This window comes from Acinonyx jubatus, chromosome B1, assembly GCF_027475565.1.
Source record: "Acinonyx jubatus isolate Ajub_Pintada_27869175 chromosome B1, VMU_Ajub_asm_v1.0, whole genome shotgun sequence".
Classification (NCBI taxonomy): domain Eukaryota; kingdom Metazoa; phylum Chordata; class Mammalia; order Carnivora; family Felidae; genus Acinonyx; species Acinonyx jubatus.
Genome location: NC_069382.1, coordinates 141,280,901 through 141,569,258, shown reverse-complemented (window position 1 = coordinate 141,569,258; position 288,358 = coordinate 141,280,901). Strand labels below are relative to the sequence as shown.

The 288,358-nt window shown below is 39.5% G+C and overlaps 4 protein-coding genes across 14 annotated transcripts; 2 read left to right on the top strand and 2 right to left on the bottom strand.

Moving 5' to 3' along the window:
• Positions 1-154,031: 154,031 nt before the first annotated feature.
• Positions 154,032-175,512, bottom strand: RCHY1 (ring finger and CHY zinc finger domain containing 1). Of its 6 annotated transcripts, XR_001431253.3 has the most exons (10): positions 175,373-175,512; positions 169,752-169,871; positions 169,413-169,528; positions 159,756-159,834; positions 158,132-158,176; positions 157,967-158,025; positions 157,851-157,877; positions 156,874-156,994; positions 156,425-156,522; positions 154,569-154,706 (listed from the first exon to the last, which is right to left on the bottom strand). XR_001431253.3 is itself a non-coding variant. In XM_015079865.3 (9 exons), exons 1-9 carry the CDS (start codon positions 175,469-175,471, stop codon positions 154,578-154,580), a joined length of 795 nt encoding a protein of 264 aa, XP_014935351.1. In that variant the 5' UTR covers positions 175,472-175,512; the 3' UTR covers positions 154,032-154,577. The 6 variants fall into 6 exon arrangements, 5 of the variants coding, with proteins under 5 accessions (XP_014935351.1, XP_026914173.2, XP_053073221.1 ...); XM_015079865.3 differs by lacking the exon at positions 156,425-156,522 and having other exon boundaries at positions 154,032-154,706; XM_027058372.2 differs by lacking the exons at positions 156,425-156,522; positions 175,373-175,512 and adding an exon at positions 174,926-175,364 and having other exon boundaries at positions 154,032-154,706.
• Positions 175,513-175,556: 44 nt separating this feature from the next.
• THAP6 (THAP domain containing 6) lies at positions 175,557-189,806 on the top strand. 5 transcript variants are annotated; one of them, XM_015079877.3, is made up of 5 exons: positions 175,557-175,695; positions 176,567-176,669; positions 177,814-178,021; positions 183,089-183,214; positions 189,457-189,806. In XM_015079877.3, the coding sequence occupies exons 2-5, from the start codon at positions 176,590-176,592 to the stop codon at positions 189,709-189,711; spliced, it is 669 nt and encodes a 222-aa protein (XP_014935363.1). In that variant the 5' UTR covers positions 175,557-175,695; positions 176,567-176,589; the 3' UTR covers positions 189,712-189,806. The 5 variants fall into 5 exon arrangements, with proteins under 5 accessions (XP_014935363.1, XP_053073224.1, XP_014935382.1 ...); XM_053217249.1 differs by lacking the exon at positions 175,557-175,695 and adding an exon at positions 175,751-175,938; XM_015079896.3 differs by lacking the exon at positions 175,557-175,695 and adding an exon at positions 175,914-176,050.
• Positions 189,807-208,804: 18,998 nt separating this feature from the next.
• ODAPH (odontogenesis associated phosphoprotein) lies at positions 208,805-218,940 on the top strand. The gene is made up of 2 exons (XM_015080157.3): positions 208,805-208,982; positions 216,757-218,940. Exons 1-2 carry the CDS (start codon positions 208,916-208,918, stop codon positions 217,149-217,151), a joined length of 462 nt encoding a protein of 153 aa, XP_014935643.2. The 5' UTR covers positions 208,805-208,915; the 3' UTR covers positions 217,152-218,940.
• Positions 218,941-231,070: 12,130 nt separating this feature from the next.
• CDKL2 (cyclin dependent kinase like 2) lies at positions 231,071-282,473 on the bottom strand. 2 transcript variants are annotated; one of them, XM_027058431.2, is made up of 15 exons: positions 281,983-282,473; positions 281,549-281,621; positions 279,377-279,576; positions 263,234-263,428; positions 261,115-261,293; positions 259,070-259,182; positions 257,672-257,811; positions 248,331-248,419; positions 245,969-246,104; positions 244,798-245,096; positions 244,087-244,180; positions 241,541-241,664; positions 241,060-241,166; positions 235,372-235,460; positions 231,071-233,197 (listed from the first exon to the last, which is right to left on the bottom strand). In XM_027058431.2, the coding sequence occupies exons 3-14, from the start codon at positions 279,542-279,544 to the stop codon at positions 235,395-235,397; spliced, it is 1,710 nt and encodes a 569-aa protein (XP_026914232.1). In that variant the 5' UTR covers positions 279,545-279,576; positions 281,549-281,621; positions 281,983-282,473; the 3' UTR covers positions 231,071-233,197; positions 235,372-235,394. The 2 variants fall into 2 exon arrangements, with proteins under 2 accessions (XP_026914232.1, XP_014935339.1); XM_015079853.3 differs by lacking the exon at positions 281,549-281,621 and having other exon boundaries at positions 281,983-282,472.
• Between the last annotated feature and the right edge of the window lie 5,885 nt (positions 282,474-288,358).

The following is a 288,358-nucleotide window of genomic DNA, read 5'->3' as shown; positions in this document are numbered from 1 at the left end:
GTGTCAGGCTCTGTGCTGACTGCTCAGAGCCTGGAGCCTGTTTCAGATTCTGTGTCTCCCTCTCTCTCTGCCCCTCCCCTGTTCATGCTCTGTCTCTCTCTGTCTCAAAAATAAATAAACGTTAAAAAATTAAAAAAAAAAAAAAGAAAAAGGGAGGGAAGGAGAGAGGGATGGAGAAAAAAAGTATGAAAATAAGAGGTTTCCACATGAAAACCTAAACTTCCAAGCAGATAGAATTCTTGAAAAATTAAATACAAATCAAATTTTAGGAAATCACTTCATATTTTTCCATAGATTTACATCATTATTTCAGGAATGCTTCATCCAGTTTCTGATTAGATGTCAATGTCTCAAAGCTCTTATTGCATTAACTCTTATTTTAATTTTTTGTAAATGTTCTACATCAACTATATTTCAAAGACAGTGCAGCACAGTGGTTAAGACAGGTCCCTGTTAGAATCCTGGCTCTGTTACATACTCAGTGTGCCTTACAAAAGTCATCTAACCACTCATACAGTTGGCATTGTAGTATCTGCTCCTCCCAGACTCAAGCGAAGATAAAGCAAGTCCCTGCATGTTCAGTGTCTAGTACAGTGCCTTGTCCAGAGTAAGAAATGTTAACTATGTGCTAAACCCCAGCTCTCAACCTTGGCTACATATCTGAACCTGGGTAGCTTTTTAAAATACTGATAACTAGGGGCACCTGAGTGGCTCAGTCAGGTAAGCATCCAACTTTGGCTCAGGTCATAATCTCACGGTTCATGAGTTTGAGCCTCTCATCAGGCTCTGCACTGCTGGTACAGAGCCTGCTTGGGACTCTCTCCCTGCCTGCCCCCCCTGCCCCTTCCCATTTGCACACTCTCTCTCAAAATAAATAAGTAAACTTTAATTTAAAAATATAAAAAATAAAATAGTGATACCTAGGTCCTCTCCCATTCTGATGGAACCAAAATCTCTTGGGTAGGCCCAAGCACCTACATTTTTTTAATGCTCTCTTGGTTATTTTAATATGCAATCTGAGTTAAAAGCCATGTAAAGCATTTTGTGGGCAAATATTATGCCTATTTTTTTCACCACTGCACACCTAGGACCTAGTCCAGTACTCATTATAGGGAATGCACTCAATGTAGGTGCTGAATGAATGAATAAAACAAGGTCTGTATGTTTAACATATTGCAAGGTAAATTAACAGTAAATACCAATATTTGAGTGTTTATAAGCCAGGAAAAATCCAGTGTCTCAACAGAAATTTGAGAATCCCAAAGCTTCCATATTTAACTTTCAAGCAAAGAAGCAAGAGCCTTTGCAGGCACCTTTGTACTATTTTGGGTAAAACAGAAGTAGATCATTCTCTTTATCAGTAAAGCAACTAAGAACAGCTTACTGCAACAACTTATAAACACATTACACATGAGGAATAATGCTCAACTTTATGTCCTTGCAGCACATTTATGAGTACAAAATTTTCTATCCACATGCAAGAAGGAATTAAAAGCCTCAAAGCAACACCAAACAAGTCAGAAACAACTATGACACAATCATTACTATGACTGAAAAATATCTCACAAGATTTATAAAAACTCACTCACTTATCCATTTACTCTTATAGCAGAGCATCATTCCTCTAGAAGTATTCTTTGTTGCCTTTAATTTGCTTCCCTATAAACCATGGTACAAAGTTCTCACACATTCCAGGAAGCATTCAATGTCTTTCCAAAGCCATTTTACCTCTTGCTAACAGCAAACTGCACTCCCTTCTTTATGTACCCTACAACCCTCTCAGTTCAAGGTTACATCTGATGGATATCTTTAAGATGGTAAGTAAACTTGGTTGCAGAAAAAAAAAATTACCACTTGTACTAGTCAGCTGCTTCTAGCTAGTCACCCCAAAATTCAGCAGTTTACAATAACAAGCATTTATTCTCTTCCTCTTGTAGCTGTGAACTAGTTTGGCTAATATAGGCTGGATTCAGCTGAGCAGCCCTGTTTCATGTTCCAGGGCAACTGGGCATGGCTCCAGGCTATGAGCTACAGATATTTTCTACGTGTCATATTTCAGAGCCCGGGCAAAAGGGGCATTTCTTCTTTTTCAAGAAAATTTTTTACGTTTATTTTATTTTTGAAAGAGAGAGACCGAGACAGAGCATGAGTAGGGGAGGGGCAGAGAGAGAGGGAGACACAGGATTCAAAGCAGGCTCCAGGCTCCGAGCGGTCAGCCCAGAGCCCGATCCGGGGCTTGAACTCACAGACTGCAAGATCATGACCTGAGCCAAAGTCAGTGCTCAACGTACTGAGCCACCCAGGCGCCCTGTAGGGCATTTCTTCTAGCGGGGTACTCACCACAATGCACAAAGAACAAGCCAACAACAGAGGCACATTTCAAGTATCTGTTCATGTCACATCTGACTACAACTCAATGACCAAAACGAGGCATATGGTCAGTCCGAACGCTCAAGGTGAGGGGGAAGAAAGAAGTATACTCCACCTAGTATGAAGCCATGGCAATATACAGTTGTATAATTCTGCTAGTGAGAAGTACAGAATTCAATCTACCACACTCAGCAAAATATGGTGGCATCTAAATTGAGAATCCCTGCCCGAGGAGGCCAGGGAATATGATCACTTTATTCACCATACTCACACCAGGTAGGTAGATACCTTTCCAATTGTTTTCCCAACATAAAAACAAATTTATGCCTGCTGGAATTTAAATTTTTATTCTTAGAATCTTGCATTAGTTAAACAATTAAGACCAGAGAATCAGTCCTGGAAGACTCCAATAAAACAGAATTTTCACTGGCAAAAATGGAATGAACCCGGCACGCGTAGGCTTGAATCCTGGCTTCTACACTCACTAGCAGCATCACTTTAAATATACTGCATCCTCCTGGGTTTTGTTTGCTAGATTGTTTTTTGGTTCTTGTCACTTTGTTTCATTTATATCTATAAATTAGAAACAGTACTGATCTCATAGAATGGCAGAAAGGATTAAATAAGCAAATGTCAGCAAAGCACCTGACACATGATTGGTGCTCAATTTATGTTAGTTCCCTTTCACCACTGGCAGTAAGGCCCACTCGTGAGATTGGCTGTTTATTTTCTTAATAGCAGGGGAAAGGGAAGAGGGATGGTGACCATACATCCTGGATTTCCTGGCACAGTCCTTATCTTGCTAAGTATATTTATACCTATTACACAATGCACCCTTATTTCTTATTTAGAAAACACCATCATTCTTAGATGGTTTGACCTGGCAGTTTCATGTGAGAAAGAAAATATTTGCCACCTCTCCCCTCTACCCCCTTCCATAACTCCCTCTTGTCTAACTCTAGCACTTACTTTACAGAAATATCCTTTACTCTGTAAAGGCATCCCCGACCCTACTGTGCTCTCAGCTGGACTGTGTGCCCCTCTTATTAGCATGCTGTAATTTGCCACTTTAACACTCATCATGCCATGTTGCAATTGCACATGTTGTGGAACATCCCCACTACATCGTAAACTCCTGTTTATCTTGTTCATAGTGTTTGTGGGGCATGTAAGAGACACTGATAGGTGTCTATTAACTGGCCAGCACCCAATTCTTCTTCTTGTGATATCTCTCTAGTGACATTGTTTTTATCCTTGGACTTAGCCTTAAGTGAAAATGTACCCATGGGCTTTAACTAAAATAAAACAACAAATTCTCCCTTTTGCCTACAATCTGAGTTAGGTTTGGAACTTCCAACTGAAACAATTCTAAAATACAGAGATAACTGGTTCCTAGCAGTGGGGTATTGCCAATTGTGGACCTGAAATATAGAATTTGGTGAGTTAAGGTAGGGTAGACTCTTTCTCTTCTGCCCCCAAGTGGGAGCCAAGATGGAGTTCATTAATGTAAGGGTGAGGGACATGGGCAGGGCACTGGCCCTGCTGTTCTTAGAAGCCTGCAACAATAGTCCTGGGGTCCAGGGGCTTGAAGGACACCAACACAGGAAGTGGGAAATGCAGAAGCCACTGGAAGCAAACCTCCTCAGCCTCATCACTTGGTGTGGGAATCGCCATGTCCTTCCCACAAAACATAGTCCCCTGATGATGATGGGAGAAGAGGATCAAATGGTTCAGCTTCAGGAAGAAGCTGGCATGTATTTTTAGGAGTGAATGGAACTCATTAGTACCGTGACATTCCCAATGAGGCCCGGTCATGGAACTGCCTGTGTGCCTTTGATGCCGACATGATACAGCTGCTCCTGCATGTTTGCTCTGAAAGTAAAATCAGACACCTAATCCTCTCCCACAAGCCATTACACGTTAGAAATGTCTACATCTCCCCGGGCTGCCTAGAATCTTCAGGCCTGTCATTTTTTTTCCACTCACATCAGCGGGTATTTTCTTCTTTCTTCCTTACATTTCCATAGCATCATAAAACTACATGATTAAGGGATTTCCAACAGCAGTGATGTATTGCATGACTTATTAAGTAATTTGATAGTCTAAACCTCACTTTACATTCAAAGAAATGGGGTGAGCAGAAAGCAAATGGACCCTCCTGGATCCCCTTATGGCCACTGTGGTTGCTGACAGCTTTCCAAGGGAACACCTGTGCCAAAGTCACTGATGCACATTGATTATAGCCAGAATGTGACAGAAACAAGCATCTGAGCCCTTGGGCTTTGCACATATAAAACACGGTCTTGCCAAATATAAAAATACAATCCTTTCCAATTGCTTTCTGTGTATAGGCAGAGGGGTGAGCAAAGCAGGGGCAAAATTAAGTCCCTGAAATCAGGGCTGCCAATTTCTTTTATTTTTATTTTTATTTTTAATGTTTATTCACCTTTGAGAGACAGAGCATGAGCGGGGAAGGGGCAGAGAGAGAGGGAGACACAGAATCTGAAGCAGGCTCCAGGCTCTGAGCTGTCAGCACAGAGCCCGATGCGGGGCTCGAACTCATGAACTGTGAGATCATGACCTGAGCCGAAGTCGGACGCTCAACCGACTGAACCACCCAGGTGCCCCAAGAGCTGCCAATTTCTGACCAGGACCAAATCCAGGAGTGCTATGATTTCAAATCATGTTCTTCAATCTTTCTTCCCTCCAGTACAAGTCTGGCAGGAGTCTACTGGGGGCTCCATTGTGGTTAACTGGTTATCCTTACCACCACCAATATTTTTCCTGAGGATGATAATTTCTTCTTGCTCATTTCTCATTTTTCATGAGAACTAAGATTTTTAGGGGCATATACTGGACAAAAGTTTCAGTGAATTATTATTTTTAACATGAGTTATGTATGATTCAACATTATCTCAAAGAGTTCTACGGTTTTAAGAAGCCTGGTGGTGGCTCCAAAGTATTTCTCAGTCCTATAACTTCTGGCTTCAAGGGGATCCCTAAGAGCTAGAACAAATTCTACCTAAATGGTGTGGGCTTCCTGTTCATTTCATTGTTTCACCCCCTTACCTCCTACATGGGTACTAAACCCACAAAAACTATACTAACTGAAACTCAAAATACGTCCATGATATAAATTAAAAAGTACGTACTCCTCTGTTCTAACCCAAGTTTTATGATGGCCAATGACAGAAACTAGTCAAACCAGGTTAGGCAAAAGCAGAATAGATCAGCAAACTTGGGTACTCAAAAGCTGGGCAGCCAGGAAGCCAGGCTGAGGGCTGAGCAGAAATGGACAACCTGGCAGTGGGATCACAGGGATACATCTAAGGCCGTTCCTTTCTCTGTCTCTCTCTTTCAGTCAGCTCAGATTTCTATAACAAAATACCATAGACTGGATGTCTCATCCACTGGGCATTTATTTTCTCACAGTTTTTGAGGCCAGAAGTTCAAGTTCAGAGTGCCAGAATGATTGGGTTCTAGTGAGAGCTCTCTTCCTGGCCTGCAGGTGGCCATGGCCGCATTCTCACTGTGTGGGCTCACATGGTCTTTCCTCAGTGTATGTATGTGGAAAGAAAGAGAGACCACTCTCTCTTGATTTTTTCTTCTTATAAGGACTCTAATCCCATAATGGGGGCCCTCATCTAAATCTAAGTATCTCCCAAAGGCCCTATATCCAATACTATCACTTAGTGGCTTAGGACTTCATAAAGAACTTGAGCAGATACAAATATTCCATCTGCAACTCATTCTCTTTCTCTCTCTCTCTCTCTCTCTCTCTCTCTCCCCCCCTCTCTCACACATACACACACACACACACACACACACACACACACACACACACACACACACACTCCTGTCAATGTCTATCTTTCAGCCTCCTTTTCTCCTCCCCCAGCTTGGTAAGAGCTGACCCCTTGGTAACTGCTGACCCCTGCCTACCTCCCAAAGTCTCCTCCTACTTCTATTCCCAGACTGCAAATTCTAGCTCAGCTCACTGGTCCCACATTCAAAAACTCTGGAGAAAAGCATTTTGTTTCAGCTTGGCTCTGATGTTCATCCCTAGAAAAATCAGCAGTGGCCAATAAGTGGACGTACAAAAAGATGGAATGAGTCATTCAGCGAAAAGGTTAGACAGAGGAAGGAGTGCCTACAAGAAACCATATGCAGTTGTTACAACCGATGTTACAAAGACTATAAGCACCTTGGTGATGAATATCAAGTTAAAATGGCAGGATATTAAATCTATCTATAGTATGATAACAATGTTATAAAAACGTAAACTTGATAAACACTTGAGTAGGGCAGAAACCTCTCCACCTTATTCACTGCTGTATCTGAGCATAATGCTTGGTACATCACAGATGCTCAATGAATACTTGTTAAATGAATGAATGCAATAGAGTGGGCAGAGAACTATGACAGAAACTGTATACACCAAATATTAAAAGCAATGATCTCTCAATGTGAGATGACAGAAAATTTTAATTTTTTTCCTTAAGATACTTTCTCGAATTTTAGAACATTCTACAGATAGTTTATGGTCTCATGACTTGGAGCCCCACATCAGGCTCTGAACTGGTATTGGAGGTGCCAGTGCAGAGCCCGCTTGAGATTCTCTGTCTCCCTCTCTCTCTTCCTCTCCCCTGCTCGCGCTCTCTCTCTCTCAAAATAAATAAACATTTTTAAAAATCTGAAAAGCAATGTTACTTTTAAATTGTTTTTAATGTTTATTATTTTTGAGAAAGAGACAGAGCATGAATGGGGGAGGGTTAGAGAGAGAGGGAGACACAGAATCTGAAGCAGGCTCCAGGCTCCGAGCTGTCAGCACAGAGCCCGACGTGGGGCTCGAACTCATGAGCTGTGAAACCATGACCTGAGACAATGTCTGACACTTAACCGACTGAGCCACCAGGCACCCAAAGCAACGTTACATTTAAAGAAGCTTTATGAGAAAATGAGTATTCTAGGTTTTCATGGAAAGAAAAGTCAGGATGTTGTCAAGTTCCCCTGACAGCGATCAGCAGTTTTCCATGAGAGGTCCTGGAGAGGGTAACAAGCAGGGTCTGCCTCCTCCAGCCCATATCAGGTCAGCTGGGGGGTGCAGGGCCTCCTAAGAAGAAAGAGCTTGTTCAGACCTGTTCTCCCCCTGACGCTAGGACAACAGAGGCGGGGCTCTGGCTCCCAGGCCTGCTGTGATGGAACACCTCTCTAACTCAAAGCCTCAGGATTCTTTTCAGCACCTCCCATGGCAGCCACCGGTGAGCACTCGACTGAAAATCACCCAGGCCCAACCGATGCAAAGCTGCTGTCCTAACCAGTATGAAAAGAAGTCAGCTTGTTCTCCCCTGAAGACCTGGGAGCATGAAGAAATCATGGAGATCGCCTGGTCCATCTCTCATGTTACAGGGAAAGAAACTGAAAGGCAGAGGGATGAAGTGACTTTTGGAACCCTACTTACACCATCGGAACCTTGGTTTCCTATCTGTCCAAAACCCGAATGAGACAGGCCTCCATGTGCCCATTTTAATGCTCATTCATCTCAGCATCTCAAAGAGACACAAATCCAAAGGTCTTAAAGAAGAATGTCGATCTTAACGTGACAGAGGGCAAGGGGAAAGGGGTATGCCACAGGCAGAGAGCATCCAGACAGATTTCCTCCAACTCTCTCTTGTACCTCTCTCTTTGAAGCCCTCTGCCTCCCTGAAATTTGTTACAGTTCACCTTTTGCCCACATCAAAATCCCCACCCCATCTGGCTTTCCTCCACCCTGGCCAGCTTCTCCTCCCCACTAGGCTGTTTCCCCAGGAAAGTTCTGTCGTGCAACTCACCGGGACCTCTTCAGATTCTCCCTCCACATCCCAACCCATCCGCAAAACCAAGGGCCGGTTGCTGACCAAGCAGCCAAATCAAACCAAATGATTTTAAACATGTATAATTTATAGGTTTTTTTTTCTCTTATCCTTCACATATGTAATAGGTGCTAAGGATACCTACTTCACAGAGTTGTCTGTAAGGAATAAGGTAACTTGTGCCAAGTGCAGGGCTTAGCACATCGGGGGTGCTCAATAATGGCAGCCTGCTTCCCTCTTCCCTAGAGACACAAGAGGCTTGGCCAGCATGTCCAACTATAGAAAAAGTAACTGAATGCTGGCAACACAAAGGCAGTTGTATTTCCCTTAAGGAGGGGTCCTAAGCAAAAGTGCAATGTAATTTGAGCATTCTTACAACCAAACACCTCACCAGCCTGTCTTTATCCATTTACTTCCTCCCTGGCCCTTCCCCATTTTCCCAATCTTTTATCCTATTTTCTTAAGGCCTCTGCAGAATAGTCAGCAAGTAGGACTGATGAGGTGTTCACAGAGACCACCTCAGTGCTCAACCCCTGACTTTAACCCAGCTTCCCTGTCTATAAACTCTCATACACCCATATACTTCTTCACAGCACTCACCATAACCATAACCCACTTTTTCTATAATCACTTGTCTCTTTTGACAGAGTATGAACTCCAGGAAGACAAGAACCATGGTGTCTTACTGTTTGCTATATTCCATGATTATGTGCTATCACGGCATCTGGTGAAGGAAGGAAGAAAGGAAGGGAAGAAAGGAAGAAAGGAGGAAAGAAGAGAGGGAGGGAGAATGCACAGTAATCTCACAAAGAGACCATTCCATCCCCCAAAATATTCAAACCCACTTTGCCTTATGTCCTGCTCTTGACCTTCTAAGACATGTCCTGGACAATCAAAGGCCCACTGATACCAGCCTACTATATCTATTCCACCTTCCCACCTTGATATCCTCCAACTGCTTCCACCATTTTTTTCCCTTGGTGATGCCCTGCTATCTTTCCAGATACATGAGTGCAGGAGGCAGGGGGGCATTATAGCAAACAGATTTAGAATCAATTTGAGGCATCCTGTATTTGAGTCCTTTGGCTGCACTGCCTTGGTGCTTAGGCAAATGTTCTAATGGCTCTGCCTTCCTCTATGAACTTCCCTTTTAGAATCTCTTACCCACCTTCCACCCTCCCCCCAAATCCATCTCTTTATCTTCTTTTAAGTTTATTTATTTATTTTGAGGGAGAGCAAGCACGAGTGGGGGTTGAGGCAGAGAGAGGGAGAGAGAGAATCCCAAGCAGGCTCCATGCTCCGTGGTGAGCCCATCATGGGGCTCCATTCTCATCACTGTCAGCTCATGATCTGAGCTGAAATCGAGAGCCAGACGCTTAACTGACTGAGCTACCCAGGCACCCCCTCCCCATCTCTTTCTTTACACAAAAGAATTCATCTCTCTTCAGTCTCTGGGGCCTAAACTTTCATTGAGGGAGAATGGAGAGGTCACACATCCAAGAATATGCCAAAGCTTTGAAATCACAGCTTGAAAGGGCTTAAAGCAATGAGGAGGCCAAGAGAGCATCGATGTTTCCAGTCTTGGTTACTCATCTCTTCTTTCAAGGACACCTATTATGTGACTCTCCCTCTAATGAGAGTCAGAACCATTTTTAAAAATTTTTTTAAATTTTTAATTTTAAAAATTATCCTTTTACCTATACACAAATGTTGTCCATAGTGCATAGATGTGAGCATACTAGGGTTGTATCTCTAGTGCAGTGTTTTAAATTTTTCTTCTCCTATTTTGCTTGATTTTCTCTCTCCCTCCCTCCCTCATTGTTATTCATCTTAACTGCCTAGGATATTTATCTTTCTTCATTTGCCTTCATGCCTATATAATTGTATTGAACAACTGTATATACACATATAGCAGGGACCACATTTTTGTTTTATAAAAATGAGATCGTATTTCACAGACTTTTGTGTGTCTTGCTCTCCTCATGCAATAATAACTCATGGAAATTCCTTCTAATCACCTGGCTTGGGTCCAATTCTTTTTTGTGATGAGAGGAACGTTCTGTCATTTATTCACCATTCCCCTGGAGGAGAACGGTGCATCCATTTTCTCCCAGTTCTTCCCCAGTTGATGCTGTAATAAACATCCTTGAACATATACTAACTTCCTGCTGCTTTTCCTTCAAACAGTTTCTCAGAAATAAGATTTGGTAGGTCAAGGAATATTTGTATTTTTACTTTTGATACATATTTCTAGCTTATTTTCAAAAAAGGAAACAGCCTATAACAATACACATTTCCCTCAAAGGAATATGTAAATACTTTTTTTCCCACATGCCCATGGGCAATGGATGGAACTCAAAGTTCCTGCATTCTGTGAGGTGTAAGGCCAGCCCCCTGTTACCTCAGCCAGCATTTCCTTGGACTCGAGTCAGTTTGAGCATCTTTATTTTTCATGAATTGCCTCTGAATATCTTTATCCCATTTTCCCATTGAGCCTTTATCTCCTTGTCAATTGGTAAGAATTCTTTTCACAGTAGCGTTCTATTCACCCTCTACATTACAAATATTTTTCCAAATCTATTTTTTATCTATTTGTTTATAGTATCTTTTTCCATGCAAAACCTTTTCCTTTTGCAATTTTCTATAGTCTTTTTTTCCTTTTTTATAAAACTTCTGAATGCTCGGTCTTGTTTAAAATCTCCTCACCTCTGGAATGTACATGTAGTTATCTCTTGGATTTTTTTCACAGGTACTTTTTTAAATTGCTTCATTATTTAAATTTAAAACTTTAATCTATATGATATTAAGATATGTACCAGTTTTGATTTGCTATTTACTATTGATGGACCCAGACTCTATGACTTTTCATGTTGACTTGCAGTTTTTTTTTCCTGAGATGCAAATTTTTTCTGTCCAATAGAAAAAATAAGGCACAGTTTTATTTCCCTATAGGACCTGAACCAGTTTTGTCTCTAACTAAGTAAGCTCGTTCCAGCCTGCCTCTCCTGACTAACCATATAAATCTCTGTTCTCCATATGTTCTTTGAACTGGTTTTACCATCCTGCCAGTTCCCTCATTAATGAGTTAAATAAATTGTTGACTTGTGTTCAATCTATATTTGTATGAGTCATGTTTTTAACTTTTTAAAAATTATACTTTGACACTAGAATGCATTTTTGTATATAATGTGAGAGAGGTTTCATTTTGTTTTCCTCTACATGAAAGACCAAGTTTTGCCATCTCTAAAAAAAACAAAACAAAACAAAACAAACTATCCTTTTTCTCCTCTAAATAGCAATATGTTCTTAATTTTCCCATGCCTAGAATAAAAGTTAGTATGTGTATTAGGTTCTACTTCTTGATTTTCCATTCAGATCTTCTGGGCTATTAGTCTATTCTTTTGTCAATAACTTTGATTTACTTTCTATGGTGTGATAGTATGTTCTGATACTTGAGAAGACAGCTGCTTGGCGTTTTCTTTTTCAAAATTCCTACTCTATTCATGAGTATTTATCCTTCCATATAAACAACAAAATCATTTTATCCAACTCTAAAAAGAAAAACCTTTTTGGAATTTTACTGAGAATTGTAGATTTATCTATTAATTTTGATAAGATTGATACTTTGTTATTTTAAGCCCTTCTATCCTAGAACATGGTTTATCCCTCTATTTATTCAGCTCTTGCTTTGTCTTCCAATAACAATTTTATGATTTTCTTTAGATAGGTCCTGTATCTTGTTATCTTTATTGCTAAGTATTTTTTTTAGATACTGTTGCTCTGTCAAACATGGGATTATTCTTTTCCATTTCCATGTTTAGGCAGTTTTTGCTAGAACAGAGAAAAACTATTGATTTTTACATTTTTATCTTGTGTACAAACGCCTTGCTAAATTCTCATTATTTTTAATAGTTCATCTGATTTGATCTTTCTCTGGCCCCAAAGGGCTTTCAGAGTAAAAACAAAGAGCCCACATGATTTCTATCTATAAGCATATACTTCACCTGTCAACTTTCAACAGACTCTTTATTTTTTTCGTGGTGCTCTAAAACATGCTGTGAACATGCTGTATGCATATCTCTTGTCTCGGTTTAAATTCTGCTCAATAGAAAAAGAAGAGTCCTACAGGAATGTCATTCATGAGGAAACTAAACACAAAGACTCTCTAAAGATACACTAGGTCTGGAAGAAATAAAATCCAAAGAGACATGAGGCAGTGAAAAAATACAGTTAGAATCAGGTAAGGGGAAATGCTAGTCATCAGGACTAAGGGATAATATAGAATTGGGAAAAAAAAAGTAGTAACGAAATAAGAGGAGGTCTGGGAGCAAATCAGGATGGAAAATAAGAAATACATCAGGAAAAGATTTCTAGGACTAAGCTGTGACCCTGGCAAGGATACCTATGGGCGCAGTTTATCTAGTATTGGTTATGATGTTGGAAACCTGTACAAAACCAAGGATCCAAGCACTCTCTGAGACATTGCACACATTATTTTTTTTAAAGAAAGTGGCTCTATGTATAGACACTTTCCGAGGAGCATACTCAAATTAGTAAATGCCTTTTTTTTTAGCATTCCTTGCTTAATCTAGACACCTCATTTGTAATATTCCTGGCTGTTAATTCTAGAGGTTTTTTGGGTAGGTTTTTTTTTTTATCCCTCTGGCTTTTAAAATAAAATGAAAAGGGAAATCTGGTTATCATCTTTTTCATGAATAATATATCAGTACTTGGTTTATTTAATTTATTCACAGCATTTTTTAGTCTATAAAATCAATCACCTTCTGAATTCAAAATAAATGTCTTTTATGTAGGAAAAAGATCTACCAAGGGCACATATGTTTTTCAAATCCATTTGTTCTTCATGTTAACAATGTTAAAAGAGGTATTTCCAGCTAGCCCATACTTGTCCTAAATCTCATGAGTGACAGGCTTTTACCTTAGAGGAAATATCTTCATTTGCCATCATCTGAGTCAATATTGTTGCAAGGTACATTTGATCAGACTAATGTAACACCAGACTCCTTCAGTCTGGATAAATAGAAGACCAGTGAAAAATACGCTGATATCATTTTTCATTGGGCCAAGAAAAGAAATTCTGCAGACAGAACGGCTGTATTCTTTATGCTTTAAAAAAAAAAAAAAAAAAAAAAAAAAAAAAAAAAAAGAACACACAAAGGGAACAGTCACTGCTTTCTAGACTTAAACCCATGGTTATCTGACTTCACTTTCCATCGCCCCTCACCACTTCACTCCAAAAGACCGCCATGCCTCCTTGTGTTGTCATAGGTGCAGACATCTCCCCCCAAAGCCACTGTCTCCTTGGTATTGCTCTACACTCTTCTTTTCATTCTCTTACCCTTCATTTATCAAACCAGCTATTGGGACACAGTGTTTTCTGCTCTGGTCTCCACATCCTGGGCTGCTCCACAGGCAAGTACCTTTCAAATTATTCTGAGAGGGGCCCACAGAAAAAAACATTTTTTCATTTACAAACCAGGATCTAGATAAACACAAAATAACTAAAATAAAAATGCTAAGGAACAATATTCACCTTGACAAGGTGTGATGCACTCTAATATTTTCTCTTCTATTTTATACTATTTCTATTTTTTTTAAGTTTTTTTTTTTAAGTTTGTTTATTTTTGGGAGAGAGAGAGAGAGTTGGGGAGGGGCAGAGAGAAAGGGAGACAGTGGATCTGAAGCCGGGCTTTCCAGTGACAGCACAGAGTCCAACGCAGGGCTCAAACTCACAAACCATGAGATCATGACCTGAACCAAAGCTGGACACTTAACCAACTGAGCCCCCTATTTCTATTTTTTAAAATGCCGGCCAAGACCCACCAAATCAAAATTTCAGAATCCAACAGTGAGTCAAAGACTTCCATTTGAAGATAACTGCCTTCATCTGTGCATGAGGAGTAACTTGGCCATGGCACCCACATGTTTCTAAAGAGAGCAGGAAGGTGACACCCCAACTTGAAGAATCATTAATGATAGTAATACCCAGCTTAGATCTACCTTCCTCTCAAGGTATAAAGTCCTAGGTGGGAAGTCATGCTTTCATTTGTTTATCATGTAGTCATTAAAAAAATATATTAATTGAGCACTTACTGTAAGCCAGGAAATAGAAACTAATAGGTCACTATCATATTCTGTCCTCTTTATAGTAACACCTATAGAACTGCTGAACCCTATCATGTACCAGGAACTATTCTAGATAGTGGAGGTGAAGTGGTAAATAAGAAATGTCCCCTGATATGTTGTTTCTGCAGGAAGACATGTTCCATACAAACATACATATTTTCTTAGCCCAACATTTGTTGACTGGGGTTTGATTTTGCCCTCCACAGGACATTTGGCAATATCTGGAGATAATCTTGGTTGATATAACTGGGGGTTTTTACTGGTATGTAGTAGATAGAGGCTTGAGATGCTGGTAAACATTCTACAGTACACAGAAAACACACACACACACACCAAAGAACTATTCAGCCCAAAATGTCAGTAGTGGTAATGCTGAAAATTCTGTTTAGTCTTTTCTTAATGATCAATGCATATATTTATTATGAGATCTTGAGTTAAGAATCAGGTCAGTCAGTGGCCATAAACAACATTTTCCTCCTTGTGATGCTAAGTGGCTTAGTACAAGTACAGATTACAGACAAATCAAAAATTTTGAAGTGATGGGAAGTGATGAGGAGTAAAGCAAAAATGACCTGAGCATTGCCTGTATGCTAAGGACTGCACTGGAAGATGGGTGTTCAAGCATGTAGGTGTAGACCAGGGGCTGGAGGAAGGGCAGTAACACACAGAGATAAGCCAGACAAGCCAGCATGTTTCTTACTCCGACCTTCTTAAACTATCTGTGATCTAATCCACAATCAGATCTCATTAAACAAAAGATTCAACTAGTACTACATAGTGGAAGTCTAGCTACATTTACATTTTTCAGGAAGCAACTGAATTCTTAAATAAACACATTAAACTTTAAAAACAAATCAAAGAAAATGAATTCATGCACACTTAAAGTAGCATTTCAAGCCAATAAAAGCAAGACACCAATGTTTGTAATGTCCAACACGCTGTAGGAGGGAAAAAATTACCATAAGTAATAATAAACAGCAGTAGGTCTAGACCAGGACCATATAAATGGCTAGACTTTACTTTTCTCAAGGTATTCAGATTCTGGGGGAAAAAATACAAAAATTCAATTATTTAGAACTGCTGAAATGTGTGCAGAAAAAGATGTTCTGTTCAAGAGTTACACACAAAATCTATCTGGAATAACTCTCCTGATCAGTCTTCCCAGGAAACCAGATTTTCAGTTTCATTTTTAAAAATCGTGACTCTGACTTTTAGGTATGGCATTTTTTTTCTCTGTTTTTTAATCCTTTGGTTCTAAGGAGGTAAAAATAGGGGGTTAAAGCATGTGAGGCTAGAGGTGTCTCCGAAAGTGCCCTATCAACCCTCAGATTCTACAATTCTTGAATAAAAAATAAAAAACTTTTTAATACAGAAAAATTTCAACAGCTCTCTCTTCCTCTGCATTTCCTCCTATTTGAGCAACACTAGTTATACCTCTGAAAAATGACCCAACTTTTGGAATGCCTCTGTGCTTGTAAAGTATATCAAACTCTCCCTTAATTCCCACCATTTGGAAAGGCATGCATTACATTTAAACCTGAAGTACATCACTTGGCACCAGAAATACACAATGAAGTATTCTGAATATGAGACTGGTCTATGGCATTTCTTCTCTGAGAACAAGTCGTGAAATTAGTGACAATTACTATTCCTCTTCTGGCTTCAGGGTCTCTGACAAAGGAGCACAGAGCAGGAAGCAATTACAAAAAGCAGGCAGAGTGTCAGCAAAGAGGCATAATGTGGCACCTTGCAGATCACCAAGAGAAGGATTAAGGAAAATCATCTAAAGTAATTATCCCAAAGACCAGTAGGGACAAGGCAAATCTCCTACAACTTCTCAAGATGCATCATAATGTCACTGAACCCAGGAGGACTAAAGGAATGTTTGCCTGAATGATTTGACAGAATAAAGATTACAGCTCAGAAAATCAGCAATTAGATGTGCACCTGTAAATTCACTCTACCTGCAGTGCTGTCTTACTTCCTTGCTAATCTGCATGATTTCCCCCTCTCCCTCTCTTTTCCCCTCCCCCTTCGCTCTCTCTGCATATATCCACATGTATGTTTGTGTACGCACATAAAAAGCTATAATTTTTTAATAAGAAGCATTTTAATCTTTTTTAACCCAATCTCATTTCTAAGACATTCATTTGACATTTGAAGCCAAAATTGTGTGAATAAGCTTCCTACTGAATTAACCTTCCTTAAGATTGTATTTTTTATTCAGCTCAATATATAGTAGATAGATCTTATTTGTCATCCAATTTTAGGACAAATTTCAAAGTTAGCCAAACTACATAGTGGTGATATCATTTGATTTTTATTAGTTTCCCAAAACTACACTGTTAGGAGCATCAAATAATTTCCTAGCATCAGAAACTATAGTTTAGAGTTTGGATAGCTGCTTAACCTGAAAGTTGGCATTATTTTCATGTCCATTAGGATTCTGATGAGATTTTTCATCTGAAGGCATTTGACAAACTTATAGAAATTCCATTTCTTAAAAGTTTGGCTTTACATAAAAAAGAATGAAATCTTGCCATCTGCAACAACATGGATGGAGCTAGAGTGTATAATGCTAAGTGAGATAAATCAGTCATAGAAAGACAAATACCATAGGGTTTTGCTCATGTGGAATTTAAGAAACAAAACAAATGAGCAAAGGGGTGGAAAGAGGGAGAGAAACCAAGAAACAGACTCTTTAACTACAGGGGACAAACTAATGCTTACCAGAGGGGAGGTGTGAGGGGGGATGGGAGAAACAGGTGATGGGGATTAAGGAGTGCACTTGTTGTGATGAGTACCAATTGATTAAAAGAAAAACTTTTTTAAAAAGGTCAGTACTAGAAATGTAATGTACAATATAATGACTGTAGCTAATACTGCTGTGTAATACATAGGAAATTTGTTAAAAGATTTAAGTCCTAAGAGTTCTCATCACAAGGAAATTTTTTTTCTTTTTTTATTTATTTTCTTTGTATTTTATCTATATGAGAAGACAGGTGTTAGCTGAATTTATTGTGGTGATCATTTCACGGTGTATGTAAATAAAACCATGCTGTATACCTTAAACTTGTACAGTGATGTATGTCAATTATTTCTCAATAAAACTGGAATAAAAATGTTATTCCAGATCTTGAAAAAAAAAAGTTTAACTTTAAAGGAGAGATTGTGAAGAAACAGTGTTAAAAGCCACAGTACGACTTAGTATATAGCTCAGGCTGCTAAACATATTCCCATTTTAAATCTAGAACTCATTTTTAACTTTGTGTTCTGAAACTAATTCCATCAAGGAAGCTCCTTTAAGCACAGCAGAATGTCTGGGCTCAAGAAAGTTCTAAAAGAGATAATCAAAAAAAATTATTTAAGAAGATGGCATTTTAGAATAAAATCAGGAGTTTTGCACTTAAAAAACTCAGGACTGACCACTCACTTTTAAGAAAATGTACCCCGTGTTCACTCCTATCTGTCAATTCCAAGCTATACAACATTTTAGAGACATTTAGGAAGTTGGTCCTTGTCCTCACAGCTAAGACTGCCAATAATCAGGGCCTGAAGGCTCAGGGCCCCCATCCAATTGTTTAACCAATCCCAACAGACTCTTTGTTTTGCATATCTGGTGGGTCTCAGAGTTCATTCAATTCATATTCTCAGATGCTAAAATAATTTCTGGGCTTCCATGAAGACACTCACTTAAAGCAACCACCCATGGCACTGATCCTACAGAACCGGTTTAGGAATTTCAAGACTAAATTACTCACCTGTCATCATTATTGATAATAAGATACTCAAAATGATCGATTTGGCTGGACCATAGTCTGGGCACACTGTGTACCCTAGCTATCAGCTCTGTTCCTGGTTCTTGAGATCTATGTGACCTCCCCTTACACACTCTGTAGCCACACTTGGATGATCCCACCCATGATCAGGTTTCAGATCATCTGCCTATGGATTTTCCATGTTGTGGAATCTCTACAGCAAAATTAAAACATTAGCCCCAGTTGGCTTCTCATCATTACCCACAGAGCTGCACTACCTTTTTCTCAATCCACATAGGTGTGCTTAGACAAAGCAAGTTTATTTTCATAGCAGGCTGAGGGAAACCTAATTAGAAATATAAATATACAAGGAAAAAATGGCACATATCAAAGTGAAGAAAAACATCTGACATATATATCTGTTGTGTGTGTGTGTATGTAATATATATATATATATATATTATATATATATATATATATATATATATATTATATATATATATATTACGTATACACGCTCCCAGGTCAGCAATTCCCATTGTTCAGACAAGACAGGGTCACAACAACTCTGATGCAGAGCCCCTCCCAGTACTCCTCCCAGCAATTTTTTAAGAACAGACTAGCCTGTCTGAAGAATAACTCTCAATAAAAAGTCAGAAGCTTCTCATGAGTGTTAGGGTCATTTTTTCCAATAGCCCTACTATATATCCTGAGTGAGTTTCTCACTTCACAGACCATTTTTATCCCCATATTTCTGTGGCTAGGTGAATGGCAGCCTCCCAGGAAGGCATTAATATACTGTTAGTCTGTTGCACTGTGCACAGCTTGAAACACAACTAATAAATTTCCTGTAAGTTTTTCTCATCCCCTTTAAGCCTTAACTTTCTCAGGGTGTGTGTAGTGCTGCTGAGCTGTCAAAGAAGCTGTCCCTGGAAAGCCTCTCATTTTTCTTTTAGTGCTAGTTCTTAAAAAGTCACAAAGCAAAACAAATTACCCCCATAAAATTATAATGGCCAACAGGAAAATTCATGACAGCCCTCCTCCAGGACCGCAGCTGCCACAACTCAGGCTCACCAGCGCTCATTAACTACCCCTCTCCCCCACACCTAGTGGGGTGCAGGCCGTGGAGAATGGGCTCCAGGACCTTGGAGGCCAGCGTGTCCACCCCACCAGTTACTCAACTCTCTCCCCCCAACTGCTTCTGTCTCACCACCACCAAAACTGCTCTTGCCCAGGTCACTGTTGCCCTAGAGGTTGTATAATCCAATGGGCAACTTTCAATCATTGGTTTTTTCTCACCTCTCCGGGGTATGTAACACTTGATTTCTCCTTTCTGTGAGAAAAGTACTCACATCAGGTGGATTCCAGAATATCTCCCCCCACAACTAGTTTTCACTGCAGTCTCTTTTGCTGTTCCACTCCTCTGCCTTCTTAACCTATCAGCCCTTCTTCCTCCCAAACCATTTATACACCTTATTCAACACCCTCTTACCAGGCTGACACACCCTGCTTCAGATTCAGTTACTATCAATATAGCAATAACTCCTATATATTTTTCTTCATCTATAGATCCAATAAGCTCCTAGACATTCCACTGGCATGTTGGTAATAAAATTTAAAGTGTCCAGAACTGTATTCTTAACCATCCTTCCAAACTCTCTCTTCTTCCCCATCTCAGTAGATGACCCCAGGTCTACTCAATTGCAAGAGTCAGGGATGAACCTTCTCCCCCCATATTTCTCTCTCCGGGCATCACTCAATCCAATCTAGCACATATCCTATCTTAACGCATCTAATCTCACCTCCCCACACTGCTCTGCCCCAGGTCTGCAGCACACCTCTGCTGGGCCACTACAACATCTGCTCACCGTGTCCCTTCCGATCAATTCACCACAGTGCAGCACAGCAAACTGTCTCCACACATCTGACCACATCATACCCCTCTTCACATCCTCCTGTGGATTCCCATCACCTCTTAGGAGGACAAAAAAAACACTAGCATGCCCTTCTAGGCTCTGCATTACCTGGCCACAGCTACTCCCACACTCTTTTTGTTTCACTCCTGTCACCCTGTCCCACACCCTTGTCTCTGCTCCAGTCAACTGGACTTCTTTCTCTCCCTCAGTCTGTCTGTCCTGCTCCTCTCTTGTTCCAGCCTTCCCTCAAATGTGCTCCCACCACTGTGACCCCTCTCCTTTTCCATCTGGCTAACTCCTACTTAACCTCCAAATTTCAACTAAAATAACATTGCTTCCAGGAGACCCTCCCTGACCCCTGAGACAAGGTTTATTATTTTTGCTCCACACTCTTACAGTGCACTGAGCATGCCCTGCTTTAATAGCTTCTGCTTTTGTATTCGTGGATTTAATGCCAGTGGATTTGTATTCTTGGCACCAGTCTACCTCATTCACAGCAGTGCCCCGAGTGCCCACTACAGTGCCTGGAACATAAATCATGGCCACTAAACTTTTCACAATTGAAGTGAATTGGATTTTTTTAACCTCTTGGGAAACCAGGAGTTAAGTTTTCCTTTCCTGTTTCTGGTATACACCTTGTATCTTTGTCTACATCCAGAAGGCTGTTTAAGCCTGTTCTTCTACCGTTCCCTCTCTTGTGCCCACACATTGCCTCACACATTATAGGTGCTTGGTAAATGTTTTGTGATTGAACAACAGGAGCTAGCCTCTGAGGCAGCATAGAAGAATCACGAAGCACAGGCTCGGTGTCAACAGACCGAGGATCGGGTTCAGTTATGCCACTCATTATCTTCAGAGTTTTAGTTAAGTTACTAAACCTCTCTTAGCTTCATTTTCCTCAGCTGTAAAATGGGGATAATAATAACACATATCAAACTGGGATGTTGGGAAGATAAAATAAAATAACGTGTATAAAGCACAGCAATGAATGCTTATAACAGCAAGCATTCAATGAACAACGGTCATCACGACTATGATTAACATCATTAGACCATTATAAAAGCTTCATTGTGCCTCTAATGAGCAAGGAATTATTGTTTTTTTGTTTTTGTGTTTTCTTAATTTTTTAATTTTTTAATTTTCTTAATAGGATTTATTGTTAAATTGGCTAACACACAGTGTGTACAGTGTGCTCTTGGTTTTGCGAATAGATTCCCATGGTTCATCACTTACATACAACACCCAGTGCTCATCCCAACAAGTGCCCTCCTCAATGCCCATCACCCATTTTCCCCTTCCCCCAACAAGGAATTATTAAATAAATGGCAGTATACATATGCCAAAAAACACTATGAAGTCATTAAAATACCTTTAAATAATATTAATGACATGGGAGAAACGCTCACCCTATAATGTTAGCAAAAACATACTATTTTAATAAATATAGTTGAAGTATTTAATATGTGCAAGTTACACTGTTAATGCTAAGGATTTAACAGTCAATAAGAGCATAATCACTGGCCTCATGGAACTCTATGCTGGTGTGCACAAAGTAACAAGAAACACATGAACTGAAGAAGGTAATATCCCATACATGATATTTACATATAGCTTCACACACAGCAGCCTCTAAGTTGTATTAAAAGTGTATGAATAAATAAATTATTGTAAGGCAATCCAACAAAATACATTAATGTAACAATAATACAATAATGTATTATGGGACTGTCATTTTTATGTACTGCGTTTGTATGATATTTACAAAAACAGACTAATTTTTTTTCATTAGTTATTTCAAGTGCTTGCAGAATGACTACAAATAGGCTCCTCAATAATAATTTAGACTGGGATCTTTCAAAGGATCTTGTAAAACATTTTCTTTTTGCCCTATATTCTTTTTTTTTTAATTTACATCCAAATTAGTTAGCACATAGTGCAACAATGATTTCACGAGTGGATTCCTTAGTGCCCCTTATCCATTTAGCCCATCCCCCCTCCCACAACCCCTCCAGTAACCCTCAGTTTGTTCTCTATATTTATGAGTCTCTTCTGTTTTGCCCCCTCCCTGTTTTTATATTATTTTTGTTTCCCTTCCCTTATGTTCATCTATTTTCTCTCTTAAAGTCCTCATGTGAGTGAAGTCATATGATTTTTGTCTTTCTCTGACTAATTTCACTTAGCATAATACCCTCCAGTTCCATCCACGTTGTTGCAAATGGCAAGATTTCATTCTTTTTGATTGCTGAGTAATACTCCATTGTATGTATATATATATACATATATATATATATATGTATATATATGTATATATATATACATACATACATACATACCACATCTTCTTTAGCCATTCATCCATTGATGGACATTTGGGCTCTTTCCATACTTTGGCTATTGTTAATAGTGCTGCTATAAATATGGGGGCTGATGTGTCCCTTCAAAACAGCACACCTGTATCCCTTGGATAAATGCCTAGTAGTACAATTGCTGGGTCGTAGGGTAGTTCTATTTTTAGTTTTTTGAAGAACCTCCATACTGTTTTCCAGAGTGGCTACACCAGCTTGCATTCCCAAGAACAGACTACCTTTTTAAGTGTAAATCTATTGTACCAGTTCTTTGAATCTGCCTTTTTTTAGGGATGCTTAGACAGAAGTTCTAAATTCCCCACCTGGAATCCACTTTCTATTTTGTCTTCCTTGGTTATCATAAGGAAGTAGTAAATAGGTCAGACATGACTACCTCGGCTTCCCACAGTCTCCACACCTGCCTCCCTTCCCTATAAGGCCAAGCAGGAGATGCCAGACAACCAGGTCAAAGGCTGCCCTTATTTCCTCCCACTCTCCCCCAGGCTAATCCCCTGCTTTACCATCTCCCTAGTCTGCCTCTATACCCTCTTCCTGTCTAGCCCATTATCCTGCTCAGGTCTCTCCACCCTTCACAAGTCTCCTAGACCTTGTGGACCACCTCTATCTCCTGTCCTCTCTCCGTCCACTCACACCTAACATTTCTTAGAATGGTCTACACACATCTCTCTTCTTCTTCTCAACCCATTCATTCTTTCAACATCAATAAATTTGCTTCTACCCAAAGCACTCCACTAAAACTGCTCTTACAAATATTACCCAGAGCAGGGGGGGGGGGGGGAGAGAGAGAGAGAGAGAGAGAGAGAGAGAGAGAGAGAGAGAGAGGAGAGAGAGAGAGAGAGAGAGAGAGAGAGAGAGAGAGAGAGAATCTTAAGCAGGCTCCACGCTCACACTCCATGACCCTTGGATCATGACCTGAACTGAAATCAAAAGTCAGACACTCAGCCAACTGCGCCACACAGGCACCCCTGCATCCTTATTTTTAGAAGCCTCTTGGGCTGACTTTTGCACATGCTTATCCTAGAATGCTCCCAACACAGCCTGTTTGCCTGACTAACTCCTCCTCTCTAACAAGTTTTAGCTTAAATAGCTCTAGGCCAAAAATGTCTTCCCTACTTCTCTTTGCACCTTCTTTAAAGATTAGCTCCCTTCATTATGCAGTGGGGTCCTCATACATTGCTGGTGGAAACAAGAAGTTTCTTATAAACATATATTTATTATATGGCCCAGCAAGCTCATTTCTAGGTATGTATCCAAGAGAAATGAAAACATATGTCTATACAAATACCTGGTCACAACTGTTATAAACACCTGTTATAAGCACCTTTATTTATAATTGCAAAAAAACTGGAAATAACACAAATTTCCTTCAACTGCTGAATATAATGATAATGGTATATGCACGCAATGGAACACTACTCAGCAATAAAAAGGAACAAACTACTGACATGTGCAACAACACGGATGAATCTCAAAAGCATTATGGTGAATAAAAGAGGCCAGACACAAAAAACTACACACTCTATGATTCCCTTTATAGGACACTTTACAAAAGGTAAAACTACATGGCTAGAAATCAGATCAGGGGTTGCCAGGGACTGAGTATGGAGGAAAAGGGAGTGACCACAATGACGCTTAAAAGAACATTTTAGGCAGTTGGAGATATTCTGTATCCTGAATGGGACAGTGGTTATTTAACATTATGCTTTTATTAAAATTCCTAAAACTGTACACATAAGAAGGATAAATCTTACTCTATGTAAATTCCACCTCAATAAACCTCACTTTTGAGAAAAAAGAAACTAAAACTCAGGTCAGGCTCATCTCTACAGGAAGCCTTCTGTGACTCCATCCAACTCACAGACTGGGTTGAATGACCTGCCAGTTCCCATAGCACCTGGTACCTCTGTGTTCCCTTGTTGTAACTATATGGAAATTATCTGCTTATGATAAGATATATAGCGAGGTTGTTAAAATCAGAAACGATATCGTATTTGTCTCACACCCACACATCTCATCCTCCCACCCCCATGACTAGCATCTTGTTCAACCAGTGATCAATGAAATCTTTCCTCCAATTCAATTAGCAGGAAATCTATTGAGGCATCCTGCTAAGTTCAGAAACTTCCCTCATAACTCTGCCTCACCAAAATTCTCAGGCTTTTTGATTTCCTTCCAAGCCAATGTAAATAAATACTTCTTAATAAGGTATTAATGACTGCTGATAAGTTGCCTTCTTTAAAAATATATTAAACTTGGGTATAGATGTTCAATATCTTGTTTTCAAGATAGGATCCCAATGATAGAAATATTTGAGGTAAACTAATAAATTTGTAGAGAAGTCATTTCAGATGGAAGCTGATCATTGTCTCTTGAATCTATTTAAGAATTACTAACAATTATATACTAACAAATATAAAGTAGAGAACTGTTCTATTATAATATAATAAGAAATATATATTTGATCTTTATCTTCAATTCCTGGCACAGAGCTCCTAAAACCCTTGTAATCTCCTGATTGATAAGGATGAGAGGAGCATCTGTTGTTATTTATAATAAGCCCTTTTCAACCACACTTGAGGTTATGCTCCTGAAGTGACTCTTGGTGGGCCCCTAGATAGCTTCAGAATGGAGGCTGGTTTCCAGAGGAATCAGGCTTGTAATTAGAGGGTTGGAACTTTCAGTCTGAACCCCAGTGGGAGGGAGAAGGGCTGGAGACTGAGTTAATCTCCAAGGCTAATGATTTAATCATCTGCATCTACATAGTGAAACCTCCATAAAAATGCAACCAACAGGATTCAGAGAGCTTCTGAACTGGAGAACACAACCACATGCCATGTGGGTGGTGCACCTCAAACTCTACCAGGACAGAAGCTCCAAGGACCCTTCTGGACTTCACTCTGTGTACCTCTTCATCTTACTGTTCATTTGTATCCTTTATAATAAACCAACAACAAGGGTAAAATGTTTCCTTCAGTTCTGAGCCATTATACCAAAATTCCAAATCTGAGGAGGGGGTCATGAAAACCCCCAGTTCATACCCAAATGGAACAGAAGTCTGGGTAACCTAGAAACCCATACGTGTGATTGGAGTCTGAAGGGGGTGGGGGGCACTCTCATACAACTGAGCCCTTAACCTGTGGGGTCTGTGCTAACTCCAGGTAGTTAGCGTCAGAATTGAATTAAACCGTAGGACATCCAGTCAGTGTCTGCAGCAAACTGGAAAATTGCATGGTGTGGAAAACCCGCACATTTGGTGCCAGAAGTTTTGTGAATAAAAAACAGACCCATAATAGGAGCTGTGATGTATTTGAAGCTTTTTGGTTCCTAATGATCAATTTCCAGGAAACCCATTATTCTATAGGAAAGAATAGACAAGTTTGGAAGGGCAGGCATGACAGTTACTTATATGGCTCCTCTGGTATCACTAGGATCTCTTTTGCACTTGAACTATAGATCAAAACCAAACCCTTTATCTTAACTGCTTTCTACTGAGAATCCTTCAATTAAAGAAAGAGTAGGGAAATATTTCAAGGGAGGCGTCATGAAAGAATGACATCCTGCTATTATTTTATCCATTCAGCCCATTAAGAAAGTCCTCTTTCCATATAAGTAGTCCTTTCCAGTTAACAACCAAAGAATTCAAGGCTGTATGATTTATTATATGGTTCCCACCTAGCAGTCAGGCCTTTCACAAGTAGCCTAGGAGGGAAGCAGGAATTTCACATCAATTACTAAGAATTCACTTGTCTTCCATTTTATTCCCCTCCTGTAAGGGCAGTATGCTGGATCCAACCAAACCCTCTCTACCCCAAATTATTCACTCCTTGGCCTGCCCACTGTATACCATACTTACAGTGGCCAGATAGAAGTGTACCCAGAAGGATTCTGCAAAGGAAGCTATTTGCTTAGTTTTGCCCAACTGAAGCATCAGTGACAGTAAAGTAGGGATGACCCTGTCCAGGTATTTTTCTGGGAAAAGGGCCAACAGTTTTTATCCCATTCTGAAGTCCTTATCCTTGAAGTTATTTTTTAAAACTTTGTAATGGGATATTATGAAGAAAAATTAATATGAATAAGCAAAAATGCAAATATTAGAAGGTATCCTATTTTGGAACTTCAGAGTAGCCAGCCAATAAGCCCCTTTCAGGATCTACCATAGTGTAGTAGGGAGTGGGGAGTGGGGAGTGGGGAGTCCTTCCTCTAGCCATCAAAATGTGTGGTTCACCAAAGGAATGTTCACCTACGCCCTGCGTATTAGTCCTGTGAGAGAATATCACCAAGTTCCATTATAACCATCTTTTCTTTTTTTTTTTTAAGTTTATTTTTGAGAGAGAGAGAGACAGAGTAGGGGAGGAGCATTGAGAGAAAAAGAGACAGAATCTGAAGCAGGCTCCAGACTCAGCTATCAGCACAGAGTCCGACGCAGGGCTCGAACTCATGAGCCACAAGATCATGACCTAAGCCAAATTCTGGTGCCTCAATAACCATCTTTTTTTATTGTTTACAAAATGCTTTCACCTTATGATTCCACTTAAATTTCATTCCCAACATAAGATGTAGGAAGAATTTTTATCTCTGTTTCACAAATAAGGAACTAAGGCTTGAAGAAGAAAAGAATTTGGACCAAGAACACAAGGCTACATTCCACTTCCCTGCCATGAAAACTGACTCACTCTCTTTTGTCTGTAATTTGACCTTAAACTGACTCTCTGTCTTTTCCTGCTAAGGCTTTCCTTTGCCTTCTTTCAGTCAGTACTCCCAGATTCCTCAGATCTTGATTGGTTTTTCCTCTACTTTCTGACTCTCTCATCTGAAATCTAACTGCCATGTACATGGCAGGACCAGACTGGGCCATCCCAGGCCCTGCCTCAATGACTTCAAAGCTCCTGAATCTTCAACATTTAGTACCTAGATCCTTTTTATGTGCTTCCACTTGAACCCCTCTTGAGCCTCCTCAATACTTTGCCGGTCACCCTACAACACCCCACTATCTGTATCTTTCTCCACTCTGACATAGTGATCCACCTAATTCCTTTTTTTTTTTAATGTTTTTTTTTTTTTATTTTTGAGAGAGAGACAGAGCACAAGTGGGGGAGGAGCAGAGACAGAGGGAGACACATAATCTGAAGCAGGCTCCAGGCTCTGAGCTGTCAGTACAGAGCCCAACTCGGGGCTCAAACTCACAAACTGTGAGATCTTGATGTGAGCCAGAGTCAGATGCTTAACTGACTAAGCTACCCAGGCACCCCCCAACCTTATTTCTTTAAGCTCAGCCTGAAAGGGCGGGCCTACGCCAGCCGACTCCATCTTGTTCTGTGTCCTTCACCTTGACCACACCTCCTCCCCTTGAGTAACCCCCCCCTCACCTGCCTAACAGGACTCGACCCTTCCCCAGGACCCTTCCCCAGCCAATCGGCTGAGGCCATAGCCATTACCTCACCAACTGCCCCCAGGCCCCAATAAAACCTTTGTCCTTTTGAAACTCGCTCTCTTTCCCTGGTATCTCACCGCTGCGTCGGTGCAGGTAGGGGATTGAGCTCGAGCTAGCTCGAATAAAGGCTCTTTGCTTTTGCATCGGACTCGGCTCCCTAGTGGTCTTTGGGGATCACGAATTCTGGGCATAACAAGCCCTAGAACTTGATCACAGAAGTCTCAGGATACCCATAAGGGATACAATTAGTTGAAGAGAGACCCATTAGATTATGGAAACCCTGGAGTGTGGACCCCATTCTTCAAATTCCAACACTTTCCATACAATAGTCCCTTTCCTACAAATGACCACCTTCCCCCTTCCACACCACTTGAGTCTTTAAGGCAACAATCTGAGTAGATCAAAATTAGTTATGATCTCCCTGAAATACAGGTTGATTATTTGACCAACAGTAGTCCCTTCTACCCCCTAGTGCTTGTGATAAAAATGATATTCTGCAGTAAGAGACAAGCCACATGACCTCTGAATATTCTTCCATTAGCAACCAGTTTAAAATTCATTTACTACTATGAAAGCCAGGAAAGAAAAGAAAACAGGCTAAGAATGAGACTTGCCTAGAATTAATGTGTGCAGATTTGATGCTATTTTTGTCACAGAATTAGCATATATTCTGACTTGTCCAAATAGCTTTCTCTTTCTCCTCTCTGTCCTCTTCCAGAACTCCCAGCGTTGGCTGGAATATAGGACAGAATTTCCCACAACACACAGACATCACGCATATGTCTCTAATTTCACAAAATGACAAACTGGAATGGCCCTAAGAGCCAAAAATTCTATTTTATTCTTCTCTCTGATATACTAGTTAGGCCAGTGGATTTTCTTTTCCCTTTAGTACAAATCAGGCACTTAAGGTAGACTTCAGAAAGGAGAGAGCAGACCCCACATATCTCACTGCTATGCTACTGATGGGAATTTACAAGAAGCTGGATAACGCACACCCAGTCAAATTGCAATCAGCCCAGGAGTTTAGCATGTTTTCAACAGTGGGGAAACTACTGCATTTCTCCTGCAAAATATAAATGGAAAGACGCCATTTGAAACCTAGAGCATCTCTCTAAACTGGAGAAGGATGTGTTAAAAATGTGTCACTACACTGCTGAGTCTTATTCTGAAATGGCAGGCAATGACCTTGAGTCTCAGTACATGGACTTTGTGGTGAAAGCCAGCACATCTGAAACAAGATGATTTCCGGATTCTCTTGTTTAGAGTTCTCCAAAACACAGTGCTGTGTTTCATGTATAGATAACTCCAAAGCATTAGGAATGGGGACCAGATAGTGTTTTCAAATGCTTCATGTTTGACTGGATTATTCCTATACGGAAATGACATTTGATAAAAGATGCTGAATAAAACTCAGGGAATGGTATGCAGAATTAGTCACTCCCTTGAGGAGAAGTATGATATCCCAAAATAGAGCAGTACAGAAGGTATTTAATTTGAAATCAGAAATCCTGAGCTTTTATCATGGGCTTTTTTTTTAGTGTTTTATTTATTGTTGAAAGAGCAGAAGATGGGGAGGCACAGAGAGAGATGGGGACAGAGGATCTGAAGCAGGCTCCATGCTGACAAGCAGTGAGCCTGATTCGGGTTTGAACTCATGAACCACAAGATCATGATCTGAGCCAAAGTCAGACACTCAACTGACTGAGCCATCCAGGTGCCCCCTGGACTTCTCTTGAGGTGAGCTCAGCCTTAGCTTCACCTACCTACAAAAATGGGAGGGCTCAGTGGAGCATTCCTTAGAGAAAGTGGCCTTATAGTTACTTGAGGAACACAGCTATGATATAGCACTTGATAAAGAGAAGACCCAATCAAAAGTTGAGGAAAGTTTCACTTAACTTTATTTAGGTGGCCGACTGTCTTAAGTTGGGGCTGCCTCAAAGGCACAGCAAAGATGAGACCTTGGGCACAGGTGTCTTACCTGGCCTATGATCGCAGGAAGCAGGCGACAGAGACTGGGGATAGTCATAAAAGGAGAGAGAGCCAACACAATGGTTCATTATCAAGGTCACCGATGTGAGCAACCTGGGCTCAGTTGGACCAGGATTCCTAAGAAGGGTAAAGAATGCCTTCTGGAAAGGGCCAGCTGGATTGTGGCACACATTCCAGTCCCCAGTGGCTGAGGCCTGGCCCCAGGGACACCAACTCTAGCAAGCTCCTGCTGCACCTGGACCCAGAGACGGACCTCGGGTAGAAAAAGGAGAAACCCAAGTTGAGAGCAGGAAGTCCGGCAGTCCACAGTGCATGTGCATTCCCATGGAGCAGCTACCACAGCTAAGGCTAAAATCAGTGGGGTCTGGTGAACATGGATGTGGGCGTCTGAGTGTTTCCTGTACCAACCTAAGGCTCTCTCACAGTACACCTTCACTTATTGCATCCTCAAAGGTGTTAAACAACACCTGAGCGTCACTTTCCTTATAAACTATAATGCCAGGGATGATTTTTCCCTGAAGAATCAAGTACTTTCACAGAACTCCAGGCCTTGGCACATGTTACTTCTGATGTTTAAAATACTCTCCCTCCCTGCTCTTCCCCCCTCCTACTTTGCTGTCTGGACACAGCGTAGTAATTTTGCACTCCAAGAAGCTTGCCCTCACTTCTAGGGGAGGTCATCTGCCCAAGATATGTGTACCTAAGAAACACTGTATGGCATACATACATATGCAAACACACACATGCACATATGCACATGTGCACGCACCATTCAATCTATCAGCACTGAGAGGTCAAGAAATTTGCTTTTTTGCTAGGAAACATATTCCCCAAACCTACCATAGTGCCTGGCATAAAAGTTAACGAATACATTTTTGTTAAATGAACTAATGAGTGAACGAATGAATAAATGAATCAAGGGAAGTGAAAACATATGCTGTTGCTAATATCTGCCTGAAAGTCTACTTTTTCTCAGAGGTCCTAGTCCCTTCTCCCTGCTGTGTTTCCTTCAGGGTGATTATTCCAAAGCTTGCTCTCCAGCATCTCCTGCCTGGGCTTTTCTGGGAAGAAAAATGTACAAGTCAAATGCACAGAGTGTCCTCGGGATTTCTGTCCTCTGTATCTGTGCACTAGTTCCAGCGGGCTGTGCCCAGTGTCATTTTGTTTGTTTTGTAGGGAGTACACACAGGAGGAGGCAGCACTGGTAGTTTAATTGTGGCCTTTCAGTTTCCTTCTTTAGCTTCTGACAATAACCCTTTTTTTGTTGTGAAAGGCAGAGATGCTCTCTGTCACCTACATGTCCTCCTTGCTTCTCACTCCTCTTGACCTCATCACTCTCCAAGGAAGATGACCCTGCCCAAGAGCAGAGATGAGAGGAGGCCAATGGAAACCAGCTCTTAACAAGCTGTGTTCTTCCCACAGCAAGGAGCCAAGGAAAATGTCCTCTGGGGTGCAATCAGAACCAGAGCCCCTCTGACTCAGCCCCCAGATGACCTAATAATAGCAAGAAGAGGACAGAACACCCCAGGAGTCAGAAAACCTCCCCCTAAGTGTATGGAGGAAGAGCAATGTAGGGTCTGGAGACCACAGCAGAAGACAGGCCACTGTGCTCCAATAAGTGGGCAGAACACTTTGCTGGGGACACCAGAGCAGGTTCCCAGGGGCACGGAGTCTGCGCAAGAAACATCTGCAGGGATAAGAGGACCTGAGTTCAGGGGTACAACTGCTGCCTAAGAAGAACAACGGAAGTCCAAATCCTGCATGACAGACATGTGGCAAGGATCTGGTCATGCTAAGATTTCTTCACACACACCATTGCTACTTCTTATCTCCTTGGTTCCTGCCATCATTTCTGCCTGAATGCTCTTACCCAGGTTGCTACCCAGTACCTCTCACCTTGTCCCCTGTGCTTCTCTTCTAGCAAGGCTTCCTTGAACCCTAAAGACTATTCTCCCTGTCACTGCACTTACCATAATGCCTGCCTCCCTGCTACTCTGAAAGGACCCAGAGGAGGGACCCATGGAGGAACCCATCTTATTTCTCTTTATATACTCCCAGGCCCTAAGACAGTGCCTTGCTTGAGGAAGTCCCTCAATAAAAACCAAATCAATGAAGTGAATGAATGAATGAATGCACTTACAAGAGTTGTTTGGAACCAGATCTTCAAGAGAAGGCAGAAGATATTTATCAGAGTAGGCATAATACTAGAGCTGGACTATCAATTGATAGTTATGTCAAAGTCCTGGGCAATTGTTCCTTAAAACTCTGCTACCAGAAGTCAACACTGGTCTAAGGTTTTGAGAGGAAATTGAGTTTATAGATCGAAGTCCCACAGCCTCGACCCTGGGTGGCAGAGATAGAAGCCAAGCAGGCTGACAGCATTTGCAGTAGGCTGATTCTTTCGTTTCCCTGGGTTGGCAGGGGTCAGGGAAAATTTGGAAGTGGCAGATGGACAGAAGAAGAGCAAAGTGGCATTTGTTACTGGGGGTGGAAGTAGTGCAAGTACCATTGATCTAATGAAATCCCGTCAACCTAATTTTTTTTCCTTCCTCAGTGCATTCCAGACCCCTCGGCCTTTTCTCAGTTTTGTTGACTATGCCAAGATCTCTCCTGCCTCTGGGCCTCAGGATATGCTATTTTTTCTACCCTGAATATCCTTCTACCCATACTTTAAAAGATAAACCCTTTTCTTTGAGTTTTAGTTTAAATATTAATCTTCATGAAGCTTTTTTTGGCCACTGTATTACAAGTAGGTGCCCCCCACCCCATCACACACTGTTTTAGTCTGTTTGGGCTACTATAAGAAAGTACCACAGACTAGGTAGCTTAGAAACAACAGAAATTTATTTCTCACAATTGAGGCTAGAAGTCCAAGATCAAGGTGCTGGCAGACTCAGTGTCCAGTGAAGGCTTGCTTCCTGGTTCATAGATGGGCATCTTCTGACTGTGTCCTCACATGGTGGAAGGGGCAAGGGAAGTTGCTGGGTCTCTTTTATAAGGGTGCTAATCCCATTCATGAGGGCTCCACCCTTTCAACCTAATCACCTCCAAATAGCATCACACTGGAGATTAGGCTTCAACATTTGAATCTGAGGGGGACCCAAACAGTCTATAGCACAGCCAATTAATCTGAACCTTTTTTCCTTTTTTGCCTTCATCATAGTATGTATACAATTTGCAATTACTTCAATTGTTTATCAATTTACTAGTGCGTATGTCGGGGGCGGGGGGCGGTGATCTCTCATACTGAAACATAATTTCCTGAGGTCAGGGACCTTGCCTAGTATGTTCACTGTTTTGTCATAGCACCTAACACATTACCTGGCACCTAGTAGGAGGTAACTGTCCATCCCATTGTCGAATTCACTGCTATTATCAGATGGATTTCTTTAGCATATATAAAACTGAATTGATATGTCAGATTATGATCTCAGGCATGAGTGTCTCCATTTTTCCACATACTTTGTGTATCTTGTATCAGAAAGCATTTCTTAATGCTTGAAGAACCGTGTCAGCATTCAGTAATGTGTATTAAAGGATGCTGTGTAGGTCTGAGTTAGCCTTGTGAATAAATCCCTCCTAATAAAAGAAAATGAGATTTCATGATTAAGGGGTTTAGAAATAATCATGAGAGGGTTAAAAATAAAACTAGCGGAGGCAGAGCAGCCCAAAGAATAGCTACTGGCATGCCTTCCAAAATGATGTCCCAGATTATGATTTTATGAGAAAAAAAATAAAATAATTGCTTGCCAAGCCATCTAAAAAGGATGATTTTTTGGAGAACTCAAAAACAAAACACTGACAGGCCTACAGGGTCTAGCTTCTCTCAACAACCTAGAACTTTCCCAGAACTCATTTCCCTGCCATTCTGATCGTTCCCTAGTCTGATTTCCCATCATTCTGGTGATGTGGTCTTCATTACCTAAACCAGACCTGCTAAATTTAAAAACAACAACAACAACAAACAAACAAACAAAACTTGCCTTAAGGAAATGGAAAATGAACTCTTCCTCCGGGCACCTGGGTGGCTCAGTTGGTTGATTATCAGACTTCAGCTCAGGTCATGCTCTCTTGGTTCGTGGGTTCAAGCCCCGCATGGGGCTCTGTGCTGGCAGCTCGGAGTCTGGAGCCTGCTTCGGATTCTGTGTCTCCCTCTCTCTCTCTGCCCCTCCCCCCCCCATGCTCTCTCTCTCCCAAAAATAAATAAATAAACATTAAAAAAAGAAAAGGAACTCTTCCTCATTTGCATATGTTTGAGATAGTCTTGGTTCAGGCCCTAGACAATTTAAGCCTTAGCCTGTTTTTCTTCGGTTTTGTTGGTCTCATCACAGCACGTAAACCATGCCCTACCTTTTTTCAGCCAGATTTCAAAACTAATGAGTTATAAACAAAACATTCCTTCCTATGGGAATGCTCAGGGCTTTGTCTTCATCTATGAGAAAGCTTGAAAATGAACATACCTTTCAAAGCCAGAGAACACACTTCCCCAGTCAGCCCCGCCCAATCTGCAAGGTTCCATCTGGTTTCTGCCCCCCCCCCCCCCCCCGCCCGGAAGTCAGCCATTGCTCCAGCTCACAATAATCATCCTGAACTCTCTTGGATGAACCTATGCAGTTCAATTTTGTACTGTTTTATGACTATATAAGGTAAAAGGAGGAACAAAGTGGAAGGGAGCCTCAGAAGCAGGAGATAAAGTGAGTAAATTACGCCCAGGGACTAGGACATACGTGTATATTACATAAGCAATCTCATTTAATCCTCGCCACAACACTGTAAGAATTATTCTTCACCTTTTTCCAGATGAGGAAACTGAGGTTCATGAGAGACTAAGAAACTTACCAACAGTTCAGAGCCAGGAAAACATAAAATCAATTCGGACCCAGGTCTCTGACTACACAACTCTTGCTCTTTCCTGTACATTGCCAAATCAGTTTTATCTCCTCTCTTGCACAGGTCATGCAAGAAATGAGATCAGGAAAATGAAAGATATGAAAACCATGGCATGTTTCAAGAATAAACATCATATCAGGCATCTATTAGTTAAAGAACAGAGCACTCAGAGCTTTGGAGATACCAAAGGGGGGATTACAGTATGGTGAGAGAAAGAGCCATTTATACACCTCTGGGCATGTGGTAGAGATGCTCCTGACAAAGCACATGCAACATAGAGGTTTGAGATCCAGAACAAAGGAGATAATTAGGCCTCCACAGACTCTCTGATCAAACCACACCTGTAGTGTTTGTTGCAGTTTTAGTCAACAGAGGTTATATACTGTGGGATCCACAAGAACAGCATGAGGGTATTCTGTCCGAAAAAGAGAACCCTTTAAGGATCGTGGTTAAATCTTCAAAGACGTAAAGGGCTATCTTTTATGAACAAGATAATTAGATTATCTCTGTACAATTCTAGAAAACAAAATCAAAATAAAGAAGTTATGCTATAAGAAAGCTCATTTATGCTTTTGCTATACAGAAGAACTTTGACAGTTCAAACCATCCAAAATTGGAACAAACCATTTCTGGAAATTGCCAATTCTCATTGTTGACAGGTTCACACAGCCTGGAAGACCATTTATCAAATATATGGTAGAGGAAATTCATATGTGGGGAATTAAGTATGGGCTAAAGTCCTCCGAAGTCCCATTTAACCCTGATCTTCAATTCCAACTGCATGTAAGAGAGTTTTCTCTCATTGCAAGGAAATATGTACTCATTACCTGTCACTGCCCTAACAAATTACCACAAACTTAGTGGCTTAAAACAATACAAATTTATCATCTCACCATTCTGCAGGTTAGAAGTCTGACAGAGGACTCCTTGGGCTAAAACCAAGGTCTCAGCAGGACTGCCTTCCTTTATGTAGGCTCTAGGGAAGAATCTATTTCCTTGCTTTTTCCAGCTTCTTGGCTCATGGCCCCTTCCTCCATCTTCAAAGCCACAATGGTAGGCTGAGTCCCTCTCATACCACATCATCCCAACCCCTTCATTTGCTCCTTCTCCATTTTAAGATCCCTTGAGATCACATTGGGCCCACCCAGATAACCCAAAGTAGTCTATGTTAATTATTAACAATCTTAATTCCATGTGCACTCTTAATTCCCCTTTGCAATGTAACATAACATATCCATAGGTCCCAGGGATTAGAACATGGATGTCTTGGGGAGATGAGGGAAACTTATTCTTACTGCTCCAGTGAGCTTCTAACAAAAGCTGCCAGTACATTCCACCAGTTCAAGCTGGCATGTGACTCTTTGCCTCCCCCAAAGATCAGAGTGGAGAAGAAAAGGATTTGGCAAGTAACCAGGCCACCACTGGTCACTTGAGACTCAGTCTATATCAAATTCAAGCCAACCAAATAAAATGACAGAAAATATTTTGCTGGCAGGGCACCTGGGTGGCTCAGTCGGTTAAGGTTCAGCTCTTGATCTCGGCTCAGATCATGATCTCATCTCTTCGTGGGATCAAACCCCATGTTGGGCTCTGTGCTGACAGTATACAGCCTGCTTCAGATTCTCCTTCTCTCCCTCTTCTCTCTCTGCCCCGCCTCAATCTCACTCTTTCTCTCTCTCTCAAAATAAATAAATCAACTTTTAAAGAACATATTTCTGTTTGGTATACTTCACCTCTTGATATGGGATACCAAATCACCCAAGTGACCTCCAAATATTCACCTTGGGACTTCAGGCTTAGGTAAGTTAGCAAAGAAATTAACTATAATTAACAAGGAAGCCTCCAAATTGGTAGGGTAGAAGTAAGAAAGGAAAAATAAAAAGGCAGCTCTCCTCTATCTTCTTTTGTCATCACCACATATATGAGAGACCCAGGGCCGCTTCCATGCACCCTCCCCTCACCCACAGCAGACTCTACCATTCCTTTGTCCTTTCCCACAGCCTATGAGAGGCTTCACGAGGCTTCTTCAGTCTGTGCTTCAAGCAGGCACTAGCAATTATCAGAGCTGGAACATGAGAAAAACCCTATTTGCCTTCTCTTCAGGAAAGACTCCGTTCAGTGACTTCGGTGTTCCGGTTGTTGTTATTGCTTTAGTAATTACTATGTATAGGGCAATGAACCAGAAATCTTGCATTCAGAAACACAGTGTACAATTCATAATCTCAGCTGGCTAAGGAATATGATCTAGCAGCACTTATTGTTATTTTGTTTCTAATTGATAGAATTCCTGATCTCACATCACACTTGTCTATACAGTTGATAACACAAGAGTTAGGGGTGCCACCCCCCACACACACAGTCAAAAATCCACACATAACTTTTGACTCCCCCAAAGTTGAATAATAATAGCTTACTAATGACCAGAAGCCTTACTGATAATATAAAGTTGATTAACATAAATTTTACATATTATATATATTACATGCTATAACCCTTACAACAAAGCATGCCAGGGGAAAGGAAATGTTATCAAGAAAATCATAGAGAAGAGAATACATTTACAGTACCATACTATATTTATTGAAAAAAAATCTGCAAGTAAATGGACCTGTACAGTTCAAACCCCTATTGTTCAAGGGTCAACCCTACATACCTGAAGTTTTATCATTACACAACCTTAGGATCTCCATTGTTTGAATCACAGTGGAATTGTGAATTATTATAATTTCTTTTCATAGGCTTATTTATGTGAGGTGTCTTTCTGAGAGTCCTTTTGGTCACCATAAATGATCTATCAGTCAGGATTCTTTCCATTGCAGTTAATAGAAAAGTCTATGACAACTAGTTAAAAGAAAAAAAAAAAGGAATTTATTGACTAACATCCTGAAAAATCCAGGGGCAGATCTGGCATTGGCCCTTTCCAGAGTCCCAAATGATGCTATGGGACCACTTCGCCCCCAGCACCACTTCCCCTCTGTTTCCCCTTCTTGACCTTATTCTCCTGCATGCTCTTGCCTTACACAGACAAGACGGCTCCCAATTGTGCCAGGCTTACCTCACATCTTCTCAGAAACTCCTAGACTGAGGGTGCCTGGGTGGCTCAGTGGGTTAAGTGTCTGACTCCTGATTTCGGCTCAGGTCATGACCTCAGAGTCATGAGATCAAGCCCCACATCAGGCTCTGTGCTGACAGCCTGGAGCCTGCTTGAGATTCTCTCTCTCCCTCTCTCTCTGCCCCTCCCCTACTCACACTCTCTCTCAAAATAAAATAAATATTTTATTCTTTTTTAAAGAAAAAAGTCCCAGACTGAAATTTAGAGGTTTATCATTGACTTAGCTCAGATCATGTGCCCATCTGTGAACCAATCACCATAACAAAAGAAATACCAACCTCTGATTACCCAGCCCTAAACACCTGCCAAATACTCAAGTAGGGATTGCATTCAGCACCATTTGAAATAAAAGAAATGGATTCCCCAAAGAAAATTGGGATTCTGATACCAGATGTGAAAATGGATGCTAGGTAGGCAGAAATATCAGGCAATCACTATACTTGGATGAACGTGAGTTATGTTATTAGCTGCTCTCTGGTTCAGTATTAGCTGAGAGTAGGACAGGGAAAAGAATGTCATCATTTGAATAGGAGAAGGGAGGCACCTGGGTGGCTCAGTCTGTTAAGCATCCTCCTTCAGTTTGGGTCATGATCTCGCAGTCCATGGGTTCGAGCCCATCATCAGGCTCTGTGCTGACAGCTCAAAGCCTGGAGTCTGGTTTGGATTCTGTCTCCCTCTCTCTCTACCCCTCCCCCACTCACATTCTGTCTCTGTCTCTCAAAAATGAATAAACGTTTAAAAAAAATTGAATAGGAGGGAGAAGATGGCGGCATAGGAGGACACCAGGCCCACCTCATCCTGCTGATAACTTACATTCCACCCACATCTGCCTAAATAACCCAGAAAACCACCAGAAGACTAGCAGAACGGACTCTCCAAAACCAAGCATAGACAAGAGGCCCACAGAAGAGGGTAGGAAGGGCAGAGAGGCAGTGCACGCTACATGGACTGGCGGGAGGGAGCCAGGGCGGTGGAGAGGCGGCCCGCCCGGCAAGGCAGAGCCTCTGAATCTGGCTTGCAAAAGCAGAGGGGCTGGACTCCATGAGTTTGGACAGCCAGTGGGACTTAACATCTACAATCTTAAAAGTCAACAGCTCTGCTCTCATAGAGCAGGGAGGGCGAGAGGACTCTGGGAGGGAGAGGTGTTGAGCCCCGAAAGACAGAGCTGAGCTCGGCAGGGAACAAAGGCACTGGCCAGAACCATCTCCCTCTCCCATCCCCCAGCCAAAATCCCAGAGGGAACCAGTTCCCATCAACGAACTTGCTTGTACTGCACAAACACCCAATGTTGTGCTTCTATGGATCCATCCCTCCGCCAGGTCTGCCTACCTCCCTCCCGGAGCTGCAGGTCCCCTCCTGCAGGGGACCACCGACGGCAAAGCAAGCTAAGCCTGCCCTTCCCACCCCTGTGCACCTTGTGGATCCACCCTGGCTAATACTCCAGATCCCATAGAAGCAGCACCACAAGCCTGGCAGTGTGCAAGTAGCCCAGACAGGGGCCACACCACTCCACAGTGAGTCCTGCCCCTGGGAGAGGGGAAGAGAAGGTACACACCAGTCTGACTGTGGCCCCAGCGGTGGGCTGGGGGCAAACATCAGGTCTGACTGTGGCCCCACCCACCAACGCAAGTTACTTCAGACAGCACAGAGGAAGAGCCCTGCAGTTCTGCGCCACTCCAGGAACTATCCAAAATGATGAAATGCAAGAATTCTCCTCAAAAGAAACTCCAGGAAGTAGCGACAGCTAATGAACCGATCAAAAATGATTTAATCAATGTAACAGAAAATGAATTTAAAATAATAGTCATAAAATTAATTGCTGGGCTTGAAAAAAGTATAGAGGACAGCAGAGAATCTGTTGCTACAGAGATCAAGGGACTAAGAAATAGTCATGAAGAGCTAAAAAATGCTATAAATGAGGTGCAAAATAAAATGGAGATGACCACAGCTTGGATTGAAGAGGCAGAGGAGAGAATAGGTGAATTAGAAGATAAAACTATGGAAAAAGAGGAAGCTTAGAAAAAGATAAAAATATCCAGGAGTATGAGGGAAGAATTAGAGAACTAAGTGATGCAATGAAATGGAACAATAACTGTATAATAGGAATTCCAGTAGAGGAAGAGAAAGAAACGGCTGAAGGTGTACTTGAACAAATCATAGCTGACAACTTCCCTGATCTGGGCAAGGAAAAAGGCATTGAAAGCCAAGAGGCACAGAGAACTCCCTTCAGATGTAACTTAATCTTCTGCACAACATATCATAGTGAAACTGGCAAAATACAAGGATAAAGACAAAATTCTGAAAGCAGCTAGGGATAAACACGCTCTAACATATAAAGGGAGACCGATAATACTAGTGGCACCTATCTAATGAAACTTCGCAGGCCAGAAAGGACTGGCAGGAAATCTTCAATGTGATGAACAGAAAAAAATATGCAGCCAAGAATCCTTTATCCAGCAAGTCTGTCATTCAGAATAGAAGGACAGATAAAGGTCTTCCCAAACAAAAACTGAAGGAATTCATCACCACTAAACCAGCCCTACAAGAGATACTAATGAGGATTCTGTGAGTAAAATGTTGCAAGGACCACAAAGTACCAGAGACATCACTACAAGCATGAAACCTACAGACATAACAATGACTCTAAACCCGTATCTTTCTATAATAACACTGAATGTAAATGGGCTAAATGCTCCAACCAAAAGACATAGGGTATCAGAATGGATAAAAAACAAGACCCATCTATTTTCTGTCTACAAGAGGCTCATTTTAGATCTGAGGACACTTTCAGATTGAAAGTGAGGGGATGGAGAACTATCATGCTACTGGAAGTCAAAAGAAAGCTGGAGTAGCCATACTTATATCAGACAAACTAGACTTTAAATTAAAGGCTGTAACAAGAGATGAAGAAGGGCATTATATAATAATTACAGGGTCTATCCATCAAGAAGAGCTAACAATTATAAATGTCTATGCACCGAATACGGGAACCCCCAAGTATATAAAACAATTAATCACAAACATAAGCAAACTTATTGATAATACTGTGGTAAGTGCAGGGTACTTTAATACTCCACTTACAACAATGGATACATCATCTAGACACAGGATCAATAAAGAAACAAGGACCCTGAATGATACATTGGATCAGATGGACCTGACAGATATATTTAGAACTCTGCATCCCAAAGCAACAGAATATACTTTCTTCTCAAGTGCACATGGAACATTCTCCAAGAGAGACCACATACTGGGTCACAAAACAGCCCTTCATAAGTTTGCAAGAATTGAGATCATACCATGCATACTTTCAGACCACAATGCTATGAAGCTTGAAATCAACCACAGGAAAACGTCTGGAAACCTTCCAAAAGCATGGACGTTAAAGAACACCCTACTAAAGAATGAATGGGTCAACCAGTCAATTAGAGAAGAAATTTAAAATATATGGAAACAAATGAAAATGAAAATACAATAATCCAAATGCTTTGGGATGCAGCAAAGGCAGTCCTGAGAGGAAAATACATTGCAATCCAGGCCTATCTCCAGAAACAAGAAAAATCCCAAACACAAACTCTAACAGCACACCTAAAGGAACTAGAAGCAGAACAGCAACCCCAAACCCAGCAGAAGAAGAGAAATAATAAAGATCAGAGCAGAAATAAACAATATAGAATCTAAAAAAACTGTAGAGCAGATCAATGAAACCAAGAGTTGGTTTCTTGAAAAACTAAACAAAATTGATAAACCTCTAGCCAGGCTTCTCAAAAAGAAAAGGGAGATGACCCAAATAGATAAAATCATGAATGAAAATGGAATTATTACAACCAATCCCTCAGACATAAAAGCAATTATCAGGGAATACTATGAAAAATTATATGCCAACAAACTGGACAACCTGGAAGAAATGGACAAATTCCGAAGCAACCACATACTTTCAAAACTCAAACAAGAAGAAATAGAAAACTTGAACAGACCCATAACCAGTGAAGAAATTGAATCAGTTATCAAAAATCTCCCAACAAATAAAAGTCCAGGACCAGATGGCTTCCCAGGGGAGTTCTACCAGACATTAAAGCAGAGATAATACCTATCCTTCTCAAGCTATTCCAGAAATAGAAAGGGAAGGAAAACTTCCAGACTCATTTTATGAAGCCAGCATTACTCTGATTCCTAAACCAGACAGAGACCAGAGACCCAGCATAAAAAGAGAGCTACAGGCCAATATCCCTGATGAATATGGATGCGAAAATTCTCAAGAAGACACTAGCAAATTGAATTCCACAGCATATAAAAAGAATTATACACCATGATCAAGTGGGATTCATTCCTGGCATGCAGGGCTGGTTCAACATCTGCAAATCAATCAACATCATACATCACATCAATAAAAGAAAAGAACCATATGATCCTGTCAATCGATGCAGAAAAGGCATTTGACAAAATTCAGCAACCTTTCTTAGTAAAAACCCTCGAGAAAGTCAGGATAGTAGGAACATACTTAAACATCATAAAAGCCATTTATGAAAAGCCCACAGCTAATATCATCCTCAATGGGGAAAAACTGAGAGCTTTTTCCCTGAGATCAGGAACACAACAGGTATGTCCACTCTCACCGCTGTTGTTTAACATAGTGTTGGAAGTGCTAGCATCAGCAATAGGGCAACAAAAGGAAATCAAAGGCATCAAAATTGTCAAAGATGAAGTCAAGCTTTCACTTTTTGCAGATGATATGATATTATACATAGAAAACCCGATAGACTCCACCAAAAGTTTGCTACAACTGATACATGAATTCAGCAAAGTTGCAGGATACAAAATCAATGTACAGAAATCAGTTGCATTCTTATACACTAACAATGAAGCAACAGAAAGACAAATAAAGAAACTGATCCCATTCACAATTGCACCAAGAAGCATAAAATACCTAGGGATAAATCTAACCAAAGATGTAAAAGATCTGTATGCTGAAAACTATAGAAAGCTTAGGAAGGAAACTGAAGATATAAAGAAATGGAAAAACATTCCATGCTCATGGATTGGAAGAATAAATATTGTTAAAATGTCAATACTACCCAAAGCTATCTACACATTCAATGCAATCCCAATCAAAATTGCACCAGCATTTTTCTTGAAGCTAGAACAAGCAATCCTAAAATTTGTATGGAACCACAAAAGACCCCAAATAGCCAAAGTAATTTTGAAGAAGAAGACCAAAGCAGGAGGCATCACAATCCCAGACTTTAGCCTCCACTACAAAGCTGTAATCATCAAGACAGCATGGTACTGGCACAAAAACAGACACATAGACCAATGGAATAGAAATAGAAACCCCAGAACTAGATCCACAAACGTATGGCCAACTAATCTTTGACAAAGCAGGAAAGAGTATCCAATGGAAAAAAGACAGTCTCTTTAACAAATGGTGCTGGGAGAACTGGACAACAGCATGCAGAAGAATGAAACTAGACCACTTTCTTATACCATTCACAAAAATAAACTCAAAATGGATAAAGGACTTGAATGTGAGACAGGAAACCATCAAAACCCTAGAGGAGAAAGCAGGAAAAGACCTCTCTGACCTCAGCCACAGCAATTTCTTACTTGACACATTCCCAAAGGTGAGGGAATTAAAAGCAAAAATGAACTATTGGGACCTCATGAAGATAAAAAGCTTCTGTACTGCAAAGGAAACAATCAACAAAACTAAAAGGCAACCAATGGAATGGGAAAAGATATTTGCAAATGACATATCAGACAAAGGGCTAGTATCCAAAATCTATAAAGAGCTCACCAAACTCCACACCCGAAAAACAAGTAATCCAGTGAAGAAATGGGCAGAAAACATGAATAGACACTTCTCTAAAGAAGACATCCAGATGGCCAACAGGCACATGAAAAGATGCTCAACATCACTCCTCATCAAGGAAATACAAATCAAAACCACACTCAGATACCACCTCACACCAGTCAGAGTGGCTAAAATGAACAAATTAGGAGACTATAGATGCTGGCGAGGATGTGGAGAAACGGGAACCCTCTTGCACTGTTGGTGGGAATGCAAACTGGTGCAGCCGCTCTGGAAAACAGTGTGGAGGTTCCTCAAAAATTAAAAATAGATCTACCCTATGACCCAGCAATAGCACTGCTAGGAATTTACCCAAGGGATACAGGAGTGCTGTTGCATAGGGGCACTTGTACCCCAATGTTTATAACAGCACTCTCAACAATACCCAAATTATGGAAAGAGCCTAAATGTCCATCAACTGATGAATGGATAAAGAAAGTGTGCTCTATAAACACAATGGAGTACTACGTGGCAATGAGAAAGAATGAAATGGCCTTTTGTAGCAACGTGGATGGAACTGGAGAGTGTTATGATAAGTGAAATAAGTCATACAGAGAAAGACAGATACCATATGTTTTCACTCTTATGTGGATCCTGAGAAACTTAACAGAAGACCATGGGGGAGGGGAAGGAAAAAAAAACAAAAGAGGTTAGAGAGGGAGGGAGCCAAAACATAAGAGACTCTTAAAAACTGAGAACAAACTGAGAGTTGATGGGGGGTGGGAGGGAGGGGAGGGTGGGTGATGGGTATTGAGGAGGGCACCTTTTGGGATGAGCACTGGATGTTGTATGGAAACCAATTTGACAATAAATTTCATATTTAAAAAAAAAGAAAAGAAAAGAAAGCAAAAGAAATTAGCAATTTGAAAGTTAAATAAACAAACAAACAAATAAATAAATAAATAAATTGAATAGAAGAAGGTATTGAGGAATATTCAAAGCTTAAACTACAGTCTGAGGAAATGAGACTTAGATGAGATACTACAGTACAGGGACCATGGGCAATCTGCATGACCTTTGAAAGTCCAGAAGACATTCAACAATCACCAAAAGGAGAAGACTTACCAAATTCACAAGCCTCATTCATTTTGCCTAACACTGAAATAACTTCTAAGTTAAGAAAATAAAAAATAAGACAAAAGGATTAAAAAAATAAAATAAAATAAAATAAAATAAAATAAAATAAAATAAAATAAAATAAAATAAAACAAAACAAAACAGGCACACCTGGGTGGCTCAGTCGGTTAAGCATCCAACTTCGGCTCAGGGCATGATCTCGCAGTTTGTGAGTTCGGGCCCTGCGTCGGGCTCTGTGCTGACAGCTCGGAGCCTGGAGCCTGCTTCGGATTCTGTGTCTCCCTCTCTCTCTGCTCCTCCCCTGTTAACGCTCTCTCTCTCACTCTCTCTCTCTCAAAAATAAATAAACACACAAAAAAATATTTTTAATTTAAAAAAAAAGAAGACAAAAGGATTTAGGATCAGGCAAGCTGGCTTTGAGCTCCATCACTTAACAGTGGCCTGATCTTAGGCATGTCACTTAACCCCACAAAACCTCAGTTCCATCTTCTATAAAATGGGATTAATAATAATTCCTACCTCACACGGAATTAAACGTAATCATTTGCATAAGGATCATTTCTTAATATGCTGCAACAAACCCTCCCATCCAGGTAGCTGTTGCAATGAGACTTTGCTTCTCCTCTTCTCTATTTACCCTCCCCTTTTGAATCCCGGCTGGCCCTGGGAGTTGCTTTGTCCAACAGAATGAGGCAGAAGTGATGGGTGATTTCCAAGGTTAGACTGTAAGAAGTCTTGTAGCTTCCATTTCTGCACTTTTGGAAAACTCCCTCTTGAAAGCCAGCCACCGTGTCATAAAGAAGCTCTGGCTAGACTACAGAAAAAGAAGAAGCCACATACCGACAGACCCTGGAGAATGGAAGCCATCTTGAATGTTCTAAGACTAACTGTGCCCTCAGCTGAAGACAGCTCCACAAATGTCCTCAGCTGCACCACATGAAGCAGAGGAACACCCCAGCTGAGCCCAGTCAACCCACAGAATCATGAGAAATAACAACCATTTTTGTTTTAATCCTGTAAGTTTCAGGGCAGTTTATAACACAGCATTAGTAACTGAGACAACGTGTACCCAGAGAGTTCCGGTGGCCCTTACATTTTTCCTGCGGTGTTTCTCAAAAAGGAGTGTTATTTGCACTTAGGCAGCACAGTTCCTCACTTGTGGGACTGTCTCATGTCATGCAGGACTTTCAGAATCCCTGGCCCTTACGAGTCATTGAGAGACCTCCAATCCCAAAAACCCCACTGCTATGAACCAACTCCAAGAGGAACACTTACTTCTGGGAGCATGAGGACTTCAGAGGTTAGCTTCACTAATCATAAGGCAGAAAATTCTTCCTGTGTTTCCTGATCCTCATCATGAGTTGAAACACCTTCTTCCCTGGCATTTCATGCTATCTTCAAAGAAATGGACTGCATCAGGCCATACCAAAACTGAGTTTATAATGCCTATAAAATTGTATGATACTATTTGATGTAAATAATGCAACCAGATGTGATAAATCTGCATAGTTTGGCCTTAAAGGGGCTCCAAAGAAAACTGTCATCTACCCTCAAGTGCAGTTAATGTGTAAATCATCAACATTCTTTCACCAATTTATCCCATTTATTAGCACTTTGGGATCTGGAGAAAATAAGTAAATGAACATTATTCTTGGCTGCATGATTATCCTTGTCATTTTTTCTTGATGGATCTTTGTAACAAAAACTCCTAATTTAACAGATGGACAACACAAGACAGGATATTGTGGAGATGAAACTTCTCTAAGATAAATATTACTTTCTTGGAGGCAGAGAAGTGACTTCTTAAAAAAGAACTGTCATTAACCATGAATATCTGTTCTTTGTAAACACCAGGGAGGACCAAAACTTTATCTGTTAATTTCAACACAGTGAGATTCCAGGGTTTATATTTTCTTTTCTGGAGAGCTTCAAATTTCCAAGGCCAGCTTCAAGGGCAAGCTTTTCATTCAGGCACTGAATCATCCATACTCCTGTCTTAATAAGATATAAAATATTCCTTCTACCCCATCCTTCTATCCACACCCATTTCCCCTTTCATATTTCCATTAATTTATCATTTCATTTTCCTACTAACACATTAGTTGAAACAGGGATGGTAATTTATTTGAGCACATCTCTTGTCAACTTGGCTCTGAATGAAACTTGCTAGTATTGTGGACTGGGACACATCACCCAAAGGGGATACTGGATACTGAGTTAGAATTTGGAATTAAGCTTCCCAAAACAACAAAATTATACTTTAAATCCTTGTATATTACTGGCTCTAGATTGTACAAATTCCCCAGTGATCTTAGGGGAGTAGAAGGGAGAAATAATTAGATTATTAGGAAAAAAATAAGATATTATGTAAGAATATAATGACATCTGTGTTTCTTGTACAGCTATCTGAACATGGTACTACATGTACAGGTTGTACAAGTGAAAGAAGCAAAATGTAGAAGTTCTCAGCTTTGAAAACTAACTGCTATATTAAGGAAAAACCAAGAGAGAGAGAGAGACAGAGAGAGAGAGAGAAACCTAAATACTCAATCTGCTAAAATTTAAACCTAAAATATATTCCTTAGAAAAATATGTATGTTAGGATTCAAGTAGGTGAAAATATGCTACTTTTTACTCTGGTCTATTTTAGAAAAACCTGCTCCTTCATAAGTGAATAAGATGTTTATACTTCAAGGATATTTTTAATAGTTAACATTTCAAAGCCCAGGTAATATTTATTTTAATATAATTTGATATTTTAAAAAAAGGAAAAGAACACATTTCATTTTACAAAAGGTTTCACAACCAGGTTTCATTATGTGCTAATACCCTTTGGGAAATTCTAATGTGATTACACTTATTAAAAGTTAATGCATATACAAATTTTCATAAATTGATCTTTTGTGTAAATTGAGATACACATCTCTGGCAAGGGCTATATTCATTTCCAACTCCTGAAACATTAATCTCTCAAAAGCCCTCTCCTCCTCCCTGCCCTAAATCCTTTGTTATTAATCTTCAGTGACCTCTCCCCAAAGTCTCCTACATCAAAACCATACTCTTTTTCTTAGTGTCAACCAAAGAAATACCAAAGAATACACATTTACTTAATTAGGTAATGTGGTACCATCAGCTAATCCAGAGAATTGGACAATTCAAATTTCAAAATGATTCAAAGTACCTGAAACATTTGACAGCCCATAATATTTACCTATTGGGACTTCAGATAAAGGATCTACAGTGATCTTTTCTTTTAATGAAAAAATGAACTCTTCTGTCTACTGTGGAATATAAAGAGCATCAGGGCAATTGTGCAGCTTAGACAAAATATAGATCTACTGACTAACCAAAAGGAAAAAAAGAGGTCAGCTTATATTAATTAATCACAGTCCCTCAATGTGCCCGTTTCCACAGTTATCAAGTGGTAGAGAGAGACTAAAGTGGAAGTCTATCTTAATCTGAAGCCAAGTTCTCTCAACACTGCCACACTGCCTCCTGATTTGCCTCTATGAGCTTTCTGAATCCTGTACATGATAAGTAAATGTGCTTTATGACTGAATCCTAGTGGGACTGTTGTGTTGTTTTGTTTTGAGGAACGTGCTAATAATGCTTGTGGTTTCCACCAAGCTCATTTCTGTTTGTCTTGATCATGAAACATGCTAAAATTTTAACTGAAATACAAAGACAGGGGGAAAGGAGGGGCCATCAGAGAAGCTGAAAGAAATGAAGCCAACAGGAAAAAGAAGCAAAGAGTAAAGTGAAGCTTGGTGCAGAAGAGATATGAGAGAAGGGAAAAGGAAGAGGAGATAAATTGGAAAGATCTAGAGGATGCAAGTAAAAGAAGATCTGGGGACTTCCTCCCAGGGGTGGTACACTAAGTAATTTGGGCCAACTCTCCTGCTGAAGAAAACTAAAATACCCAGAGAGAATATAAAAAATCATGTTATTTAAAGTATCAAGCTAAAAAGACAGTATGAAATTACTGGGCCAGGATCTATAAGAAAATAGAAAGCCAAAGATGAGAGTCTGGAATTTTGCCAAAAGCACAATGGCCAATCAACAAGAGGCAGCTCAGAGGCTGAGCAGTGCTTCTGACATCTTCAAAGGGCCACAGGGAAAAAATGTGTGGTACCTCTGATAGGAAAGTTATAAAGCTTCACTAAAAGACAGTAGAAGTGACCTAAATAAATGGAGAGAAATGTCACTGTTCATGGCTTGGAAGACTCAATACCGTATCAATACCCCAAGAAACAAAGAAGCCTATGGAACGGAATAGAGTGACTAGACATAGGCTAAGTCACAAATGGCACTTGATATAGAGGTGACACCCATGGGATTGGGGAAAAAATGGTTGAGACAACTGGACATCTGCATGAAGAAAATGAAACTTGACTTCCAACCTCACACTCCCATCATTACCCATGCCCACCCCCCTCCATTTACACACACACACACACACACACACACACACACACACACAGAGATATCAGAAAAACCCTTGCATTTATGCATTGGCACACATAACGTAAGCATATTCATGAAATACTGTGTGAAAGAGTAAAATTTTAAAAAATCAAAACAACACATGTACATAAAGAGTAGAATGAATAAATAAACATGTAGAACGTTCACATCATGAAATACAATAGTGCCATGAATATTACAACATGGACATACATTACAACATTACGATAGTGCCAAAATGAATATTACAACATGGACATAATGTTTAAAAACATTAAAAATTTTGTTATAGAAAAACTACAAATATATTAAAAATATAGTATTCAACAATGCAAGCGGGCAGGCCATGAATCTGTAAATAAAAGTAAGGAACTGATAGCTGCAAAATTCAGAAGAGTGGGATACTTCTAGGGAAAAAGGATGGACTTGGGGAAGGCACACAAGGTACTTAACAATAACAGTGTGTTGTTCTTTTTCTTAAATCAAGGAGTAGGTAAGTGATGCTTTGTATTTTGTTATTTTTGTATCTACTTAAAATTTAATAGAAATGTAACAAATATATGAATTGGCCCAATAGTGAAGGGTCAAGTTTGAACTCAACATTCAAATGAGGCCAAAACCAATGCTGAAGCTCACTACCATTGGATGAAATTCTTGAGACAGGATAAATCTGAAAATTTTCCCAGAAAATAAACTGAATCATCAGTTTGATCTGATTATTTAATATATTACTTCTCAAATATTAAAGTTGACATTATAGTGCAGGAATAATCATTTCTCAGCTTCATTAACCGCCAGTGATTCACCTTCCATGCATGGTCAATGTACCACATATTTACAAAATTCAATAGACCCTTCCTTTCAACTGAAGTTAGCAAAAGGAACTTTTTTTTTTTTTTTTTTTTTTGCCAACTCTAGTCAAAAGAGACTACTGCTGATAGTAATGCTGCCCTTCCACTCTAGCAGCAACTGGCTTAAAGGAATTTTGCCTACTCTTCTCTTTCAGGACTTAAGCTCTAGTCAATAGTGATTGTGCAATTTCACTGAAGCAACCTAACAAACGGAATCTCTGTGCATTGCTGGAAGAAGCTGTTTTCAGAATATTTTCAGGAGCAAATGCAGTTTTTTGCCCTCATTTATATATTTTTTTAATATTATGCAAAAACGTACTATTTTAACTTGTCCTTAATCCTTAGATCTACAAACATGAGAACAGGGCACCTAATGACTTCCAAAAGAGAAAAACAGTCTGAATTTCTATTTGCATCTTAGCTTTCATTAGATGCACAATGATTTCACTATCTTTCCTGGAGCAGTGTAAGAAATGAATCCTTCTAGTAGATATCATGCACCTTCAAGTTCATCAGTTAAGGTACTTTTTCAGCAGGTTCCAGAAAATGAAGTATTTTATCTTCAAGAGGCCCACAGATTCTCAGTCCTGGCTTGTAGGTATTACTAAGTATTCAGGAAGACTTTAAACATGTAGTAGCTACTCCTTCATCCTATTTGAATATTTTGTATGACTATTTGACAAGGCAATTTTAAAACCTCTTGGATATTATGGTGCTTGTCTTTGGCTGAGGAACAATAATAAGTGGTCTGATACCTTACAGCCAGTAATCTTACCATGGTACCTCACGCTGCGATTCCTTTCTGAACCTACAAGTAAAGGGTGTGAACATAATATCATATCTTTCAAGCCTGAAGTTATTGATACCCTTCACAATGTTGGGGTGTTGTTGTTGTTGTTGTTGTTGTTGTTGTTGTTGTTGTTTTGCAATGGCAATGATAATACATGACATTGCACTGATTTTCCTTTTTAAGTTTAAAATATTTCTTTAAATCGATTTACTGTTATTGGCTGTTTTGAGATCCAGACATCTCTCAGAAAAAGGAGTTCAGATAGAGAGGAGTAGGGGGGACTCTAAGCTTACCTCATCCCTTGAACACAGATGTATATATATCAATTCATTCTGAACACCCAAGAAATCAATGTGAGTACTGAGAGAACAAAACTGCACATCTACAAATAGAAAACGACCACCTCTTAGAAGCTAGAGCTGCAGAGAGTTGATTTGGGGGAGAAAAGAGGTGCAGACACTTGGAGGGGAGAGACCCCTGATCATGGAGATAGGAGTGAGAGAGAGAGAAAGAGTGCAAATATGTGCAGGGGATTCCACAAGAAAATCTGTTCCCCAAAACCACTGACTGGGAAAAGGAGAGGGGCTGAATACCACAAGTTTTTATAAGCAATGGAGCACAAAGTCTGGAGTTTTAGAGGTCTGTGCCATGACTAGGGTCATGCCTGGTGCACTTCATGGTGCTCCACTGGGGAAGGAGCATGGCGACCCAGGAGCAGGCAACATGGTTTGAGGCTACCCTAGGTTGCACAAGGAGAAACAGTTCCCCTTCTTGGAATGCATTTGGGAATGCCAGCATGACCTCTCCAGGGACAAAAGACCCGGTGGGCACTACTGAGCTGCCTTGTTCACTGGCATAGGAACAAAGACACCGACTGAGGGCAACAAGTGTCGGCTACTGCTGCACTCTACCATAAACTCCAAGCTGCTGCACGGTCCTCTGACTGTTTTCTGGGACAAACCGGCTCCAGGCCATAGCACAGTGAGACCCTCCCCCAGAGGATCAGCACAGGTCTGCGCCCGAGGTATGTCTTAAGTTTGGAGTCTCAAAACCCAGGTGTACCTGAGATAAAACACAAGAGTGCTGTGCTGCCTGGCAGGCGACAGCTCAAACACTGAGTGAAGGCCGGGATCTAATGGAACAGGAAGGGTGACTGCTCTTCTGCGAGGGTTTCCTGAGAAGTGGCAGGCATAAACTCCCTGCTCTGGAGAGAGCTGGGCAATGCTATTTCCTTTCCCACCCCCCACTCCCTGCCCCTCAACACTTACTGACTTTAGTGAGCATAACAGCGCCACCAAGTGGAGGCCAGAGCCACTCACACCAAGCCCCACCCGTCTGTGCCTTGCAGGTACATCTCCACTGGGGCAAGTCTGCAGGAGAATCAGCGCAGCAGGCCCCACCCCCAGAAGGCCAGCACGGACCTGTCATTCGCGCCAAGTCTACTGATCGCAGAGTGTTGCAAATCTTCAGCTTTAAGGAAAATAGGATCTTCCTTTGTTTTGTGCGGGGGCGGGGGGGGGGGGGTGGATACAGAAAAAGCTACTATTTACTTATTTCTTTCTTTATTTAGTTTGGCTCTAGCCTTTATTATTATTATTATTTTTGAGAAGAGACAGAGCATGAGCAGGGGAGGGGCAGAGAGAGAGGGAGACACAGAATCTCAAGGACGCTCCATGCTGTGAGCTGTTGGTACAGAGCCCAACACAGGCCTGCAACCCATGATCCATGAGATCATGACCTGAACTGAAGTCAGACACCCAACTGAGCCACCCAGGCACCCCAGCTCTAGCTTCTTTTAACAAGCAGACCAAAGCACATCTAAGATCTAGCTTCCTTTTATTTCTTTTTGGACCTCTTCTTAATATAGCCATTACTCTCAGGAACAGCAATATAACAGCTTTTCCTAACAATCACACACAAAAAACAGTTACCTTGACAAAATGACAAGACAGAGGAATTCATTCCAAAACAAAGAACAGGAAGAAGTAATGGCCAGGGATTTAGTCAATACAGATATAAGTAACATGCCTGAACTAGAATTTAAAACAATTATAAAGATACTAGCTGGGCTTGAAACAAAAAGCACAGAAGACACTAGAGAATCCCTTACTGCAGAGATAAAAGAACTAAGAACTAGTCAGGTCGAAATTTAAAATGCTACAATCAAGATGAAACCCAAATGGATGCCATGACAATGAAGATGGACAAAGCAGAGAAACGAATCAGTGATACAGAAGATAAAATCATGGAAAGTAATGAAGCTGAAAAGAAAAGGGAAAGAAAGGCAATGGATCACAAATGTAGACTTAGAGAACTCTGCAACTCCTTAAAGCATAATCACAGGAGTCCCAGAAGATGAAGAGAGAGAAAAGGGGGCAGGTTTATTTGAGCAAATTATAGCTGAAAACTTCCCCAATCTGGGAAATCCAAGAAGCACAGAGAACTCTCATTATATTCAACAAAAGATGACCATCGCCAAGACATACCATAGTCACATTCACAAAATACACAGACAAGGAAGGAATCCTGAAAGCAGCAAAGGAAAAAAATTCCTTAACCCACAAGGGAAGAGAGATCAGGTTTCCACAGAAACTTGGCAGGCTAGAAAGGAGTGGCAGGATATACTGAAAGTGCTGAATGGGAAAAACCTGCAGCCAAGAATATTCTATGAAGCAAGGCTGTCATTCAGAATAGTAGAAAAGATAAAGAGTTTCTCAGACAAACAAAAACTAAAGTAGTTTGTGACCACTGAACCAGACCTGCAAGAAATATTAAAGGGGACTCCTTGAGTGGGAAAGAAAGACCAAAAGCAACAAAGACTAGAAAGGAACAGAGAACATCACCAGAAACACCAATTTTACAGGCAACACAAAAGCACTAAATTCATATCTATCAATAATCACTCAGATATCTCTCAACAGGCTAGGAAACCAGAAGCAGTCAGTTTAGGGACTCCAGAAATGACACTAGAGTAGGCATTTGGTGATTTGGTCTTCTAAAACTTGAAAACAAAGCCACAGCTTGAATGGCACATTTTTAGGTAAAGAGTGAGGCCAAAGCTAAACTTTGGAGCATCAGTCGACTTTAATAAAATAATCAAAAAAATAAAGAGACAAAGTTTAAACTAAAGGGATTAATATATCCATTCAACAAATTCGTATTGAGTATTTACTACATGCCATACATTATGTCAGGAACTGAGGATAAAGTAATGAACCAAACAGATACAAGTTCCTGTCCTCACAGAATTTACATTTTAGTTTAGAGAGGTGGGAAGGAACAAACAATAATAATAAATATACAAACAAGTATCAGGTGGTGATAAATGCCCTATGGAGAAATAAAGCTAGGAAGAAGAATCAGGAAGAGTAGGTGAAGTGGAGGAGGAAAGTGCTATTTTTTAAAGCATGCTTAGGGAATTCCTCATGGTTAAGGAAACATTTGGACAGAAAACTTTAAAAAAAACATACTTTCAAAAGCAGTATTTTTCAAATGAATGGGCAAAGGTATATCAGGTTCATGAAAAATAAAGAACAGAATTTCACAAAACTGTATCAGATAAAAAGAGAATTCAAGATCTAAAATTGCATATAAGAGCAAAAACCACTAATTCAAAGACTTATTAAAAAGGAGAATTGTTAAATAAATTATGGTAAATTTATACAATTAAGTAATGGGTAGCCATTAAAAGATGACACAGCTATCCATATCATATTATTGAATTTCAAAACTAGATTACATATCTAAAATTACATATATATACACACACACACACACACACACACACACACACACACACACATACAGAGAGAGAGAGAGAGATTTTTTTTAAGTCTGGAAGACTATAACAAACTTTTAATAATGGTACAGAGTGGGAATGAAATTCTTGGAAGAGACCAAGAAGACCTTGGCTTTTACTTATGCAAGTTTATATTATTTTAGAATTTTACAACAAATACTTATTATAATAAAAAATCTGCTGCACAAGTGTTTTTAAATAATTCAAGGGAAAGTAGAATTATTTCACATTGATGAAGACTATAATTCAAATTAGGGATATTATTTCCATGAACTTCTTTATATACAACAAAAACATCTAATAAGGCAAGAATAAAGTCATATAAGTATAATAGTAGTGGAAGGATTTCACTCACCATTCTAATCTTCAACAGATTAACTGTCAAAAACAATGGTAAGGAGACTCTGAATCCTGTCATTAGTAAGTCTGATTTAAGTGCTAGTAGCTAACTCTCAACTCTACAGAAAACAGAACTTATTTTCCAACACCTATAAAAAATATAAACACTTGTCACATATTATTGCTACAAAGAGAGTCTATAAATTCCAAAAAGCAGAAATTGTGTAAGTTACCCTCTCTGTTCCCAAAGCAATAAACTGATAAAGATTTGAAATTAAAAGAAACAAAAGTTAAACACTCAGAAATTAAAGGCCAGTCTCCTAAGTAATTCTTAGATCAAAGAGAAAAATTAACTCTTATATAATGTTTAATACTAAATAATAATAATACCATTATATCCTAAAATGTACAAAAACAGTCAAAGCTGTTATCTAAAAGAAATTTATACCACTAAAGTTTCGTACTGATAAAGGAAAACTGCTTATAATAAATTAAGTATTAAAGCAAAGAAAAACCAAAATCAATGTAAAATAAAGAAAGGAATTCATAAGAGTAGAAATTAATGAATTGAATTAGTAAAACAGTGGAAACAATCAAGAGCTACTTCTTTGAAAATACAAATAACATAGAAAATGAAACGATATGCTCCAGTACTACATGAGATGTTTCTAGGTTTTAAACTAGTTTAGTAATTTTCTTAATAATAACAAACAACTTATGAAGAGTTCTGAAAATGCTATGTTATTTTTAACCATCAGGTTCTAAGTGAAAAATATTCCTTGCCCCCTGCATCAATACTATTACCCATCCACCCAATCATAAGTGAAATCTATTATTAACTGCTACATTAAAAAGTGCTTTATGCTTTCCAAAGAGTTTTGAGTGTGAGTCTTGTCCCTGACTTGAATCCACTATTGACTTAGAAATGGACAGAAGTAGTAAGCTATTCAGTTTAATCTGTGCATGGAGGGGTGCCTGGGTGGCTCAGTCGGTCAAGCGTCCGACTTCAGCTCAGGTCACGATCTCGCGGTCCGTGAGTTCGAGCCCCGCGTCGGGCTCTGGGCTGATGGCTCAGAGCCTGGAGCCTGCTTCCGATTCTGTGTCTCCCTCTCTCTCTGACCCTCCCCCGTTCATGCTCTGTCTCTCTCTGTCTCAAAAATAAATAAACGTTAAAAAAAAAAAATTTAATCTGTGCATGGAGAGTCCCAGCCACTGCTTCCAACCCTGTGGGATGGATGCCCCCTTTCTGGTGCCTAATGACATCTTGGTCAGATTCCACATGCTTCCAAATATTTTCATTTGTTAACTCAGTCCAGTCCCAACTGAAAGTGTCAATTTCATCTATAACTTAAAGTTTTCTCTTTCCCCAAAACATGTTGTACTGTGGCTCCAGGCACTTGGAACAGGGAAGGGACACGGTCTGTTCTTTACACATCTCCTGTCTACCCTTTTAAACCTTCTACCTCCTCCAGGGCTGAGGCAAGAAAGAACACTAGGGGGAACAAAGAATGTCTCCTGACCTGATTGGAAGAGGTTACTATTCTTTCTTGTTAAGACTCCTCTGACCCACTATGCCCTCAGAAAGCAAACATTTAAATGCTAACCAAGGCCTCCCCACCCTACTATTGTTCCCTGCTGTGGGAAATCAAGCTCAGCCTCAAAATCTGTCACAAGACCCTTTCCTTGGCTCTAAACACCAGCAACCCACCCCATGGCCTCTGCTTCTGGGATTCTGGAAGGTCTAGTTTGCAGCCTCTTGGGTGACTAAAAACCAGCAAATAGCTCAAGGACCCTCCTCAAAGTCCAGATGACCCACAGGTACCTCACTAGCTTGCCATGCAGCCACTCCCCACTCCACCTGGTCCTGTCATGTCTCTATAATTCTCTTCTCCTCCAATGGACTAAGAATATGGGCAGGTCGTCAGTTCCACTGCCCAAGCAGGTGTCCAAACAGGAAATGAAAAGCTAGCCTCCTCCACTAACAGGCACCTCCCAATCTTCAAGAAAGACTGTCTTATTACTGACCCAACCCCTGGGCTTCTAGAAGATGCTAAACTTTTTACAACAAATACTGCATCCTCCAAAAGACCGAATTCTCAGATGACTCCCTCCCTCTCCCAGTCCTCTTCTTACACAGGCTGAGACAGGACAGTGAGGTGGCAGTTGGTAATTGTGCAAGATATGCCATGTTTAGGCATGGGCCTACAGAGGTGGCCCTTTTTCTAATGTTCTCCATTTTGTGCTTTGGCTAAAATTCTAATCCAAGGGGAAAAGTCCCATTTAACATCCTGTTACAAATATATAATGGTTTCTCCATTAAGTTCTGCATCATCTCCCTAAACAATGGAGTTCACTCTGATTCTCTCCCTGAATTCAAAGCTCATTAAACCTTGAACAAAGAAATAGACCTGAGATCCAGTTTCCCTGTTTCTCCAGAATTTTAAGTCTTACTAATCCTTGTCTATGGTCAACCTTCACAGTTGCCGCATTCCTTGCGTCTGCATGGCAGTGTCCCTGAGAGAGAAGAGAAGGAAGCACTAATACTCTTGCTAAAACAGGTTCTTTAGTCAGGAATGGTTTCATCTTCCTGTCCCATAGCATGTTACCACCACACTAGCCACACTGTTAGGTCAGAAATGCCGGGTTCCATCTACTAAGGGATCTAAGCCTCCTGGGGCTAGGGGTTAAAAATAACTCAATAAGTATTTAGGGCCTGGAAAGGAAATCAGACCCTGCCAAGCGGTCTGAACACACCAAACCAAATCTCCAGTTCCCTGAGGAGGCTTCACATGTCCCTAAGGTCTTCTGTCACACCTTATCCCCATCATCTCACTCCTTCTACCTGCAAGTTACCCCAGAGAAAAAAGCACCTCGCGAAATGGTATATGAGGAAAGCCGATAATCCAGGCCACTTAAAAGAAATGTTCACAGGAGGATTCTGACTGCCTCTTACAAAAGAAAGAAATGGGGGTGCCTGGGTGGCTCAGTCAGTTAAGTGTCCCACTTTGGCTCACGCAAGATCTCACAGTTCATGGGTTCAAGCCCCACATTGGGCTCTGTGTTGACAGCTCAGAACCTGGAGCCTGCTTTGGATTCTGTCTCCCTATCTCTCTCTGCCCCTCCCCTACTTGTATTCTGTCTCTCTCAAAATTGAATAAATGTTAAAAATTTTTTTACAAAGAAAGAAATGACCCCCAAGCAGAGTTAAGCCAAAGCCTCAGAGAACCTAATGCCTAGAGAATCAACTGCTGGGAAAAGAATGGCAGCTTGGCATTATCCACTGTGATTTTACCTCAAGAATTCGAAATGCTTTACTTGTAACTGAGTCACCTGCATTGCAAAGGTCCAACTCGGGTTCACTATTATTTAATTTATTTTATGGATTTCACCCTAGCCTCACAAAAGAAAACCATGTGTGAGATTATGGAGTGAATACTGGTGCAGGACTTAGGAAAAGAATAGGTGGTTTGATTACTATTATCTATTCTTCTCAGGACATAAGGGTACAGCAAATACTGGCAGTTAAAGATTTCTGGTGAGTACACTTTTCTTTTGCTTTTTTGTAAGCCTCCCCTACAGATAAGGTAGCAAAGGGGAAGAAATTGGAGAAAAGTTTAAAAGAATCTGTGGGAGCAGATATGCATTATATAATGTATAACAGTAATTTTTACCTACTCCACAAGATACCAAATGCTGCAATTTATAACACCAGAATATTTCTAAATGTGACTTCCAGATGTTCTGCTTGGTTGAATGGTGGCCCCCAAAAGTTATGTCCACATGCTAACACCCCAGCCTTTTAAATATGACATTATTGGGAAAAAGGATCTTTGCAGCTAGGTTAAGGATCTTAAGATAAGATCATCCCAGTTAACCAGGTGGGCCCTAAATCCAATGACAAGTGTCCCTATAAGAGACAGAAGAGGGAAACACACAGACACCCAAAGACAAAGAGCAGAAGTCCATGGGAAGATGGACACAGAGATTGCAGGGATGTGGCCACAAGCCAACGAATACCTGGAGCCACCAGAAGTTGGAAGAGGCAAAGAAGGATTCTTCCAAAAAGCCTTTGGAGGGAACATAATGTGATTTCAGACCTCTGGACTCCAGAACTGTGAGAAAATAAAGTTCTGCTATTTCAAGCCACCGAGTTGGAGGCCATTTGTTATATCATCCAAAGGAAATAAATACACCCCACAGGACATCAGCGTTTTATTTAGTCGATTATTACTGACCTATTTATTACTACATAGATTATTTAGTTTATTATATAGTAGAGAATTATATTGGAGGATTGGATTAAGAAGGTGGGCACATATGAAGCTGAGTACATAAGAAGCTGAGTACGTATGCAGGCCTGCCCCCAAATCCCTAGAAATAACAGAAAACTTGTGTTTTTTATCAAGCATAGAGATACTCTCAGGAAACCACAAATTACCTATATATTACCTGTGTGTAAAAGTAAAATTAGATTGGATTTAAAATGAAAACTAGGGGCGCCTAGGTGGCTCAGTCAGTTAAACGTCCGACTTCAGCTCAGGTCATGATTTCACAGTTCATGGGTTCAAGCCCCATGTCGGGCTCTTGTGCTGACAGCTCGGAGCCTGGAGCCTGCTTCAAATTCTGTCTCCCTCTGTCTCTGCCCCTCCCCCACTCTCACTTGGTCTCTCTGTCCCTCAAAAATAAACATCAAAAAAAATTATAAAAAAAATAAAATAGAATGAAAACTAAAGCCCCAAGAGGAGTGACATCACCAAAATGACAACCCACATAGGAGATCCTAGCCTCTGTCCCACAAAGCTCAGTAATAGACAGCTATCCATGAACAAAAAGAGCTCTGAGAGAGAGCTTCTAGAGTCCACTTAAGAAACTAGCAAAACAGTGGAACAAAAATCTTGAGAATAACCACACAAGAAGAGAAGGAAGACACTTTCATTTTGCCTCCTTCATCAATCCCACTGCTCACTGCCAACAGGGAACTTCCCAGCTGGAAAGAGTTCCTTTCACCAGGAAAGAGTAGGGTGGGCCACCAGCTTCTCCACTGTTTGGGGCACTACACAAAGGTCTCGCTTTGATCTCACCCCACCCAGGGGGCAAAGCTGAGACAAACAGAGAGGGTTAGGAACAAGAGGGTGAAGGCAGAGACTACCAAGAACAGCCAGTGGGAGTGACCACAGTTCACAGTGACCTGCTCTGTCAACAACCTGCATATTCCCCCAGCTTTTGCCCCACAGGTATTCATGTTTGCTGATGCCAGCAGCTGCCTGGGTCCTTCCCTTATTCCTACTCCGCCTTCCCCCCAATCCCCAATGAACCTGGGATCTGGACTGCCCAGGACTCTGTGTCTACGTGAGTACCAGACTCCAGCCTAGACCCCCACAGCTGACACCTACTGCCATGTGCACACTCAGAGCTAGATCCTCTAGCTAAGTACCTGCACACCCCTGGTGCAACCCCCAACACCAGCCTCTCACAGTATGAATGTCCAGGGGGATACTGTACAGCCAAAGGATAGCACACTGACAGCCAGAGCCCTGTAGGCTGCCAGTGAGCCCATAGCTGGCCTTGCCCCTTGCTGCTTGTCCTGGCCCCATCAAAACATGTCTGTCTGCATCTGGCCTCTGTCACTACGTAGGCACCTACAGCTGGTCCCTGAAACTGAATGTGTGCACACCACTGGCTCCAGCCATTACCACTGCCTGACCTGGTCCCTAGCCACCGGACCTGGAGAAGCTACTGAGGACCCCAACAGCTCTTGCAGCCACTGCAGCATGCCCATTCCAACAACAGTCACAAAGGACCACACAGCTGTTTAAGTTGTGGATCAGTGGCCTGAGCCAAAGAGGTAACACACTCCTCCAGACCCGGTGCCATCACATGCTCCTGCACTTGCTGCTCTGCGCCATGTGACCCACGTCACAGCAAGCTTCAGCATGTCTGCACCCACAGGTGAAAGTCTACCCTTACAGAAGTTAGTTCTTAAAGTCTGGAAGAGGTCACTGCTTCTTCAAATGTGCACTTACACAAAGCTACAGGGATCATGACAAATCAAGGAAATATGACTCCACCAAAGGAATACAGTAAAACTCCATTAACTGGCCCCAAAGAAACAAAGATCCAGGAATTACCCAACAAAAAATTCAAAATAATTTTTCCAAAGATGCTCAGAGAGCTACCAGAGAACACAAGTAAACAATTTAAAAATATCAAGTAAATACAAGAGCAAAAGGAGTAATTCAAAAACGAGATAGTTGCATTTGTACATACTAACAACAAAGTATCTGAAAAAGAAATAATAAAACAATGGCATTCACAACAGCATAAAAAAGAATAAAATGCTTAGGAATAAATTTGACCAAGAAGATAAAAGATCTGCACCCTGAAACCACAGATTTTAACGAAACAATGAGGAAGGCATAAACAAATGGAAAGATAACCTATCTTCATGAATTAGAAGAATATTGTTAAAACATCCATACCACCCAAAGCCATCTATCAATTCAATGCAATTGTCATCAAAATTCCAATGCCACTTTTCACAGAAATAGAAAATACAATCCTAAAATTTGTATGGAACCACAAAAGACCCCAAATAGCCGAAGCAATCTTGAGAAAGAGTAAAGCTGGAGACATCACGCTTCTGGATTCAAACTGTACTGTAAAGCTATAGTGATCAAAACAGTATTGTAATGTCATAAAAACACTCACATAGACCAATGGAACAGAATCAAGAGACCAGAAATAAACCCTTGCATATATGGTCAACTAATAGCTGAAAAGGGAGCCAAGAGGGGCACCTGTGTGGCTCAGTCCATTAAGCATCTGACTTCAGCTCAGGTCATGATATAGCAGTTGGGGAGTTCGAGCCCTGCATTGGGCTCTGTGCTGAAAGCTCGGAGCCTGGAGCCTCTTCAGATTCTGTGTGTGTGTGTGTGTGTGTGTGTGTGTGTGTGTCTGCCCCTCCCCTGCTTGCACTCTGTCTCTATCTCTCTCAAAAATAAACATTTAAAAAAAATTTTTTAGGGGCGCCTGGGTGGCTCAGTCTGTTGAGCGTCCGACTTCGGCTCAGGTCACGATCTCACAGTCCGTGAGTTCGAGCCCCGCGTCAGGCTCTGGGCTGATGGCTCGGAGCCTGGAGCCTGCTTCCAATTCTGTGTCTCCCTCTCTCTCTGCCCCTCCCCCGTTCATGCTCTGTCTCTCTCTGTCCCAAAAATAAATAAACGTTAAAAAAAATTTTTTTTAATTTTTTAAAAAGAAGGAAAGAAAAGGGAGCCAAGAATACTCAATCAGAAAGGACAGTCTCTTTAATAAGTGGTGTTGGCAAATCTGGAAAACCACATGCAGAAGATTGAAACTGGATTTCTATTTTATACTATTCACAAAAAATAAATCAAAATGGAATAAAGACTTAAACATAAAACTTAAACCATAAACCTTCAAGAAGAAAGCATAAGGTCTTGACATTGGTCTTGGCAACAATTTTTTGCATATCACACCAAAGTACAAACAACAAAAGCAAAACATTAATAGTAGGAGTATATCAAATGAAAAAGCTTCTGCATAACAAAGCAAACAATCAACAAAATGAAAAGGCAACCTATGGAATGAGAGAAAACATTTGTAATTGTATCTAAGATAAAGAGTTAATATCTAAAATGCATGAAGAATTCATATAACTCAACAGAGGGGGGGAAATCTGACTTGAAAAATGAGACGTGGAATCAAAAGACATTTTTCCAAAGAAAACATACATACAGCCAACAGGTATATAAAAGGGTACTCAACTTCACTAATCATCAAGAAACTGCAAATCAAAATCACAATGGGATATCACCTCACACCTGTTAGAATGGATATTATCCAAAAGACAAGAGATAACAAGTGTTGGAGAGGATGTGGAGACAGGAAATTCTGTGCACCTGATTGGAATGTAAATTGCACAGTCACCATGGAGGTTCCTCAAAAAATTAAAACTAGAGGGGTACCTGGGTGGCTCAGTCGGTTAAGTGTCTGACTCTTGACTTGGGCTCAGGTCATGATCTCATGGTTCATGGGTTCAAGTCCCCAGGCGGGCTCTGCACTGACAGCTCTGAGCCTGGAACCTGCTTCAGATTCTGTCTCTCTCTCTGTCTCTCTCTTTCTCTCTCTGCCCCTCCCCTACTTGTGCTCTTTCTTGCTCTTAAAAATAAACAGATAAACATTTTTTTAAAATAATTAAAACTAGAACATGTGATCCAGCAATTCCACTTCTAGATATATATTCAAATATAATTAAAACAGGATCTTGAAGAGATATCTTCAATCTTCTCACCACAAAAAGGAAATGGTAATTATGGGACATGATGGAAGTGTTAGCCAAACACTGTGATCATAATCATTTTGCAATTTAAGTGTATCAAATCAACATACTGTGTACCTTAAGCTTACACAATGTTATTTGTCAATTGTATTCCAATAAAGGTTAAATAAATACATATAGAGGTGCTTGGGTGGGTCCACAGGTTGAGTGCCATACTCTTAATTTCCGCTCATGTCATGATCCCAGGGTGGTGAGATCAGAGCCGGCACTGAGTTCTACACTGAGCATGGAGCCTGCTTAAGATTCCCTCTCTCCCACTGCCCCCTCCCTTACTTGCACTCTCTCTCTAAAAAACAAAAACAAAAATAAAAATAAATCCATATGTACATACATACATACATACATACATCCAAAGCCCCAAGTCTGTTCATCAGAAAACTTCTGCAAAAAGCGGCAGCTGCTCCTGGGATGCTCTCAGTTCTGAGTTAGCGAATAAGGAGAACCCTAAAGGGACCGGAAGACGAACTCTTGGGGTAATTTGTCGAGGCCCTCCAAAGGACCATCCAAGAGATCTGTCCTTCCCTCTAAGCAGGTAGTAAAATCATGAAGTCATTAGCCCCAGGAAGCGCAGTGAGTGTGGGTTCTTGGGCAGGACGCTGGTTACAAGATGAAGTCTCCACACTCAGAAGACCAGGCTACTCTCTGCCTTACCCTCCCAACCTCCTCGCAGTCGCTGGAGGCAGTCTGTGATAAGCAGATGCAACATTCAGGAACAGGAACTCGCACATTCAGAAACCAGCACCCCCTACTGTAAGAGGAGGGGGTCATGTGGGCTCAGGCCGGAATGCCGCAACCACCAGTGGTGCTCCCAGGAAGTGCGGTGGACATCGGACAAGACGAGGCGGACAAGGTGGCCAAGCCCCACCCCCCCCCACCCCCCACCCCCCCCCCCCCCCCCCGCCACACACACACATACCCCGCAGCGGGGCAAGTCCGACTGCCTGACGTCCGAGCCCGAGGGATAGAAACTGGAGAGAAAACCGCCCTCGCTTCAACAATGCATAGGTGGCGAGGCAGTTTCTCTGAAGAAAAGAATATGGCGCTTTCTGACCCCATGGCGTCCTCACGCCTCAGCAAGCTGGCCGACGACACGAACCTGAGCCCGGCGGTCGTGGAACACGAGACGCGAGCCTGAGAGACCGCACATGCGCATCTTCACCGGCGGCTCCCTGTCCCGCCTCCAGCACGTTCTCGCGTGATCTTCTTCCCGCGTGTGACGTGGATTGCGGCGGTTGCCAAAGTCCTGTGTTCCCGTGCTGCGCTTGTGTGAGTGACCGTCACCAGTCCCCCGTTGTGGCCTCCTTGCTTTGAGGCAGCGATGTCAGGGACCTGTCCATGTCTGAGACCTGCAGGCTCTCCGGGGTCTGCCGCACTGAGACCGCAGGGCAGCTGGAGCGGACTCTGAAGGATCGCAAGGGCAGCCTCCTCGCGGACCTGGTGTGAGCTCCGTGAAGTCGGACCACGTGAGGCAGGCGGGCTAAGACGATTGCATCCGGCAAGAGGGACTGTCCTGTAACCGCATCTGCGGAAGTACCGAGGGTATGTATCCGGAGGGGCGGCCGAGAGCTTTCGCTGGCGCTCTCACCATTCGCAAGCCTGCTGCCTTTTGCCAAGATCCTCCTCCAGCCTGGAAGCACCTGGGCATCTTCACTGAACGAAGGCACCCACGCCAGTGACTTGCTCAGCCCCAGACCCCGGCTTGCCACACACCCCCAGACCAGCCTCTGGGCCTCCAGAGGCCTCCGTCCCACCCATGTTAACCACACAGGTCTGCTTTTCACCACTCTGTTGCGTCTGGTTTAGCCTCTGAATATACCTCACCGCCTGCTCCACTTGCTTCTTTCCTACCTTAGTCTCGCTATAATGATGATTATTCAGATGTTATGGTCTGCCAAGTGTCACCTGGAGGCATTCTGTCTGAAAGAATTCAAACAATGCAGATGAGCGAGAGTCCCCTAGACTTGGCCACCCTGCCTGTGTCCTTGCTGTGTCCCCTGGCCACCCTGGGGGCCTTTCCCTGTGCCCCCACCTCCAGCCTGTGGCCTTTGCCGGCTGTGGTATGGCCATCTAAACAGTGTCACCTCGTTCTTCCTGTACTGGTCTGTGACATTTCTTTCACCTAAGGAGTCTGGAAGTTATCCTTGGAGTAGTTGCCACCACCACCACTACCAGAAACAACAAAAAGATTAAAAAAAAAAAAAAAAAGAGGCAGGATCATATAACCAGGTATCACTAATAATTTAAGGAAAACAAATAGCATGAAAGAAGCATCACTGTTTAAATTGAAAAACTTATACACAAATGTGACTGACTTGCTAGTTGCCTACCCAAGATCCATTCTCCTTTTCTTCCTTACTACCAGAATTTTGATGAATGATTTAATAAAACTCTACCTCTCAATCATGTCAGAGGAAAAACAGATCTGGCCACTGAGATAGAAGTCTGTTGGGTATTTAAGGGTAAGTTTTGCTTTCCTAATTGTAACAGAGCTGGCCAGTTGTCTCCTAATATTCATTCTTCTTTTCTTTATTCTTGTTATGAGCTCTGATTTTAGCCCAGTCTATGGCTTCCTAAGGGAAGGGAAGGGGGAGACTCCACTGGGAAATTCAGTGGCATCTCCCTAGCAGCTAAGTGTGGTCACATGACTAAGTTCTGGCCAGGAGATGTAAGTTCATGTCCTCCTTGTTCCATTTTCTTGCTAGCTGGAATAAAGAAATGATGGCTGAATCTTGAGCAATCATGTTGGATCACATTAAAGAAGCCGCATATTTTCAATGACAGAACAAAAAGAAAAGCTGCCTAGGTTCCTGACACCGTGTGGTGGAATATCAGCTCTGGACCCCCAGATTTAATTAATATGAGAGATCGATAAACTTCATCTTTAAATCACTATAATTTTGGATTTTGTCAAATGCATCTGTCATACTAACATGGATACCAATCCTTCCTTCCTCTTTACTATGTCTTTCCTCTTCTGGTCTGTAATATATACCCAATGCTTCGTAGTCATCTTACATCCACAAAGGTGAAGCCACATGCTCAAAATGGCAGGATAAAAAGAAGAAAAAAAATAAAATTTAATTAAAAAAAAAAAACATACGGAAGGAGCCTAGTCTCTAGATGACAACTCTGCATGTTCATTTCTGGACTTTTTAATTCATGGGAAAAATAAACTCACTACTTGTGTAAGTTATAGTTTGTTGTGATTTCTGTTACTTGAAATTTAATACAATCCTATCTGGTACATCTCAAAGGAAATAAAGCTGATACATAAAAACAAAATTTGTTTGTTGTATCCATGAAATAAGAACAGGCTGTTAATGAAAATGAACCAATTTTAGATCCTTATAGTGAAAATATAAATGGTTTAAAAACAAATCAAATGGACATAGCTACAGAACAAATTAATGATCTATGAGAGGATGTTGAGAAATTCTTCTTGACTATGGAATACAATGTCTGAAATGACAAAACAAATGGAGAGTATGAACAGAGTTGTATTAGTTTCCTAGGGCTGTAGTAACAAAGTACCACAAACTAGATGTCTGAAAGAACAGGAATTTATTGTTTCAGTTCTGGAAGCTAGAAGTCCAAGATCAAAGTTTCGGCAAAGATTGTTTATTCTGAGGGTTATGGGGAATAATATATTCTATGCTTCTCTCCTAGCTTCTGTTGGTTTATTGGCAACTTTTGGCCTTTTTTGGCTTACAGATGCATCACCACAATCTCTACCTTCATGTTCACATGGCATTCTCCCTGTGTGTCTGTGTCCAGATCTCCACTTTTTATAAAAACACTAGTAATACTGTTTACAGGTGAGAAGAGACAGAATTGAGCTGTCTAGCTTCTGTTGGTTTATTGGCAACTTTTGGCCTTTTTTGGCTTACAGATGCATCACCACAATCTCTACCTTCATGTTCACATGGCATTCTCCCTGTGTGTCTGTGTCCAGATCTCCACTTTTTATAAAAACACTAGTAATACTGTTTACAGGTGAGAAGAGACAGAATTGAGGAATGCAGTATTTTTTTTTAATAATGGCAGAAAAATTTCCTGAGCTGAACAATGATATGAGTCTGTATGTAGAAAGACTCCATTGAGTACTGGGAAAGATAAATGAACAAAAAACCTAGTCCTCAAATCATGATAAAATTTGGCAAGAATAAAGAAAATTTTTAAGTGTCCAAAATAAAAAGTAAAAATTATACTTCAAAACAACAAAAATTAGATAGACATTGACTTCATATCAATATGACCAGAGGCAAGAAAACACTGGAGCAATATGCTCAAAGTTTTAAGGGAATTTTTTTTCTTTTCTTTTTTTGACAGAAAGAGAGTGCAAGCCAGGAAGAGAGGGAGAGGGAGAGAGAGAAAGACAGAGAGACAGAGAGAGACAGAGAGAGACAGAGAACCTTAAGCAGGTTCCCTGCTCAGCACAGAGCCTATCATGAGGCTGGATCCCATGACCCTGGGATCATGACCTGAGCTGAAATCAAGAACTGGACGCTCAACCTACTGAGCCACCCAGGTGCCCAAGGGAAAATTATTTTTGAACTGAGAAAAACTATAATTCAAGTGAGAGGGCAAATTAAAAATATCAGCAGCGCAGTAACTGTTGATCCAACTGCTGCAGAACCTGATTAGTTCCAGGCCAGTTAGAAAAACCCTATTCTTTTGCTAGGGCTTGGATCAGAAGTGAATAGTGACACATTCCAGCTGAGACACCAGAGAAATTTGTTGGGCCTCTGGAGAAGTCCCTCCTTACTCTCCTTGGGCTGGATCTCTTCTTCCTACTAGAGTGAACATGTGAAAATATTGTCCATGGCTATAGCAGTTACCCCACAGCTACAAAAAGAACCAGATTTAAGATGAAACTAACACCTACAGTGCCTTTCTTAACTGGGATTCTGCAGAAGAATTAAGGCCTACTGAGAATAACTTGTGTGACTATTTCTCAGTTCTCCCAAGGATGATTCAGAGCTAGGTACCATGCTAGATGCATAGAGTGTAAACTTATTACATTCAATGGATGCCTTATGTCATTAGAGCTTTATTTCTAGGGTGGGGGTCAACACACTATGATCTACAGGCCAAATCCAACTTGCTACCTGTTTTATTGGAACCCCAGGTTTATTTGTTTACATATTGCCTATGGCTACTTTCACACTACAAAGGCAGAGCTCAGTAGCTGTGACAGAGATGGTCCAAAAAAATCTAAAATATTTACTATCTGGACCTTTACAGGAAATGTGAGTCAACACCACTCTAAAGAAACCTCATTAAGAAGAGACTTGGCTTTGTCTATCTTGACCTTTGCCCCATTATCAGCAAGCAGGGGGAGGAGATCAGGCTGATGAGTTTGGCTGAGATGTTACTTCTGCTTGTCACTTCCTTCACTTATAACCTTATCACAGAGTTGTTACGAGAGTTGAGTCAATAACTGTAAAGCACTTAGAGTGCTGCCTGGCACATAGTAAGCACTCAGTAAATGTTAGCTCTTATTCCAAATCTGATACCAACTACCATTTACTTAGCACACTGTTGTGCAGATAGGCAATTTGGTCTGAGTTCAGCAGGGTGTGTCTTCTGATATTGGCCAGAATTTATCTTGCAGCTCCAAATAGCCATAGCTAAATAGATTTAGGCTATTCTACTTCAGGTTTCCTGGTCCAGGATGGTCCCATTCACATGTCTAGCAGTTGGCCAGCTGTCACCAGGACAACTGCCCATGTGGCAGTTAGTCTCTTATTCCCCAGCAAACTAGCCTGGCTTTTCACATAGTGATAAGAGGGTTCCAAAGAGACTAAAGTGAGGAAGTCTTCTTAAGGCTTAAGCCTGGAGCTGGAACAGCACCACCTCCACTGTATTTTATTGGTCAGACAAATCACAAGACCACCTCATATTCAAAGGATGGGGAAATAAATTTCACTTCTGATGGGAGGACTCACAGAGTCACTTTGCAAGGGGGCATGCACACAGGGAAGAAAAGTTGCAGTCATTTATGTAAACAATCTACAACATCAGGTTAATATATCTCAGGGGCACTTGGGTGGCTCAGTCACCTAAGAATCGGCTCTTGACTTTGGCTCAGATCATGACCTCATAGTTGGTGACATCGAGCACCAAGTTGAGCTCTGCACTGAAAATCCTGCTTGGGATTCTCTCTCCCTCTCTCTTTGCCCCTTCCCACCCTTCATGCTCTCTAAATAAACTTAAGATATATATTTTTTTAATACATATATGTATAAGGTATATATATATATATATATATAAGCTTAAGATATACATGTTTTAATATATATTAATAAATATACACCTTACATATTAATACACATTATATATATTAATATATATTAACTAATATCTAATTCGTTAATTGTTATAATTAACTAACATATGATATATGTACACCTTAACATAAATTCAAATATCAAACAAATATTTAAGTACTTGCTAAATGCCAATACTATATGAAATGGCTTTGCTTTTCTCTTTCCTTTTGAAATTCAAAACTTTATTTGAACAGCAGCCTTTTAGAAAGAAAAAAATAAATTATTTTGCTCTTAGTAATTGTGTGTTTGTGGGAGCACATCTGAATGCATGTAATAATAAACCATCAAATTTAGTTGACTGACCCTCAGTCTTTTCCAACTACAGCAAAATGCTGAGTTAATTCTTGAATTTTAATTCCTCTTTAAATAAAACTAGAAATAAAATTCTAATTTTGTTTTAAATGCATAAAGTAAAAGGCAATTTGATCTCCTAATTTTTTAACTTGTCATGAACATCTCACAAAGTACTAAACCAAACACTGCAACATACCAATAACATCATCTTCAAAAATAAGAGTAATTTGACTTTTCTCCTCTGCTTGAAAATAGAAACAATAAATAATGATGAGAATTAGAGAAGAATCTATCAGTGTTCTGGGACCTCCCAGCCTTCCTTTCTCCAAATGTGTAAATCATCAAGTATTTAATGACTAATATAGTGATGATCAAGCTTACAAGAATAAATTACTTATATGTCTACCCTTGGCTATCTAGATTCATTAGTGCTCTTAAGCAAATTAATATGTCTTCACGTTCCCAGCCCTAACAAAGTGTTATAGTCTCTCCTATTACTTTACATACTGACTTGCCAATGCTTTTTCTTTTTTTTTTTGGGGGGGGGGTGGGTGACCTATATATTTATTAATGTTGTTTTTTGTTTTTTTGTTTTTTTTAAATATATGAAATTTATTGTCAAATTGGTTTCCATACAACACCCAGTGCTCATCTCAAAAGATGCCCTCTTCACACCTTTTGGGATGAGCACTGGGTGTTGTATGGAAACCAATTTGACAATAAATTTCAAAAAAAAAATGCCCTCTTCAATACCCATCACCCACCCTCCCCACCCTCCCACCCCCCATCAGCCCTCAGTTTGTTCTCAGTTTTTAAGAGTCTCTTATGCTTTGGCTCCCTCCCACTCTAACCTCTCTTTTTTTTTTTTCCTTCCCCTCCCTGATGGGTTCCTGTTAAGTTTCTCAGGATCCACATAAGAGTGAAAACATATGGTATCTGTCTTTCTCTGTATGGCTTATTTCACTTAGCATCACACTCTCCAGTTCCATCCACGTTGCTACAAAGGGCCATATTTCATTCTTTCTCATTGCCACGTAGTATTCCATTGTGTATACAAACCACAATTTCTTCATCCATTCATCAGTTGATGGACATTTAGGCTCTTTCCATAATTTTTGCCAATACTTTTTCTATTAAGTGGATTTGTTTCTCTCCTCCACCCCCAATTTTGAGCAGAGTATATATTCCCCTGCTTTCTTTTTCTTTTTTTAGGTTTATATATTTTGAGAGAGAAAGAGAGCATGCTCAAGCAGAGTAAGGGCAGAGAGAAAGGGAGAGAGAGAATCCATGCTCAGCATGGAGCCCAATGTGGGACTCAATCTCACAACCATGAGATCATGACCTGAGGCAAAATCAAGAGTCTAATGTTCAACCAACTGAGCCACTCATGCGCACCTGCTTTCTAAACACTGACTCTATACCATGTGGGCTGGGAGAAGAGGATCTTCTGAAATGCAACTGGAAAAACAGAAAGGACATATTAGCTATTAGCATAATATAATAAGATATGGGAGCAAATACTTATAAGTCACTTAGGATGTGCCAGGCACTCTTCTGAGTAGTTTACACACATAAATTTATTAATGCTCATACAATTCTATAAATATGGGTGTGTTATTTTCCTCATTTTATAGATGAAAAGACTGAGGAGCAGAGGTTAAAGGCTTACCTCAGGTCACAGAACTAAATGGTGGATCTGGGATTCGGACCCAGGTGATCTGGTTCCAGAACTCATCAATTTCATCACTACATTGTACTGTTTCTCCATAAAACACCCAGGCACCATGTGGAGATTTTGAAAACTCCAATGATAGTATAGATGCTTGATCCTGAGGATGGACCAATGAGTAGCATTTCCAGCCCTCCTTTCCTATTCCAGCTTCATCCTGGAGAAAACTAAATGTAGCTCAATGACTAATACTCAGGGCCAAAACAAAAACAAAAACAAAAACAAAAAAACCTGTAGGGATTAAGAATTGGGATTATGGGACAAGGGCTTTGGGGAAATAGGGTGGATCAAAGTAAGAGGGTGAACCCACAAGACAGATGCTCTTGGACTGGATGGGAAGAGGGTGGTAGCATTCAGGATCACACAGTATCTAGTGAAGGAGTACTGTACACATTCAGGATGGGGTGGAATAAGCTGAACAAAGTAAACATACCACTCATAGTTCTTTCTCATCCTAAGGGGAATCTTAACATGGATGGCCACTGACTTTAGCCTGCTGTAAAGATCAGCCTACACATCACCTGGATCAAAGACTTACCCCCAAGTAATGCTCTCTATCACCATGGCCTTCCAAGGGTAAGAGCAATGTAAAAGATATTATATCTTAAGCTAGAAAACATCTCTTCCCTTTTTCTCTTTCCCAGTCCCCTCTCCCCTTTTCTGTTTGTGTTGACATGCAAATATATTGTTTCCTCCAAATGAAATGTATATGTTAATTTATTTGATGGCCTTAACAAAATTGATCTAAAATAAAGTGCCAGCACCCTATAAATAGTTACCAATAAAAGGCCCTGGACTTTTCCAATAATTACAATAATGTTATACAGGATGATGACATGTTCAAAGGAGCAAGCCAGTTATAAACACAATTAAGATAAATTGAAGAGGGATGAAAGAAACCAGGACACTGAAGTACAAATCACTACTGCCCTAGAGCAAGACTATGACCTCTAGCAGAGAACTGCTCTCTGTTTGAAAACCAACTCTTGACATTCTACTGACTAGGGGGAATGTGTGACCCACTGAGTCACAATTCAGCGGTACTTGGGGAATAGGCATAGGCAGGTCCAGAAGGTGTGAGTAACTCACATGAACAGGAAACTCAGATTCCTGTTGGTATTGGATGCCTTTCCCTTCATCCACATATAGAGCTTCACAAGGAGTTCTCTATGAACACTGTGAGACCCAGCTCACAGATAAGTCTGCATGATACATTGGTGCTAGCTGGAAACATACTGCTGCCACATTGCAGCACTACTCAGGGGTATCCCAGAAAACACTGGAGAAGGGAAATCATGCCAGTGGGTGGATTTCCAAGCAGTATGCTTGATTGGAGAATTGGCCTGAGATATGGATATAAACAGTCACTTGAACATTAACAAATGGTTTGGTTAATTGTTCACAGCCCTGACAGCAATAGGTCTGAAAGATCACATACAGTGAGGTCTGTGAAAAGTTCTACAGATAGACTGATGGGAGTGAACTCAAAATGTGGATGCTTGTGTCTCATATGAATGTTCACTGGAAATTATCTACCTCAGAGAAGGAGCTCAAAGACCAGATGGACAAGATGATGAACCTATGGATATCAGCCAATCTCTGTTTCTCAATCAGCCTCTGGGGAATACCTCAATGGGCCCATGAACCATGAGTGGCTTTGGTGTCAGGGATGGAAGCTCTGCATGGGCCCAACAACACAGACTCTCTCCCACCACAGCTAATCTAGCTACTGTCATTTCTGAGTGCTTACCACCCCCCTCCAGATGCACAGACCAATGCTGAATCCTCTGTATGGCACCATTCATCATTAAACACCATCTACCTTAAAAAGACAGCAATTCATCTTTATCAGAATGAATATCTACTCCAGATCACCTTCCCTGACTGCATTGTCTCTGCCAGTTCCAGCATCTGGGGGTTTATAGGATGCCTAATCCATCAACATGGTACTTCACACTATATTATCTTGAATGAAAGAATCCATTTTAAGGCAAAGGAGGTGTGACAATGGGCCTATGACCCCAGGATACACTAGTTCTTTTTTTTTTATGAAATTTATTGTCAAATTGGTTTCCATACAACACCCAGTGCTCATCCCAACAGGTGCCCTCCTCAATGCACATCACCCACTTTCCCCTTCCTCCCAGCCCCCATCAACCCTCAGTTTCTTCTCAGTTTTTAAGAGTCTCTTATGGTTTGCCTCCCTCCCTCTCTAACTTTTTTTTTCCTTCCCCTCCCCCATGGTCTTCTGTTAAGTTTCTCAGGATCCACATAAGAAAGATAACATACAGTACCTGTCTTTCTCTGTATGACTTATTTCACTAAGCATAACACTGTCCAGTTCCATCCATGTTGCTACAAAAGGCCATATTTCATTCTTTCTCATTTTCAAGTAGTATTCCATTGAAGGATACACTAGTTCTATTCCATATCCCTTTACCAGAAGAAAGGGACATGAAAGAATAATGGCAGAGCCTACTGAAGACTCACTTTAAGAGTCCACTTGGGATACACTGTTGGGCACTGTTCTCCAGGATTCAATATGGATGGTGCTGCATCTCCACAGCTAGGCTACATGGATCTAGGAGCCATGTAGAAATAGTGGTAGTTCTTCTAACCCTTACTTTCCCTAGCATGATTTATATTTCCTGTCTTGAAAAGGTAAGCTAAACCAAGTTAGAGTTTCTATATCTCATTGGGGGTGGGGAGTCAGGGGGAGTAGAGAAAACTCCCACCAAGTGACACAGTAAGGATCCCACTGAATTGGAGAGCTATGATTGTTACTGCCTGGCCACTCTGGGGTCCTTAGGCCCATGAACCAGCAGGCAAAGAAAAAGTCACTTCCTGCTGAGGAAATCAACAGTGATTATCATGAGGAGTTCTGGTTGCTACTACACAGTAAGACAGTAAAGATTCTTTATAGAATCTTTTTACATTGGTCATCTTTTAACACTGGCATTGCTTAGTTATAACTGTACATGGACAGTTATAGTAACTTTTACAGACCAGAAAGACAAAGTAACTGGGCACCTGGATGGCTCAGTTGGTTAAGCATCCGACTTCACCTCAGATCATGATCTCATCAAGCCCCTCATCAGGATCTGTGTTCTCAGCTCAGAGCCTGCTTCAAACCATTGTCTCCCTATCTCTCTGCCCCTCCCTTGCTCTCGCATGCTTGCTTTCTCTCTCTCAAAAATAAACAAACATTAAAAAAAAAAAAAAGACCTGGGTGGCTCAGTTGGTTGAGCGACTGACTTCAGCTCAGGTCATGATCTCACGGTTCATGTTCAAAACCCGTGTTGGCTCTGTGCTGACAGCTGGGAGCCTGGAGCCTGCTTTGGATTTTGTGTCTCCCTCTCTTTCTGCCCCTCCCCATTCACACTCTGTCTCTCCCCCTCTCTCTCGAAAATAGGTAAACATTAAAAAAAAATAAGCAAAAAAGACAGACAAAGCAACTACATGCTCAGACCACTTAGGGTGGAAGGTCTAGAATTCCTACCAGAGTAGCAACCAAAAGAAGCCAATGCACTTGCCCAGGGAAAAGGAAATCTAAAATTAGTGGTAAAAAAGGCTGGTGGTGAATATCAGTTATGTCCTTGGGGTCAGTTATAGCAGTAGGGACTGCACCTTAATTCACTAACCCACTTAAAGGGTTTTTAGCAGATTTCAAGTAAAGTGGATTCTGTGATGCACTGATTTTGTACCTCCCTTCTCAACAAAATGAGGGCATCTTGGTCTTATAAGACCAAAAGCCCACAACCACAGCCTGAGAGCCAGATCTCCAAGGATGGCCTGAGCAATGTGTCAGACACAGCTTATGCAGCTCTCCAGATCTGTTCATCTTTGTCTGCCTCTTGGGTCCATGACCACTTCATCTTCTAGCTCTGCGAGCTACCTTGCCCATCCCCCTTGTACCCCCTTCCGTCAGGTGAAGGCCAGACTCTGGTAGAAGCCACAGCAGCTCAGGCACCCAGACCTAACACAACCAGATCCACCGAAGCTCTGGCTTCTCCAGCAGCTGTCCTCAAAAGCCAGGGAACAAACCCAAAACTGCAAAGGAGTTGATGCCCTATGGAACAAATGTTATATGGCAAGAGACAGAAAACGGGAAAGAGCTGTCAGAAAGATTCTTCTCCCTTCCTTTCTCTGAGGTGCTATGGTCCTGTATGGGTTAGCTGGAAGTATGCCACATAAGTGAGCACCTGGGTGTGTTTTCTCATGAAGCCATGCTTGCTTCACCTCCTGCCACACCTACATCTCTTTTTACCTGTTAACATCCTTCAACTACACCCCCAATAATGCATTACTAGCACATAAGCTTTGCCTAAGTTTCTGTTTTCTAGGAAATATGGGTCGAAAAAGATGGTGTATATCAAATTCACTTAGGGAACTGTTTCAAATGACAAGTATGCCACAATAAATACCCCTTTGATAAGGGGTATTGTGGGCTTCAAGTTTACAAGGATGAGAAAAGTAGAACACTACTTCATTAAACTTAGAAATATTTGGCCTATGTTTGATCCTAACTCTGCTATTTACAGTGTGATCTTGAGTAACTCACTGAACCTTTCTGAGCCTCATTTCCTCATCTGGATCCACCAAGGATCAGCATGATACATACACATGGGCTCTACACACGGGCTGTTAGGAAAACTGCCCCAGGTGCCTGTGAACCTTCAGACAACTGACATAACAACTCCTAAGCCTCAGTCTCCCCTGCAAAAAATGAAGATAGTAACCCACTTGATTCATGGGTATAGTTTGAGGATTAAAATAGATTATCATTCATGCAAAGCACTTGTAAAGTCTCTTATCAATTATTATCACCTCTGGAAAGGGGTACAAACTCCCTGCCTTAAAAGGTTGGTGTGAAAATTAGCTGCCTTCTCGAGGCAGCTGTTGGAGTTGACTGGATTAGGTCTGCATGCCTGAGCTGTGGTAAAGCATGACATAAATGTAAAATAATTTCTTTTTCCAGTAAAAAAGATATTGCTTATAATTTTTTCCAGTTTTACTGAGAAATAATTGACATCATCACTGTAAAAGTTTAAGGCCTACAGCACGATGGTTTGACTTACATATATTGTGAAATGATTACAGTAAGTTCAGCAAAGATCCATCTTCTTGTATAGATACAATAAAAAGAAAAGAATAAAGAAAAAAATTCCCCTTGTGATGAGAGCTCTTAGGATTTACCCTCTTAACAACTTTCCTATATTACATACAGCAGCAATAGCTATAGTCATTATGCTATACATTACATCCCTAGGACTTATTTATCTTATAACTAAGTTTGTACTTTTTGACTACCTACCTCCAGTTCATCCTCCCTCCAACCCCTGCCTCTGGTAAGCACAAGCCTGATCTCTTTCTCTATAATTTTGGTTACATGAGGTTTTGTTTTTTTTTTAAGATTCCATATATAAGTGAGATCATATAGTGTTTGTCTTTCTCTGTCTGACTTATTTCACTTAGCACAATGCCCTCACATTCCATCCATGTTGTTAAAAATGCCAGGATTTCTTGTTCATGGATGAATAATATTCCATTGTGTGTGTTTATTCCATTGTGTGGTATATATATATCACATCTTCTTTATCCATTCATCCACTGATGGACATTAGGTTGTTTCCATGTCTTGCCTATTATAAACAATGTTGCCATGAACATAGGGGTGCAGATATCTTTTCAAGTTAGTGTTTTCATTACTTTCGGGTATATTCCCAGAAATAGAATTGCTGGATCATATAATAGTTCTATTTTTATTTGTGGCGGGGGGGGGGGGTCCTCCATACTGTTTTCCACGATGGCTGTGCCAATGTACATTCCTACCAACAGGGCACAAGGGTTCCCTTTTCCCCACATCCTCACTAGCATTTGTTATATCTTATCTCTTTGATGACAGGCATTCTAGCAGCTGTGAAGAGATATCTCATTGCAGTTTTAATTTGCATTTCCCTAACAAGTAATGTTGATATCTTTTCATGTACCTGTTGACCTTTCATATATCTTCTTTGGAGGAATGTCTATCCAAATCCTTTGCTCATTTTTAATTGGAATTTTTATTGTTTGTTTTGGTTTGGTTTTGCTTTTGAGTTGTATGAATTCTTCATATGTTTTGGATATTAACCTTGTGTTACGATTTGGGTCTGGTCATTCTTTCCTTTCCTATGGATAGAAGCCTGGACCTTTCTACATTGTCTTCTCAGCTCAGTGAGTTGAGTCCATGCCAACACAAAGTTCAGCACATATCTCTCTGTCCTCCCAAAAAACTGATTATTTCCCACTTCTTCAATCTTCACCCCTCATTTTCTCTAGCCATGGCTACCCCCACAGAAGGCAGGTATAGCAAATAATAACAATATTGATAATGATTCACATCTTCATTCAAGTCTTCATTTGAAATAAATACTCCAAAGGCCCACCTCTGAGGAGAGTGGGTTCTTGCCTAAGACTTAGAAAGACATTCATATCAAGTGACTTTGGTTTGCTTGACATATGATTTAAAGTAGACCCCTCTGCTCTTCACTGACAGTTCAGAAACTGCTTGGGATTCTCTCTCTCCCTCTCTCTCTGCCCCTCCCTCACTTGTGCTTTCTCTGTCTCTCTCAAAATAAATAAACTTTTAAAATAAATAAATAAATAAATAAGTAACAAAGTAACGCCCTCTGCAAAGTAATTTAGAGTATAAAGAAACCGAGCTTAGCAAAAATGTCATGTCAGGATATATTGTATAAGATTTAAAAATTTGTGAATAAAATCTGAGTCTATTAGGCTGGCCAAAGATTATATTACCCTAGTAATCTGAGAAACAAGCAATAATTATTTGAGATGGGAAAAGATGAGCACCAGCTTTTGCAACGGATCCAGGTTCTTGAACAACATTATTACAGTAGCTACTCTTCCTTTGCACTTGACTCACAATCCTGGTACAAATTACCCATGGCCTCAAAGTAGCTAACAACAACAACAATGCATAGAACCACTGGTATCCAAAGCCATCATAATTCTGCAAAGATACAGCTAATGGCTGCTGAGTCAAACACCAAAGTCCACTATGACCCTGTCCAGTTCTCATTACCATGTTGACCTCACCTGAAAATCCTCCAAAAATATTCATCCCATGGGTACCTCTTCAGAGGTTTATAATTACCATGAAACACTGTAATTCATACAATTAATGGTTTATTCCAGACATCCAGCTACTGCTGATTTCCACTGTTTGCCTGGATTAAAGGCTGCTTGTTACCAAGAGACTTCGCAGCAATCCCTCCAGTTAATTAATGTTTTCACGCACTTGTCTAGAAGACAACAACAAAAGTTGCTATGCAATTGCATTGTTTACCACAAATTTCAAGGTACCATGGTTACTTCGTCCTTGTCACTGTGATCACTATTATCATCATCATCATTATCAATATACATTGCAACTGATTTTTACATTTTTTATGTTTATTTATTTTTTGAGAGAAAGAGTGTGAGCAGGGGAGGGGCAGAGAGAGAGAGAGAGAGAGAGAGAGAGAGAGAGAGAATCTGAAGCAGGATCCAGGCTCTGAGCTGTCAGCACAGAGCCTGGTGCAGGGCTTTGAACCCACGAACTATGAGATCATGACCTGAGACAAAGTTGGACGCTTTACCAACTGAGCCACCCAGGCACCCTTTTTGCAACTGATTCCAACGTGGCTGGATCTCTCAGCACAGCAGCCAAGAGACCTGGGTTCTAGGTCTTAGCTGTATGATCTAAAGCAAGTAATTTCTCTTTATTACATCTCAATTTCTTTATTGTAACATGAGAAGCTTGAACAAGAGTCACACTTCAGTTCTAATTACTCTACTGAGATCTGGTTGAAAGCCCTCCTCAGATTCTGAGGTTAGGAGGTAAATATGGCAATCCTGGGAAAAGCCAAACAAGACTTAGAGCTTCATATCTCTGAAAACAACTTATCTTTCTATTACTTCTTCCAGTAACTGCTCCTACATTGTATAGAAAAGAGAAAACTGGAAACTTCTCAAGCACAAAAGATCTTGCAGTATGCCTGGATTCTATAAGCTAGCTCTTTGGATATTTATTGTTTGCCTAATCTTTCTTCTATTGAAGATTCACCTTTTCCCAATCTATAATAACCTTGTTCAGTCTATGCACTTGCAGTTCAAATGCAAGTAACTACACCCCATAATGGACACATGATATAAGCCTTACACTTCCAGGATTCTTAATTCTCACAGCAGTATTGTGAGAGGGACAGGATAGGTATAACTCTTCTTCCCATTATAAATGTAAGAAAACAAAATTGATTAGGCTTCTTGACTTGATTAAAATTATACATATAGGAACTGCTATGACACAAACCCTAGGGTTTTTTTGCACTTCAAATCTGGTCTTCTTTTCATTTCCCCACAAGATTATGAACCTCATGACATTGCCGTTATATCCCCTGTACATAAAAAGACGGAGAACCTACCCAAGATTCTGAGAATAAGATTAATATAACCAACCAATGTAAAAGAATAGAGCAGACATTAGCAGAAGTCATTACAAAGATGCAGAATGTCTACCAGGTTAAAGGTAGGACTGTAACCTAATAATAGTGATTTAAGAGAGAGAAATGTCACAAAAGAGGGTTTTTACATAAAAATATTTTAAAGGGTTCAAGAAGAAAAATATGATAATGCTTATCCAATAATGTCTATGTGAAAGAAACATGCAATCAGGGGGACAAAAGAATTTTAGTCAGTAGAAAGATAGTCTATGATGAGGGGCAAGGCCGGCTCATCAAAATTCACCCTAGCCTAATAAAAAATATTTCCCAAGATCATCCTTTTCACTTTACTCAGTATCTGTGTACTAATCCATGACATTCAATACCTAATCACACTAATTTTTTTCGTTCAACAAACATGTTTTGAGTGTCTTCTGTGTACCAGACATTGTGCCAGGAACTGGTAATAAAAAGATGAGTAAGAAATAGTCCCTATATTCACGAAGACAGGTGAACAAGAGAAAGGAGTTGAAAAAGATCCCTGAGATTCTGACTTGGGCAACTGGATGGATACCATTAACTTGGGAATATAAGAAGAGGAACAGGATGGGAGAGGAGATGAGACAGAAGGAGTTTGTTTGGTTATTTTTTTTTTAAGTTTATTTATTTTGAGAGAGTGCACAGCAGGGGTGGGGAGTGTACAGAGAGAGAAGCAGAGAGAGAATCCCAAGTAGGCTCTGAGCTGTCAGCACAGAGCCCCACACAGGGCTCAAACTCAGGAACCGTAAGATCAAAATCAAAACCAAAATCAAGAACCTGAGCCAAAATCAAGAGTCAGACGCGTGGCCGACTGAGCCATCCAGGTGCCCCAAGGAGTTTGGTTTGAGATATCAGGTCAGTTAAGAATGACTTCGGCTGTAAGAAACAACCTCAACCAGCAGAATTTAAGTAATAGACATTTAATTACCACAACATGAAATCTGGAAAAATGCAGTCCAGGCCAGTGCAGTGGTTCAACAATACCATCAAGGATGCAGGCTCATTCCATCTCTTATTCCACCATTCTTGGCATGTGGGCATTTTGTCCTTGTGCTTGTTACCTCCTGTTATTCCAGGATATATGTCAGCTATTTTATTAAAATGTCATTTGTCATCCCTCTTTAATCACTGTAATGAGTCTCCTAAATCCCAATCTAACAAAAATCAACAATTCTATGAAATGTGTTAATCCAACGAGGAAGGTAAGTACCAAAAATATATAAGGCCATTCTCCCTCCAATCTCCATCCAGCTATTACAGAGGTTAGGAAAAAGAATAAAAATACAGTGTTGATTGCTAGCTGGATGTAAACCATTTCTTAATTCTAGAAAATCAAGCAAACAGTCATTAAACATGTAAAAAAATCTAAAAACTAATTTGTAAATGGCATTTTCTTTAGAAGCCATGGGTGGTCCAGGAAGCAGTAAAGGAATGGCATTCTACAGATTATCTCCACTGTATCTTTCACATCCATTAGAGTCATGGTTCACCTGTTGAATGTAAATTGCTTTATGAACAGCTGGTCCTTCCCCCAAAGTAAACAGGCTAGATATTGAAATAGCCATCTAGTCTGGGGCTTGCTGATATCACAGCATCCTGATTTCCCCAGATGAAAGATATTTTATTTATGCGTATTAAATGTAAGAGAATGGGTTTTTTCCTAGATAACAAGGTTACCCTTAAATGTTTCCCACCATCCCCTGTAAATCCAGGAATGAGATTTGAATATTTATTATTAATGATTCATTAACATTCAACCCCCTGAGGAAATTACTATATTAATGTACATAAATGTTCATTGGGATGTGTAAACAAGTTGAGAAACCTGACTCCTCTCATTCCAGGAAGTTATTATTCTCGTTATCAAAGTTAAGAATTTCAAGAACAGTATTTCTGTTTGAGGTAGGAAGGCAAGAAGCAATAAAATAAAATACATCTTCCATAGGCCAGAATGTTTAGTCCTCTGAAAAGGACACCATACTCCAGAGACAGTAACATGGTTTTTAAAAAGCCCTGACTGCATCCCACCATCCTTTTTTGGCACCTGCTTACTCAAAGGGCATGCAAACATACACACGTACATGCACACATGTACACACACACACACACACACACACACACATTCCAACATTCTCTGGGCAGCCTTTTTTGGATAAACCTCTGTTCCCAAAAAATCAACTTACTTTCATTTACCATTTCTTCTAAACTCTTAGTGTCCTCAGAATCTGATCTATCCAGAAGCCAGGAAAAAAAGCTAATTATACTATTTACACCTTCCCCAAGGGGTAGTTGCACTTTAAAATTATGCCAGACATATGGAAATCTATTAGTAGACCTTCAGGCAAAATACACTGTATCAGAGGGCCTTTCTGGTCTCTAATCATAGCTTTCTCTACTTACTAAAAAAAAAAAAAAAAAAAAAAAAAAAAAAAAAAAAAAAAAGAGCTTTGTCAAATGTTTTTACTGTTCTCTAACTAAGGCACTTGACCAAAACAAAAACATTCCACAATGCATCCCAAAAATGTCATAAGCCCAAAACAAAATAGAGATTTTTTTTTCCTTAACTGCTGAGCAAAATCAGTTAATGCCTGCATGAACTTTGACAGCTCTCCCTGGTGTGTAACTTTGTAAGGCCTATGCTATGAAAGGATCATAAAACTAAATGGAACTTTCAAATACCCCTAGTAGATCCTCAAAAAGAAAGTGCCTGTGGGTTTGCCCTTTGGAAACAGGACGTACAAAGAAGCTAATCTGGGGAATTCTTGACTAACCCATCCATTAGAGAAGAGCATCAGAGTAGATACATTGAAACTATGAAGCCAGAGGGGTTGTGGGGGACTCAGTCAGTTAAGAGTCTGACTTTGGCTCAGGTCATGATATCAAGGTTCGTGGGTTCAAGCCCCAAGTCAGGCTCTCTGTTGTCAGTGATTCTCTGTCTCCCTCTCTCTCTGCCCCTCCCCCATCACTCTCTCAAAAATAAAATAAACATTAAAAAGAAAGAAACTGTGAAGCCAGACATCCGGTTGGTTTAGGAATGAGGTCCCTATATAGATCTGGTAAAGCTTTCTAAGAAGAGAAGACAACGGTGAATATGCTTCACACTGCGTATGAGTTTGACTTCTCATCAAAATCATACAACAAAAAGAAGATTAATGGACAGACAAGGAAAGAGCAAGATGGAAAGTTATGGGTGAGGAAATAAGATTGCTAGAAAATAGCCAGAAAATGCACTCTACAAGCTGATCACCTAACATCTAGAGTTCTTAGAACCCAACATACAAAATCATCAGTCAAGATCCTCTTAAGAAACCAGAAACCATTCTGGATCTTAAAAATACAGGGAACTGAATTTGACTAAAGTTGAAGGAATGAGTAAACAGGTAATTGAAGAGCCCAGAAAGCAAAGAAAATATGGCGAGGCCACAGCAGGAATTCACTGCCACCTGGGGCAGGAGGAATTGTACAAGGAAGTGGCATCATCAGTGTCCAGAAACACAGGGCGTTAGAAGAGTTAGGACCAGGGCAGGGGCCCCCATGCAGAAGCTGGGCATTGTGAAGAAATATGTCTCATGAGAGAGGAGTCTTACCCTAGACAGAGCAAAAGAAAAAGAAATACAGATTTCTCCTGCTAGAGCATTCCTACCAAATCTTTCATAAGTCAAAATGCTGTAAAGAAGCAATTCCCATCACTTTCTATGGAAAAATTTGTGAGTATTCCCAGACCCGAAAAATAACCTCTCTTGGGCTTTTCTGATACCTTAGGACACATGTTGCTAATGGATGCACAAAACAAATCCAGTTAAAGCCCAGATGCTCATAGACACAGTTCACAGCTATGGTGGCTGGATGCTGAGAGGCTGAGATGCTTCCCAGAGAAGGAGCTTGGCAGGACCCCTCTCCCTGCTTGGGGCGTTCTGTCTCTATAATAGATTGCTGCAAAACAAATGTTGAATGCTATTTTCACTTCCTTTTCTTCATAACAGTGAAAATTCTCTTTAGATTTCCTTCAGTTAGCAAAAAAACTTCAGTTAGCTTTCCTTCAGAAAGCAAAAGTTTGCTTTCATAAAAGCAAAGTGGCATAATGCAAAATTTTGAAAAGCAGGGAAATACCTGAACCCGACTTCCCCCCTCTTCCTGTCCTGCAGTCTTCTGCCAGTGCCTTCCACTGGCCAAACCTGCCTAGAATGCAACTGGTCAAACCTACCTAGAAATATAATTCCCTGTGATATAGAGCAGAGCAAGGGAAGGGTGCAAATTACATCTGAGAGAAAACAGGTAAATGGCGGACATATAGGTCAACTCTAAGAGGAATGGGAAATTCCCCCTGCCTCCATCTAGTCTAACCATGCAATTCTCCAGCAAGTTGTGGTTTGTTTGTTTGTTTGTTTGTTTGTCTATCTGATTCCATCTGTGTGGACATACGACTCTGGGAAGCAACCAGAGGGCAGGGTCCCTAACTGTTGTCACTGTGATGGATTTTTCGTAGAAGCTACAAGTCTCTTCTAGAACCAGACAACAACCAATTCTTATTGATGGAGATGATAGTGATTGCAGATTTGGAAGGAAGTCAAACTTCAAAACAAGTCTACCCAACACCCAAACAAATGTTGGGAATTTTCTAAATTCATTAAATGCACCAATTGGTTCTTTTAATCTCATAATATCAAACTAATTTCATTGTTCTTCAGTGACAGCATTATCATCCAGTTAATTTAGCCAGAAACTTGGGAGGGTGGGGGGTCATACTTGACTCTTCTTTCTCTTTTCCTCCAACCAATCCCCCTGATGGCCCAGCCCTCAAAAGATATTCCAAATCCACACATCCTTCACCCAAACTTCTCTCCATCTCCACCCCTAGTCCTACTCACTTTCATCTCTTCCCCAAACCACAACAAATGGCCTCTCAACCCCTGACCTGCTCCCATCCTCCCATCTACCCCTCACTCCCAGCCTCCTCTCCCCACAAGGCTTATATGGCCACTCTTTTTTTTTTTTAATGTTTGTCTATTTTTTAAGTGAGACAGAAAGAGAGAGAATGAGTGGGGGAGGGGCAGAGAGAGGGAGACAGAATCTGAAGCAGACTCCAGGCTCTGAGCTGTCAGCGCAGAGCCTGACATGGGGCTCAAACTCAAGAACTGTGAGATCATGACCTGAGCCGAACTCCGAGGCTTAACCAACTGAGCCACCCAGGTGCCCCATGGCAGCTCTTTCATTATCTATCTCTCAGTGACAATGGCATGTCCTCAGAGAAGCCTTTCCTGGCCACCATTGAAAACTAGCTCCTGGGGTGCCTGGATGGCTCAGTCAGTTAAGCGTCCACTTTGGCTCAGGTTATGATCTTGCGGTCTGTGAGTTCAAGCCCTGTGTTGGGCTCTGTGCTGGCAGCTCAGAGCCTGGAGCCTGTTTCGGATTCTGTGTCTCCCTCTCTCTCTGACCCTCCCCTGTTCATGCTCTGTCTCTCTCTGTCTCAAAAATAAATAACGTTAAAAAAAAAAAACTAGCTCCTACCCCTGCCATGTGACCCAGTTTTACTGTTTTCATGGTATTTGCAGTGCCTGAAATTCCCTTGTTCTTGTCTTTTTCTTCTTACCTTCTCCATTAGGAAGTAAGCTACATGGGGGCAGTGGCTAGTCTGTCCTAGTCACCACTGAAACTCCAGCACTATAAAAAGTGCCTAGCATTAAACAGGCACTTGATAAATATTTATCAAATAAATGAAAGAATTCATTCTTCTACTCTCTCCATGAGATTGCTTGACTTGGTCAACAATTTAGACAGCAGAGAGGCTCATTACCTAAAATAAATTTATATTTAGAGTTCTGCATAAGTTTTGAGAGGGTTTTGAAAAGTGAAGTTTACCCTAAGAAATATTTTAAGCCAACTGATCTGTCTTAGTCTGCTTGAGCTACCCTAACAAAATACCATCAGCTATTTGGCTTAAAAAACAGAAATTTATTTTCTCATAATTCTGGAGGCTGGAAGTCTGAAATCAGGGTGCCAACATGGTTGGTTTCTGGCGAGAGCTCTCTCTTCCTAACTTTTGGATGATTGCCTTCTCACTGTATCCTCACATGGAAAAGGACAATGTCCCTCTCTCTCTCTCTTTCTCTCTTCCCTTTATTATAAGGGCACTAATCTCATTATCATGGCTCCACCTTCATGACCTCATCTAATCCTAATTGCATCCCAAAAATCTATTTCCAAATACCATTACATTGGTCGGGGGTTATGGCTTCAATATATAAATTTTTAGGGGAACACAGCATGACCATTACAATAAAATTCACATACATCAACATGATACTAAGAAAGGGTTGTCCCTCAGCCATGTCCACAATTTTCCTGGATTTCAACCAAACCATACTCTCTAAAAAATGACAGGCTTTTTCCATACCTCTGCCTTTCCAAATTTCTTTCCTTCTGCCTGGAACATCATTCTCTTTTTGTCTCCCTGATACCCTTCAAGATTCAGCTCAAGAGTCCCCTTCTCCTAGAAGTTCCCCTCCCCTCCCCACCCACTCCATCTTAGATGGAGTTAGGCATTTCTCTCCCTCTCCCTCTCTCTTTGGCATTTCTTTTTTTATACTCTTAGGGTATTTTGCCCAGACCTTTACCCCAGGCTTACCTAGATTTGCATACCTCATCACTATTATTAATGCACGTATCTGTCTCTTCAAGTGGATTGTATGCTCTTTAAGGTCAGAAGTCATATTATATTCACCTCTGCATTCCTGGCACCCAGCTTTTAGATGCTTAACCAGTGTTTGGTGAACAAACAAATAAATGAGCCCTAGATTTGGGGCTCTGAATTCTGGGTTCTAATATCCAGAAAGTGGGGTATATCAAGACTATGGTGTTTAAAACACCTGGAATCATGAGAGAACATTGTCACGTACACCTCTCAACCCTGAATATCAGTTACAAACCTAAGGAAATTCCTTTTTAAGAAAATTCCTTTTCTTCAGTGCTCTTCTGTGATGGGCTGTTTTTCATCACCATATCCAGCTATACAGATTTTTATTTATTATATGAGGAAGACACTGCAGAATCTTTTTTTTTTTTAAATAAAACTCTCAAATTGTTGGCCTGTCATCATGCTATGCATTTGCTCTTCTGTTGCCTTTTGTAAGTGGATTCTCTGATGAAATGTCCATGGAGAAATTTTTCTTTGCCTTGGACAGTCAGAGGGAAAGAAAGCAAAAGCAACTTTGTAAGAGTGATGTTTCCCAGGACCCGCATCTCCATCTCCTTCTTAATAAGTCAGTAGCCATGACAACCTCCAGGGAGCCTCAGACAGCTTGGAGGCTACCTGTATGTGCCATCTGCTTTGCTCCATGGGCCTCACACAGAGGATTCAGGTCTGTATCTGGCTGAGCCACAGGCAAGAATACAAGCGTTTCCTGAAGCCAATCTTTCCTCAACATGGTCACTCTTAGAGACTACCATGGCTGCTACAGATTTGTCTTTGACCCAGGTTTGTCAGGCTTATCAGCTTCTATTTCTTCTTTGGCTTCTGACTATGGCTCCCACTTGCCCTTCATTGTTCTCTGACTTCACACTAAGCCCTTACCCAGAATGCCCTACCCTAGGTTCCCAGGGTCTGCCATGATACTCTTGGTCCTGGCTCCAGCCTACCTCCTCTGACTTATGGCTGCCCAGGCCATTTTGCCCATATCCCTCTCACCCTCAACTCCCTCCAGCCCCCATTCATTCCTTGTCTCTGCCAATTACCTACTTCTGCTAGGGCCATGATAATGGGTGAGTGAAGAAGTTCATACCACCCCATGGATGGAATAAGTATGCTGCTGAGATATTTCCCTCAGCTGAGATTAGATTTGGCCAACCTTATCAAGAGTACCATCTCATATGCAAATACATATGTGCTTGGTTCTAGACTTGATTCTAGACTTTTGGAGATAACCCTTGGTAAATGACAATAAAATGTATGACTAAAAAGATGCTTGATCTCATAATTCTTTCAGTGAAGTTTTCTCTGCTTTATTAATGGATGATTATTTAAAGCTTAAGATTTTAAGAGAGAAAGACTGATTATAACTAATTTTTGTCTTTCAAAAAATGGCATATTTCCAGGCACACATTGAGCACCAAATATTTTAAGGGAGAGGGGAGGGAAGGAGGAAGGGAGGGAGGGAGGAAGGAAGGAAGGAATGAAGGAAGGAAGGAAGGAGGAATGGGAGAGGAAAGGAAGGAAGGAAGGAAGGAGGGAGGGATGGGGGTAGGAAGGGAAGGAAGGAAGGAAGGGAGGAAGGAAGGAAGGAAGGAGGGGGGAGGGAGGAAGGAAGGAAAGGGATGGAGGAAGGGAGATTAGTTCCTACAAAGGCAGATTTTTGGCACATAATAGAATCAGGTGGAGGTAGAGGTAGCACTGTAGAAGTGAAAAATCACTGAACTAGGAGTCAGGAAGCAGGAACTATAAACCTGACTCCACCACCAACTTGCCACATGACTTTAAGACATTCTGGGACACCTGGGTGTCTCAGTTGGTTAAGTGCCCAACTCTTGATTTCAGCTCAGGTCATGATCTCACAGTTTGTGAATTTGAGTCCCAGGTCGGGCTCCACACTGATGGTGCACAGCCTGCTTGGGCTTCTCTCTCCCTCTCTCTCTGCACTTCCCCTTTGCTCTCTCAAAATAAATAAATAAATAAATAGATAGATAAATAAATAAATAAATAAACAAATGTAAAAAAAAAAAAAGACATTCTGCCCCAAGTCTCTTAGTAGATCTCAAGGTCTGAGAAATGGAATCCAGATTTCATCAGGGTCAGCTGGACCCTCTTGTCTTATGAGTTTTCTAGAGCTTAACTGATTTTAGATAATGGTTTTTTTCTCTCTGGACAGATCTGTGTCGATCAACTCCAGAGTATCCCTGAGATTTGGGGCTTCTACCCAAGCTTTCCTATAGCACCTGGGTCTCAGAAATGTAACCCCAACTTGCCAAAGGCCAGTCAAATCTCCTTGCCAGCTCCTTGCCAAAAGAATCTAGCTCCTTATTCAAATACCCTTCTGTCCCCCTAGTATCCCAGAGGGTTTTGAAAACAACCCTAGAAACCTCAAAATAGATGGCCTCAGACCTGAATAAAAGGAAATATCAGGTTCTGGGATTTGGGCTCCCATTCTCTAAACTGCCAAAAGATCTATAATTTCCATATATATATATATATATATATATATATATATATATATATATATATATAAATCTATTTTAGAAAGAGAGAGGAAGAGCAAGTATGAGTAGGGGAGAGGGACAGAGGGAGAGAGAGAATCTCAAGTAGGCTCCACAGCCAACATAAAGCTGGCTACAGGGCTTGATCCCAGAACCCTGGTATCATGACCTGAGCAGAAATCAAGAGTCAGATGCTTCACCACCTGAACCACCCAGGCACCCCTATAATTTCCCTTTAAATTTAAACTTCTATTTAGTGTTTTCTCGTCTTATGTCAAAATGACCTGTTGGTTTTGGGGGTTCTCTCCACAGCTTGATGTAAGTCACAGGCAGCAGGAGGGATAAAAAACTCACTAAGAGTAGCTTGAGCCCATCGCAGTGGCATGAGGTTGTATTTCAGACATTCACGTTTTCACCTATCCCAGAGCTTTTCATGTTGGGCCTCAGTGGAGGATCTGCTTTTTGAACACATTTTCAAAAGGAAATAATTCATAAACCTCAAGTACAAAGAAAACAATAATTCTTAAGTTTTTGTTTCTCCTCATTCAGCCATTTTTGCCATCTCTGGCTATCCTAGGCAATGACCCTCCCAGGCACACAACAGGGTGGGCAGTACTAACTTTTTTACTTAGCAGCAAGCGTTCCCCTTACCCTCAGCCTTGGAAGAAGTCATTGAGTGTGAATGACTTTAGGCTGTAAGATTCTTGGTTGCTCCACAGCACTAGGACCCACAGAGTCCTCAGAAAAATATGAAAAAGAAAAAGTGCCAAAACACTAAAATCCCAATGGCACGGGCGTATATGGTATACAGTGAGTGGTGCACATGTTTACTTGAACTATTCAGGATTTTTAAATTAAGTTTTAGGAAGATAAATTACTTTGAATCCTTGTCAAAAGTAGTTCTGAAGCCCATCTTTGATAAGATCCTCATCCTCAATGAGATAGAGAAAGAGGGTGCAACAGACCCATGGTATAGGCACCCAAGGCTGCTAACTCACATTGTGTTCAAGATCCCAAGCAAAACTCTAGGGTAAGAAGCTCAACCCCATCCCTCCAAAGCCATGGCCTTCTCCAGACCCCCTGGGCCCTTGCATCTCCTTCCCTGCCCACAATCAAGACCACAGGACCCCATAAAGCCTTTCTCTTTATATCTCAAAATCTAGCTTCTGCCTCTGTCCCCACTTTCAGACCCTAGTCCAGTCTTGTCTGAGTTCAGCTGAAGACCCTTTGCTACAGACTCTGCCCTTGATTCATTGCCAACTCTATTTAGACTCTGAATTCTGGACAGTTCCTGTGGACCTTGGACTGTCCTTCACCCAAGACATGATCTCCATTCCCTTTTGCTCCCCAACTGCTACCATGTATCAGTCCCACTTCACATCCACACCCAGCTCCAGAATGCCCATCTGCACCAGAACCCCAGAACTCCCTACCAGCTGCACAGGAATGTTCACACTGGCTATGCCCAGACACCAAATGTGTCATGTTACTTCTCAGGACCTGGAGGCTATTGGACAAATCCAATGGGCTTGGAATTCAAGGAAAACATGCCCTCCAACCCATGGTCAAACTGGAATCCTCAGAACTCCAGGGATGCCACAAAGGTCCCACAGTGGTCACTCCAGACTCAAGGAAGGGTGACAAATAAGATGGGTTCTGGTCCATCTAGCCTCCCTTCACCCAGAGCAGCTCCTATTTGATCTGTCTTGCATGTTTGCTATTCCCATGTGATTTTACTTAAAGGAAAGGTTCCATTTTTTTGGTTTCCAATCCACTGCTTAAACTTCTCCGTGTAAATAATTACAACCAATTTGAATTCAGTTTTTTTTTTAACTCTATGGTTGCTTTTTATTCTTTTTAATAGCTCAAAACTACTACTAAGTGAACTTGGGTGGAATCTTCTTCTACACACCTCGAGTGCAAAACCAGTTGTTTGAAACTATTTCTGAGTGGAATCAGTCACCCCTATTTTCTCCTCATTATGAGAAAAAAAAGCCCATTTTTCCTCAGCAGGATCTCTTTAGAGTGTCCATATTTATAACAACATAATTATAACCCGTGAGAAATAAAAATGTTAATGGCTATTTTTCCTGAGAAACTGAAAGTCACTCAATGTTTGTGAATAAAATGCTATGGAAATGATCTAAAAAAAAAATGCATTTAAATTTGGCATTGACCTTTGTAGCAGCCAGCCCTAGCTTTCTCTCATCTGGGAACAGTATGCATAGATATCTACAGCTTTCAACAGCAAATCTGTAAACCTCCTTCATTATGTGCTGCCCCTCAGCTGCCAGTATAATCCTCATAAAAAGAAGCCACCTCCTCCTCCTCGCTAGTTAACACATCTTCACAGAAGCAAGTGATAGAAATGAATGTTCTTTTTTTCCCCTCTACAAACACAATAGACATGCTTCTCTGAAGGAGACTCGGTGGGAAAGAACAGGCCCTGTTTTCCCAGAGTTGACAGCTGGCAGGAAGGAAAAGAAATTCTTCAATCCTCCAGGCTACCTTGCCCCTGTCCCGTGTTTCCCAGACCACACACCTCATCAAGGGCCGTTGTGAGGTAAAGGATTACAACTCTACACCATTACATGTTGGTTCACTTTATGAAGTTCACGGTACATGATACAGAGTGACATACTTACAAGAAACTGGGACCCCTTTTCACAACATATAAGTCCACAAAAACAAGCTCAGGCCTAGCTTGGCTTTATTCGCTGCAGCTGGCCACAAAGCTTTCCTCAGCATGGGAAGAGTGGCTTCTCTCCTCTCTGCCCAGTGTCCTGGCTGATCTCCTCCCAGTTCTTTTCCAAATCTACCACCTCTACAAACAGCTGACTCTCTGAGCCCGCTGAGTGTATAGACCCCTTTAGTGGCTGCAGTTCCTTTTGATAAGGCAAAAATAACAAAATTTTCTCATTGTACTTATCTTTACCAAAGCATCAAATGCATATAAGATAATCCTTGCCTTCTAGCCTATGTCCTCCCTCTTCTGGGATTCTTCAAGGGATAGTGTTATAATTCACCTCATCTTCCAGCAACCACAACAAAATCCCTAATACTTTTTTCTAGAAGTCATCTTTTTTTAATGTCATCTTGGACCATAGGATTATGACTTTATCCTTTAGGTGTTCAAACTATATTTCTCAGAGTCCTAGGATTCTGCAGAGTGGTTGGGTGGGGATATGGCGGTGTCTTCCATTCCCACACCAAAGCAGCCCTACTTGTCTCTGTGTAATGCACTGGGGTTATGTAGCTATGCCCTTATTTACTGGAAGGCAATGAGGTACAACCACTTCTAAATTCCCAAACAGAATCCATACTATTAGATAATCACTCACACACTAAGACTCAGGCTGGGCAAAAACAGCTCTTTAGTTATGCCCTGAATCCTCAGCCCACCAAAGGGTGGGTGTCAGAGAACCCAGCTTCTCTGGTCTTCCCCCTTAATCTTCTTCTCCCCTCATTGCCCGCCTCCATCTATCTCTTCAACCCTCTACTTAGAATTGTTCAACTTCCCTCTACTTAGAAGTCTACCTCTTCTTCTCCTCACCTCTGGAGAAAGGGGTGGGGGTGTGAAGGGGGCATTGCACATCCAGTCCTTCTGGAGATAGAGCATAGGAAGAGCAAAGCACTCTATGCTTCCAGACTCCAAGTGAAATGTCCACAAGATAAACCTTGTTCTGCATGAGTTATTCACTTCTATAGCAAAAATAAAGACAGTATTCAGCCAACAGGGGCTCTAAATCTTTTCACCTTTGGCAAATACCCTTTTCCATTATCCTAACCTGGTATAGGCCAATGTTGCAGTATGAAGATCTCAAAAGAAAAGAAGATAAAAGAAGAGAACTGTGCCCTACCACACTTTAGACAAAGAGTTTTATTCCAAAGAGAAAAAAAAGAGTAAGTTTGAGGTTCTTTTCTCTCTGCCAAAAGAAAGGCTATTCCTTCAGCCTGGAAGCCAGAATGAAGACACTTGAACAGAGTCACAGAGCTGCCTTTGACCCAGAACTGGCATACTGGCACAGCTAGTATGTGGCAAGAACTAGAGATTTGCTGTTGTAACCCACAAGACATGGGGGTTGTTTCCACTGTAGTATAACTTAGAAAATGCTGACAAATAGATAGGAATGATGAAAAACTTAAACTATGTGGCATTTTCTTTGAGTGGAAAGAAAATATTTTTGAAGTGATATGTGCCACCTCTAAGTAGAAACTATAAAGTCATTGCATGGATTCATCTATCATTGCTTTTTTTCCTCCACCATAAGACCAAGATTGGAGTAGCTCTTCAGCCTAGATTCTAGAACGAGGAAGACACATGGGACCAACCACAGAGCCATGGCCATGACATGGACTGAGGAATGCACATTTGTTGTTTTAGGTACCCCCCAAAAAGTTTGAAATGATACATTTATACATCTTCATATCTGCAGGAGAAAAGGAAGAAGGGAGAGAGAGGAAGAGAGGGCAAGAGGAAAAACATATTCCGAATGTCAAGGACAAGAGACATTTTAAAAGAAGAAGGATGTTTGGCACATTGTCTGTCACCAATCAGACTCAAACAAGACCTAGATGAAGTGAGAAAATGCAAGAATTTCAATAGAAACAAGCAGCTGCTGCCCCAAGCCCAATTGGTTATAGTTCTGAAGGAGACATCCAGTGAACAAGTGAAAAATCATCACACTTACAAGCCTTTTGTCAGCAATACCCCCAAGCAACCTCTTCCCTCCCCTTGCCACACCACCAAAAGCTCACCCTAATAATCTGTATGTCAGCATAAAGACTCTCTAGAAAACTTGATTCTTTTCCCTTAGCATAAATGCATTACGAAAACCTTTCTAAATGTGAAATCCTTGGGAACAGTGGCATTAAAGTGTCACGGTACACCAGAAAACCAGAATACCTCTTTGTATATAGCCACGATGATAAATGACAAAGATTTGTACACCATCATCACAATAGGTGTCGGGGTCGGGGGGAGAGGGGAGCAGAACAAAGCCCAATGAAGGGGATGCATGTAAGATTATTTGTTCAGCCAATAGAGGCCAGTAGCCCTGAGAAACAAGTGGAATTGGACAACCCCAGATGAGAGAAGACAGAAAAGTCATTCTTGATTCTTCTTTCCTGTTAAGGCCTTATATTCAATCAGTTACTAATTTCTACTAATTTAACTCCACAGCATTCATTTCTAATGCCTCTTCATTTCCCTGATGCTACCGAGTATAGCAATAGCTCTACCTGGACCATTGCAATATTTACAAGCCATGTCCCTGCTCCCCCACCCTCGCCCATCCACTCTCCACGATGCCAATGGATTAATCTTCCTAAAACACTGCTGTGATATCACTCACCTACTCCCTTATGCAATGGACTAAAGTCCCAAATCCCCACCTTAGCGTTGAGACTCCTCCCCAATCTGGCCCACTGTTCCCTTCAGACACTTAGAACTCTGACCAAAATAAAGGATTCATTCTGTTACACAACTACCATTTCTTCCTTTCTGTACCTTGTTTGAGCTGTTGCCTTCTCCCTTTATTTCCAGTGTTTCAATCTTACAAATCCTTCGAATGAGCCTCTTTGCCACGTCCTCCTTGAAGCTCTCCACAACTCTTCCAATGCACAATCATTGCTCCTCACTTCGAACTCACAGGTCCCATTAAGTGAGTCTCTGATACTTATTACTCCTGGTTGGGGTCATTTGTGTGTATGCCTCTCTCCCTCTTACAGCTTACCTCAAGGCAAGATCTGTCTTCTTCCTTACACTATGGAAGGAAGGAAGGAGGCGAGCAAGAGAGGGAAAGAAGGAGCTTTGCTAGTAACCTGACCTGACAGCTAAACAGCCCAAATGCCCTGAGTAGTCCTCCCAACAAATTTAGTTCCTGCTTTACTGCCTCCCTAGACTTTCCTCATCTTTCTAAAATGTGGCGCAGTTATGTTCTCTACTTTCTTATTCTCCCCTGATTAACTACCTAAAAACCTTCCCAGATTAGGTTGCCAGATCCCTGAGCCTTCAGCAGAGGGCCCACAATTTCTTGGTGGCCAGGAAGGGGAAGCCAGGAACAGGGCAGAACATTTAGGAGGAGTCAAGCCAGTCTGGGGAAGGGAGGGGGAAGTCTCACAACAGAGAGTGCTGTGCAGAACTGTGAAGTAGAGGCATCAAATCAATTCACACGGCTGCCTCTGAGCTACGACCTCAAATGCAAAACAACCAGGTGTCCCAACACCTTCCGGAGACAGTAGCACACGGCTCTGAAGCAAAGAGTCATCCCATAACTCGACAGGCATGCTGTCCTAGGAGCATCCATAGGGAATGAAAACAGTTTGCTATGTTCCAGGCCCTCTGCCAAGTGCTGCACATGAATGATTTAATTTAATCCTCAAAATACCTGCCATTTTATAGGGGAAGAAGCTGGGGCTCTGCTCTGTGGCCCTCTCACAGAGATCCGGTTAGCTGGAGTTGCCCATTCCACTCCTGCAGCTTTGATGTGATGTGTAAACAGCTCAGATGGCAGGAGGGCCCCCTGCCTCCCACCACCACCACCACCCCCTTCTCATGTTTCCCTGGGAGGGTCCTCCTGGGAGGTGACTCTGTTTCAGCAAGCCACTTGCATGCAATCTTTTATTCCATCACCTGTTGTGCTCTGCCAACCAGCGCTTCCAAAGCCCCAGAACTGATTGTAAAGCCCCTGTGTGACTTAATACGTTTGATTAGTTTTGAGTGTGGGGACAATAGATGCTGCCTCTCTCCTATCAGATGTCACCTTTTCTTCTGGACCCACAACCTTCCTGAAACAGCAGTGGTAACTTCAGTCAGCGAGAATAGTCAGCGAGTTAGTGCTGGCTTTGGGCAGCCGTCATTCCATGAGGGCTGTCCTTTAAACCAAAGTCTGAGTCCAGCTGGCCACACCATCCCAGAAGAAGTCTTTCTTTCCTCCCAGAGCCAGGGTCTCTCCACTCTCCACTCACTTTTCATCCAGTTCCCAAATGCATCTTACTCGATAACTTTCAGTGGCTCCTCATTGTCTCAATCATTACGGAAAAGGGTTCTTGTCTCACATTTACAGACCTTCTTATTCTGCTCCAAGCAGTTTTCCAGCCTCATCTCCAGCCCTCAAGACCAGCTGAGTCCACCCCTCCAGACCTGAAATGCTGGCAGTGTTTTCCCTCTCCATTTCCGTACACAGAAGTTCCAACACCACCTCAAGACTCAGCCCAAAGGCTGAATCTTTTCAGAACTGCCTTCATGAGTTCTCTCCTGATTCCCCATCCTGGACAGGATTTTTCCAATTGCTGTGACTCCATGCACAACAGAGATTGTGCCTCTGTTACTGCCCTCGTAGCATTCAGAGCACTAGAGTCACCTATGCTGTCTTCTGACTTCCTTTATTAACACTCAGTTCAAAGTCAGATTTTCCTGCATGTTCTTTCCCCCCCATCCCACCCACCACCCACCACCACCACAACAGCAAGCAGGGCTTCTCACATCCTCTATATTGAGCGACATTATAATGTAGGTAACTGCGTTGACAGAGTCATTGGGCTTACTCCTTTATCCTGGGGTTTTATGTTGAGATTTGTCGCCTTCCTTTTCCTCATTGTTCATGCTATCAAGTGGTGATTGTCCATTTTAATCTGGTAACAACCCAGAAGTTTTCTAAATATCACTTATGAACAAGTGATCTGAACACACTAGGAAATTCTCCATGTTGTGAGGATAAAATGGGAAGGATACTGAGAAATGTTTTGGGTTTTTTCCCCCTGCCGTGTCCTTCCCAGCCTAGAAGGCCTATGCCAAGCACCAGCCTGGGATGATTTTTATTCCACAGTTTGTCCTATAGGTTTTACACTTCTCCTGAGTTAAAAAAAAAAATGATTAAGTATTTTTTGGTTTAAAGGCTTGACTCTAGACTCCAAGGGTAGAAAAATATACTAAAAAAGATGAAACCAAGGACATTAAGACCTATTCTGCTTAATTATACCATTAAGAACTGGAAAATACAGGACATCATCAAGTGAAAAGTCAACACACAAAATGGGAGAAAAGATTTGCAAATCATATATCTGATAAGGAACGTGTATCCAGAATATATAAAGAATCCTTACAACTCAATAATAAAAAATACAAATATCTCAATTTTTAAATGGACAAGTGGTCTGAATAGACATTTCTCTAAGGAAGAGATACAAATATCCAGTAAGCACATGAAAAAATGCTCAACATCCTAGTCATTTAAAAAAATGCAAATCAAAACCACAGTGAAATACCACTTCATACCTACTAGAATAGCTAGAATCAAAAAAAGTCAGATAACAATGAGTATTGGCAAGCATGTGGAGTAGTTAAAACTCATACACTGCAAGATAAGAATGTGAAATGATGCAGCCATTTGGAAAACAATCGGGCTAGCATTTACTCAAATGATTAGATTTAGAATTACCACATGAAGCAGTAATTCCTCTCTAAGGTGCACACCTATGAGAAATGAAAACATATGCCAAGCAAAAACCTTGTAAACAAATATCTATGGCAACATTATTCATAGTAGCCAAAAGGTGGAAACAACCCAAATATCCATCAATACATGAATGGGCAAATAAAATGTGCTATATCCATACCACAGAATATTATCCAGTTATGAAAAGGAATGAAGTACTGATACACGCTACAACATGGATGAACCTTGAAAATATTTTTCTAAGTGAAAAGAGTGAGTCACAAAAGACCACATACTGTATGGTTCCTTTCATATAAAAGTCCAGAATAAGGAAATCTATAGACAAAAAGTAGATTAGTAGGTTGCTTAGGGCTGAGGAGGGGAATAAGAGACATGAGAGATGATATGTAAAGAAGTTTCTTTCTGAGGTGATTAAAATGCTCTAAAATTGATTATAGTGATAGTTGCATGTATCTGTGAATACTAAAAATCATTTATACTTTAATAGGTGAATTGTATGGTATATGAATTATAACTCGATAAAGCTATTTTTAAAAGAGAAAAAGACCTCCTTTGCTTCATTCTGCTAATAAAACTGGAAAAAAATATATACCCTTAAAAAAATATGGATTGTTAATCAGATGGATAAATTATATAAAAAGAAAAAATTAATTACTAGCTCCCCCCACCTGCTACTTCCTCATCTGAAAGGATCTTGTGCAGCCAAGGACTCAGACAAATCCAGCTACAATGATCAGAGTTCTTTCCATTGTGAATTACAGAAACTAAATTCAAATGGCTTAAGACAAAAAGGGAAAACATTGGTCCACAGAATGAGGAAGAATAGGGTTGGCTCTGGGCCTCAGACTCAACTGGGCCCAGGGATTCAAATGAGATTGTCAAAACTCTCTTCCTTTTCCTTCCCTTCCCATCCCTTCCCTTCCTTTCCCTTCATTTCCCTCCTCTCCCCTGTGAGCCCTCCCCACATACACACACTCTATCCATCAAGAGTGAATGCCACAAAGAGTCTTTATCAGTTTGCCAGAGACATTGTTGCCAACACTCTAGACCCTGTGAAGCTCATGGTCCAAGAGCAGAGAGAGAGCATGTGTTCATCAATCCTACTTTCATGGATGAAATTCCTAGTTCCTGGGAAAGACTTTGGTTGGCCTGGCTTAAATATATGTCCATCTTGGGCAAACTTCCATGGCCAGAGAATGAAGTGTTATGTGTGGTTGGCCGGACCCGGGTTACATGCCAAGGGGGTGTGGACGCTAAAGGGACTAAAATAGCAAATGTTCATATACTGGACTTAAGGAATGTTAGGGAAATTTTTTACTCACCAGAAAATGTCATCTAGGTCTGTTCCGTAAACCAGTCAATGCACTTATTTGAACAGTATTAAGGAGATTGATTTAAGGAGAAATAATGTTAGAAAACTAACAGCATTCCAGGAAAACCAGAGAATAAGGCTCAGAACCAAAGCTGACGTCATGCAATAAAGCCATTGCCAAATGCTAAATACTATAGCTGGTGTTTCTGCACTGGACCCTGAATGTTGCCACTGTTGCCACTGGCACTCTGTGCCCAGAAACTGGATGGCTCAATTGCCAACCCACTAGAAAGAGTCTTCCTGGTGGCCATGTGTTCAGCTGAAAAGTGAGGACTCTACTCCTAAGAATGAGGAGAGAGTGAACTTGGAATAATCTGACTGGTTGGCCTGGAATTCTCCCAGGTGGTGTCCATTGCCCTTTAGTTCTTGTGTTCCTAACACTTTAATATTTGGCCTGGATTTTCATTTTCATGAAATTTAATTATCAAATGTATTAAAATAAGCTGGGAAGGGTTTGGTAGACCTGCACTTTTCATTTCTGTGCTATGGACCTGTCTGGTAATGTGTGAGATACACATGAAGTCTCACATAAACACATCGTAAAACCCAGAAGACAACTAACAATCATAACACTTCTCTCTTTCTTCACCTTTCCAGATGCAACAGAGCTAACACCTCCCTGTAAGTGTCTAGATACAGGGAACTCAGTGATAACACAAAGTGTGTTCAGACAAAAGCAGCTCTGACAACCAACTCCTCTTGGTCTTGGGTGATGTGGGCAAAGTATTTGGTGATGCTGTCCCTGCCAGGCACTTGGTGGATCAACCAGTTGTGTTGTGACCTGTGCCATAGGCCACCAGTCAGTGGAGTCCATAGGAAATGATAGGATGGATGCACATGAAATAAATGTGCAGAAATAGAGGCTGAGTGGTCTTGATGGGGGGTATACCACTTCCTATAGCCGTTTTGTCATTTAATGTCTGGGGTAAATATGCAACTACTGATTTTATCGTTTGGTAATGATTTTTTTTATTTTGAATTAATTGTAAATGCACAGGCTAATTGTTTTGAGAATTCCCTTTCACCCTCAGAAGTGTCCCAGCTTAGACTATAAATGATATAGGCCCTGTAACAATGGGAGGAAACTAGCAATATCTGTCAGTCTGCCCTCCACCATCCAAATTTCTAGGAGTACTGAGCACCTCAAAGGAGATAACCACAAAATCTGACCGAGTTATCATCCAGCTCAAACTCCAGGATCTCTGAGTGCTATGCAATCTTCTCAATCATATTTAAATGGTCTGGCAACCTCCAAACCAGAAATCAAGTTAGCTACTTCCAACGTGCCCAGTGCACAGTGCTGGAGAATGAGACAGCAATTGTTATCCCTGCCCTGGAGGTGGAGTGATGTCCTTGGTTAGTGTGATGGGTAATTTTACATCAGCTTGACTGGACTAAGGGATCCCTGGATAACTGGGAAAACATTACTTGTGGATGTGTCTATGAGGCTGTTTCTGGAAGAGATTAGTATTTGAATGGGTAGACTGAGTAAAAGAAGATCCTTCTTACCAATGCAAGTGGGCATCACTCTCTCTGATGAGATCCTGAATAGAACAAAAAGATGAAGGAAAGGTGAGTTTACTCTCTGCTTGAGCTGGACATCCATCTTCTCCTGCCCTTAGACAATGGTGCTCCTGATCCTCAAACCTTCGGACTCAGGCTGATTCTTTAAATATCCCTGCTACTGGGTTTTTGGACTTGGACTGGAACTTTGGCCATTGGCTTCCCTAGTTCTCAGGTCTTTCAGTTTGGACTGGAACTGTACCACCAGCTTTCCTGGGCCTCCAGCTTGTAGACGACAAATTGTGGGACTTCTCAGGATCCATAACTCCATGAGCCAATCCTTCAATAATAAATCTCTTTCTATATATCTATATCTATCCTATAGGTTCTGTTTCTCTGGAAAGCCCTGACACCTGACGGTTCATCTAGTCTAGCAGTCCTCTTGCTCTGCTCTCTGAAAATAATGTTCTGGTCTACTGTCCTCAATGCTACTGGCTTTATGTTCTCGGAGAGTTTTCTTTTTCCATGACCGTCCACAGAGACATCTAAGGTGGGTATTAAAAAGTATAAAATAGAACTGCCCAGGTGGCTCAGTCAGTTAAGCCTCTGACGTTGGCTCAGGTCATGATCTCACAGTTTGTGAGCTCAAGCCCTGTGTCAGGCTTTGTGCTGACAGCTCAAAGCCTGGAGCCTGCTTCGGATTCTGTGTCTCCTCTCTCTCTGCCCCTCCCCCACTCATGTTCTGTCTCTCTCTCTCAAAAATAAACATTAAAAAAAATTTTTAAGTAAAAAATAGGCAATGAAGTGTGATATAGAAAGGGAAGGCCTGATATGGGCAATTTAAAGTCTCCTGTAATTTCCAGGCAGCCTGGAAGATGTACAGACGTTCCCATACGCTCCATGGAGGGTAGCACTGGTGGGTGCCAACTGGCCAGCCTTCCAAGGAGGTTACTATGACAAAGGCAGAGTGATCCTGGCCTGAGGGCTACCGGGCAAATGGTTTGAGCCAGGTACTGGGTAGGACTCATAGCTGGGAGGACCTCTGGTCCCAACAAAGCTGATACCGACAAATGAATGACATCAGAAGCAGAAATTGGCAGGATGCCCAGAGATGGGATCGGGCCCACCAGCCAGAGCACAGCAAGGACCGCCCCGAGTCACCAACATGAGGAAATCACCTTAGTTTCCATCTTGGAGAGGAACAGGTAGATGAAGAAAATCTGAAAGCCTGAATCATCCGTAGAGACCGAGCTAATTTAAAGAGACTGTTTCCATTATAGGATCAGCCTGACTGTACCCTATTGACCTCAAATTTTGTTTTCAGCCTCTACCCAATAGGGTGGAGAACTGATGAGAGCCATCAGATCAGTTCTATGTTTACTTTACACACATCTGTAGTGTAAACGAATTTCCAACCACATTACAAGCAAAAAGTTTCTATGTTTATAGGCATTTTATCATTATAGTTTCATTTACAGTGAATTTTTAAAAATGCAAACAGCTGTAGCAGTGTTTGCAGGAGTAAAGTTCATCATTATGCCATATCAAAGATCCATTCTAGCAGCAGGGAAATGGGAAATTATGAGAAAGTAAAATCTGGAGTGTCATATAAACTACTTCTACAAAGTGTGTGTGCATGTGTGAATGTGCACGCACACACTCACACACATGCACACACACCATTCGTTGAGAAGAGGACTATTGCCAGAAACTACATCTTGTGAGATAGAGAAGATAGCTGGAAGAGAGATCAGAGCAGGGCAAGGGGATGGGGGGAGCCTGTGAAGTTGGGTTAACCTGTTAGGGCTCCTTGAAGCTGATGCTCCTAGTGCCCACACATTCCCCGGGGGCCTAACTTGGAGGTCACCTGCACCTTCATGGTGAGTTCCTGAGCACTCTCCTGCTGGCTCCCTTCCTCAAACACCTCCACCTCTCTGCCTGAAGTTTTTCTCTGGAAATGTGCTCAGCATACGTGCTGGGCAGGCACGAAAGTGGAGAGTTAACACCCCCAGACCCAACTCTTAACAGTGACTGATGGGAGCTGGTGGATAAACATCCCATCTTCCTCTCTTTCCGGTAGGACAGTTCTGAGGCATGCTCTACATGGTCTTAGAGTGCCCCTGTGGGATTAAACCCTGGTTGTCTGCTGTAGCAACCCACTCCTTAACTCGGCTTCCCTCTCATGCCCGCCTCTCTTCTCCACCCTCTCACTGCTTCCTGGGGTAACCTCCCAAATAAAATCAAACACAGAGCTATGATGCAGGGTCTGCTTTGGGGGAAACTCAAGACAGCTAGGCAGTGAGTGGATGGCAACAGGACTGATAAGCTCTAGCAACGAGCAAATTATGGAAAAGACAGAAACCTCTATTTATAAGATAACTTATAAAGGTTTGTGTATCTCTAACATATAAATTTGTCAAGTCACTATGCTGTACACTGAAACAAATAAAACACTGCGCCAACTAGACTTCAACTTGTTAAAGAAGGTTTATGTATTTCTTTGCTCTTTTAAACCTTTTAATAAGTTCCAGACTACCTTGGCCATGCTGGGGGAAACCAAGGGAAGGAACTTTTGCTTAGGTCTGAATGAGACCCTAAAAGCTGACCCAGAACTGCTGCAGAGACAGGTCTCTGCTGCATGGTGTGACAGTGGGAGCCTTTCAGAGGCAGAAAGAGGTTTACTTGATCCAGTCGCCTCCTGACAAGCAAATAATCTATTGGGGGCTAAATCTTAAGAGTTTGCGGATTTTACCTTTATAATGGAGACATCTCCCAGATGTTGTTTCCCCTAACCCACGACTTTCCTTCTTCTCGGGCTATCGGAGTCATAAAATGTATACACAACAAGGTTGAGTGCAATTCAGTTTTTGAGTTGACAGAAATGCTTAAAATGATGAAATAGAATACAGCTATAGGATGAAAAACGTTTCTTCTGCTGTGAACATATATTTAATCCAGCTGCTTCTGTATTCTTTAGTACTTTGTTCCAACAGCGTTGGGCACCCACTGAGAATGTTGTGCTAATACAACATTCTTCTGAGATGGTTTACTGTGGCATTAATATTTTAGCTCACTTGTTGCAGCTTTCCCGTTGAGCCAAAATGGGCGTGCAACTGACAGGTCGTGTTGTTATTGTTCATCTTTCTTCAGATAATTATTCACCTTGAGAATGGCCGGCTCTGCTTTCCTGCTGGGTTCAGTCATGTCTAATGCTTTGATCCACTTCTTCCATTGATGTTGCCCTTTCTTAAAACACTTACTAATTGAATTTAGATCAGTGCCTACAGTATCTCTGAAGAAAAGAGCTCAGGGGAAGACTTAAGAAGATAATCATATTTTTCTCCCCACGTGGCATTCATTATGGTGTTCTCAATGACTTGCCAAATTCACAGAGACATTAGCTTGTAAGGCCTGGGTCTGGGTGTAGGGTCTCAGGAGTGCAGCAAGATTTGGTGAGTTGTTTATCCAGAAAACAATGTCCAAAAACAATGTCATTAAGAATATAAAGTAAAAATTGTGATCAAGAAGAAAACTAGAAACCAGAGCTGGACAGGCAGTTGCAAGCCTTAAGTTTTAGGGGAGATACAACTCTGAGGATGTAAATAACTTAAGAGTCAAAAGTTGAGGCTATCAGAAACAGGTCTAGGGGCTCCTGGGTGGCTCAGTTGGTTAAGTGTGCAAATTCAGCTCAGGTCATGATCTCAGGATTCGTGGGTTCAGGTCCCGCATCAGGCTATGCGCTGACAGTTCAGAACCTGGAGCCTGCTTCGGATTGTGTCTCCCTCTCACTCTGACCCTTCCCTGCCCACACTCTGTCTCTGTCTCTCTCTCTCTCTCAAAAATAAATAAACATTAAAAATTAAAAAAAAAATAGGTCTAGAAGCAGATTGTTAGGTTGGGTGAGGTCTTTTGGACTAAGGCCACGAACAATACAAAGGTGAAAGGGACTCATTTCATGGTAGACTAGATTCATGGCTATCGTTAATAATTATTTCACCAATTATATACCAATTACTTCTAGGTTTCCTTATTCCTGGGAATAGTGCTGTATTGGACTTCCTGCCTCCCTTATGGTTGAATAGAGCCATTTTACTGGTTCTGAGCCCTGAGTTTTAAGCAAATGCCATAGTTTCCCTTCCAGGTCAAAGCATTTAATTGCCATTGCAAGACTCACCAGAGCTCTCTTTTTCCTCCGGAATGAGGGTTGGCAACCTTCAAGACGGTGATTGCAACATCAGCCTGGTTCCTCAGGTAAGAAACTATGGACCATGTTGCAATAGTAATGGGATAGATGGCAGCTACACTTGCAGCGAACATAGCATAATGTATAAGCTTTTCTAATCACAAAGTTGTACACCTGAAACTAATGTAACATTGTGTGTCAACAATATTGTAAAAAGAAAAGGAAGGAAAGGAAAAAAGGAAAGGAAAGGAAAGGAAAGGAAAGGAAAGGAAAGGAAAGGAGGAGCAAAGCACCTAGATGATCTGTAATAGATATGTAATAGCAAGAAATAAACCTTTATTTTGTAAGGCCATTGAGATTTTGGAGTTATTTGTCACCATAGGGGAATCTTACCTAACCTATCTAATACAGTGACAAAGAGGTAATTCTGCTGGGTTCAAAGAGATGAATTTGCTGAATAGTACCTACATTTACACAAGTATCATGATGTAGTGAAAAGAACACTGGACTAGGACGGTTGGATGTGAGAATAGGTGGATGGATAGATACAAAGATATACAAGATAGATACTGATGGTCGTAGCACAGAACTAGGGATTCTGGCTTTAATCTGTTCTATTAACTGTGTGCTCTTGAACACCAGTTCATTTAACCTCTCTCATAGAACATCAGTGTCTCCATCTGTACAACAGAGGAAAGAACATCTCCCCAGGCTTCTCAAGGACTATGTTGACAACTGTGGCCAACAGACTCCAGGTAGCCCATTATGATCCCTACTTCTGGTGCCAAATCCCCTCCCCTTGAGTGTGGGCAGGACAAGTGACTTACTTCTAACCCATAGAATATGGTGAAAGTTACAACTCATTCTATGATTATGTTATTTTGTGTAAGACTCTATCTTGCTAGTGGACTGTCTCTAGAAACTTTTTGCCAGACTTATTAGGATTCAGTGTGCAAGCTGAGAAAGCCCACATACCAAGAAACAATAGGCAGCCTCTAGGAGCTAATAGTGGCCTCCAAGAGCTGAGTGTCCAGTAGCTGAGGATCCAGCAAGAAACCAGAGTTCTCAGTCGTACAACCACAGGAAATTAATTCTTCCAATAACTTAAGTGATCTTGAAAGCAGATTCCCTTCCAGCTGGTCCTCTAGGTGGGAACGCAGCCTAGCTGATGCCTTAATCACAGCCTTGTGAGACTCTAAGCAGAAGACCCAGCTAAACTGTGCCCAGACTTGTGACCCACAGAAAGCATGAGAAAATAAATGTGTGCTGTTTAAGCTGTTACATTTGTAGTAATTTATTATATGCAGCAATAGAAAGTGAATACAATATGGTGCTTGAGTGGCTCAGTCTTTAAGCATCTGACTTTGGCTCAGGTCATGATCTCATGGTTTGTGAGTTTGAGTTCCACATCAGATGAGCTGGAGCCTGCTTAGGGTGAGCTGGAGCTCTGCATCAGATGAGCTCATGCCCCGCTTCAGGTGAGCCCCGCTTTCTTTCTCTGTCCTTCCTGGGATTCTCTCTCTCCCTGCCCCTCACTCACTTGCACCCTCTTTCTGTCTCAAAAAAGAAAGAAAGAAAGAAAGAGAAGAGAAAGAGAAAAGAAAAAGAAAAGAAAGAGAAAAGAAAAGAAAAAGAAAATGAATACAATAATCAAAGGAGTTATGTCAAAGCATTTATAATAAACTGAAAAGTGCTAACTATCTGTTAGGTAGTAGCCTCAAAGTTCACCAAAAACTTCATGAACACTCTACATGACACAAAAGTTTAAAAAGTTACTCATATGTTTTAGGGATGAGGGGGTCCATAGGTCATTTTTTAACCAAGCCTTCACATAAATTTTTCCAATTTTCCTTAAAATTACAGCATCTTTTATTCTGACCTTGAAGTTCTGACAACTGTGTCGCTAATCACTTTCGGTCTGAACTTCTATTACTGTCAATAATGACAAAATCTGGGATTTAACTGTTCCTCCTCAGAGAACGATGAAAGCCCAGGCTATTTTAACTACAGATCCCATTTAATAGGTATGCATCAGCCCACATTTCAGTGGAATTGCCACTTTCATCATTTTTACTATGACCCTACTTGTTGCCATGAGTATTAAGAGCATCAAAAGTGCTTATACTTTGTGTCTAAGTTTTTCTTCCGGAGACTTTTAAAATGGATGTTGGGGGGACATTGTCCATGTCGATATGTCAAATTTCATCACAATTACAGAGGTATAAATGATATGCCATCAATCTCTGTTACCAGTAATAACATTCCTTGCCTTCTGTGGCAAATCTCCTTCCAAGAACCCCTGACCCATGTATAAGCAGCTCTGTGGCTCTGGGAGAGGACAACACAGAGCTTTTCCCCTAATCATTCCAAATCTGCAGTACAATGATTATAATAATGCCCAAGAATGAGTATCCACTAAGTGTCAGGCTCTTTGCAAACATCTTATCTAATTCTAAAACGACCCTGCAAAGTAAGTATTTTCATTTCCATTTTATATATCTGGAAACTCTGACTTAGGAGGAATAATTTCCCAAGCTGAGGTCACAAATCCATAAGTCACTCAACCAAGATTTTAAATCAGGTATGTAAGATTATACCCCACCTCCTTTCCTCCACATCCTAACAACCTCTCTAACACTGAAAATTAAGAACACATCACAGCACTGATTTAAGAGTATTTCCCAGTCTTCTTCCATTCATTCACATTCTTTTAACGTCCTAGCCCTTTTTGGTGGTATTTATCTAATCACCAGTTTATAAATAGAATGATGCCTAACTCTATAAAGGGGTCTTATATTAGTTAGGAGTACACTTGGCTGTGAGTGATAAAAAATGTAAAATAACATTTGCTTAAACAAGATATGAGTTTACTTCTCTTTCAGTAGGCCCTGTATGGATTTGGACATGATTAAATCCAGGACCCGGCCCTCAGGAAATTTACAATCTAAAGGAAAAAATAAACAACTGCTGATAATGTGAAACAGAATGCACACTTTGCTATAATAAAAATTGGAGGAAAGGGCTGGGGAGCAAAGAGGAAGTTCGTTCTAACTGGTAAATCCAAGAAGATTCCTTTGAGGAAGTAACATTGAATTAAGCTTTGAAGGTGAGAAAATTTTCAGTAGACAACAAAGGAGTCAGGGAAATATTTAAGATGCAAGGGGGAGAAAAGGACATTCTGTACTGAATAAATGACATGAATAAAAGCAAAGGGTCATAAAAGTGCTAGTCCATTTCCCATTTATAGAGAGGGGCTTACGTCTGGAAAAGGCTCCTTTTTTTGTTGTTGTTCCCCCAATATCCATCCTTCCTTTCTTATATAGAAATAGAATCTTTAGAGGCACCTGGGTGGTTCCGTCAGTTAAGTGTCAGACTTTGACTTGGGTTATGATCTTGCAGTTCATGAGTTTGAGCCCCACGTCCGGAGCCTGCTTTGGATTCTGTGTCTCCCTCTCTTTCTGCCCCTCTCCCACTCACACTATGTCTCTCTCTCTCTCTCTCTCTCTCTCTCTCTCTCTCCCAAAAATAAAATAAACACTACCAAAAAAAATTATTTAACAAAAATAGAATCTTTAGCAAAGGACATGGCCACTCAAAATAAAGACTACATTTCCAGACTCCCATATAGCTAGTCTGACCATATGACTAAATTCTGAATGATGGGATGTATACACATGTATCATGAAATAGCAACTGAGAGGCACCTGGGTGGCTCAGTCAGTTAAGCAACCAACTCTTGGTTCTGGCTCAGGTCATGATCTCATGGTTTGTGGATTCGAGCCCCATGTCAGGGTCTGTGCTGATAGCATGGAGCCTGCTTGGGATTCTCTTTCTCTCTCTCTCTCTCTCTCTCTCTCTCTCTCTCTCTCTTTCTCTCTGCCCCTCCCCTGCTCACTCTCTCTCTCAAAATAAATAAATAAACTTAAAAATTTTTTTAAAAGAAATAGCAACTGAGAATCATCTTCTTTTTAATTTTTTTAAGTTTATGTATTTATTTTTGAAAGAAAGACAGAATGATCAGAGAAGGGGTGGGAGAGGGGAGGGAGACAGAGGCTCCAAAGTGGGCTCCTTGCTGACAGCGGAGAGCCCTTGCAGGGCTCGAACTCATGAACCATGAGGTCATAACCTGAGCCTAAGTCAGAAATCCAACTGAATGAGCCACCCAGGGGCCTTGCAACTGAGAATCATCCTTAAGAAACCAGTCAGAAATGTCCCTGGCCTCTTCCACTTTCCTTTGTTTCCTTCCTGCATGTAGGAACGTGAGGTAGTAGGGAACTCTTGAGCAGCCATCTTGAAATTTGAGATGAGCTTAGGCATCATGTTGGAGGTTCCAACATCCTATAATTTCCATAGAAACCTCTCACTGGTCTAGATTGGCTCTTCAACTGGGAATGGGGCAGTAGAGAGAATACTATGCCTGCTCCTTGAGATCTACAATGAGACTGTGCCCTACCGAGCAATGTTGAAGAGAGACATGGGCCACCAAACAGACATCAATTCTAGATTAACACACATTCTTAGCTGTGTTGTTTGAATACCTGAAAGGGATGGGTACCTGCTCACAGCAACACGTGTTTAAATCCTCCTTCCCCTCATATCTACTGCCTTCCCTACACTTTTTCTCTCTTTCAATCTCTAAATTTCCCTGAAAATTTCCTTCAAACAGCTCCTCCAGTAACTTTAGCTATGCCATTTCTCCTTGTATCCCTCTGAAGACCCCAGGCACGCAGCAGTATGGCGGGGACACATGCCATCACATGGGAGCTGAGCTCCAGACAGGAAAACTTCCATTTCATGAAGAACCCAAACAGCAAGACACATAACTTGTCTCACAAAATATTTTCATCCTTCTGCAGAATCTATTAAAAGGTAATGTTTCCAATGCTAGTCTTTGATTCTAACCCCCGAATGTGTCTCTCTTTCAATAAGCAAAACCTCTAAAGAAACAATAGAACATATGTGCAGATCAGGAAACATTGCTTGCCCTCCCAAAAGCCATTTCCCTTTTGTCCTTACTAATAAACACTTATTTTGTTCAGATTTGAGGAAGCAATGTGCTCAAGGAAGTTTGGATTCTACCTCAGCCCTAGAAGATTAAACATAATTAGCCAAGCCAGCCATGCTGATTCCATTTCCTTTACCAATGATTGGTGTGAGTGCGGGCGTATGACCCACTTCTGTTCAAAAGGGCCTGAGAGGAGCTTACTAGGAACTTCTCGGAATGACTTTTCTCCATGATGAAGAAGGAGAAGGGGAGGATGGGGATGAGAGGGAGGGGGAGCAGGATGAGAAGGAGAAGGGAGAAGAAGGTGGAGGACGAACGGGGGAAGAAGAAGAAGCAGCAGCATAAAGGAAGCACTCTCCTTCCTGTTTGAGTTCAGTTATGTGAGGACATGATGCTTGAAGCTATGACAGTCATTTTGTGACCATGAAATGAAAACCAGAAGAATCACAGAGAAGCTGACCCAGAACGCAGATATCAACTGTGCTGCTGAATTAACAAACCTTGGAACCACTTATTTCCAGATTTCTGTTATGTAAACAATAACCTTTTATTTTTAGGCTCTATTCAACATCCCATCTCTTATAGCAAAAAGTATCCTAACTGATAAAATATTCATGAATGACATCCATTTGCTTCCCTTTCATTCAATATTTCAAGGTTATTGAAGTTATTATAAATAAAATTATTGAATATTATTATAAACAGAATCTTCACTTTTAGTTAGGCATAACTATAAATTAGACATAATTCATAATCATATTAATAATATTTGACAGATGTAATCAGACCTTGCAGACACATGAACCTGAATCTTTATGAAGGTCATCACAGCCAGGTCATTTTGCAATGTCTTTACCATCTCATTTTTATTACTTTATCTGACTGGTTGAACCCATTGGCTGCCCACCCAAAGAGGTTGATAGCCATGGGGTACGCTCATTGTGTATGAACCACACTCTTGGGGCTTGACCTGAGAGTGGGGTTAGAGATGCCCCAAAGCCTCTCAGCAGAATGAAAAGCCAAGTGGTCAAACTGGAAGATCTGCATGGAGAGGGAAGGTTTTCCTAATACCTTTGTTGAAATGTTTCAACTTGTACCTTGGAAAATTTGTGAGACACTAACAACAATGAGTCTGAACTGCTTTTTCCCAGCTAATATAGAGTTCTTCTGAGTGCCCTAGGACATAGCATATATTTATATGCAGCCTTCTTCACAGTCATTTTTCATTATCATTGGATCTGGAATATCATGTACCCAGCTGTGTAATGTACCTGCCCTAATGTGCAACACATTTATTTTAAAATGCCATTTGTAGATTCTCTCAAGCCTGCAAAGGACATAATGAGATAATGTGGTGGAAAGCACTCGATAATCGGTGAGGTACTATAAAAATGTTGCTATTTTTATTATAACTCTAGATATTTTTTAATTTTAAAATGTTAAAGGGAGCAATGGCTTTATAAAAACCCTCTCTTGATCCCAGATTGCTGCTTTTAAGACACTGGTACACATACCTACAGGTAGATCTGTGCTAATGGTTTCTACCATTTTTCCAGGCTAAAATTCTGTCCAAGAGACAGAAATCGTTCAGGAATCCACCTTCCTTTGTTTCTTAAAACAAATAGATATGTAGTGAGAACTTCCAATCCTGAACAATTAAAGCCAGTGGGAAAATGTGTGAAGAAAACCTAACTCAAAATTAGAGTGGAGACGCCACGAAAGGAGGGCTCTCACACACACACCGCTGCTTGTGGCTCTCATGGTCCAGCAGGAAGAAGGAAGATTTCCTCCCCCAGGGGCAGCAGCAAGCTGCCATCACCTGCAGCCACTGAGAAGCCACCACCTCCAACTCCTCATTTTTCTCCTGTCACCGGTGAGACCCCCCTGAACTAGGAAAACTCCTAGAAGCCTCTGACTATTAGTTTTGTCTTTTAGAAACAAACCAAAAGGGGTACCTGGGTTAAGCTTCCAACTTCGGCTCAGGTCATGATCTCCCAGTTTCCAAGTTCGAGCCCCCACATCAGGCTCTGTGCTGACAGCTCAGAGCCTAGAGCCTGTTTCAGATTGTATGTCTCCTCTCTCTGCCCCTCCCCTGCTCGTGCTCTGTCTCTCTCTCGGAAATAAATAAACATTAAAAAAACTTTAGAAATGAACTGATGAATTGCTGGAACAGGAAAAGACACATCGTGAGTATGGCCTGCGCAGATAAATCATAAATTGTCAACAGTCACTTCAGCTTCATTATAATGTTTCATTAGCACAATTTTCATTAGCATAACATACAGTGTGTATCTAGGAATATTTTCTGAGTGCACATGCACAAGTTTATGCATGCCTATTCAGAGGCCTCCCCCTCTGAATATTCATCTCACACCCTAATGAAAGGAGCCTGCTTACCCCTGTTGGGGGAGTCACGGCTTTGAAAATTATTCCCCAAGATCTCCTTATTTGCACAAATAAAGATCACTCTTGTGGGGTAACTCCACCTGGTATAGTCTCTGTCTATAACTCACCAAGGAGCGGACCCGCTTTGGTCCAGTATCACTCCAATGAACTAAGTTCAAAACAACAGCCCCCCAACTTCCTCCTGTCTTCTATAAAAGGACGCTGTCCTCTTTTGTTCTCCAGACTTGCCTGTAGCTCAGATTGTTTGTTTGTCCCAAATTGCAATTCCTCCACTATTCTTGAAAAAAAAAATGGATTTTGCCGGCTGAACTGCCTTACCTTTTTCTTTTCGAAGGTTGACACAGGACAGACCCTGAGATCACCTGCAAAGTGGACGCAACACCTTTTCCCTACGTTCTCACTATTCCCTATGTCGAGCACAGTGTCCAGCTCAGCAGGTATCCTATAAATACGTGTTGAACTGAGCTGAATGCATGAAACACTGTGGAACTCTTTCTATTCGAAGTCTAGGCCGTGGACTAGCTATGTTGGCATCACAGGGAACAGAAATAAGGAACCTTGGGCCCCGCTCCAGACCTACCCACCAAATGAGAATCCTGCTTTGAACAAGACCCTCAGATGTTTGGTGTTCACCTTGAAGTGTGAGAGTTCTGCTATAGTAGACAATATCTCTGCTGCACTCATGTACCGTGAGTCCGCCCAGGAGGTGACTTGAGACATTCTTGCGCACACCTTGCCGCTCATCTCTCTTTGACGGCACTCTCAGACCCAGGAAACCCGTGGTTAGGCTGGCATGTTTCAGATCAGCCAAAAGTGCTGTGAACTTAACGCTGACATGGGGACAGTGAGTTGGTATATGAGCATCACAGTTTTCCCGACCTCTGATAGGAAAATTCTGAGGCATATTCCACACAGTTTTTCAGAGGGTTCCCAGGGATGTTGAACTCCAGTCGCCCGCAATGATAACCCATATTGCCTTTCCTATATTCCACTCTCACGCCCTCACACTCTCAGAATTGCTTCCTGGAATCACTTCCCGAGCAAACCATGTTCACACATCCCTGTCTCGCGGTCTGCTTTTGGAAGAACTCAAACTAATACAAGTTGTCTCTTCCACTCCTTATAGCCTTTGTTTCTATTCCAGCTCTTTGTATTAGTCTGCTCAGGCTGCCATAACAAAAATACCATAGATGGGGTGGCTTAAACAACAGACTTTTATTTTCTTGCAGTTTTAGAGGCTGGAATTGCCAAGACCAGGGTGCCAGCCTTTCTGGTGAGAGTTGTCTCCCTGCTTGCGAACAGCTGCCTTCTTGCCATGTCCTCACAAGTTCAGTAAATACCCAACAGGTCAATGAGATCATGTAGATCAGAGCAAAGAGAAAATTCAGCCAGCTGGCTTCTAATTCTGGTTCTACCAGTAAGCTCTGTTTGTTCAACTGAAGAATCAAGGTGTCAGGCAAGGTGATCACCAAGGTACCGCAAGGCTGAGTCTCTGGCTAGAGAGCAGGTGGAAGAACCATGATTTCCGGACTCCAAGTTCAGGGCTTGTTCAAACACACCAAACTCCTTCTCCTAACAATGTTGTGAGGAGCTCAAAGGGCAAGAAGACCCAACAAGTTATCACATTAAACTAAAATAATGTACCTCACTCTCTGCTTCTCGAGCCTAAATCACTTTGATTACAACCAATTCATGACAATTCACACCAATGAAAGGAAGCGCTTCCATGAATAATTCAGAAACTCACTAATAATTGGTCCAGCTGTAAGACAATCCTGCCAAGAGCAGCATCCCAGGAGGCCTCCCTGGCTGGGTAGGTGGCAGGCCGGCTCCCCATGCATGCAGATGGTCTGTGGTATAGGAACAGCCTGCTGCCAGACGCAAGATCCTGTTTAGGAAAGCACTTTCAGACCCTCTAGTGGTGGGGATTGAGGAGACCTTTAGTATATGTGGCCAAGAGGCTAAGAGAGCCGCTGTGGGTTTTCAAAGAGCTGATAGGACACAGAAGTCTGTACAAGGATTCTGTCGGCTTCTTTATTTATTTGTTTGTTTCAAGTTTTTATTTAAACTCGAGCTAATGAACATATAGGGTGATATCGGTTTCAGGAGTAGAATTTAGTGATTCATCACTTACATATAACACCCAGTGCTCATCCTGACCAGTGCCCTCCTTAATGCCCATCACCCATTTAGCCCATCCCCCCAGCAACCTCCCCTCAAGCAACACTGTTTGTTCTCTATATTTAAGAGCCTCTTATGGTTTGCCTCCCTCTCTCTTTTTCCCCTTCCCATCTGTTTTGTTTCTTATATTCCCCATACAAGTGAAATCATATGGTATTTGTCTTTCTCTGACTAACTTATTTCGTTTCGCATAATACACTCTAGCTCCACCCACGTCATTGCAAATGGCAAGAGTTCGTTCTTTTTGATTCTGCTGGCTTCTCCATCAAATTGCATCACTTCTTTGTTCCAGGAGCTCTGTCCACAGCCACCCTCACTCCACATGGCCCCTCCTGGCCTTGGATATTGCTGTAGGAACCTGATGGAGCACAGTGGGAAAGATGCCAACAATCCCATGAAACTCCAATGAACCACTGAGTAGTGAACTCACTTCAATATTCTCAAAGGAAAATGGGTTGGTAGTGTTAGAGAATCACCTGTTGACCATCTCCAAGCAACATATATTCTCCCTCTCCGTCCCCCTCCCACTCTCCCTTGCCAAGGCCATGATATTGTGGGGAAGTCTTCCCAAGCAGATCTGATTGAATTCACTCCCATCTTTGGAGCCATACATATTTGCTCCCACAACTCATAAATTAAGCCTATTTCTACTTTCCCTGACCCACAGAAGAGTGCCTGTTATGCTACCACAGTCCTCAGAAAACATCAGCAACTACATGGGTCTTACACCAAAAATATATCCATGTATGTGGCACTAGCCAGAAATGTCATTAAGCATTTGTTTAGAAAAAGCACTGGAGGGACGCTTGGGTGGCTCAGTCGGTTGAGTGGCCAACTTTGGCTCAGGTCATGATCTCATAGTTCACTAGTTCGAGCCCCACGTCGGGACTGACAGCTCAGAGCCTGGAGCCTCCTTTGGAGTCTGCATCTCCCTCTCTCTCTGTCCCTCCCCTGTCCACAGTTTGTCTGTCTGTCTGTCTCTCTCTCTCTCAAAAATAAATAAAAACATTATAAAAAAGTCTTAATTAAAAAAAAAAAAAAGAAAAAGTGCTGGATATTTGTGCTCAGTATGACCTCAAGTCTGTACCCCAACATCTGTGAATGCTTGATGAGAGGGACTGAAGAGGACTGGAGCACCCCAACCAAACAAGGTCAGTAATGCCCCATATGTGGTGAAATTGGAGACTGACTAATCCAGACTTTAAGAAATGTCCTACTGTGTGACTATTGTGTGATGATTTGTTGGAGGCACAGAACAAGATCGTATCTGGATTTTACACCTCTAATGCCCCAGTTTACATCCTCTCAGCCCATCTTTTGATTCATCATTACTGATGCAATCAACTGTACTCATATGTAACCTGACCACACATTATGTCAGCTGCTGCAAATATACCGCCCAGGCTTCTCTGTCAAACCATGTGAGATACCTGCAGACCAACCATTCCAATCATACAGACAGCTAAAAGTGGGAGGAAGTTAACACCAGGGAGCAACCGTTGACCAATGGGGGACGAGAAGCAGTAGATATATTCTCTCCTGTCTGATCCTCACATTTTACACAGCCCCTCAAAGCATCCCTGGGAGCATCAAGCTCTGGTGTCCCATACTGGAGACCATAATGCACCTTGGATTGGCTTTCTCCTCTTCCCACTTTTCATGGTTCCCAATATCAACATCTGGAAAGCAAGACCTTGTCTCAGGCACTGCTTTCAGGAGGAACCGAGGCCAAAATAGCTGTCAGCAAAAGTGTCCCTAGAAAACAGACCCTCTGGATGGGGTTCTGGATCTGAGTCCCTTGTGGTCAAAGATAAGGACCACATACGTGTTGGTATTTCAGAAGCTAATGACCCCAGGGTGCAGCGACATCACAAACACCAAGACGTTCCTGTGGTGGACTGCAGAAAGGAGCAAAGGGAAGTGAAGCATTGAAGTATGTGGCACTTGAACAGTATGCCCAGTATGAGAACTATAATGACTGTGAAGCTGTCCACTTCTATTTAATGGATTTAGAAACCTTGACAAAAAACAGGCTCAGGTGGGCTAATTAGCAATTGAAGACACACTGTGAAAGTCATAGTCTCCCTGGCAGAGTTTAAAGAGACCCTTAATCCTGTGGTCTGTGCTGAAAACCAGAGCTAGGGTTGAACTGCAAGTGTAACAGCTACAAAGAAAACTGAATGCACAAACTCAACAGGTCTCCTCTCCTGAAGTCAGGGCCCTGATTGGGGGGGAGGGGGGGGTGGAGGGAGGGGGTGGTCTCCAGGTGTGGTAGAGACTCTGCATGGGGACCTGGCAGGACATGGTGCAGAAGGACTTGTGGGCCCCTTGCTGTTCCTGAGGACACACGAGACAGCCCCAGGGCACTCAGAACTAGCCTGGGGAGACCATGGCCTTGGCCATGAAGCCAGCAGAGACTCCTATCACTGTAATTCGAGCTATATTTTATAAATATATCATTATCTTCATCATATCCAAAGAAAATTACTCTCAGGCTTTGTTATATACATAAATATATTATATCTCTGTATTTCAATATTTAAAGAATTTACAAAGAAAAGGGGCTGAAGAAGTGGAAAGGGGGCAATTTAGGAGACTAGAAAGAGCAGAGGCTTTCAAACCATATAGATGGGAGTTCAAATACCAGCTATGCTACTTACAAACTGGTAGCCTTGGACATATTGGTCTCTTCATCTGTAAAACGGGATGATCTTGTGAGTTGTTGGATGTTAGACAGTATAAAGTGTATCAAGCTCCTCACTCATAGGAAACATTCAATACATGTTATCTAGATTATTTTTTTTCACCAGGTAAACAACCGAGCCGAGTCTTTCAACATAAAATGAGTGTTGGCAATTATCAATATTGTGTGTTTGGTATAAAGCAGGAAAACAATTCAGTTTACTGGTCTAGAGGGACATTTCCTCATTTTGAGGACAAAATAAGCCAATTTCTCATAATACTATAGCAATCCCCACCTGGTTAATTTATATATAATAAGCGAATCAGTTAAACTCATTCTTTAATAACAAAGCTTAGCACAGAGAAATTATATTAGAAACCCTTGACTGAAGGTTTGGCTTAATTTTTGTGGCATTAAACTGCTAGAGAATTTGGACTGTTAACAGTTTTTAATAATTACTGTCAAGGTTTCAAAGCTCCAAAATTGGCAGGGGTGTTATTTTACTCTTGAGCTTTAGTTCCATAGCATTGTATGGAGCAGAGATTTGGCTACTGTTCAGGGAATCTGACCCTGTAGACAACTATAAAGCCGTCTAAATAAGCCAAAAACACCCACTTCTGTAGCTAACCCTATGGCAGCAGACTTTGAATTGGCCACTTCATTCTGAATTTTTCTGGGCAATTTTCATGCCCAGGAACATGGCCAAAAAGGCTTAGAGTAGCCAGGTCAGACAGTGAGAGATGGCTGCATAATTCGGCTCAGAAATCTTCACAAGACAGAGATCTACAGGGGACTGCATCAGTATTCTCTAGTTTGGCGGCTCCCTTCAGAGAAACCATTTGTAAAGCATTTCTGTAGAGGTGATCCCTACTGAGAAAAGTCCTTCCAGAGGAAATGTGCAATTCAACTGCCAAGTCTCATCAGTCACGTGAATGAGTTTTGGGTATTTAAAAATCACCTTAAGTGACTATTTTCCCCTTCTAAGAAAGTCCAAAGCACAACTTATTTAAAAAGCTATACCGGTAGGTTAGAAAGGGTCTCGCAACAAGTGCTAACGGATTATAAAAATACAAAACCTTTCTTTTCGTTTGTGTGGAAAAGGCAATGTTAGTCATTCTTTCGTTCAACACGTGTTTATGGAAAGTGTATCATGCACCAGCATTAGGAAGGTAGAGACAAGCAAAACATACTCCTTGCCTTTCAGAACCTCAGGGTCCACTCTGTCTCAAGTCAAACTGATAAAATATTATAAAACTATATACGTAAACATAATTTAGGAGTAGTGGGAAAATAGAACAAAACTATGGAGTCTAATCAAGTTTTATACACAAAAGATGGGAACAGGCCCCTGGGTGGCTCAGTCAGTTAAGCCTTCAACTCTTGATTTAGGCTCAGGTCATGATCTCACGTGTCATGGGGATCGAGCCCTGCCTTGGGCTCTGTACTGACAGCGTGGAGCCTGCTTGGGACTCTCTCTTTCTCTCTCTCTCTCTCTCTCTCCCCCTGCCCCACTCTCTCTTGCACTCTCTCTCTCTAAACAAATAAATAAACATTAAAAATAAAAAAGAGTTGGACACTTAACCAACTGAGCTACCCAGGAGCCCCAACCAAGGTGAGAGATTGGTTACAAATAATCTCTGACTGCAACACATTCCTCTAGCAAGACTGACCTGTAAACTAACCTCAAAATGCCATTGGCGTTTCTAACAAATGTAAATTTCTACTATCCTTTCAGAGTCCCACACTACTCAAGTCTCTTGCGCTCAGTAAAGTCTTCTTCCATCACTGTAGCTAACATGCCTCAATACCTTTGAGATGAACTCCTAGGAAATCAAGACTGGAAATGTAGTTTTAAGTTTTACTTCACTCTGCACCATCTCCCAAATGTACCAGTGTGAAGGGTCTTTGAAATCCAATATGCATTATATCGTAATTCCAACTAGCCATATTTCGAGTGCTCAGTCATGACATTTGGCTTCTAGCCATCCTATCGGCCAGTGTGCCTCTACAGTTTGAATCCAGGCTCTACCATTTCCCTATTGTGTGACACTGGATAGATTATTTAACCTCCCCAGGATCCGTGAAGTTGTTTTTGCATATTCAGTGATATATTACCTGCAAATTCCTTTAGCAGAGTGTCTGGCACATAGAAATCTCTCAAATTTTAACCACTAATATTATCACAAAATACAAGGGTAAACAGAAGGGATAATCAGAGAAAATGTATACTTTGGTGGCACTCAGTAAAATAATTTAGAATGAAGTATCAAATGAACAAAAATTCTATCTTGACTATTAGAATTTCTGTGTGTATTGTAGGGCTTATGAGCTAGCTTGAGATTCCAATCCTAGCCCTGTCACTTACTAGATACGTGAAATTGGGAAACTTATTTAACCACTTGATTCTACCTTGCCTTCATCTGGAAAACGTGAAGAGTGATGGCATCTACCGCATATCATTGTCATCACCATCATTTTATCATCACCATCACTATTGCTATTGTCATTCTACCATCCTGGACAGTTAATAAATAGCATTGTAATCACTGGGTCTCTGGTCCTCAGCTTTCACTAAATACATGCTGACTTTTAGTTAACCCCAAATCAAACAATCTGTTGTGCGTATAATCACAAATTTTCTCTGTTCAATGTATACAGGCACACAAGGGCAAAAGCATAATTATAACAGATGAGTTAGAAATATCTGGCTTGCAAATATCACAATCCAATTCATAATTACAAGTGGTGTGAAATAAAAGTAAGATGCTGGGGATTGGGCATATAACATGAATGATAATCTGATGTTGTCTACTGGCCCTGCATACTCTTCCATCCCCTTCTCTGTTTTCGTGTATATCACGAGGGCTGAAGGAAGCCTGAGAATTAAGTGTTCACCTACCCAATTGCCCGCAGGAAACTGGGTAGGGTTCAATCTAGAACACAGAGATAGACTCATGCAAGACTCTGCTAGCATCAGCAGACAGGTGGGTTTTACAAAAGGGGGATTGACAATAGCTTCCATGTTCCCTTGAAATTCACTTCCTTGGGCTTCAAGGATCTACATAGGCTAGCAGTGGTTTCCTACCAGTTTCTGACCTGTGAGTAGCATCAGAATCTCTCTGCCTCCTTGGATGGACCATGGCTGTTACTGTCCTCTTGACTTTTGCTCCTTCAGTCTTCTCAGTGATTTTTGTAGGTACTTCACTGCCCATATTGAATTTGGTTAACTAGAGTGTTTGAGATACCTAGAGTGATTTCTGTTTTCTTGCTGGAACCCTGACTGATATTGTGGCTTTTCTCTGAAAATTGATTTTGACTCCCAAATCTAGCTGATGCCCCTCAGAAATGCAGGCAGTAAAATGTCAGGAATTAAATTTAGAAATTCTAATTCATTGGCAAATTTTAATTTCAACAAGAGTAACAATAATAACAAAAAGCAAAAGCCATTGCCATTTCTAAATGGCAGAATAAATAACTCTTTACAATAAAACAGACTTCTTTTTTATGACTCTTTTCCTGCCTTAAAATTCAACCTAAAACCACCTGGTATAGATTGAATGTTTGTTCTGCCTCCCCCCAAAAATTCATATAGTGAAGCTCTAGTCCTCAATATGATGATATTTGGATGTGGGGCCTTTGGGGGGTAATTAGGCTGAGAAGAAGTCATGAGGATGTATTCCTCATGATGGGATTTATAAGAAGAGGAAGAGACCAGAGCTCACTCATTGTCTTCCATGTGAGAATATGGCAAGAAGGGACCATCTGCAAACCATGAAGAGAGCCCTCATCAAACACCACATCTGCCAACACCTTGATCTTGGACTTCCTGGCCTCCAGAACTGTGGGAAATAAATGTTTGTTGTTTAAGCAACCCAGTCTGTAGTATTTTGTTATAGATTCCCTCATGAAGATTAAATGTAATACTAAAGCCCATGCTCTTAACCAGGAAATTGTATCTACTAAATTGCATGTAATTGAGAACCATTGTCACCCTCTAGGGAGTTAACCTTGGGCCACATTAATACTTATGCTCACACTGTAGCATCAGTGGCATCACCATGAGAGATACCAATATCCTATAAAAACTCTACTTAAAATCTTGCTTCCCTGACCGCAGAAGACATTAACCATGAGTTAACATAATCATTCCCATTTCTAGAAACAGAGAGGTAAATGCTGAAAGAATGTACAATTTCTTTTTTTTTTTTAATTTTTTAAATATTTATTTTAGAGAGAGAGAGAGAGCAGGGGAGGGACACAGAGAGAGGAAGGCACAGAATCTGAAGCAGGCTCCAGGTTCTGAGCTACAGAGCCTGACGTGGGGCTCGAACTCACAAGCTGTGAGATCATGACCTGAGCCAAAGTCTGATGCCCAATTGACTGAGCCACCCAGACGCCCCTGAAAGAATCTATAATTTCAAAATGTCTGAAGCTAAGGTAGACCCACCTGATCTTAATTGTAATAAATATGTGGTAAGTGCAATTCCCAGCAGTCGTTTTGAAAACGATGCAGCACAAGATTTTGTTTCCACCTAATTTAGCAAACCTTACCTAAAAATACCCCAAGATTCCCACTCGCCCAGGAAAAAGTCCAGAGGTGGGGCCCTTCTCTAGAGAACTGGATTGAACAGAGATGTGGTCAAAGCCTCTTGTCTTGTTAGGCTCCTTCTCTAATGAGACCCAAAGCAGATGGATAAAGCAGCTGGGATTAGAACAGAGTGTTCTTTGAGGTTTCAGACTCTGTGTTTCCACAGCAACATCATACCTGGAGGGAAGCAGCCTTGTGATGAAGCCCAGCACGTCTGTCTCCATAACGACAAGATCATGGCAACATGGCCATGACTCCTCCCTCTTCCTCCTCAGCAGTGACTACAGTAACTATGCTATACACCCTCAGGTTCCAGATAGGCAGGTGTTTACCTCTGAACTTCTTTGATGCATTTCTTAGCCAGCTTCCCCAGATGCAGGCCTTGAGATGAGGATTTGTGTGTAAGTGATTTATTAAAGAAATGCTTGAAAGAAAGAAAGAAAGAAAGAAAGAGAAAGAAGAAAGAAAGAAAGAAAGAAAGAAAGAAAGAAGAAAGAAAGAAAGAAAGAAAGAAAGAAAGAAAGAAAGAAAGAAAAAGAAAACAGGAAGAAGTATCACCATTTTGGAAAACAGTTTGGTGGTTTCTTACAAAACTAAACATACTCTTACCATGTGATCCAGCAATCACATTCCTTGGTATTTATCCAAAGGAGTTGAAAACATGACCACAGAACAAGCTGCACACAATTTATGGCAGCATTATTCACTATTGCCAGTATTTGAAAGCAACCAAGATATCCTTCCATAGGTGAATGGATAAACTATGGTACATCCAGACAGTGGAATATTATTTAGTGCTAAAACAGAAATGAGTTATCAAGCCATGAAAAGACATGGAAGAAATTTAAATGTTTATTATAAAGTGAAATAAGCCAATCTGAAAACCCTATATATTATGAGTCCAACTATAGGACATTCTGGAAAAAGCAAAACTATGGTAACAGTAAAGAGATCAATGGTTGTCTTGAGTTAAGCGGGGAGGAAGGATGAATAGGTGGAGCCCATAATATACCCTTCTGTAATCTAATCACGGGAGGGACCCCACGGAATCATGGAAGGGCAATGACTACTGGCTATTTATCCAAAATACTCAAGTACCAAAAATATTCAGGAACACTAATTCAAAGGGATAATCCTATGATTATAGCAGGATTGTTTACAGTAGCCAAATTACAGAAGCAGCCCAAGTGTCCATTAATGCATAAATGGATAAAGAATATGTGGTATATATATATATAATGAAATATTACTCAGCCTTAAAAAGGAATGAAATCTTGCCATTTGCAACAACATGATTAGAGCTAGAGAATATAATGCTAAGTGAAATAAGTCAGTCAGAGAAAGACAATATCATATAATTTCACTCATATGTGGAATTTAAGAAACAGAACAAAGGAGCAAGGGAATAAAAAAGAGAGATAAATCAAGAAAGAGACTCTTAACTATAGAAAACAAACAGAGGGTTACCAGAGGGGAGGAGGTTGGAGGGATAGGTGAAATGGGTGATGGGGATTAAGGAGTACACTTATCATGATGAGCACTGAGTAATGTATACAATTGTTGAATCAATTTATACACCTGAAACCAATATAATGCTGTATGTTAACTATATTGGAATTTTTTAAAACTTAGCCAAAAATTAATTATAAATAAATAAATGAAATGAGTTCGTAGATTTAAAAAAAGAAAGAAAGAAAAGAAAGAGCCACCAGAGTTAGTTCTGTGACATTATGTGCTGCATAAATGCTGGGAAGAGATGTGACTGTCTCCCGGAGTGGGGAGGGTGTGGAATTTAGGGCAATGAAACTATTCTGTATGATACTACAATTGGAGATACATGTCATTATAAATTTGTCTAAACTCATAGAATCTACAGCACATGAATGAACCCTAGTGTAAACTATGGGCTCTAAATGATGATGATGTGTCAATGAAGCTTTATCAATTGTAAAAAGCCTCTGGTGGGAGATGTCAATAATGGGGGAGGCTATGCATATGTGAGGCAAGGGGTATATGAGAAATCTCTGTACCTTCTGTACAATATTTCTATGAACTTAAAACTGCTCTTAAAAATTAAGCCTAATTTTAAATTAATGAAGTCTATTTTTAAAAAAACAAAACAGATGGGTTCACTAGAGAATTCTACCAAATTTTAAAGAAAAAGTAACACCGACTCCATACAATTTCTTCTGGAATATAGAAGAAAGGGCAATACTTCCCAATTCATTTTGGTATTATGTTAATACCAACACCAGACAAAGACAGAACAAAAAAAGAACACCAGACACTAATTTTGCTCATGAATATAGAGATAAAACTCTTAATAAAATATTAGCATTTAGAATTAAGAAATATGTAAAAAGAATTATATACCATGGTTAAGTGGATTTTATTCCAGATAATGCAACATTTGTTCAACATTCAAAAATCAATTAATGTAGACCAGCAGACTAACAAGCTAAGGAAGGAAAATCATATGATTAATCATATTGATCCATGCATAAAGGTATTTGATAAAATTCAATACTCATTCATGATTAAAAAAACTCTCAGAAAAACAGAAATAAAGGGAAACTTCCTTAACTTGATAAAAAAATAATAATAACAAACAGAAAACACCTAACAAAACCCACACTAACCTTATATTCAATAGTATCAGACTGAATGCTTTTACTTAAGATTAGAAGCAAGGCAAGAACGTCTATGTATACCATTTTTATTCACCATAGTCATGAAAGTTCTAACCACTGCAATAAGGTAAGAAAAGAAAATCAAAGGCACACAGACTGAAAAAGAGGAAATAAAACTGTCCCCTATTTGAACATGACATAATTGTCTATATAGAAAATCTCAAGGAATCTAGAAAGAAAGAAAGAGAGAAAGAAAGGAAGAAAAAGAAAGAAAAATGAAAAAATCTCTCAGAATTAATAAATTATTTCATCAAGGTCACAGAATACAGAATAAACATACAAAAATCAATTTTATTTCTATATTCTAACATGAACACACATGGCGACACCAAAATTTAAACATACGATATCACTTACAGTCACTCAATTAAACATTTAGGTATAAATATAGGAAACCATGTCTGGGAATTATATGTTGAAAACTATACAACACTAATGAAAGAAAGCAGAGTAGACACAAAGAAATGTAGAGACATACTGTGTTCATAGATTGGAAGACTCAACATGGTAAAGATGTCAATTTTCCACAAATAGTAAAATTGAATACTATTCTTATCAAAATCTCAGAAAGATCTATACACAAGATTATTAAAAAATTATATGTAAAGGTAGAGAAAGTGGAACAGCTGAAGCAATTTGAAAAAGAAGAAGGAGGGGCGCCTGGGTGGCTCAGTCGGTTAAGCCGCCGACTTCAGCTCAGGTCAGGATCTCGCGGTCCGTGAGTTCAAGTCCCGCGTCAGGCTCTGTGTTGACTGCTCAGAGCCTGGAGCCTGTTTCAGATTCTGTGTCTCCCTCTCTCTGACCCTCCCCCGTTCATGCTCAGTCTCTCTCTGCCTCAAAAATAAATAAACGTTAAAAAAAATTTTTTTAATAAAAAAAATAAAAAAAGAAGAAGGAAGTGGGAGAAATCAGTCTACCCAATTTCAAGATTTATTATATAGCTACATTAATCAGGACTATGGTATTACAAAGGAATAGGCATATCGATCAATGGAACAGAATACAGAATCCAGCAATAGACTCAAACAAATACATCTCATTGAGTTTTTATAAAGGCAAAAAAAGCAATTTAATATGGTAAGATAGTCTTTTGACCAAATGTCACTGGAGAAATTAGACATTCATAGGCAAAACATAAATCATGACCTACTTTTCGCAACTTATACAAAATTAACCTAAATAGATGAGACATGAAACTTATAAGTTATACTTACAGGAAAAATTAGGAGAAATCCTTGGAATCTAGGACTAGGCAACAAATTCTTAGACTTGACACCAAAAGCACAGTCCATAAAAGAAAAAATTGATAAACTATACTTTATCAAAGTCTAAAATTGTTGCTCTATGAAAGGCCCACCTAAGAAGATAAAAAGATAAGCTACAAACTGGGAGAAAATATTTGAAAATCACATACCTGACAAAAGACAAGTACCTAGGATATACAAAGAAGACACAAAACTCAACAATAAAAAAAACTATCTAGTTGGAACATGGGAAAAAAGACATGAAGAGATATTTTACCAAAGAAGATACACAAATGGCAAATAAACAAATGAAAATATGTTTAATATAATTAGCCATTAAGAAAATATAAACTGAGGGGTGCCTGGGTGGCTCAGTCAATTGAGCATCTGACTTTTGGTTTTGGCTCAGGTCATGATCCCAGGGTCATAGGATTGAGCCCCACATTGAGCTTGCACTGAGTGTGGAGCCTGCTTGAGGTTCTCTCCCTCTCTCCCTTTGCCTTTCTCTCCCACCCCTCTCAATCTCTCTCTTTCTAAAATTAAAAAAAGAAAGAAAATATAAACTAAAAGCGCAATTAGATATCGCTACATACTTGCCAAAAAGAGTAAAATTAAAAAAAAGCAAAAACATGACACAAAATAGCAACAATAAATTGTAAATAACACTAATTATAACAAAGGTAAATCAAACTCTTGATTTGGATGATGAAAACAAACAAACAAAAAAATATCCAACAACTGTTGTTTACAAAAGCCAAACTTAAAATGATGTGGATGATTGAAAATAAAGTGATTATGTATGCAGCAGAGATGATAGATAGATAGATATAAAGAGATAAGAACAAAATAAAATTCTCTCGTCAAGTTGAACATTTGCATAGTCTATGCTTTAGCAATTCCACTCTTACGTGTATTCCCAAAGAAACTCTTGCCCATGAGCGCCAGGAAACATACAGGAATGTTCATGGCAGCACTGTTTGTAATAGCAAAAAAGTTAAAATCCTTTGATAGAATGATATATTCAAATGGTGAAATACTTTATAGAGGTAAAAATGAACAAACTGCGATAACACAGAACATGGATGAATACAAGTAGCATAAGGTTAAGTGATAAAAGCAAGTCCCAAAACACTTACACACAGCATGTACACTCTTTTTAAAGTTTAAAAGCAGCCAATGAAAAACAATATTTTGTTTACATATAGTTGAGACATATATGTGTGTGTGTATAGATATAGATATAGATACACAATACAACAATTTTTTAAAGCAGGGCAATGAAATATACAAAATTTAGGATAGCAGTTACCTTTGAGAAAAACAGGCAAATGGTGGGGGAGGGGTGGCAGAAACAGAAGCACATAGGCTGATGTCATTGTTACTGTTTGAGTTCTTGAGTCAGGCTGTGGGCTAAAAAATACTTTTTTTAACCTATTTTTTAAAGGGATGAAAAAAGACAAAACTAATTAGATATAAACCAGAAGAAATCAGTGTAGCAATTTTAAGACTAGACAAAAAAAGGATATTTAAAATGAAAAACATCATATGGGATAAAGAGGACTATTTTATACAGGCATTAGGAAGAGGAAATGAAGAAGATTTGGATGATCATGAACATATATATTTAATAATGTAAGCTTTAAAATATATGGAATAACTGACAGGACCATGAAATAAATTAATCTTCTACTTGGAAATGTTTAAGTTACCATTTTCAGAAACTGATAACCTAAGTAGAAAAAGAAAGAGCTAAAGTGTCGCACATTTCATTCCCAAACTCAAACTAAAAAGCATGTTACTAAAAATACGTGCAAAATGTATGTGACCCATTCCAGGCAAAACTCTGGGCTTTTCAGAGCTGCCTCTTTTTCGTTTCATATATTTTAACATTTGGCCTTGAAAACCTAGAGACTGTTCTAACTCTGGTGAAAAGTCTTTGCAAGATAAGAAGCAAATATTTCCACTTCCTCCTGGAGCTGCCAGAAAAGTGCAAAATATTCTGCATCATAAAACTGACCTGACAACATTAATTCTAACAAAGATTTGTAAGACATCCAGATTTCAGAAACTGTTGTTATATCCTGGGGAAAGAATTCCTCATCTCTAAGAGGCTTATAATGCTGATTGGCTGTTTTACAATGTGTTGCCCTGGTGATAATATTTAAAATGGCATCTTAAAGATATACTTGTTGACTTTCTTTGTTAAGCCAGAAAGAGATCATTGGCACTTAAAATGCCTAGAGAAAACAAGTAAAATGGCTTTTAGATTTCCATTTTAGAGTTTGATTGAAAGTCTCATCTTATTGAAATAAATGAATAACGCTTGGGTTAAACAGAAAATCATGAGGGAAATTATAAGCTACTTAGAACTGAATGACAATGAAAGTACTATATATTAAAATCTGTGAGATGTACCTAAATAATACTTAGAGGGAAATTTATATCTTTGAATATATTGAAAGAAGATTAAAACAAGTTAACTATTTCTCTTCTTCCTCTTCCTTTCCCTTCCATTCTTTTTCCTGCCTTCCTCTCCTGAACAATTCAGTCCTAGATGAGCTCACTTCTAAGATACGTAGGCATCTACACCATAGGAAGGGGAGATGGTAAGCCATGGCAGCCAAGAGCTTAGAGTTGTCATCTGAGAAAGGTAATAAAGATGTCCACAAAGGGGAGCGGACCAACATAGCCAAGCCAGGTAAGAGGTCACCTCCACCCAGATGACACAGGGAGTCAGAGCCCGAACAGGGTGAGCACATCATCCCTGTGGGAGGGAGAGCTGGCACGGGAGTTTGAAAGGATGGGCACAGTGAGGAGGGTACCACACAGGGAAGGGTATAGTGGCAGGGATGAGAAACTGATTATACACAGGGGACTAATCGAATAAGTAAATAAAGGGTGTCCCAAAAGTCTACCTGCAATTTTAAGCTTTAATAACTTCAGAACCATAAATCCTACAAACATCGCAGATTTTTTTTAAGCTTATTTATTTATTTTGAGAGAGAGAGAGGGAGAGAGAGCATGCGTGCGAGTGGGGGAGGGGCAGAGACAGAATCCCAAGCAGGCTCCACGCTCTGAGTGCAGAGCCTGTCATGGGGCTGAATCCCACTAACCGTGAGACCATGACCTTAGCCAAAACCAAGAGGGTGCTTAATGGACTGAGCCACCCAGGTACCACCAAACATAACAAATTAATTTGAATGCTAGATATTTAAATTTCTTCTATACTTATTTAGATGTGAGTGATAAATATTTAATATAAAATTTTGTTTCAGTCTCTCTGATTGAGGGTGGTGAGTGTTGACTGAAACAGGATAAAATGTAAAACGTATTATTCACCCTTCACAAAAATAAACAAGTGTAAAAGGAATTTAAGTAATTAAACTCTCAAATGATGATGGAAAGGGGGGAGAAAACTAGATTATACCTGGGAGGTGAGATTGGAAATGAAGACATTGATGCAAAATCATGGTTTTTAATGTATAAGTTCAGATATTAATAGATGTGAGAGAGAGAGAGAGAGAGAGAGAGAGAGAGAGAGAGAGAGAGAGAGAGAGAGAGAGAGCAAAAAATACAAATATTCTGGGACGCCTGAGTGGCTCAGTCGGTTAAGCGTCGGACTTCGGCCCAGGTCATGATCTCGCGGTCCGTGGGTTTGAGCTCCGCATCGGGCTCTGTGCTGACAGCTCAGAGCCTGGAGCCTGCTTCACATTCTGTGTCTCCCTCTCTCTCTGCCCCTTCCTTGCTCATGCTGTGTCTCTCTCTGTCTCAACAATAAATAAACATTAAAAAAAAATTTTTTTAAAAATACAAATATTCCCTCTAACAGTGTCCATTAACTAGGCTAGAAGCAGTGGTACCCCAAAATCAATGGGCACACCTAGTACTCAGATGACACCATTCTCCAGTAAAAGAAACCGGGTCTTTTTGGAGAAATGGCTAATTCAGGCTGGGACAAGATAAATATAAAGTTGACCCTAGATCATATTGTTGTACCAGAAAGTAAGTAAGTCCTCAAAAAATGATGGGAATATGTTGAAAGAACACATGTGCTATCTTGAGAGGGCTCCCCCGGGCCGCTTGGGCACATTTGGAACATTGAACTAAACAGTGACGGAGAAAATTCTATCTCAACAACTAGGCAACATTACTGCATACAGATTTAAGAGCATAAGCTGAAAGTTTGATGGAAAATGGAATGTTTGCGTAGCTTCAGTATCTCCAACAAATATTTATCGAATACAATGGGAGGAAGAATAAATTCACAGTGAACAAGTGCGGCAGACACCGGATTAATCTCGCAATCAAAATTCACAAAATGAGTATCGCGACAAATATCAGTCATGGGCCACCCGGTAAGATCCAAAGGAGAACACAACGCCAGTGCAGTGGTGTTCCTGCCAAAGGTGCATGACCTGAATGTAATCATGAAGAAACATCATGTAAATCCAAACCGAAGGACGTTCTACAAAAATAACCGAAAAACAACAACAACAACAAAAACCTGGCCTGTAATCTCAAGAAGTGCCGGGAATATGAAAGTCAAGGAGAAACTAAGGAACTGTTCAAGACTATAGCTGACCCTTGAATGACGCAAATTTAAACTGTGCTGGTCCATTCATACGTGGATTTATTTTTTAATAAAAACAGTATAGTATTGTAAATGTGTTTTCTTATGATTTTCTCAACAATATTTCTTTTCTCTAGCTGATCTCATTGTAATAATACGGTACATAATACATATAACATGGAAAATACATGTTGATTGACTGTTTTTGTTACCGGCACAGCTATTAGGAGTTAAGTTTGGGGGGAGTCCAAAGTTATACATGGATTTTCCACTGCACAGGGGTCAGCATGCCTAACCCCTGTTTTATTTAAGGGTCAACTATAAAGAGACAAGACCATTGAATGCAGCACAGGACCATTTTATCATAAAAATGCATTTCATTTTGTTTTAAGCTATTTATTTATTTTGAGAGAGACAGGGATAGTGCGAGTGGGAGAGGGGCAGAGAGAGGAAGAGGGGCAGACAGAGAGGGAGAGAGAGAATCCCAGGCGCCAGGGATCAAACTCACAAAACTGCGAGATCATGACCTGGGCCGAAACCAAGAGTCAAATGCTTAACCAGCTGAGCCATCCAGCCTTTTATCATAAAAGCACATTATTGGGACAGTTTGTGAAACTTGAATGGAGTCTGTGGATGGACGGGTAGTCATATGGCAATGTTATTTTCATGAATTGGATAGCTGTGTTGTGGGTACCTTGGAGAATTTCCTTGTTCTTTGAAAATAAATAGTATGTAAAACTGCTGAGTTCCCTGCATCCCTGTCAGTAATAGGTGTTATTGACTTCACTTTTTATATTTGCAGTATGATAGATATTAAGTGATATCTCGCTGTTACTTTAATTTGCATCTCCTGACTCCTTGTGAGTTCCACCATCTTTCATAAGATCGTGGCCATTTGAGAAAAACACACACACACACATACACATATACAATATAACTTTTGGATTCCCAGTCCTACTGGAGATATTTTCCATCCCTAGATTATTTTCCTGCAATTCTCTTGCAGAATTTTCATTGCAGTTTCTTTTCTTCATTTACATTATTAAATGCTCTTAAGGTTATATTTGTATGTGGTATAATATGGGGGCCAAATATTCTAGATCTCTTATAGATTTTGTATTTATTAAATACTTCTACCTTCTCCCAACATAGTAAAATATCAGTTTCTTGCATTTTAAATTATTTTAGATGCCAAAATCTATTTCTGTACTCCCCTTTGACCCATTTGTCCATTTCTCTATTCCTATGCCACTGCCATATTTTTTTTGACTTGAATGGCTTTGTAGTATATTCTAATAACTGATAAGAAAGTCCTTCCTTTGCCAGTCTACGTCTTCAAAGTTTTCTTGACTATTTATTAGTCACCTATTCTTACTCTTAAGTAAGTATACTCAGTCCCAAAAATATTTTTTTTAAAGTTCCTATTGTTCTAATCTAAATGTCATCAAATTTATATGAATTCAGGGGAAATTGACATTTTTATTATATTGTCTTCTCGCTTGAAAACATTTTCTTACCATCTGATTAAATCTTGTTTTATGTCATACAGTAAGATTTGTGGTTTTCTTCACATAGTTCTGTGTTTTTGTTTTAAGCTATTTATTTATTTTGAGAGAGACAGGGATAGTGCGAGTGGGAGAGGGGCAGAGAGAGGAAGAGGGGCAGACAGAGAGGGAGAGAGAGAATCCCAGGCGCCAGGGATCAAACTCACAAAACTGCGAGATCATGACCTGGGCCGAAACCAAGAGTCAAATGCTTAACCAGCTGAGCCATCCAGGCGCCCCTGTACTTTAATTTCTTTTAAAAATTATTTCTAAGTGCTATACTTTATAGCGTTTGTCACCTATGTAAATGCTACTTTTACACAATGTTTATTATTAAAATAGAGGAAATGACTCATTCTTGTACAAGAATCTTGTAAGCAGTCGCCTAACCAAATTTTCTTACTGTAATTTAAAAAAAATGTTTTTAATGTTTATTTATTTTTGAGAGAGAGAGTATGAGCAGGGAAAGGGCAGAGAGAGATCAGGAGACACAGACTCTGAAGCAGGCTCCAGGGTCCGAGCTGTCAGCACAGAACCCTATGCCGGGCTCGAACTCACAAACCACAAGATCGTGACCTGAACTGAGATCAGATGCTTAACCAACTGAGCCACCCAGGTGCCCCCTCCCCAAATTTTCTTACTAACCTTTGTCCATTTTAATTTATTGGTATCTTGGTTTTTCTAAATATAAAATCATATCATCAGCAAAAAGTGACAGTTTTCATTCTTTTCCAATATTTACATTAATTACTGTGTTTTGTTGGTTTACTACATCACTAATACCTCCCAGTCAGTATTAAATAATAATGGTGATAGTGGACATCCCCGATTAGTCCCCAATTTTAGGATTTTAGGATAATATTTACTGTCAGGGTTTCATAAATAAAATAAAATAGCCTTTATTTTAATTAATTTTGTAGTAGAACTGGAAATCACCAACCATACTGAGAATTAGTGTGTAAACAAAGACAGGCCTACGGGGGGGAGTCAGTCATCAGGTTAGCCTGCCTTTATCCCTGTGACCTTTACACAGTTTTCTACTGTCAAGTAAACGACGGTGGTCTCATAACTTCTCGTATCTATCGCAGGAATTAGGAGAATGTCATGAGCATTTTGTAACATAAAGGAATTTGGGGATTAACTTAAGGAAAATCTGTCTAGCTAGCTAGTTCTCTGGAAACGTACAAGGTTAGCTGGACAGTTGTTCGCAGTGAGCTGGTTAGAAAGTTCAGAATATTTATATTTTATCACACAGGTAACAAAGTTTACTTTTTAAAATAATGGGACAGGGGTGCCTGGGTGGCTCAGTCAGTTAAGCATCTGACTCCCGATGTCAGCTCGGGTCATGATCTCACGATCCATGAGATTGATCCCCATGTCGGGCTCTGTGCTGACAGGGCAGAGTCTGCTTGGGATTCTCTCTCTCCCTCTCTCTCTGCACCCCCCCCCGCTCACTCATGCACTCTCAAAGTAAATAAAAAACATTTAAAACTAATAGGGGCGACTGGGTGGCTCAGTCGATTGAGCATCCAATTTCGGCTCAGGTCATGATCTCAAAGTTCGTGAGTTCAAGCCCCGCATGGGGCTCTGTGTTGACAGTTCAGAGCCTGGAGCCTGCTTCGGATTCTGTGTCTCCTTCTCTCTCTCTGCCCCTCCCTTGCCCCTGCTTACACACACTCTCTCTTTCTCTCAAAAATAAACATTAATAATAATAATAATAATAATAAAATAAAATAAATAAAGGGACAAATAACGGTTGTCACATAAAATGTACCACCCTAAAAAATTCCCTTCTGCTCCTATTTTATTTAGAATTTAATTGGGAATGGATGTTAACCTTTACAAATATTCCTTCACGTCTATTGAAATGATCACATGATTTGCTATATAATAAAGTATGTTACTAGATTTTTTATTATTGATTATCCTTAAATTTCTAAAATAAAAATACTTGATCAAATGTATGATTCTTTTGATTCATTGCCAGATTATTTTTACTGATACTTTATAATTTTTTGCATCTATATTCATAAATGAGATTTGTCTCTATTTTTTCCCTATCTCAGGCTTTAGTATTAAAGTATTATCATTAGTATGATAATCTCATAAACTCATTTGGAGACATAGCTGTGTTTTTACATGGCCTGGAATCCTTTGAAAAACATTAGAATTATTCATTTTTTAAAGATTAGATGGTCGTTCTGAACACATCTGTTCCTGGGTGTTTCTAACAGATCTGGAATCACCTTTCCATACTTGTCAATAATTTTCCATGTGTTCTCTGTTCAATTGTGATTATTTATACTTTTCTGGGAAATAAACATTCCCTCTAGCCTTTCAAAATTTTTCACATGCAATCATATGATCATGAGTTAAAGCGAGAGTAAGCCTCAGAAATGAGAGACAAATGAGAGGAAATGGGAAACTAAAGGAGAGCCAGCCTCAGATAACCAGTAGCGCCTTCCATTGTAAGCACTGTTCTTCTCCATCATCCGTGTGAGTTCCCGCAGGTTGCTGCCCTGACCTGGTGGGGGAACAGGTCGGGACATAAGCGAGTTTCCACCTACCACTTCCTGGCCATGTGACCCTCTGCTACCACCCCCATTCAAGCCACTCTAATCTCATCCCTGGCCTGCAACAGCCTCTTAACTGGTCTCCCCGTGTCTTGCCCCATTACAGTTTAACCTTCATGCAACAATGAGAACATTCTTTAAAACTATACACTAGAGGAAGTATCTTACCTAAAACGTTCCAAAGTTTCCCAGAAATATCTGCACTTCTTACCACCGCACTCAGAGCCCTACGTGACGCGGCCACCCTTTAAACCCACAAACAGATATCACACTACCCATAGCCCGGCCCCCCATGCTCCAACCACTCTGCCCTTTTTCTCTCTGAAGATGCCAGACTTGCTTCTGTCTTGGGCCCTTTGCGTCTGCCATTCCTCCTGTTGGCATGCGTTTCCTCCTTCCCGTTTTTCAGTTCTCACCTCAAATGTCGCCACCTAAGAAAGAGTCCTTCACCATACTCTGTTTTATCTTCATAACACTTATCACTACATACTTCTGTGTTTATTATTTATCTTCCCCACACAATATAAGCCTCTTAAAAGTAGGGGCCACCTCTGACTACTATGTTCTTAGTGCCTAGAACGGTGCCTGCCCACAGTAAATACCTGATAAATAGGTGTGACCGATTACCTGTCACTTTCTAGGCAAAATTCAAACTTATGCCAACCAAGGAAAATCTTTCTTGATGAGAGCAATGTGACACCACAAGTGTACCGATCGATGTAGAGAAAATACCTGGCCTTCTAACTGTCCTAAGACACTGCTAATTTGCTATGGAAATTTTACACACACATTTTAGTTCTCCAACTAGATCATTGGTTTTCCCCAAAGACAAGAACCACCTGTAGTCCTTTGTTTCATCCCTCCTTCCTTCATTTTTCTGGAGTCCCCAAAGCCTTGAGTATAGCATCCTGCATGCAGTGGAAAATCAATAAATGCTTACTGAACAGTTAAAGGAAGAGATGAGTGTCTGGAGTTCATGGGGTTGAAGGGGGTGACAGGTGGGTGGTGGATGACAAGGAAAGGTTGATGCCTCCTTCTGCAAAATCCAAATATCTCCATAGAGGTAGTCCAAGGACCCATCCAAGGCCAGAGTCAGAATCAAGAATTACGCTTTGACCATAGAGGAAGAGGCATGGAAAATCTTTCTTGACAAGAGCAATGTGACTCCACAAGTGTACCCATCGATGTAGAGAAAATACCTGGCCTTCTAACCGGAGCTACTGCATGCTTTCAGCACAGATAGATAATTTGCAAGCACCAGAGCAGAAAACATAATGAGGAGCTGAGACTCACAATTATCTCCCTCTCCTTGCACTCCACTGCAAGCAGGAAAATGGCTGCCAGGGTCAGCGGTAAGCGTGAGGTGGCACCGAACAGCGGCTGGAGGGAACTTGCCAGTTTCAATATATTCTATGGGAATGCATTCCCTGAGCATCTGACAGGTGATGCTAAGTGTCTGGGAACAGCAGGCCGAGGAGGACAGCCCGCCCATCAGTTCCTGGTCTGCCTTAGCGTATGAGCAGCACTTTCCTTCGGGCCTGTCAAGGGCACTTGTGTCTCCATAAATGAAAGGCGAGTGTTTCCAAAGCAAAAGCCCTTTTTTCTGTTTTTGTTTTTTTGTTTAAAAGCCAAAAGCATATTCTCAATGTAAAAGTGAGGGGAGGAGAAGGAAGAAAAAATTCTTGCTTTAAAAATGGGGAGGAACTCATTCTGTGATCGACTATGTGCGTTCAGCCAAAAGGGTTTCTCTTGAGTGAAATGGTCCTGTGCCCATGCTCCTAACATCTTTCACTTCACGGAGGTCACCCACCCTCCATCCCCGGTGCCAACTCCAGGTGCTAAATCCATCCCTACAGCACAAGATATGAGAAATATGAAGTTGGGTATGAGATGGAATCATCCAAGCTCCAAGACAGCAGTGATGTTACCAAAATGGAATTCCTCGTCAAATAATTAACTCAACGGGTAGCCACTAGCAGTTTTGAAATGAGATAATGAAAAGAATAGAAGACATCTGAGTAAGGCTAGCCTAAGAAGGGTCTTGTGTCATGAAAACATTTTTTTCAGTCCTATATGCATACTGGATTGTGATGGAAATTGCGTTGCTCACTGAGTGGTTGCAAGTCACAAAACTTTAAACGGGATGGTCAGAAGGACAAAGGTGCTTAAATCACCCCAAAGTGACTGCTAACTCCTGGTCCAAAAAACACTGGGGTTTCATCTGAAAGCTTAGAAACTTCCTTTCTACAAACGTAATTGTTCTTTACACAGCAAATAAACATTCGCTATGGGTCCTTTCCATAGTGAATTGGTCAGGCCCAAAACATTTTTAAAACACTTTTACAAAGCATTTTTAAAAATTTGTTAATGTTTATTTATTTTTGAGAGAGACAGAAACAGAGTGTGAGCTGGGGAAGGGGCAGAGAGAGGGAGACACAGAATCTGAAGCAGGCTCCAGGCTCTGAGCTGTCTGCACAGAGCCCGATGTGGGGCTTAAACTCATGAACCATGAGATTGTGACCGGAGCCGAAGTCAGACACTTAGCCAACTGAGCCACCCAGGCGCCCCATTTACAAAGCATTTTAAAATACACGTTTTAAAGTCTCCCATTCTATCCCTGGGGGGAATCAAAGCATGTCCACACCTCCCAGAATACCCTTTTTGGGCTGGCTGTTGGATGTGTAGGCTATCCATGCATCCCAGTTAATAAGCATTTGCACAGAAAACAGAACTTGAGGAAGTGTGAGAAACTGCATAAACAGCATCAGGGTCTAGAAAGTGTGCTGCTTTGCCCTGGCAGTAATGCCAAGGCAATAAAGACCATGGATTAAAAACATCAAGTGCAAAAATATCTGCATTTATAGCTGAAGATTTCTCTCTCTGCTCACTAATGCAGCAAGAGGTTCACTGCTGAAAAAAGACAGCCTTCTCATCTGTGAGGGCAAATAAAGAGTCTCTCGCTCTTTCCCTTCCCCCTGCCTTCTTTTTAAATGAAAGGGTGAACACACATAATGCTTACCAAGTATCAGTGTTCTCACCACTTTATGAATATTAACTCATTTAATCCTTGCAACATGCCTATGAAATAGGTGCTTTATGCCTCCACTTCATAGATGAGAAAGCTGAGGTATGAAGAAGTTACATGGCTTGCCCAGGGTCACCCAGCAAAGCCAGGATTCAAAATACGTAGACTGCTTCCAGAAGCCAGGCTGTTCACCAGGCCATTCTGACTCTCATGGTTATGACTTACTAATAACTGCCAGAACCAAAGTTCTTCAAACAAACAAAAAATGCATTGTTAATGTTTATTATGGAAAATACCAGACATATAAAAAATAAGTAGTGTAATGAACCCCCTTGTACCCATATCTCAGCTTCAACAATTATCAAATCATTTCTAATCTTGTTTCATCTGGACCCTTAGCCCAATAATGGATTATTCTGAAGCAAATTCCAGGCATCACATCATTCCATCTGAGTGGAATAATTTCTTGAGTGCAGTGCTAACAGATCTTTTTTTAATAACAGCTTTATTGAGATATAACTCACATATCATAAAGTTTACTCACTTTAAGTATACAATTCATGGGGCGCCTGGGTGGCTCAGTCGGTCAAGCGTCCGACTTTGGCTCAGGTCACGATCTCACGGTCCGTGAGTTCAAGCCCCGCGTCGGGCTCTGTGCTGACAGCTCAGAGCCTGGAACCTGCTTCGGATTCTGAGTCTCCCTCTCTCTCAGACCCTCCCCCGTTCATGCTGTATCTCTCTCTGTCTCAAAAATAAATAAACATTAAAAAAAATATACAATTCAATGGTTTTTAGAATAATCACACCATTGCACAATTATTACCACAATCAATTCTAGAGCATTTTTATCACTCCGAAAGAAGCCTCATCACCAGTAACAATCATTGCCCATCCTCCCTCCCCTTGCCTCCCCCAGCCATCAATCTCTATGGATTTGCCTGCTCTGGATATTTCATATAAATGGAATCACATGATATGTGGTCCTCTGTGACTGGCTTCTTTCACCAGCATAATGTTTTTAAGGTCCATTCGTGTTGTAGCAGATATTAGTACTCCAGTCCTTTCATGGCTGCCTAATATTCCATTATGTTCATCCCTTCACCAGTTGATAGCCATTTAAGATGTTTTCACTTTGTGGCTAATCTAATAATGATGCTGTGAACATTCGTGTTCAAGTTTTTATATGGATCCATTTCCATTTCTCTTGGGTATTTACCCAAGAGTCAGATTTCTGGATAGCATAGTAACTCTATGCTTAGTCTTTTCAGGAATTGCCACACTGTTTTCCAAAGTGACACCATACACATTCCCACCATCGATGTATATGAGTGTTCTAATATCTTCACATGCTCACCAACACTTGCTATTATCTGTCTTTGGACGGTAGCCATCCTAGTGAGTGCAAAGTGGTACCACATTGTGCTTTTGATTCTCATTTCCCTGGTAGCTAATGAGGCTGACAGTCTTTTTTATGTGGCTAGCAGATATAAACCTGCAGGCTCTGTCACTTGGGGATTCTCTCTGGAACACCTCTTTTAATTCTAAAATGTTTGTTCTCTTTCCTTTTACCAATGAAATGTTCATCCACTTTGGTGCCTTATTTTCTCTTTCACCCCTGTTCCCCATAATTCCAAATTCCAAACTTAGTGTCTAGCCAGAGACCCCCCACAAAGAACTACTTTTTCTACGTAGCTGCTCCACGTTTTACAGTCTTTGTAGTACTTCTCACCATCTCTAATAATCTTGCTTACCTCTTTATTGCCCGTCTTCCCATACACACACTAAAATATAAGCCCCATGGGGATAGAGACCCTGTCTTTTTGTTTACCACCATGTCCCCAGTGCCTAGAAAAGAATCATAGAAGAAACTCAATAAATATTTGGTGACTGAGTGAATAGTTCCTAGATTGTAGATTTCTTACTTAATTTCGTTATGCTACATTATGTATGCATTGCACACTAACATTTCACAGCTCTTTAAAACAAAGTGCATTTCCTTACAAATCAAAACCGCAATGAGACATCACTTCACGCCAGTCAGAATGGATAACATTAGCAACTCAGGCAATGACAGGTGTTGGTGAAGATGCAGAGAAAGAGGAACCCTTTTGCACTGCTGGTGGGAATGCAAACTGGTGCAGCCATGGTGGAAAACAGTATGGAGGTTCCTCAAAAAATTAAAAACAGAACTACCCTACGACCCAGCAACTGCACTACTAGATATTTATCCAAAGGATACATTTGTTCTGTTTTGAAGGGGCACATGTACCCCCATGTTTATAGCAGCACTATCAACAATAGCCAAAGTATGGAAAGAGCCCAAATGTCCATCAATGGATGAATGGCTAAAGAAGATGTGGTGTGTGTATATATATATATATATATATATATATATATATATATACACAATGGAGTATTACTCAGCAATCAAAAAGAATGAATCTTGCCATTTGCAGCTATGTGGATGGACCTAGAGTGTATTATGCGAAGTGAAATTAGTCAGAGAAAGACAAATATCATGTGATGTCACTCATATGTGGAATTTAAGATACAAAACAGATGAACATATGGGGAGGGAAGCAAAAATAATATAAAAACAGGGCGGGAGGAAAAACATAAGAGACTCTTAAATGTAGAGGACAAACTGAGGGTTGCTGAAGGGGTTGTAGGTGGGGAGATGGGCTAAATGGGCAAGGGGCATTAAGGAGGACACTCGTTTGTTAGGATGAGCACTGGGTGTTATATGTAAGGGATTAAGCACTGGACTCTACTCCTGAAATCATTATTGCACTAGATGCTAGCTAACTTGGATATAAATTTTAAAAATAAATAAATAATAAAAAATTAAATTAAAAATTAAATAGAATAAAATAAGGTACATTTCCTTCTGAAATACAGAAGAGCCAAATACATCACTCTTCATCGAAGTGCATTTATAAATGAAAAGGTATCAGTAACACTAAACCCTTGACATCTATGATTGAAATGTTATGCAAGACAGGTAAATGGTGTTTACATACAGACCATAGTTTTACAGGGATGTGCTTGCTCTATTATATGAAAAAGAGCAAGACACAATTGTGTGTGTGTCACAGCATGGTCACAAATGGGTTTTTATTTTTTTAATATAATTTATTGTCAAGTTAGCTAACATACAGCAAGTGTGCTCTTGGCTTTGGGAGTAGATTCCCATGACTCATCACTTACATACAACACCCAGTGCTCATCCTAACAAGTGTCCTCCTCGATGCCCATCACCCAATTCTCCTCTCCCTTGCCCCCCCCATCAACTCTTAGTTTGTTCTCCATATTTAAGAGTCTCTTATGGTTTGCTTCCCTCCCTCTCTGTTTGAAACTATTTTTCCCCCTCTCCTTCCCCCATGGTCTTCTGTTAAGTTTCTCAAGTTCCACATATGAGTGAAAACCTATGATATCTGTCTGTCTCTGACTGACTTATTTCACTTAGCATAATACCCTCCAGTTCCATCCACATTGTTGCAAATGGCAATATTTCATTCTTTCTCATTGTCAAGTAGTATCTCATTATGTATATAAACCACATCTTCTTTATCCATTCATCAGTTGATGGACACTTAGGCTCTTTCCATAATTTGGCTATTGTTGAAAGCACTGCTATAAACATTGGGGTACATGTGTCCCTATGAATCAGCACTCTTGTATACTTTGGATAAATTCCTAGTAGTGCAATTGCCAGGTCATAGGGTAGATCTATTTTTTTAATTTTTTGAGGAACCTTCACACTGTCTTCCAGAGTGGCTGCACCAGTTTGCATTCCCACCAAAAGTGCAAGAGGATTCCCCTTTCTCCACATCTTCACCAACATCTGTTGTTTCCTGAGTTGTTAATTTTAACAAATCTGACTTGTGTGAGATGGTATCTCATTGTGGTTTTGATTTGTATTTCCTTGATGATGAGCAATGTTGAGCCTCTTTTCATGTGTCTGTTGGCCATCTGGATGTCTTCTTTGGAAAACCGTCTATTCATGTCTTCTTCCCATTTCTTCACTGGATTATTTGTTTTTCAGGTGTTGAGTTTGGTAAATTCTTTACAGATTTTGGATACTAATCCTTTATCTGATATGTCAACAAATGGGTTTTTTTTCTTTTTAATGCTTAAAGAAGAGATGGGAGGAAATAAATTAAAATGTTTACAGGGTTGTGTTTTGGTGGTACTATTAAGGGCCACTGTTTTTTCTCTCTCCTTCTTTCTACTTTTCCACATTTTCTAATTTTCTATCATGAACATATGTCACTCTAATGATAAGAAACAAAACTAACTCTATTAAGAAAATCTAACCATAATTAGCAATCTCTGTTATGCTCTCACCATAACATAGACTAGGCATTTTTACTGAATTTTATACAATTCTAAAGCAATACTTTACAAAACAAAAACATCATGCCACAATTATTTACATTACCAAGTTGATTAGGGTAGTTTTCTCTTTATAGTAATGTTCCTGCCTAAACAAAAGATGAATGAATAAAGTAATGGAGCTAAGACAACGATCATCAGTGACTACCAGTCATTATGTATCCCCTGATAGAAGAGCACAATGTAAGCTACGAGTAGTCTTGACAAGAATTTTCCTTAAAATGGATTAATCTTATAAATTATCTGCTTACAGGAAATACATAACAAATGATGCTACAGGGGTGCAAGAAGCAAAATCCAGAATGTGCAAAACTCTATATGACAGATAACACATTTCTCTTTAACAACTAAATTACAGAGGAATAAAATGAATAGGGAGGTAGGAGGAAAGATCCTATAGACTAAAAGTAACATAAGAGACATATCAACCAGTTGCAATAAATAGATCTGCACTGTCCAGTTTGATAGTCACTAGTCATTTGTGGCTCGAACCGAGGTGTGTAACTCCCTGATTTCAAACTATATTAGAAAGCTATAGCAATCAGAGCAGTATGGTACTGGCACAAAAACAGACACATAAATCAATGGAATAGAAAGCCCAGAAATAAACCCACACATATATGGTTGGTTAATCTATGACAAAGGAGGCAAGTATATGCATCAGGGAAAAGATAGTCTCTTCAATAAGTGATGTTGGGAAAACTAGAAAGCTACATGCAAAAGGATGAAACTGGACCACTATTTTACATCATATACAAAAATAAACTCAAAATGGATTAAAGGCTTGAATGCAAGCTCTGAAACTATAAAATGTCTACAGGCAGTAAGCTCTTTGACATCAGTCAGCAATATTTTTTTGCACAAGTCTCCTCCTTTACATCAAATTAAAAAGGCCTTGCACAGCCCAGAAAGCCATCAACAAAACAAAAGGAGATATTTGAATGCCATATAACCAATAAGAGATAAACATCCAAAATATTAACTTACATAATATTAAGAAACCCAATTTTAAAATGGGCAGAGCACTTGAGTAGACATTTTTCTAAGGAAGACATACAGATTGGCAATAGACACTTGAAAAGATGCTCAACATCACTCATCGTCAGGCAGTGCAAATCAAAACCACAATGTGATATCACCTCACACTGGTCAGATTGGCTGTTATCAAAAAGACAAAAACATAACAAGTGTTGGTGAGAATGTGGAGGAAAAGGAACCCTTGTGCACTGCTAATGAGACTGTAAATTGGTGCGGCCACTGTGGAAAACAGTCCGGAGGCTTCTCAAAAAATTAACACTAGAACTACCCTACAATCCAGCAATTCCACTTCTGGGTGTTTATCCAAAGAAAACAAAAGCACCAATTTGCACTCCTATATTTGTTGCAGCATTATTCACAATAGCCAAGATATGGAAGAAACTAAGTGTCCATCAGTAGATGAATGGATAAAGAAAATGTATATATATATGAAACATTACTCAGCCACAAAAAAAAAAAAAAAAAATGAAACCTTGTCGTTTGGGACAACATGGATGGACCTAGGGAGTATTACGCTAAGTGAAATAAGTCAGAAAGAGAAAGACAAATACCGTATGATTTCATTTATATATGGAATCTAAAAAGCAAAACAAACAAACAAAACAGAAACAGACTCCGATACAGGGGACAAAATGTTGGTTACCAGAGAAGGGAGGGGTTGAGGGAAGGGGCGAAATAGGTGAAAGGGATTATGAAGTACAAACTTCCAGTTATAAAATAAGTAAGCCATGGGGATATAATTTATAGCATATGGAATATAGTCAATAATATTGTAAGTTATTACAATGTGCACAGTGACACATGGTAACTAGATTTATCATGGGGACCAGCATATATCATAATATATAAAAATGTCAAATTGCTATCATGTACACCTGAAAGGAATAAGATGTTGTAAGTCAATTATACATCAATAAAAGAAAAATTGAGGTGTGTAAAATATATACCAGATTTCAAATAGTTAACATGAAAAGAATGTAAATATTTAAATATTTTATCCTGATAAATGTTGAAATGATAATGGTAATATTTTTGATATATTAGATTAAATAAAACATTAAATCTACTTTTACTTTCACTTTTTAAATTAGTATTAAAAATTCATACATAGGTTGCATTATATTTCTATGATAGTCTGGCATTATTGGTATTATTCAGATTCTGATTTAAGCACAAAAGTTATTATATAAATATATAATTGTTCATTGCTCATTGCTTTAGGTGCGATTGTGGCTCTGGTTTTTTTTTTAATGGTCCTTATTTGTTAGAACTATATCTGAAGTATGTAGGGACAATATGACATTATGACTAGAAATTGCCTCAAAGTAATGTGAAGGGGGAAAACGAGTAAGGGTATAGATACATAAGGTTGGCCATGAATTGGTCATGTTGAAACTGGGCAATGAATATGGGGTTCAGTGCCTTAGTGTCTCCACTTCTGCATATGTTTGACATTTTCCATGATACAAAAAGAAGGGGGTAAGCTCGGGGTGAGGCTACAACTGTGGGCTTACTTTTAAGAAGAGTAAGATAGTGAGTAGGATGCCATGTCACAGAACCCCAGCTAGTCATGCTTCCTTAGAGACTCCCTTAGTGGCTAACCCATCCTTGATCTTGAATCCTTCTTCGGTGCCCCGACTCCTTTCTGCTATTTAGCTTTTACTCTGGAAATATATCCTTGAGACTTAACTCTCTTACCACAGATCCTTTTCTTGGTGGACCTTAATTTTGTATTCCAGTTGCCATTGCTGGGTACAAATCACCCCAAAACCTGGTGGGTTGAAACAACAACAATCACTTTCTTATTATCTCTCAGGGATCAACGAAGTTGAGCTGGGAAGTTCTCAGTCTATCCATCTACTTAGGAGATGATTGAAGCTACAGCCATTTGAAGATTTCCTCACTCTTAGGTCTGGCAATCAAGGTTGACTGCTGGTTGGGATGTCAGCTGAGGCTGTCAGCCAGAACACCTACACGTGGGCTCTCCAAGTCATCTGGGTTTCCTCATAGCATGGTGGCAAGGTTCCGAGAGCCGGCATCCCAATAGTATCCCAGGCAGCAAGTCTATAAACTTTATGACCGAGTGTAGGAAACTACTTCAGCTATAGTCACCAGCCACCCACATTGAAGGGGAGAAAAGTAGGTCCCACCTCTTGCTGGAAGCAGCATCAATGTCACATTAGAAGATGAGCATGTGAGATGGAGATCTTGTCACAGCCATCTTGGAAAACTCAGTCAGCCCTACTTTAGATCCCCCTATGTACATTTTGTTCCTCTGATGCTGACCAGCTTCCAATTACCAGCAAGCCAAAGAGCATTTTTCTGCTTAGGACTATCACTCACCTGGTCCCACTCGGTTTGCAAATTCCCCATGGCGCCACTAAAACCAGCATCATTGCAGTATGGGTGCTGCCTGCTCCCAGGCTTCTGCCTCTACCCCTGAGCCCTCACCGTTCCTCCCTCCACTCAAGCCCATTTCAAAATGTATAAAGACAAAACTGCATATAACACTGCTCACATACTCTAGAAAATACTCCACCTTTACAAACCCCATCCAAGAAATGCAAACAGGCAGATATGAAATATGGTGGTAATAGACATGCTTAATTAAATTTCAAAACTATTCAATGACATGTTTGTCATTATTATATAATGGACAATAAAAGTCCTCAATGTCAGTAATCCTAAAAAAGCTCTTACTTCTAAGTACCAGGTAGGGAAGAAAAAAAAAAAAAGCATCCTGCACAGAAGATTCCTATCACCAGAAACATTGTGGCACCCTCTGCTGTCAGGAAACAGAGTTTAAAATTACCCTAGGTTCATTTTCCTTGAAGGATTCTCCAGCATCCTTGTACCATAGGCTGTCAACCATCTTATCCAGATGTAAAAGCTTAAATCAGAGACTGGGGGAAAGTTAGGGGACTTAATTCAGGCAAGACAGTAAAGAATGAAAATCTAATCAGTGTGCAAAACTGAATGGTAATAAGTAGGAAAGGAAAAATGGAGCTTGGAAGAGAATCTCAAGAGGTAGCAGATATCAGAGACACCACAGGATAGCTATCTTTGTCTGATTTTACATAACTTTATCTCGGCAAATTACCCATGAAACACAGAAAGGTTAAATAAGTTGCCCAAGGTCACACAGCGAGTGAATGGTAGAGCTAAGATACAAACCCCGGCAATCTGTCTCCAGAGCCTGTGACCTTGATCACTCCTTTCCACTGCTTAATAAACAAGCATGGCTATTAATGGGGAGGGACTTTCTTTAAATGTATCAAGAATTATCATTATCATTATTGCTCTTACCTAAAAGAACACTGATTGCGAGGAAAATTACTTGCCCCTTAATAAGAGAAATTAGGAAGTAATCCAAGTCTCCCATTCACAATTAAAGCCATTCTAAAGTTTGGAAGATTCTTTTCCCTTCTAAATTTAGGAACAAATTTGTTCTTTTGAGAAAGCAAAATGTATTACAATGACCCCCAAGCTAATGTCCCTCATCACAATCTCACGAAATCTGTCAGCTGGTTTTCGGAAAATGAGGTCCTCCTACAAGCTCAAGGCTTATACATCTGGACTGATTCATCCACCAACCAACCAGGCAGCTGAGCAGATCGTCACGCAGATACAAACACTGGTTCACTTGCCAGGTGAAACCTTTGTGGAGGCAGGAGAGAAAAGGCCTTTCCCCATAAAGGACAGAACAATCAATTCCTATCCTCCATCATGAAAAAATAAGTCAAGCAGATCTGGGTCAGGATGAAAAGTATGTCCAAGGGGTTGGAGAGCTCTGGGCTGCGGGCTGAATAAAACAGGACTGCATTCCTGGTATGGTGTTAGAAGTACCTCATAGTTCAGTCAGCCCCCAGATGGTAATGGTAGAGCCTAGACCCTATTCCAGTGTTGGAGACTTGGGGACACTGGTACAATTCACTGGGAGCACATGCTGTAGATCACCTAAATGCTGCCAACAGGAAGATTATGAGCCTAATGCCTACTGAGGGCTCAGTGTGCACTGGGCACTATCCTTAGTGCTTTATCTTATGTAAACCTCACAACACAAACCTTATGAAACTGCTACTGCTATCCTTATTTTACAAAATAAAAGGTGGTTAAGAGCTGACCCAAGGTCGCACGCCAATATGTGTTAGATTAAAAGAATTTGAACTTCTGTCTCTCCGCTTCCAAAGCCCATGCTATTTCTATTATATCAAGCAGACCATGCAACAAACAATTCATGACATTGAGTAACTCTGAGAATTGTTTATGGCCCTCCCCTGAAATTTTAGACTAGACTAGAAGCCCAGATGTCAGGATCCACAAATACACCTAGATTGTGATACCCAGCTATGACACTGGGCAGTACATCTTGGAGGAGACACCTCTTCTATTTATTCCTCCATGTTTTACCTTCTTCTCCCCTAGTCCTCATGTCTCCCTTCCCCCAACCCAGGTCCTCTCTCTTGATCTTTATGTCTTGGATGGGTATTTGTCAAAAGGGACAATCCTATTTATTCCAGCATATATTTAGCCCAACACATATTTAGTGAGCCACAGAGGAGATAATGGTGCAGAAAATCAAGAGAAAGTCTTCCTTTGCAGGCCTCTGTAGAAAGCCTGGGCAAGGAAATTTAAGTTCGCTGGGCTTCAGTTTGTACAAGCAAAACCAGAGTGGGTTGGACTATAGTCTTCTAGCTCTAAAGTCTGTAATTCCGTTACTTTAAACAAATTTGTTATTCTTCACAAATGAAATGGCCCCGACGAAATACATTAACTTACAAAGAAAAAGGTCAAAAGAAAGGGATAGATTCATTCTAACAAATTCTGTGCTTTGCCCGGACAACATGATTTGATTTAAAAAAACAAAAACAAAAACAAAAGAAAGTGCACAGACTTACACCAGCCAGTGCTGCTTTCCTCTCAAAATGACAGAGTGGAAGGTGGGTCTTGCCTGGTGCCATGGTTCACCATCCCTGAAGGTCAGGCCAATTTTAGAGTCTGTACCAGAGATTATTTACCTCATCCTCTGCAAATTACATTCAGCCCACAGGGGCTCACCTGATTCAGATTACCTCCCATCCAAATACCAGGAAATAGGGCTGCCTCAGGGTCTTTGAAGGAGGATTTCTCTATATTCTTGCCTCAGCTCATCAATCCTGCCCCCTTTAGAAGTACTGGGAAGAAAAACTTCCATCCCTCCTTCCATGGGTTCTCCATTCAACCCACGCCACCAGAGGAGAGTTACAGGATGGTGGTGAGATTTGAGAAAAAGCCACTGCACAGGTGTGGTCTAAGCCCTTTGTAGGGCTCTAGCCTCGCCCCAGGCAGCTGCGGTATTTATAATTCACTGCTCCTCTGCCGAGAACAGAGCCTCCCCTGTAAAAGGGAGGCCTGTAGCCTGTGACCTTATGGGTAAACTCAACTGAGAGCAAGGAAGAACAAACTCAATCTGGCCTTAGGTCCAAGCCACAATCCCCTTTCCAGCTTTAGCAGCAATATTTGACTCCCATATTTACTTCCCAATTGATTTAAAACTTGATTCAGAACTCTGGAGAAATATAACCCTTTAAAACTTTAAGAAAGCACAGATCATATTAAGTTCAAAGTCACACACGGTAGTAGTTGCTCTAAAGGAAATTAGAATTCAACACGGGACATTAACATATGCATAATCTAAGCAAGGCAGACTGGAACAAATGCCAAGTAGAGATTTCAGGCAAATGCTGTCATGATGCCAAGTGGGAGGTGGGGAGAAGGGGGTGGTGACAACAGTCCAGGGCATTCAAGGCTGTGTTTCAGAAAATCTTTTGGTGCTGTGACCAGGCCCTGAAAGAAGACCCAGAACCGTCCTTTCCTTTCAGGGTTCTCCAAGCTCCATCAGGCAGGCTTAGTACCTCAGGGTCCCCAAACACATGAGGATGAGGAGCCAATGCCAAGCCCCATCTAAATCCACTCTACTGGCAATGGCTGGATTTACAGGCGCTTCTAGACAGGCTAAGAAGTCTCTTTACCACACTTAGCTCATTCTGAATTCGGACTCCAGAAAAACAGAATATGTAAGACAAGGAAAAGAACAAAGAGTAAAAATGGGACAGAACAGTTCGTTGGAAGCAAGTTGGTGATTAAGAAAAGTTTTGACTCCAGGGCACCTGGGTGACTGTCCGTGAGGCGTCTCTTGATTTTCAGCTCAGGCCATGACCTCATGGTCATGAGATGGAGCCCCATTTTGGGCCCCGGACTCCAGGCTCCTGTGCTCCAGGGCATGGAGCCTGCTTAAGATTCTCTCTCTCCCTCTCTCTCTACCCCTCCCACCTGCCTCCCCCTCCCACCCACCCCCACACACAGGCACTTGCTCTCGATCAAAAAAAAAAAAAAAAGTTTTGACTCTAATTTGAATATATGTTGTTTGTGTCTACGGGCAGGGGGAAGTGCAATCAGTCTGAAGCTTTGATCTTGATCAGAGGTTTACAAGAGTAGATGCTTGGCATTCCTAGGCAACATTATCTGGGCAAAAGCAATCCTTAATGAACTGAGAAATGGCAGGTGCTCCACCAGGGACCGTGTATCACATATCACAGACTGGGCCTCTGTTAATTGACATCCATAGGAATCTAAGCTTAAATTCTTATTCTAAAAGAGAGAGCATACAAGTCACAGGCTTACATATCTCCCAAAGACCATATTTTTGTGGTCCCTATGTGACAGAACTAAGCCAAAAAGTTGTCCTGAAGAGGCTGTTTCTAAGGACATCTTTCTTATTGAGCCACTTAACACTAAGGTTAGAATTCAGCCAAACTCAGCCAAATTCAGCCAAATTCCTTCAGCACTTTCTGTTGGCCACACATCCACCTCTCCCAGCCAGGAACGATTTGAGGTCACTTACTGTCCTACTCACTTTTCTATAACCCAGCTCTACATATTGTGTCTGGCACAAAACCAGTGCAAAGTAAGTATTTGTTAAATGCGATAAATGAATGGATAAACTGAACGACCAGATTCCAGCATGACTTGATTGTCTTCTAGTTTGAGAAAGGTATGATTCCATCATATTTCAATCAATATGTTCTAGTGTTAAACACTTGGGGGGAAGGGTCTTCAACCAATTTTTGTATAGTATGTATGCACACGCTTCTATCAGATTCTTACATATGATAGAAATTCAACAAATTCTTTTTTCCTTTTCATTTATTTTGAGAGATGGAGAGAGAGCAGGGGACGGGCAGAGAGAGAATCCCAAGCAGGCTTCGCACTGACGCAGGGCTTGAACTCACCAACCATGAAATCATGATCTGAGCCAAAATCAAGTCACCCAGGAGCCTCTGAATTCAACAAATTCTTATGAGTAAGATAGGAGATGAAAAGCTCCATCACTGTCCTCAAAATGTCTTAGGCTTTCTCTCACCCTGATCCTGATCAGTTAGTTACCTCTGTGTTTTGTCTTTCATGAGTCAACTCCTAGAAAGCTTTCAGTAGTTTTAGTCGTACCCCCAACTCAGACACAGCTTTGTCTACAAGAAGCTTTATATACTGTTTGATGTGCAATGTTGAAATGCGGGGAAAAGCAAAAATTGAACTATAATAAATGAAGTACTAAATCTTTTAAAACTGGTACAAAGTGTTTATAGTTTAGAAGAGGGAGAGGGGCGTGTGGTGGCTCAGTCAGTTAAGCATCTGACTCTTGATGCCATGATCTCGCGGTTTCTGAATTCAAGCCCTGCCATCAGGCTCTGCACTGACAGCATGGAGCCTGCTTGGGTTTCTGTCTACGTCACTCTCTGCTCCTCCTCCACTTGCTCTCTCTCTCACAAAAAAGGGGCGGGGGGGAGAGAGAGAGAGAGAAATTACAGAATAATTTTGGATATTAATTAGCATTCATAGAAAAGGTAAACTGTAAGCTGGACTATGAGGAAGCGGCATTTTCTAAAAATGATTGTTCCATGAAGGAACCATGTGCACAAAGGAGCAAAAATTCATAGGTAGTGTGTTATAAAAATATATGTGAAAGAAGAACGTAAAATAAAACTGAAAAGATACAATGGGAACAATATTGTAAAGATTTCAAAGTAAGGAATCTGGGCTTAATCAAATAAACATTAGTATACCTGTACATTAATTTTGACCAAGACTGCAATGAGTCTAAGCTTAGGAAAAGTAACCTGGCGGGATGGATATAAGGGGAGACAAACTGAAATCGGATGTAAGACCATCAGCTAGGTCTAAAATTATTATGAGAATGAAAAGGGATATGTAAAAACAAACAAACAAAAAAAGCAGACCTGCCCAAAGGTGGCATTTAATCCAAAGGATTAACTGGACAAGCACAAGGAAAAGTCCACATGAAAATGACAGTAAGAAACAACTCCACTTAAAATTCAGTGAATATAAGGCAAACAGCAAAACCTTGAAGAGAATTTCAGCAGAGACGATGCAAGAAATGGCATAAAGAATGACATCCCCCACTTCAAATTATGCACTACTGATCACCTATTAAGTGACAAGCACTTATAAAATAGGATCTTGGCTCCATAGTACTCACATTCACTTTGATTCGTGACCAAAACTTCAAAAAATTAAAAGAAAATTAAACATGTACACATTATAAAAATGTTTAGTGGGGGAAAAAAATCTTGGTTTTAAAATCTACGATGCCACAAACATACTACTACTTCGAACACAAGCTAGTTAGTATCCTACAGAGCTCCATTTACTAGTTAAGAAGGCTCTGAAAGCTACATTAAAAAACAAAAAAAAAAAAAATTCATGCACACTCTTTGATGATAAAACAATTAGTTTCTGTACACCCTGATATTCATAAACATACTGAATTACTGGCTTTTGAAATAAGAACATAATAGATATGAATTCTGTGGCAAGGCAACCTTATTTTAAGGACAATTCTTTCATGGACAATTCTACCATACTTAAAATCAGACTAAGCATTTAACATTTCTCTAAGCTTTCTTAAAGTCTCTGAGCAGAAAAAGAAAAAAAAAATGTCAAAATGTAAACTATTTACCTCTGGAAGATGAGATTGTGAGTTTTTCACCTTTTCTTACATATTTCCTACAATAGATATTTTTGAACATTGAATTCACATGTCATGGACATATCTTTGAAGAAACCCTGGGTGCTACAGCCTAGACTTCAAGAGCGTGAGAAAAATGCTTCTAGCACATGACTGCATGTCAACACGTGGTAATACATTCATTCTGCATTATTTTGGACAAATTTGGATCCTCAGAGATCTAAGTAATCAGGTTTTGAATTAAAACATCTAAAAATGGACAGTCTATCAAATCATGAGCTCCTCCATGATAGAGGACTTAGCTATTATGTAGGTAGTTTAGCAAAATAGAAGTTTGAGTCAAAGGCAGTGTGGTGTGGTGTGTTTGGGGTCATAGACCTAATTGAATTCCCAGCTCCCAACATTTAATAGCTATCATTTACTCAAGCATATCATTTAACCTCTGAACCTCAGCTTTCTCATCTATAAAATGAAGACAACACCTACCCTACAGAATTATCATGCCAATCAATGCTAATGCATAAGCCTGGCATGCAGTAGATGCTCGAAACACAAAGTTTTGTTACTTTTCTATACTCACTCCTACTCAAGATCCAATGATCCTGTGATTAAAAGCAGTATGCTTTTAATTAGCTTAGGGTGACATAACAGAACCAAACAGTATTACTAACAGAGAGGCATCCGACTCTTGATTTCAGCTCAGGTTGTGATCCCAGGGTCATGGGATGGAGCCCCGCATCAGGTTCCACGCTGAGCATGGAGCCTGCTTAAGATTCTCTCTCTCCCCCTCTGTCCCTCTCCTCCACTCCTGCTCTCTGAAACAAATCTGAGGGATGTCTGGGTGATGCAGTTGATTAAGTGTCCAACTCTTGATTTCAGCTCAGATCATGGTATCACAGTTCTTGAGTTTAAGCCCTAGGTCCAGCTCTGCACTGTCAGCTTGGGATTCTGCCTCCGTCTCTCTCTGCCCCTCCCCTACCTGCTCTCTAATTATATAAAAAATAAACTTTAAAAAATAAAAAAAATTTTAATTAAAAACAGAAGTATTACAACTAGAAAATTAGTCTTTCCTTAATCTGTTTATTGATTGGCAACACCTGGGAAGATATCTCATTCCTTCCCCAAATCAAGATCAGCACTACTGCTCTGCCTAAGCCAAGGAAACTAACACAGGAAGGGGAAAAGAGTGGAACACAGAAGACAGGAAGGTGGGAGAGAATAAAGATCTGGGCTCAAAACTAGAAATCAATACTATTGCCTTTATCCAGGTAATGAGATTTCTACAGAATAAATAAATGTACCAGAAATGTTAGGATTTCTAGTTGTAAGCCAACCTTGTTTATTTGCAGGAGATTCAACTAGCTCAAAATTAGAAAAATGGTATTCAATAAATACCCATGAACTAATATGTACACATTTTATTTCCTAACCGAAAGGTTTTTATAAATAGGCTATGTTAGAAACTGGAATACTACTGTATAAGTTGTAGGATCATCAAATAATTTTTTGTGTATTTTGTTCCTGAATTAAGAGGTGTGTTTAATTCCATTACATAAGCCAAAAAGGTACTATAAAATCAGATCCTGCCAGGAATATTCCATGCCCCTTCTATTCATTCATACCTACTTTCAAGCACTTAGAGAAGAAAGAAACAATCCATATACAACAAAGACAACCACCTCATGCATTAAAAACAAAAAAAAACAAAAAAAAAAAAACAAGGGAAAAGCTAGTCATGAGGTACCACCACGAGGGCAGGGACTTTTGTCTTGCTCACTGTTGTCTCCACAACCATCTAGAACCTTACCCAGCGCACAGTAGTTGGACACAAACTACTTGCTGACTGGACTAATCACTCTTTGAAGAAATAATTCCAGGAAACCAAATCAAAATTATTTTCAATGTTAATGGTTTTTCTTAAGGCTTGGAAGAGTTCTACTGTTTTATATTTTTTCCAACTACTCTAATGGAAGAGTACTTCAAAAGAAAGAAAAGAGGTTTTCTACAGAAATATATAATACATATATGTGTATGCATATTTGTATTTATAGACAGAATTATATATAAGACTATATTGCCCAAACTAAGCCAAAAATAGATAAACTTGGAAAAAACTTTCTATAAAACACTGTTTCAATATAATTTTATTAGCAGTTATTACATCAAAATTCACATTTATAGGATCCAAAGGACTGTCTTAGAAAATTCTAAAGTATATGTAATAAGATTTCAACAGTAAGATACAACATATTCTCATTATAACACAGCCCTTAAAAAGTCAAGAATAATACTGAGAAGTAAGTGCAGTTCTATCAAGAACTAGAAATGAATTCTGCGTGCAGAGTGTCACTTAAAGCGAAGTTCCATGAAAGTATAACATACTTCTATGGATGTGAATTTCAGTGGCAAACATCATTGGCTTCCAAACTGACACTAAAGGAATTTCCAATCAAAACACAAGCACAGTGGCTTTCATCCAATATAGAGCTATGACAATTCTACAAAGAGACCCTGAATCCTTAAGTACTTGTAGTATGATTTTTTGCTGTGACACTAGTACAAAACACATCAACTCTAATGCATAGATTCTGACACATTATGACAACAGAATACTAAAGATAGCCTTTTCCTAGATCAGAAAATGCTGAGTTTTCCAGTGTAATAAACGCTGGTCATTGCTGATCTAGTGAAATTCTACATCCTCCAGCTTGAGCAGTATTGTAAGATTCACAAATATTACATTTCATGCCTAATATATGGAACTGGACAGTAGATCTCCCATTGCAATCATTGCAGAGAATCTGAAAAGTGAAGAGAATTCAAATTAAGTATATTAAACCTTATAGATACAAAGTGGCATTGTCTGCCCAAAACAATTCCTCAAAAATCATACTGAAGAACTGAAACACATATAGTTAAGCCTAAACATTTCCCCAAATAGAAATGTCTTTTATTTATTTTCTGAAAATTCTAAGAGGGCTACTAAGGTAGCTTTGAATTTAGAAAATGAAAGTGTAAATTTGAGTCAAGAAGTCTTATTTTAAAACTGTTCCCAAATAGTATATAAATAGTACTGAGCATAAAATTTAACATAGGCATTATCAGATTGACAACTATATTTACAGTTCAAAACAACATACATGATTTCATTATTCTTCCTTGACACTTGCAAAATTATCTTAGTTAATAAAATCTTTACACTTATTTTTTTGCTTATTCTTTAGGTTTAATATACTAAGCTGTCAATCTTCTATGCCTCAAAAATAAAGTCCAAAGAAGCAGTTCTTAAAATTTAGTTAAAAAATAAAAGGTTTTGGCTCATCCCTAAAATGACAGTAAGAGGGGCACCTGGGTGGCTCAGCAGGTTGAGCGGCCGACTTTGGCTCAGGTCAAGATCTCACAGCTCAAAGGCTTGTGAGTTCAAGCCCCACATCAGGCTCTGTGCTGACAGCTCAGCGCTTGGAGCCTGCTTCAGATTCTGTGTCTCCCTCTCACTCTGCCCTCCCCTGATCATGCTCTGTCTCTCTCTCAAAATAAGTAAACAAAATAAACAATAAATAAATAAATAAATAAATAAATAAATAAATAAAATGACAGTAAGATATCACTTGAGAATTAATCTCTTCTAACACAAAGATCCCAAAAAATGAAAAAGGTGTTAACCTGAAAACAGATCAACGCATTAGTATGTAAGAAAAGCATTAGCTTTAGAATACTCATACCTGTTTTCTTAAATTCCACATGAGTGAAACCATACAGTATTTGTCTTTCTCTGACTGACCTATTTCACTTAGCATAATACATTCTAGCTCCACCCACATCTTTGCAAATGGCAAGATTTCATTCTTTTTGATGACTAATATATGTGGAATTTAAGAAACAGAACAGATGAACATATAGGAAGGGGTGGGGGGGATGGGGAAGAAAGGGAAACAAAGCACAAGAGACCCTTAACAACAGAGAACAAACCGAGCGTTGATGGAGGGACATGGGTGGGGGGTGGACTGGATGGGTGATAGGTACTAAAAAGGGCACTTGTGGAGAGCATTGGGTGCTGTATTTAAGTGATAAATCACTGAATTCTACTCTTGAAACCATTGCGTGATATGTTTACTAAAATTTAAAAATAAATAAGATTAAAAAAATAGAATAGTCATACCATAGTAAATAGAAAACTTCCAAGTTTGTTCAAAATTATAATTTGGAATACAATCTGAATGTAGAAGGATTAGTGGTTGCCTAGAGCTAGGGGATTGGGGAATGACTGCTAAAGGGTATGGGATTTCTTTGGGGGGCAATATCCTAAAATTGACGGTGGCTGATGTTTGTACAACTCCAAGAATATACTAAAAAGCACTGAATTGCACACTTTAAATGGATGAGTTACACAGCATATAAATTATATCTCAATAAAGCTGTTATTTGAAAAAATGACCTACATGGAACAAAGCACACTGAAGCCTCTAGTAAAACATCACGTAATTACCAATTAGTATTCCAAAAGCAATCCTTCATTTACCTTACTAACAATTCAATTATCCACATGAATAAAAAGGGTTCTAACGAACATTAAAAAACAAAAAGTAATCTTCTTCAGAAATCAACAAATACGTATGCCTGAAATAAAATTTAAAATAATTAGAAATAAAGCATCATTAAAAACATCACACCAGTAATTCACCTCCACACCATTACATGACTGACTGGCTCTGACAAGTAATACGTAAATAATTCAGAATAAAGTTTCTGCCTGCCATCTAGTGTTGGGAAGAATTGCATAAAGGTATTCTTAGAATTTTTTTGGTCTGGTCCTTTGAATTTAAAATTTATATTTTGTCCTTCCCATTAATCATCACATTGGTGTTTCTGCCAAAGCAGTATTTTTTAGACAGATTTGAGCAAAAAGGCAAAAATAAACAAGAACATCAACTAGGAACCTGAAAAGTTTTAAGCATTGATCGTACTCACATCCACAGTCATGTTCTGATATTCTGATGGCATAGGAGTCTGTGCTACCTCATCATCCAGCTGTCTCCAGTACCTAGTCATATCTAAAGCAGAGTGCATACATAATGGACATCTGTAGCCTCTAGAAGAAACAGAGAGGTTATTTTCCAAACATTTAACAAGGAGTATATCAACTCAGGTATACAAGAGGATGCATGCTAACTGGTACATAAACCATCCAAAACAGAGCATTATTCTGAATTTTAAGATGATCAGTAGATCCATGGTATTTTTTAAACCTACTCTTTTTCCTCAGCTCTCTAAAATTAGAAGGAATCAGCCCGTATTCTTTGTAGAATATATTCAATATATTTTAAAAGCCAATTAAGCTACTTTCTAACTAAATGACCTCAATTCCTTAATATATTCAGGCAACTTAGATCATATTATTTTCTCTCTAAACATTCTGAAAAAGTTCCCTTCTATCTGGCTCTTATATTAAATTAAAATTTCTGCTTATGAAAATATATTCACACAGTCTCTTCTATCCTAACTACTCTCATCTCATTGTAACATCCTTTCCCCATAATAAAGTTTCTGCTTTAGATAATCTTGTTACCAGCTTTCTTTGCAGATGATTATCCTGGGCCAATATACTGACCTAACAGGATTCTGAGTGACAATACCTCAGCAATCTTAAAATGCTATCGATTGCCTCTGGTAGAGCCCATGCCTCCTGTTAAGCAAGGCCAGAAAATAAGAGTCTCTTGAAATGAGGGATGAGATAAGGCATACTGCAGACATGGGGGAAAAGGTGCAGTCCTACATACACAAGACGCTTTGCCCAGTTTACCACTATGCATTTACCCTGCCCATCTCAACATAAATATGTCACGCCGACACAGTGTGAGGAACAGAGCTGGCCCACTTCCACATCCCCGAAAAAATAATAAATCAGCATCTTACAATAATTAATTTTTAAAAATCCCATCACTCACTCTTTCAACATTTCTTCATAACACGTTCTGAAAAAAATATATAACATTGTTTCAGTAAAACAAAAACTATCTCCACTATTTTCAATTTTGAGAGAAAAAACACAAAATTCCTTTACCTATGTAAAAGATGTCCACACGGCAAGACATGAGCAACAACACGGGATGTGTGAATGTCCTGTAAAGGAAATAAATGTTAGTGCCTGCATGAAGACAATATAAACATCCACATATCTTAAATTCAACAGGGAATATTTCCAAAGCAAATGATATTTTAAGCTTACCTCCAAACATATTGGACAATTCTGCCGGGAAACATTTTCAATACACTGTTTAAAAGAAAAACTCAAATTACTAAAAACTTAACTAAATGGAAATGACAAACAGATTTACTAATAAAAACAATAAAGGAAACAACACTACTAACTTACTAAAGATAATAATTAACAATACGTGTTTCTTATATGTCAGATAAGAACTGAACAGCTAACTCACATAACTATTTCAGGCTTTGCACATTACCTGAAACAATGAAATTGCTCAGTATATCTTAATTGTTCAAATTATCTTCATTTTACACATAAGGAAAATCAGTGAATCAAGATTTACCAAAGATGCAGAGACAATAACTTTTGGAATCTATTTTATGTGTGTTTTGCTCCAAAGCAAACTACTTAATAATATCGATAATGGTAAGAGTTCATATTCTTGAAATTTACTACATGTCATATGCTAAGTACATTACCTGCATTAGCTCAGTTAAGTCCCACAACTCTAAATGAAACAGGTACATTACCCCATTTTACAGATGAGGTATTTGAGGCCTAGAGAAGCTAAATAACTTCCAAAGTCATTTGCCAATAAGAAGTGGAACGGTTTTTGAACTCCAACAGGCAGCCTCCAGTGTCAGAGTTCCTAACTTGACAAGACAGTGTATGATTAAATGGGGGAAGGTAAGGGGAAGTGCCACGCCATGGATGATGCCCAGGTTTTTTAAGTAAGCACCTGAGTACATGATAGGACCATTTACTAAAATACAGACAATAAGAAATAACTGAGAAACAAGACAAAGATACCACAAGAGAAAATGTGTATATAGTTTTTGAAAGATAACACGGCTATCACCCCAACTCAAATCTGTAAAACCAAACTCAATCTTTTATCTCCAGCAAATTTACAATCTATTTATCCAGTACCTTAAAAGCAAGGGCTAAAAACCTTGGGAGTCTTTACTCAGCCCCATTCTTCTTCCCTTATTCATTGTCACCATATCCCAAATGTTCATTATTCATCTCAGTTTATCTTAATACTTGACTATTTTAGGCTAGTTATTATCTAGTACCTATTTTTAAAAAACCCTCATTAATGTTAACTGTACTGGAATTAAAATTTTTTAAATTTTAAAAATCATTAGTCTCTCTGTTCTGTGATGTTTATTAGATTTTTTTCTAAATAATGAAAAATAATTTTAAAGGAACTGGTATCATGATATAATTACTATATCCAAATTAAAAATATTTCTAACTATGAAAGAAAACCCAAAAATATTTTCTGAATTTTCTTGGAATGCTGTTACATTGCTATTTCTTCTGTACTGTGAATTTTCACTTATTCTTAAAACCAGTATCAATGAGAAGAATCCATTACTAACTTACTTAGAAGTTGTCAACAGTATGCTAATAACTGATATAAGTATTCTTACACACTATGAAGAAGAAAAAGAACTGTAGATCAGATATTCTGAGGCATAGATCTGAGGACACCTACTTAATACTGCTTAAGAATAAAAAGCAACAGAGTTGTACTTGGTAATATCTGAAATTAGCATGCTTCCAAACATATTAGGATTTAAGCTAGTTTTCAAACACAATACAATATTTTTTAAATTACACAAACTTAGTTATATACCTTGTGCTTTCCTTGGAGATTCATAGCTAGACATAAGTTACATTTCAAACAATGGAAAAAATCTTCCTTTGGACCAATCCTAAAAATACATGTGAAAGTCAAAAGATTAGATTCATTTTTACAGAATGGTATCTATCCAAGTCTTTTTTCCTACAAAAATCTACACACACACACACACACACACACACACCCTTTGGGCTTTATTTTTTACATAAATGGATTCTTTCTCTATATCCTGTTCTTTGACTTTTTCTTCACTTACCAACATATCCTGAAGATTATTCTATGTCTGTCTATATAGAACCACTTCATTCCTCTTCATAATTACATAGTATTACATAGTATGGATAGACCATATTTTTTAAAGTATTCCCTTATATAATTTACTATCTTTAGTTAATACGATGATATAAAATACCTATCTTTATACAAACATCACTTAGTCTATCTGTTGATAATCTTTTATAAGATTTCTAAAAAGTTAAACTATGGGTACTGAGGGTACTGCACCACTGGTTTTGATACTGACAAAACGACTTTCAAAAAGACAATACTAAATTATACCCGCACTAACCATGTATGACAGCACCTGCATTCCCTGCACCCTAGTGAACACTGGTTACCTATATGATAGACAAATACAAGATGTCATTTTAATTTGCGTTTCTCAGATTATGAGACAGGAAATATATTTTAATGTTTATGAACCATGTGGATTTCTACTGTAGATTGCCTGTCCATGTGCTCTTTTCATTCTTCTGCTAGGGTATTTGTCTTTTACCATTTTAAAGCAGCTGTTTATATATCCTGAATATTAACCTTTTTCATTTGTATACTTACAATTTTCTGGTGTGTGACCAAGATTATCTTGATTTACATATTTTGTCATACAGCCATTTTAATTCTATGTATTAAAAAGCCATTGATATTTTCTTTTATGGCTTATGCTTCTATCTCTTATTTAGGAAAGACTTTTGAAACCTCTAGGTCATAAATATATGTATACCTCTAATACTTAATGGCTTTTAATTTTTATATTTTTCTTTTATCCATTTGAAATGTAAAGAGATATGATAAAGAGAAATTGCTAGTTGTCCTCAAATTTTTATTTTCCCCTTCTTACACAACAAAACACTCAGGCACAGGGCTGTCCTGAATAAAGACTACTTGCAACTTCTCCGGAGGTTGTGAACAGAAGAGATGAACGAAAATTCTGTGTTATGTCCTTAAAAGGAAAGCTCAACAAACCCTAAACACAAGCAACATGAAAAAAAACTCTATCATGGATCTTCATAATCAAACTGCTCAAAACCAAAGATAAAATCTTAAAAGCAGCCAGGGGTGGCAGGGAAGACTTGTATAGTGGAACAAAAAGAGGATGACACCAGATCTCTCACTGGGAACAATGCAGAATGTATATCCACAAAATACGGCAGAGCAACATTCGGTCAGCCTAGAATTCTATATCCGACAAAAATATCTTTCAAAAATGAAAGTAAAATGAAGATGTTTCAAACATACAAAAACCAGGAGACTCCGTTTAAACAAAAACAGTCAACTTGGCATCAGTACATAGTCACAGTTAGAGGTGACCTGGCAGACTCTGCAGCAGTGTCTCTCAAACTTCACCTCAACACACAGTAAATATTTTTACATCTTGACCCAGTTCTCCCTTCATTTACACATATACACACACACTCAAAATGCTAATGAAAGTTCCACATAACAGTACTTATCCTTACCATGTATTTATCTCTTTTTTATTCTTTTCTTTAAAACGGTGGCGGGGACTAACTAGATTTGCTTCCATTTAAAATAACTACTCTAAATAATATAACCTCTTCACTTCCATCCTCAACTCCAGTCTCTATCTGTCCCACCCCCTCACTCCATCCTTTCACTGCCTTTTCTTTGCCTTGGCTATTTATTTATTTCTACCCAGACCATTCTGATCTATTCAGCCTCGGCCTATCTCTGTTAAAACTTTACTGAAACATTCCTAAAATTAAGACCACTCCAATCCCTATAATCGGACAAAATCTCTAGCAGTGATTGCTTATTAAGCCCATTCTTCCACAAACAGAATAGAAATTTAAGAACAAGAATCATGCCTTCTATACTCTAGTGCTCTACACATGACAAAGATTTGTCTGATGCTTATTTAATAATTTGCAGAAATGTGAAAACGCACATCCTTCTCTTACAGCATCATCTTATTAGATGTTGTATTTCCCCAAATGTAGTTACAAACTTATATCTTCTTAAACTTTAAAAGTAATCCTCATTATTTAAAACATATAAAACCCAGAAGAACATGAACCAACAAATATACCAACAAATACCTTAAATCACTCATGATCACAGCACTCATGAATAACTATTGCTAATATTTTGGTATGTATAATATCCTGACAGATAATTTTTATGAATCATTTCCCAATCCCTAAATATCATTTAAGAACATTACTTTTGATATGGGCTTGCAAATTAACAATCTCCCAAACATACAGGTTGTTTTTCATTTTTCACTATTATACTTATTGGTACAAGACTTATACTACACAGAAATCTTGGTACATATCTCTATTTCCTTGGGATAATCTCCTAAAAATGGAATTATATAGTCAAAGGGATGAAACATTTTTTTAGATCAGAAATCAGAACACCAAAACCATATCTGTTATATCATACTCTCATGGTAAGTATCATGGTGCTTATCTAATAACACTAAGAAATTTTATTGCCCCATTTATTTAAAAAAAAAAAAAGCTCATTCTAGTACATTTCAGTAAGGATATATGTACCTTCTGCCAAAAAATTCAGTATTGGATGTCTGCCCCTAATTAAAGAAAAACTGAAATCCTATCTTTTAGGGCACGTCACTCTTTAAGAGAATTACTGCCACACTCAAAAGATTACCTAACTATCATGAAGCTATTTTAAAATATAAAATCAGGAATAACATATCACTAACTCTAAGCAGTACTGATTTCCTTACAGTGATTACTGCCTAAAGACAATAATCGTCAAGCTCATACCTCCAGACCAGAGCCAAGCCTAGAGGTGCCTTAAGCGCCAAGCACGAGAAATCAGATCACCCTTGCCTTGCAGCTTTGTTTAATAAACTAAAAGCAATAACTAAATTTCATAATATACTGAAGACAAAAAATACTTGTCTTTAATATCCACAAGAGGACTCACTGTAAAAGATTATCAAAGAAGGTTAGCTACAAAGTGAAAAGATTGATATTTATGCAAATATATAAGAACTCACACATTCAAATGACATGATTTTTTTTAATGTTACCATGAGAGGGTAGAGTTTCCAAAAACACTGCTATTGCAAAAACATTTTTTAGGGGGTATAGCTCAGTGGTAGAGCATTTGACTGCAAAAACATTTTTTAACCTGTCTTTTGATATTTTTGTTGTTTAAAAAAAATAGTCATTATCTGATGGTCATATGTCATTTCTGACTAAACACAGTATATGCCAATCTTATTTAATAGAGTTTGCTCCCAATATCTTTTAACAATCTGAAAAAAAAATGAAGATGAACAGCTCTGAAAATCCCCAAGGGGGGGGTTGAATTTTCAGTGTGCCACTGGCACTCTGAAAGAACTGTACAAAGATGTTTCAAACACGGGTGGGCGCCTGAGTGGCTCATTCAGTTAAGCCTCAGACTTCAGCTCAGGTCATGATATTGCAGTTTACAAAGTTCAAGCCCTATGTCGGACTCTGTGCCGACAGCTCAGAGACTGGAGCCTGCTTCAGACTCTGTGTCTCCCTCTCTCTCTGCCCCTCCCCAACTCACACACTCTGTTTCTCTCAAAAATAAATATTTTTTTAAAAAAAGATGTTTCAAATATTTTTGAGCAATGACAACAGACATAATGCCACCTAAAATACCTACCTGAAGTGATAACAATCCTTTAAAACACATACCATAGATGAATGGCCTCACTCAAAAAAAATGAACAATGTATTTCAAATGAAAAAAACAAACAAACATAGATTCTTCATCTAGTCATTCAATAAGGACTTCAATTCACAGTATTTTGTTACATGAACCTAAACCAACCCATTTTGCTAAAAAGATGTGTGACAGCGTTCTTCCATCTTTTATTATGTTCGTACACCAAAATTTACTCAGTATGGCTGAGTAAAATGGACAAATGTTGAAGTATGTGCCTAAAGTATTTGGAAGAGAATAGATGATGTAAAAATTGAAAAAATTCACAGGACTGACATTCTAGTAGGGATTTATAAATCTAAAAATAAAAAATATTTTGTTATATTGGAACCAAAATGATGGCCACCTATAAATACAAGGTTTCAAAAACACTGAATTTGGCAATGCATAGACACAAGTAAGGATAAGCCAGAATCTTACTAGTGATGTATCTGACATCTGGAATCAATATTACCTTTTGATGGTACAAGTGTAAGAAGAACCAAAAGTAATTACAAGCTAGAACCTATTAGAACTATATCTAAAACCTAGAATCAGTTATTAACAAGATAGACATGTGCCAGATTCATGACAAGTGACCAGTGAATAGTTACAGTCAAGGGATATTGTCAAATTTAGTACATATCTTTTCAAAACTAGAAAAATATGGAATCAAAATTTGGATTTACAATGTTTAAATTCTTATTAAAATTTCCAATGAAGTTGTTTTTCACCGCCTTTATTCTTACTTCTATCATTCATAATAATATATATAACAAAATATTTATTCTGTTATTTTAAAAGGTTTTAAAAACATACTTAGACGGTAAATGTTGAGGACAAACTTTCCTCACATACAGAAAGGAATCATAACACCAAAAACATTCTGCTTAAGATGCACAGCCTACACATTACGAGCACACACTGTGTACATGGTACTCTCAGGTATAAAAATTTAAACTTTTGAAAATACCTTGATCTCATGAAGCTTAATATTACCAGGTATAGGAATTTAAAATTTGAAAATATCTTAACTTCACAAAGCTTAATGTATACAGGGTAGTATGAGATATGTATCCTGCAGTCTCAACAACTTGAGTCAACAAATTAACTATAAAATTTATTGATTCCTTTATTGTAATAGTGGTAATTAAAAGCTGTGTGCAGATCTGGCATACAAAATAACTGTACAACAGTGAAAATCAACTGGAGCTCATGAATCAAATAGGAGAAACCCTAGAAACAAGGCTCTGTTTCAAAAAAAAAAAAAAAAAGCCACAGAAAAATAAACATAGCATGAGTTAAAAAAAATAAGCAAAACTAAACATATATTGTAAACTTCCACTCCACAATGGATAAAATAGCTTGTACAGGACCAAAGCTCCCACTGAGAACTACAAAGTCTGGATTCAAAGAAAACAAGCAATTTAAAAGCAGTAAAAAAAAAAAAAAAATCAACAAAGGGCTTAAAGGGTCAATATTCCAGACAGAAGGGAAATACACTGAGAAAAATCCAACAGTCCCTGCTTCACCCTCCTTGGGGGACTTGCAGATCCTAAACTATACTGTCAGAAGCAAACAAGCTAAGCAGCAAGCAGCAGGTAAGAGGATATGAAACCACGCAAACCTTCTGGCAATTTCTCAGCTAGGGAGGCAAAAAACTGGGAGCCCAGATCCCATTACAAGAGTTGCCCTGATAAACTTTAAATCAAGACCCCTGAGGAAACATGTGCTAGGAGCCTGTGTTAGGGAAAACAAAAAAGAACAGGAATATAAATAAAACTTGGCCTCCAATCATCTCAATCTTTACTTATTTATTTTTTAATGTTTATTTTTGAGAGAGATAGAGTACAAGCAGGGGAGGGGCAGAGAGAGAGGAAGACACAGAATCCAAAGCAGGTTCCAGGCTCTGAGCTGTCAGCACAGGGCCCAATGTGGGGCTCGAATTCACGAACCATGAGATCATGACCTGAGCAAGTCGGGACACTTAACCAACTGAGCCACCCAGGCATCCCATAATCCTCTCAATCTTTAACTGAATTAGTAGGATCTGGCTCTACATGAACTGCTTGCCAAAAGAAAATTCTCTTTGGAGAATAATAGATAGCATTCAATTTTGTCCAACAACCAACTAAAAACAATATCAAGCATGCCAAAAGGCAGAACTAAAGAACCAAACACCAAAGGAGGAAAAACAGAAAACAGAACTGACCCACAAATAATCAACATATTGGAGTTATCAGACCCTGCCTTTAAATGACCAGTGATTAATATGTTGAAAGAAGAAAAAAAATTTTTTTTCACCTGAAAAAATTAAAACTACAAAGGACGGAGGTGGGGGTGGGGCGGGAAATTCAATGTAAATTCTATAATTTTAAGAAAAAAAACCCTAAAATTAAAAACTCAACAGGTTAAATAGCAGATTCAACACAGTATGACAGACATCAGTAGGAACTAGCCAATTTAAGCATGAAGGGACAAGAGATAAATACAGAAAAAAAGAAAAATGTAAGAGACATATGGGACAGTGAAAAGGTCTACACCTAAAGTCCCAGAAGGGGCCAAGAGCAAGAGGCAGAAACATTATCTGAAGAAACACTGGCCAAGAATATTTCAAAACTAACAGAAGACATCAAGCCATAGATTTAAGAAATTCTACAAACTGCCAGCCAGATAAGTATCTCACACACCTGGACACATCATGGAAAAACTAAAAACCAACAACCTGAGGGGGGCACCTGGGTGGCTCAGTCGGTTGAGCGTCCAACTTCGGCTCAGGTCACAATGTCATGGTTCGTGGGTTTGAGCCCCGCATCAGACTCTGTGGTGACAGCTCAGAGCCTGAAGCCTGCTTATGATTCTGTATACCTCTCTCTCTGTCCCTCCCCTGCTCGTTCGCGCAGGCTCTCTCTCAAAAATAAATAAACGTTAATAAAAAAAACCTGAAAACATTAAGAGGGGGATAAAAGATTGCCCTCAAAGAGGCACTAATAATCCTGACAGGCTATTTCTGAAACAGAAACCATGGCACCAGAATATTTTTAAAGTGCAAAAAGAAAGTAATTCTATACTCAGCAAAGACAAAATTTTAAAATGAAAATAAAGACATTTTCAGAGAGACGAAAAACTGACGGAATCTGTCACCAGCAGAGCCTCACTGGAAGTATTAATAAAAAGAATTCCTGAAGCCAAAGGAAAATAATCCTGAAGATGAAAGAAATGCAGAAAGGCAAGAAGAGCAACAGAAATGGTAAATATGTAGGTAAATGTAAGAGGATACTGTTTGAAACAATGTCTTACAGAGTTTAAAATATCGTAGATTAAAAGACATGACAAGTACACGTAAAGCCTCTTAGTTAAGGTTCTTATACTGTCCAGAAATGATAAATGCATTACTCTAGTAAGCCAAGGATGTATAATTTCTAAGATAACTACCAAGAGAATAATGGAAGAATATATCTCTAATAAGTTTATAGAGAATAAAAATGAAACTTAAAACACGGGGCATCTGGGTGGCTCAGTCGGTTAAGTGGCCAACTCTCGATTTCAGCTCAGGACATGATCTCATGGTTTGAGGGTTCAAGCCCACATCATGCTCTGCACTGACAGTGCAGAGCCTGCTTGGGATTCATTCATTCTCTCTCTCTCTCTCTCTCTCTCTCTCTCTCTCTTCCTCCCTCCCTCCCTGCTCCACCCCTGCTTACATTCTCCCTCAAAATAAAAATAAACTTTAAAAAATATTTAAAAAATAAAGTAAAATAGAAAAATTGCCGATTAATCCATAAGAAGGCAAGCGAGGAGACGGAAAAAAAGACAGATAAATACTAAGGGGATAGATAATACTAAACTTGTCAACTAAACTGTAAAATTGTACATTTAAAATTTATATATACAATTATATTAATAAGACTAAATATGCTAATTAAAAGACAGCTTTCCTTAAACTGAATAAAAAATTCAACTACATTCTGCATACAAGCTACATGGCTTAAATGTAAGCATACAAAATGTTTGGGATAAAAAAATAAAAAGGGGGGCACCTGAGTGGCTCAGTCGGTTAAGTGTCCAACTTCAGCTCGAGTCATGATCTCCTGGTTTGTGACTCTGATCCCTGCATCGGGCTCTCTGTTGTCTGCAAGAGCCCACTTTGGATCCTGTCTCCCTCTTTCTGCCCCTCCCCCACTCTCCCTTGGTCTCTCAAGAATGAATGAATGAATGAATGAAAAGAGACATACATGCAAAAACTAATCAAAAGAAAGCTGATATAGATACAGTAGCTCTTAAGGCAGAAAATATAACTAAAGATAAAAAGAGACAATGATAAATCAATCACAAAGGAAAACAGAACAATTCTATATAAATACATAAAATACATTAACACCTTAAAATATATAAAACAAAACACAAAAGAGCATTTACTATAGGATTCCCAAAGCTCAAGAGAGTAGTTACCTTCAGAGGAGTGTATTTATTGACTTGTAGGGGGCATGAGGCTACTACAGTGCTATGAACATTCCATTTTTTGATCTGGGTAGTGATTAAAAAAATGTTTTCATAAATAAATTCATAAGATTGTTTATGACTTCTACATCTTTTGGTATGTTTGTTATCCTTCCTTAAAAACAAACTACATAAAAGCAAGTGATTTAAAATATTCTAGACAGTGGTTATGGAAAAAGACTGATATGGAACACCTGGAGCTTCTACAGTATTGGTAACAGTTCTCTTTTGTTAAGTAGGCTTCTTGCCCAGCACAGAACCCCAACGCAGGGCTTGAACTCACCACGAGATCAAGACCTGAGCTGAGATAAAGAGTCAAGATGCTTAACCAACTGAGCCACCCAGGAGATCAAGACCTGAGCTGAGATAAAGAGTCAAGACGCTTAACCAACTGAGCCACCCAGGTGCCCTGGAAACATTCTATTTCTTAAATTGAGTGGCTGAGTTATTGTATTAGTATAGTTTACAACAGGGGTGCCTGGGAGGCTCAGACGGTTAAGGATCTGACTCTTGAGTTCAGCACAGGTCAAGGTCTTATGGTTTGTGGGACCAAGCCCCACATTGGGCCCTGCACTGACAGTGCTGAGCTTGCTTGGGACTGCATATGCACGCTGTCTCTCAAAATAAACGTTTTTTTAGAAAGTATAGTTTATAATGTACACAACGTTACATATGTTTTTGTATGTAATGCTCAAAAATTTTTGGAAAGAAAAAAATTCTTATATGACAACATGTCTGTAGTAGCTTGTCAGTGGGAGACTGGACTGTAGCTTATTTTTATTCTTTCTACTTTCTCATATTTTCCAATTTTTACAAAATCATCCTATACTTTCTGATAATGTTTTTAAAAACTAATTGTAAAAAAAAAAAGAAAACTCTACCCTAATTTTCTATTTCAGCTGCCCACAAAACACATTATATAAAAGCATATTTTACATCCAAAAGTTACAATTTAAATAGCCACACAATAGTTGATGGGCTAATTAAATGATTACTACAAACGAGGCATGAAAATATTTTTCAGAATAACGGAAATGTTTTTTATCCTGACTGTATTAGTAACACAGCTATATATATTTGTCAAACTTACTAGACATTTAAATCGAAGGCATTTTATTAGATGCAAGTTATATCCCAATAAAGATTTTAAAAACTATTATTGCCCAGGTACATTAGAATAGGAAAAGAACATTTTACATACAGTACCTACAAATGCCACAGTTTTCACAATGATACTGCTTCTTGTCTTTGTCAAAAAGATGGCATATACTGCAATAATATTCTCCAAACAATGTGCTACATTCTTCACAAGTCTGTTGGGCCTAAAACAGATACATGTAATTAAAAATTGGACTAAATTTATCAAAACATTTTGTATTATCATTTAAATATCCAGTTTGTTACAGTATATGCAGATTTTTACAAGGTTTTAAACATTTAAATCAAAGATATTGCTTAGAATTAAAGAAGTCACTTGCAATACCAATTTTTTTAAGCCACCTTAACATTATTTAAAAAGAAAATAGAAATGTGGTAAAATCTTACGTGTTGGATTTTTTCACAGTTTATGCACTGCACTTCCTTTACTTTAAAGCGATCTAGCTGATGATCTTCATTGTTATCATGACACAACCGACAAGTATAAAGTTTGTCACAACAAGGTGCCTAATGCCCAAGGGGGAAAAAAAGTTATAAAAAGAGAAAAACAAGTTTGCAATACAAAAAAAAAAAATTTCTTCCTCCTCCTCCTGGAACAAGGTCAAAGAATACAACCAATGGATTTGTTTGTAAACTAATCCTAAACATAACTTTTCACTGTTTCTTAGCATATTTTAATTATTCCCTTCAACATCTATGTCTGTATTAAGTTGAACATAATCTGGTCCTTAAAGATAAAGGAATCATGAAGAATGGAAATCCCTAGACTGAAGAACTAATCTCACAATACCCTAAACTCATTCTCAGCCTTAAAAGCAGGCAGGCAATTTCTTCTTAGACATTTCCAGATAAATTCACTTACCTACCTACTTAACCCCTTAAACATTAAATATCATAAAGATTATATATATTTTAATTTGCTTGTGTTTATTAATCATCAACTATATGCTTGATATTTTAGAGGATGCAATAAATGTAAGAGATAGTTGTTGTTTTCAAGAGTGGCAGACTAGCAAAATCTATTCTCTCCTTCCCAGACACAATTGCCCAGCTTTATTACAGTTCCCAGCTTTCTTTGATTTCAGCTGTGGCCAAATGACTAAGTTCTTACCAAAAGAATACAAGCAGAAATCAGTGCCACTCTTGGGCCTGAGTATTATGAAACTAGGCATGCCTCCTCCTCCACGCTCCCTTTCTCCTTTCCATCAGATGAAACCTGGACATAGCAGCAATCCACCTGCTGACTGTATGCCCTAAAGCAGGGCAAAATACAGTGGGGAAAACTTGTCCCTGAAGTGATCATGTGGAACAGTCTTATTACCAAACTGGATAATTAACCTTGAAATTGTTAGGTGGGAAGAAATAAATTCTATTCTTTAACCTACATTACTGTTGGGCCTTTTTGTTACCATTAGTAACTTAGCTTTATCCTAAATAGTATAGTACACCAAAAAAAGTTTCCAAGCCAGTAAGCTCACCCCATAGTTTCCAGTATACTGTGACCTTACAGATCCACTCATTTCTGAAGATCTTACACCATAATTTACCACAATACAGTTCATTCCTTAAAGATTTTAACACTTAACTGGTACCCTTTCTCACCCAACACTACTCTTGTCCTACATCTTAAGTGATCTGCACATCCACCACTATAATCCTTCCAATACCATGAACTCTCAATTCCTTGACTTTCTTACTTCCAATGACCTTGTCCTCCAACCCTCCTCAGCCACATATTCTCAAGGTCATACCAAAGAACAGTGGTTCTCAAATGTTTTGGTCTCAGTACCTCTTTACACTCTTAAAAATTATTGAGGATCGGGGTGTCTGGGTGGCTCTGTCTGTTAAGCATCTATCTGACTCTCGGTTTCAGCTCAGGTCACCCTACCTGAGCTGTGAGTTCGAGCACCCTACCACCCCTACTTTGGGTCGCTGATAGTGTGGAGCCTGCTTGGGATTTTCTGTCTCCCTCCCTCTCTGCCACTCCCCCACTCGTGCTGTCTCAGTCTCTCGAAATAAACTTTAAAAAAATTACTGATGATCTCAAAGAGCTTTTGATTATGTGAATTATATCTGACACCATATTATAAAATTGAAAGGTTTTTTAAATGTTACTTCTTTTAAAAATAATAGTAATGAACCCATTACATGTTAACATAAATAACATTATTTTAATGAAATAACTACTTTCTCCCAAAATAAATGAATTCTCATTTCTGCTTCTGTATTCGGTTTAAGTATATGAAGAAACTTTGGCCTTCCACAGATACGTAGTTGGAAACAGGAGTATTTTAACAGCCTTTGCAAGAATACTCATCTCTGATACTACAACAAAACTCAACAATTCATAAATCATTAGTTGTAACACGGACTCTGAAATTGTATGTGAACTTTTCTCCGTTACGTCAAAATCCATTGATCTGTCTTGCACTCTGAATGGATCTTTTACCCACGCATTGGTCATTTGGAAAATATCAGTTCACTGAGTTCTATAGCTCTTTCAAATGTTCACAAATTTTCCATGCAAGATAAAAAAAAAAATCGTGCTTGTTAATATCACTACCGATCTCATCAGAAAAGTCTTTAGGTACTGGGACACTTTCAAGCTTACAGAGAATAATCCAAGTTTTCCAAAATTCTAATTTTGGGGCACCTGGGTGGCTCGGTCTGTTAAGTATCCAACTTAGGCTCAGGTCACGATCTTGCGGTCCATTAGTTTGAGCCCCGCGTCAGTCTATGTGCTGACAGCTCAGATCCGGGAGCCTGCTTTGGATTCTGTGTCTCCCTCTCTCTCGCTCTGTCCCTCCCCCACTCACACTCTGTGTCCCTCTCTCTCAAAAACAAACATTTAAAAAAAGTTTTAGGGGCACCTGGGTGGCTCAGTCGGTTGAGAGTCCAACTTCAGCTCAGGTCATGATCTCGTGGTTTGTGAGTTCAAGCCTCGTGTAAGGCTCTGTGCTAACAGCTCAGAGCCTGGAGCCTGCTTCAGATTGTGTGTGTGTGTGTGTGTGTGTGTCTCTCTCTCTCTGCCCCTCCCCCACTCACACTCTGTCTCTCTCTCCTTCAAAAATAAATAAACATTAAAAAAATTTTTTTAAATTTCAATTCTAATTTTTACATGACAGCTTGAATTTTATTACTGTCAATGATCTTCCTTGCAATGACTCTCCTTTCACTTCTCTCCTTTTCAAAAAATGTCCACCAAATACTCAAATTTGAAAAGCCAGATTTCAAGTAAGAAATGTTTCACAAGAAAGCTACTAGTTCAGTGCACAATCCAATTGCATAAGAACTTTCCTCACAATGACCATCTAATTTGTTTGCAGAAGTTCTTGATGAAAACATCCCATTTCATCAAACATGTAAAAAACATATGTATTCAAGAGCTGAGACTTTATACAATTTTATCAATGACATTCTTAAGTGAAACTGGCTTTTTTTTTTTTTTTTTTTAATTATAGGTGTAGCACAGGTCAGTGCCACTGTCTTCATTTTGCTAGGGTGCCAGCAATTTTAATCACCACTTTTGCATACACTGAGAAAGAATACATCTTAGTATTAGAAAGTAGTTTTGACCTAAAAGGGCCTCAGGAATCACAGGGTGGGGGATCCATTCACCACACTTTGAGAACCACTGCTCTAAGCAACTGAATCTTGTTTCTATCTTAATTTCAAGCATACAATTCTCTAATCACTACTTCCTCTCTTCCCAACTCACTTCAATTCTTCCCTTGCACATACTCTAGTTCCTTCCTTCTCTTTTCCTCTACATACCTAACCAAAACCCCAAATCTGGTTAAATCCAATTCTCTCCTGTATAGGAACAGCTAGATATAGCTGAAGAAAAGGGACCACTGGTCTCACTTCTAAGTCAAAATCACTAATAAAATATGAGTTTTTACTATACTTCCCTAGTTGACTCCCTCATTCTTCTACAATCTAGGACCTAAAATCTGGGTGATTATTTCACATCTCTTTCTTTACAGCTTTTCCTCCACCCTTACACTCTGCTGATACCTTGCTTACTTCACTACGAAAATAGAAATAATCAAAAGAAAACATCCTACCACAAACTCTGTCAACCAACCTACTTGCAAATGTACCTAATACTCTGTCCTCTGTTCCATGTTTTTACGTAAGGCCAACTCCTCCACTTGTGCACTGGATCCCATCTTTTCTTTGATTACTCAAGGGCAGTAAGTGCTCCTACAGTTTTCTCTTTCCCTCCTGCATTAAAAATGTTCTCACTTTACTGAGTCATTTCCAAGAGTACAAAAACATGCTGCAATACCTCCCATTTTAAAGATTAAAAAAACAAACAAACCTCATGATTCTAAATCTCACAGCAACCAGAGTTGTTGTTTTTGGGTTTTTGTTTTTGTTTTTGTTTTTTTGGTGGTTTGTTTTTTTGCGCTCTTTCCCAACAAAACTCCAAGAATTGTCTATAAAGACTATTTCCAGGGGCACCTGGGTGGCTCAGTCAGTTGAGCGACCAACTTCGGCTCAGGTCATGATCTCACGGTTTGTGGGTTTGAGCCCGGCATTGGGCTCTGTGCTGACAGCTCGGAGCCTGGAGCCTGCTTCTGAATTCTGTCTCCCTCTCTCTCTGCTCCTCCCCCACTCATGCTCTGTCTCTGTCTCAGAAATAAATAAACATTAAAAAAAAATTTAAGATTTCCAGTTTAACTACTCTCTCTCTCTCTCTCTCTCTCTCTCTCTCACCCACTCCAATCAGGCTCTGTCCCAATCTCTCCACTGAAACTTCTCTTGTCAAGATCACCAGGGACCTCCTCATCCAATTTAAAGTTCAATTTTCAGTTATCTTACTCAAACAACAGCATTTGATTTAGTTGATTACTTCCTCCTTAAAACTCTTCACTTGGCTTCTAGTATTTAAGGAAGGAGTAAGAGCGGGCAAAAAGTATTTGATACTCAGGGTCAAGTATCTAAACTCTATGAAACTCAGACATATTTATGTAGTTTCTTGGGGGAAAGGGCCAAAATGTTGAATTCAGTTCCAATCATCAAGTTTCAAACAGTAACATCAGTCAGTGGAAATGGAATCATAAGGACAGCCTTCAATTTGCTTACACAACACTTGGTGAATGACTTTGAAAAAGTTTCATCCAGTGCTGTGGAGGAACTTCACCAAGCCTGGCCTAAAAGAAGGCTTTAAGTGGTCTTTACAGGCCTCATACTTTTTTATGAAACAGTAACTCTATCAGCCCTACTGTACAAATGGAGCACCTGCTCAAAAGCACTGAGCTATCAAGGGGCAGCGCTATGACTTGTGGGTAGGGCTGTGGGACTCCAAAGCTCACGCTTTCTTAAAATCTTCAAACTGCTTCTTGCAACAACAACAAAATCAGGAAACTCTGAGCGGGTGCCCATTTAAAAAGTTCTAGAGTGACCAGCAATTTTCCTCAAAGTAAACGGCAAAAACAAGAATATATGTATAGTAGGCACTTTCCTACACATAATCTCCTATTTAGTGGCAATCACACGGCTGGCTTTCCATGTCACAAAAGCATTTTCTCCTCGGCAGCCTGAGGTTCACTCACCGACTCTAAAATGAAGCTGGCGAGCGGTAAAACTGTTACTACAGTAGCTGAAATCGTATTCTGATTCTCCACTCGCTTATCCTCTTTCATTACTTCATCACACACCTGAAAGTCATCCTGGGGAAAAGCCGGCCCAGGCCCGACGCTGCCTCAGTCTACTTCCAGTAGCAAAAGACTAAACCCGTTGATACAGCGACTGATGTGCAAGCCTCGGCTCTTCCCAAGCAAAAAGGACTTTGCTTACAAAGTAATACAAGAGTACGGGTGCGGCCTGTGTGGTCGCCCTGCCAAAACGTTCTCTACAGCGGGAATCCAGTTCGAGGTGGAGGAGGGATCCTGACAAACAGCTTAGCCTCTAACTTCAGCCCAAGCCTAATCGCCTGGCCCACTCCGCCCCCGCCCGACCCGGCGGCAGCCTGTATGGGAAGAGCCCATTGAAGTCATCACCTTCAGGAGACATCCTCTGTCATAGTGCTTGCAGCCCCGCCGCCCTTGCTTTTGGCCGCGGGCGCCATCTTCCCGCGCCGAAGCCGCCATCTCCTCCATCTCCCCTCAAACTCCACGGACCCTTCCCCCAGGATGAAAACCACGCCCAGAGAAGTAGCGTCACTAGCGCACCCCCTCTTGGCCACAGCAGCCACCCGAGCTGATATGGCGGCTCAGCACGTGACCCGGGGCAGCCGGATTTCCGGTTCCCGGGGCGACGGGGCGGAAGTGAAGGGAAACGCAATCTCTGCTGTCGACGTCAGTTGCTGACTTCGCTGCTAACGGTAATAACTTAGGTTGCCTCTTCTTTCCACCCCCCAGTCCCCATCGCTACCCGCCCAAGCCCTGGGCGTGGTTCGGGGCGAGGTGGACCGCAGCGGCGCGGAGACGCCGGGAGGCCCCTGAGAAAGGGACGCTCTTCGGCCGCATCCGCACCTGTGACAGGGCGGCCCCTCCCTCTCCCCTTGCGGCGGCCTGGTGCCTCGAGAAAGGGGCGGAGCTCCGCCAGGCCTCCGGGCTCAGAGCGGGTACGGGCGCGCTCTGCTTTTGCAGCAGCTGCTTTTAGTCGTTCTTCATTCCTTCAAAATATGCATTGACGTTTCCTGTATGCCAGTCACCAGCTAAGCATGGGGACAAAAAGTGAGAAAAAGTACACGCCCCACCATGCCCGTTTGGATCTCACAGACTGGTAAAGGAGAAAGACATTGATCACAGAATGAATCACTGACATAAATGAAGGTTACAGCTTTGAGAAGTGCTAGGAAGAAGTGTGTGTTCTATGAGAGTTAATGCTGGAGGGGATCGGATTAATCTGGGTGCCAAGGAAGGTTTCCCTGGGGAAGCAACACGTGAGCTAAAAAGATGAGTAGGAGTTCGTGTGCAAAGGCCTTGTGGCATGGTGCCTGTAAAAAGGCGGAAGGAAATGTACAAGCCTGCAAGACTGAGTCAGACGCTTCGGGGTGCGCAGTGAAAAAATGATTGGCCTTCTGAAGAGGCAAGCCCCTGGAAAATTTTTAGAGCTGTTAGTGTTGGAAGAAAATATTTGCCTTTGGCTTTCTAGCATGATTTCACATCACCCAGAACACGCTGGGAAAAGTAAACATGTTCCCCTTAGCTTTGAAATTGCTAACTCTTACCGTTTTAATTTTCTTTCAGTTCTGTTATGAGTTGCTAAAATCATGGTGAAATGTTGCTCGGCCATTGGATGTGCTTCCCGCTGTTTGCCAAATTCCAAGTTAAAAGGACTGACGTTTCACGTGTAAGATTTTGCCATAGTTAAGCCAAGTACTTCTGTTAAAAAAGCCAAAGACAGTTATACTTAATTTTTCAGTTTTGACCTTTAGTTCCCAAAGCTTTTTTAAATAAATAGCTTTTTAAGTGAATTTGAAGTGATACATTTACGTTTTTATAACTTAGTTTAAAAGTTGAAGATTCCTGTCAAGGTATCAAAGGCTAGTAAACAAAAATATCAAGCTCATTTTTGTTAATATTGTTACTTTGTGTTTTAACATACCTTCAAAGAAATTGTTTTGTTTATATGGAGTTTACAATCTGAAGGAAGGATCTTTGCCCAAATATATTGACCTTTCTATTTAGAAATAGATCAAACTTACGTTGTAGAGAAAAAAATGTAAATTACAAGTTCAGACCAAGGGTTCTTTTACAGGTAAGTCAGGATGATCTAATTTTAATAATTATTCATTTGCTAGAAGTTTATTTTGCTGCTTTTGTGCCAGGCACTGTGCTATGTGCTAGAGAAAGATCTGATAAGTACTTTGCTAGGTATGAGGAAATAAAAAATGAGTATGTATACCCCACCTTAGTCCAAAAAAAAAAGATTTGAATCAGTTTGGAAAATTACAGAAGATATGGTTGTTGGTTTCCAGATCTCTCAAAATAGTTCTTTTCTGTAGAACCCCAAACTCTGCAGCTGTTGTCTGCCTTCATTCACTAAGCATTCATAGACCTGTTGTGTGTTAAATGCTGTCCAAAGCAACTTTCTGATGCTGACAGAAGAATGAAAGTATGAGGTACTCTGTTCATCTGGGATAAGTTCTGGGTATGGCTTCACATAGGAAAAGTCCCAAATGGTATTATCATAGATAGATGAAGGAAAATCCCCCAGTTGTGGATCTTAATGTAAGGTTGAAGTATCCCTTGAAACTTTTCTTCTTTATGATATGAGAAAAATTGAAATGAGGGCCATATGTTTGCAGCATGACTGATGGAAAAATCTGTTAAAACTGAAAGTTCTGAAAGCTTGATTCATGATGGCTTCCTGAATAGTCCATTTCCCAAGAGGGGTAACAAACTTCTCAGTGAACCAATTTAGTCACAACCTTAGTTCAAGTATATATTGACAATGCTTAATATTAGGATACTGTTTGTATGTTTTTTTCTAGATTCCCCACAGATGAAAACGTCAAAAGAAAATGGGTATTAGCCATGAAAAGACTTGATGTGAATGCTGCAGGCATCTGGGAGCCTAAAAAAGGAGACGTGTTGTGTTCAAGGCACTTTAAGAAGACAGATTTTGACAGAAGTGCTCCAAATATTAAACTGAAACCTGGAGTCATACCTTCTATCTTTGATCCCTCATCTCACTTACAGGTTTGTTTATGAGACACTGCTTAGCATCGTTACTCATTTTTTATGGTACTGCTGAAGAACCGTCACCATTCAGGCTAACATTTTGATTGTTTGCTTATTCGTTTGAAGTCCATTTTTTGAGTTTCTAAATTTGGAAGTGACTGCTTCAGGTTTTATAATATGTAGTAGGAGTATTTTACCAGTAGCCACTCAGAAATATTGACATGTTACAAATATTTGGTGAAGGGGACTGATTTTAGGAGTTGACATAACTCAGGATTTATTAAAAAAGGAGGAAAATAAGAGGGTTGAATTGAAGTTCCGAGTTGCCAGTCCTCTTCACACTAGAGCAAAAGTCAAGAGCAGAGCCAAAGTATAGAGCCAAAGTAATAGGCCAAAGTATACTTTTAGAGCCACATACATTCAAGCTTAAAGCCTAGGTAAAACTAAAAGGAAGAAAAGCAAAAGAGAGGAGAACGGGAGAATGAAAGGAGAGAAGAGGTAAGAAAAAGAAAATAAAAAGATTGTATAAGTAAAGTCTAGTTGAATTTTGCGTTTTTTCTCAGTGATATTAGTGCCACGGGTTGACTGCCTCACCCTCAGTATCTCTCTTGAGTTAAAATATGGCAAAGTGTTTCTAGACACCATAGAGTAACTGATTCCAGTGTAGAAAATTCAGGGAGAACCTATCAGTTCCCAGAACAATAGTCATGAACCTCCATTGAAAGATATCTCCTTCCTGACAGTTGGAAACAAGGGAAATACAGATGGCCTTTGACTTCTGATTTTTCAACTTTACAACAGTGCAAAAGCAGTACACATTCAATAGAAACCATACTTTGAATTTTTAAGTTTCATCTTTTCCTAGGCTAGCGATACGTAATACAGCGCGCATGGGAGTATGCAATACCATATTCCCGTGATGCTGGGCAGTGGGAGTAAGCTGCAGCCACAATGGTCACGAGGGTGAACAACTGATACACTGACAATCATTCTGAACCCACACAACCAGTCTGTTTTTCAGTTTCAGAACAGTATTTAATAAATTACACGAGATATCAACACTCCGTTATAAAATAGGCTTTGCGTTAAATGACTTTGCCTAACTATCGGCTAATGTAAGTGTTCTGAGTATGTTTAAGGTAGGGTAGTCTAAACCATTATGTTCAGTAGGTTGGGTGTATCAAATGCCTTTTCAACTTACAATATTCTCAATTTATATAACCGTATCATAAGTCAAGGAAGATATGTAATCTGGAAGTGTACCTGCTTCGAGATGGTCTTGGTCATTTTCCAGTGCCTGAGTGAGCAAGTAGAGACTGCCTCACTCTCTCCCATGTTAATAAATTTATAATATCTTGTGCAATTTGTTATAAAGGATTTCTTTCCTTATAGCAAGGTCTCATCCAGCATTAATGTTGAGAACCTTAAGAAATGTGGGCATAATAAAATCAAACCATAAGTTACTAACTTTCAAAAACTATATCCTATAACAAAAGAAATTTTGCATTATAGGAAATTAGATGACACAAGCAAAAAGAAAATAAAAATTATCAATAATCACATAATCCAGAGATAATACTTTTAACAATTCAATGTGTATCTTTCCAGTCATTTGTATGTGTATGTTTGTATATATATTCACCTATATTTATATATTCTTACAAAATTATAATTACACTGTACATTTGATCCTTGAAAACAATTTGAATGCATGGGTCTACTTATATACAGATATTTTTTAATAAATATACAGCGCAGTACTTTAAATGTATTTTCTCTTCCTTAGGATTTTAATAATATTTTCTCTAGTTTATTGTAAGAATATGGTATATAATACATGTACAAAATATGTGTTAATCAACTGTGTTAACGGTAAGGCCTCCAACCAACAAACGTTAGGCTATTGGCAGTTAAGTTTTGGGAGAGTCAAAAGTTATACACAGATTTTCAACTGTGCAGGGAGGTTGGTGTCCCTAACCCTGCATTGTTCACGGATCACCTGTATATCCTTTTCTTAATTTGCTTCCATCTCATTCCCTTCCACCCTCCCCATTCATTTCATCTCAACATTTATATAGTGTTTATTATGTGCCAGGCACTATTCCGGGCACTTTGCATATAAACTCATTTAATCCTCATAACACCCATGTGAAAAAAATACTATTGTTATTCTCATTTTACTAGTTGAGGAAACCTAGGTCCAGAGAGCTAGAATATCTTCCTCGTTGTCACACAGCTGTTCAATGGCAGAGGCTGGATTTGAGCCCAGGCATTTTGGCTTCAGAGTCCACTGTTTTTTGTTTTTGTTTTTGTTTTGTTTTTTAGAGAGAGAGTGCATGAGCAGGAGGAGGGACAGAGGGAGAGAGAGAGAATCTTGAGTAGGTGCCATGCCCAGCACAGAGCCCGATGTAGGGCTCGATCCCATGACTATGAGAGATCATGACCTGAACCAAAATCAAGAGTCAGACTCTTAACTGACTGAAGCCACCCAGGTGCCCCTAGAGTCCACTGTTAAGTACTACTTTCCATGATGCTAAATATTTTTCCACAACAATGGCTCTCAAACTTCAGCCTACGTAAGAATTATCCAGGGAGCTTGTTTAAAATGGAGAATCATGTGGCCCAGAGAATTTGACTGACTGAGTTTGTGCTGGAGTCCAGAAACCTGCACTTTTTTTTTAAGTTTATTTATTTTGAGACACAGAGAAAGCACAAGCAGGAAAAGGGCAGAGAGGGAGAGAGAGACAAGAGAATCTCAAGCAGGTTCCACATTGTCAGTGTGGTACCCAGTGCGGGGCTCGAACTCACTAACCACATGATCATACGCTGAGCCAAAATCAAGAGTTGGACGCTTAAACAACTGAGCCATCCAGGAGCCCCTAAGAAGGCTGCATTTTTTAACAGGCATCCCACACAATTGTCTTGCAGATCTATGGATCATATTTTTAAGAGAAACCTGTGTAGAACATCAATTTTTTAAACTAAATTTACTGAAATATAGTATCTATATGGAAAAGCGCACACATTGTAAGTGTACTGAGCAATAAGTTGTCATAAAGTGAATATACTCATGTAACTCTCTTCATACCAAGATATAAAATAGTATCAGCACCCAGAAACCTCTTCATACTCTTTGGCAGTCACTACAGCCCCAAAGGTAACTACTATCCTGACTTCTGTCACCATCAGTTATATAAATGAACTCAGACAGTATGTACTCTGACTTGTTTAGCTCAGCATTTTGTTTGTATGATTCATCCATGTTGTAGTATGTGATAATAGTCCATTCATTTTCTCTGCAATATAGTATTCTATTGTTTAAATAAACTTTCACCATTCTACTATTAACAAACATTTAGGTTGTTTTCACTTTGGAGCTATTACGAATGGTGCAACTATGAACGTTTTTGTCCATGTCTTTTGGTGCACTTAGGTTCACATTTCTGCAGAGTATATGTACAATTCTCTTAAAAGTGGAACTACTGAGTCCTAGGGATGTGTGTGTTCAGCTTGAGCTGATACTGCTGTAGTTTTTCCAAAGTGGTTTTGCCAATTTGTAGTCTCACCATCTGCATGTAAGTGTTCCTCTGGTTCTATATCCTTGTCAATACCTGGTGGTACTGGTTTTATGGAACATTTTAGTGACCATGTAGCAATGGATCTTATTTATGAACAGTGGTTTATGTAACCCAATCACTATTGTATATAGGTTATCATCTTTTACTATTTTAAATTACACTGTGATGAACATAATTCTAGCCAAATCTTTGTACTTATCCTTATTTCCTCAAACCAAATTCCTGGAAATAAAATTGTTAGATCAAAGATTATACACATTTTTAAAGCCTTTGCTTTTGAATCAGATCCCCAAAGGCCCACCAGAAAGCTTGTACCAGTCTTCTTCCCAGTAGCTATGCATGAAAGTGTCCATCCACCCTAATCCTCAGTGTAAGTTGTGTTTTTAAACCTTTGTTAAAATTTATAGGCAAAAGTGGCATTTCATTGTTTTATTTTTGAATATTGGTGAGTCTCCACATTTTTTCATATGTTTATTAGACATTTGTATTTTTTGTGAGTTACTTATTTGGGTCCTCTGCTATTTTCATCTTTTTTAAACTACATGTAAAACCCCTGTACATTGAAGATACGAATCATTTAACTGCCATCTGTGTTGCAGTTACTTTTTTTTTTATAATTTTATTTATTTTTTAATGTTTATTTGTTTTTGAGAGAGAAAGTGTGTGTGAGCAGGGGAGGGGCAGAGAGAGGGAGACACAATCCAAAGCAGGCTCTGGGCTCTGAACCATTAGCACAGAGCCTGATGTGGGGCTTGAACTCACGAACCACAAGATCATGACCTGAGCTGGTCAGACACTTAACCGACTGAGCCACCCAGGTGCCCCATGTGTTATAGTTACTTTTTGTCATTTGTCTTTAGTACTAATTATCACATTGGTTTGGTATTTTTTGTTTCGTTTGAAGTTCAGACTTCTTTTTTAAATAGTATGTTGTATATTTTTTATTAAATTGTCTGACTTTAGCCTTCCCCACCTTAAGATTATATAAATATTCCCTGATTTTTTCTAGCTCCTAAGGGTTTTCATTTGCACATAAATTTTCAGTACTAAAATTTCATCATGATTTATTATATATAAAGGATGTATCTATTTTTCTTAATTCATTTTTACATGATTTATAGCCTTTTTCCACTTATTTAGAATGCCATTTTTTATCCTAACACCTTTTATACACTTGATCATTTTACAGATTTTTCTGTCTCATCTTAGGAGAGTAGCACACTATTTTAACTGTTGTTATTGGGTAATATATCTTTAATAAGTGGTAGAACGTATTCTTTCTCAATACCACTCTCTTTTTTTTTTTAGGAAAATTTGTGTTTCTAGATGAACTGTAGAGTTATTTTCAGGAAGTTCCTTTAATCTCAGAGAAGTTTAAAATTTACTGAGTTTTTAAAGCAATTTCATGAAAAGAAATATTAATTCCACTACACAAAGTAGAGAAGGAATAAAAATGTAAGAAAGGACAGAAGTATCTACAATGATTTTTATTAACTCTTCTTAACAGGGGAAAAAAGAAAAACTTCATTCTAGAAAAAACTTCACCCTCAAAACCCTTCCAGTCACAAACCACAATCACCAGCTTGTTGGTGCTTCCTCATGTACTGAAGAATTCCAATCTCAGTTCACTTTTGTAAGTAAAATTACTTACTGAACTAATGTTGATATTTTTAAGGTAATACGTCTTCTCCATTAGGATTAAACTAGAGGTTTAGGCATTTGAGGGTTTTTTTAAGTTTAGTTATTTTGAGAGAGAGCCTACCCAAGTGTGCACATACACGTGCATCAATGGGGGGGGGGGGGCAGAGAAAGGGAGGGAGAGAATCCCAAGCAGATGCCATGCTGTCAGTGTGGAGCTAGAGTTGGGGCTGAGCCCCACAAACCATGAGATCATGACCTAAGCTTAACCAACTATGCCACCCAGGTACCCTGACATTAATATATATATGTTATATATACATTATATATGTATTATGTTATATATTATATATACATAATTATATATCTTATATAATGTTGTATATTATGTATACATAATTATATATATGTACATGTATATATGTGTATATGTATTTGTGTGTGTGTATATATATATATATAAATATGTTATATAAATATATAAAATGCCCAAAAATAGTGTTTCCCAGGGCCATTATAATTTTTATATACGGGTTAATAATATACAGGTAGTTAATCCTTTGGTTGCATATTTAGTTCAAAGAGTGCTTTCATACAGCTATTTTTTACCAAGAAAATGCAATAATCCCTTTGAGTACTATATTTTCTACATGGAAACATCTAATAAAAAATATAGTTACATCTTTAGGTTTTCTTAAAGAACAGTCATACATACAGAGTTTTCAAGCTTGCATTATTTATTCATCTCATTGCATATTCATATTAGAGCCACACCTAGAATCCAGGTCTGTTTTACTTTCTTGATTACTATCGCTTCATAGTAATACTTGAAATAGGGCAGTGTTTGTCTTCCAACTTTGTTAATTTTCAAAGTTGTTTTGAATATTCTAGATCTTTTGCATTTTCATATGAATTTTTAGAATCTTTTCTTTTTTTTTAATGTTTATTTATTTTTGAGAGAGACAGAGTGCAAGCAGGGGAGGGGCAGAGAGAGAGAGGCAGACACAATCCGAAGCAGGCTCCAGGCTCTGAGCTTTCAGCACAGAGCCCGACACGGGGCTTGAACTCACGAACTGCAAGATCATGACCAGTCATGATCAAGATCAGTCAGCCGCTTAACTGACTGAGCCACCCAGGTGCCCCTAGAATCATTTTGTAACAATTTCTACAAAAATGCCTGCTGGAATTTTAGCTGGGTTGTGTTGTATGTACAGATTCATTTGAGAAGAATTGACATCTTAATGAAACTGTTTTAAGTCTTTGAACCTGTGAACTCATTATATCTCTGCATTTATTCAGGTCTTTAACTTCTCTCAACAATGTTTTGTAGTTTTCAGTGTATAGGTCTTTCATTTTGTCAGATTTATCCCTAAGTATTATATGTGTTTGGATGCTATACAAATGGTGTTGTTTTGTTTGGTTTACTGATAGTATACGGAAGTTGATTTTTGTATGCTGATTTTGTACTTGGCAAACTTGTAAACTCATATATTAATTATGCTTTTTTGTAAGTGCTGTTATATTTTCTACATAATCATGTTGTCTGTCATTAAAGATAGTTTTAATTTTTCCTTTCTAATATGGATGCCTCATTTCTTTCTTGCAATATTTATTGGACTACTTTGAACCTCCAGGGCTTTGCTGAATAGAGAACACTGAGAGCTGATCTCCATGCTTTGCTCCTGATTTTAGGAAGAAGACATTCAGTCTTTCACCACTGAATATGATATTAACTGTAGGTTTTTCATAAATGCTTTTATCAGGTTGAGGAAGTGCCTTTCTGTTCCTAGTTTGCTGAAAGTTTTTATCAGAAATGAATGTTAGTTTTGTCAAACACTTTTTCTGTGTCTATTGAGGTTTTCTATGGTTTTTCTTTTTTAGTTTGGGAAAAATGATTAGTTATATCAATTGATGTTTGAATATTAAACCAACCTCGGAATAAACTCAACTTCTTCATGGTGTGTTATCCTCTTACATATTGTTGAATTGGATTTATTAAAATTTTGTTTAGAATCTTTTCTTGTATGTTCAGTAGGGATATTGACCTGTAGTTTTCTTTCCTTGTAGTATTTTTGTCTGGTTTAGAATCAGAATAATGCTGACCTTAATGAAAAAGTTGGAAAATATTGCCTCCTTTTTTGATTTTCTGAAAGAGTTTGTATAGATTAGATGTTATTTCTTCCATAAGTATTTGGTAGAATACTCCAGTTAAACTATCAGGGTGTGTGATTTTGTAGGTAAGGTTTTTTTTGGTAGCTTGTATCTTCCAAGGGATTTGTCCCATTTTATCTCAGTTGTCAAGTTGAACAGCTTAAAATTGTTCATAATATTGGCTTACTGTCCTTTTTAATATATGTAGAATTTGTAGTGATATCATCTCTCCCATTTCTGATATTGGCAATTTGTTTCTGTTCTTTTTTATTGCTGATCAGTCTACCTAGAGATTTGTCAATTTTATTGATCTTGTTAAAGAACTAGCTTCCATTGATTTTCTCACTTTTTTTGTTTTTGTTTTCTACTTCAGTGATTTCCATTCATCTTTACTATTTGCTTTTTCTATTTATTCCAGTAAAATTTGCTCATCTTTTTCTAGTTTCTTAAAATGAAAGCTAAGGTCATTGACTTGAGACATTGCTTTATAATGTAGGCATTTAGTGGTATTAATTTCTCCCTAGGTATTGCTCTAGCAACACTCCATAAATGTTTTCATTTTCATTTAGTTCAGAAAACTTTCAAATTCCATTTTTATTTGTTCTTTGACCCATGAGTTATTTAGAAGTGTGTGTGTGCCATGTAGTTTCCAAATACTGGGAATTTTCCAGATGTCTTTCTATTAATGTGTCTAATTTAATTCTGTGGTAGTCAGAGAATATACATTGTATGGCTTGAAATTGCTTGAGATGTTTTTAAATTTCTTGAGATTTATAGTCTCTAATACAGACTGTCTTGGCAAATGTTCTGTGTGCATTTGCAAAGAATGTGCATTCTGCTGATGTTACCTAGAATGTTTTAGAAATATCAAGACTGTTGTTCAAGATTGTATCCTTACTAAATTTCTGTCTACTTGTTCTGTTATTGAGAGAGGAGTTTAATTTTCTGGTGTAACTATGTATTTGTCTAATTCTCCTTGAAGTTTTCAGTTTTTATTCATTACATCTTACAGCACTGTGATTGAGTGCTAATATCTATGATTGTTTTGTCTTGTTAATTTAACCCCTTTATTATTAGGAAATGACCTTCCCTGGTAATGTTCTTTAGTCTGAAATCTATTTTTCTGATAGCAGTATACCCACTCTAGTTTCCTTTTTCTTTAGTGTTATATGGGTGTACAGATGGTCCCCAACTTATGATGATTCAACTCATGATTTTTCAGCTTTACAATAGTGCAAAATGAATAAGGCATTCAGTAGAAGCCATATTTTAAGTTTCTGATTTTCGTCTTTTCCTGGGCCAGCGATATGGAGTACTATACTCTTTTGTGATGCTGGACAGTAGCAGCAAGCTGCAGCTCCCAGTCAGCCATGCAGTCACAAGGGTGAACAACCAACACACTTGCAACCATTCTGTGCCCATACAACCATTGTATTTTTCACTTCCAATACAGTATTCAATAAATAACATGAGATATTCAGTACTTTATTATAAAATAGGTCTTGTGAGACCCATCATAACTGGAGGAAGATCTGTATCTTTTTCTACTCTTTCACTTTAAACCTATTTGGGACTTTTTGAAGTACATGTTTTTTTTAGGGAGCTTATACTGTTGGGTCTTGATTTTTTAATCTTATCTGGTCATTTCAGCCTTTTAATTGGGTTATTTAGACCATTTACACTTAGTGTGTTGATCCTGTTTGGTTTCCTACATGTTCCATTTGTTCTTTGTTTTTTAACAATAAATTATCTATTTTTTAACAATTATCTTTTAAAGAGATATAAATAATAAGAAAAAATCTGTATACATTACCTGTGTAGTGGCCATTGCCAGGGCTTTTCATTCCTTTGCATAAGTCCATATTTCCATCTGGCATCATTCTGTCTGAAGCATTTTAACATTTCTTATAAAGCAGCTTTGCTGGGGATGAATTGTTTCAGCTTTTATATTTCTGAAAGAAGTCATTATTTAGTCTTTGTGTTTGAAAGATTTTTTCTTTGGGTATCAAATCCTAGATTGATAGTTTTGGAGATTTTTTTATTTGTTTTTAGTTCTTCAGAGATGTTGTTCCACTGTATTCTCACAGGCTTCGTTTCTAATGAAAAATCTGTCGTCTATATCCTCTATACATTCTGTATCCTCTAACATGTCTCTTTTTTTTTTTTTTTGGCTTTTAAGAATTTTTCTTTCCCAGTGGTTTGAATAACTCGATTATGATATATATAGTTCAGTTTTCATATTTCTCATGCTTGGGATTTTTGAGCTGCTTTATCGGTGGGTTTATAGTTTTAATCAAATTTGGAAAAATTTTGAAGACTCATGGAGTCTTCAGATATTTCATTCTACCTCAACTTTTCTTTCCATTGCTTCAGGGATTCTGATTACATGTATATTAGGCTATCTGAGTCATGCTACCACTCACTGATGCTCTGCTAATTTTTTTTTTCTGGGTTTGTTTTTCAGTACTCCCTTTTCTCTCTGTAGTCTGTTCTGGATGGTTCATATTGCTGTATCTTCACTTTCACTAATATGCTATGCCCCCCAATGTATTTTTCACCTCAACACGTTGTAAATTTTACCTCTAGGTGTTCTGTTTGATTCTTTTTTATATCTTTCGTTCTCTCCCTAACTTTTTGAACATATAGAATATTATTTTAATAACCTTAATTCTTTTATCTGGTAACTCCATCTTTTGTATAAATTCTTGATTATTTTCCATTGACTGGTTTATGGTTCATGTTGTCCTACTTCTTTGTATACTTGGTAGATGTTGTGTGCCACACATTGTGAATTTTACTTTGCTGGATGCTAGATATTTTTGTGTCTTGTATTTTTGAGCTTTATTCTGGGATACCACAAAATTATTTGGAAACAGTTTGATCCTTTCAGGTTTTGTTAGGCAGGACTAGGAGAATGTTCAGTTTAGGGCTATTTGTTCTCCACTGCTGGAGCAAGACCCTTTTGTATGCTCTCCTCAATGCCCCATGAATCTTGAAATTTTCTGATCTGGAAGGGGTGGGAAAAGTGGCCATGCCATCTGAGCACAGGGCACTCCTGGTCTTCTCTGGTCATTCTTTCTTCAGCCTTGAGCAGTTTCCTGCGCCTGTGTGCACTGAATACTAGAAGGGGAGCCTCTAAGGATCTTCAGAGTTCTCTCTTGGTCTTCCTGGATGCTTCACACAATCTTCTCAATCTGCTAAGCTCTGCCTGGGTTTCCCCTCCATGCACTGAGGCATACACACTCTCCCAAGACAGTAAGCTGGGGCAGTCGGTCATAGGATTCACCTCTTAGTTTGCATGTCTCCAGGGTTGCTGCCTTCCCTGCCTAATCTCTGTTATCTTCATAACATTTTTTATGTCTTTTGGCCCTATGTCGGTTTTTTTAGATAGGAATCAATTCAGTCTCTGTCATACTGGCTAGAAGCAAAAGTTCTCTTTAGTAATTTTAATAGTGAGTAACAGCTTTTCAAAATTATTTTATAGTGCCTTTTTAAGATCTGTTAGTGTTACTTTCCCTATTTTCAATTGAAAAAAAAGTATACCCAGCAAACTTAAGCATAACCATAATAAATATTGAAAGAGCTTAAATTCTGTCTCTAAAAACCCAAAACCAAGGTCCTCGCTAAATAAAAACACTCAACCTGAGGACCTGCTCCAGTGCTCCTTTTTTGTCATCACCTTTAAAATGAAATATTTATCAAAATAAAATAAAATCGTTAAAAGTTTAACAACATAAGATTTTTGGGTAGGTAAAACTTAAACTTAGCAGCTTCACGCCTAGGGAACAAAAGCTGGATAGTCATTACAAGTGTCATGTTCATAGCAAATACTTCCCCCAATAAGCAGTGCTTCCCATCAATAGATATTGTACCCCTCATGTTATTCCTAGCCTTAGATAAAGGGGGAAGTCTCTGGGCACCCAAAATACTGCTTCCACCCCCATCCTCTTCCTGTGTTCTTTAAACCTCTAAGTATCACCAATTTAAAGATACCTAAGCATCGTAAGAAACAGCTGAGGCCTAGCTAAAAACTTTTATCTAACTACTTGTCTCTCCAGTTTAATAACTTGGTGTTTATGTTTTTAGGAACATAGCTACAGTGTAATGGACAGTCCAAAGAAACTTAAGCATAAATTAGATCATGTGATCAGCGAGCTAGAGGATACCAAGAAAAGTCTGCGGAATGTTTTAGACCGAGAAAAACGTTTCCAAAAATCATTGAGGAAGACAATCAGGGAATTAAAAGATGAATGTCTCATCAGCCAAGAAACAGCAAATAGACTGGAAGCTTTCTGTTGGGAGTGTTGTCAGGAGAGCATAGAAAGAGACTATATTTCATGAAATAATTCCATGTTATATTCTACCTAAAGTTAACATTGGTACAGGTTTTTAGAAAATAATTCTTGTTTACCATCATTAAATAGCCATCATTTAGAGTGCTTCTTTGGGTCTTCTGTAGCATTATACGTATAGTTGTTATTCAAAGACTTTGTTTTAAAGATTTGCAGAAATTTGTGCTAGTTATCATGTTTTTGTGTGATATGTGACAATTACGTTTTTATAGACCTAAACTAGTGCCAGTTCACTATTGTAAGATGTTAAAAGCTTAAAAAGATTCCACAGGACTTAGGAAATGAGGTCAAATTAGTCTCATTCAACAATGGTAGTAGGAATTGGACCCTGCTTCGACAGCATCAGATTTTTGGCTCAAAGGAGTACCTTTACTTGTATGTACTTTATGGTAAGTACAATGAATTATACTTTAAATGTACTTTACTATAAAGCAGAATTCATTTATAACACATGTCCACCTTGGATCCAATCCAGGGTGCTTTTGTTAATAATAACAAAAGATTACACGGCATCCCATAGTACTGACTCTGAGAATAGCATATGGTACAGATCTGTTGTCTTTTAAAGTTGTTCAGAGCCAAGTTGAGAAGACCTCTGATGAGGTCACAGTTTTCAGTACGGTACATCATTCCTCCTCCGTCTTCTTGGCTAGGAGCACTTTCATATAAACCAGCAGAGGTTTAAAAAGCAAACAAAAAAAAAAGGGGGGGGTCATAAATCTGATTTTTAAATGGTTGGTTGCTGACAGTTGTTCTGAACATTTTGTTTCATTATGAAGGAATCCTTTCAAAACCTAAATGCTAGTACTAGCTGAATATTTTTAAAGTTGCTTTGTATTTTACAGAAAGTAATGTTGCCGGCATTTCTAAAATACAAAATGTTGGTGAAATCATTAAAAAATTGTGATCTTCCAGTTGTAATAGGAATTGGAGAAAGGGTTAGAATATTTTACTGTAATTAGGAGAGTAGATTACTGCCCAAAGGCTTTTATTTAAAGAAATAGCTAAGTAAAGCAGCAGCTTTAGAATAGCTTCTTACTGAATATACACAAGAATGACTCTTAGCTATTTTCTGATCCAGGTGTCAGAAATTTAGCTTTTCTCCTAATTTCTTATTAAAAACAACTGAAATTTAGAGTCATAAATTGTGAATTAGAATAAAAATTACTAGCTCAAAACCAAACTCTACTTTGAAGCACATGTACATATTCAAACCACATTCAGATGTGTATGCTCTAGTAGTTAGAATTTGAGTATCAGTTGTTTCCATGTGTTAACTAGAAATGAATCGCAGTTTGTGCTAAAATTTTCATGGAAATTTTATTTGTGTTATATTGTCAGCAAGGATATGGTCACTTGAATTTCCTTTGTATTCAAGAATATTCTATGTGTTGATGTATGTTATATTTTTATGTAGGTTTCCAAACCTTCCTCTGAATTGGAATCTTCCCACATTTGAGAGGTCAGCATTATGCTAAGAAGAAACACTGAGGTCATATCTTTTTACTTCCTAAAAAAAAATCTCATTAGCTACCCGTTATTTATTTTAGTTATTTAATTTTGAATAATGGACATTCTAATGGAAAGTTTGGGTACGATCTTAGATTTTATGGAGGTACTATGATAGAGATGGAAACTATTTCTGAGTATAAAAATTAAAGTCAGTGGACAATAGAGAAAAGTAGGATAGATCCAAACACAGTATGTCTACATTCAAGCTCTCTACTGGCTGCTTGGAATAATTCAAGCCTGGGAGACCTTTCCAAGAGTCCAATCCCAATCTGTGCCACAATCACAGTTGTCACGGTCACCTTTGCTCACCGTGAACTCCGCCCTTGTCGTCTTTGTCATTGGTCTTAGTATCACTGAGAGATATAAGTAACTGAGAGCAAAATCTTGGTATCATCAAGCACCCGGAGCTACCCATTTGCTCTTTATTCTTACAGAGAAATGATTACCAACAGAAATCTGACATAAGAAACAGGGTTCTCCCCACCTGCCACCCAGAACAAATGCCTGGATGCAGCAAATACCTCAGTCCCCTCTTCCAGATACTCCAGCCTAGCTCAGTGAGAAACTGTCCTGTGCAGAGCAAGCCAGTGACCCCATCCAGAGGTTTCTCAAGCAGCTGAGACCAGCCTGAGGGTTTTGCTTTGCTTTAAAGCTTGGAGTAGCCTCTGGATCCTGGAACAAACCAATACACCAGTTCAACCTCAGCACCAAATAAGGTACAAAGGACTTAACGTGGCATTTTTCTCCATATCAAGTTTAAATCTCTGGAAATAGACTTTGGTTGCTAAAGATAATCACAATTATACCACAGCCTTTGAGAAAAGATGAAATGTATTAAAATATGTAGTTTTAATAAAAAGGTAAAATATTACAGAAATAATTGAGTGTAGAATACATTATACATTTGGAAAATAAAATATTTTCTCCAGTAATGTGCTGTATGTGGTTTTTATACAGTTATCCAATAAAATGAGCAGAGAAAAATGAAGAGTATATATACTGTGGTTTTGCTTTAATCTCTCCTGCATTGTTTTCCCTCCACAATAACTCCAAAATCATAGAGTCTGCTAGGTTAAGTGATCCAAATGACAGACCTGCTTTTAGCACAATGTGGATGTGCCATAGAGCCCTTTCCTGCTTGTGCCTCACTCAAAACTGGCAGCTTTTCATGTCACCCAAGTATAACAGCTGAGAGCAGTATTTTTAGGTGTGAAATGTGCTCCCTTCGAAATCCAAAACAGCCTGTTAGGCATTGTGCTTCCTTCCTCACAGTGGGAGATGCAGGCCGTAATAATTTGTCTTTTACTTCAGAGGGGATGTCCTAGCATGCCTGTGCTCGCTGGATACTCCTCCCCCGAAATTTTATTGATCTGTCATACACATTGTCAAATTCAGTGCTTCTAGAGGGAAGCTCAAAGGTATAATTGGCTCCTCCATTGGATCAATGGGAAGGCCATGATAGTCAGTGGGTCTGCTGGAGGCAAGCTGGATGGGGCGTGAGCTGTCTGCACCAGTGACTGCCTTCTCCGTGGGCCACATGGTCTTCCTTTCATATCGCTTCCTCATACTTCACTCCTCCGTGCTTCTAACAATTGTCCCATCTCTTACCGTCCTCCCTGCTGTGCATCTGGTCATAGAATGGGGCCTGATGCAAAGCAGGAGCTGGCCGGGATAAAAAAGGAAGAAAAAAAATATTGGATCAGGACCAGGAAATCCAAGAGCAGAAGAAGATGCACTTTGTGATCTAAGAACCGTGTGGGAGTTAACAGCACCAGGAACAGCCGTTTAAGAACAAGTGCTGAGCACATTCATTAATTCTACACGTTTTCAAGTACCAGGAACTGTATGCCAGGGCATGTGTCAGGCACTGGGGAAACAAAAGACTCCGTTCCTGTCCTCAAGGAGGTTACAGAGTAGTAACAGGGGCAGCAAGGAGTGCATCTCAGGAGAATGGGCTGTCCGATGCCTTTCTCCGCACTGCGTTATAGGATTACACGCATGCTCAGATTCATATCACACCTTAAAGCTTAAGTGCCTGAGTCTCACTCGGTCTCATTCATTTAATATTTATATTAGGCACATGAAGAAGTTTACAGACTAACATTCAGTGTAACAACCCATCCATCACGTGTCCTGCTTTTAAAGCCCCATACCCTCTTGTGAGGGATGCAAAAATGAGATGAAGGCATCCACAACCTACAGGGACACAAAGTAACAAATCTGGAGAAGTGGGCGACGACGTAGCAGAATTTAGGCAATTAAAGAAGGTGCCGAGACTGGGAGAGTAATGGAATCTCAAAGTTACAAAATCGAACATTAGTGTGTCAGTGTGGGCACTTTCCAAGTCCTGTCCCAGGATCTGGATTTCTCTCAGCACCTCCTCGGGTATGAGAGTAGCAGACCAACCCCCCTGGGAGAGAACCAAACAGACCTAGAGTCAAGGCCCAAGCCGGCCACTTTATCACATGTAGGACCCGGACCAACTTCCTGAATTTCTCTGCGCATTTACAAAGTAGACAATAATGCTTTCCTAACCCAGTTGTGGTGACAGTTGTATTCCATTGTGTGTGAAACATAAAACAATGAGCTTTCCGTATATATTTTCTTTCTTTAAATTCCATGCCAGAAGCATGGAAAAAGGAGATAAGAACAGGAAGGAGGGCAAAAACAAGAGAGGAAAATGCATTTAGTGGGGAAGGGTAGTGGTACAGGCAATGGTGTGCCTTAAATAACTTCCCTCTCTGTGAGAGCTCAAAAGCAGGTAAAGAACACTGCCCCACTGAGACAGAAAACTTAATTCATCCTTCTCTCCATCCTCCCACCTCAACCCTGAAAAGGCATTTAATCCAGATTAGATATGCTTCATTTATTCATTTGTTCGTTCAACTTCATAAAGCATCCTAGTGCTACTTAAAATGGGGTTCACAGACCAGCGGACAGAGTAAGGAGTTTGCAAGGAATGCAAATCAACTATGCCATGAAGCACACTGTAGTTTTAATAAAAAGGTAAAATATTACGGAAATAATTGTGGAGTGTAGAATCCATTATACGTTTGAAAACTAAAATTTTTTCATAGCGTTTTTTTCGCAAGACTTTTTTCTGTGAATGGAACGGTTGTAATGGTTGACGTTCTGGAACAACCAGAACGTTGCCGTATCTCATTCTGGACTAGTAAAAAAAAAAAAAGATTTCACAGGCTCACGACTTTGAGTAACACTGTCTCAGATATCAAGTCACTAAACAGTCTTTGAACTATTCTTAGCTCCTTTGTGGTCGTTGGCAGCAAGGGAGCTCCTGACACATTTGTGTCATGTAATAAATTTCCCAAATCCTTGTGCTAGAGCTTGTGCACTTAAAAGATAATATCACATCTGACTCAGCGGATCTGGCCTCATGCTTTTTAAAATAGAAGTGTCTCATTAAACAAAGATAGTGAAGTATACAGGCTGTGCAGGATGCCAACCACAAATACAGATGACGAGCACCTTGTGGAGACGGGCCTTCAGCTATAGACTTGCCAGCAAAGTGCACTCAACAGACCAATTAAATTGAACGGTACTGGTGCTTCTGAAAGAGGTCGATTTTCTAATGGTACAAAGTGTTGCCAGGCTACACACCCGAAGGAAATTACCTGAAATCCTTAGGATTTCAAAAATGGTTTTGGCTGCCGTTCTCACGATGCCACTCGTAGATGGGTCTTAAGAGTAGAGTGTCTTATTGAGATACGCCTTTCACCTTTCTGTGGCCATCACCATTATTTGGCCATATTTTGTTGAAAAGATGGGAAATGGTTTTAACCAACAATAAAATAGGGCTACCCAAAGGTTCACACTCACCAAGGCCCCATAGGGACTGGGAAAAATTCGAGGGAAATGAAAATGTATTCTGTAATATAAATCTCCAAACAGTTTCAGCAAGTTATTTTTAAACGTGCCTTACATGGCAAAGAGGTTCTGCGTGTGCCCAAAGAGGGCTATGAGAATTTTTCAAGGGCGAAAAAATGGAAAGGAAATAAAATTCCATCAAGTGGTGACAAACTATGGTGTACCTACATAATGCAATAAGAAACAACGATTGAAAAGAAAGAGATCGGTCCATATGTATTGGCATGGAAAGAAAAGGCTCACTTTCAGTGAAAAGAAATAAATGGCAACTCAAAATATTATCCCACTTAGGTAAAAATTTTTGAGACCCTCCTACAAAATAGTTTCTAAGTGTGTGTAAACATACAGAAAAAGAAATCAAAAGATATATGGCACACTGTTAAAAGTGGTTACTTCTGGAGAGGGGAATATAGACTTCCTGTGAAACACAGAGAGAAAGGGGGAAGAGGAGGGGAAAAAGGAAGGGAAAGAGAATTATAACAACAGCATTCTACAAATGGAAATCAACACCATTTCCTCTCTGAAAACCTAGGGGTTGGTTGTTACCAACCCTCATCGTCTCCTGGAGACATTGGCTAAAGTTGAATCCAAGTCTTGAATTACTGCCACTTCCTGTGCTACCTGAGCATTTCAAAGAACTCTCTCAAACCCCCACCAGCTTAACTACTGAGATTTACGGAAACCACTGTCTGGGTAGGTGTGGTTACAAGATTTTAGTTAGCCTGCCTATGACTGGTCCCTAGCAGAACCCTAAAACAAACATACAATGCCTTCATCCCCTGTAAGAAACTTCCAGACAAGCTTTCCAACGGACTCGGTATCTCAGAAAACTAAAACACAAGACTTCAGAGTCCGATATCTGAGAAGTATTGCACACTCTCACAGAGCTTTTCACAATTTTCATAAATCCTCGTATTTTTGCCTTTTCTTTGTCTTCTTTCAGATCTCCAGGTTCTAGAGGAAATGTTTGTCCGAGGCAGAAAATTGTTATTTTGCAGTAATAATGATAGCTAACATAAGGTGCCAATTTCTTTTCAAAGTGCTTAAAAGTCATTAACTTATTTAACCTTATAACAAGCCTATGAGGTAGGTACTATTATTTTCATTTTATTTTATTTATTTTTATTTTATTTTAGAGAGAGAGAGAAGCGGGGGAGAGAGAGGAGGAGAAAGAGGGAGAGGGAGAGGGAGAGGGAGAGAGAGAGACAGAGAGAGAGAGAGAGAGAGAGAGAGAGAATCTCAAGCAGGCTCCACGCTCAGCCTGGAGCCCAACCCAGGCCTCAATCCACAACCCTGGGATCATGACCTAAGTTGAGATCAAGAGTCAGTTGCTCAGCCGAATGAGGCACCCAGGCGCCCCTATTCTCACTTTACAGGTGAGGAAATTAAACAGAAAACTTAGATACCTTGCCCAAGCTCTCACAGCTGGTATGATACATATTCTCATCACTATACAAAGATACATATTGTCAACCCTGACCTATAACACCAAGCCCAGAGATTCCGATTCACTGAATGTTGAATTACTGTCGAACATTCACAGCACCTTCAGGCTAGGCTTCAATCGTTCTGTTCAGAAGCTCCAACTGGGGTATTGAGAGGCTGAAAGATAAAATGTGAACTCATCCTGTGTCTGAAGCTGGGGAAAGCCCAGAGTTACTCATCACCACAATCTGGATATGTCTGATGCTACAGCCAAGCATAAACAAGGCAGCTGAGCACTCAGGGTGAAGTCACCTCATCACACACGTCGGCAAGACATTCAAGCAGCGTTTCACCTGCTCAGGAGTCTGTCTAGTCCCCTGGTTTCTCTCAGCTCTCAGGAAGAATGCATAGAATTGGTCCTGATCTCTGCCAGTGCCTTACCCAACTACTACAACAGAGAAAGTTTTCTACTCTGCGTCTGCATCTATAGTTGGTTAATATTTCTTCTTTCCTAGCAACACTAGGCTTATAATAAAATCTTTATTCCATATGTGCTTTGCTACTATGAGATTGTGTTGGTTATATTTCAGGATTTTAGCAAACCACATGCAGTATACTGTATGGCCTCAGGTACAGCTGGACCCAGGGGTTCAAATGATGTTGTCAATAATCTGACATCTCTCCACTCTGCTTTATCAAGCAGGCTCTCCCTTCAGGTAGGCGTATCTGTTCCCAACTTCAGGTTCAAGGATGGTGTGTCTTTTCTAGTCACACTCATACAAAAGTCCCAGGATTAGTTTCGACTGGGCCCGGTTGATTTGGCTTGAGTCAAATGCCCATTCCAAAACAAATGCTGTGGCCGTAGGAATGCTATACGGTGATTGACAGGCATAGGTTACAGACAATCCTGGAGACAGAAGAGTAATGCCGGTTCCTCAGAGGGAACTCAGAAGAATTGGGATGATTCTGGGCTGACCACACAAAACAAGGCAATAGAGCTCAGAACAGAGTATGGGCTCTGAGAGGTGTAGTGGTGGGGACATCCCTTCAGAGTGAAGATTTTTGTGTTAGTAAATCTCTTTGTGGACAGGTGTCCACCAGGACAAATGGGAATGGTGTATAAGTATTTTGGTCCTTATTATGACTGTGGTAGATAAAGCTCCCCTTAAATATACAATTTGGCGAGGCGCTTGGGTGGCTCAGTCAGTTGAGCATCCGACTTCGGCTCGGGTCATGATCTAAGCCCCACGTCGGGCTCTGTGCTGACAGCTCAGAGCCTGGAGCCTGCTTCGGATTCTGTGTCTTCCTCTCTCTCTGCCCTCTCTCTCTCCCCCCTCTCTCTCAAAAATAAACACTTTTTTAAAATACACAATTTGGCTAAATGGGAAACAAAGAATCATTTTATCATTATATTTGGCCCCGAGATTAGATTCTTTTTTCTGCTCTCATGACAGAGTCATTCTCTTCCTGTACACCAGTCATTTGCATTCATTCATTCATATGCACATGCAGTCATGCGGCCCAGAAGAATCTTCTCTCTGCCACGTGGAAAGGACCCAGGATCACCCTCAAATAAGTGAAATCTTGGAAGGTGAATCCTCTAAGCAGATCCTAATTGTTCTCTCCCTAGGTACTGTCCTTCTTCCCACTAGTCCTGTGAAGTAGGTCCACGGTGCTTTCAACATTTCTGAGAAATACAACAAAAATTTAAACAGGGTGATTTTCTTTAACTTTTTATGATGGAAAGTGCCAAACAAAAGCAGAGTATAATGAACTCAAATGCATTTGTCATCCAGCTTCCATTATTATTAAACATGGACAATCTTATTCTATTTCCCCACTCACTTCCCAACCTCTCAATTATTTGGAAGCAAATCTCAGACAACATCTAATCTGTAACTACATCAGCATTTATCTCTAAAAGGTAAGGATTCTATTTTTTGGGGGGGGGAGGGGGGACAAAGTCATTTATCATTATCACACCTTCAATAATCCCTTAATATCGTCAAATACGCAGTCCACATTTCCCCAATTGTCTTTTTTTTAATTTGCATATTTGAAACAGGACCCAAATAAAGTCCCAACATTGTAATTGGTTGGTATGTCTCTTAAATCTTTTAACCTGTAGAGTCCCTTCTACCTCTGTTTATTTATTCATTTTGCCTTGAAAAGCAACTGTTTTAACAAACGAGTCTTTGTCCGACACTACACAGGTGAATTTCAAAGATACTGTTACAAAGCTTTCACATCAATAAGTGGACGGCCAGGGTGTCAGAGCATGCTTAGCCCAGGGATTAGGACAAGGGCTCTAGGGGCGCCTGGGTGGCTCCGGCGGTTAGGCGTCTGACTTCAGCTCAGGTCATGATCTCACGGTCCGTGGTTTTGAGCCCCGTGTCAGGATCTGTGCGGACAGCTCAGAGCCTGGAGCCTGCTTTGGATTCTGTGTCTGCCCCTCTCTGCCCCTCCCCCATTCATGCTCTGTCTCTCTCTGTCTCTCAAAAATAAGTAAACGTTAGGGGCGCCTGGGTGGCGCAGTCGGTTAAGCATCCGACTTCAGCCAGGTCACGATCTCGCGGTCCGTGGGTTTGAGCCCCGCGTCAGGCTCTGGGCTAATGGCTCAGAGCCTGGAGCCTGTTTCTGATTCTGTGTCTTCCTCTCTCTCTGCCCCTCCCCCGTTCATGCTCTGTCTCTCTCTGTCCCAAAAATAAATAAACGTTGAAAAAAAAAAATAAACGTTAAAAAAAATTTTTTTTAATTAAAAAAAAGAACAAGCGCTCTGGAGCCTGGCTTGCTCTCTTGACTCTGCCCTTATTAGTCACATGACTTAACCTCTCCGTGCCTCGGTTTTCTCATCTTTAAAGTGGGGGTGACAACAGTACCTATCTCACTGGATTGATTTTAGGATTCAATGACTTGAGGTATGTACGATGATTACAATAGTGATGCTTAGAATACAGTAAATGATAGACAGATGAGGAAATTGAGGGTCACTGAGGCTGAGAGTCCAAGTTCTTGCAACTAAATGGTGGCGGGGCAGGGACTAGAATGCAGGTTTATCCCACTGGTTTAATACTGCTTCAAACCTGTAATAAACAGGGTCTCTGTCTCGTAGCGGGCGTCACTCTGCCCACTGACCAGGATGTTATTGCCATTCTGTTGTTAAATCACCGGGATGACTTCAGGAAACCTGAAGTCCGGGACTGTCTCCTGCTCTGCAAAAGGGAGGAGCTGGAGATATGCCTGAAACCCCTCTCAGGAGCAATCCCAGCAGAAGACCCCCTAGCCAGGTGGGCGGGGGAGCCATGTAGGCCGCCACAGAGGGGCACCTTCACGTCAGTGCCAAACACAGAGCCTTGAGATTCCCCACAGAGCAACTGCCCCACTCCTGACAGAGAAGCCCGAGCCACCGCAGGCCTCTGGGGGAGAACCCTCACAGCTACTCCCTCAGACGACGTAGGAGGCTGGCCCAGTACCCGCCATGCCTCATGCTCCCTGACACACGCAATCCTGACTGCACTGCCCTCCTCACGGCTGCCTCCTGGACTACTCACCAGGCTGTGCGAGGGGAAGGCCTCTCCCAGACAGCGTCAGCGGTCTCTGCCGCGGGAGACTAGCCTCCCTGCACATAACAGGAACTTGCCTTTGCTTCTCCAAGTCTGCACAGTAAAACAGGCCCGTTAACACAACAGGACTGCAGAGGCAAGCGAGATCAGGCGCCACCGACCCACTCCCCAGGCAGACATCCTGCTGGACCCTTGAAAAGGTCCTAAGCACCGCAGATGGTCGACTAGAACAGTCCAGCCTTCTGAACACTGCTGGGTCCAAACTGCTGTTGATGGATTTTTTTCCCCTCTCAGACTGCCGGCTTCCACTTGAATGTAGAAGGATGGAAGGATGGTTTATACTGTCTCAATTTGAGCATCTAAAACTGAAAACTGGGGCACCTAGGTGACCTAGTCGGTTCAGCATCTGTCTTTGGCACAGGTCATGATCTCACGGTTCGTGAGTTCGAGCCCCACATCAGGCTCTGTGCTGACAGCTCAGAGCCTGGAGCCTGCTTCAGATTCTATCTCCATCTCTCTGCCCCTCCCCTGCTTCCACAATCTCTCTCTCTCTCTCTCTCTCTCTCTCTCTCTCTCTCAAATATAAAATAAAGCATAAAAAAATTTTTAAACCAAAAACCACTTTTGTGGTATCCAAATCCATATCTTCAGAGTTGGAGCTCCTCGAAATTCTAAACACGTTTTTAAACCACCAAAGGAAGGCAAAGGAGACAGCGGAGAGCAAAGCAGGGTGGTCACCACTTTGGGACTCTCCCCCCAAATAGTTTCAGCCCCAGTTAAAAGAAAGGCTGTCCTGAGCCAGGAAGGGGCTGCTCTCCTCATGGGCATCTCTCTGAAGCACCCGTGTTAGAAGCAGTGCGACGCTCACAGACCAGGCAGAAGTTCCTAAAGTCATGCCACACATCTCTGCTCAAGGAGCACTTGGCTCGGCCTTTCATTATCCACAAACACCAAGGTTCTTCAGAAGAGCATTCGATGTAAGTCTCCTCCTGTGGGCTTGGCCCCTCACCCTGACGGGGCAGCATGTATACACATGACAGTGAAAGAGAGAGAGAATATGGGTGTGTTTGTATAGAGGGGAAGGTTTCTTTTGAGGAGCTGGTGCACGTAATCATGGAGGCAAGCCCAAATTCTGCAGGGCGGACTGGCAGGCTGACCTAGGGAAAGAGCCGATGCTGCCGTCTAAGTCCCAAGGCCATCTGCTGCAAGACTCCCTCTTGCTCTTGCTCAGGGGCGGTCAGTCTTTTGCGCAGGCCTCCACCGTTTGCGTGAGGCTCATTCACAGCAGCGGGGCAATCTGCTTTACTCAAAATGCATCCATTTAAATGTCAATGTCATCCACAACCATCCTCACAGAATGGTCGTTATTTGAGCAAACAGCCGGACACCATGTCCTAGCCAGGTTGACACATAAAAGTACCACCACCTCTCAGGGTGCGAGTGGGAGGAAAAAGGAGATTAAATTCCCCTGAGCTCAGATCCCAAAAGCAGGGCATGGCAGACAGCTCGAGACCCTGGACAAAGCCACCCTCCCGCCCTCCCCCGACAGGGACTTGCCAGACAACAAGATGCATGAACCCCGGTACACAAGCGGAGGCCCTTCTCCCCAGACATCTGTCTGTGGTGTATTCCAAAATAGTTTACTGAGTGCTCACTATACACAGGCACTGTGGCTCCGAATGTAATCAAGGCTCAGTTCTTCTGCATGCCTAAAAACAGTTAAAATGCTGGAGCACCTGGGTGGCCCAGTCGGGTAAGCCTCCGACTCTTGATTTCAGCTCAGGTCATAATCTCACGGTTCATGAGCTCAAGCCCTGCACCAGTCTCTGCACTGGGGGTACGGAGCCTGCTTGGAACCCTCTCTTTCTGCCCTTCCCCGGCTCGCTCTCTCTCTCTCTCTCTCAAAATGAATAAATACACGTTTTGAAAATGGTTAAAATGGTCATTTTTATATTGTCTATTTTATCACACACACACAAAAAAAGACCAAGTTCTTGCCATCAAGGTTCTCAAAGTCCAGAGAAAGACAGAGAGAGAGAGGACAGATACAAAGCACAATTTCAGTGTAGGGGGTTACCCGTGGTAAGACAGGGCAGCCGGAGGAGCCAGACCCCACACAGGAACAGAAACGGCGGCTCGCTCATCTGCCCACCCTGTCCTTTCTCTCCTCCTTGAGCACAGCTGCTTTGGACACACGGCCAGTCAGCCCACAAGGCAGATCCCTCTTAATACCCGAACCTGAAGATCTCACTTCTCCAGGCCTGCAGCTTCGAGGTGCCACTGCACACGCTATAACTTGTCTTATGTTAGGTACTCGCTAAAGTACAAACGTGCTTTTTATTCACCTGATTTTTTTTCATTATGGAGGAAGCAATATTATAATAACTTTATACAATGCAATTACAGTCTCACCACCTGATCACACCCAACCTCAGCCGTCAAACGCTCAGACCAAAACTAGGGTGTTACCTAGGACTCTGGTGTCTCTCACAACCTCCTTCCAACCCTTCCTCTCCCGACAGGAAATCCTGTCAAGTCCACCTTCAAAATATGTCCAGAATCTCCTTATTTTGTTCGTCTCCACTGCTGCCACCCCAATCTGTGTCACCATCGTCTCCTTCCTACACTTCTGCTAGTTAGTTCTCCATCGCCCCCCAATAGTCTCTCCTCCACGCAGTGGCCAGAGTTGTCCTTTCAAATGTAAGTAAGGTCATGTCATGCCTCTATGTGCAATCTTCCAGTGACTTCCCATTTCCCTCAGGGAAATGATCTGGCTCCATCACTCCTTGAGCTCATCCCCTAGTCTATCCCAGCTACAACGGCCTCCTTGCGGTCGTATATTACATGCCATGCCTACCTCTGTCTCAGGGCCTTTGCACTGAATTTTGACAGAATTTTGAAGTCAGGAAAGTTCCTGTTCCGAATCTCAACCTTACCACTTGGTATCTTTGAGTCTTTGAGAAAGAAATATAACTCCTCTTGAGTCCTACATCACCTCCTCATAAAGTTATAGGAAACAAACAAACAAACAACAACAAACAAAACCACCTAACACAAACCAGCTACATGGGCCCTTCTCCTTAACTCAGTGTGTTACAGAACCCTGCAATCCGATTCATGTTCCCAAAGCGCAGTGAGTCAATCTCTGAATCACCAGGTTTAATTCACAGAAAGCTTTATTATCAGAAGGGCAGCCCAACCAGCAGTCAGGAAATCAGTCCCAAGTCTGCCTTGCCCTGCTAAGCTTAGGAACAGTTTATGTATGATTAGCAAATTATGTGGGGGTTAGGGCAGGAACTGGATCGGCCTCGAAACTTCTCTAGGAGGCTTGAAACTTCTCCAGGTAACACACTGTCCTCGGCGTCCTGGCACCATCCAGGGGTCCTAGTTCCTTACCTGTTGACCTCACATCTGATACCGGTTCGGCAAGACAGACATTATCAACCTGCATCCCATCCCTGGTCCCTGTAATTAACCTCAGGAAAAAGAACAAAAGGACAAGGTTAATAATTCTTACAAGGTGGTAAAGGAATGTGCCCACGTGCAGTGTGTGAAGTTACCATGGAGGGAGAAACTAGTAAAGATTTAAGTGAAAAAACATACCTGGGTGCATCAACAAGAGTGACCCAAAGCCATAATAGCTTTCTTGACATTGAGAATGTGGACATCAGAATCTCACTGATTAGCCTTCAATTAAATGAGAAAGTGATCATCTGTGGATTTTTAAAGTATATGACGGCGAAGATTATCACTAAAATTACTGCGTTTGAAATAAGCTTCAGAAATATTTCCTTTTTGGGGGTCCCTGGGTGGCTCAGTCGGCTGAACATCCAACTCTTGATTTTGGCTCAGGTCATGACCTCAGGGTCATGAGATCAAGCCCCAGGTAAGGCTCTGCACTAGACGTGGAGTCTCTTTAAGATTCTCTCTCTCTCTCTCTCTCTCTCTCACCCTCTACCCTTCTCCACTCCCTACCCCCTATAAAAAAAAAAAAAGAAATAAAGAAATATTTCCTTTTTTAAGGTAAATAAAGATTTTTTGCGAATTAATCTAACCTCACAACAGCTTCACTGATTTTATGTGTTGTTGAACACTTGGTTCCCCTCAATATATATATATATATATATATATATCATACAACTAAATAAGATATGGCAAGACAGTAACTCCATACATCACCAATGAAGAAGTAAGGTAGAATTTTCTGTCAAATAAGAATTCAATGAGATTTTTAAAAATTCTGTTCCTTTTGATCTGTCCGCTGTTGGCACTATCAGAGATCTGGTTAGGGCCTTAATGTGGCCTCCTGACCCGGTAGTTTTAGTCTTTAAGCAACAGGACTGGAGGCTTGCCCCATCCTCCTAGGTCTCCATTAAAGCATGTCTATTTTAGTATTGGGTGCAGAAAAGCTTGAAAAATTAAACTGGTGAGGAAAGGCAGAGCCCATACCTTTCAACCCTACTTCAGCTACCTGTGTTTTAGGATGACCCTTCTTAGTTGTATCAAGCAGAAGGTGTTACCTGGCTTCTTGTGAATATACTCATTTCTAGTTCTCCAATTCGCTTTGACCTAAGGGAGAAAATTCACTTTGCAGCTTGGCAGGAGTGCGACTGACTTTGCAACTGATTTGATCACCCAGTGGAGACAAAAAAGTCTTCCTCTTAGTACATCGATGTTTCCATTCCAGTGTTCCCTTTATCCTGAAACTTGTTCCTCCTTTTAGCAAATTCCTAAAGGCTCAAAGAAATGATCAACACACTTCACACGAGGTTGCTCTAAACGTTATTTTTTTTAACAGCAGCACTATTGGCATTTGGGGCCAGAGATGACTTCGCTGTGGGGGACTGTGACAACAAAAACGTCTCTAAACATTGCCAAATGTCCTCTGGGAGAGGGGGGAGCAAAATCCCCTCCGGTTGAGAACCACTGACCCCATACAGATATTTGCATTCCTTCCTTCCTTGGAAGAGCAAGACAGAGTTGAGAGTTAGAAGCAGAGAACTATGCCTGGGATTGGGATCTAAGCTAGAGATTGATGGGAGATGGAATAAAACCATTGATCAAAACAGATCAGTAATACAATTTTGAATATTCACCTAAAGAATTTGGGTTTTGTTTTTTAGGCAATGGAGTATCATCAAAGGATCCTTAGAAAGTGATATAATTAGAGTTTCTTTTTAAGAACATTTTCTTGATCTTAGAATGAGAGGGGATTGAAAAGACAATAGCTGTCACAAAACTTGGACATGATGACTATGTGAGATAAAGCCTACAAGGTGGAAAGGAAGTGCCAGCCCCGCATGCCGAGCCCACTGGCATGGAGCCTCTAAGGACAGATAATGCTCACTTCCCATGTTTGCTTTCAGTTGATCTTCAGTTTCCGTATCAACATCATCATGTGCGGCTTCCCTTGCAGGTTACTGTCTCAGAATATTTTCACCTTATACATCCCGAGTTTTTTTGGTTTTTAGTCGTTTTTGCCACCGGTGCTAGCAGGTACCATTCCCCTTCTTTGCCTGTTTCCTCTACACATGGGTTTACACTTTCAAAGGAACATCAGGGAATCTGATCCGCTACCCCCAGGGCAGACCTATGCGGGGAGCTTAGCCCCATTTGCATGAGTATTTTTTGAGTCTCCCAGAAAAATAATAAAAGAAATTTGGGGTCTGGTGGTTAGGTTCCGTGCATTCAGAATGAATGTCTTCTCGAAGAGAGAGGGGCAGAGTCGAAAGCTTATGTCAACCTCTCCACAGGGTGTTCCTGGTGGGCAGGAAACCCATCCAAAAGGAAGAGTAACCTATAGTGTAGAGCACTACCTGAGACACCAGTTGATTGATAGACAAATTTACATTTTGGCTTCTTCTCTCACACCCCGTCTCTTTCATTTTGGTTTATATCATCAACAGAGCAAAGTTTTGTTTGTTACATACTTGAAAAAATCGTTTTCCTCCTTTGGAAGCTTCATTCCTTTATTTTATAAATTTCAGGACAATAGATGCAAACAGAAAAAACAATTACACCATTTGGCTTTTGTTATTTATTTCATCAACATTTAAACTGAAGGCTTGTCAGAAATCCAATAGAGAAAAGAAAGAGGATCAGAAAAAATGATACAAACTTCCATCAACTAAAAGTTTGCTTCAATAATTTACAGTAAATCCACAAAGAGGAACATTGGGCAGTAGTTAGAGATTACATGGATCGTATTTTATTGGCATGGTAATGTGTTTTCAATGCAGGGGGCAAAGTAATATATCATGTGGGGCCGCAACTGAATGGTCAAGAAAGATTTCTTGAGCTGTTTTTGGTGTAAAAAGGTACTTTTATTTATTTATTTATGTTTATTATTTACTTAATTGATTTTTAATATAATTTATTGTCAAATTGGCTTCCATACAACACCCAGTGCTCATCCCAGCAGGTGCCCTCCTCAATGCCCATCACCCACTTCCCCTCCCCCACCCCCCATCAACCCTCAGTTTGTTCTCAGTATTTAAGAGTCTCTTATGGTTTGCCTCCCTTCCTCTCTGTAACTCTTTTTCCCCCCTTCCCCTCCCCCATGGTCTACTGTTAAGTTTCTCAGGATCCACATATGAGTGAAAACATATGGTATCTGTCTTTTTCTGACTGATTTATTTCACTTAGCATAATACCCTCCAGTTCCATCCACGTTGCTGCAAATAGCAGGATTTTATTCTTTCTCATCGCTTTCAACAATAGCCAAATTATGGAAAGAGCCAGAAAGGTACTTTTATTACAGCACGGGGATAGGACCCATGGGCCGAAAGTGCTACACTTTCTGCTGCTTAGTGCTCAAGGGGGAGGGGACGTGCAGGGAGTATTAGATCATAAATGTCTTCTTCAAATTTCTACACGTAAAACTACTTTCACAAGATTTCTCTGGTGCTTATCCTTCAGCTTGATATTAACTATCAGTGAGATTTACAAGCAGTCATGAGACCCTTTAAGACTGTAGCAAAGGGCACATATTTGATCCTTATCGGAACAATGCAGGCTGTCAGTCAGCCTTCTGGGCTAAAGGTGAACATTTTTCTGCTTCAGTCCCTCATCAGTATATGTAATACCTCACCCAGTGACATAAAATTACAGATTTCTCTGCCTCCAGTACTCCTCTCTCTTGATACTCAAGACCCTTTATTGTTATTCTTAGTATTTAATGTCCTTGCACGACCATAAGCTCCATGAGAGCAGAACCCTAAGTTTCAGTCCCAGCACCTAGACCAGTGTGTGGCACATGATACATGACCAACAGAGAGCTGCCCAATCAGTGGGTAATGCCTTGTTCTCCATGATCCCTGCTTCCTTTCCAAACTGCTGACAAATTGTCCATTTAATCATCTGTCCTAGAATTTTGCCTAGGATCCTCATCAGGCCTGTGGAATCTGCCATTTTCTAGTTTGTGAGTATTTGCATTCTTCCTCAGTTTGGTCCTCAGTTTGCATGGTCTCCCCCGATAGATTGTTAGCCCTTGGAAGCCAGGGACTGTGTTCTGTTTTGTTCTTTCTGCAATGCCCAGGAAAATGTTCTCAAAGTGGAGGCCTGTGGAGTGACTGAATGAGCAGACAACTATTAGCTCCTAAGAGAACAAGTTAAGAACTGGAGTCATTATAATTCACTGACAACCCTAACCAGTCCCTTTCATGGGCCAGGCCTTGTGGTTGGGGCTTCAGGTCAGTTACCTCTTCTATATCCATCACCACTCTGAGGGAAATACGACAAGGCCCATTTTACACAAGAGACGCCTCCGAGTCTCAGGGATTCACCTAGACAGGAAGAGAAGGTATCAAGATTGAACCCAGTTTTCCCAATTCAAGATCCATGCTCTTTCTCATGGTGGCCATCCCCTCCCATCTCTCCTAGACAAACCGAATTCTCTCAGGAAACAAACCAGGCACACCATGCCCATCATAGGGACAATATGATGAATCAGAAAGAGCCCTGGAAACACAACTCACTGAGTTCATCTACCAAATGGCCACGTTTGAGGGCACCTGGGTGACTCGGTCAGTTAAGCGTCCAACTTTGGCTCAGGTCATGATCTCACGGTTTGTGAGTTTGAGCCCGGCGTCAGGCTCTGTGCTGACAGCTCAGAGCCTGGAGCCTGCTTCACATTCTGTGTCTCCCTCTCTCTCTGCCCCTCCCCTGCTCACGCTGTTTCTCTCTCTCACACAAAACAAATAAACATTAAATTAAAAAAAAATAGCCATGTTTGTGTGGACAGCGACCGTGATGGCTACTAGAGAAGATAGTTTTGTGACGCTGCTGCCTTTGGCTCCTGAACAAAAGCAGAGAAAAGAAAAAGCCGTAATCTCTGACCCAAGGCCTGTGAACAGCCTCTTCAAACCACCTGGGTCAGGAAGACTTTGGACAACACCCTCCCCATCCTGCTTGGCTTTTTAAAGTAAGTCAACCACACAGAGGGAAGCACTGTTGAGTATTCCCTAAACAGGTTCTTTCTCTTGCCCAGGGAGACCCGTAGAACAAGTAAAGAGAGGGCACTACGGGCAGAGAAGATTGGAGGGAATTAAAAGGGTAGTGAGGGCGTGGTTGCCCACAATCTGACTCCAAAGGATAGATGAATGCCGTTTGGCTGTCATTCCAAGAAACTTCTGGTTGATAAACACTGTCTGGTATTTCCTTGCTGATTTCTTACCCTCATACCGCAGGCCCTGATTCCTGTGGTCCACTGAGCAAATGCAAATTACCTGAATCAGGCTGCCGGTGACTCACCGGCTCCCCTTTAAAGCAACTTGGGCTCAGGGCAGTGACTGCTCAGGGTGGAAAGCCATGGCTCACCAACTCCGCTTCGCCTGCCGGCTATTGGTCTGCTGGGTGGTGGTAACCGTGACAGAAGGTAAGGCTTTGGCTCTTATTCTACTGTGGGTCCCTAATTAATAAGTTGTGTGAAAAGACAACTATATGTATCCATGAACCGGACATAATTTTGTCAGCTTCCATCAGCCTGTGTGGTTGAGGAGAAAGAAGCTAAATTTTGTCATCTGAAGACCTTAGTCCTCGTCTCAGCCCTAACTATGTGACTTCAGACATACTTAAACTTTCTCACATCAGTCTCCTCATATGTGAGGTGACAGTATTAATAATTATTATGGGGGTTATAAGGACAAAATGAGCTATCTTGCAAGAAAAGCTCTTCCAGCTCAAAACACTATTCAATACCAGTTGTTATTATTGTAAAGCTAACAATTTCCACCCTGAATTATGGCAGGGTCCACCTCTTGCTATCCCCAGCAGCACAGTAATTTGCACATGGTGGCTGTTTAATCTGTTTGTTAATTGCTTTAATTAATCACATCTAGGCAGCTGCGTCTTGGGGCTACCGAAGTGAACATAGCTTTCTCTAGGATTATATTACATTCTGCTTCTCCACTGCTCCTATTCTCTTTCCTTTCCCCCATCACAAGGTTTCCCAGGCGGCCTGAGCTTTAAAATTGGTTTGCACACCCCTGGAGGAAAGAGAGAAAAGGCTAGGGAAGAGGGGAGAAAGGGAAAGGAGAGAAAGAGATGCTGGGAGATCTGGGTCTAATGTTGTTTCTTTCACAAGTCACCTTCGTTCCAGCACTAGATACTGTTCAGGGAGGTGAGACCCAGGATCAAACCAACTACCCTGGGGTCTCTGCAGGGGCTCAGCCAGACCCTAGTCATCTCCCCTCCCCCAAAGCTCACATACAGAGGAGAGAGGCAGAGACCCGGAGGCTGGGGGCGAGACCACCAGAGGTCACTTTGCCCAACCTCTGCATGAACTCTGGCAATCAGAAGGGGAGGAGATATTACAAATGACACCTGCCCCGTTCCCAAAACCAGACCCCCAAGCACCACCTGCTGAACATGACATCTAAAAGAGGCATCGTAAAACACAACCAGCCACCTACCTGACATCTTCTTTCCAGAAAGTGAACCACTCTTCGGGAAACTTTGTAAATACATAGCTGAACAAGCTATAATGAGGTCATAGGTGTATCCACATCTGAAAAAACACCAATTAAAATGTGAGATATGACTTCTGAATTTGGCTCATGCTTCCCACTGTCCCTCAGGCTGGCATCGAAACTCCTTCAAATGTAGCTTCGCTCTATCCATGCAGCCCTGGTTCCAGCTCGTCACTCGCCTATCTGTGCCGTGTCCGATCGTGTGTGGGTGTCCAAACTCACCCTGCCCTCACCTGTTTATTGCAATTCTGCTTCACCTGATGACATTTAAATGTAGCTATAGGATTGCTCCGCAAAGATTTTTTTTAAGGTACATAATTGAAAGGGGCGCCGGGGTGGCTCAATAGGTTAAGTGTCCTACTCTTGGTTTCAGCTCAGGTCATGATCTCATGGTTCATGAGGTCGAGCCCCATGTCAGGTTCTGTGCGGACAGCGCAAAACCTGCTTGGGATTCTGTCTCTCTGTCTTTCGCTCTTTCCCCCTCCCCTGCTGGCATGCATGTGTGTGCGCGCTCTCTCTCTCTCTCTCTCAAAATTAAACTTAAAACAAAAGAAACACATAATTTAAAAATTGCTATCTCTCTCTCTGACATCTCGGAATTATAGCAATTTGTACATCATCCGTGACACGTGCCTCTTCCTGCTCTGTAGTACAGATCCATGTATTTGTAGCACTTCCCAAGTGCAGGCCCGTGTCTTTATTATCTCTGAGTTTGCCCTAACACCTAACACAGTAACTGCACACAGTGGAAATGACTGGCTTCAGAGCACAGAATTGAAAGAGGCCTTTGTGACACTTTCTGGGCTCCAAATTCTTTCCCTGTCGGCTTAGAGATTTGACCAAAAGAGCCAGTCATTCTGTGAGTCTACAAAATGAGCTGAGTTGCCGTTATTGTGAGTAAATTCATCACAGAACTTATATTCCTTTCTGGTTCAACTCTGAAAGCACATGAGAATTTTCTATGACTCCATGGGCCTTATAAGGGGAGAAATGCGTACTCAAACATTATGTGTGAGTTTACTTCTCTTAAAAATCAGTACGGTTCATTACAAACCAGCTATCGTCTGCCCAAACAACCACAGACTACAGGTAATCGTTCTGCTGGGGTGTTTTTTCTTTTTTTAAAGAAAAGGGACTTCTCATCCTTACTTTAAAAAAAAAAAAGTACTAGTTGTTGATATGCTATGAATTGCATGTCTAGACTATAATAAACCCGCTCAAAATTGATATCCAAACTTCAAGTGATACTTTGGCTTGATTTTTTATTATAGTCTAATTTTAAATGTAAGTTATTGCAAATTTTCTGGGACGGAAATTAAATACTCATGAGCTTCACAAAATCTACAGAGAAAAACCCTCAACATCTGCCTGACCATTCATTCAATTTATTGACTATGTACTGGACCCCCCTCTAAGCCAGGTATATTGTAGGTGCTAAGGACAGAGCCATGACCAATAGAATCTCTGTTTTCATCAAGGTCCCGTTCTAATAGCATCTGTACCCTTTAGTCCTATCAGTAGCCACATATTTTATACCTAAAGTGGAACCCGATGGGCCCAAGAAAATGGGCCTTTGTGCTGATAGAATCTTTCTTCCATGACATTCAAGATTAATAATAACAGTAGCTAATGCCTACTAAGTGCATACTGTGTATCAGACATGTTCTGGACACTTTACGTGTCTTAATTCAGATAATGCAACAAGCCAATGAGGTAGGTAGTATTTTTTTTTCCATTTTACAAATAAGGAAAAGGAGACTCAGAAAAGTTAAGGAACCTGTCAATGGTCATACAGTTATTAAGTGGCAGAGCTCAGGGATCCTGGTTCTAGAGTCTATGCTTTAAACACTATCATGTTCTGTCTTATAAATGTTTTTTAATCTATATTTATTTTTATAATGTTTATTAACTTATTTTTTAGAGAGAGAGAGAGTGGGGGAGGGACAAAGAGAGAGGGAGACAGAGTATCCCAAGCAGGCTCCGTGCTATCAGCACAGAGCCCCATGCAGGACTCGAACCCAAGAACTGTGAGATCATGACCTGAGTCTAAACCTCAGACACTTAACTGACTGAGCCACCCAGGCACCTCTCAATCTGTATTCAAATATTTCACCTACTTTGGTCTGATTAATGTCACAGAAGGGCTCTCATCTTTGACATTCAGTGCCTTTGGGGGCATGTCTGTGTGTTAAATATTGAAAACCATCTATTTATAATGATCGCATCATCTCTGAGAGGTGGGGAGATGGTAACTTTGGCAATTATGGAAACAGAGATTTCTCTCAATCAATTCAATTCCACTGCAGGCACTGTGGCAGGGCTAAGGAGATGTGGTCTACAGGGTGGTCATGTGGATGTTCCGGTGGAGAAATACAACCACTGAATAGTAATCACATGACTGATGAGTATTCTGAAAGTGGACTCCCAGAGTGGTATGGAAGCATAGCGCCAAGGGCTTTAAGCCAGCCTCAGGGTAGGAAAGACCTCACTGAGGAAATGAGGCATGAAATATGCGTAGGAGTAAGCCAGGCAAAGAGGACAGGAAATGGTGCTTGGGTATCTGGAACCAGTTTGTTAAAAGCCCAGGACTGGTAATGACTTTTGCCAGAGTAGGTTTTCTTGAGTAGAGAAAGCACAGTCAGGTTCCAGTAGATTAAATATGGGGGGCCATAGGGGGCACATGTAGATGACTGTGTAGATATCTCTCTGAAGTGAGAGAGATAAGAACCAAAGAAGTTCATGGCAGATCACTGAAGTTTTCTTTCTGAAATATGCAGCTAAGTAGTCTACTTACAAAGGTAGAGAGACTTTTGAAGAAACTTCTTCAAATGAATGACAAAGAATGAGAATTTTGAAGGGGCTTTGAGAAGAGTGTCAAAGATTCAGAAGCTAGTGGGAATGGAGCAGAAGGAGGAGAAACAAAAGAATTGGTGAGCAGTGTTAACTCAGCCAAAGTTGGAGACCGTGAATGGCATCAATGTCCTCACCCAAATGTGCGGCCTTAACCTGTATAGTTTCCCAAATCAATCCCTATGGTTCCCACATTTTAGAGCCCTTGTGCTAGTCAACCAGTGCCCTGCAATAGTCATCATGTGTCTAGTTTGCTGGAAGAATATGGTTTTACGTGGTCCTGCCCACATGCTTGGGCTGGTTACTAGGACAAGCTTGTATCTTGATATAGAGCTCTTGGAAATCCCTGGAAGAGAGCAGTGAACACTGCTGGACATCCCAGAATCAGAGAAAACCTACCTACCAGGCTCTAACACCCCAGAGTCAGCAGGAAGATTTGGTTGAATAGCCTCAGGTTTGAGAAATGAGATGAGCACAAGGGTAGGTGGTTGATTTGATGTTAATGGCTGGAATACAGTGTACTGAGAGGCAGAGCTCAGGCCTAGCTAAGTCTGATCTAATAACAAAATGTCAAGATGGAGTTTAAGAAGAAAGTTAGTTTCTGGTGCCTCGGTGGCTCAGTTGGTTGAGTGTCTGACTCTTGATTTCAGCTCAGGTCATGATCCCAGGGTCATGCTTAAGATTCTGTCTCTCTCTCCCTCTGTCCTTCTCCCTGGCTCACATGCATGCATTCTCTCTCTCTCTCTCTCTCTCTCTCAAAAATAAAATAAATATTATTTTAAAAAAATTTTTATCTTTATTTTTGAGATAGAGACAGAGCTCAAGCAGAGCAAGGGAAGAGTGAGAGGGAGACACAGAATCTGAAGCAGGCTCCAGGCTGTGAGCTGTCAGCACAGAGCCTGATGCAGGGCTCAAGCCCATGAACTGTGAGATCATGAGCTGAGCTGAAGTCAGGGGCTTAACCAACTGAGCCATCCAGGTGCCCCTAAAATAAATCTTTAAAGAAGAAAGAAGAAAGAAGAAAGAAGGAAGAAGGAAGAAGGAAGAAGAAGGAGGAGGAGGAAGAGGAGGAGGAGGGGGAAGAGGAGGAGGGGGGGAGGAGGAGGAGGGGGAGGAGAAGAAGGAGAAGGAGAAGAACAAGAAGGAGAAAGAGATGGAGAAGGAGAAGAAAGAAGAAGAAAGCTAGCTTCTCCACACTGACTGGATTCTCTGCAGAAAGCTTTCATGTTACAACAGTTCAGGAACAGACACCCACTCAAGCCAGCTTAAGAAGAGAATAAAGTAGGGGCACCTCAGTGGCTCAGTCGGTTGAGCATCTGCCTCTTGATTTTTGGCTCAGGTCATGAGCTAACCATCATGAGATCAAGCTCTGCTTAGGACTCTCTCTCTCTCTCTCTCTCTCTCTTTCCCTCTCTGCCCCTCCCACAAGTGCACGCACACACACACACACACACACACACACACACACACACACACACGCTCTGCCTCCCTCTCTCTCAAAATAAATAAATTTTAAAAAGGAGGCACCTGGGTGGCTCAGTCGGCTGACTTCAGCTCAGGTTATGAACTCACACCTGGTGAGTTTGAGTCCCAGGTCGGGCTCTGTGCTGACAGCTCAGAGCCTGGAGCCTGCTTCGGGTTCTGTGTCTCTCTCTCTCTCTCTCTCTGCCCCTCCCCTGCTCATGCTTTGCCTCTCTCTCTCAAAAATAAACATTAAAAAAAAATTTTTAAAGAGTAGGTGGAGTGATTATTATAAGGATATTTCTAAGACCCTTGTGCACAGCCAGGCTTCAGAGGGATCAGCCCTAAAGAGTCAAGAACCAAGGCTACTCTTACCACCACTCTGTTACCACATGGTCGCTTGTCTCTCTTTCTCTGAAAGGCCTTACCATTTTATGGCATCTATGGAAAGACTGGCTTCTCTGCTTACTCATCATTCAACTGGCCAAACAAAACCTAACACTCCAGTCCCTGCCCTACACCTTCCACTAACATCTTCCACTGTGTCTCTTTGTTGAAATCCTTAAATGAGACTCTGATTGGTCACTGACCAACCAATGAATGAGGTGAGTGTCTATCAACAGGCCAATCAGCCATAGTCAAAGATACGTAGGACTGACCTTTCCAGGGGTTGTGGGTAAAGCAGAATCTCCAGAAGGGGCTATAAACACAAGCAGGAAATAGGTATGTCCTACACAACCAAGAAATCTGAATTCAGTTGTTCTAAAGGTGAGGGGAATCCAGTTCTTTCAAGTGCCTCAGTACTTTCAACTTTCTGTGGGGAATTTGTTTTTCCATCATTTACATATAGCATCCCCTTCCAGGCCTGTGTTGGTAAGTTTGTAAGAACATGAAAGAATAATTTTCTGAAGGGCTTACTTTTTCAGAGCCAATTCCATTGGATGATACAGAGAAGAGTGTTCTCTATAGAGAAGACCTTGACACTTGAGCTTGACCCAAATTTCTTCTCAGAAACTAATTTCATCCTGGTTTTTAGTACTTGCTCCCCCCCATGTGTAGATGCCCACCCCCACCCCCCCACTTCCCTCTTTAGAGAATGATTTCAGTGCTAGGGGAAGTGAAGCAGACCCCTTGGATGAATAGCCTTCACAGGGAGGAGCAGTTATTCTTATTTTCTTAACATTAATTCTTTTCCTCCGCTGAATTCTCTTTTATTTTTTAATTTTTTTTAGTGTTTATTTATTTTTGAGACAGAGAGAGACAGAGCATGAACGGGGGAGGATCAGAGAGAGGGAGACACAGAATCTGAAGCAGGCTCCAGGCTCCGAGCCGTCAGCACAGAGCCTGATGTGGGGCTCGAACTCACAGACTGTGAGATCATGACCTGAGCCGAAGTTGGCTGCTTAACCAACTGAGCCACCCAGGTGCCCCTGAATTTTCATTATTTGGTTATAACTTATGAACAATAAAATATACAAATCTTAGAGGTACAGACTAATCACATTTTACATATACACATATATGTATGTCTGTATGTATATAAACATGTGTGTACGTATATGTATGTGTAAATATAAATGTGTGTGTGTGTCTCCATAACCACATAACAACCACCTGAAACAAGATCTAAAGAATCCTACCTTAAAAAATAATAAAAATAAATAAAAATAAATAATTCTTTTTCCACAAAATAACACCTACCCTAACCCTAAATTAATTACTTAAGAATTTTTTGTGACCATAGATGGGTTTTCCTTGTTCTTGAACTTTATATAAGTGGAATCTTACAGTACGGACTCTTTTGTGTCTAACTCCTTTTGCTCAATATATCTGTGGGATGCCTCTATGTTGTCATATTAGTAAGTCTTCCTTTATTTGTTGCCCCCTTTTCATTGTATATACACGGTTTGTTTAACCTTTCTCCTATTGATGGACACTTGTACTGTTTCCAAGCTTAAGAGCTATTATGAATAAGGCTTAAGAAGGGTGGGGGTGGGCAGCCGAATGCCTCAATGGGAAGAGCATCTGACTCTCGATCCCAGAGTCCTGAGTTCAAGCCCCATGTTGGGCATGGAGCCTACTTAAAAAAATAATAATATGAATATGAACAAGGCTGCTATGAACATTCGTGAAGCAGTCTTTTGAAGACATATGCATTCATTTCTCTTGGATAAATTCCTCAGAGTAGGACTGCTGGGTCATGAGTTGTGTTCATGTTTCATTCTGTTGGACCTTGGCAGTTTTTTCAAACTTGTTTTGAGACTTCTCTATTTCTCTCTCCCAATCTTTCTGCCCTGCTGCCATCTAAAGTATCTCCCTTCTGCTTCTGTTATCAGGCCTTTTTGCTGATTTGCACCTTTCTCCCCGTAGGACAAAAAGCAGTAGCCACCCCTCTTAGAGGCTCACAAGATGATGGAGGCCCTACAGACTGCGAGATCTTTACACTCACCCCTCCACCCACCATAAGGAACCCGGTGACAAGGATTCAGCTCGTCCCAAGGACACCCAAGTGTCCCTTTCACTTTTTTCCACAAGGGCCTAGAGTCCACATTAGGTTTCCAAACAGACCTTTCCTTCCTCGGAAGTGCAATCGTCGTTTTCAGTTTCGTCCGTTCTTTTGGCCACACAGTCGCCTCACTCCTCATTTAAGATACTTCCCCAGAAGAAAACTGTGGAGAGGAAGCTCCTCTGAAGAAAGCAGAGAGAAAAGAGAAGCCCCAAACATGCTGATGCAAAAGAGGCCAATACCTCCGAAAAGAGATTAAAAACATTCCTGCTTTCTTTTTCCAAACTAAAGTGATTGGAGTTGAACATGAAGTATCTTAAACACCACAGACTAGAAATCGTTCTTAATGTCTGCAGGGAAGATATCGGCTTACAGGATATTCATGTTTGCCAGATAGGAGCGATAACTACATTACTCTTATCCCCAACTTTTTAAGATCTCAGGATATTCATGCAAATAAAATCCTAAAGTGGGTGGTTCCAAGAATTCCTGTACAGACTGCAATGCCAGGAGAATCAGCTCTCTCTTCTAAATTAAAGTGAAAGCATTTAAACAAATCGATATAAACCAAATGAAGACATTAATGACACCCTTTTTACTCACTGGAAAACTTACAGAGCGAAGCGCATTTACAAAGTGAACTGTAAAGGAAATTATAGAAAACTGAAAGTTTAATGTTATTCTTATTCTATTCTCTGTTTGGCCATAGTGTAAATAGTGGCTACTTATTCATTTATCTTTTACCGAGGTGTAATTGACATGACATTATATTAGTTTCAGATGTACAATGTAATGATTCCATATTTGTATATATTGCAAAAAATCACAATAAGTCCAGTTAACAACCATTACCATACAAGTTATGATTTTTTTTTCTTACAATGAGAACTTTCAGGATCCACTCAGTTTTCTAATGACAACGACAAAAGAATTATAATCATTAAAGCAAAACAAAGTTATGGGGCATCTAAGATAATACCTTGAAGATATCAAAAACTAAATTACCTAACTTAAAAAACTATTTTTAACTGTAATATCTAAAGTTACTTTTATGTTGACTTTTTAAGCAACCAGTGCAAATTAGTTTGATAAGTATCTCACTGTTTCTCACCTTATCATCATATGGATACTAGCTTAGATTGCTTATTATTTATTTCCCCTAGAACTTTCAGTAAGGTTCCAGACTCAAAGTCTGATTAAAAGTTTACATGGATGATTTCACTCATATGTGGAATTTAAGAAACACAGCAGATGAACATAGGGGAAGGGAAGGAAAAATATGATAAAAACAGAGAGGGAGGCAAACCATAAGAGACTCCTAAATACAGAGAACAAACTGAGGGTTGTTGGAGGGGCATTGGGTGGGGGGATGCGCTACATGAGTGATGGACATTAAGGAGGGCACTTATTGGGATGAACACTGGGTGTTACATCCAAGAAATGAATCACTAAATTCTACTCCTGAAACCGTTATTACACTATATGTTAACTTGGATTTAAATAAAATTAAAAAAAAAATTTTTTTAAGTTTACATGGATGTTCTTGTAACTCTAGAGCTCCAAAGACATAAGTTGAGTCAACTATAGGAAGCTGAGCATGCAACAGGAGTTAACAAATCCCACCGCTTGCATTCATTGGGCATTACTGTAGCCATTCTGTAAATACTGCCTCCTGTCTGTGCCACTCACCTTGCCTGTAACATAGGAACTTGACTTTTGCAAATGTGGTCAAGGGCTTACACCTGTTCCTCCCAAGAAGTGCGTGCAAAAGTTGCTGCTGCTGCCACTGCTTTTACAAAGGAAAAAAAAAAGAACATAAAGACATGAGGTCGCTGGGAGTGTTGCCTGGGAAAGGAAGAGACAGAGAAATTCATCGTACTGTTCTTCTTTGCTATGTGAAAAGATAAAAAGGAAAAAAAAATTCCTTCACTCACTTCCTAGCAAATTTTCTTATAGGAACAGATATTTGCTTCAAAAGTATGAGCTTAAATAAAAACTATATTTGAAATCTTAAGAAACTCTGTATTTTGTAATAAACTGGCTGTCTCGTTTGCTTTCTTTTTGATTCGTGGGGCATAATCAGAAAAGGGCCAAAGTCGGGCAAACCTGAAGACAGGTAAATGTTTGTGTTTGAATCTCACCTCCCTTTCTGGACCCCCTCCTCTATTACAGCACTCTTCCTGCTCCCCACTCCCACTCCAGAGTCTTCCATGGCTCACAGGAATCCCAAACTCAATTGCTCTGAAATCTAGTCCATGGAGACCCTGCTGGGTGACATACAAACCTCAGAAAAATTAAGACAAACTAAAGCATCACCGCTTCAATGCCTCAGTCACTGCATCTGTTATAGAAAGCAGGCTGTTTCTGCAGTGTTTCATAGTAGGGACCTTTTCCAGAATAACTCTGGGTATAATTGCAACATTCCTCCCCCTTGAACATGCATAGAGTTGCCCATATGAAAAGTAGCCTACACCTGTAATTTAAAACGTATGATTTAAATGATTTTTAAAAAATCATGATTAAAAAAAATTTGTATCCTTTTGTCTAATAAATTTTTCTTTAAAAATACAGTGATGCCTAGCAGGTTTATTGCCTCAGGGAGATCGTTTTCATCACTAACACCTCAAAGTGAATTTATGTATCAAATGTGTTCCTCTTAGCATGTAAGTGGGCTTTGTTGCTTTTAAAGCAATGGAAGGGTGTGATAACTCTTGTGCTTTGTGGCATGAACAGCCTATGCATGTCTAAAGTTCCGATTATGCTAGAAAGGCATAACCTGAATCTAATCATCAGACAAACCCAGACTGAGGGACATTTACAAAACACCTGCTGGGTAATCTTCAAAAATGTAGATGTCATGGTAGGCAAAGGTTAAAGGAGATCAAAGAGACATGATAATCAAATGTAACATGTGGTCCTGGAGGTGGGAAGGAGAGGGAGAGATTACCAGAAAGAATAGTATTGGGATGACTGGCAAAATTTTAATGTGGCCATGTGTTACATAATAGCCTTATGTCAGTGTTAATTTTTTTGAATTTTATGATTATGTAAGAGAACATCCTTACATAATAAGATGAAGTATTTGAAGGTAAAGGAGTATGATTTCTTCTCAAAACCATTTCATCTCAAATCATTCAGGGGGCAGCCAAACCAGGAGAGGAGGGACATGCAGGCTGCATGGGGTTGGCTACTAAATGATTGGTTTGTGGCCCATTTAAACCCTGGGGTTTGCTACGCCCCTGATTAGACATGAAAAATTAAGAAAGAGCTGACTTATTTTATAGATGTTACCGTATGGCATTTGGAAAATCATTTGAAACCAATCAAATGTTAGTTTGCTGGGACTGCTATAATGAAAATGCCACAGCCTGGGACGCTTAAACAGTGCAAATTCACTTTCTCACAGTTCTGGAAGCTGGAAGCGCAAAGTCAAGGTGTCAAGAGGGTGGCCTTCCTCTGAGGCCTCTCCCCTTGGCTTGCAGATGGCTCCCCTCTTGCTGCCTCTTCACGGGGTCTTTCTTCTGTGCACGTGTGTGCCCGTGTCTTTCCTGTGTGTGCAATTTTTCTCTTCTTAATAAGGATATCTGTCAGATTGGATATCTCCAAATATAGTCACCCTCTGACGTATTGGGGATTAACACTCCAACATACGAATGTCAGGATACATTCAGCCCATAACACGAGGTATCCAATTTTGAAAGCAATGAACTACAAACTCCTAGAACAGCTGCATAATCTAGAGAAAGCTGGCTTTGATTCTACAGAACACAGTGGGACAATGCTCAGGTGCTTCCAGGAAGGAAGGAAGGAAGGAAGGAAGGAAGGAAGGAAGGAAGGAAGGAAGGAAGGAAGGAAGGAAGGAAGGAAGGAAGGGAGGAAGAGGTTCAGCATTTTCCTTTTTTAAGCACAGAGCATATCTGACTTATTTGTATAACAAAATGTAAGTAACTTTCAAGTTCCTACTGGAACCTCCAGGCTTGTTCTGAACAGCAGAGAAACAAAGGCATCAAGGATGGGAGGTGCAAACGAGTAGGCGCAGCTGAAACCATGCACTGGGGTGGTCAGTTCTATATACCTCAGCACCTCCTAGGGTCAGCACCGCGTAGAACCACTGAGTCATCATGAAATAGCTCTTACCTGGAAACACAGAGTCCATCAACGGTAGAAAGGATGACTAAATTGTTATTGTGTCATACAGTGGAATACCACACAGTAAGGCAAAACCGTGGATGACAGCTTCACATCACAGCATAAATGAACCTCACTTCATGCTGAGTGAAAGATGTCAAATACAAAAGAATACATACAATAAGATTTCATGTATATTAAATTCAGGGGCAGGCAAAACTAATCCATGGTGACAGAGGTCAGAATAGTGATGACATTTAAGGGGTGGTTGGCTGAGTAAGGGCAAGAGGGAGACTGCTAGGAGCTAGAAATATTCCATAACTGGGGGCACCTGGGTGGCTCAGTTGGTTAAGTATCCGACTTCGGCTCAGGTCATGATCTCACAGTTCGTGGGCTCCGCATTGGGTTGTCTGCTGTCAACACAGAGCCTGCTTCAGATCCTCTCTCCCCATCTCTCTCTGCGCCCCCCCCTCAAAAACAGATGAACATTTTTAAAAAACAAAAAGAAAGAATTATTCCATAACTGGATCTGGATGGTAGTCACACAGGTGTGTGCATTTATAAAAATTCATCAAACTGTATACTTAAGATTTACGTATCTTACTATATGTAAGTTATCAGTTAAAAATTTTTAATGCTGTAGGGGCGACTGGGTGGCTCAGTCAGCTAAGCATCTGGCTTCAGCTCAGATCATGATCTTGCGGTTCGTGGGTTTGAGCCCCGCATCTGGCTCTGTGCTGACAGCTCAGAGCCTGAAGCCTGCTTCAGATTCTGTGTCTCCCTCTCTCGCCCCTCCCCAACCCATGCTCTGTCTCTCTCTCTCAAAAACAAATAAACATTAAACAAATTTTTTAATATGTTTAATGCTGTAGTATAAAAGAAATCAGTAAATATATGCTAATTATAATTATAGATTTGTTTATCAAACAAGCATTCAAATATTCTATTTTCTGGTAGATACCAAGGTTGTATAAAGTAATACTTCCCTGATAATAAATCAGACCAAGAAAGGCAAATACTGTATTATATCACTTATATGTGGAATCTAAAAAAGCCAATCACCGAGACAGGGAGAGCAGAGTGGTGGTCACCAGGGGCTGAGGGGTGGGGAAATGGGGAAATATTGGTCAAAGAGCATAAACTTCCAGTCATAAGATTAACATGTTCTGGGAATCTAACATACAGTGTGGTGATTATAGTTAATAACACTGTATTATAGACTTGAAAATTGCCAAGAGAGTAGACCTGAAATATTCTCACCACAAAAACAGAGATCGTAATCATGTGACAGGATGGAGATGTTAGCTAACACTACTGTGGTAATCATACCGCAATATATGTGTGTCAAATCACCATGTTGTACACCTTAAACTTATACAATGATCAGTGTCAATTATCTCTCAATAAATGGCAGGGGAGCCATATTTCACTGGAGAAATATTTCACTGAAACATCACCTCCTCACAGTAAGCAGAAGACTGCATATTTTTCAGTATATGGCAATAAGCATTTGTCTTTCCCAGCGAAGGCAAATTTCAACCGGAGTAGTCTGAACAGCCTTAAATACAACCCTATACTTCATACAGTTGGTTAGCCAAAGAACCACAGAAAGAGATTAACACGCATGCCAAACAGAAAATCTCTCCTACAATGTCAACATGGGAAATTTATGATAAGCCTGAATTGGACAGTAGCGGTTCAATGATTTGTATAGAAGGGACCGTGACAAAGTATGACATCTGAAACCTCCTGACACAGATGTCCAAGTCCTTAAGGTGGCCTGCATGACCTGGACTCCCATTCTGGGTCCCCAAACTTTTCCTCTCTGACCTTATCTCCTACCTGTCTCTTCCTTTTTCACTCCACTCGGACACACTACCTGCCTCACTATTCCTCAAGTAAACCAAGCATATACCTGTTAGTGAACTTTTTTTTTTTAAAGTTTTGCTCAACCTTTTATTTATTTATTTTTTTAATTTTTTTTTTGTAACACTTATTCATTTTTTGAGAGACAGAGCATGAGTGGGGGAGGAGCAGAGAGAGAGGGAGACAAAGAATCCGAAGCAGGCTCCAGGCTCTGAACTGACAACCCAGAGCCCGACATGGGTCTTGAACTCACAAACCATGAGATCATGACCCGAGCCGAAGTTAGACGCTCAACCGACTCAGCCACCCAGGTGCCCCTGTTAGTGAACTTTTAAACTTCCTGATATTTAACCCTAGATGATTCCAAATCAGCTTCCACATACCAGGGGAAACCTCAGGATTTTAAAATCTTCTCCAGAAAAGGGGCACCTGGGTGGCTCAGTTGGTTAAGCACGGGACTCTTGATTTTAGCTCAGGTCATGATCTCATGGTTTGTGAATTGAAGCCCTGACAGGGCGGGGCCTGCTTGAGATTCTCTCTCTTCCTCTCTCTCCAGTCCTCTCCCGCTCATGCATGCACACTCCCTTTCTCTCTCTTTCTCTCAGAAATAAATAAGCATTAAAAAATAAAATAGGGGCACTGGGTGGCTCAGTCCATTGAGCAACTGACTTCAGCTAGGGTCATGATCTCGCAGTTTACGAGTTGGAGCCCATGCCAAGGTCTGTGCTGACAGCTCAGAGCTTGGAGGCGGCTTTGAATTCTGTGCCGCCTTCTCTCTCTGCCCCTCCCCCACTTACATTCTGTCTCTCTCTCTCTGTCTCTCTCTCTCAAAAATAAATATGCACTAAAATTTTTTTAAAAATAAAATAAAATAAAAAATAACATCTTAAATCAAATTAAATTAAATTTCCCCAGAAAAAAATAACTTATTGAGGAGATACATACATCCCTCTCAAAAAATAGTTACTGCCACCTATGCATGCTTTCAACCTTCTTTTAGGAATTTTAATGTGAATATCCCTCTGTTTTAGTGCAGATAAATCCCTCTCTTTTGGGAATTTGTTAGAGAACTGGTCGTAATAGCAACCAGAGATAGAGAATCCGCCAATAATCACTCACTCATTTTGTAATTTCGTCAGGCTTTCATTAGCAACATCTATCACTTAAAAAAAAAAAAAATCTGAGTCCAGTCCTCTCTGTCAAGTTTTCTTCCAGGCCAAGGGAAGACATACAGGTTTCCTAGGAAGGCTAATCATCTGAGATGCCTCCTCAAACTGTTAGTCTTTAAATATCTGTTCACCAGTCGGGAGAAACTGATTTTCTGACAACAAAATTAATAACACACTTTGGTTCATGTTCTAAACAGAAGGGCTATTACATGTTTAGTACATAGTAAACCCTTTACTTTCTTTAGAAATATCTTTCAAAAATAAAAAAATTTTTAATTAAAAAAAAGAAATACATTTCAAAATTTTCTTCCCTTGGAGAATTAGATGCCCACCCTTATTCAAAACAGAGGTAGATTTTATACGATCATTGTGATCATTTATGATCATTATATGATCATAAAATTGTGTTTGAAATCTGTTTTAAAGTTCTCCATGTTGGCAAAGCATTTCTCGTTTTCTGTAGTCCCTTTTCAGTTTTCCTTGGTGGTGCTTTTCTCAAATCAACATGTTGAGAAGTACATTAAGGGCTTACGTTTTAGACACAAAATAGGTCGCTCATTTCCCCTAACCAAGATGTTCTACAGTATTTCAAATTCCGAGTTCTTGTGGACTGACGGCTGACTTACACATACCAGCTGGCTGACATCAAGGTTGGAAGTGTGTCTGGGGCTGTACCAGGCAAACTCCCCATGAGGCATGCCAACAGAACTAGCCAGTGTGGACTCCCCAAATCCCATTCATTGTGAGCACTGGCTTACATTTTGCTGCTTGTACAGAAACCACACTTGAAGACCATGCTTCCAGTGAATCACAAAATGTCCTGAGCCCTCTTTGGATTAGCACTATTGGAAGTGGCCTGGTCGGCCCTCCTTGCCACTCTGCCTTTGCCCTTCTGCTCACATTTCATTGCTGTGAGGCAAATTTACTTTCATAATTCTCCAACTTCTTTTTCTTTTACTCAGGATTTTCAGCAAAGTCCACAGCGCTGCCCTACCACCCCCAGACTCCCATCAGCCTAGCCCTCCTCCAGCCACTGCTTCTGCCTTCTGACCTCTGAGTCACCAGCCACCTGCTGACATCAGGGGAGCGCTGACACCGTCCCAAAGACCGAGGCATATGCATTGGTCTCTTCTCCCCTTGTGCTTCATAAACCCCTGGGACTGGACTACTGGAGTGTTTAACCGTCAACGTCCACCAGAGGGCGCCACAACAATGGCGGTACCATGTGATGGCCATGGATCACACCTAACCGTTCAAATAGATTAAGAACTCGTCAATATTGGGCCCTTAAAAATGGAAAAAGAAGACCTTTTCTTGCATAGACAAAAGGAATGGATAAATACCCCTCAGGTAACGTTCATCACAGATTTAGCATTTTTGCCTTTGTAAAGGACAGGATAAGACTTACAGTGAGCCTTGAGCACAGTGAGTGGGGCTTTACTGCCACCTCCTGGAACGTGGCTTTGCAGCACTGGGCAATCCTGGGCAGAGCCAAAGGAGTAGGGAGGGTGTCATCTTAGCAAAATGGATTTAAGGCCAACTGAAAGCAAACCCTGAGCTCAGAACTTTCATAATTACCCTGAAATAATTCCTGTCTGCCCAAAAAGAACAGACTTCTTCAGCCTCTACCCTGGAAGGTAGGAGTGCTTATCTCTTACTTCTCTCAGGACCCAACAGAAGAATGGGAACCTGACAACCTTACTTAAAAAGCCAAGTGATTTTAAGGTACATTTTGCTGGCTGGTACTGCGGAAGACAGTATGGAGGTTCCTCAAAAAATTAAAAATTGATCCAGTAATCCATATGATCCATATGATCCATATGATCCAGTAATTCCACTACTGGGTATTTATCCAAAGAAAACGAAAACCCGCATTTGAAGGGATACATGCACCCCTATGTGTATTGCAGCGTTATTCTAATAGCCAAATTATGGAAGCAACCTAAGTGTCCATTGGAAAATGAATGAATAAAGAAGATATGGTGTACATATATACGATGGAATATTATTCAGCCACAAAAAAACCAAATGAAATCTTGCCATTTGCAACAACATGGGTGGATCTAGAGAGTATAATGCTAAGCAAAATATGCCAGTCAGAGAAACACAAATACCATATGATTTCACTCATATGTGGAATTTAAAAAACAAAACAAAGGGGGGAAAAGAGAAAGACAAACCAAAAAACAGACCCTTAAATAGACAACCAGCAGAGGGTTACTAGAAGGGAGATGGGTAGGCGAATGGGTGAAATAGATAGATACAGGGGGTTAAGGGTACACTTATCAGGGCGCCTGGGTGGCTTAGTCAGTTAAGCCTCCAACTTCAGCTCAGGTCATGATCGCACCTTTGGTGAGTTCGAGCTCCACATTGGGCTCTGTGCTGACAGCTCAGAGCCTGAAGCCTCCTTCAGATTCTGTGTCTCCCTCTCTCTCTGCACCTCCCCCACTCATGCTCTCTCTCAAAAACGAAAAAATGTTTGGGGCGCCTGGGTGGCTCAGTTGGTTAAGCGGCCAACTTCGGCTCAGGTCATGATCTCGAGGTTCGTGAGTTCAAGCCCCACGTCAGGCTCTGTGCTGACAGCTCAGAGCCTGGAGCCTGCTTCGGATTCTGTGTCTCCCTCTCTCTCTGCCCCTCCCCTGCTCATGCTCTCTCTCAAAAATGAAAAAATGTTTTAAAAAAAATTTTTTTAAAGAGTACACTTATCTTAATGAGCAATGAGTAATACATGGAATTAATGAATCACTATATTCTACACCTGAAATGAATGTAACACTGTATGTTAACTGTACTGGAATTAAAATAAAAATTTAAAAATAAATAAATACATTCTACTGGCTGGGTTGCATTTCCCAGTACAAAATATTTTTTTTAATTTTTTAATGTTTAATTTATTTTTGAGAGAGAGTGTGAGTGGGGGAGGAGCAGAAAGAGACGGGGACAGGATCCGAAGCAGGCTCTACACTGACAGCAGCAAGCCCGATGCAGGGCTCAAACTCATGAACCACAAGATCATGACCTGAACAGAAGTCAGACCCTCAACAAACTGAGCCACTCAGGCACCCCCAGTACAAAATAATTTTGATCTAAAATATACCTTGAGCCAAACTATATGATCTTAGTCTGGAATTTGCCTTTGTTTTCAGGAGGTAGGAAAAACATTTACAAAGGAAAATCTCCAAAACTCAAGCTACAATCTACCTTTGTTTTTTAAGACTTTTAATATCTTTTTTTTTTAACATCTTATTTATTTTTGAGACAGGGAGAGACAGAGCATGAACAGGGGAGGGTCAGAGAGAGGGAAACACAGAATCTGAAACAGGCTCCAGGCTCTGAGCTGTCAGCACAGAGCCCGACGCGGGGCTCGAACTCACAGACCGCAAGATCATGACCAAACCGAAGTCGGTTAGGCCTAACCGACTGAGCCACCCAGGCACCCCATAAGACCTTTAATATCTGTTATTCACAGAAGGAGGAAACCAAATGACTGATAAACATACAAAAAGAATAATTATATAAAAATATGTGTAACCTCAGTAGTAAACAAGAAAATATAAACTAAAGAGATGAGTTCCACCCATCAGACTGGTCAAAATGGAAATTATTAGTAATATCAAATATGGTCTGGGTGTCAGGAAATACTTTCTCATACACTGTTGGTGGGAAACAGTACAGCATTTTTTAGAGTACAGTTTGGAAGAACCAGTCAAAATCTAAAATGAAGCCTACCTTTTGCAGCTCCAAATATCCATCTCTGCTGAGCTTTGTGACTGTTTCTCCAGCATCCATTCTATGTATATTCTCCAAGCTGGGTGGTTCCACAGGTAAACTGACATTGGCCTAAACCAATCGGAAGAATCCTGTTTCCTTTTGCTTCTGTCATTATTAATTCAGATAAAGGAATTTAACAGAGGCTCAAGCCAATAGGTGCATGCCATTCCCCTGGCTACAGTGCTCGATTCACAGTGAGCAATATCCAAATTTGGCTTAGAGTGAAGTGAAGTTTTGTCTGGTGGCTAGAGAAACGCACTTCCTCCTCTATAAGTGAATGATGAAGCATGTGACTCCAGGAGTCTAAACTCCCAAGGTTTATATTATCTAAACAAAAAAGTTTACATTCATTCCAGTTCTAAATAACCATACCCATATATTTATTTCAACAAACACACACTGCTCTACCATTGACTGAGCGGGGCTGAGTAAATTCCTTAAGCCTTTTAAGCCTAGTAACTTGCCTATAAAATACGGATTATATTCCTTCCTTCATAAGATTATTCCTATTGTCACATGGAAATCACTGTGTGAGATGGTGTGGAACAAAAAATATATAAATAGGATGTTCCCTATTCCTATTCTTTAGAATAGTTCCCATCTTTAGAGACACAGAAAATTTAGTGGGGTGATGACACTGGATTATTGTTCTTGCATACAGACCTCAGAATCAGGCCCTGACTCTTCTGGAGAGTCTAGGAACAACTTAATAAACAACTTTTCTACACACACACACACACACACACAGTATCTTCTATATATCTACTACCTATATATCTACATATCTAAATCTACATATCTATATCTATATATATCTATATATATCTCTATATAAATATATAGATATAAATATCTATATATCTATATATAAATATAGATATATAGAGATATGTAGATATAGATATGTAGATATATACATATACATATACATATACATATACATATACATATACATATAGTTGGGGGGAAAGACAGTAGGTATACATGTAAGCAAAAGGAATGATGGGGCTAAAAACAAGTTGGGGAGGAAAGTAGCCAGTTGGAACACTGTTGTCATGGGGAGGAGGGATAGTTTTAAATTCTAGCAGCTATGTTAATAGAGATCACTTTCCATATCTAGAAGCAAGGAGATAGCTGAATGGGTATAAACTGACAAAAAAACCCTATTCTCGTGACTGATAGGAGCTATTCCCATTGACTAGAGACAGAAATATACTGAATGGAGATATTTTAGTTTCAATTCCCTGATTCTTTCTTATTTTAAATTCATGTTAACCAATGATACATTTTCTAAAATTTTGCTAGAATCTTTCTCACTTCTACAGATGATCCTGCATGCCAAAGTAGAATGAGAAAGGATTGAATAAGGCTATGTAATGGGGAGAAATAAAATTTCACTGAAAACAAAGGAAAATAACATTTTGTGGGTGGATTTTTTTAAAAGAAAATTTCTCAGTGTATAGTACATCCAACATCAGATATCCACAAACATCTATAAACACAAAGCTCTAAATCACAAGTTACTTACAAGTGATGAGAAGTGATGTCAAGGTTTGTGGTAAGGTACTTCTCAGAAGGCCATGTTAAGAAACAAATACACTGTATGTTAATTACAGTTTCAAATTTTCTCATGTCTGAAGTTAAACAGAAAAAATAAGGCCTTATAAAAGCAGTGAATGGAAAACGTAATTTTTCATTCACATAGAGGTATGTTAAGAGTCCATTACCAATGTAAGAACACATCACAAAACAATAAAGAAAAATTCATTTAGTCCAATTCACAAGAACCAGCCTTAAAGCCTTAGGAGCAGTGACCCTTGCTGTTTCTAATTCCCTGCCAGTGGTTCAGTTTTATAGAGGAAGGCTTAGAAAACAAGTTAATCACATTTTTCAGTCTAGCCTGACTCAGAGTTTAGTGCAGATCGAAAGTTCTATTGTAGCACAACTCAGATAAAAGAACAAATAATGAGAGAGTCACATAAGGAAACATGACTTCTTTGTTCCCATTTCAATAGGAAGTCAGCTATTCTAACTGAGCAAAGGATTCTCAATCAGGAGACCCAAACTCTAAGCCTCGGTCTGTTACAGCTTTGACCAAGCATTCTTTACAAGACATGTTACTTTATGCCTAGGCAGCTTGTATCATGCACTGTATAAAAAAACTAACTTTCCAACACCCAAAAAATAAAAAGTCCAATTAAAAATGGGCAGAAGACATGAACAGACATCTCTCCAAAAAAGATAATACACATGGCCAACAGAAACATGAAGAGATTCTCAACCTCACTCACCATCAGGAAAATACAAATCAAAACTACCATGAGATATCACCTCAAACCTGTCAGAATTACCAAAATCAAAAACATAAGAAACAGCAAGTGTTGGCAAGGATGTGGAAGAAAAGGAACCCTCACGCACTGTTGGTGGGAATGCAAACTGGTGCAGCCACTGTGGAAAACAGTATGGAGGTTCCTCACAAAATTAAAATTAGGGCTACCATATGATTTAGTAATGTCCACTACTAGGTATTTACCCAAGAATATGAAAATACTAATTCCAAAGGATGTATGCACCCCTATGTTTATTGCAGCATTATTTGCGATAGCCAAATTATGGAAGCAGCCCAGTGTCCATCGATCGATGAATGGATAAAAAATATATATATTCTTTATATGTATAAAGAATCTTAATATGGGATATATATATATATGTGGAATATTATTTGGCCATAAAAAAAGAATGAAATCTTGTCATTCACAACAACATGGATGGATCCAGAGAGTAGAATGTTAAGCAAAATAGGTCAGGCTGAGGAAGACAAATATCATATGATTGCACTCATACGTGGAATTTAAGAAACAAAACAAAGGAGGGGGGGAGAGACAAACCAAAAAACAGACCCTTAGAGAACAAACAGAGGGTTACCAGAGGGGAGGTGGGTGGGGGAATGGGTGAAATAGGTGAAGGGGATTATGGGTACACTTATCTAGATGAGCACTGAGTAATGTATAGAATTGCTGAATCACTATATTGTATGCCTGAAACTAATATAACACTATATGTTAACCATACTGGAATTAAAATTTAAAATAATTAAAAAAAGATAACTAACTTGCCACCTCTATATCAAAGTTTCCCCCCCCCCAAAAATTAACAGATAATTTAAAATTTATCTAAGTACCATACAGTGCTATACACATTATTTGTATTCTCTTCATTAAATAAATGCAAATAAAGCCATCTATGGAGCTCAGTAAGGTATAATATTTATTCATTTTAAAAGGTACATCCACACAGCAAGCCCATTTCTCCCCATCAATACATATACATATTTCCTATTAGGCTTAACCATATTCTTCTAAGGAGAGCAAAGTAATCTTAAGCTGAAAGAAAGAATTACTTTGGTTCAGTATCTATAGGCCAGTTTGCAAAATCTTCTTTTTCAAGTAGTTCTGCCAAGGTTCTAACCAGATATGACCTTTGAGTCTCAACTTGCACTTACAGTAAATTATTTTTAGTTCCTTAATTCTAAAGTTCACAAAATGTGTTAATAGGCAAAATACACCAGAAGCAAATACAGAGACAAAAAGGTAATTGATCCTAGATCCTCAGTCATTGAGGTGATCTTTAAATAAAAATAACATCGAAATAAGCTGGAAAGCCACTTGACTTTGAAATATTGTCTTCTTTCCACACTGTACAGTCTATTGGCAATATTTTTAAGTAAAAATAAAACAATATCTTAATGTGAAGCCTATTAATGTCTATACATTAACTGTCTTTAGCATATTAGTCATACCAATGTAGTCGAACACCTGGTCAGAGGTTAAAAATAGAGTTTCAAAATCAAGACCAAATTTTAATTGAACCACCTAAAGACTTCTCCATTGGAATCTCTCATTTTGCCTCCTCCTGAATGTCCTTTTTTGACGACAAAGTATCTAAGGTCAGAATTTTACTATTAAGCTCCTCAGAGTAATAGAAAAGAGTATTAGTTAAATTCTTGGGCTAAGTTTTAGTCAATGCCTTTTGGAAAAAACAACACATTGTTAACTGGTTAAGGCAAAAAAAACACACAAATTCTGGTCCCCTTAACAGCCATTCTCTAAAATAAATTCAGAGCGTGACTAGCAACCTAGAAGCCAAAAACCTACAGCCAAATTGGCTTAAACTTCCCACCTGGAAGTCATGGACTGGGGCATGAGAAACGGTGTGTGGACTGTATGTAGGTAGATATTTTTGCATGTTCGTGAAGAGCTTTGGGGAAGGCCTATGTGTTTGAGGAAATGAGAAGACAGGAGCATCTCTGGGTTCTGTCTGATATCACCTTCAAACTATCAGTGGACAGGAGTGAGGTCCATAACAGTGGACACTTCCTCCCCAAAGCCTCTTCAGCTGGGGAGTTCAACAGTAACTGGCCTAGAGAAAAGTAACCAGTCCTAGTCAATCAGTAACACTGCTTCCCATCTCCTGGTTTTGTATGTATATACTTCCCCTTTCAAGGAGAAGCATAGTCCTCAACTCCAAGGTACACCTACAAAATTCTCCTTCACCATTCTCATTCCATAATCATGTTCCCGCATGCAGGAACACTGGCTCCAGAATCTCACAATACAGAGGACTACCCGATGTCAGAGTCATACTAAGTCATGAGAAATAAAAGGTTTCTTTGAGAAATTTGCATCAGTGTGGTTCATAGAAGATCAGCAGAGAGGCCAGATTCCCATAGTACAACGATCAAACATCAATCACGATAATCACAGAAACCAAAGATATACATCTATCCATAGAGAGCAGTTACATATCTCCTTAAAGCCTAGAAACAAGCAAGCTTTTTAAATGTATATTAATAGGTAAGTTATGGTAAAGGAAACATTTTCTCTTACTGATCCTAGTTTTTTCATTTCTTCAAATGATCCTAGTTTTTATCACCTACCACCACCAAACCCATTCCTAAGTAAATGTACACATTTATACAGATAACACAGAGTTCAATGCATAAATAACATAACCATTATAATGTTTCTCTCTCCCTTTTTAAACTCATTTTTAATCTTGGGTAATTTTAAATCACAATCTACTAACAGTAAATACACATTCGTGGAACAAGAACCATATCACTATTCTTCCGTTGGATATATCTTGAAATAGCAACAGTGGACTTGAAAGGTGATGGGATAGCAGTTGGGGAGGGGCACTTGTTCAATCTTCCTTCGAAACACTTGGAAGTCTTTCTCTTTCTTCTTCTACAAGGCCTTTCCCAGAAAATTCAGGCAGTTCAAAAGCAAATGACCAAAACCACAAATCTCTCTTTGTAGGATATCAGCACTTTGGTCACAAGAAGATGTCATCTCAAGGGCTAGAGTAGCATCTAAAAGCACAGGGGGATACAGGCAACCAAACAGTTTACATAAAAATCTTTCCAGAAAGTGATTTATATCTTACTTGCTTTCTCACATTGAATATATTTATAATATTGTAAGTATTACACAGTCTAAGAAAACTTAAGACCGTATATAACAAAAACAAGATTTTAAAGAAAACCTTTAGGATAATTATCAACCAAAACTGTCATGTGTAGCACACCATCTCCTTTTATGTAAATAATGACTAGTTTTGACAAAATAGATCCAAGTTTTATAGAGGCTACAGTTTATATAGTATGTATAATGAGTGCATTGCAAAGATGTCTCCCAGCGCCTAGAAAGGGCCCTGTACCAATGAGGAATTAAAACTTAAGATTTGTTCACTTCAGAGTAAATTCACATTGGATGTCACAGACGTTCAAAATGCTTTGTGGAGAATGAGATACCACCTCACAGCTGTCAGAATGACTAACATTAACAACTCAGACAACAACAGATGTTGGCAAGGATGCGGAGAAAGAGGATCTCTTTTGCACTGCTGGTGGGAATGCAAAGTGGTGCAGCCGCTCTGGAAAACAGTATGGAGGTTCCTCAAAAAATTAAAAATAGAACTGCCCTACGACCCCGCAATTGCACTACTAGGTATTTATCCAAGGGATACAGGTATGCTGCTTTGAAGGAGCACATGCACCCCAATGTTTATTGCAGCACTATCAACAGTAGCCAAAGTATGGAAAGAGCCCAAATGTCCATCAATGGATGAGTGGATAAAGGAGATATATATATATATATATATGTATATATATATATATATATATATATATATGTATATATATATATACATATACATATATACATATACATATATATATATACATATATATACGTATATATATATATGTATATATACACACACACACACGATAGAGTATTACTTGGCAGTCAAAAAGAATGAAATATTGCCATTTGCAATTACATGGATAGAACTAGAGGGTATTATGCTAAGTGAAATTAGTCAGAGAAAGACAAAAATCATATGACTTCACCCATATGAGGACTTTAAGAGACAAAACAGATGAACATAAGAGAAGGGAAGAAAAAATAATATAAAAACAGAAGAGACTCTTAAATATGGAGAACAAACAGATGGTTACTGGAGGGGATATGGGAGCAGGGATGGGCTAAATGGGTAAGGGGCATTAAGAAATCTACTCCTGAAATCATTGTGGCACTATATGCTAACTAACTTATGTAAATTAAAAAAAATTAAATTAAATAAATGCTTTGTGGAGGTTAACAGATTAATTCCAACAGTACATTTATGAGAGTGTGGGATTTTATTACCATCATATTTTACATAGTTAATAAGATATTAAACATTAGGTGACTGGTCTGAGGTCACATACCAAATTGCCACTCAAAAGGTCTGATCTTTGGTTTTCATTTTTTTAGTACTAAACAGTTATATTTAAAAGGAAGGCAATCCTGTTACCATTTAAAATTGACACTTAATTTTTCAAATCACTGTTGGTGCCTAATCAAGTGAGTTCTTAATTTACTCTGTTTTCCTTTTTAAAAACATTTGTAACATATTTCTCCTGGGGGTAGGTCCCCAGTGGGGTAGGAACGTGTGCCAGTGGGTCCTGTTCTTGCTGTGCAGACACATGGCGCGGGCCTGGAGCTTGTAGCTCCCTTTTTACCGTGGTGGAGTAGCAGGACAATAATAAAGTCCATCAGAAACAAATATAAAAAAATACAATACAAAAATAAAAAGGAAGGCAATCATCTAGAATAGTGCTGATCCCTCTTTATTGGGAAAAAGATTACCAAGCAATCATTTCGTCTTTCTTGCTTTACGAGCCCAAAGGGCAAATGACTGATAAGGGAGATAAGTATATATCCTTCCACTGCACTCATCACCCTGAATTCACCTTACTGTATCCAATAAAACACAGGAGATTAGTTTAAGGGCAAGAGCTGTAAGCTCCATGAAAAGGGATTTCATCCCAAAGACAAATACTACTTCTTTTTTTTAAGTGGCACAATTCTTTCTCTACCAGGTGTTCTCACAGAATCAATCACTAGAGAATGCTTAACGGCAGAATTTGGCCTTTAGCAAGCTACAAAATATCTCCCATGGAAGGTTTACTTTGCATTAAGTATGAGAAACCAGACATACCCAGTTCAGAACCAAAATGACTCTCAGTGCTGGTGTTCCATTCGAGGCAAATCAGCCTCCGAATCATCTAACAGGGGAGATCCTGAAACCTAGAAGTTAATAATCAAGCATTAAAGATTCCCAAAAATTGTAAAAGTCTCACTCCACCCCCCTGAAAATCCCACTTCTTGTTGTTCAAGTATCAGGTGTTTATAATTAACCATTCATAGCGCAAGCTGCTTGCACAGACGACGATGATGAAGTAAGAGGCTGTTATTCTTTGACCTCTTTGGTGATACGTGTGTTAAAAACATGCTTCTGATGTGCCAAGGTAGTGTAAACCCACTACAACCCATCTCTCCTACTTATTACAAACAAACAAACAAACAAACAAACCCTTTAGGAAAAATATGAAAAACAACTGGAGATTAAGGAGAGGGGTCAAAAGTTGGAAATGTGATCCTTCACATGGGGGATAGGTTTCCAATTTTGTTTATTTTTGCTCCTGTGACTTTGCCCTTTAAAAGGCAGGCCCTAGTCTCAGAGTAGTGAAGAAGTACAAAAAGCTAAAAGTCTGAAAGAAACTCCCTTGTTATCCCAGAGAAACCCTGCAAGCCACCAAGTGTGGGGGTGGGTTGGTCCTGGAGCGAACAGAACTAGAGCAAGGGACTCCCTAATTCTGTGTATAGACTGACGGGAGTCTGAGCCCAGCTCCTGATGCATGCATGCATGCAGCAGCTCCAAACCCAGAACAGCAACAGCTTGGCGAACTGAGCTGAGATTTGAACTACCTGCACAAGTCTCCAGCTAACCCCTGAGCCACACAAGCACAGGACAGATGCAAACTACGATATCAAAGACTTAGAGAACTGAGATTTGAAACATTTCCCACAAGAGATAAGGCAGAATTTGCAGTGAGAACAAAACTTCAATGACTGCCTGCTAAAATAAAACATCCACATTCTCAGAGGGTTATAACAGGACCTGGAGGCTACACAACGTAATATTAACAGTTTCCAAGATACAATCAAAGTTTATTGGCCATAAAAAGATCCAGGAATGTGTCATCAATTCTCAATGGAAACGGCAATCAACAGATGCAGAAATATATATGCTATACAGGTATATATAACTTAATTAAGTTTATAAAGTCCCAATATCTGGGTCACCTCGGGATCGATATGAATGAAAAAACAGGAATTCTTAGCAGAGAAATATAAGCCCTAAAAAAGAACCAAGTGGACATTTTAGGACTTAAAAATACAGTATCTGGGGGCGCCAAGGTGGCTCAGTCAGTTAAACATCCAACTCTTGGTTTCAGCTCAGGTCATGATCTCACGGTTTGTGGGATCTAGCCCTGCATTGGGCTCTGTGCTGTCAGGGCAGAGCCTGCTTGGGATTCTCTCTCCCCCCCTCTCTCTGCCCCTCCCCGCTCATATACTTTCTAAATACATACATACATACATACATACATACATAAAACAGCATCTGAAATTTAAATATCTCCCTGGATGGGCTTAATAGCAGAAGGGAAACAACAAGATAAAGAATCAAAGAACTTAAAGATAAATCAATAGGAATTACCCAATGTGAAGAGCCAAGATAAAAAAAGAAAAAAAAAAGATTAAAGAAAGCAGAGTCTCAGGAACTTGTAGAAAATACCAAAAAGTCTAATATCTATGTCACTGGACTCTCAGAAAAAAAAAGAGAGAGAGATTATGGCAGAAAAAAATTTTTGAAGAAATAATGACCAAAAACTTCCAAATTTGGCAAAAGAGGTAGGTTTACAAATCAAGAAGTTCAGCAAATGCCAAACAGGATACAAAGAAAACTATGCTTAGACACATCTTATTAAAACTAATGAACACAAAACGATGAGGATAAAATCTTGAAAACAGGTAGAGAAAAATGAAACATTACATACAGATGAACAATTCAAATGCCTAAGAATGTCCCACATTCTGACAGAAATCAAAGAGATCAGAAGACAGAGGAATGATGTCCTTATAGTCCTGGGAGAAAAAAGTTTTTAAAAACCTACCAACTCATATTCTATATCCATTGAAAATATATTTAAGGGATGAAGGCAAAATAAAATCATTCTCAAATGAAGGAAAACTAAAAGAGTTTGTCACCCATCAGACTTGCTCTGGAAGAAATGCTAAAGCAAGTTTTTCAAGCTGAAGAAAAATGATACCAGAGAATAAAAGTATAATCTTTAAGAAAGAAGGAAGAACAACAGAAACAGCAGGTAGTTAGGTTAATATAAAAGACTACTTATTTCCATAAATTGCTTAAAATATCTATGACTATTTAGAGCAAAATATATGACAATGTAGTGGGGTTTTTGGTGTATGTAAATAAGACAAAGAATTCTAACATAAAGTCCAGGTTGAAGTAAAAGGAAATATGCTTACCACTACATTTTACAAGTGGTACAATATTTACTCTAAGTAGACTGTGGAAGGTTAGTTAATATATATTGCAATCCCTAGAGTAATCACTAAAAAAAATAATACCAAGAAATATACCCAAAAGCCAATCCTAAAAATATTCAAATACAAAAGAAGACTAAAAAGGGAAAACAAAGAAATAAACAAACAACTATATATACACACACACACACACACACACACACACATATATATAAACATAGAGCTAGATCCAGATATATCAATAATCACATTCAATGTTAATGGCCTAAGTATTTACTAGCAGGCAGAATTCTAAAGATATCACCTGGTTAGTCAATCAAACTATTGTAGCTACTGCTGTGAAGCAACTTTGCACATGGAATTAATGTTACTAATCAGGTGACTCTACGATAGAAAGATTATCCTGGCAGGTGCAATGTAGGCCTGCAAGGCCAATCACATGCCTCTTAAAAGCAGAAGAGGAAGTCAGAGATGAGGCAGAAGGGGAGGTAAGGGAGGGTCAAAGAGAAAGAAGGATTTGACACTATTACTAGCTTTGTAGATGGCAGAACTAGACCATGAGCCAAGGAATGTGGTCAGCCTCTAGAAAGTGACAGCATCCCCCAGGTGTCAGCCAGAAAAGAAACAGGGACCTCAGTCCCACAACCTCATGAAACTCAATTCTGCCGACAATCTGAGCGGGCCTGGAAATAGATTCTCCCCTAGAGTCTCCAGAAAGAAATGCAGTCCCGCTGACATCTTGATTTGGGGTCTGTGAGACTCAAGGGGAGAAGAAGCTATTCCTAGGCTTCTGACCCATGGAAACTGTGAGACAGTAAATATTTTAAGTTGGTAGAAGTTTACTAGCTATAATAGGAAACACATTCCAATGAACAGAATTGGAATTGACAGAATGGATACAAAAGAAAGACCCTACTTCTGTGAAATGTTGTACATTAAAACAACAACAATAACAACAACAAGAAACAGATAATATAAAAGTAAAAAGATAAACCATGGAGACAAATAAGTAGGCTCGAGTGGCTATTTTAATCTCAGATAAAATTGGTTTCATGGCACAGAGCACCACAAGTGATAAAGAGAGGCATTTTCTAATGATAAAAGTGATAATATATCAGGAAGACAAAAACTATTATAAGTGTGTATGTACCTAATAATAGAGATTTAAAATACAGGAAACAAAAATAAACAGATATAAGAGAAAAATAAATAATTCCACAGTCAGTGAAAGATTTTGACAGCACTCTTTCAAGAACTGATAGAACCAAACAAAAAAATCATTAAGGATATAGAAGATCTGAAGAATACTACCAACCACCTTAATCTAATTTCACATTTGTAGTAGGCTATGTCTAACGACTGAAGAATATACATTATTTTCAAGGAAACAAGGTTCATTCGCCATGATAGATCATCTGCTGAGCCATAAAACGTATCTCAATGAATCTAAAATAATCAAAATCATACACAGTATATTCTCTGACCATATGGAATTAAATTACAAATCAATAATAATAAAATATCTAAGGAAACGCTAAATAAATAACTACTAAACAACATGTTTCTAAATAATTCCTGGGTTAAAGAAGAAATTACAAGGGAACTAAGAAAATGTTTGGACTGAGCAATAATGAAAAACACAACACACCAAAATTTGTGAGATGATGCTTAAACACCACTTAGAGAAAAAATATGTAGATACATACACATAGAAGTATATAATGTGTGTAAGTGTGCAGGAGGTGGACAAGTGGAGACAGAGTCCACGGGTTATGCAATACTTTATTTACAAAAAACTATCTTACGGGTGTTCCAGAAGGTACATAATAGACTTTTATAAATGTGAAAATGTTTGTGTTATGCACAGAAACAAAAATGAAGTTCAACGTATTGATCCATACCATAACGTAAGAGTGCAAGGCAAGTCACAGCTTCTGCCAGAAAGCCTTTTGCTTTCAGTCTCTCGCTGTTTCTCTTCCCACTGACATCTTCCACATATAAACTCATGTTATTTTGGTGTTGATTTGTGTTTTTCACTACACCTACTTTCTCCTTTATTGTATTTTAAATACAACTGGGAAATGCACAAATAAACTAAGAGTAAAAATGCAGAACAAGTTTATAAATATCAAAGGAATAGTTCAAATCAACCAAATAAAAATACTGACGTATGAAGGCTGCCAAAGCCTTTCTTCTATTTCAATGAGACAAGATTTGGTTATGTGAACCCTGAAAAGTGGTTTTGAAAAATAGTACCCTCACAGACAGCAAGTGAAAAATCCTGCACCTTTAAAATCCACATTAAATTTTAGACATATACAAGGAATTTATTGAGATACTATAGTTCCTAAAAGTAAAATTTGTGATGGTAATTAATCTTCATGCAACAGGAATTTATTTAGTTTTAATTATATTGCTGCAGAAATTGTTAACAAGAGATAAGGCAAAGTAATAGCAGTCAAAAAACCTTTTTCTCAGGGTCACTGTGTAACTGCCTTTGTAATTTGTTGCCCTCAACAACATAATTTCCCTTGTTGATTGAGCTCTACCAAACTATTTAAGGCGTAGTAGAAAAAAAAACATCCACATAGATATGGAGGCAATACTTAAATGAGGATGGAGACTTAAATTCCAAAACAAAAGTTGCCTAGCATCAAGGAGAGGTGAGAAATCTATAAGTACAATGATGCATATCCAAAGTTTATACCCAGTTATGGTTGGCTCAGGGAATTTAAAAGTTTGCGAGTTTTCTTAATGTAAAAATGAGTGATAAGACTGTTATTAAAGCAGCAGAAATATAAATATTCTGTAGAATTAAGAGAAATTATAGAAAAATAATTATATATAGAATAGCAAGTCTTTAACATGCACAAAGTAGATAGTCTTGGGGAAACGTGTCAAATAGAGGATACATTTTAAAAGGATACAGGCAATTCAAAGAGTGAAAGATAGGTTATAGCTTTGGGGTTAACTGAATACTATGAAATACTATGAGTTACCACAAAAGTTATGTAAAAGCCATAGCTAGGCTACACACACACACACACACACACACACATAATTTTAATCTATAAAAAACTGATGACGGTAAGCTGGAAAATGTCTATATAAGTATACATGTAATAAAGGTACTAAGTGCAATGAACAGTAAGAAAAACTGTGACAAACAAAATTGTATGGATCCCACCAATAAACTTGCCCAATCCTTAAGAGCGAGCTTTCCCTAGAAATATAAATATATATATTTCCCCAGAAATATAAAGTATTTCTGTACCTGATGTAATCCAATACTGGGGGCGTGCAAGTCAATAGTGGCCAGAGAAGGAATTCGAGATTCTGAGAGATTTTTGTTCTCTTTCCTTATTAACCTGGAATTTCGAGCTAGATAAAAATAACCACAAACACATTTAAAAATTAGACATTTGTATTAGTTTTCCACATTCTATAGCTGTCCCTCAGTATATACTTAGTGTACATATTTACATACATAAGTCTGTAAATATTTACATATGGAAACACATAAAGTTACTACAATTTTTTACTTTTAATATTTTGTTAGTTTACTTAACATACATTTTATTTATTTTTTAAGATTTTATTTTTAAGTAATCTCTACACTTAACATAGGACTCAAACTTACAACCCTGAGATCAAGAGTCACATGCTCCACTGACTGAGCCAGCAGGTATTCCAATGTAACATAAATTTTAAATAATATAAACAAAAAGGCTGAAAAGTAAAAGCATTATACATACCTATGCCTTCCAAGGCTCTTAGTTCAGGGAGATGATTATAGTTCAGTTCAGGCAAACGGACATCTGTCTTTGAGTATTCCCTTCTTTTCTTATTTGCCTGAAGTAGGCTCTTTTCACTTGGGACCTAAGATCAGAATGATTAACACAAGTGAATTAGCCTTCAGGTAAGCTTAGCTTGCCCCTTTTGTAACTACTATATTGATATCCTAAAATTTAGGAATTCAAGAATAACACAAAACTTCAGAAGTCCTGTAATGGGCTTTTGAGTTTCTTTATTTGGAATTTTCTGCTTGTTCTTTTAATAGAGTAAGTGCTAAGACTCTTGGTTCAAATTAGTTATAAAATAATTAGTTTAAAAAAAACTATCTGCATGTCCAAAAAATAGTAAGTTCAGACCTCAGGTTGGTCTTCAACCTAGGTGTTGTAAAAAGTTTAGGCAAAGTTCTGCCTCCAATAATTTTCATTAAGACTCAAGTGTGTCTTCTTCCCATTAATCTCTACCTCTTTTCTTGACTGCCTCTTAAAAATAAGGATAAACAGAAATAAGATCTAAAACTGACAGCCAGTGTTGATTATGCAATGCCTGAAAGAAGGCTGATATCAATTCCAGCAAAGTGCTATTGAGCCAGCTACTCTGAAAGCCTTGCTGATCAAAGTAATCCTCCAAAGCAGATCAAGAATGTAAAACACAAAAATATCTACAAAGAAATCAGTAGGGTATTAAAAACAGGAAAGTACTGTGGATACAGAAATCGTGGGCCAAGAATAATTAAAAGAAAAGCAAATGTAATGCCCAAATCATGAGAGATATGAAAAGAAGGCTACTCTTGTTCAGCTCTGAGGATAACGAGAAGGGTAGACAAGGGAAATTTGAGAGAAAAATACTCTTTGGGAATACATCCACACCTCCATTCCCTGGCACAAGAGTTCATTCACCACATTCTGTAAGCATTTTCTATGGTGCTAGACATGTTCTAGGTGTGGGGTAGAGCTGTGAGGAAAACAGAGCACATATTCCTACCTTGGAAATGTACATTCTAGTTCGGGAGACAGACAATATATAAATAAGCAAATATAGAGGCTGGTAGGTGTATGTAATGGAAAAAAATTAAGCCAGGAGAGAGAAAAGAGAGTAATGCGAGACAAAATGAGTTCTAATACTAGGGAAGACCTCACAATAAGGCTTCATGTAAGCCAAGGAGGAGAAGAAGCAAATTCTTTGGATTATCTGGGGGAAGGAATGTTCTAAAGCACAGGAAATAAGTGCAAAAGCCCAAATATAGGTGCATGTCTGGCCAGGTTCAAGGAATACAAGGAAATCAGTGGGTTGCAATAGATTGACCAAGAGTAAGAGAGGCCAGGGGCACCTGGGTGGCTTAGGCAGTTAAGCATCTGACTCTTGATTTCCGCTTGGGTCATGATCTCACATGATCCCAATGTGAGATGGAGTCCCACATTGGGCTCTGCACGAGAGACTGCTTGGGATTGTGTCTCTCCCCCTCTCTCTCTCTGCCCCTCCCCTGCTCATGTTCTTACTCTCTCTCTCTCAAAATAAATAAATAAACATTAAAAACAAGTAAAATTTCAAAAAAAAAAAAAAAGAGAGAGAGAGAGAGAGAGAGAGCGTAGCCAGGGGTGGAATAAGAGGGATGGGGACCTGGGTCAATCAGGGACTTACAAGCCCTGTTAGGATTTTGGTCTTGACTCAGAGATGACCAGTCAATGGAAAAGTGATGATGATTTAAGTTAACTTTAAAAAGAAGCATTCTGGCAGTTACGTTAAGCAAAGTAACACTCCTCTGAACCTTCAGAAAACCTCTGAGCCTTGTACATGCTGCCATTCTTATAATCTGACACTGTTTTAATTTGTTGATCTTCTACTAGACCATGAGCTCCTTGAAGAGAGAGATAGATTGATTCATCTCCAGTGTCTCATAATAAGTTATCAATAAATATTTATTAAATGAATAAATAGAATACTTTCTTTTTTTAAAAAATGTTTATTTATATATTTTGAGAAAGAGATAGAGCATGAGCAAAGGAGGGGCAGAGAGAAAAGGAGGGAGAGAGAGAATCCCAAGTAGGCTCTGACTGTCAGTGCCCAGTGCAGGGCTTGAACCCACAAACCATGAGACCATAACCTGAGCCGAAATCAAGAGTCAGACACTTAACTGACTGAGCCACCCAGGCACCCCTAGAATACTTTCACCAAAAATCTTATGTGAGATACAACAATTTATCTTGTCACCTACTCTAAAAAAGAACTGATCACCAAGTATTAAGAAAATTTACTGTTACTAAAAAAATTAAAACATGTCATTTAAATAATATATTTAAACATCTAGACTTACAAAACTTACTTACACTTTAAGACTTTCACATTTATGATTGTGACAGGTTGGGATGATACACGCATAATTAAGTTTCCACTTTATGATATGTCTCCAAATAAGATTCCCAGTTCTTCACTATTATATTTAACATTAATAGAAGTCTAGAAATGACTAATGCTTGCTCTTCTATCATGGGAGTAATAGTTCACTTACTGATGTGGTCACATTAATATTATAAATGCCTGATGGAGAATGTTTATGTGGTTTAACAAATGGAATGCAATACTTCTTGGTTTTCTCATCCACTCTGCAACAACAACAACAACAACAACAACAACAACAAATTTAAGTTAGAACCAGCAGTAACTATTTTTTTCAAGCACAAAACCAAAACCAAATGACACAAAACTAAGTGACATGCAGTTTAATCAGCATTTAATGCTTATTCATAATCATACAATGCACATAATTCTGGTGAAACGTTCTGTCCTTTACCACTACCCTCATGCCTCCCACCTCGCTCCCAAGTCCAAACAAATAAATTACTTTTCTTTCAGCAAAATTTCCCAAATGAGCTTCTTTGTATCACCAAATACCCACAGCCATACCATGTAGCAGCAAACGCCCAAAACCAATTATTTCTTTTATTATGATAACCTCCTTTCACATTTTTAGAATAAATAGTTATAGACCCTCTTCACCTTACAGAGTACAATCCACTTTCTTAAGACTCAGGTGAATTTTTTTTTTAATCAAATGCTAGTAACTTTCATTACATAGGCCAAAAGCATTTTGAAACAGAACGCTTACAAGAATGAAGAGCACCCAGAAGCCCGAAAGTAGAATGTGGCTGAATCGATTAACACTCTCAATTTGCAGACATACCCTGAAACAACATTTTGTTCTTATTTTCCTCATTCATACCTGTGACTCTGAACTCCTGGGATATTCACCATTCCAGAATTAACACCGGGAGCCACCGTGGAAAGATTGTGCGCAAGTGGGGGAATTGCCACGCCTAGATTTCTGGTGTGATCCACGCTTCCGTTGCTGCAATCTCTGAGGCTTGTAGAAGGCACGGTTGTGATGCGGCTCATCCCACTGTCAGGGAGACAGCTCGCATTTGAAGCTCGACTGACTTTTTCAACTTTTTCTCCGTCCGGTTTTGGCCCTTTTATTTTAAATACTTTAGAATCTTTAATTTTGGGATCAGCATTGGTATCCTGACCATTAATAAAAATGTTAATAACATTAATGATCTGAGGAGAATGAAAAATTACCTCTTCCTGTAAAGAACTCGTCAACTACTGCAGAATTCCATAAATATCACCTTCTCATGCCCCTGTTTTCTTTATTCTATCTATGGAATTAAAATTACACCCAGGATTCTTGGTCAGACATTTATTTTGAATAGAAAGGCAATAGCTCTGCTATATATCAGGTGAATATGATACATACATATATCAAATTTATATATATTTCAGTAGAAAAATGTGAAAGAGAAATTAAGTATCACTACTTTTGTTCTTATATATCTAAAGTCAGGAAATACAAAACTGAGAACTGCCTTCTTCTTTTGGTTCATTTGAAAAAATGTGAGTGGATTGTTGATGGATTGGAATTACCTTACCAAGAACAGATTCTAGGTAACCAACAGGCAAATGTAAACTTCAAATAAATTAAATACCCAAATCTCAATTTTAAAGTGCTCTACTTTATACAAAAAAAATTAAATGATACTTTTCTCTCATATCATTTAAGGGAAAAAATGATACATGCATGTGTTTGTGTCCATGTGTTTATATGTGAGTACATGGGTCTAAATGTTCTTAGATAAGTATGACTTCCTGACAAGACCTACTGCACAGTCTGATACACACTCTGGTACACAGTAGGCACTCAAAACACGATATGTTAAGGCAGTTTTTCAAAAGGTAATGTCTATAGAGAAGGTACATTTTTACAACTAAGCTAAAAGTTAACAACTTGCTCACTGCTCAGAAAACCTCTTTTTTTATATTCATTTCTTTTCCTCCAAAAATAAAAGGATATATTACATTTAAAATTTAATACACATGAAAACATGGACATTTACCTGTACCACAAGCATTTTTCTATCTTCGCCTAAGGAATCACCTTTTTCCTTTTCTTTCTTTCTGCTTTGAGATTTTTTAGATAAAGAAACATTTCTGGCATCTTTCTGTACTTTTAACTGTAGTTCCTGAGAAAACCTAAATAAAAATAAATTTGTCAATACAAGAAAATTGTAGGGGCGCCTGCAGTGGGTTAAGCCTCCAACTTTGGCTCAGGTCATGATCTCGTGGTTCATGAGTTTGAGTCCCTCCCCTGCTTGCATTCACTCTCTCTCTCTCTCTCTCAAAAATAAATAAACATTAAAAAAAATTTTTTAAACACAATAAAATTGTATAAGACAGATAAACCTAGAAAAAAATTCATTTTCAAGATTTTTTTTTTGTATTGAGTATTAAACTAGACTATGTTATTTAAAATGAGAAAAATTATTGGGGCACTTGGGTGGCTCAGTCAGTTAAGTGTCTGACTTTGGCTCAGGTCATGATCTCACGGTTCGTGAGTTCGAGCCCCGGGTAAGGCTCTGTGCTGACAGGCTCTGTGCTGGAGCCTGCTTGGGATTCTGTGTTTCTCTCTGCCCCTCCCCCACTCGCACTCTGTGGCTCTCTCTCTCAAAAATAAACAAACATTAAAAAACATTTTCTTTTCATGAGAAAAAGTATGGCCTAGATTAGCAGTTCTCAAAAGGTAGTCTGTAGAACCCTGGGAATCCCTGAGAACTTTTCAGGAGGTTCACAAGGTCAAAGCTATTCTTTACCTTAATAGGAAGATGACTGCTTTTCCTCTACATTGACACTGGCACTGATGGTATAAAAAGCAATGGTAGGTGAAACCGCTGGCACCTTACCAAGAATTAAAGCAATGGCACCAAACTGTACTGACAGTTATGGCGTTCTTCATATTCATACACACATTCTCAGTTTAAAAAAACAAAGGCAGTTTTGCTTAAGAATGTCCCTTATGAAATAATAAAGAAGTATTAATTTTATTAAATCAAAACCTTTGAACACAAGTCTTTTTTCATAATCTGTGTGAAAGAAGGGAATGTGCATGAAGCACCCCGCTATGAACCGACGTGCAGTGGCTGTCTTAGGGAAAGGAACTGTGTTATTGTTTGAGATACAAACTAAACTAGCCGCTTCTTTCGTGCAACATTTTTTACTTGAAAGAAAGGATGACAGAAAACTACAGTTATTCAGACTTGGAGTATTCTGCAAACATTTACTTTTAAAAAATGAGCAAAGGAAAACAACTGACAGCATTTGTGTTGGCGATAAAAATCACATTTTTATGCAAAATTACAATTCTGTTAAACTTGTGTGCACTAGTGTGACTGTAGCCAATTCCCAATACTTAAAAAGACTTTTCTGATGAGAGAGAATGTGACTTTTTGATACTATATAATGAAATGTGTCACCATTTTAAAGATCTGCATTATTTAGCAAAACAGTATTTTCCAAATGACTAATAATGATACCACAAAAACACACATGGCTAAAAGCTGTATTCAAAGTGCAAGAAGATAGATAAATGGATTTTAATGTAACAGGGTACGGAAAGCTCACTGATATGTTTCAGGCTCCGCAATGCAACCAACCCTTAAGAACTACTACTGCCAAGTTTTGGCATAGTATCAAAATTTAGGTTATGGACTCAATAAAGAATACCCACAATTATCTAAAAGGGCTATTAAAATACTCTTCCATTTTCCAACTCCATATATATGTGAGGCCAAGGTTTGTTTGTAGATCTCAATCAAAACAACCTAACACAACTAATTGAACACAGATGCAATATGAGAACTGAGGTATCTTTCATTAAGCTAAACACTAAATGGATTGGTAGAAATGTCAAGCATTGTCATTGCCACTCATCTCACTATTCTTGGTTTTGTTAGCTGCACTGATGCCAGCAGCTGAGACAGCACAAGAGACCGCACCGGCAGCTCTGGCACTCACAAGTTTGGCACATCAAGGTCCCAGCACAGCACTGGCAACAGTGTCACATGACCGGGTGTGACGTGGGTACAGTGGCAACAGGAGATGGTACCTTTGGAAATGCATCAGTACCCAAAACGATGGCAACACGAACTCGTAGCAACATACAAATCAGTGACCTGTGTGGTAGATGTCACCACAGGGAGACAGAAAGAAAAGCAGGATGTAACTGCTTCATGTCAACCTAGACCCCTAATTCAGTGAACGCGGGGGACCACTCCTAGGAACTGCATTATTGCTAAGGCTGAATAGAGGTAGGGTGGTCAATATTTGAGACTGTATACAAGCGGGTGTGTATAGAAATAAGAGAAATACCTTTACTTTAACTCTAGGTTGGGACACCCCGGAAAACATGAGCCAGTACTATACCTCTCAGCAAATCCATCCATATGAAAGAAATCATGATGTAGGAGCTCAGCACAGAAGGGCCTTTTGTCTGGGTCAATATGTAAGCATTTCTGGAAAACCAAGGAATACATACAGCCCATATCAAACAAAAACTGCCTACATTTAAATTTCTGAATGTAGAAAAATAGAAAATTGCTGTTTATAGTCAATGAATTTTAAAAACATAATAAATGATAAAGAAAAAAATACAAATCTAGACAACGACCACTAGTGGTTGCTAATATCACAAAAAGAAAGACCATCAGACATGTGGTGTCTCTAGATGGAAACATACAAACCTCTTACGACATGGTCTTGCCAAAAATCAACCTGATTCTGATGAGCTCTAGCTCCAGTTTATAAGAAATACAAGACAGAGGAGCATATTAAACTATACTATGTGGATAATTCTAAGGGTCAAACAACCTACTTTCTTTAACAAATAAATGGCAAGGTCTAAACAAAAAAGAAAAGAGATAAAGATGAGCTTGTAGATTAAGATATATCCACCAATTGTGATCTATAGACTTCATGTAGATCCTAGTTTGAACTATAAAAAGAAATTATGAGAAAATCAGTGACACTTTGAGCATTAGTTAGATGTTTTATAATATTAGGGAAATATTTTTTCCCTAATTTTTAAAATTTAAAGCCTTGCACAATAGAAGGGAAAGGGCCTATTCTGTGTATATCACTGTGCTGGATACTTCACATAGATTATTTGATTTTAATGCAGGTCTTGTTCTGATTTATGAGAACCACTTAATGCCAGGAAAAAGAGAAAAAACTCAATAAATAGCTTTAAATGAACAAGAAAAGTTCTACAAATGATTAAGGTATTTATAAGTGAAGTAATATAATATCCGGGATTTGCTTCAAAATGCTACAAAAAACAAAGCTGAGGAGGATGAAGATGGGTAAAAAGAAGACTGTCAAGATGCTGTTAATTGTTGCATCTAGATGATAAATACACAAGGGTTCATTGTACTACTATTCTTTCTACTTCTCTGTTTGGAGTTTTCCAGAATAAAATGTTTAAACGTTATGGGAATTCTATTATAAGGGACATAAACTGGATAATAGTTTTACCTTCATTCCCTTTAAATCTCTATAGACAGATCATAAAGCTGGCCTCCATGAAAAATATTTAAATCTGTTAGAAGATTACATAGAAAAGTAGAAATGTATTCGTCTAAGAACTTGTTACAATTGTTTATAAGCTTAATAAACTTTTATTAATGAGTTATTTTAAAAATTTAAAAAGCAAAAAATATCTTGAGTAAATGTGATATGATCTTGGTGTTTTAGATATACTACACTTATTTTATCAATACTTCAGGAAAGTCCTAATAAGAATTTTTTGATCTAACAACTCCAAAAGGTCTAGTGAGAATTGCCCTAATAGCTTCCTCAACTATAAGGCAAAGGTGATGATCATTTGTAAATTAGCTTCAGCAAATCTAGTGGTTAAGCAAAAGCCTCCTTAACACTACAGTACATGTCATGATCCTATGCCCTGTGCTTTAATAATTTGCTAGTTCTTGGGGCACTTGGGTGGCTCAGTCGGTTAAGGTTCCAACTTCAGCTCAGGTCATGATCTCACAGTCCTTGAGTTCAAGCCCCGCATTGGGCTCTGTGCCGATAGCTCAGAGCCTGGAGCCTGCTTTAGATTCTGTGTCTCCCTCTCTCTCTGTTCCTCCTTCTCTCTCTCTCTCTCTCTCTGTCTCTCTGTCTCTCTCTCTCAAAAATAAAAAATATTAAAAAAAATAATAATTTGCTAGTTCTTTACCTTTCTTTTTATTTCCTTATCCATTTTTCTTCTCTTTTCCACTTATATAGGCTTGCATTTCAAATGTTAAACATTAAAAAGATAGTGTTATGAGGATGTTTTTATACTTAAAACATGCTAGATAACACTAAACAGTTTCTTAAAACAAATAAAATTTTCAGGCCTTGGGGCACCTGGGTGGCTGAGTAGGTTAGGCATCCAACTCTTGGTTTCAGCTCAGGTCATGATCTTGTAGTTTGTGGGTTTGGGCCCCACATCCGGCTCTGTGCTGACAGTACAGATCCTCCTTGGGATTCTCTCTCTCTCCCTCTCTCTCTGTTCCTCACAACTTGTACGCACTCTCTCTCTCTCTCTCTCTCAGGATAAATAAATAAGCTTAAAAAAATTCCTTTAAAAAATTTTTTTCAGGCCTTTCCTTCCAAAGATCTCCCTGCCAAATTATTTAATTTTTTAAACTCTTTCTTAATGTACAAAAATTACAGCCACCAGGGCCCAAACGCAGGACATTGGCATTGTGGTGTGGAATACCAGCTTTAAATGTGTCTGTAATTGGCATGACATCCCATGCCAAAATGTCTTATGAGAAGAAATAGAGGTGAACTATAAAGTCATAGCCAGTTTCCTCTCTACTCTGCAATCTAGGAGAAAAAACTTTCACCCAAGGGCAAATCAGGGTTACTCCAATGAACAAAAGTATGGCATAATATAATGGGTGATATATTGTGTGTGTGTTTGGGTTTTTTAGTTGGGGGGGGTATTTGTGGGGTATTTGATTTATTTAAGGGGTTTGGATTTATAAAGATAATATATTAATTTTAGGGATTTATGTTGATGGTGTTGATGATTTTAATTAATAATGGAAGTTTCTAAATAAATTTTTATAGGGAAGGTGGGAATGGAAGGGTATGCTGTGTACCCTTGGGTTGTTTTGGTGGACTATATGTGTATGTGGCATGTTATTATTGTTTATATTTTAGTTTATTATCAGTGAATTTGGTGTTGTGGGGTTTTTGGAGACGATTGTGTTTAATGGTTGTTTGGTTGTGTGTGTTAGGGGATATTATAGTTAGTATTATTGTGTGCGTTATTTATTGGGTATGTTATGGATGTTTAGTTGAGATGTGAGGGGTGTTTATATTTGTTGTATTGATATTGAGTAGATATTGTTGAATGTAAGTTATTGATGGATATTGGTTGGTTGTTTTGAGTGTTTGTTGGAATTTTGTTTAGTTGTATGTTATGTTTGGGGTGTTATTGGTGTTTGGTTTTTGTTTTGTTTGGTGTTTTGGTGTTGATGTTTTTTTTTGTTGTGGTTGGTAGTTGATGTTTTGGTTGTGTTGGTTGGATGGTTTGGTTTGTAGTGTGATGTTTGGGAATTTTGTTGATGTTTTTTTTTGGGGTTGGGGTTATTGGTGTGAGTTATTGGAGGTTGAGGGGTTTGTTTATGATGAATTGATTTGATGTGTGTTGTATGGATTTTGTTATTTTTATGGGATGTAGGATGTTAGTGATGATGTTGGGTATTTGTATTTTGTATTTGGTTGGTTGTGGAGGTTTGATAGTGGGTATTTGGGAAGGTTAAGTATTGGGGTTGTATGTTGATGTATGAGGAATAGGGTTTAGGGGGATGGAATTTTATGGAAGATTGAGGCATTTCGAATAGGAAAAATACGCAGCCAAGAATCCTTTATCCAGCAAGGCTGTCATTAAGAATAGTAGAGAGAACAACCAACAGAATAGGAGAAGATATTTGCAAATGACATAACAGATAAAGGGTTAGTATCCAAAATTTATAAAGAACTTATCAAACTCAACACCCAAAAAACAAATCATCCAGTGAAGAAATGGGCAAAAGACATGAATACACACTTCTCCAAGGAAGACATCCAGATGGCCAACAGACACATGAAAAAATGCTCAACATCACTCATCATCAGGGAAATACAAATCAAAACCACAATGAGATATCACCTTACACCTGTCAGAATGGCTAACATTAACAACTCAGGCAATAACAGATGTTGGCGAGGATGCGGAGAAAGAGGATGAGGATCTCTTTTGCATTGCTGGTGGGAATGCAAACTGGTGCAGCCACTCTGGAAAACAGTATGGAGGCTCCTCAAAAAACTAAAAATAGAACCACCCTATGACCTAGCATTGCACTACTAGACATTTATCCACGGGATACAGGTGTGCTGTTTTGAAGGGACACATGCACCCCCATGTTTACAGCAGCACTATCAACAATAGCCAAAGTATGAAAAGAACCCAAATGTCCATCGATGGATGAATGGATAAAGAAGATGTGGTATATATATACAATGGAGTATTACTCGGCAATCAAAAAGAATGAAATCTTGCCATTTACAACTGCGTGGATGGAACTGGAGGGTATTATGCTAAGTGAAATTAGTCAGAGAAAGACAAAAGTCATATGTCTTCACTCATATGAGGACTTTAAGAGACAAAACAGATGAACATAAGGGAAGGGAAACAAACATAATATAAAAAGAGGGAGGAGGACAAAACAGAAGAGACTCTTAAATATGGAGAACAAACTGAGGGTTACAGGAGGGGTTGCAGGAGGGGGGATGAGCTAAATGGGTAAGGGGCATTAAGGAATCTACTCCTGAAATCATTGTTTCACTATATGCTAACTAATTTGGATGTAAATTTTAAAAAATTAAAAATTAAATTAAAAAAAAAAAGAATAGTAGAGAGAAAGGTTTTCCCAGACAAACAAAAACTAAAGGAGTTCATGACCACTAAACCAGCCCTGCAGATCCTAAGGGGGACTTGGTGAGTGGAAAACAGCAAAGACTACAAAGGACCAGAGACATCACCACAAACATGAAACCTACAGATAACACAATGGCACTAAATCCATATCTTTCAATAATCACTCTGAATGTAAATGGACTAAATGCCTCAATGAAAAGACACAGGGTATCATAATGAATAATAAAAATAAGATCTATCTATATGCTGCCTACAAGAGACTCATCTTAGACCTAAGGACACCAGCAGATTGAAAGTGAGAGGATGAAGGACCATCTGTCACGCTACTGGACATCAAAAGAAAGCCAGAGTAGCCATACTTAAACAAACTAGATTTTAAAACAAAGATCGTAACAAGAATTGAAGAAGGGCATTGTATAAATTAAGGGACCTATCCATCAGGAAGAGCTAACAATTGTGGAGGCACTTGGGTGGCTCAGTCAGTTACGCTTCCTACTCTGGATTTTGGCTAAGGTCATGATTCCAGGGTCATGGGATCGAGCTCCACACTGGGCTCTGTGCTGACAGTGGAGAGCCTGCTTGGGATTCTCTCTCTCATCCTCTCTCTCTCTCTCAAAACAAATAAATAAACTTTGAAAAGAAAAAAAAGAAGAGATAACAATTGTAAATGTTTATGCCCCCAATGTGGAAGAGAGCACCCAAATATATAAACCAATTAATCATAAACCTAAACAAATGTATGGATAATAATACCGCAATTGTAGGGGACTTTAATACTCTGCTTACAACAATGGACAGATCATCTAGGCAGAAAATCAATAAAGAAACAATGGCTCTGAATGACATATTGGACCAGATGGACTTAACAGATATATTCAGAACTTTTCATCCTAAAGCAGTAGAATACACATTCTTCTCAAGCACACATGGAAAATTGTCCAAAATATATCACATACTGGGTCACAAAACATCCCTCAACAAGTATAAAAAGATTGAGGTCATAACCATGCATATTTTCAGATCACAATGCTATGAAACTTGAAACCAACCACAAGAAAAAATCTGGGAAGCCCCCAATTACATGGAGGCTAAAGAACATCCTACTAAAGAATGAATGAGTCAAATTAAAGAAGAAATCTAAAAATATATGGAAGCAAATGAAAATGAAAACATGACAGTCCAAATCCTTTGGGATGCAGCAAAGGTAGTCTTAAGGGGAAAATTCATTGCAGTTTAGGCCTATCTCAAGAAGCAAGAAAGGTCCCAAATACACAACCTAACCTTACACCTAAAGGAGCTAGAAAGGCAGCAGCAAAGAAAGCCCAAAGCCAACAGAAGAAGAGAAATAATAAATATTAGGGCAGAAACAAACAATATAGAATCCTAAAGAACAACAGAACAGATCAATGAATCTAAGAGCCAAGTTTTTGAAAGAATAAACAAAATTAATAAACCTCTCGCCGGACTTCTCAAAAAGAAAAGAGAGAGGACCCAAATAGATAGAATCACGAATGAAAGAGGAGAGATCACAACCAACACCACAAAAATACAATTATTAGAGAATACTATGAAAAATTATATGCTAACAAACTAGACAATCTGGAAGAAATGGACAAATTTCTAGACACTCACACACTACCAAAACTCAAGCGAGAAGAAATAGAAAATTTGAACAGACCCATAACCAGTGAAGAAATTGAATCAGTTATCAAAAATCTCCCAACAAATAACAGTCCTGGGCCAGGTGGCTTCCCAAGGGAATCTACAGAAATTTAAAGCAGAGTTAATACCTATTTTTCTCAAACTATTCTAAATATAGAAATGGAAGAAAAACTTCCAGACTCATTCTATGAATCCAGCATTACCTTGATTCCAAAACCAGACAAAGACCCTACTAAAAAGGAGAAATCAGGTCAATATCCCTGATGAACATGGATGCAAAAATTCTCAACAAGATACTGGCAAATTGAATTCAACAGTATGTTGAAAGAATTATTCATCATGATCAAATGGGATTCATTCCTGGGCTACAGGGTTGATTCAATATTCACAAATCAATCAGCATGATACATCACATTAATAGAGAAAAGGATAAGAACCATATGATCCTGTCAATAGAAAAAGCATTCAACAAAATACAGCATCCTTTCTTAATAAAAACTCTCAAGAAAGTCAGGATAGAAGGAACATACCTTAATATGATAAAAACCATATGTGAAAGGCCCACAGCTAAGATCACCCTCAATGGGGAAAAACTTGAGAGTTTTCCTCCTGAGATCAGGAACACAACAGGGATGTCCACTCTCATTACTGCTGGTTAACTAGTGTTGGAAGTCCTAACTTCAGCAATTGACAACAAAATGAAATAAAAGGCATCCAAACTGGCAAAGAAGTAGTCAAACTTTCCCTCTTCACAGATGACATGATACTCTACATGGAAAACCCTAAAGACTCCATCAAAAAACTGCCAGAGCTGATACAGGAGTTCAGCAAAGTCGCAGGATATAAAATCAATGTACAGAAATCAGTCATGTTTCTATACACCAATAATGAAGCAAGAGAAGGAGGTATCAGGGTATCAATCCCATTTACAATTGCATCAAAAACCATCCTAGGAATACACCTAACCAAAGAGGGAAGAGATCTGTATGCTGAAAACTATAGAAAGCTTATGAAAGAAATTGAAGAAGACCCAAAGAAATGGAAAAACATTCCATGCTCATGTTGGAAGAACAAATACTGTTAAAATGTCAATACTACCCAAAGCAATGTACACATTCAATGCAATCCCAATCAAAATTGTACCAGCATTCTTCACAGAGCTAAAACAAACAAACCTAAAATTTGTATGGAACCACAAAACATCCTGAATAGCCAAAGTAATGGTGAAAAAGAAAACCAAAGCAGGAGGCATCATAATCCTAGATTTAACCTCTAGTACAAAGCTATAATCATCAAGACAGTAGCACATAGACCAATGGAATAGAATAGAGAACTCAGAAATGGACCCACAAATACATGGCCAACTCATCTTTGACAAAGCAGGAAAGAACATCCAATGGAAAAAGACAGTCTCTTTAGCAAATGGTGCTGGGAGAACCGGACAGCAGCATGCAGAAGAATGAAACTGGACCACTTTCTTACAGCATACAACAAAATAAACTCAAGATGGATGAAAGACCTAAATGTGAGACAGGAAACCATCAAAATCTATAAAGAATTTATCAAACTCAACACCCAAAAAAACAAATAATCCAGTGAAGAACTGGGCAGGAGATATGAATAGACACTTTTCCAAAGAAGACATCCAGATGGCAAACAGACACACGAAAGATCCTCAACATCACTCCTCATCGGGGGAATACAAATCAAAACCACAATGAGACACCACCTCACACAAGTCAGATTTGTTAAAATTAAAAACTCAGGAAACAACAGATGTTGGTGAAGATGTAGAGAAAGGGGAATCCTCTTGCACTTTTGGTGGGAATGAAAACTGGTGCAGCCATTCTGGGGAAACAGTATGGAGGTTCCTCAAATAATTAAAAATGGAATTACCCTATGACCCAGCAACAGCACTACTAGGAATTTATGCAAAGGATACAGAAGTGCTGATTCAAAGGATCACATGTACCACAACATTTATAGCAGCACTATAAACAATAGTCCAATTATGGAAAGAGTCCAAATGTCCATCAACTGATGCATGAATTAAGAAGATGTGGTATATACATACATATATACATATACACATACATATGTATACAGTATGTGTATATAATATATATTAAATGCACATATATGTATACACACATATACACATACATGTATATATACATGTATACATACATATATAATATACACACACAGTTCCACACAGATGGAACTGAAGAGTATTATGCTAAACGAAATAAGTCGGTCAGAGAAAGACAGATATCACATGACATGATTTCAATCACATGTGTAATTTGAGAAATTTAATAGATGATCATAGGGGAAGGGTAGTAAAAATAAGATAAAAACAGAGAGGGAGGCAAACCATAAGAAATGCTTAAATACAGAGAAACTGAGGGTTGATGGGGTGGGGAAAATGGGTGATAGACATTAAGGAGGGCACTTGTTGGGATGAGCACTGGGTGTTATATGTAAGTGATGAATCACTGGATTCTACTTCTGAAGGCAAGACTACACTGCATGTTAACTAACTTGAGAATAAATTAACTAAAAAAAACAAACTAAAAGCAATATAGGGGCACCTGGCTGGCTCATTCCGTGGAGCATGCGACTCTTGATCTGGAGGTTGTGAGTTTGAGCCCCATGTTAGGCATAGAGCTTACTGGCAAAGAAAGGGTGGGGGCAGGGAGAGAGGCCTGCCTGGCTCAGTCAGTAGAGGATGTGACTCTTGATCTCAGGGTCCTGAGTTTTGAGGCCCACGTTGGGGGTAGAGTTTACTTTAAAAAATAACAGGGGCGCCTGGGTGGCTCAGCCAGTTAAGTGGCCAACTTCGGCTCAGGTCATGATCTCACGGTCCGTGAGTTCGAGCCCTGCGTCGGGCTCTGGGCTGACAGCTCAGAGCCTGGAGCCTGTTTCAGATTCTGTGTCTCCCTCTCTCTGACCCTCCCCTGTTCATGCTCTGTCTCAAAAATAAATAAAACATTAAAAATTTTTAAAAAATAATAACAAAATAAAATCAAGAGAGGAAATCGTTGACCTAAAAGATCAACTAGACAAGAAAAAGAGAAAACCATGTCTCCATAATATAAATTCACTGTAAGAAAGTAAAACATATGATTACCTTTGCTAAATCTATCACAACTTCAGAGAGCTTGGGATAGCGTCTTTCAAGAGGTTCTGTTTCCTTGATTTCAGGCAATCTTACTCCAGCAAACACAGGATTCTTATAAAACAGCTCCTGATGTCTTGGAATTAGATTACCTGGAAGTGAGAACAGCACACATCTCTGTCATTATACCTCATGATAGAAATAGCAAAGAGACAGGTGATGTGGCATGGACAAAAGAGTAGAACACAGCTTATGGACTTGGAGTTAGGGCTGTCTCAGCATGCAAAATCACCCAAAAACAGTGTTCTGATGGTGATGGTACCTGGCAGTCTTCAATAGTGGTTTTGATGTAAGTCAACTCAAGAAAATTAACATTCTTATCTCAACCTACTCATTTAGAAAATTCACAAGCCACTATATATAGAACTGAAGTCATGAGGGTGCATAGGAAAAGGATAGGTAAAGAACATTTTCTAATTTTTTAGATATAAGTACCAACACTTCATTTCTAACAACAAAGCATAAAGTGCTGACCAAAACAATGAAAATATTACTAGTCATATGATCAGAATCTAGATAAATAAGTTCCACCCTTTAAGAATTTAGTTTGAAAATGAAAAGAAATTTTTAATTATTAAAATTTAAATTTTTAAAAATTAAAATTTTTTTCAAAAATTTAAAAATCTACTCATTTTGTACCTGTGTTTAAAGTCTGATTTGAGCACTTTTATCTTTTTCTTCAACTTTAGTACCTAATCTAGTATAAAATACATGTGAAAATTCTGCTGTAAGAAACTACTGTATTGTTTACTGAATTTCTACCCTGGAAACTTAAAATCCAACAGTTACATGCCCCCCCCCCCAAGTATTTTCCCATTATTTCCATTTTCCAAGATCCATCTCCCAATATGAAGTCCGTATTTCAACAAATGTAAGACTTTGATATTCTAGCTTTAAAATTCTGTCCAAAACACTAACAACAAAAGTCATATCTGCAACAAGATTAAACTACCTAAGAAGTCTCAGTCTCTCAATTTGAAGATGAGGATAAGGGTAACAGTCGGATTCCACCAAACACTTGCTAACCCAGCCCCCCAGAAAAAACCATTTGCATCCTCTACATGTGATTTATTGAATGCATAAGTGCAGAGAAAATGTACAGCCTTTGCTCTTTTCTTTGTGGGGAGTGGGGCAGGAGGGTGGATGAGAGCATGAATAAGACCATTTGCCAGACAAACCAAAGCCAGACTGAGAATGAATTAATATAAATAGATGAGATTTTCCTATTTGCTCCCTACCTCCACTTAAAATACATGCCATCTTTAATATACTAACAAGTAGTAAAATCAATACAAACAAAAACATAGGAGAAAAACCTCTAAAATTTAAAATGCAGATGTATAATCTTACCTAAACACGTCATAATATGATATAGCTGATCAATATCAGAATCTCCAGGAAAAAGGGGTTCTCCCATGAGCATTTCAGTTACCAGACAGCCAATGGCCCATACATCAACAGCCCTGAAATAAAAGCAATGTGGTATAAAATCTGGCATCCTACTATGTTTATGTGACTGAATCTGTTCTGCATATTACTATTTGGTATTCTTGGTATTGAGAATATTAGTAGCAAGCGTTAAATTACTCATAAAAATACATTTCCCTATAAACTTCAAGTACTAATTCCCAATTTTACCTAAGTCAGATTTCCAGAAACCTCAATCACGTGACAAGAAGGAAAAGGCTTCTCAAAACCGTTATTATGTGTACTTTATTCTGGAAATAAGTTTTTTGGGCTTTCATTCAAAGCCTATTCATTCTTTGTTTATACATTATTCTAACCAGGTTGATCAATCTATCCCACCATACACTGAAAACAGCACAGGAGAAAGTTGTTTGGGACACATACAGTAACAAGGGGAACTGGGAGCTAACGGGAAAAATAGAAACATTATCTTAAAAACTTAAGACCCAAGAACTTAAAGCAGAATATGCTGGTATCATTCACATAGGGACAACTACCTTGAAATTGTTTAAGGTCATAGCTGAATTATAAAATGGTATAAAGGGGTACCTGGGTGGCTCAGTTGATTAAGCATCCAAGTTGGCTCAGGTCATGATCTCACAGTTCATGAGTTCGAGCCCCACTTTGAGCTCTGGGCTGACAGCTCAGAGCCTGGAGTCTGCTTTGAAATTGGTGACTCCCCTCTTGTCCCTCCCCTGCTCGTGCTCTGTCTCTCAAAATATAAACATTAAAAAATTTTTCTAATAAAATAAAAATAAAATTATAGAAAAGTTACAGTATAACAAAATGAGAACTCAGAGTAATCAAGAAAATATTAAATGATGTGTGCACTGAAAACACAGAAAGTGTAGAAAACATTTTTTAATATTTATTTATTTATTTTGAGAGAGAGAGAGTGTGTGTGTGCATGAACATGTGAGTGGGAGAGAGGAATGGGCAGAGAGAGAGGGAGAGAGAATCCCAAGCAGGCTCCACACTCTCACTATGGAGCTGGACACAGGGCTGGATCTGATGAACTGTGAAATCATGACCTGAGCTGAAATACAGTGGGGAGGCCTAACTGACGGAGCCACCCAGGCACCCCTAGAAAACATTTGAGAAAGATTTCTACCAAAAGCAGTGAGTTACCATCCCTTCTTCTTTGAAGAACTCATTTATGCAGATAATTTATATTTTAAAAACGTTCCACTCAATTATGTTTCTCCCCTCATCCTTGTCAATTCCACCTTGCCTCATTCCAAGGGTCAGACTTACCCAATCAATGTTGTCTTTCTTTACAAGTAATAAATACATCTATTTCCAACCCACTGTAGAGAACAGACCACACACACCAAAAAACCCACTTGCTCATCTTGATTTCTCTACCTTTAAAATAAGTATGCTCACCCCAATTTATTGCAAGCACACAAGCGCATGCACACACACGCACACACACACACACACACACACACACAAACACACACAAAACATTTAAAGGGGAAGCACCAAAAAGAACAAGTCATAAAGTTCCCTAAATGTAAATTTAAGAAACACAACAGATGAACATAGGGGAAGGGAAGGAAAAATAACATAAAACAGAGGGAGGCAAACTGTAAGAGACTCTTAAACACAGAGAACAAACTGAGGGGTGCTGGGTGGGGGATTGGGTAAATGGGTGATGGGCATTAAGGAGGGCACTTGTTGGCATGAGCACTGGATGTTACATGGGAGTGATGAATCACTAAATTCCATGCCTGAAATCATTATTACACTGTATGTTAACCAACTTGGATTTAATTTTTTAAATAAATAAAGTTCCCTTAAATGTAAAACTTACCTTTCAGTGTTAGAGTGATCTTTCATTATATTAGAAACATATTCCATTTTATCAAGAAAAAATGTGTTAAATATGCCCTCTCTGCCCTCCACCCCCTTTGCTGATGTCTTACTTGCCATACTTGACATCGCCGACCAATAGTTCTGGAGCTCTATACCATCGGGTGGCCACATAATCAGTATAAACTTCCCCAGGGGCTGCCAATGTCCGCGCAAATCCAAAATCACATAACTTGACAACTCCAGATTGGGAGACTAATATATTCTCTGGCTTTATATCTCTGTGTATGATCTAAGACAAAAAGTGAAGTATGACATATATTGGCATATCAAGTTAAGTATATTATTTTTTGAGCACCTGACATGTGCAGGGTACTATTTTTGTCCCTATAACAAATACAGATAAAAGCATATAAAATTGTTCCTGGCTTTAAAGAAACTGGGACCTAGCTGAGCAAGAAAGAACATTTATGCTTGAAATTTCACTTAATCAAAGATATTGGATGAAATATATATTACTAAATACCAAATCAATTGTTCTGTTAATGACTACTCTCAAGACTAAGAAAGTAAGACTATCATTGAAGACTAGACTGGTCACGGAAAAATTTTATGAAAGACAGGTCTCTAATACTATGTGTGACCTCGATAAATGTAGAAATGGAAGGACAATCCAAGTGAAGGTAACAAGAAGAGCAAAAAAGCAAAGACAAAAATAGATCAGGAAACTCTGGGGAAGTGTTTTTCCTAGAGTAGAGGTTATATACTAGGGTGGAAGGCTGCCTCAACCTCCAGCCTGGGAAGTCTGAGTTGGTGTCAAGGCCATGGGAATCCACAGAAGTGACATAACCAATATGGTATTTATAGATGTTGGCCCATAAACAAACTAAATCAGAAGAAGGACTAAAGGCCAGGAGAAGAGCATTGGGACAACTACGAGAGGATAAGGGCCCAAACAAGGCTGGTATTCAGAGGAATCGAATGGAAAGAGGTACAAGTTAGAAATATCTTCAGTCAAGAATGAACAGAACTTAGGAAGTAATCTCAGATATTTTACTTAAACCTGGGAATCTAAAATAATGGTGGTTCCATCAAAAAAAGAAACGTCTAGAAAAAGTTTGTTCTGATGGAATAGTAAGTAGTTTAGTTTTAGCCATGTGGGCTTTTAAGTGGATTGTTGAGCACCCAAGTGGAGGCATTCATCAGGCAATCAGAAATGTAAAAAGAGTAAAATAAGGTCAGTTGTTAAGATTTCTAAAGGAGAGACTATGGAAGGAGAAAACAGGACAGTGGGAGAAATACTAAAAACTCTACAGCTAGGCAAAACAAATCATCAGGCTTATTCTCTAATACAAGTAAGCTTCATTTTGAAATTTTAAAAAATATATTTATTTTAAGCTCTTCCAGATGACCAGCATCAATCTGCCATTGCTGAGCATTTTGCAAGGCTACCAACTTCTGTTACATCCTAGACATCAACGGTGAGGTCACAGGGCCAGCCCCACTCTATTAGCATTTGTTACTTGTATAATCATACCCAAAAAAAGTCATTTAAAAATATTTTGTAAAACTGGTGGAATCAATGTGCTGAGTTATTCATTTTATAAATGTCATTTCACCTAGAGGTGCTTTTATATGATATTCAAAGGATATAAAATGATTGTGATAGACAATAGGGTAAGAGCAGGGATTTTCATACATCACAACTACGCAAGAGAATGTGAACTTAAAATTTGTGCATTTCACTCAGCAAATGCTACCTTAAAAAAACAAAAAAGCAAAAAATCACAGCAAACAAATTTTAAACTCTAGTTTAATATGCATAGCTGAAGTATTTAAAGTTGAAATGTACTGATGTCTGTAACTTACTTTCAAATGCATAAATAAATAAGACAGAGTAATGGGTAGATAAATGGATGACTAGATGAATAAATATGTCATAAAGCAAATACAGCAAAATGTTAACAAGTATAGAGTCCACATGGTGGTTATATGGGTATTCATGTACACTCTTTCAACTTTTCGGTATAGCCTAAAATTTTCATAATAAAATGTTGGAAGAAAGAATACATGTTATTATGAATCATGAAAATTAGCAGTATCAAAGTAACACAGTTTATTTCAATTACTTTACTGGTCCAAACTTTAGGTTAGGCAAGTGTCTCATTAATTAAGTGATGGTATCTCGTGAGTTAATCATTGGCAAAATCATTATTTAACCTAAATACTTACATTGTGACTGTGACAAAATCCAATTCCATTAATAATCTGAAATAAATACTTCTGAACCAGTTGGTAGTCTAGACCATTTGGAAAGAGCTCCAAGTCATCAAGAATTGTATGGTCAACAAATTCAAAGACTAGGTACCATCGTTTTTTTTTCTTACACACTTCTAACAGATTGACCAGATTTTCATGCCTCAGTTGCTGTTGTAAAAAAAAAAATGCAAAATCATTTTTCCAAGATCAAATTATGTAGCAATTAGTCACAATCTAAAGTCTTAGGATAAGAAAAATAAAATTCATAAACAGTATAAATTGTTAAAAGTATGTTCTGGTTTTTAAATTATAGTCAAGGGGCACCTGGGTGGCGCAGTCGGTTAAGCGTCCGACTTCAGCCAGGTCACGATCTCGCGGTCTGTGAGTTCGAGCCCCGCGTCAGGCTCTGGGCTGATGGCTCGGAGCCTGGAGCCTGTTTCCGATTCTGTGTCTCCCTCTCTCTCTGCCCCTCCCCCGTTCATGCTCTGTCTCTCTCTGTCCCAAAAATAAATAAAAAACATTGAAAAAAAATTAAAAAAAAAATAATTATAGTCAAAAGACCATACTGCCCCATTCTCCTCTCATTCTCCTCTCAGATAATACAATAAAGCCAATGAGAAAGAAATGTAGCTCCACCTTTGATGGAACTAAGCAGGATCTAGACCCCTACCCACTACGAATGAGGTAGGACTGCCAAATCTAGGCAAGGTGAAACAGAAGTTTAGGAAGATACCAAGAGATCACCTGTGGCTAAAAAGCTGGTAGAGCCAAGTAATCCAAAATTGGTGACATACCCTGAAAAAGGAAAAAACAAAAAACTCCTTCTTTGCTATAATAGGAACAAGATTCATTGGCTGTCTGTGAAAGCAACCCTAGAACTGAATGGCACCGAGAAATACCAGGGAAGGGAGGCCTGAATAATTACACAGAAACTCATTCGCTGGAAGCAATCTCTTGGTGAGGCCAAATGGAAGGCAAAACAACTCATTATGAACAAATCAGCAAATGCCAAGGAAAACAGAAGTCAATCCAACAGATCAGGCTTGCATTGTAAGGAACATCATTGTGAATCATGGTAAATTCTTGCTAGCCTGAAACAAGAGCATAGCCTTTCCCCTAAATGAACCTTCTACAGATAGCTAGTCCAGGAAGGGCTCACTTTGTTACAAGATAAGAAACAATCAAAAAGAAACCAATCCAGGATCTATTCAAAGATGCTCTAAGAAAAGAGGAAGAAAGAAGGAAACAGATAAACATTCACCAGAAAATGTTGCCACCATTAAAGGGAAAGAAACCACTAGAATATAGCCCTAAAAACCCTCAAGGAAAGACTGATCCAGGAACTTTACATCCAACAAAACTGTCGTTTAAGTAAAAGACAACAGTGAAAAATATTGAGAATGGTGAATTCATTAGTGTGGGACTAAGTCTTAATAAAAATGTGCACATCACAATCACAAAACAGAAGATGAATATTTAAAATTTAACAAGGCACAAACAATATTTCTAACAAATTTAGAAGAAAGAAGAAAAGATGCAAACAAGAGTGTACATATGTTGATTTCCTTGTCGATGGGTCAAAATTATATTTTTAACATGAAACTTTAAATTACAAGGCCTAATTATATTTACAGGTTTAATGGTAAACAATAAGATAAATAAGATGTCTTTGAAAATCAGATGAGTTGGGGCACCTGGGTGGCTCAGTTGGTTAATTGTCTGACTCTTGATTTCAGCTCAGGTCACGATCTCAAGGGTCATAGGTTCAAGCCCTGTGTTGGGCTCTGAGCTGAAGTGTAGAGCCTGCTTGGGATTCTCTCTCTCTCTCTCTCTCTCTCTCTCTCTCTCTCTCTCTCTCTCTCTCTCTCTTCTCTCTCTTGCTCTCTCCATGCCCCTCCCCAACTTGCTCGCTCTCTCTCTTTCTCAAAATAAATAAATAAACTTAGAAAATCAGATGAGAGAGTGGGAGAGAAAAGGAAATAGAAACATAATAATTACTTTACAAAGGATTAAGTATATTATATAATGCTATAGTTATAAAGGTAACAAATAGTAAAAAATAAAACCTTTCCAAATTATCAAAGGAAACACATTCAATATTTTAAAAATAATTTAGAAATTATATAGAAAAATATTTTTAAAGGTGTACTAAAACAGCATGATATTACAAATAATAATAACTAATACATACTGTTTACTATGTTCAAAACACTATTCTAAGCACAAAAACCCTATGAAACAGGTACCATTATTATTAGTCTGATTTACAGACAAGGAAACTAAAGCACACAGATTTTAAGTAACTCGTCCAAGGTCACACAGCAATAACTGCTAGACACAGGATTCAAAAGGAAGCATGAGTACCTACAAAACCCAGTCACTGTGGCCTGTCTTTTCCTGACAACATTTCATGTTTGCTTAGTTCCTCCTTCATGTCCAGAACGTCTGCTATGTAAGCACACCCAGACATGTAGCTGATTTGAATGAAAAATATTTAAATTTCTTATTCTTAACCACTAAGCCATACTGACTCTTAAGGGGGAAAAAAATGACAACTAAGATCACACTTACCTGTTACATCATAACTATAAATGGGCTAAACTCACCTATTAAAAGATTCCAGATTGAATCACAAAGAACTTTCCAAATATATCACTGGTTAAGTGAATTAAGGTAAATCCATACAAGGAAATAAATTGCAGCAATTTTTTTTTAAAGGGCAGTTTTATGTCTACCGATATGCAACAATCACTAAGATACATTAAGTGAAAAAAGCAAGATCAGGTCAGTGAGTAGAGTATGCTGCCATTTTACATGCACACACACTGCTCCATATACATCCATATTCTTGTATATGAATAAAGTGCTTCTGGTAGATACAGTTGTTTACAACTAAATCGCTGGCATACAAAGGTGGCAGGGAAAATCATTCAAATTTTACAATATATTCGGGGCACCTGGGTGGCTCAGTCGGTTAAGCAGCCAACTTCAGATCACAATCTCATGGTCTGTGAGTTCGAGCCCCACGGCAGGCTCTGTGCTGGCAGCTCAAGAGCCTGGAACCTGCTTCTGATTCTGTGTCTCTCACTCTCTGCCCCTCCCTTGCTTGCACTCTCTCTCTCTCTCAAATGGTAAACATAAAAAAAATTTTTTATAGCATATTCATGTGTTAAAATAAAATATGCATCAGTGTGTTAAAAGATAAACTGAAGCACATTAACATTTATGTAAGAATTTTTGAGCAAAAATCAATTTGCACAGGGCATCATCAAACTGAAAGAGGTTAGGAGCATTCTCACAGAAGAAGCTAAGGGAAAGGCTTGTATAGAGCAGATGCAGAAGCAGAGTGAGGAAATTATTTTGTTGGTTATCTTGTAAGTGGTTGCTTTATTTAGGAAAGCCTACTTTGCTGTTTGTGAGTGGTTGTTTTTAAGTTACAGTATCTTAACTTTCAGGCATTTACAGAAATTGACTCTGGCTTAGGTTTCGTTCAGTTTGGTCTAGTGGGCGGCCAAGGCATTCCAGCCACCTCAGTCTAAGGGCTCCTTGTTTGCCCTTTAACAAGCAAAAGGTTTTTATTATAAGCATACACAAACACACACACACACACACACACTCACACACACAGACTTCTGGTAAAATTAAATCTAAAAAGGTATGGAGACTTCTGGTTTCTGATTCTGTGTGTAAAGAGCTTGGAAGTTTCTACTTCATCCTAACATAACAAGTAAAAAGCAGAATACACTATGGGCACCTGGGTGGTTCAGTCAGTAAAGCATCTGGCTTCAGCTCAGGTCATGATCTCACAGTTCGTGGGTTCGAGCTGCAAGTTGGGCTCTGTGCTGGCAGCTTAGATCTTGGAGACTGCTTGGGATTCTTTGTCTCCCTCTCTCTCTGCACCCCACCCCCACTCCTGCTCTCTCTCTCCAAAATAAATAAACATTTTTTAAAAAGCAGAATACACAAAAATCAACAACTCTTGTTAGATACATAACAGAAGAGAGGATATAGGCAAGCCACTGCCCCCAAGATTGGAGAGATAGGCAGGAAAATATATGGAGTCCTTTTACTGGAGCAGATTTACAGGTGGAAATCTTTGCAGGAACCAGTGCCAAGGCAGGAAAACCTGAACTGTAATTGGCAAATTACTGGAGGCTCACTATGGACAAATCTGAAAGTTAAAAACCCCAGAGGAACCCAGTCACAGAGGGGCCCCCACCATATTGTAAGATTTATCTCCAGGAGCTCAGCCAGATTCCCAGAGTAAATTTTGGAGAAAAGTCTCCTTCTCCTTCCACAGGCAGAGGAGAAAGGAACCATTCTGAAATATGCCAGAGCTCTGTTCTTCTTTTTAAAAATTTTTTAAAATGTTTATTTATTTTTGAGAGAGAAAGAGAGAGAGAGAGAGAGAGAGAGAGAGAATGAGAATGCAAGTGGGGGAGGGGCAGAGAGAGAGAGAGGGAGACACAGAATCTGAAGCAGGCTCCAGGTTCTGAGCTGTCACCACAGAGCCCAACGCAAGACTGGAATTCATGAATCCCAAGATCATGACCTGAGCCAAAGTCAGACACTTAACCAACTGAGACACCCAGGCGCCCCAGAGCTCTGTGCTTCTTAACAAAGCCTGCCCTGGGGGTGCCTGGGTAGCTCAGTTGGTTAAGTATCTGACTCTTGGTTTTGGCTCAGGTCATGGTCTCATGGTTCATGAGTTTAAGCCCCTTGTCAGGCTCTGCACTGACAGTGCAGAGACTGCTTGGGATTCTCTCTCTCTGCCCCTACCCAGTTCTCTGTCTTTCTCTAAATAAATAAACAAACAAACAAACATTTTTTAAATATTAAAAAAACAAGGCCTTCCCTCAGCAAAAACTGGTTAAGCAGAGTCTAAGCAGCTGTGGTATTTTCAGAGCCTAAATGGCCTGAGGAAGGGAATACTCAACTTCATACTACTCTAGCTATCCTGTCCCACCTAAGGAAGGGAGAAAAAACTGAGAAACACTTGCAAAGTTCACCATCCAGAAGTATAAGAACATTAAAAGACTGAGACCTATAGGTCCTTTTACAGGACTACAAAACTCTTCCCTTCCCCCCTCACCTCCACATTCCTAAAACCTATTTACAACAGTTCCTTTTACCCAGTATATCATTTCCAGCTATCAAGAAAATAGTACAAGACATACAGAAAGGCAAAAAAACAATGTGAAGAGACAGAACAAGCATTGAAACCACACATGGCAGGGATGCAAGAATTTGAAGCAACTATGACTAATATGCTAAAGGTAAAGTAGACAGCATGCAGTAACAGATGGGCCATGGAAGCAGAGAGATGAAAATCCCAAGAAAGAACCTAAAAGAAATGCTGCAGATAAAAAACAGTAACAAAATGAAGAATGTCTTTGGTGGGTTTATTGGTAGACTAGACACAGCTGAGGAAAGAATCTCTGAGCTAGAAGATATGTCAACAGAATGGTCAAAAACCAAAAAGAAGAGAACAGAGACAAAAAAAAAAAAAAAGAATATCCAAAGACTACAGGACAACTATAAAAGGTATAACATAGATGTAATGGGAATATGAGAAGGAGAAGAAAAAAAGAAACAAAAGAAGTACTTGAAAAAATTATGATTGACAATGTCCTCAAAATTAATGTCAGATACTAAATCACAGATTCAGGAAGCTCAGAGAACACCAAGCAGGATAAATGCCATGGGAAAAAGACAAACAAACAAACAAAAAACCTACCCATAGGTCTATCATTTTCAAAACATAGAAAAATCAAAGATGAAGGAAAAAATCCTGAAAGAAGTCAGAGGACAAAAACATCTTATACAGAAACAAAATAAGAACTGCATCCAACTTCTCCTCAGAAACCATGCAAGCGGGCTCCTGGGTGGCTCAGTCAGTTAAGTGTCTGACTTCAGCTCAGGTCATGATCTCACGGTTCATGAGTTCAAGCCCCACATCAAGCTCTCTGCTGGCAGCACAGATCCTGCTTCAAAACCTTTGTCCCCATCCCTCTCTGCCCCTCCCCCACTCGTGCATGCTCTCTCAAAAATAAGCATTAAAAAAAAAAACATGTAAGCAAGAAGAGTGGAGTGAAATATTTAATCTCAAGAGAAAAAAAAAACGCCAATCTAGATTTCTGTATCCTGCAAAATAATCCTTCAAAAGTAAAGGAAAAACAGTTTCTCAAACAAACAGAAATTGGGGAAGTGTGTTGGCAGTGGACTTGCATTGCAATAAATGTTAAAAGAAATTATTTTTTAACATTTTTTAATGTTTATTTATTTTTGAGAGAGAGAGACAGAGCACGAGCAGGGAAGGGGCAGGGAAAGAGAGAGAAACATAGACTCCAAAGCAGGCTCCAGGTTCTGAGCTGTCAGCACAGAGTCCGACACAGGTTTTGAACTCACAAACCATGAGATCATGACCTGAGCCAAAGTCTGACACTTAAGTGACTGAGCCACCCATGTGCCCCTAAAATAAATTCTTTAGAGAAAAGGAAAATAATATAGGCCAGAAACTCTGATCTACATAAAGAAAAGAAGAGCACCAAAGAAAGAGTAAGTGAAGGTAAAATAAAAACTTTATTTCTCTTATTCTTAATTGATCTAACAGAAAACAGTTTGTTCACAATAATGCAAAAATGTATTTGATTATATAGACTTATGAATATCTTTTATATATATATATGCTTATGTATGCTTATTTATAAGTGAGATGAATGGAAGCAATGATACAAGAGACAGGAGAAAGGAATTAGGATTACTTTATTATTATATGGTACTTATACACCTGTGAAGTGATATAGTGTTTTCTGAAAGTGGATTTGGATTATTTGTAAATGTATGTTGCAAATTGTAGGGTAATCACTAAAAAAAAAAAATTAAAAAGAAGTATAACTGGGGTGCCTGGGGGCTCAGTTGGTTAAGCATCAGACTCTTGATTTCAGCTCAGGTCATGATCTCAGTTTGTGAGATTGAGCACCACATCAGTCTGCACTGACAGCATGGAGCCTGCTTGGGATTTTCTCCCTCTCTCTCTCTCTCTCTCTCTCTCTCTCTCTCTGCCCCTCTCCTGCTCATGTGTGTTCTCTCTCTCTCTCTCTCTTTCTCTCTCAAAATCAATAAACAAACTTAAAATAAAAAGAAGTATAGCTGACAGGTTAAGAAAGGAGAGGAAAATGGAATCATATTAAATGCTCAATTACACCCACAAAAGGCAGAATAAAAGTGGAAGACAAAAATAGAAACAAAGAACAAGGGAAACAAGTTGAAAACAGTAACAAATACGGTAGATATTAACTCAGCTCTATCCTCACTTCTAAAGTCAATGATCCAAATGTATCAACTAAAAAATGGAGATTGTCAGAATGGCTCAAAACACACAACCTTACTATACGTTATCTACAAGAAATGCACATTAAGTATAAAAATACATATTAATTAAAAGTAAATGGATGGAGGGCCACCTGGCTGGCTCAGTCAGTAGAGGGTGTGACACTTGATCTCAGGGTTGTGAATTTGAGCCCCACGTTGGGTGTACAGATTACTTTTAAAAATCTTTTTTTAGAATTAATTAAAAAATAAAAGTAAGTAGATGGAAAAATATACCACACTGATCAAATGGAAGCATGAGTACCTATTATTAATTTCAGATAGACCAAACTATAAAGAAAAATTATCAAGGATAAAGGAGGGCATTATATACTGAAAGGGGGGGTCAATCCTCCAAGGAAACATAACAGTTCTTAACTTGTATGTGCCTAACAACAGAGCTTCAAACTATAGGAGGTAAAAGTTGATAGAAGTTCAGAGAGAAATAAACAAATCCACTATCATAAGTGGAAATGTCAACCATTCCACTCAGAAACAGATAGATCCAGCAGGCAGAAAATCAGTAAGGACACACACACAGTTGAACTCAACAATACCATCAATCAACAGATATAACTGATATCTACAGACTATCCAACAACAGAATTCACATTTTTCTCAAGTTCATATGGAACATTCACCATGACAGACCGTACTGTAGGCCACAAAACATACCCTAACAAATTTAAAATAATAGATATCACACAATGTCTACTCTTGTACCACAGTGGAATTAAACTATAACTTAATTTAAAAAAAAGATAACTGGAAAATCCCAAAATATGTGGAGATTAAACAACACACATCTAAAATAAAAACATAGATTATCAGTTCCACCTTTCTCTTTCTCTGTTTTTTTTTTTTTTTTTTTTTTTTTTTAGAGAGAGAGAAAGAGAGCACATTAGCAGGGGAGGGACAGAGGGAGAGGAAGAAAGAATCCTTTTTTTTTAACGTTTATTTAATTTTTAGAGAGAGAGAGAAACAGAGCATGAGTGGGGGGGGGAATGAGTGGGGGAGAGGCAGACAGAGAGGGAGACACAGAATCCAAAGCAGGCTCCAGGCGCTGAGCTGTCAGCACAGAGCCTGATGTGGGGCTTGAACTCATGAACCATGAGATCATGTCCTGAGCTGAAGTCAGACGCTTAACTGACAACCACCCAAGCGCCCCTGTGCTTTTATTTTTAAAAGCTGATGACTACCCCATTTGATAGGGGCAGACTAGGTAATTCAGACCAACTCTCCTATTGAGCATTCCTAAAAAGTTGGACAAAATATTTTTAAATCTTAAACATATAAAAGACCCAAGAAGATAGTGAGGAATTACTGGGCCAAAATCAAGAACAGGAGAACTCAGAGTTAATTTCAGTACTCAAATCAAAGCTGGTTTTGCCATCAAGTAACAGAGGTAGACCTGAGCTTGGATATCTGTGGCCTTTTGGGGGCTGAAAAGGAAGGAAAAGTCAAAGTCCAAATGCATTTCAGAGGTGGGGTCTCTGAGGCCCAGTTTAAGCTGACACCCTAAGAACTACACTGTCCCAGTAAAAATGGACAGAAATGAACCAGTCCCCACTAGACCTCACATCATCTATAACAGTTTAAGAAACCCCAAACCTTGAATTTAGATTAATGTATTGGACTGGGAGCATCCCCAGGCACCTGGCAGAAGTAAATGAATATCCTCTCTGGAGGAAGATAATTTTATCTTAGCCTCAAATTATTTCCAAAAAGAAATATCCAAAAACAATATCCAGTACAAAAAGGTAACGAAAAACGCAAGAAAGTAAGACACTATAAAAGCAAAAACCTTGAACTTATTAAGGTGGTCCTGAGCTGGCAGTGTGTGTATACCAGACCAGGGAAAATTTTAATGTAAGTAATTACTAACTAGTAAAGGTAGTTAATTATTAACAGGGATAAAAAGACTCTAAGGTATATTTCAAAATAGCAAATACAGACTAGCTACTACTTTCAGGGCTGAGGGAAAGTGCATAGAAAGTAACCAATACATTAGAAGAGCCTCCAGCCACAACCAAGGCTGAGATTCAGACTTCATTAGAGAGAGCATGACTGCCACAGACTGCCAGTGGTGAAAAAAATTGCTACAGGACACAAGCCAGAGGTGATGGAAGGGTGGGCAGCCAGCCAGGTGATAGAGAAACTTGCCAGAAATTGCAGGCAGGCAAAACTGGTCGTGAAAGATACTGATGTGAGCCTCAAAATCTCCCATAGAGTGATCTCATCCCAGTGCCCCCCCCCCCAAAAAAAGCAGGCCAGAACCAGGAAGGGAAGCCTCTTCTTAAGGACTATAGTGTCCTTCCATGCCCTCTATTGTCAAAGCTTAATATCAAACTAGCTGGCGAAAGAGAAATGTTTATAGATTCCAGCTCTACTTCCATGAGGTGGGGCCAAAAGGACTGACTTGAAACTGAAAGGCGGTAAATTGATTACTGGCACAGTGTCCGTGGATATGGAAGAAGAAAATTAAAATCTTCCCAGGAAGAAAATGTCTTCACTTTAGCCTCAAATTATTCCAAAAAAATAATGTTTAAAATGTAATGTCCAGCAAAAAAATCAAAGACAACCAGGCATACAAAGAAATATGATAGCACAAGTAAAAACCATCAGAACATAAAGAAGACCAAAGCACAAGCAGAGTAAGTTCAGATATTGGAATTATCAGATACAGGCTACTATGCTTTAAAAGAAAAAAAAAAAGTCAGGGCGCCTGGGTGGCTCAGTCGGTTAAGTGCCAGACTTTGGCTCATGAGTCTGACTTCAGCTTAGGTCATGATCTCACGGTTCATGGGTTTGAGACCCGCGTCAGGCTCTGTGCTGACCGCTTGGAGCCTGGAGCCTGCTTTCGATTCTGTCTCTCTCTCGCGCGCGCGCTCTCTTTCTGCCTTCCCATGCTCGTTTTCTCTCTCTCTCTCTCAAAAATAAATAAACATGAAAAAAATAAATTAAAAAAAGAAAAAAGTCAACCTCAAAAAACTGAGGAAACTTGGGGTGCCTGGCTGGCTTAGTTGGTAGAATATGTGGCTCTTGATCTCTGGGTTATGAGTTAGAGCACCACACTGAGGGTAGAGTTTAAGTAAGTAAGTTAATTAATTAATTAGTTAAAATTAAAACAAAAAGCAAAGCTTAAAAACAAACAAACAAACAAACCAGGACACCTGGCTGGCTCAGTGGGCAAAGCATGTTTGATCTCCGGGTTGAGTGTAGAGCTTACTTAAAAAACAACAACAACAAAACTGAAATCATAAAAAGTGATATAGCAGATTTAGAACCAAATACAAATTTTAGAACAGAAAAATATAGTAATTTCTGTTTGCAATAACAGTAGACTAGGTAATTTAGAACAAGTAGAAAAGCTGAAAAAAATATATAAAACCACTATTTTAAGGGACAAGAGAGATGAGATAATAAAGAATATCTAAACTAGTATCTTGAAGACAGAGACCCAGGGAAGTGAGTCAAGCAATTAGAGTTGTTTTTTGTTTGTTTGTTTTGTTTTAGACCCTGGAAACATATCATTTCAGAGAGAAAATTAAGAGTCTGAGTGGCACTTTTGACAGTCTTGTGATCTAAGGTAATAGTGATTGGTGTCCAGGGGCCAGCAAGATGGAAAGAAGGGGGATGGCCCTGATGAAATCCTCTCACTTTGGGTTGGCCCAAAAAGTCCACAAACTATGATAAGGGTGAATAATAAATCAGGTCTCTCAGGAACTACAACTCAAATTCAAATTATGTAACTTTCTCAGATTGGATTGAGATGATGGCAGAATGTTAGGTTTCCTGGAGTACCCTCAAGAGTGCCCTCAAGAGCCTCACAGAAGCAAGTGTAACTCCTCTCAGGGAAAAGATAATATCATCCAGAGACTCAAACTATGTATACAATTTTTAAAAATTAATAGAGGCATATCAAAAATAAAAAGATCAAGAGAAAAAAAAGCAATCAATAGAAATAAACATATGGGAAATCCAGATAATAGGTATTAGATACAGATTTCAGAAGACTGTAATTTAAACAGTCATGAAAGCACAATAAAGAATTTGAGCAGCAAATTGGAAACTATTTTAAAAATCCAATAGAAATATTCTAATTGAAAAATATATCTCTAATTAAGAAATCAGGAGTGTCTGAGTTGGTTGAGCACCCAACTCTTGATTTCAGCTGAGGTCATGATCCTGTGGTCATGAGATGGAGCCCCACATAGGGCTCTGCACTGACATCAGGAAGCCTGCTTGGGATTCTTTCTCTCTGCCCCTCCCCACTCTCAAAATAAACAGATAAAGATTTTTTAAAAAATCAATGCTTAAGTATAAAAGTAGATTGAAAATAGTTGAAACTGAATTACTGAATTGGAGGATAGGTCAGAAGAAAATATCTAGAATGAAGTAGGGAAAAATGAAAGGATGAAAAACACAGAAAGAGTATAAGAGACATGGGCGAGGCCTAATATATAAACTGAATTCTTAAATGGAGAAGAGAGAGAATAAGATAGTAGCAATACATGAAGCAATAATAGCTAAGAATTTTCTAAAAGTGACAAATGACATTATTTTACAGATGCAAGAGGTATAAAGTCAAAACAAATAAATAAAAAGAAACCCACATCAAGACATATTATTGTAAAATTGCTGAAAATCAAAGTCAAAGAGAAAACCTTAATGCATCCAAAAGAAAAAAGGACATACTAAGAAACATCCGATGATTCAAAAGCAGTGAGAACCAGAGAAACATTGGAATGGTATCTTGAACACACTGAATATAATGAACTGCCAACTTAGAACTCTATATCCTGTGGAAATAATCTTTTCAACAAAAAGTAACATAAAGATTTTTTTTTTCAGACGAACAAAAATGGTCACTGTTTCTTACCAGTGGATCAGCTTTAAAGAAAATAATGTAGTTTTTTAAAACTCTTTTAATGTTTATTTATTATTGAGAGAGAGCATGTGCATGTGAGCGGGGGAGGGGCAAAGAGAAAGGGAGACACAGAATCCAAAGCAGCCTCCAGGCTGTGAGCCATCAGCACAGAGCCCCACACAGGACTCAGCCCCGTGAACCGCGAAATCATGACCTAAGCCGAAGTCGGACACTTAACCGACTGAGTCACCCAGGCTTCCCATTAAAGAATGTTTTAAATACAAGGAAAATGACCCTAGATAGGAGCTCAGAAATGTAAGAATGGTTGATGAGTAATGGGAAGGGTAAATATTAGGTATATCCTAATAAATACTGACTGAACAATTTGGGGAGGGATTTAAATATAGGGAGAATTAAAAACACATATCAGGAATATCACATATATCTCTAGTGATTCACTACAGTGAATCTGACTATGAGATACTGGCACAAACTTAGACATATAGACCAATGGAACAGAATAAAGAGTAGAAAAGCCATTCCTACATATAAGGACATATAGCAAATGAGGAATTCAGAGAGTGGAGAAAAGTTGATATTTTTCAGTAAATGTTTCTGGGATAACTGGACATCCATAAGGCAAAATAAGAGTTGACTGTGCCATACACCATAGTTAAGATCAATTCTAAGTGTACTGAAATATAAATATGAAAAGCAAAGCTATTAAGTTTCTTGATGATAGTATAGAAGGCTACCCTAATCTCTAAGTAGTAAAAGACTTCTTAAGAAGATAAAGGAAAGGAAAATATTAAAGGAACCATAAGGAAAATATTAAAACCATAAAGGAAAATATTAAAAATTTGACTACATTGAAATTAACAACTAGTATTGAGTAAAAATAACATTAAGAGAGTGAAAAGAGAGCTTTTTAAGAGAATAATAATTAACATTAAACTATAGTGGTTAGGAATGCATATTTGGTAAATGTGGGGGAAAAAATCATGGCAGTGATGAACATGCACATCAGGATAGTGTTTACCTTAAAGGAGAGGGAGGGGCTAGTGACCAGGATAGTAAAAGAAAAGAGTTGTTGGCAGTGTTTTATTTCTTGACCTGGTGGTGGTTCTGCATGTTTGCTTCCTAACAATTCATTGAGCTATAATTATATTTTTGTGTATATCTACATATTGGCTAAATTTCAAAATAAAAAGTCACTTAAAATATAATATCCCAAATAAATGGCTCAGTGATGGAGATTAATCATACTGAGGAGAAAATTAGTGAATCAAACGATGAACCAGAACGATCTATACAGAACAGTGCATAGAAAGACAGATGAAGAAAAAAAAAAAACAACAGGTAATTCAGTGAGAAGATTTATGTTAACTGAAGTCCCAAAAACAGAGGATAAAGGGAATGAGTTGGAATAATAAGTGAGAATTTTCTGGAATTAATGAAAGAAATCATATCATAGATTCATAAAGACTCCAATCCCCAATGAAGCAAAATAAATTAAAAGATATCCAAACTAAAAAAGAAAGAAAGAAAGAAAAAAGATACCCAAACTACATACAATATGGTGAAATTTCAGAAAAACAAGATCAAAGGAAAATTTTTAAGTAGCCAGAAAACAAAACTAACTTATGCTAATTGAAATCAGGATACTTGTGATCTAGATAGAGCAAGAAGGCAGTAGTGTTGGGAGAAGACATAGGGGGGCTTATGGAGTGATTTTAATGTTCTCTTTCTTTATTTACATGGTGGTAATACGGAGTTGTTCAATTTTAAAAAAATAGAGATGATTCCTGTGAGATATACACTTTTCTATATTTTATGTCCACTTTATGTTATAAAAGGCTGAAATGAAAAAGATCTAGACATAAAAAAACAAACTTATAGGGGCACCTGGTTGGCTCACTTGGAGGAGTGTGTGACTCTTGATCTCAGGGTTGTGAATTCAAACCCCATGTTGAGTATAGGGATTACTTAAAAATAAAATCTAAAAACAAAACAAAACAAAAAACCTTATAAAAGAGCAGCAGTTGGGCAGCAGTTGGACTGACAGCTGACTTCTCAGGAGCCATAATAGAAGCCAGAGGACAAAACAGTGTTATCTTCATTTTATTGAAAGAAAACACTTGCCAACCTAAAATTCCATACACAGCAAAAATATCTTTCAGGGATGACAGCAAAAAAGACACTGGCATGCAAACTAAAATTGAAATGTTTTGTCCACAGTAGATCCTCACAAGAGGAAATCCTAAATAATACACTACAAGAAGAGAAGAGATCCGAGATAAATGGCCAGGGATACAGAAGAAAAGGAAGAACAAAGAAAGTTATAGGTAAACATAAACGTAAATGAACACTAAACAATAATTATGTCTTGTGACGTTTAAAAATATGTGAGAGTTAATATATGACAATATTAGCATGCAAGATGGAAGGGAATAACCAGAGATAAGTATTGTAAGGATTTGTATTACCTGGAAGAAGAATACAAGTATTAGATAAAGTTAGACTTCAACAAATATCTAAGATAACCACTAAAAAGTGAGAAACAAGATACAATTTTCAAAACTATTACAGGGAAATAAAGAAATGATGAATATTAATCTAAAGAAAGAAAATAAAAAGAAATGTAAAACCAATAAGATAAATGGCACATATTAAGATGGTAAATTTATACTGAAATATATCAGAAATTACATTACATGTAAATAGACTAAATATTCCAATTAAAAGGCAGGGTTGTCAAGCAGGATAAAAAGCAAAATGTGACCATATGATGTTTACAAAATACACATCTAAACAAGAATTAAGATGAGATGCCTGGGTGGCCCAGTTGGTTAAGCATTCAACTTCGGCTCAGGTCATGATCTCATGGCTCCTGAGTTCGAGACCCACCGTCAGTCTCTGTGCTGACAGCTCAGAGCCTGGAGCCTGCTACAGGTTCTGTGTCTCCCTCTCTCTCTGCCCCTCCCCCCACTCACACTGTCTCTCTCTCTCTCTCTCTCTGTGTATGTGATGAAAGTGTTTGCACAAATTATTTTTTCTAGGATTTATGTATAGTGGGAAAACCTGGAGAAAAAAAATTTTTAATGCCATTTACCCCCATCCCCTCCCTTCTGAGATGTCTTACCTGGCCTTGAACTTCATGTTATAGTATTGACCAAACTGTTGTACCTCCTAGGACATGTCCCATCACCTTTGCTGTTTCTGTTCCCTCCACCTGGGACAGTTCTTGTCAGCCATTGATATTAATATGGGCCAGGCAGAGGGTGCCTATATAAATATCCCCCAGTAAAAACCCTAGACACAGAGCCTACTGAATCTTCTTGGTAGATGGTATTTTACATGCGTTGTCAAAGCTCATTTTTGGAAAAAGTAAGTACATCCTGTATGACTCCACTGAAAGAGGATTTTTGGAAACCTGTGACAAGTTTCCTCTGGAATTCACCCATGTGCATGTGCCTTTTCCTTTGCTGATTTTCCTTTATATCTTTTCACTGTAATAAATCAGAGCCATGAGATAGCCATCAGCTGCTATCTACTTAGTGCTCTGAGTCCTCCAGTTGAATCATGGAACCTGGAGTGGTCTTAGGACCCCAAACACAGATGATAGATAGATAGATAGATAGATAGATAGATAGATAGATACAGAAAGAAGCAGCAAATACTTTAAAAATCATATTTATATTCATGGGATAAATGAATATGCATAAATAACAATTTCATTTGTTTATTGCCAAAAAAGAAGAAACTTATATCTTAAAGTTTAGTATGGAAATGAATATAAAAACTGTAATTTTTTTGTAAAAATGTAACCTTGATCAAGAGACTTTTTTTTTAACTCAATACAGATATTTACTCACCTTAAGTAACTTGATTTCTCGCATAGCAATTTTTTTAACCATTTTGTCATCATCACTTTCTAAGAACTTCTTTATGGCCACAATTCTTCCAGTATCTTTATTCCGACACTTCATCACCATTCCGTAGCTCCCTTCTCCAACCAATCCTAGATTCTCATATTTTTCCATTATTAATTCAAAACCAATAGGAATTCTTCCTGCTATGGAAACCGACATGGAGTTAATAATGTTGAGTATATTAATTTCTTCCACCTTCCCAGGAAATTAATTCTTCCCCACTTGTTTTCCATATTAGAGGAGTCACTGTGTCAATGGCTGTCCTGTGCTGTCTCACAATTTCTTACTGTTTCCACATCTAAGCTGTTTTCAGAATACTAACATACATTTCATAATAGACAAAGCAAATGGAATTGAAGCCATTAAATTTAAATTATTAGATGCCATGTTAATGAAATTCAATATATTTTTAATTCAGATAAAGCAATACTTGAACCATCATTCAAAACAATTATAGCTTACTTTAGAAACACAATTCCTTTTCACTCAGAGGTGAAAAAGTACAAGTGAGTTTGGTTTTGTTTTTTTTTAAGATTTTATTTACTATGTAATCTCCATGCCCAATGTGGGGTTTGAACTCACAACTCTGAGATCAAGAGTCACATGACCTACCAACTGAACAAGCCAGGCACTGCAATGAGTTTGCTTGTAGTGAAGATCAAATTTATTTTTTTTACATTAGGCTTAAAAAAGTGAAGTTGAAAATCTTTATGTATTTTCTACTCAATTGGGAAAAATATTTATTCACAAAATGACCACTTACCAAATTAATACTAAGGAACTTTGATAAACTTTTTTTTTTTAACTTTTCTTACCGTAGTAATTAAATTTCCATATTGAACTTACAAAATAACAACAATGGCATCACAGTACATAAGCAGATTGTTTAAAAATTAAATTTTGGTAGTACCACATACAATATCTCAAAAATACTTTTAATGATTACTCACTATAAGTATGATCCTTTGAATTTTATGCTTAGAATTCTTTTACATCTCATTATATGACATTTTCTGGTTAATAGCAATCCTATTAATGATTGATGAAGGATCAGCAATTATTCCACTACATATTTTGGTATAGAAAAAAACTTTTCAGTTCAAACTCAGATTTTAATTTACAAGGTTTGATTGACATGAAATATACAAGCTAAGAAAACAAATATAAAGTTAAATTTATTTTTTAAATCTGATTTTGAAATTAAATTCCAGAAGCAAAGAATAAAAAAGTATTGTTCTTAATCCCAATACGGTTCTAAAAGTTTTAGAAGAAAAAATAATCTTTCAGTAACTATATATTCAAGTGATGATTCATAACTGAATTTTTTTAACTTAATAATACAAAAATACTCATTTATAAAATGTGGAAAGAAAAAAAAAACTCTCACTTATTTCATTAATTGTGTCCTCATGGCCATCTAAAACTAATTTACCCAGAGTGTGAATTGTGATGTTTTATTTGCTTCCCTATTAGTACACTGATAACAAAAAACAAAAGAAACACCCTCTTTGTTCTAGCAAACTGTGATAATCCAATGTATATATTTTCAGCAGTTTACCTTAATAATTTAGGGTTATTATAGATAGATAGATATAAAAAGCGTAGATATAAATAGATATAGATATAGATATAGATATAGATATATAGATAGAGATATAGATATAGATATAAAAAGGTTTTCATGGAAAACCAGAAGATTGATCTGCTGGGGAAAAAGATGAAAATAAATTCCAGTCAACACCAACTCCAATTATTTCACTATTTTACTACTAGCTTTGATAGTAGATTCTATAACCTGTTTAGAGAGCAGTGTCCCCAATGCTAACTTTTCACATATTTGACGTATTAACTTCCATTAACATCTATTAACTATTTTGAATATATTTTTAAATAAAACGTGTGTTTGGAAAAAAAATTGTCAGTGTAATTCTCTCTCTCCTTGCCTGAATTTTTTTTTTCCTTCCATTAAGACAGCATGCTTTATTAAGGACTAGACTTTAGGTTTATCAAGCCAAGGACGAAAATAGCTGGACTCTATAACCTGGATCTTTTTAAACATTTTGCAAGTGGTGCCCTCAATATTTGAAAATGCAAAGTGAACAAAATTAAAATTACCTTAGGCATGTCTCAGATCTCCTGAAGCATATCACAAGCTAACATTAAGCGAGTTGACTACTCCAAGTTTATTCTGGAAACCAACCACACATTTAGTCACAGCACATTGAACACACCTGCTTTTCAAGCAGCACTGCCTCCAAATACCTTAAAAGTATCACAGCTTAAAAAGCCTGTTTCCTGAAACAGTTACTCATAAACTATAGCTTTTCATGCCTTCTACGCCTGTGTGTAAGGGTGATACAAACTAAAAGGATGCCTGGCCAATTGGCAATGCGGTATTTCTGGATAAGTGCCATGTAAGCGTATGGTTTGAATCTCAACAATTTAGATAATAAAAATAGTGCGAATTATTTTGTTAAAGACAACCAGATTGAAATCTATCACAGATCAAAGAATGTGATAATAGAAGCTTTTAAAAGTACTATACTTACTGTTTCTTTAAAATCCTTTCGCATGGAAAGACCCAAAGGTTTTCAACCTGGAAACAAATTTGAGGTGAAATGCATCTCGCTCGCAGGTCTGAAAGATGCTGACTAGCAAACCAGCAAGTCCGGAGCTGTTATGATTTCTTCTGTGGACACAGTCACGGGTCCTAGGTGAATCAGGCAGGGAGGCAGATTGGCCTCAGCCTGCCGCAGGCTCACACTCAGGAGGACCACGGGCCGCATGCTGTCGTCGTCAAGGCAACGACCTCACTCTGCCCCAACCATAGGCTCAGCCTCCAGAAAGAGATACGGCCCAGGTCGGAATGCGTCCACGGCAGGCACCAATACGCCTGTTAAGGCCAGACTTGTAAGAAATTAGCTGGATGCACCGTCTGCCAGCTCGGAAGGTGCCCAGTCCCTGGAGTCTGTGAACCTGCGTGGCTCCAGCAAGCCCTGGGCAAAGGCGTTGGCCACAGAGCTGCAAGGGGGCGGGTTCTCCCCCGCCCGGCCCCGCCCGGAGTGCGCCAAGCCTCCCGTGTTCTGATTGGCTGGGCCCTGTCGTCATGAGCTACGATTGGCTTAGCGCCCACCACTAGCCCCTTCACCTGGGGCTCGGCCCAGGTTCAGTTCACTTAAGCGCAGACGCCAGCATCCACACCTGCTTCAATTCTCAAATAGAGAGGGTGCACCTTTCTGTGATCCCGGTGCTCACGGAGAGGATAGAATGGGTGGTGGTTATGTAGAAAACGGAAGGCGGAGACAGGCACAGCTTCGCCGCTGGGGCGGTGAGTGGGCCACGGGCCCCTGGCGCCCTCACCGGGGAAGGTTCAGGCCTGACCGCGGTTCGATGCTTCCTTTCCGGTCGGGGCAGTGGGACCAGGGGTCCAGGTAGGGGGTAAGGGTGACAGCCTAGGAGGTGATGATTAGTAGGTGAGGCAAGGTGACAGCACAACTGACGTTGGGAGGGACCTTGGGAAGGACACCCTGGGCACTGAAAGGGGATATACTTTGGAGATAATGGAAAAGGGAGAAGGGACATGAATGAAAGAAGAGGAAAACGGCTCGGGCGGTCGGGGAACTAGAAGAGATGTACAATACTGGCGTGTGGCAGCCAAATAGAGGGCAGTTGGGGGTGAGATGTTTCAGGCACAGGCCGTGCCTTGAGGCTAGATCCATGACCAGGCAAAATTGGTAAGTCAGAATTACCCACAGGCTTAAGTCACATAAGAAACAGGGCATTCCTCATCTTCAAGTAATCTGGGGTTTAGGCCATACCCCTGCAGTGAAGAGGCCTTAAGCACACAGTTACTTTCATGTTAAATCATCAGAACTAAACATTTTGTAATCGTCTTTGTTCTCTAGAACACCTTGATCCAGTGAAGAGAGTGTCCTGGAAGAGCAGGTATTTATACCCATAGTCAATATTGAGGTATGAATCCCTTCTTGTATACTAAGAAATAAATATTCTGATTTATGAATCATCTTTTGTGAGTTTGGGTAGCATGAATTAATCTGCCAGTGCTTGATCACCTTGGGCAAGCTGCTTAAAATCTACTTCTTGAACCTGTAATAATGAGGAGCAGACCTAGGACCTGGGTATGGAAAGAATACAATTCTTAGGTCAATCCAAGATGTCCTAATGTAGCAATTAGCTGTATCCTTGGTTGTGACCAAGTGGGGGGGAGTCATGTACCGATTTTGTTACCTCTATAGGCTATAACAGAATCTCACGAACTTCTGTTATATAAAGGGCAGACCCCCTTGCGTAAAGTGGCAAATCGAAGTTTGTTGGGACTGAAGCTTGAGAACAAGAATACAAAAATATTTTACTTTTCCAACTTTACAAATATATTCAACAACATAAACATATAAAGGCCCCTCTAGGCAAGAGGTCCTGAAGCTTAAAAATAACACATTTATATCCCCAAGGGGACCAAAAGGATAAAAGACTAAAAATACTAGATTTGGTGAATAGAGAATGCTTGAGAAAACAGTTTCAAAAAGAACTGAGTTTGAAAGCTAACTGTGAAGGACACATACAGTATTCAACAACTCTACATTTTGGATAAAGCCATCTGCAGGTAGCATTATGTACAAGCAGGGTTGGGTTGTTGCTTATTTTCCTTTTTTATTAGGAAATGTCTGTAGGGAAAAAGAATGGAGAGAAGCTTTAAAGAGGCAAGAAAAGGAATAATGAAAAGCCAAGAACAGGTGTGAAGAGAAGGCAATAAAGTATGAAAAGGTCTTAACCTTGAAGAGACTTAGAGAAAAAAGAAAAAACTGAGAAAAGTGTAGGACAGATACATTAGCTGGCCTAGATCTTCTTAGTAAAAGAACATTTTTGCCGAAAAAGATAATGATTGAGGCTCAAGGATCTGAGAGCAGAAATACCTTGAAATAGGTAGTTACAAAAAAGTCATTTTGATATGACAAGAATACGAAATACTAAAATGTGCCCAGTTGACCCAGTTTACGGTGAAACTGACTCTTTTATAGGATTTTGCATCCAGGGGCAAGAATTAAGAAAATAGGTGGCATACAAGCTAACTCTTAGAGAAGTGGTAGTGCAAGGAGAATAAACAAAGGAGTTAAAAAATCAAGTATGATGGAGGGGAGCCTGGCTGGCTCAATCAGAAGAGAATGTGACTCTTGATCTTGGGTCATGAGTTCAAGTCCCATGTTGAGTGCAAAGCTTACTTAAAAATGTTGTTTGTTTTTTTAAAAATCAAGTACGATGGAGAAAGAACCACTGAAATGGCTTGCCATGGGTCCCAGCTAGATAGGGAGACATATTATGACAGAATTTAGCTAATAAACTGATAATACAAAGGCACCCTAGGAGTGGCGGTCACATAGGCATGAAGTGTAATGGGAGTAAAACAGGAGAAAAAGTGATTATTAAAGCAATTTGTGAATTTAAGACCTTGGAAATGGCACAAGATGATGACAATCAGTTCTAAAGGGTGGGATGTTGGCTGTTCCTTGGGGTAGCTGAAGATTAATGAAAAATGTCGTTGGAATTGAGTTCAATTCCATGAGGTCACAGTATGAAAAATGATGAACTTTTTATGAAAAATCATAACATGAACTACTCAGGTGAGACAGTAGAAGAGTTTGAGAAGGACATTTTAATCACTGAAGAAAGTGAAAATATTCTAAAAGAACTAAAGAAAAGAGTGTGGGAGTGCATGAGATTGTCAATGAGAGAGGAGAGCTTGAGATACAGCAAAGAAACAAAGGTTAAAAGAGACTAAGGACCATATGATCCAGCAATTCCATTCCTAGGTATATACCCAAGAAAAATGAAAACATATGTTCACACAGAAACTTTTACACACATGTTTATAGCAGCATTGATATTCATAATAGCCAAAAAGTGAAACTCAAATGTCCATCAACTGATGAGTGGATAAACCATGGTATATCCACACAATGGAATATTATTCAGCCATAAAAGGGATGAAGTACTGACACATGCTACAACTTGGATAAATCTTGAAAACATTATGCTAAGTCAAAGAAGCCTGACATGAAAAGCCATGTGTTGATTCCATTTATGTAGTGTCCAGCATAGGCAAATCCATAGAAACAGAAAGTAGATTAGTAGTTACCAGGTACTGCGGCGGGGGGGGGGGGGGGGGGGGGGGGGGAGGGGGGATGAGAATGAGGAGTGATTACTAGTGGGTTTGGGTTTCTTTTTAGGGTGATGAGATAGTGGAATTATATAGTGGTCATGGATATACAACCTTGTGAATACACTAAAAACCATTGATCTGTACACTTTAAAAGCATGGATTTTATGTATGTGAGTTATATCTCAATACAAAAATAGACTACAGGACAAGAAATACATGGCCTTCTAAGATATCTTTTTCTATAAATTTATGTATTTTATCTTACAGTAGCCCAACTCTTCCTCACATTAGTGATCATCCCTATTAAATGACACTTGGCGACAGTCATTCTCTACATATCTTGACATCCCAAAACAATGTGCTTTAGTCAGTTTCTTGCCAAAACAAAATACCTTTCACTTAGGTCCCATGAAATACTGATTTATCATAAGTTTTTGGCATCCCTTCGAATGAGTCACCAAGTGAACAGAAGGGCCATAAAACCTCAGACTACACAAAGCACTCTTTATTTCCAGTATTATTATAGAGTGTGCACTTGTGAATACATCCCACCATTCTATGAAGAAAATGGACTGACTTAGTTTGAAGTTCTGGTTCTTTGATGGAAGGACACTTGCCATAGAAGAGAAAATTCTGTTCTCAACCTAGTAGTTGATTCAATGACCTCATTACTGCATATAAAAGTGATTAAGATGATGATCAGGTTTGAAAACCTAAAGTACAATTACCACTTACTTTGCCAAATTCAACATACATGTATATTACAGCAGTGTGAACCTGGAAATTCATTCCTCCAATGTGAAAAATATACATTGTTTGCATTGGCAACATGCCTCTTACAAAAACTCTCCCTTGATGTTCCATCTCCCTCTAGCCTCTACCCCATTCCTCCCTCTTTAATCTTTATAGCAAAACTACAGAAAAAGTCTATTTGTTTCTCTTTCTTGTTTTTTATTTTTAAGTGGGCTTCTCACCCAGCGTGGAGCCCCACTTGGGGCCTGAGATAAAGACCTGAGCTGAGATCAAGGGTCCAACTCTTAACCAACTGAGCCACCCAGGCACCCTGAGTCTATTTGCTTCTTTTTTTTTTTTTTTTTTTTTAACGTTTATTTATTTTTGAGACAGAGAGAGACAGAGCATGAACGGGGGAGGGTCAGAGAGAGGGAGACACAGAATCTGAAACAGGCTCCAGGCTCTGAGCTGTCAGCACAGAGCCCGATGCGGGGCTCGAACCCACGGACCGGGAGATCATGACCTGAGCGGAAGTCAGCCGCTTAACCGACTGAGCCACTCAGGCGCTCCAGTCTATTTGCTTCTTACCTCTAGTTGTCTCTCGGGCTTTCATCCTTATCATTTCACTGAAATAGGTTTTCCTGAAAGTCACTATGGCCTACATCCTGCCAAGGCCATCTGTGGCAGAGATTACTATTCACAATAAGCTGGTTCCTTTTCCTGTATGTATTATGGCTTACTTATTTTCTGCCATCTCCATTGAGGTTGGGGTCATGTGACTTAATTCAAGCCAATGGAATAGGGGATATCTACCATTCACAGTCTTGGTCCATAAAAATCTCCACTCAAGATCCTCCATATTCCTGTTCTCTTTCAGCTGGCTATAACAAAGATGACTACAGTGTGATCTTGAAGCCACACATTAAAGCTAGTAGAGCCTTCATTCACCTGTGTTCCTAAATGACTCTGTGGTGGAAAGCCAGACCAGTGGCCTCTTCACCACCACTCTCCTATTTTTTTTTTTTTATTTTTCAACGTTTATTTATTTTTGGGACAGAGAGAGACAGAGCATGAACGGGGGAGGGGCAGAGAGAGAGGGAGACACAGAATCGGAAACAGGCTCCAGGCTCTGAGCCATCAGCCCAGAGCCTGAGTGGGGCTCGAACTCATGGACCTCGAGATCGTGACCTGGCTGAAGTCGGACGCTCAACCGACTGCGCCACCCAGGCGCCCCTCTCCTATTTTTTATATGAGGGGCAAAAAAGCTATTGTGTTTGTGCCATTAGACATTTTGGGGGTCTATTTATTAGAGCAGATAGACCAGTTTAATTAATTCACTACCTTTATTGACCTGTCAGCAGCATTTGCTACAACTGCCTATTCTTTCCTTCTGAGATAAACTCTTGAAACATAGCTTTCCATGACACCAGTTCTTGCCATATTTTGTCTCCCTCAGTTTCCTTTGCAGGCCTCTCTTGTACTAGAACCCTAAATGTTGAGAGTATCTGAGGGCTCAGTCATCAGCCTCTTTTGTACACTCTCTTCCTAGATGATCTCATCTTATCCAATACCTGCAAAGACCTATATTGGCCACTCACAGCACTGAGCTCTCCTCAGAATTCCAAAATCAAACCACCTGGCATTTCTTCCTGGCTATCCAATTGACATAGGAAACCTAACATGGCTGAGAGAACTGTTGATTTTTTCCCTCCACAATCTACTCCTGTTCCTTCCATATGTCAATAGAATACCTCTCTCCACTCAAGTTCCACCAAAATCCCAGGGATCATCCTTGAACATTATTTTTCCCTCACATTCAGAATCCAATCCATAATTAAGTCTTGTAGGTTCTATCTCCACAATACATCTTATTAGCTGATAATTTATCACCATCTTCACAACTGCAGCCCTCGTCCAAACCACCATCACCATCACCTGACATCCCTTCCTGACAGGCTACACACTAATTCAGATCACATCCTTCCCTGTTCAGGTCCCTACAATCCCAGTACAAG

Bases quoted from the DNA above. Each gene is read 5' to 3' on its own strand.
- RCHY1 (XM_015079865.3), bottom strand. From the start codon at position 175,471: ATGGAGGAGATGGCGGCTTCGGCGCGGGAAGATGGCGCCCGCGGCCAA. The intron at 169,529-169,751 runs GTAAGATTTTAC...TATCTGTTTTAG, and splicing joins ACTGTGAAAAAATCCAACAC to GCCCAACAGACTTGTGAAGA. The intron at 156,995-157,850 runs GTGAGTGATGGG...TGTTTCTTCTAG, and splicing joins TATGAAGAAATGTTGAAAGA to AGGCTACAGATGTCCATTAT.
- THAP6 (XM_015079877.3), top strand. From the start codon at position 176,590: ATGGTGAAATGTTGCTCGGCCATTGGATGTGCTTCCCGCTGTTTGCCA. The intron at 176,670-177,813 runs GTAAGATTTTGC...GTTTTTTTCTAG, and splicing joins AAAGGACTGACGTTTCACGT to ATTCCCCACAGATGAAAACG. The intron at 178,022-183,088 runs GTTTGTTTATGA...TCTTCTTAACAG, and splicing joins ATCCCTCATCTCACTTACAG to GGGAAAAAAGAAAAACTTCA.
- ODAPH (XM_015080157.3), top strand. From the start codon at position 208,916: ATGGCTCACCAACTCCGCTTCGCCTGCCGGCTATTGGTCTGCTGGGTG. The intron at 208,983-216,756 runs GTAAGGCTTTGG...TTCTCCCCGTAG, and splicing joins GGTGGTAACCGTGACAGAAG to GACAAAAAGCAGTAGCCACC.
- CDKL2 (XM_027058431.2), bottom strand. From the start codon at position 279,544: ATGGAAAAATATGAGAATCTAGGATTGGTTGGAGAAGGGAGCTACGGA. The intron at 263,429-279,376 runs GTGAGTAAATAT...TTTTTACAACAG, and splicing joins GAGAAATCAAGTTACTTAAG to CAACTGAGGCATGAAAATCT. The intron at 246,105-248,330 runs GTATAGTACTGG...ATTTTTATTTAG, and splicing joins ATGGATGGATTTGCTGAGAG to GTTTTCTCAGGAACTACAGT.